Source organism: Tympanuchus pallidicinctus, unplaced genomic scaffold (assembly GCF_026119805.1).
Source record: "Tympanuchus pallidicinctus isolate F22 unplaced genomic scaffold, pur_lepc_1.0 scaffold12, whole genome shotgun sequence".
Taxonomy (NCBI): domain Eukaryota; kingdom Metazoa; phylum Chordata; class Aves; order Galliformes; family Phasianidae; genus Tympanuchus; species Tympanuchus pallidicinctus.
In genome coordinates this window covers 11,416,983-11,701,345 of record NW_026294637.1, presented here as the reverse complement: position 1 = coordinate 11,701,345, position 284,363 = coordinate 11,416,983, and the positions used below count along the sequence as shown (strand labels likewise).

Genomic DNA, 284,363 nt, shown 5'->3' with positions numbered 1-284,363 from the left:
CGTAGATGCGTCTGCTCCTTGTAGCGATGACGGTAACCTGATGAATGCTTCTCTTACTACAACTCTACTGCTGACGATGATAAGGATAATAATAATAAAGCTCTAGGCAAACATGTTGCAAACTTTGTAAACTCCTAGGACGAGTGCCTTGCTTGAACCAAAGTGTTAAACCGCTGTTGACCTCTTTATCTCTCACCTTATACTCTTTGAATACCTCAGCCTGTTAGAAAGGCCACTAATGAAAAAAGGAATAATTCTTCACCGTGGTGCTTTTTGCCGTGCAACCATGCAATGAAACTTTCTTTGATACCAAAGGAAAATGTTTTTTTCCACTTTCTTGCTGACAAACCAAAGGTTCCTTCCTCCTTCCCCCGCAAGCAGCGTGAGTCCCTCAGCCCAGACAGGCCGTGCATTGCTTTTACCAATTCCTCCAAATACCTCATAGTAATAAATCGTTAGGGTTACGTTGTATAGAGAGTCTATGTGATAAGGCAGAACTTACTAGTTTGATAATTGTTAAGGTTACTTAAAAGAAGCTTTATAATTCTTATTTATTTTGTAGGGGTTGTTTTGTTTGTACATTCCTTTTTTATTGCTGTGGTCGGGTTTGGGTTTCTTCTAATTCTCTTTTGGCAGAACTTCTCTGTTATACTCAAGGAAGATCCTATTCCTGGAAACGCTTCTAAGTGGGTAAAGATCGCTGGTTGCAATGAACGCGAGAAGGGGAAAAGCGGCTTTGATTTCTTTTGTTTGGGTTGGGATGCTTTGTGTTTGCTAGTCGACGTTCTTTTCACAGGGTAAAAAAAATATTATCTGCTGTGATAAATGGTTCCTATTTTTTCTCTATAATGTGCTGTGATTTTTAATTTAATTACATTTTGTATACACTTATTTAATCACTGCTTTAATTTATGACTATGTAGTTTAAAAAGAAATTGTATATAGTAGATTCAAAAATGGCCAAAGCTTTATGTTACAATCTTTTCATTCTCGATGCCGAGATAAACTGAAGGAGAGTGCTTCTCTTGACTGCAGGGTGTGTCTTCAGGCTTGTCTTGGCGTGCACTTCCACGCGTGTCCCAAACACTGCCAGGTTATCCCCCAGCCTCCCTCCCCTCGGCCCTGTTCATGCCAAAATGAGTGTTCCAAGGTAGTGCTTTTGTCACATAGAGAGCAGAAAGGCATTATTTAGCACGTTCTCCTTTAATTTATTTGTCTTTTTTTTTTTTTTTTTTCTAGAAAGGTTCCTTAGGGGGTCAGACCCGCGCGTCCAAAGCATTTTGGTTGGTTAATGCTTCGAGGCACCGGCGTTTGTGAGACCCGGGGCACCCGTGGGGTGGGTGGCTGCTGCCAGCTCGGTGTGTGCCCACAGGCTGCACTCCTGGGGGGAGCAGATGGGGGCAGATGGGGGTGGCAGGGATGGCAGGGATGGCTGCACCCAGCTGGCAGCGCTCAGGCCCTGGCCGCCGCCGGGCCACCTCAGTGCCACCCATGGTTGTAGGCTCCTGGAGGGGGCAGCTCGGGGCCACAGCAGCACCGCAGGGCCCCGAGTTGGCCAATGGGCAGAGGTGCCACCATCCCGCTGGGGGACCGCGTGCCACCCTGCTCAGCTCCAGAGGGGAACAGCAGTTTTGAGTTGAGGAGAGTAATGACAATGATAATTCTGCAAAGCTGACGGTGGCATCACGGCACAGAAAATAGGATGCCGCTCACTTGTATTTTATTTTGCGTAAAATAATAGGTTCTGTTTCAACTAAATGTTGTGTATGACATGATTTGTGACGGATGTAAATATTTCTTTCCATGCACAGTAGGTGAGCTCCAGGTGTACGTTGTTTTTGTTCAGGGGATGTCGGAGGGGTTGAGGGAGGGAAGGACGAGGGCAGGGTTTGAGCTTTTGGTCAGAAGTTACACTTTCTAGATACATTTTTATACTTCAAGTATTGAAATGGGGCAATAAAGATGCTCTGAAATGCAGGATCATTAAATGGTCTGTTGGTAAGCATTGGCTAAATGTCTGCTTTTAATACATAAACCGATGCCGTGCAATGACTTATGTGTCACGTGGAGGGAGGAGACAAAGTATTAGTCTGCGAATCCAGCATTAGCTATTGAACACTGGACAGAAGTATACTTAGGAAAAAAAAAGAAAGTTTCCTTTTTCTGTTTTAGTCGTTTGATTTCTCATGGTATGTTCTGCATTTATTGCATAATCGTTGTGGAATCATTTTAGTTTCGCAGTACGAACCGAACGGCAGTATTAAACGACAATAAACTGACGGCGTTGTCTCTCACTCGCTTTGCTACTTGTCTTCATCCCGTGCCCGCTGCCCAGCCCGGCCCTGGGTCAGCCCGGCCCCGCCCCTCCTAGCCCCGCCCCCCGCCCCCTTAGCCCCGCCCTCAAATTGAGCCCCGCCCCCCTTCGGGCCCCGCCCCCTTCCCGCGTGGCCCCGCCCCGCCGCCAGCCCGCCCGCGCCGCGCAGGGGGCGCCCGAGACAATCAGCGGCTGCGGCAGCGGCGGGGCGGCGCCCACCGCGCGGGCGGGGCGGGGCGGGTGGGAGCGGGCGGCCGCGGCGCCCTGCTCGGTTCGCCCATTAGGAAGCAGTCGTAGTTTATGCGTCGCATCTGCATTTCAGACCGATTATTGTACCTAATGACGGTTGGTTGCTAATATTTCCTCAATCTCTCTCTTAGTCAAGCGCTTCTTCTGTATTTTCGTGTGTAGCGACGTGTAATGCGCTAGGCATTATCGGCTTTGTTTCAGAGTATCTCCTGTACTGCGTTAAATTTCCTTACGTTCCTTTTTTTAAGCTTTGCTACTGTTCTCACTTTATGCCGTGCAATATCATCTGCTGTGTTTGCTAAGCAAAAAAAAAAAAAAAAAAAAGGAAAAAAAAAAAAGAAAAATGGAAAAAGAAAAAAAAGGAAAAAAGAGCAAGTGATGATGTCATCATGCTTTTCAGTGTTAAAATGTTTCAGCGTTTATGTAGTCACAAAAATGTAGTAAATAAAAGGTTGGATTTTCCAGCACTTTACATTTAGCCATCTCTTGCCTCCTTTGTGTGTGCGGGTATGGATGTCACCACGGTAATCGGCGGGACGGAGTCCGCCTTGGGCCCGCAGGATGAATGGTTCATTGCAGGAAGGGATATCGTGTCCCTCCCCCGTCGCTGCTGTACTGCCCCACGGCCCCACAGGGCCCATCACACACCCCATCACAAGGCACCATGCTGGGACAGCCCCACACCACCCAGCCAGCCCCTAATGAGGGATCAGCGCCTGCCACAGAAGTAACGGCCTTATGGGCAGTGAGCTGTGCTGCCGAGACGAGGATTGGCCCTTCATTACTCCCCTAAATCACAGCATCAGCTGCCTTTATCCCAGTGCACGGCCTGGGTGCCACTGGCACGGTTTTCTCTTGGGGCTCTGCAGGTTGGGCCTACTGTGAGGTTTCCTTGTGCTGCGGAGTGGAGGAGGTGTTGGGCTCCTGTCAGGGCTCCCCTGAGGCTGCTGTCGTGAGGCTGTGCTGGGAACCAGAGCAGTGCCCATCCAGGGCAGGCACAGTGGAGAGGGAGGACCCCATCCCCAAATCTGCCCCTCATCACCAGAGGCGATGCCGTAGGACCTGCCCTCACAGCATCGCCTGGGCCAAGCGATGTCCCCAAGGGTTCCTTGCTGCTGGGGACACCAGGGGGCCTGCACAGCTTTTTGCATGTCTCAAGGCAAAGTGACTCCAACACACGCATCCCCTATGTGAGTGTGCTCGGGAAGTGCATGTGGAAAATGCAGAAGCCTGAGTGTCACAGGCTTTGTCTGCTGAGCAGGGCCACACAGCAAGGAGCAGAGGCAGCGAGAAGGAAGGAGCAAAGCAGGTATGTGCTGGGCTGAGCAGCATGGTGGTGGCAGCTCAGGTGCCCCTGATGCTCTGCTGGTGGTGCTGGTAGTTAACCAGCAGGGCTGATGTTGCTCAGAGGAACAGAGCTGAGATGCTATAGGAGTGACTGTGCTCGGCACAGACACCCTGGTGACGTGGGGACGAGGACAACAAATCTCCCCAGGGACTGGAACCTCCCCAGCGATGCACAGAGATCCGATCTTGGTGCAGCATTCAATCAAGTCAGTGACACGGATCAAAGGATACTGCCTTAATCGCCCGGCTAGGCCGCAGACATCGTTAGTTACTCATTATGATGTGTTGATGCTGGCGCGCTCACTGCCGGTTGTGTACGCTCACTATCAGACATTTTTCTCATCAAATGGGATGTCAATAGCTTAACATCTTAATGAGTTACAGTCAATACCCATTGCAATAAGGCTGGTCTGTTCTCATGATTCTATCTGCCCTCAGGGTTTTCATTACAATGACTGCTTTTTCCAGGTAACTGATAGAGGAGCTATGGAAATTCCATGTAGGAAGGAGCATTTGCGATGCTTCTCACAGCGACAGGCCCAGGGCTGGAGTTTGGGATGCAAAAGCCACATCCAAATTGTCTTTTATTTTAAAAACCTCTGTTACTTAGGAGAGGACAGTAGAAGCTTCCCAGCTCCAAGTTAAATCCTGGATTAGCTTTTTTTTTTTTTTTTTTTTTTGCTGTTTATGGCAGTGAAGACCTGTGTGGCTGCTGGATCTACAGGAAACAGAAAACTCGTCATATTTTTAGAATAGCAAAGAGCTGCTGTGATTCACACACGAAAATGCCGTGTCCTAATGCCCTTCATGCTGGAGGTGTACAGGTGAGAACTGTGACCCCCAGCCCAGCAGTGAGCTGCCAGCCAGGCTCCATCCACAGCAGCAGCAATGGGTGGGTGTTCCCTGTTATCCCCATTATTAGGGTATGGGTAGCATTAAAGATAATGCACTCTGTGTTAATTTAAAAGGGTTGTTTCAATCTCAGTCTTGCTGAGTGGGGAGTCATCAGTGTGAGGATACACATTAAAAACAAATCCTAAGTCACTGAAGAATTGTACAGCCCTGCTTTTTCAGAGCATTTGATCTTCGTAGTGCTTTAGCTTGCTCCTTCCTTACATCCTGTGTAGATTTTTACATTACACCTCACTTGGCAAACACGAATTGCAGGAAGTCAGGAATTGCTGGGAACAGGAGCACTGTGTTCGGGTGTCGGAGCTGCGCCCCACGCCTCAGGGAAGAGAACAGCAGTGCTTGAAGGGCTGGAGGGACCCAGAGCCTCAGTTCTCCTTCTCCAGCACAGGGGAAGAAGCGTTTCCCTCCCCCCCTGAGTGCTGACACGTTTAGTCCAATCTGACTTGCAAAGAGCGTTGTGGGCCTTATGGAAAAGGTGCTACAGAAATCACAGAATATTTTCCTGCTCTCCCTGGCAGGGCAGCACTAGTGTTATGGATGGTCCTGCTGCCATGCATCTCCCTCTGGCTGACAGTGGGAGCAATTCATGTATATAAAGCTAAGGGGACCATTTAGAAGGCTCTTGCTCTAAATAATCTGCTAACACTTGTGATGTACTGAAAGCTGAAAAGCTGAGAAGTTGCTGTTTTCAGGGGATTTTACAGCAGAAATGTGCACACGTGTGGCTTGGGAGCTGCACAGGAAAAGAGCTGGCTCTCAAGCAGTGTATTTTCTTTACTCCTCCTTCTATTTCACAGCCCTCATTATTCATTTTTCAGTTTTACTGGTAGTTTATAAGTTAACCAGCTGTTCTTTAACACTGTTCTCTTATTTCAGGTTTTCTTGATTGGATCGGAAAGAATGCAGACCCAGCCTGGGGCAGAGGGAGCGGGGTGGCCAGAGCCAATGACACAGCCTGCACACAGTAGGGTTAGCAGGCGCCTGTTTTGGGGAAACCCAGCTTATAATTTAGAACAAGCCTCTAATTCTGATTCGGCATTTATATTTGTGGGAAATGCTCCCCAGGAGAGCATCCAGTGCAGCACAGCCACTGGCAGCCCAGCAGCCAACACTGATGCTCCAAATCTTTTTTGTGTGTTTAGAAGTGTATTCCTGCCTACTCAGCCAAAATGAGGGTGTTGCTTCAGTCTCACCAGACTGGAAATCATACAGGCACATCATATGGAAAACAAACGATTATAAATGTGCAGCCCTTCACCAGCAGTTACAGCTCGTCCTTCCTCCCTGCCTGGATTTCTGTATTCTGCCTTAACTCAGTGGTTTCCCTTATGTTTGTTTGTTTGTTTTCTTTCAATGGCAAATGATGCTTAAAATACCACAGTCAGAACTGCTCCTCTGGCATTGTTAGTGTTTGCTGTGTTCTTCATCTACAGTTTCTGAGGATGAAAATGAGTCTTAAACATCTCGAATAGCTGACAAGGTAATACTAGCAAATCACGAATGAGTGATTGATTTATGAATTTGTGTAAGTATGGCCACTGGACACCTCCCTGTCTGTGTACGTGTGTGCCCTGCCTTGCCAGGTACAACCTCACTCATGGAATAACGTTTTTTCTATGCCTGCTGCAAGCGCCACACAGAGGAGCCTCATTGCTCTGCAGAGACTGTGCCATGAAAAACAAACACTGACACCCAAACTCTTCCAGCAGGTAAACACGGCCTAAAACACTGCATAAAGCAGCTGGTGTGCTGTGGGGAAGGGAAGGGAAGGGAAAGGAAGGGAAGGGAAGGGAAGGGAAGGGAAGGGAAGGGAAGGGAAGGGAAGGGAAGGGAAGGGAAGGGAAGGGAAGGGAAGGGAAGGGAAGGGAAGGGAAGGGAAGGGAAGGGAAGGGAAGGGAAGGGAAGGGAAGGGAAGGGAAGGGAAGGGAAGGGAAGGGAAGGGAAGGGAAGGGAAGGGAAGGGAAGGGAAGGGAAGGGAAGGGAAGGGAAGGGAAGGGAAGGGAAGGAGTCCTCACTGCAGCCTGTACCATCCCTCTGGCACTTCTGTTATACAGCTTCTATGTATGCTAGGTGGGCATTCGTGTTTTGCTCCTACATGTTTTCCTCTAGTTAAACCAAGCATGAGTTTATGGTAACTGAGCTTCCAGGGGCAGCAAGCACCATGGCCCAAACAGGAAATTTGAAGTCTGATTTTGCTAGGCAATGTGTGAGTACAGAACTGATTGACACCTGGGTACCTCTGCTCTCTGAGTAATGATTCCAAAAGGCCAGTGCTTACATTCAGACATAATTTCTATACCGTGCCTTTGACAGGCAGATGAAGGCAGGTGTGCCCATGAGACTGGCTGGCTTCCATTTGCACTACCAGCTGCTGCCATACCGGTGCAGTGGAGCCACGTTGAACTGGTGCTTGGAGCTGTGGCCAGGTAAGGCTTTCAGCATCGGCTGTGCAAGGGGAGGCTGCTACCAGTCTGGGAGGTGCTGCATGCAAACAGGTACTCTGAGGGGAATGCACTGCTGGCGTGTGGGCACACACAGGAGGTGTGTGAGGCTGAGGTGGTGCATGCACTGCTGGGGTGAGTCCTTACTGCAGCAAGGCTGTGCTGGGACACCAGGGAGGCATCACCATGAGTTAGAGTGGTCCCAAGGATGCTGTCGCTTGCAAGCTTTGGATGAGTCCTCTCCCATCTTTGCCCTCAGTCCCCTTCACAAGCGATATGCCTATTAATTTAAAAGGAAAGAAAAAAGATTGCAAGTCCTGATATGATGCTTTTCTTTACCAAGTGAAATGCTGAAAGCATTAAATGTGTAAAGTGAGGGATGTTGTGAAACGGTTGAGGAATGGCTTTACGTGCAGCACGTGTTTGTTGTATTTGTTGTCAGCAGTAGCCACACTGCTGACAGCTGATGATGGTTTGCCATTGGCTCTGGATGTGGAAAAGTGGTCTCAATGACAGCAAACAAATAGATTCCTTACAATTAGATCAAGGCCGCGGACTCTTAGCATGATTGCTGTGACAAGGCCCTGTTTTTTGCAACATGATCCATGTATACAAATCCCACATGGAGCAGAGGACAAAACTGCAGTATTTATTTGACATTTCAGTTGAGAAGGAGAATAAACGTGTTCTGTACTCATCTTTTTTTTTCAGCAAAAACAATTAACTTTGGAACAAGGGCTTTGATCTCTATCTCTGACATCACCTTTACACTGATGTGATCCTATAGGCTGCCGTGGGTCATTGCTGATTCACACTGGTGTGAGCAGGGAACAAACAGGCTCTGTGCTTATGGGGCAGTGAAGGTGTTTATATTCTGTGAAAAGAAAGAAAATCGGTTACACATCTTAAGAGGTAAATAAGTTAACCAAGAAATTCAGATGGAGCCAAAAGCATTATAAGCAAGGATACTGCAAGAATGTTCTAACTGTACTGCTAGTTTAAAAATATACATAGCCTAATTAAGTAAAGATTGACTTAGCTATAAATATGTATGGTGATCTTTTTCGTTTTCAAGCTCTAATTGACATCCAAAGGTGAGCAGTGGAAAATCTCACTGGAACTTTCAGGGTTTCAGTGTGCCGTATCTTACCGCCTCTGTTGAGATCCTTGCATGAACGTCAATTTCCTTTCCCTTTCAAACAATGTTATGCAGCATGAGAATAAATGAACTCTAAGGACTACAATTACAGGCTAACTGGTGTGAAAGCAGCAGTGAATGCTCACCCGAATATAGCCACAGTGAAATCCTAGCTCTGTCTGTGTGAAGGGGAGCTGACCTTTGTACGTGGGCCAAGGATTTCACCATTCATGACATTTACCAGGCACAGAGGTATTTTTTTACATGTCAAGGTAGAATCAAGTCTTTCAATGTCCTTCTCTTCGTGCTCGTTTTATGCTCCTGATGCTATTATACCCTCAGTTTCCAGAGGATGTCAGACTCCCAGGAAGGTAACTTGTTTTGATTGGCGGTAAAGTTTACCAACATTACACTTGAGATGGTGTGGGCCTAATCATATCACAGGAGCTCTGGTGTACTCAGCACACAGCTGGGAACGGGCCCAGGCAGCTCTACCAGCCAGCAAGGTGAGCCACTGCATCGTCCCCACGAGCACTACGGCCACAGGACAGCAGCCAACAGGTGGCATTTTAGGGAGCGCTTTTCATCCAAAAAGGAAAGAAATGGGGAACCAGTGAAACCTAAATCTGGGTAACTGTCATATGTCCATACTGAAAAATTAATCCTGATGACTCCATGTGCAACTCTTTCTGTTCAGTGCCATTTCTATTTGGTCTTTACTAATAACATGTGGTGTGTCTTACCGAGTGGCCAGGCATATATCAGAAAGGCTCTGTGTAATAACTAGGCAACAAAAACTTTTAGAACCAGGCCAGTTTTGCAATAGCTGCGGCATTTCCCTAATAAACCCCAACTCACTGCCTACTTTATTAAATGACAAGCTTCTCCTGTAAGCCACGCGTGTGGTTATGTTAAATATTGCCCTGCATTTAACAGTGTGCTACTTTCCTGTCCTACTCTCCCAAGCATAATAGGAGCTGCGGCATTCATTTAACCTGGGTGGAACTGTGGGCTGCACTTGTTGTTCCAGAAGGTAATCGCTGTGCTACGTAAAGGATTTATCCTTTTCATTTGCAATGCTCACAGTAGACTGCCTGTAATTTGAATACAGTCAGTGGGGTGGCTGTAGTAATATTCTTCATGTTGTGGCTGTGCTCACTGCTGGTGTTCTCCCAGCAGTATTTGCGTGGTGAGATGTACAACACAATGATATTTTGCAGAGTGCTGGTCCTGCTTCACCTGTGCCTGCAGGGCTTCCCCATGAGCAGCCAGCACTGATGGGGCATGCAAAGGTGGAGGACATGAGATGGGAGCTGCACAGATGGGAGGAGGTGGCCAGAAGGTGCCAACCCTTCTGGCAGGGTGGGAAGCCGTGAGCTGGGAGCGGTGCTGCCTGCTGCTGCAAATGGGCAGGAGAACAAAAAGGGCTGAGGAGGCATCAGAGGGTGAACCCAATGAACTACCAGATGGAGTTACACCAGTGATTAATTTTGTGCAATTACTTGTGCAGAGCTGCACTGGAAATTATTGCAAGATGGATCAAAGCATTAGCAATAGAAAAACAGCATTGCAAAAGTCCAAACTCCTCCTTCCAGTGTTACTCACTTACTTTCCTCTGAAATTATACGAATAGGTGCTTGGATTCCTGCCAGCTCACTGAAGTGGGTAACCAAGGAGTAGCCTGTAGATATACGTGCTCAAAAGTAAACTGCACTGAGTGGTCTGAGATGACCCAGACTGGAAACAGTCCTTGTGCCTCTCCTTTCCACAGAACTTCTGCTGCTGACAACATCTTGCCATTGCTCTTGGCGAGCAAATGTCTCTGGCTTCTGCTCAGGGAATGTTGGGGCTTGCTGCTGCTACACAAACTCTGGTTTTCCTATCAAAATGTATACATCTTCTGATTAATGTTTCCGTCGAGTTTGGTCCTGGATAAACACAGGGTAATGTCAGAATTCATCAGCAAACTTGCACAATCTCCTTGAAAAAATATTGAAGAAAAATTGTTCCCAGCCTAGAATGAACATTGCAGCCAAAAAAAAAAAAAAAAAAAAAAGATATTCTATATAGAAAGTAATTTCTCTCTCTTTCAGAAATTAATGATCTATTCACAGACCTACAGTTTACTTTTCAGTGTCTTATGGCATGATTTGTCAAGTGCTGATTGAATGAAGCCAGCTGCTGCAGTCTTACCAACTGAAGGAATCTGCTGCATGCGAACAAGGAGTAGCAGCAAAGTGTTGAGTCCGGGAAATGATTTCTGGCAAAGAGTATAAGCTTTCTTTTTGAGAGGGGTGCAGTTATCACCCTGTTGTTCCCACAGTTCCATCCTAACTTAGCTTTGGCTGCATCTCCAGAAGGACAGCGCTGCTTGGGAAATAAAGGCATTTGAGAGCACGTGCGAGAGAAAAGTAATCAGATGCCATTTTAATAATTTCAATAAGTGCATCTAAGAGATCAGAACATGGTAACAGCTGTATGATTTTTACTTTAAAATGGCTGAACAGAAGGGAAATTAAGCAGTGGGGTTGTTGGTATGAGCCATATGAAAAGATAAGTCCCTGCAAGGTGGCAAACCCGTGTCTAACAGCAGAGTGCCTACTGATTTGCTCTTGTGTTTGTTTACTTCTCTTCGTAATATTTAACACCAGCCCAGTGATTTGTACTCCTAGGAAAGACAACAACAAAAATTCCTGTTCCTACTCTGCCATAGATCCCCGTTTCCCAGACCTGGGGCAGGTTTCCTGTGGAAATAAATCCATTTACTCATCCAAAACATTTATACCAGGGAGAGCTGATGTAACAAGCAGTGAAGCAAGGCCACTGGTCAACATTTTCAAAAAGTTCCTAAAATTAGGTACCTAATTCTATAGTTGGGAACCCAAACAGAGGTAGGCAGATTTTCAAAAATGCAATAGATGCTGCCAAAGTCAGCAGGAGCTGGAGATTATTTTTTCTTTGAAAATCAGGCATTTATTTAAATGCCAAAAGATAATTACAGGCTGATGTTGGACATCATGGGCTGAAGGGTTTCACTCCCTATGCCTGCGTGTAACGTAACACTGTATCAGCACTGAGTGCACAGGGCTCTCATGGGGGCGTACTCTGTGCCACATGGCTATAACCCATCTTGCCTGCCTTATGTACAACAGCCTATTTGGGAATTCAAAACAAGTTTGTTTTCCTCATTGATCTTGAGACAGGCCCCAAATGTACCCAGCAGAGGCCCAGGGGCTGCTCAGACTTACGCTCAGAAGTACTGGAGGCTGAAGCCAATGGCTGCAAGACAAAGGAAGGCAGACATAGGAAGGACAGCTTTCTCAAGCTATCCTTGTTATTATGGTTATAAATATCTCCAGAAAGAATTATGAGAAAGTCTGTTCTTCCATTCAGCTACACTTACTTATGTGTATACATTGAAACCAACCCCAAGCTGATTATAACCCCTAAAACAAAACATTTAGAACATAAAGCATTTTAATTATATGAGTTCATAATTCTCTCAGTAACAGTTGGCTCTTCTGTTCCTACAGATTAATAAATCCCTGTAAGCACATAACTCATTTCTATTTTAATGCTCTCTCCAAAGCAGTTACAACCTGTGACAAATTACAGTTGATTCTTCACAGTTTGGTTGTTTGGCATTTTTTAGCACCTCTCAAGTTTATTGCACTGCAGAATGTATCTTCAGATACTATTCAGATTTTCTAACTCTTTTGGCTGCAATTTTCTCCCAAGCATGGTGGTTTTTTACCACAGAGGCAACCATGTCAGAAGCAGTTGTGCTGCATCACTTAACAGGCAGTAATTACCTGCAGGAATTGCAGGAATCTCGATCTGCTGCATCAGACGTCACTTCTGTGACGATTAATGCTGAAAGGTCTCTTGGAGGTGTCACTAAAAATACACTTTGCTCCAGGCTGCAGCAACAGCACCAAAAGCATAAAGCGCTGAAGCTCTGAAAGAAAGTGCAGCTATACGTTTGTCTTGAAGAACCTTTTTTGGAAAACTTTCTGTAAAAAACAAGGCTCGTTCCTATTGCTATGGGAACAAGGCTTATGTGACAGCACTGTGTCACGCTGCCCCAGGTGAGGATTTTTAAAATCCTGAGCTCTTGTAAGTGTTCCCACTGAGAATGAGGCTGCGATGGAAACTTGCAGTTTTAAGCACCAGAGACTGAGTGAGAGCCTCCGTGACTGCACAGACACTGCAGCCTGCACTCTCACCTGTGCAGACACCGAAGATAATCAGATGTGAGATACAACCTGATAAGAAACCAAGTTTTGCTTGTGCTTGTGCTCCCAGAGGCAAGTGTTGTTTGGGGCTTGGCAGTTAAAGATCTCTTAGTGTTTCTAAGATAATCCTGCTTTTGTGTGATGTGTAACAGCCATACAGTTTTTTAGATGCTTTATGTTTGGTTTCTCAGGTCAGAAGCACATTTATGGTTCTGTTATTGTTCTCAAAGAACTTTCAGGTATGCGTAAGCAAATTCTCATGGCTGAACCCCCTAGTGCCATATTTTCTGTGTGTGTTCACATAGTGTACATCATTTGCTTGCTGACTGAGAGGAAAAGTATGAGTCCAAGCCATTTTTAGCCATGGTAGCCAAACGCAGTCCACATCTTTCTTTGAGCTGATCATCCGCATTTTGTTTTGAGTATTATTCATGAACTATTGTATAATTAGATTCTTCCTGTCAGTCTCATTTTTCTGTCTGTGGTGTCTTTGGTTGTTTGCCTGTTTGTTTTAGTTCTGTTAAATGTCTGTGTGGTCAAAAGGGGAAGAGTCTTTCTGTCTTTCTTTGTCTGGACCCAAAGCATGAATCTCAAACATTTCCCTTCCTCAGTGGGTCCAAAAATTATCTGAGTCAACAGGAGAAGCTGACTCTAAAATCTCCTACGCAGGCACGTACATTAGGAGCATCATATCACAGCTGCCCTGCTCTCGTCATATCCCTCAGGATTATCTCCTTCTCCTTGTGATAAGAGGTTTTCAGGCTGGCACCTACATTTCCAATTGGCCTGAATGCCAAAGAAACAGGAAACTGTATTTGGCCCATCAATTAAGAAAACACAGTAGGAAAAGTACTTGGCGGAAGTGCTTTCCGAGAAGCTGGGCCTGTTTGTGTCCAATGATTTGTTTAAAAAAAAAAAAGAGAGAGCCAAAGAGAGATTAAGACTTCAAAAATGATTAAAAATTAAAACCTATGTGACGCATAACAGCGTAAGGGCTATAGTTGTATTTAAACAGTAGGAAGATTGATTTGATTTTGATTGCAAAGCCAATATTAGAACAAGCTACAAACTACGTTGCAGTTTTTTACAGCAACAATGGGTGGCTGAAGGATGTGATCTTTCTTTCAGATGGCAATCACCAGCGGGAGGATCTGAAGGTGGCTGAATCATGCCCCAGGTAGTCATGCTAAACTTCTTACATAGGTTTGTTCACTCTACTTGTTGCTCAGTCAAATTCCTCCTTTTCTAATTCTGGATTGCCACATTTGCAATTATGCTGCATCCGGGGAGAGCTCCTGGTCTGCAATAGCCAAGCAGGCCTGCAGCAAAGACACAGGGCAGCAGTGACACAGGCAGCAGTGACACAGGGACCATCGCAAGTCACTCGTGGAGCTCGCGCTGCTCTGCGTCTGTCAGGCTGTGACTGGAAGGACAGGTGTTTGCAGGGCAGATTATCCGCCCCGTATAGTGATGCCCATTAGATAAATGAGAGAGGGAAACGGGCGCAGTTGACACAGACCAAATCGCGTAGAATTGAGTCGTTCTGTGTTTTGTACTTTTAGTAATGACGCTGCCCCATCATCTCTACGAGAAGGAGCGGTTATGCTGCTCCTCGGTGCCTCCGTCCGCAGAGGTCCCGGCACAGCTGGAGAACGGCCTTCAGAGCCGTCGGTGCCGGCACGGACGGGCCGCCCCGGGCCCGACAGAGGAGTGCCTGGCTCCCGGCAGCCCGAGCCGGCGCCTCGTTGCCACGGCAACCGGGCCGCTCGGCGGGCGGAAGTGGGCGCAGCCTATTGGTCAGCACGGGGCACGTGATGCGTGCGGCGGGGCCCGACCGGGCCCGGGCGGGATGAGGACGGTGTGGGGTGGGCCGGGGTTCGCCGCGCGGCCGCCGCGCCGCCTCTGCCCAAGGCAGGGCGAGGCGATCCTCCCCGCCGTGCCGGGCGGGCTGTGATGTTTGTGCCCCGCGGGGCAGGGGGAGGGCAGCGCCCGGCGGGGCGGAGGAGGAGGAGAAGAAGAAGGAGGAGGAGGAGGGCAGGCAGAGGCGGGGCGGGGGCCGCGGCCATGGGGCTCAGCCCGCGGGCGGCGGCGGCGGGGCCTGGCGTGGGGGGAGCGCGCAGCCTTCCGCCGCCGTTCGCTCGCTGACGGTCCGGGGGCGGCCGGATCCGCGAGGCGGCGGTGCCCGGCTCTGCGCCGTGACTCAGAGCGCTCGGCCGGCGGGAAGCGGCTGCGTTTGCGGGCTCCCTCCCGGCGGTTATAAATAGCTCGCCCTGCGCCGTGTCACGGGAGGACACCCGGCGGGAGGCGGGCCCGGCTCGGATCGGCACGGCGCGGCGAGCTCCGGGCCAGGCTGCCGGCGGGGCCCCACGCAGCCTCGGTGCGCCCGGACCGCCCGGGCGGTCGGCACGGAGCGGTGCTCCGCGGCTCTCTTGTCAAGGAACGTCACCGACGTGCGGGTTCGTCTCGGAGCTCCGAGGAAGCGGGGAAAATGAAGCCGGAACGAGGTAAACGATTTGTCGTGATGTAACGCTGTGTGTTTGTCTGTGGAAATAGCGGCGGCTCGCGGCTTTGTTTCGGTGTCGCCGCTCGGCGTCCTCGTCTCCCCCCGCCCCGCTCGGGGGACGGGAGGCAGCCCAGCCCTCCGTTCGGCTCCGCCGGGCCCGGGCTGCCTGGCCGGCCGTGCCCTGAGGAGGGGCAGCGGACGCCGTAGCGAGCCGCTGTCTGTACGGATGGTGCGGTCTGCGTGTCGGACGCAGCCGCGGCGCTGAACGGCCGCCGGGCAAGGCAAAGCGGCGGCTGGCAGCGCCCGCACGGGCACACGATGGTCGAAGGGTCCCCCCCCCAAAACGCCCTGAGAACGACCAGGACTCGGATCGGGGTGGTTGGGCTGGGTCTGACAACTGCCTGAGCTCCGTTTCCGAAGCAGATGCAGCATAACGAGCGCACTGAAATACTGTTTGCTCCGCGCTGACCTTGCCTCGATCGCTGACACCTGGTCGGACAGAAAAATAGCCTGCCGTCTGCCTGGGTGTTTATAGCAATTCGGCTCCTTGCGGTGCTGCAACAGCTGCTGGTGCCCCTAGAGTTGGAAATAGGGCATGGCTGCTATTTTGGACTGCGCCAGTGCTGCTATTGATTTCTGCCAGGTAAAGAGAGATGATTAAAAAATAAATATTTGTAAGTGCTCGCTGTGTAATTGTGAACGTTAATTAAAATAAAGCCTTGTGGAGATTTTTGGGTTTCTTAAAGTTTTGATGATTCTATTGCTGCCTGGCGGATTTTGTGTTACAATTTCTTTGGTGCTCTGAGAAACAATATAGCTCAGATATCTGTCACCTAAATGCTGATGCTAACGTGACGTACCTGTGTTAATCAGGTTTGTTAATGACATGTTTGCTAATAGAGACACCGTACAAGTGACCACTGTCAGGTGGATTAGATGGATGTATAAGCTGTAATAATTACATGCTGTGACAGGAGCACGTGCGTGGTACAGAACTGATCTTCAATGTAGTGCATACATTACTGTGATTTCAATACTGAGGGTGTTGAAATAGGCTTTTGTTTCCTAATTGCTTACCTTCATGTGACCGACTGCAGCAAAGCAGGTTGTGCTCAGGATCTTGTGGGGTTTTAATATCAAACATTGAAGTTTGAAAACTGTCTTGTGGCAGAATGGGAAAAACTTCAAAATCAGATAAAATCCCAACTTGAAAACGTTCTGCTCCAACAGTCCAGAACCTCTGGATGACCTTTGTTCTGTTGTTTGTTTATTTATTTTTAAGGCAGAAAATGTTAAAGCAATGAAAACAATTTCAGTTGCTGTACAGTGACTTTTTTAACCCATCTGTTGTAGAGTGAAGCAAAATTATAAAGGCAGCAAGTCGCTGCAGTTTGTTTGTCCCTCCCCCTGGAAGCTTCCTGGCAAGCACTGGAGAGCACCTCCAGCCCTTGCTCACAGCAACTGCCTGCAGCCGGGCTGTGCTGCTGCCGTAGGGCCATAGCAAGCACAAAGGGCTGTGGCAGCGCTGCCTCGGTGCCACACGCAGCTCGTGGAGGCACAAATCATGCAAATGTTCACACGTGCTGCGCTCTGCATAGCAGCTGCACCGCAGGATACAGGCAGTCGAGTGTGCAGTCACCTGCTTCCACTCGTGGTGAATTAATAGCAGAGGGAGGCAGAGCGTTGCTCCTGCGGTGCGTGCTTTCCTGCGGGCCTCGGAGGCCCTGCGAGGACTGCAGCCCCACACGCTCAGGGACGAGGAAAGAATCTGACCTGGGAAGACTTGACATCAGTTGGGATTTTTGTTTGTTTGCACTGGTAGCTGTATCAGAATTCACTTGGAGCTGAGATGCATGGTTCTTGTGATTAGAATTACACTTAAAACTATAGTTAGTGGGATTGTAATTTCCAGACCTGTTGGGAGGAGGTGCTGTGTGGCCTTTGCTATTGTACTGCCCATAAGAGCCTCATTATCACCAATAGAGATGGATGGTACAGGGAGGAAAGGGGGAACTTAACATTGTGGCCACACTCTTAGCAGTGGGAAAATGTTATAGAATATTTCCACTCAAGGAGATGGGAGGCATGAGCAGAAATGAAAGGAAAAGGGTCGTTTTTGTGAAATAAAGGAATCTGGTCCAAAGGTAAATTTATCTGTTGTAAGAAAGTGTGAAAACTACCGTGATAAACACGTGATATTTGAGAGCAGTGTGGAGGAAGGGGGTGAGGGGAGCTGTAAGGCAGCCCCAAGGAGCAGCGCTGTGCGGTGATGGCTCTGAGAGCACAAGGAGTGCAGGCTTCTTCCTCTGACCACGGAGGCACAGGGCATGGCAGGACATGCCGCACGGCCCCTCGGGCAGCTGGGGCAGTGGCTGCTCTGAGCACAGTCATGGAAATACCTTCATTCCAGTACTGCTGGCTGCTCAGCCTTCCCTTTTCTACACTGGCATACAGTGGGCACGTTGCTTTAGCTGAGGCTTCGCCAGTGCCAATGCAAAGAGGGATTCAACACATTTTACTGTTTTTGGAGTGATGTTGGAATTTTTTGTCTTTCTGCAGTAACAACATATCAGCTTACCGGGCTTTGATCCATGATATCATCACGGTTTGGTTTGTGCAGCACAGCTGCCGAGTCAGCTGCTTTGTGTTGCATGTTTGGATCTCTGTTTCCTTTCTCAAGTACAAAGCTGTGCTCTTACTTCTATTGAACTTCGGTCTAATGACTTCAGATCACTTTGCCTGTTTATTGAGCTTGGAGGACAGAACTAGAATTCACAGCAGAGTGCTCGCAGACTCTTCCAGTTCAGCTTTGTTCATAAACTGTATAAACATGCTGTTTCACCATCGGAGTTAATGAAAACATTGCATAATGTCAGGGTGATAGCATACTGCCAAACTCGGATGGCTTGTTTTGTACTCTCAGAGTACACTTGGTGCACAACTGGAAAAAATCTTGTGGTTTAGATGAATCTACAGCACAGCAGTATTTGACTGTGGGAATGTCACACAACATCAACAAGTCCTTGCTATGGACTACATAGCTCTGAGTGGCTGCTCCCCCACCATCCCAGCCCTGCAGGAACAATCAGTTACAGGAAGACAGGCTTGTTTATCTTTCAGTTCTTCATGGCTGGTTTTAATCACCTCGTTCGAGTCTTTTCTTATTACCTTGCTTTGTTTATTCCTCTGCTACATTGGCTCATACTTTCTGAAGCATCACTTCCCTCCTTGAGACTATCTTGATTGAGGGAAGTGGCATTCTCCATTCAAGAAAGGAGCAGTCAGTCCGAACATTGCCTTTTCTCCTTTTTTTGCAAGTCAAACTCAGATATGTGCCTCTGGCTCTGTTTGTAGCGATCTAGGCAGACTGTCTTGGCCTTGTTGGGTGAACTGTTATGGGAGGAGCTCCCTCTGATTAGACAGCAGTCTGCTTGCTACCTCTTGTTGGAAATGTGATGGAGTTCTGGGTTTATCTGTGAGGAATGCTGGAAGAGAGCATAAACTGAGGAGTTGATTGGAATGTTCTTTCTCCTCAGCCTCACAGGAGGAGGAAGGCGGGGGCACATTGTGGGGCGTGAGGGCGGTGAGCTGAACTGCGTGGTCAGGGTGGTGGAGCTGGTGGTTAGGCCAGGAGGTCAGGTCAGGTCATCAGCTTTAATGAAGCAGACTTATTTCTAGGGCCTGCGTTAACTCTGGAGTAGTATTTTAGAGCTCTGTAGGGCGCTGTGATAGAGCCGCTTCAATTTTATAATCTCTTCTCAGGGAAATGTCACCAGGCACTTAGATTTTCTAGTGGTGAAGCGATGCAGCCAGTAAACAAAGTAATGAAGTGGAAATGAGGTACTTCCTGCTCAGAGGAGCTGTCATCCCCAAAGCGTTCCAGCCACGCTCCTGGCTCAGCTGCCGCAGGTGAGTGCAGGTGGGGTGGCACTGAGCTGGCTGACAGCTTCCTGGCCCCCGAGGAAACTGTGAGGAGCCGTGCTGTGCTCCGGCACGTCTGAGCACCGTCAGCCGGGCAGGAGCAGAAGCAGGAAGGGGTGGGTATATGCCTGCCTTTCCGATGGAGGTTGCTTTCAGATGAAACAGCTTATCCTTGAAAAGAAACTAAAACTGTTCGGGATAAAACAAATAAACAGCAGCGCTGACAGGTGGTCAGGGCATTACACTCGTTCTGTTTGTGGGGCATGAAGCCATCTAGCCCTAATGTTTTTGGGGAACGGATTTGTCCTGATAGCACATAATGTGTGGGCACGGGGGGGAGGGTGAAAAACTGGGATATTGGCCTTCTTTCCTTTTTGTTTAGGGGAGAGTCTAGATTCTTTCAGTACAACTCTATCCTTGTGCCTATGATGTGGGAATATATCCTGTGCTAGTTTTAGAGGAACTGTTAGCTCTTAAGTGCTTAACTTTTTTTTTTTCCTTCAAAATATTGATTTAGGGATACTCATTTGTAGAATTAGAAAACCTTACATTTTGGTGTGAAATACCTGCTTGTGTTAAGGCTTACTTTCCTGTTCTGCAAGCTGTCCCTAGATGTCAATGGTGAAGAAGTCCTTGCTGCAGAACTAGCTCATGCTTTGGAAGAGTGCTTCAATCAGTGTTCAGTATTGGTAGTTCTTCACTGTGCATCTGTTTCTCAGGGTTTTTCTGGTTGTCTGGTTTTGTCCGTACTGGCCTCCTTCACAGGGGCTCCTGTTGATAAAGCTGACACTGAGTGGCACTAAAGTGGGAGGTTTGTGGCTGCACCAGCTCCATAGGCTTGGGCTGTGCATCTGACCCTTCTGGCTGTATTCTTCACTAAAGCAGAGGTTCTGGCCTTCCAGGTGAGCTGCTGGGGCTGAAGCACATCAGATGTGATTTCCATTGTTAAGGGTGGTGTTGAAACCATTATTGGACCTGAGGTCTACAAGCTTCTAAATGTTTTTAAAAGTAAGCTGATATTTATAATTTTTGTGAGAGTTGTGGGTTTGTAGCCAAATGAAATACTGCTTAATGAAATTAGAAATCTGTGAAAATGCAACCAAAAGGAACAAGCCAGCTATATGACATTTATTAAAGTAACTTGCTGTACTTCACTGTTTACAAAAAGTTCCTTTGTTATTTTGACAAATGCCTGCCAATAGCAACTGTGAAATGGTGGTAAAATAGGCACAGCCTTGCACTCAGCAACAAGTTTCTGATACTGGTCAGTTACTAGGAACTCTTTTAGTCAATTAGATCTTCTGGTTTATCTGCAGTTACAGCTTTAATAAATACTTTCTCAGTCTTGATATGATACTTACAAAGAATTTGCTTTAGATGTCAAGGGTGTCTCCTGTTATCTTTCAAGCTGATGGTAAATTAAGTCTTTACAGCTCACTTATATTTAATATTTAGGCAGAATATTTTATTAAGCTTAAGATGTCTTAGATATGCATGTACAACTGCATGGTTGCCTTTGAACCACTGCATGCGGAAACTTCATGTGTGAATAGGCAATAAAGCTTGTCTGTAAGCCTGGGTGCAGATGCAGTTGGACTTTGGAAGACTTCATGCTAGTTATAAAGTCCTTTTTTTTGCTTGTCACTTGCGGGCTGGGATGGATATAGCTACAAGTGCGCAGCCAGGTTTTCTTCTGAGGTATGGTAAAAAACCAACGTCCTTTTGGGATAAAGAGAACTTATCTGAAATAAGGCCTCTCTGCTTGCGCATGTGACACGTCATCTGTTTCATGTTCTGCACCCTGTGAAGTTGGGGATTTTTCCATTACGATGGTGGAACCAGCAATGGGTAAGTAGGCCCATTTTAGCGTGTGAACTTCTGAAGTGAGATGTAGCTGACTGCTTATGCTGGTGTAATGCATTACATACAGGTGCTGTGCACACAGGGTTTGCTTTTGCCCGCTGATAAGCCTTCAGGATTTCTAGGGCACATTTCATAGTTCCCGATTCTGCAACAAATGAAGCTCCCTTCTCAGGCTGCTGTGCGAGTGTCATCTTGTCTGTAGCTGTAGTGGGGAAAGAAGGGCAGAGAGGTGAAGGGCTGGAGATGGTATTAGCTTGCACTCACGGTGTGTCAGTGCTGCTGTGGGAGGTGGTGGGACGGTGTGCCAGTTTGGTGACTGCTGGGGTTGGGGAAGAAGAGGTGCAGGAAGAGCTGCCATGGCCAGCGTGCTCTTGTTGCTGAGCAGTGAGAGCCCTTCTTTCTCCCCAAGCAGGTATTGTGCTTCTTGGCTCCTTGCCATGGCACTGGCCCAGCAACCTCACTGAAACCCTGGTTCAAGCTCCTACTTCTAAGCAGGCTAACAAGTTTGGTGGAAAGCTTTAGCTATGGATTTGGAGGAGCACAGGTGGTTAAGGGTAACATTTAGGTAAACATTTGTGGCAAGTGGTCACTGACATAATGTCACGTTAACATGGACGCGTTGGGTTGAATCTCCCCTAGGACTTGTATGAAGTCTCAGGTATCAGTGCATTTTGCCTACATGTTAGCAGTGAGCATTTATAAGACAGCTTCAGGAAGCCATCCTATTTACTTGCCCATTTTTATCACAGCTTTTAGTTAGGCTTTTAATTCTTATCAAGTAGCTTGATTGGGGGCAAGGGGAAGAGAACAGATGGATCAGGAGGAGTAAAGGAAGGGGAGTTTCCTACTGGTAGAAGCTGAATAGGGACAAAAGATCAATATGAACTGAAAATGCAAAGAGATTAGCAACAGCTCTCATACTGCTCAAAAGTCAAGCTCTTTTTTCCCTTGTATTTTTTTTTTTTTTTTTTTAAGATTCTTTAAGCAAATTTCCTATGCAGACTTTCCCACTTCAAGATGCCTTTTAATGAAGCGTGGCTTTGTTTTGCTTTATTTTGAGGGGGAAATTCAGCTTCTCCCTTTTGAATCATGTTTTATTCAAATGGATGAAGGCATTCTGCTTTCTTCGAGAGGCTGTGAGAACCAGAAAGTATCTGGAGAACTGGAGTACTCACTGCCAGCTGTTAGGGCAGAAATGCCTTCAGCAGTTTAATGAAGGAAGGTGTGGAAGGCCCTTCTTAGTAACGTGCGTGATGTCAAAAAGTGAATGAATATAACCAAGTAGCCAGTTGAGGAAGCTGAAACAGGACAAATAGCGCCAGCAAAGTTTTAAACTAGAGATCAGATTTGCAAGAGTGTGGGATGTTTAAATCCATTTACACAAGTAAGTGGGGCTGTAAGGCCGAGGAATGTGAAGGGGAAAAGGTTGAAGGCATTCTGAGAAGAACTGCTGGAATACACACATGCCTTATATTGAGTGATGAAGTTCATTAAAATTGGCCATTTTCCTTCTACCTTTTATCATTTCCAATGGGTAGTTTTACTGATTGTAAAGAGTTTCTGTGAGAAAAGATGGTGGATCAATTAGAAAAGGTTAAGTGGTGATGCTTGATAGGCACAGTATGCTCTTTCATCCTGTCCTCATTCAGACAATGTATTGTGGCTTTCAGGTCTGTGAATGTTGTAGGATGATTTTTATAAGCTGGCTCTGCTCATCTTCAGCTAAGCTCCTCCTATGAAATTTTGAGCAGCTTTACAATACGTGTTGATATTTTTTTCCTTCTTAAATCAGAGTAGTGAAACTATTAGTATCTGCTATCAGCTTCTCCAGGTGGTTTATAGACTGGGTGTAGTCTTTCTTACCTGTTAAATTTAACTTTAAGCATCAGAAAAAAAGATAGACCATAAATTAAGACTGGGTGGTGTGTTACTGAGCTCTCACCATGCGTTGCACCAAGCGTGGTCATGAGCTGACCTTTGTTCTGAGGAATGGAGTCCCTGGGGGAGAAGGAAGGGAAATGGGGCTGTCTGCATGAATGCTTAATGCCATTCCCCCAACAGCAGCAGTATGCCAGTGCATTTCACTGCATTTCTGCAGTGCATTTCTCCCTCGAGGAGAGGAGCTGTAGACCAAATAGCTGGAATGATGGTGGCTGGGAATTGGTGTCAGAAGGGGCAGAAGCAGGAGGAGCTCATCCAGGGGCTGCGTGTGGCTATGGAAAGGGGGCCAGCATCAGCGCTTTTGGAATTCTGTGGCTGAATGAAAACTTAGGAGGTTCAGCTCTGCAGCACAGGGCAGTGCTGCGATGCCTTGGGGCTTCTGCAGGCTGCCTCCATTTGGGCTCTGTGGTGAGAAGATTTTGACATTCTGCAGATGAATAATTTAATACAAGAGGATTGTTTTAAACAAAAGGCACGCTGATAAGAGTGTGCTTTTGTTTTGGCTTTGTCTCTGTGACTGCCAGACTTGTGTAAACACAAAGTGCCCTGAAGTCCCTTATGCTCAAAGCCACGGGAGCCATGCATTTGTGTCCTGGGTGGGATGGGGAGGGCTGGAGCCCCAGCTGAGCTCTGATCCAGCTGTTAATGGGCATCCTCTGTGGGCCAGGTGCTCTGTCATGAGGGCTAGTACAATTATATCTATGCTGAGTGCCTTGAACTGATACGTTGCAGATGTGATGCATAGCTGAACTACGCTTGGCTGGGGTTTCCAGCTGTGTGAAATGCAGGGGCTGCCTATTCACAGAATCACAGAATTGTAGGGGTTGGAAGGGACCTCTAGAGATTGAGACCAACCCCCCTGCCAAAGCAGGTTCCCTAAACCAGGTCGCACAAGTAGGCGTCCAGGCGAGCCTTGAATATCTCCAGAGAAGGAGACTCCACGTTCTTGCCGAGATCTTTTCCATCTTAGTGACTGTTGCCCTGTTTGTGGCAGTGGCAGGGTTAACACACAGGCCCTTTATCTGGCTTATTGCTGGCTGTTTCGCACAGTATTAGAACGGCAAGGGTATTATTGGTGTGCTAAGCGCAGGCCCTTGCTGATGGTGTCATGTGCAGCTCAGGATGAAGTCCTGCATGTATCTTTGTTTATTGCAGCGTGTTTGTGTTTGGCCATGCAGTCGCTGTCCTGTTACCGTATGCATCTCGTGTGCCTCTCAAGCAGTGTGTGGAAAAGTGTAAGATCAAACCAGTACATGACCGGCACGCTTTTGGGGAATGGGGCTTATGCGACGACTTCTACACGGAGCTGGCTCTGGGCAGCGGGCCCACGTAAAGGACTGGGAGCCGGCATCGCGGCTCGGCCTGCCCCTGGTCCCGCCGCCTCGCACTGCCCCGAGGAGCAGCCCCGGAGGCGACCTCGCAGCCGGGCGCGCTCCCGGCGCCGCGTCCGCGCTTTGTGCCTTCAGCCTCCTTTCCCCCCCCCGCAGCCGAGAGGCGGAGGAGCCGCCCGCTGCCAGGGGGCCGGCGCGGCCGGAGCCAATCCGCGCCCGCCGCTGTTGCTATGCGCGCCCCTACTCTGCCCGCCGGCCGCGCGCCCCGCTGCGCGCCCCCGCGGCGGCTGGCGGCCGGTATGGACAGAGCGCCGCGCGGCCCAGGTGTGTACGGAGCGCCGGGGCTCGGCAGCGGGCGGGCTGCGGGGCCGGGGCCGTGCGAGCAGGGCGGGCGGGCGCCGTGCCGGGGGTGGCTCCGCGCGCGCCCGCTCCGGCTGCGGGACCGCCCGCGAAAAGTTAACCCCGCGCGGCTTTGTGCGGGAGCCTGCCGAGGGCTTCGGTCGGAAGGGATCGCCGTCGGTGCCGCGGCAGCAGTGCTACGCCGCCCGCAGCGCGAGGGGTGCGTTTGGAGCGGCGAAGCCGGGAGGCTGGTGCCGGGCCTGCCGGCGGGTTGCCGACTACGGCTGCCGCTTCCTTGCTGAGGGGACCGAGCCACCCCTGCCCGGAGCCCCGCGGCCCGGCTGGGTTCCTGCCCTGCTCTGCCCTGCCACGGAGGTCATGTCCTTTTTTCTCTCCTCCAGCAGGAGGAAACTTGCAGTGTTTTCTTTTCTGCTGGAAACAATGCACGAAAGCATTATCGGTCCTCTGCCACTGCTTGGTTGTCTGGGGGCGAACGAAGCTGATGCGGATGTGTCAGCGTTGGGGGCAACTACGAACGTGTATTTTCAGTTAGCAGCTTAGTATCTGCTCGAATCTGGGCTGTGGAGGAAGGTAATTAAATAGCATACTGAATCCAAGGCTAAATCGAGAGTCAGCCATCCCTTTTTATTTCGAATGCCTCTCGGAATGCTGGTGCTGCTGGGGCTCGGTGGGTGCCTGCATTCCCACCCAGGAGCAAGGGCTGTCCGGCAGCCCCTGAGCTCAGGTGTTCCTCTCCTGGCATAGGACAGGGGGCTCAGGTGGCGTGTGTGGGAATGTGGTTTTGGCTCACCCAGACATCACCCCTAAGTACTAGTGAGGAGTTTTGGAAGAGGACAAGGGGGAATTTCACTACTGTTGCATTATTTTGCATTTCAAATGCGTTGATTTAATGTGTGCTGTTTTGCACCCTTGTAGAAAATGGTCATGTTTTTGGGGGAGACATACTTACAACGTTCTGTTAAGCCTTTATGTTTTGGTGCTTTGTGGCATTTTAATTTTTTGGGTACCGGAAGACCATTGAAGCTCCATAGCATGACTTAGTTGTGTTGGTAGCTGAGCTGAGCTGTGTAACCAGTTCTAAAACCACCAAAACCTTCTCTTTTATGCACTCAGGATTCGGTTGCAGACTCTGGTGTCCATTTTAAACTAAGCAATCTCCCGCACAGCTGTAACGTTCCTGGTTATCCCCCTAAATAAAGCTTAAAAACAATTTATGGGCTTGGCCGCTCTCCCAGACATTTTTCAAATGAGAAGTGTATATTGTCTCTTTGTAACTTTTTTACTTTTGCAGGTTACTGTTTAACCACTTAAGGGCAGGCCTTGTAGGTGAAGGTTAATAGCGTTGGAAAAGTTACCTGAAGAGCTTCGTGCTACTTCATCGTCAGTTTGGTCTCTGTCCTTTCCAAGTTCCTTGTCTTTCTGATGAAGAAGCAGTGCTTGCCTTTGGCCTGCTGGCCTTGCTTCTTTCCCTCCGTCCTGTGCTCTGAGTAACCTGGACTGCAAGTACTAAAGACACTCCTGAGGCTGAAGGCAGCCCTGCTAGCTAGGGGGAGGATTTGGGGTGGTCAGGCGTGTTCTGACAGAGCTCCTTGGGATACATTACCCACCGCTGAGATGGCAGCGAGCAGACTGTAACATCAAAGAGATCTGTGAGATGGAGTAGAAAAGCGTAAAGAGAAGATGAATGCAGAAAGGAACGGCAGTTCTACAGGTCAGATTTTACATGTTGTGAAAATGGTTTCCTGTGGGTTTCTTGTTTTGTCTTTCTGTATTTCAGACAAAATAATTGGATTCACGATCTACATTCTTCACCTGAGCACATTTTCTAACAAGCCTTCTTTTTTTTTTTAATTGTGTGTGGATTTTGGTTGCTGTTTTTGTTAAGTACCCCTACAGCTAGTTCTGTTCTAGCGGGAGTGCTGCTCAAGCTTTAGGTTAGTAAGAGCAACTTCTCTCTGACTCGATGGTTCTAATAAAGTTCTGAGGGTACCAGCTCCTGCTCAACCCACATTCTACATGCCTCATGTTTTGTGTGTTGTCCATTCAAATAAAATTCTTGAATTCTTGAATGTTTCTATCTTTTTCCTCGTAAACATTCTTTTAAAGCCTTGTTATTAGCAGTGCATTTGCACTGTTTGGTTTGTTTCTCACTTTCTTGTTTTTCAGGTATTCTGGGGAAGAAAAAAAAAACAAAAAACAGCTCAGCAGCATTAGTAAGTGCCTCACATGTAGACAGAACTGTGCCTAACAATTCTTCCTCAGTGTGCCTGTATTTATCTTGGGCTTAGATGTGCCATCCGTGTTTGGATAGCTTCCTGGACTTGAACCAAATCTGTGGAGCTGGCGGGGTTGGATAGTCAGAGAGCTGCTCTGGGTGTAATTCATGGAGCCCTCCCTTGTGAAGCTGAGTATCTCTGATGGATACATTTCCTGAACATGGCAAAAGAAAAAACCTTTTTGTGCACACTGGACTGTTTGACTGCATCTTCCTCTTTGGAACCTGAAGTAAGGAAAGGTCTGTTTTCTTGTTTTGAAACAGTATCACGTGAGTTTCTGAGCCTTTGCATTATACTGAATCTGTCCTACACATGTGCAGTGTTATCTGCAGAATCCCTCATCTCAGTGGAGTCAGAAAAGGCATCTTAACCATGGCTCTCTGCTGCAGTTCTTGCTATGGTGAAACTGCATATAGCAGGCTGGTGGTGTGCATGTCATCCAAGTGAAAGACTAGATGGAAAATATTGTGTTGTTATTCAGATGTGTGATTTGGTCTTGTGATGCTCTGCAATGCTCGTTCCATATTCCCACATAAACACCTTTCTTTTTTTTTTTTCCATCACTGTAATTTTAGGGGTCTGACCTTTACTGGCTGTACCTGTAAGCAGAATGTTTCAGCGTATATATAATGCAGCACTTCCTTGTTAAGTGACAAACAAGGGCTTCTTGCCAATGGCCTGTTAGATGTTCCTAATCCTAACTGATTTTATTTTTTTCTGTTGAGTAGTTTTGGTAGCAGTAGATGAAAAACAGTCATGTTGTTCCTTTTTGGCAGTGTGTGGCTTCCCACTTGCTTGTGAGAGCAGGATGAGCAAAGAGCAGCCAGCCTGACCAGCTGTCCCAGCACTCAGTCAGTGCTTTGCTTTAGGTAATGGATCTGAATGAAGATACTGAGGTCAAGGTAAAAGATTTCAAGTACCAAATGATGAGCTTGCAAGTATGACAACCAAGTTTTTGTTTTCTTAGTATGTAGAAATAGTAGATGAATGTATCCTCTTTGGGGATACAAGGCAATATTTCCTTGCTAGTAACACATCGTTGAGTCTACACTGTTCATATTCTGGAGGAAAGTTAAAAACCTGGTTTCTTCTGAGAAGATGAGACACTGAAGATCAGGAGATGGTGTGGAAGTCAAGAGTATAAGTGGGGTGTGCTTAAATGGGAGGGATACAGCATGTCTTGCAGTTCACCCATGTACCATCTTTCCAAATTGAAGTTTTTTGAGAAGAAAGCTGCTACTTCCAGTGTCTGCATAAGCATATGCCTTTTCCTTGGTGAGAAAGGAGAATATTGACCAGCAGGCTAAGTCTGGCAGTGGTGCTCGTTCTACCTGGAAGAAAGCTGAGCTCTTAGTTGAATTTTCACATTCATTAGGAGTTCACAAAAAGGCTGAAGGTGGGGCGATGGGTTCTGCAAACTTAAATGGCAGGCAGCAGTGATAACAAGCAAGACTGTTGTTAAATAGTTAATAACAGATGGCTGAACTTCTGATGCAAATGATCAGGCAGAGCAAGAGAAGTTCTCTGCATCCTGACCCAGTGACTCCTTGCTGTTCCCATGGCAACTAATACATTTTTCCAGTTTCAGCAAAGTTTTTGGAACTGAAGAGGACTTGTTGATTTTACGGCTTTAAAATAAATTTAAAAGGCAGAGCGGAGCAGCTGGAGGAGAAAACATAAACTAGGAGAACGTGGATGTGAATTCCTAGAGATCTTGGTGTATTTTTGTTCCCGTAAGAACTTTTTGAAAAACATCTGAAGTACTGTGCATGTTAAGAAGCCTGTCAGTTAAAGCATACATTTAAATGTGAAAGTTAATAATCTGAACAGATCCACCTGAATCCTTTTCATGTAACCTAACATGAAAATGACCTGTTGCTACAGGGAGAGTGCTGAAAGGGATGAAGTGTGGAGGAAGAGGTTTTTGGTGTGGTACAGAGAAGCAAAGTAGGGCTGAAGCTCATGGGATGGATGTGGCTTTTTGTCTGTGGCCATAGAGGAGCTGGAATCTCTGCTGGCCACTGCACAAGGTAGGGCCTTCTCTGCTCCTTCTGTGGGGCAAAACTGTGGAAGACTAGAAGAGCGTTCTGGAGAAACATTGCTACAGCTTTCCTCTGTTCATGCTCTTCTTGCAAATGTACCTGTGCCTGACTGCTGGGAGCAGCATGTTGGAAGGACCCCAAGCGTTAACCTTCCTATGTGTGATAGCAAAGCTGCTGTGCAGTTGCTCTATGTGCTGTGGTTAAATTTGAAATAGAAAGTTGATGATCTCTCATCAGGTCAGGACCCCTGAAAAGGCATCTGTGAAGGCTAATCTACATGGCACTGAGACCACTGCAGAAAAGTGCTTCTGAAGCAGGTTTTAGCCTGTTCCCCTGGGAAGGCCATGGCCAGGGTCTGGGAATACTCCTGAATGTGAGTCATTTCTCACAAAGCATAAACAATCCATTGTAAGCCTGCTTTATCAGTGTTCTTGAGAACAATTTCTTCAGCTGCTGCTGTTCCTGAGATACATTTATGACTGCAGGTCTTACATTGTGCCAGAGGCTTCTTTAGAGAGTGAAGAAAGTCCTTTACATACAAGCATACTGAACCTGGTTGCTTACCTTGGTGGATCAAATCATTCTTCAGCCACACTGTTACTTCTAGAGAGAAAGGAAGCAAACTTTGGAATTCTGATCTGGTGATTAGCACTTGTTGTCTGTGATACAAATTAAGAGTCCCATTCGGGTACCAGGGCTGTGTTTTGCTGTGCATTGTACAAATGTGGAAAAAAAGACTGTCCTCATCTTGGGCCTTATGCAAGTATCCAGCAAGGAAATCAATGCTTCCAAGAGAGGTTTGTAAGGAAACAAAGGATGATACTGATGAGGCAGATAAACTGATCTCAGCATTGTTTTGCAGTTTGTACTTCCCACCTGTGGGTAAACGTGGGAGGGAGGGAAGCACAGGTACTTGATGGACTTGAAGCTAATGTCAGGCTAATTGGCACCAGAAGTTTAGAGCTTCAGTGAGTGGGAGACAACAGGAATGTTGGCAAGTCCATGGAAAATCTTGATTTTTTTTTTCTGTCTTTTAAGTGACTTGCTCATTACGTAGAAAGATGTCATCAGAAAAACACAACAAGGTGTATTGAGAATCAAAAAAGACAACAGGAAAATAGGGTTTCCTGTGAGGCACCAGCCAGGCGTACCTTCCTCTTCAGGTTGGCTGCTGGTGAGGCATAATCTTTTCTGTCCTCTGCACACTTGTTTCCAGTGGTGGGTCCCATGGGGAGGGTGGGCCCTGCTGGTGCTGCCTGGAGCAGGAGCTGTGCTGGCACTGGGGCTGCTCCCACAGGCTGTGCCCAGCCAGAGCCTGGGCTTCCAGCTTTGTCCTCTCATACTGCACAGAGCTCCTGTCTGAGGAGCTCCAGGGTTCGTGCACTGCTGTCAAATCCATGCACTGGAGATGCAGGCTGGTGTGGCAAGATCCAGGGAGAGCCCTTTCTGCACATCAGGCAAAGGGTGATGGTTGGTTGTGAAATCCACCCGTGTGAAGCACTTCATTCTTTCTCTTTTTTAAAAAGCATCCTCTCCAAACAACAAAGCTGTGTGTTGTGGTTGCTTGAAAATAATGAAACATATTTTCTTTATAGATTTGTATCAGAAAATCTCCATGTGATCTCCTGGTGAAAGAAAAGTGTCTGTTGCATACTTGGGGTTGGTGTTGCTTATGGGACTTCTTTGGTCTGACGCTCAGCTGGAGCATCTGCAGGCATTTGTGTCTGATGAAGCGATGGGTGGGCAGAGCCTTCATGTTGCTTATGTGCAGCTGACAGTGACTCTGCAGCATTTCTGAACTGAAGACAACTTGGGGCAATTTCCCCTAAAAGTAAAGAAAGTAATTTTGACATCTTCTGTTTGAAGTTTAATTGAATACTTAATGTTAGTGTATTTTCTGCTGGTTTCAAACTCAACACTTTTTCCCCATTGTGTACTGTTGATTAAATATAATTTGTAAGTCATCGAGGAGAATCTAGGTTTGCTTTTATTTCTTCATCACTCTTTGCTTCTGTGAATTGTTTTGCACAAAATACAGAAGAGCTGGTGGAGGATCTTGGGCCTCAACTGGATAAAAACATTTCTTCTCCGTACACTGCTTGCTTTGCTATTTTTAGCACGCTGTTTTCCTTTCCTTGTGATTCATTGCTCTGTGCCTTGGCTTGCAGGTCACCTGGCTTTGGATGTGCAGAGCAGGGCCGGATCTCCGCTGGCACAACAGTGCTGCGACCCGAGGTGCTGGGTGCTGCTGTGCTGGGGCGGCTCTGGAAGGGGTGGGGAAGGCTGAGCCCTGTGCCTGAGATTCTCTGGAAAGTATGTTCTAAGAATAGGCGGTGCGGGGCGTTACAAACCCACGTGCGACGGGGAGCAGGGCTGGGCTATGGGTGATGTGAGGTCAGAGCCCACGGCCGGCCGGCCCCTGCCTTGCCTCTGCCCTCGTGGAGGGACGGCTGTTTTGGACGGATGTGCTATGAGTGCAGCGCTGCTATTCTTGCTCTAGCGGTGTTAATTTTAGCTTTCAGATGAGCGTCTGGGACTGTCAGAAGGCTGTTCTGCCCTGTGGGATCTGGGTGGTGCTCCTGGGAACCAGCCCTCAGGCCACAGTGTGCTGCCTGAACAGGGGGCAGAGGGTCAGCAGGCGTGCGTGTTTGTAAGGCAGACAGTTGGTGAGATAGCAGCGCTCATGTGGGTTCTCTTCCTAAAAGGATACTTTCCAAGGAATGTATGTATGGAAAGCCTGACTGTGCTGGGAGCATCTCTTGTGCTGGTGGTAACACCAGAGCTGTAGCAGCGACCCGTTTGGGTGAGGATCAGAACTCGTGCCCCTGAAGAGCTGACATACTAATCATGCACATGGGAGGACTCAGCTTGTAATAGCATTTTAATAGAGCTGACTGCTTTAGCCAGAAAATTGGACCAGGTCATCAGTGTTGTTTTTTTTTTTTTCTCCCCAAAATAACTCATTTCTCTCATCCTCCCCATCCCACATCCTTTTCTGGCTCATTGGTTTGCTTTTTGATGCGTGCCTCAGTAAAGCTGAGAAGTTGCTGTATTTATTAAAAACACATACTGATAGGTAACTTTGAGAGAAGTTCACCATGCAAGAGGTCCCTCAGTACTCTTGGGAAACTGTTCCCATATCTTTGCTTTGTGGACCGAGTGTTGGGTGCTGGTTTCCCATAACGTGTGGCTCTCTGTTCAGAGAGATTCCCCTGGCTTTTGCAGCTGTGGCATCCCTGTTGATTCCACCCAAAGTGAGTCAGCATTGGGTGTTTGGATTTCACGTTGCATTTTCCAAATTTGCTCTGGTTTATTTCCGAGAGTCCTGGCTATGATCTGAAGCACATGTCACGTGTTGTAACGGTTCTTTTCCTTGCAGTAACCTTAGGGAACAAAAACACCAGCTTGTGTCTGTGGTGCTTTTGTCTGTGGTGCAATACCAGGTGTTTATGAAATAAAGTGGGACCTGTGCTCGCACACTGTGCAGCTGGCATTCACTGAGGACTTCTGCGTGCTCCCACTCCAGGTCTGTTCAGTTCCTTAATGACTCTTCAGAATCACTTGCTCGGTCTTTGAGAACTGAAGGCTCTTTACATTCCTCCTCAAAAAAGAAATGCTATTTTATCCGTGTTAGCGGTGAAACAAGCGCAAGAACACTTGAAATTACGTTGTCAAAGTTTCTAAGTACTGTAATTATCTAAGGTGATGAGATAAAGTCTGAAATACCTCAAAGACACTAACATGTAGTGTTTGTGGGAAACCTTGACTTAAAACAAAAGAGGCTTTTTTTGGCACGTCTGTATTGCTGTGCATGCTGTTCCCAACTACACTGGCATATATTGTAAAGATGTAAAGGGACAGAACAATGAACTGCAGAGGAACTCAGGCAGCATGGGATACAAACGTGTGGTTTAAGTAGAGGGCTGCTCTGGCAGCTCTTATAAGCACTAAAATACCTACTGTAGGGTTTTAAGCAACACTCCAAAGTTGTGTTTTTTTTTACGGCGCATCTGAGACTGATTTATTATCACAAATTGTTGCTTTACATCTTCAGACCAATTCTGTATAAAATATTGCAGAAGTCTGCAAATAGTTGGATCATTGTCAAGCTCGATTGTTAAACAAATTAAAGAGGAAACTTATGTCTGCGGTGCTGAACTGTATTGTGTTTAAGGTCTCACATAAAATTTCTGGCATCCGTTTTTATTTATATATTATAAAAATTCAGTCACAGCCAGAACTTAATGCAGAGCTGCTGCCGACCTGTTTAATGGAGGGATGCGGTGGCGTCCAACTGGAGTCAGACCTCCCAGTACTGAACTGCTGCAACTGCTGTATGGTGTTACGCCTGCACGAAGAGGTGAGTGCAGCCAAACACGTGTAATTTTTCATTGTGAATTGTTAGGCTTCCATTGAAAAGAAAGCAGCAGTTGTGGGGCTGCAGCAGTGTGGTATTCACAGCTAGCCGCAGGTCAAGCAAGTTGATGGAAGCCTTCAGTCTGTGCGTGTGGCTGCAGCCAAGTCGGTTCTCAAATGAGCAAGTTAGAGCAATGAAGCTCCTCTCTGCCTTCCTTTGTTCTTCTAAGAGGGCTCCTTCAGAATCAGTTATTGAAGGAGGCCTGAAAAGATGGTTGAATGGAGATTTAGAGGTCTCATACAGGAAAATCTGTACTCGAATATAAGGATGCTCGCTTGTTTTCTGGAGTAAACCTAAAGAATAAGGAATAAGCTTTTGCATCTTCCATAAGCTTAAGGAGGCTCTGTTTTCTGTCCTGGGGTGATGTGCTGCCTCATTCCCAGCTTTGCTGGTTCCCAGCCCACCTGGGGGCTGCAGGTGCACGCTGCTGGTGGAGCTGGATGCTCACCTGGGGCTCGGCTGTGCACCCTGCTCCTGTGAACCAGCTAGGTTCACAGAACAATTTTAGCGACTTATTTTCACTATAATCTAGCAAAATTTGTTCATTCTGATACAATAATGTAGACTGGTGTGCATATTTGTTTCATTATGTTGTAAGGTTTTGTGCAGATTTTTTCGTGCGTATCACATTTAACCAAGTGGCAATCCAGGAAATCCTAATGTAAAGGAAAACACAAATTGATGTGTTTTTAATTAAGTGCATTACTGAGGCAAAAGTCCTTTTTGCTTTCAGTGCCTGCCTGGTTATAGCGTGTTAGTACAAGCAGCATCTTTTGTAACTCCTTCTGTCGAGTGCTAGCTGTGGGATCAGCAAAAAGTGTTTGTTGCTCCAACCTGCTTATATGTGAAATGCTAAACGTCTTTTCAAATGTCAGCATTGAGGCTCTTACAGCTTCACAGTAACATTCCACCACTTGTTTACCTGGGTTAGGATACAGTGCAGCAGCTGTATTGTGGAATAGAGAGCTTTTCTTGCAGCTCAGTGAATGGAGGGTTGGAACTGAGTTTGAAACTCGCTGCCTGTTTTCAGGTATAGTCTTCCATTACATAAATACAGACCATGAAATCATAACGACTGCTCTGCTTCTCCATTTGTCATTTCCTTGTGGAGGAATTTGGCTCACATCGTTTGTTCTTAAGTGTTCTCCTTCTTTTCCCAGTTTAGTGAAAATAAAATCAGTTTCCCTGACCAAAATACTGACGTTGGATCTGGAGTTTGGTTTGGTGGAATGCCAACAAGTCAAAAGTAGCAGGCTAACCTGATGTTGCTAGGTAAAAATAGAAGGCTACAGTTGGGAAGAGCAGTGACTCAGTGAGCAGTGTGGTGATGGCAGAGTAGGATGTCAGCCAAGGCACAGGAAGCGGGATGGGAACACCCAGAGCAGTTCACAGTCTGTGTTTTGCACTCAAAGGGAGTGGTTTCTGAGACTGCTGCCGAGCGTTTCAGCTTGAAATGAATTAAACTGCTTTTGTTCTGTACTCGCTGAACGGTTTGACCCTGAACAGATTTTAGCAAAAACAGTTCATGTGAACTGTACTTTTTTTGTCCAGCCTGATTCTAAGCCTGGTGTCTTTTCAGCGACTTCACGTGCTGCACAGCTGGCTCTGGTGAGTTCCAAGGCAGAGGTGTGCCCAGCAGAGCTGCAGCAGGTGGGCAGTGCAGTGATGGGCTCGGCGTCTGGTGGTGCTCATCCATTTGCATGGCTCTATAGTAGCTTCGTTGGCTGCCATGGAGTCATGTCTCATTTTTTAAAATTACCTGTTAGAAGGTGATGTTTTGTTATTCCTTCTTTTTTTTTCTTTCTTGAGTGTAAACGGTTGTAAGATCACCAAGGCATTTGTTTGCTGTTCTTCTATACAGAACTAAGTAGATCCAGCACTTGCATAGCTTCTAGTCTACTTCATTGAGCATCAGTCCCAATTTAGTGTTCTGTGCTGCCATTTCTTGCCTGCATCTGAGGTGCTGCAGTGAGCAGGTCATGGTTCAGCTCGATGCTCTGGGAAATGTAAAGAGGCAGTAGAAATGCCACGAGGTACTGCACTTCTGTTCCAGGAGTCAGCCTACCGCAGGAGTCAGTGCTGGGGGGGAGTCTATAGAGCATTCCTCAGATAAGGTGAGTCACCAGTTCATTGCATTTTCTAGAATTTAAGTAAACTTAGCTAATGGCTTGTTTCATGAAAGGCATAGGCTGGCTTATGGTTTTGACTCTTGATAGCTTAAATTATACTTAAACCCTTAATATTGCAAGGCCTGTGAGCTCTGTGACTTCAGACGTAATTACGGGCTTGAAGCGTGTAGACACAACATCCAGAAAATGATGGATTTTGGAGGTTCAAGTGCAGCTTTCTTTGAAGTAGAGCACAACGTGGGATTAGTTAACTGAAGCATCCATAGGTCTAATTCCAGAAGAGAAGCTATTAGTCAAATGTTTACATTGTGTTTCATTTCCTTTACAGTAGTCTTTTGAATCCCTGCCTTACTCTTAAAACGCAGAGCTACCTTTAACCCAATTCTTGGAGGAATGAGATAATAAAACCCATTTGTTGGCTGTTAGCAGGCCATAGAGCCCATGCTGAAATTTGAATGTGCCTTGCAGAGCCTCTGCTAGGAGGAGATGGGAACTCCTTGTTCCGACCCTTGCAGAGCGGCCACTGCTTCCTTAGTGTACCTGATATCTGTGGCCTGGAGCCTCAGACTGAGAAGTCTCCTTACAGGCTGCCTGTAATAATAATTACAAAATAAGAAATCCACACGCTGGAGCAATATTTTTAATCTTTCCAAAAATTGACACTGGAGTGGTACCAAATGCACTGGAAAATAAATGTAATGTGGAGTGATGTCAGTGGGGGGTTGGAGAGGTGCGGGGGAAGATGTGGGGCTGAGCAAGCAGTGGGGCCAGCATCCAGCTGTGCACCTGAACTGCACCAGTGGGGCAATTCCTGCTTGGGTCTGCAGTTTCCTTGCTTCCCAGACTATGAGTCTGATTATACAGGTGGCCTTCAGAATCTATTCTGGATGCCTACAGATTTTTCAGGGATGCTCTGGGCCATCTTAGAGCGTATTTAAAGCTCTTACTAGCTGTGCTTCATGGACTTCTAAGAGTAGCCTAGATCACAGTGTGGGGAGGTCCCTGCGGCTGTAGAAGGGCAGGGTTGGCAGCAGGCATGGTGGAGCGCCTGGGTGCACGATGCCAGTGTCTGCTTTATGTCTCAGCTAGGAGAGAGATTAACTGCTCCTTTAATGCACATTTCACAAAAGCATTTTCTGTAATTACTGCAGAAAATACAGCAATAGGAAAGGGAAGGGAGTTGGTCTGCGTGGCTGTGACCTGACTGGGGAAGGAGTCGCTGGGCAGAACTGGCTCAGCTGTGTTGGGAGAGTCTGTCCCAGCTCGGTGAGATTGGGGCTCGCTTGTACCACAGGCGTGAGTTCAAGAGATTGCAGTATGTGCGCCTGTCCTGGCTTTTCCTTTGTTTTTGAGTTCTTGTCCTTTGCTACAGTGCCCCTGTGACTTGTGCATGCGTGCAAAGGCAGGGGAGGGCAAGGATCTGAAGACTCTTCCTGGTATTTCTTGTTAAATGTGCTTTCCTGTTTGTCTGAAAGATGTATGAAAGTAGTTCTTGTTTGGTGTATGGAAGAGACAAAGGAAGACAAAACACTGCCTCCAGGTCTAAGTTCTCCGGCACTGTGTGCCTGGTTCTATGTATAGCATAATAGCTTCATTCAAAATTTATATATATGTATTTTCCCTCCTACAGCAGTCTGTTGCTGTCTCCTGTGACTAGCTGGTCAGTACACTTCAGTTTCAATTAGCAGTGAAGGGCAGTCGTGCCTTATTACTTTAATTCCCGTGTACTTGTGTCAACCAATTGAAGTTTTATCCTCTTTAAGGGCAAGAAAATACATGCACTGCTGGATCACTTATTTTATATTACGCATTTGCGTGTTCTGTTGCTAGAAATGAAGCAGAATAAAATGTACTATATTCATAGTGAAGTTATAGGCTGGAGGTGATTCTATGCACAGTGTGTCGTGTCTTAAACAGGGCTGAATTATAGACAAAAGCAAACTGCTGCAGCACACATAACCAGGAATTCTTTTTCGCTAAACACTGAGTTTGCTGTTTCTATAAATGCCTTTCCACCCTTGTCCTCAATTACATCAACTTGCATCATCTGTGTCTGTTGTGTAGGAACAATTACCATGCTTCTCAGCATTTACAGGGCTTTTTTCCTCTACTGAAACTATTAGAAGTTGCCAAATAATACAGAAATCACATGGAGCTAAAAAAGTTCAATATGCCACATGGCATTTGTAGGAAAGCACATTTCTCAATAACCATTGCTATTTGTGCTTCAAAGAATTAAAATTCAGGATCGGATGTCTTGTTTGTTACATTGCTGACGTTATTTTTAACTGTTGGCCCTGTCTTTATAAGCTGTTAAGAGAGCAGTAGCTTCTCCTAGCTCAGTGCTTGGTGTTGGCCATCCTTTAAGGACTGCCATTTGCAGTTTCCTAGTGTAAATTTTCAGGTATTCCATCCCACTCTGCTCATTTCTGTTCCATAAGCAGCTGGGATCTGTCTGTGTAAGCGCATCCGGATCTTGATGGAGTGCTTTCATTTCTTTTCATTAAAACCTCAGTGCTTTTACATGCTTAACTACACAGATTTCTCTGATGTTCTCTCAGGAAGCAGTGTTTCTTCCCCCCTTTTTTACCTGCTAGGCACAAGCTGTTCTGCTTTAGTTTGTGCTGGCTGCCACTGAGTGCTTCTGGGTGTTGGCAGTTCCTACAGCCAAGCAGGAGAGCTGCTCCCGTAGTGATCCAGCCTGCTGTGACCACTTTAACACCACTGTGACCTTTGGACATACGGAGTTGAGCACGATGCTTGTATGAGCACCAAGGCACCATTTCAGTGCTTTTCAGAGATTTTCCACATCCCATTCCCTATTCTCTGTGACTTACCTGTTGTTTGGGCGTATGCCTGGAAAAAAAAAGTTGCGGGTGCCTCATTTTGTCAGTGAGTCACATCATTGTAAGTGACTTGTTCTCTCTGTTATTTACTGTTCCTTTAATCTTTTGTGCCCCCTTCTTTAGTAATTTTCTGCCTTCCATCAGAGGAGTGGCCACTTTAACTTGTGCCAGGTGACTTGAGGCTTGTTGCACGTGGGGTCCTCTGGGAAACTCATCTCACCTCGGGCTTTTGGTGGAAGGCAGGTGGTGGCTGTGCCTGGTGCAGGCAGCACCCAGCCCTGAGTTGCCACTGAGCATGGGCTTCTGCTGCCTTCTCTCCTATTTGCCCATAGACAGAAATGCATCCCTTCAGAAAGAGGAAAGAAGTCTGTAAAGATGTGGACTCATAGAATCATGAAATGGCCTGGGTTGAAAAGGAGCATAACGATCATAGTTTCAATCCCTTGGCCATGGGCAGGGCTGCCAACCACCAGACCAAGCTGCCCAGAGCCACATCCAGCCTGGGACTCGTCTGTACAGAGTGTGGATGCCTGGCAATGGAGCCGGCTTCTCCCACATACCGTGTGTAGATCCCTTCACACGGTCTGCAGGCTGTGGAGCCATGGAGCACAGGCCTGGGCTCAGCAAATACATCCATGCAAAAGCTGGTGTTACACACTTTGTAGTTTCTATATGCAAGTAATCGGGCATTTCACTGGTGTTCTCACGTAATGTGTCCCTTCTGTAGATTGTTCAGGTCTGCCTTACCATGTTTGCTAAGTGCTCAGGTACTGGGGCATAAAGGCAAAAAAACAAAGCAGCAAAACCTCTTGAACGATCTCTTTTCTACAGGAGGAAAGGCATTTGTGCATGGTGTTCAAAACCTGCACTGAAGTTAACAGTCCCTCCTGGCAGCTCTGTTGTGGGGCACGACGCAGGATGCTCACACTAGAGCGGTGTAGCTGTCGCCTGCTTTTATCCCCCAGAAGCATAAAACCAAGAATGCTGCCGTGCTGCAGAACTGGGGCCTCTGCGTTGCGCTCCGTGGGCGCTGCGTGTGCCAGCGTGGCTCGTGAGGAGCCGTGCAGCTGCTGCTTTGTTTAGGGAGACTTGTTGAGGTTTGGTTCTTTGCACAAGTTTGGACTGAGTGTGGTACGAAACAATGAATATTCTGTATGTTCTTTGTGAACCTTGTCTCTGTGTGAAAGCTGTTAATGGTAACTATAAATGGACCTCTCTTAAATAATCCCGGCTCTCAGCAGTAGGAACTTGCTATAAAAATCTTAAAGAACATTGTGTCCCACTTTCTCTAATATAATTAACTCTTACTATTTTTTCTCTATTAGATTTTTTAATGTATTATGTGATGCAGTGTGTCTTCTTTTTATCTGTTACGTGCTGTTAAGGATGTCAAGTCGTACTGCCATCAGACTCCTTCCATTAGGACCCAGGAGAGAGTTTTCCTGTAGAAAGGCTGTGATTCAGCTGTGGGTCGCAACACAAACTGTTGTTCTTTGTGGTGGTGCAGCCTTACACAGACAGTTTACTCTGTGGAGCTTTCTTTAGAGTGTTTCTAATTTTGTATGCTTGCAGCGGCAAAGTTATAGGTAGAAGAAAGATGAGTTTTGGTGTTGTGATGGCTCTCAGCATGGTGGGGAGGCAGGCAGTCTGGTACATCCATTTCCCATAGCTCATGTTTAAAGCGTACCTTGGAACAGACCGCAGGACGGCTACAGTTAATGCTTGTTATACAGCAGTTGACACTGATTTTTGTCTTTTTGAAATGGCAGATACTTTAGACGAATACTTTGAGTATGAAGCTGAGGAGTTCCTGGTCTCCTTGGCCTTGCTGATCACCGAGGGTCGGACGCCTGAACACTCGATAAAGGGCAGAACAGAGGGCTTCCATTGTCCTCCAGCGCAGTCAAGTCAGCCACCAACAACTAAGCATGAATGCAGCGACAAGCTGGCTCAGGTACGATGGTCCCATTTCATCTGAAGCGTTGCTACCACGTGAAAATCAGCTGAGAGCCCCTGGTAGATTGGTAGCTAAGCACAGGTAACAATTGCTGTCTGTCAGCTCTGCATTTAAACAAGCGTGTAATTTGGTGTCATACTAATAATAGATCAGATCTGTCCTTAAAATGAGATCGTTTAGCCTTTTATCCTTGAACATGAAGTTCTGCACAGCTACCTGAATACAGTACCTATTTGAGTCTTTCTTATGCAGATTGGCAGTGCTATACTTAGCATTCTGGTTTTCTTTTTTTTGAGAGAGAGAAGATGTAGGCTGACTTGCAGAACTTTTTTGCTTTTTCAGGTGATATTAAAAAGTTAGTGGTTCAAAAAAAAACAGGAGCACCATCAAATGCGCCTCATCTCTTTTGGATTGATGTTGGAGCATCTCTCAAATGAAAGATACAAAGTGCTGCGTGAGTTTGCAGTTTATTCATGCAAAAATTAGTCTGATCCAAGACACAGTATTTCCTAAGGTATTGCTGAGGATGGCCTGTGGAGAGAGTAGTAGAAGTTGCAAAGTATGGTAGTTAGGGAAATTGCTATGAGCTCTTTATTTCTGACTGAAGTTGCTGCAACTGCTGGCATCAATGATTTGTTTATTTGTCATTTGATAGCACTGGGATCTTATCGCTGATTTGGTGCAGTGCAGTCTACAGAACTCGACCCTTACCCTTTTTGAGGTCTTTGGAATGTGATTTTTAAAGCAGGTTTAAATGTGGCTAATGTTTTTATGGCTTATGTATGTTGACATTTATTCTCTCTTAGTGTCGTCAAGCCAGGCGAACCAGATCTGAGGTTATGCTACTGTGGAAAAACAATATTCCAATCATGGTTGAAGTGATGTTACTTCCAGACTGTTGCTACAGTGATGAAGGGCCTAACACAGAGGGGAATGATTTAAATGATCCTGCAATCAAACAAGATGCATTGTTGTTAGAAAGGTGGATTTTGGAACCAGTTCCTCGACAGTAAGTTGGATATTGGGATCAGTTGATAGTTGCTTGACTTGTTAAATTCTGTAAATGTTTACCATAGATGGGAGCCAGTCAGGCTCTGTAATCCTCAAGTTGTTGAGGAATTTTGTTGCTTTGCTTGAATCGCCTGTTTTACTTTCAGAATGAAAATCTGTAAGTAGATTTCTCTTCCTGTATTTAATACAGAATATTCTAACAATGCACATGTAATATATTGTATTTATATATATACATATTATATTTTTATGGCTGTAATTATATATTTATGGCTGTAAACAGGACATTTGACCTTTTGCCTGAGAGATGATAACGTGTTATAGGAGAGAAGGCAAACGGGGAAAGGGAGCAACAGATCCTGTGAAACTTAGTTCTGTTAACAGCTTTCCGTGTCCTGGTTCTCTTAGTTCTCTGTGTATATTCTGACCAACATCTGTGTGTTTCTTTTAATGCTTTCCAGAAGTGGAGATCGATTCATTGAAGAGAAGACACTTTTATTGGCTGTTCGCTCTTTTGTTTTCTTCTCCCAGCTGAGCGCATGGCTGAGTGTTTCACACGGTGCTGTTCCCCGTAACATTCTGTACAGGTATGTTAGAAGTGAAAAATGCTCTTGCTTTGCTGTTTGCAGGTTAAACTCATTCTTCCTACCTGTGGTCCGCTTTGCTTTCGGAGGGTGCTGCGTTGTTGGCCCAGTTCAGTAGTGTTTGTATCTGGTTCCTATACTTTACGAAGTGTGGCAGTTGCTGTGTGACAATGCTTCAGTGTTTTGTTTTTGAAATTTGCCTCATGAAATAGAGTATCAAAGGCTCCCTGTTTAGGTATGTCTATAAATGCACTTCTGCACTGTTTCAGGGTGAGCGCTGCAGACGTGGACCTGCAGTGGACGTTCTCCCAGACACCGACAGAGCACGTCTTTCCTGTTCCTAACGTTTCTCACAACGTGGCCTTGAAAGTCAGCGTCCAGTCCCTACCCAGACAATCGAACTACCCAGTTTTGACCTGTAGTATTCACACCAACCTTAGCTATTATGAAAAGCAAATGAAAGAGCGTAAGTTACATCAGCACAGTGAATCCAGTACAGCAGAGCTGTGCAGTACCTCCAGTCCGCAGCGTGTCTGTGGGAAACAAGCATGGACAGTGATACCCGAAGGCCTACTTAATGTAAGAAAGACACCTGAATTCACTTCATCTATCAGAAATTTAAAGCTTTATCCATCTACTGGTCTTGGATCTGATTTTGCAGCATCACAGTCTAAAGTTCAGTGCTACAATGCTGCAGCAGACAGTAAGACACAATCTCACGAAACAGCTGTTCGAACTTTTAAATCCCTTTCTTTGGTTGATTCCCGTGTTTCGAATGGTCATTGCTCTCATCAGCCCGCAGGAGAAACCAATCCTTTGATAGGTTCCTTACTTCAGGAGCGACAAGAAGTCATTGCAAGAATTGCTCAACACTTGATTCACTGTGATCCAGCTACTTCCCCAGTTGTTGCTGGACGTCCCTTCAACATACATGAAACCAGCACAGCTACACCAAAAGCTTATCGGAGTAATTACGAAGATGAAAACTTGCTGAGGAAAGGCAAGGAAACCTCATCTGTCCCTGCTGTCAATTTAGATAATGCAAAACAAGATGATGGTGGCGAAGGCAAAACTAGAGCAATACCAGAAATCCCACGGCTCGATCCCCGTGCTCCAGCGAACCACTGTGGCCGTCCATCTGCAGGAGAAGGCAACCCTCTCATTGACTCTCTGCTCCAGGAGCGGCGGGAGGTTATAGCAAGGATTGCCCAGCACTTGATTCATTGTGATCCGGCTACTTCTCATGTCAGTGGCCGTCCGTTCAAAGTACATGAGAATGGCCCAGTTTCATCAAGAATTTTCCGAAGTACATACGAGGATGAAAATCTGCTGAAGAAAGTCAAGCAACCATCTTCTGTTTCTTTTGCTAAATCTAGTTTTTCTTTGCTAGAAGACAGCGGTAAATCAAAGTTGAAAACACCTGATACTCCTGTCAGTCCTAGGTTTGATGGTGAGTCGAAGGCTTCTCTGAAACTTCAAGCAAGAAGAAAATTGGTGTTAGCAAAGCCTAGTGATGCTGTCCAACATGCATTTCATCAGACTTCAAATAAGACTTCTCACTCATTTACCAACACGTGCACGTCATCACTGTGTGTTAAAGAAAATAAATCCGAATTGCCGGATAAGTTGGAAATGATGCAGTCTGATTATGTGCAGAAAGACCAGATAACCAATAGAATTAAACAGTGTTCAAATTTTAGCAGCATCGATGAACAGATTTGCACAAATAAACTTAAAGAAAGAACGGTTGTTAGTGAGAGTAACAACACGGGCACTTTTAGCAGTTTGCAGATAGATAAATGCAGAATACTTGAAGGTACAAAAAAAGCAACTGTGATGCAGGCATCTGACTCTTTGCACAAGAATGAACTCAAATGTTCAGATAAAGACTCAAAAAAGCCAAGTATTTATGAGCAAAATACCCAGCTTATTAGTATTGAAAATTATTTAAATAAAGACCACGACAATTTCAAAAATAAAAACAGACAAGATAAAACGAAAGCTGCACATGATGAGAATGAAGAGCCAGTAGGCCTTGATTTCCAAAGCACTTCTCAGAAGAAACCTACAGAAGATGGCTCCATTAGATGTGAACGGCTGAAGAACCCAGAGGTGCAGGTAAGCAGAGGTAAAAAGAGCTGTTTCTTTAGCTGCTGGCAGTCAGGTAACTTGTAACTGCAGCCTGTATTTGCTAAGGGTGATAGGAGGAAGGATTTTGTCTGGCTATGTGAAGCAGTGTTGGACTGTTGTCTGCTTCCAGTGAAGTGCAGTTTGGTCTAGCAGTGCTTCCCTCCTCCCTTCTGAATTAAAAGTTTAACGTGAGGAAGAACACTGCCTCATCCTGCTCACTGTGACAGCATTAGAAATGACCTTTTCTGCAGTCAGTTAGGTGTCACGCATACACGTGCTGTTGTCTCACTGTTGTGTGTGGCCATTTACAATCAGTTGTTTGTAGTGCTTATAGATTGAATCAAAGAGAACTTGAATCTATTTCATAATACGTTAATGTGATGCAGGTGCACCAGCTGCAGGAGTTCTTTACACTCAAGCAAACAAATGATAGCTTGATAGGCTGTTGAAATGGCCCAGTAATATCTTGAGTCAATCTGTTTTGCTGACAGAAAGCACCATCTCTAAAACACACAAATATATGGCGGAAACACAATTTTCGGTCCTTGGATGGAACTTCAACCAAGGCTTTTCATCCCCGAACTGGATTGCCTCTGCTTTCAAGTCCTGTAAGTTTGTGGTGAAATTATGGCTTAATTGTGACTCAACTTTTATGTGAGAAAGGGAGTATTTTAAACATTTAGTTCCCGTGTAGTGTAGAAACTTTGACGAGATACCTAGAAGTTGTTTTTGTATTTGCTTTCAGTGTCAGAGTGAATGCCTTTACAGCAGGGATCTTCAGAGTTAACACTAAAATGAAGTTGAATAATTCTGAAAAAGAATACATTAGAGGTAGATTTTCAAGAGTAACAAAAGGTAAAATAAAACATTTTACGGCAAGCAAAAGAAAGCATTTTGAAGTTGACATGTTTAGTCACCAAAGGGTTTTTGTGTGTTATTAATCCCTGGTGGCCTATTATCCTAAAGTTTTTGTTTCTGTGAACAGTTTGTACAGCATATTCAATATGCAGAGATATAGCTGAGTAAATGATACAAGGTTGCTGTGAAAAGGCAGAAACACATATTTATATGAGGGCTGCTCTGAAAGTAATGCCTCGTGTTTTATTGTGTTGGCTAGTCTGACATGGAAATGTGTGTGAAGCGAAGGTGTGGAATTGAGTTTCTGCATGTGGAAAAAAATGGCACCCATTGACATCTATTGATGCTTGCTGAACGTTTCTGGAGACCAAACAGTGGGCATGAGAACAGGAAGGTGGCTGGTTGTGCCTTTCAGCGGTGGCAACGGTAATGTGAAAGATAAGCCACTGTCCAGGCCTGCACCAGTTTGAAGTCCATGGAGCACGTGGCTGATCTTGGCTGGACTGTTCTACTACACCCACCATATAGTCCTGATTTGGTGCCTTTTGATTTCCGTCTGTTTGGATGGTGGAAAGATGGACTGTGGGTGATGTTTTCCCAGCAGTGCCACTGTTATAGCAGCTGTGAGACAGTGGGTCATCTCTGCTGGTGCAGATTTTTCCAGTGTGACAGGCAGGCTCTTATTCATTGCTGGCAAAAACGCACAGCTAATGGTGGTGACTGTGCTAAAAAATAGCATTTTGCAGCTGAGAATTTCCTCTGTCAAGTAGTGTTATTGTGCTCTTTGTATCTGTTGGACTTTCCATGGTCATAAACAGGAGGCGTTACTTTAAGAGCAATCTACATAGTCCTGGTTGGTTGTTTGGGGCTTCTAGAGAGAAGGGCATTCCCAATTAGAACTACTGACATACTTTTATTACCTTTTATAGCACGTAGTGTGTGTTGTTCTTTGGTGCTTATGGACAATGTCATATTTTCAGGGAGCTCAGATGGAAATCGGTACAACTTGTTTATTTCTAACACTGCGCTGTTCCAAAGCCTCCTGAGTGAGCTGCACAGTGATGTGGGGGCATATTTAGTTCCTGTTGCTTGGTTCATGTATTCTTCCGGAAGCTCCTGTTCGTGTTGATCAGTTTTTCTTCAATCTTTTGAAGCAGTTCAGTCAATCAGAATCTTTAATAGTTTTAGAATAGCTTTAATAAGTTTAGAACAGCTTTCTTCTTTGTTTTCATGTTTTTGTAATGTTATGCAGATTCTTGGCAGACCTGTGCTTACTTGTCAAATTTGTGCTTACTGGAAGTACAGTTTTTAAATTAGCATTTTCTTCCCCTTTTGAGGTTCCTCAGAGGAAAGCACAGTCTGGGTGCTTTGATCTGGATTCGTCACTACTGCAGCTGAAATGTTTGTCAGCAAGAAGGTACGTTTTATTTACCTGAAACTTTGAGATTTTTTCTTTAAACAGAACATATGTAACAGCAAAGATCATTAACCAATGCACATGTGTGGGTGCCTTTTCAAAGAACTCTTATTCTGAAATGATTTTTTAAAATTTCTTTGCAATTGTGCAGGCAGTGGTTTGCAGCCCTTGCTGTGCTCATCAGTTGATGGCTTTTGTCTCAGGTCCCAAATCAGCCACTGCTGAGATGAGCTCTGTCCCATCGAAGACTGGGACAGCTGTAGGATACACTTGAGTTCTCAAACAGAAAATTGATTAATCATTGATTCTTCTTTTTCCCTGGAGTTTTTTTCTCCATTATATGAAAAACTTTTTTTTTTCTTCTTTTTATTGAAATGTTTTGTTCTTTGAGTTGGATGGTTAAATAGTTTGCTTTTATATCTGCTCAGGGTAACCTTTGAAAGGGACTAGTCATGACTTTTTACACATTAATGTGCATAACAGCATAACATGAACAGCTTTCAGTATGGTAGCATGGTGGAAACTTCAGGATAAATGGCTACATACAGGAGAAAATTGTTAGTTTATTCAGAGCTAATGAGCAATGTAGATTTGTTTTGTCTCTATCTCTTGGTGGAGGCATTCTTCAGTAACCTAGAAAGTGTTTTGTAAGAGTATTAACAGGCAGTGTTCAACTGGTATTTCTTTAGAACAGTATATTTTGCAATGCAGTAAGTAAATCATTCTTTTTAGACCAGGTTATACCCAGAAGAAATGTGTTCATCCTATATATTTATTCTTTTTTATTTAATAGCCCACAACAATGTATAAACAGAGAGAGTGATCCAGAGAGCCATGGAAAACCATTTCTAAGTTCTAGTGCTCCACCAGTAACAAGTCTTAGCCTTCTGGGAAACTTTGAGGTATTGCATATTGTCTAGAAGTCTTGTGGTATTTTTATTATTCTTCTGTTCTGCTTTTAGAGCACATTAGTGTGGATAATTCCAGCCTGATTACAGTGTAAAGGTTCATAATTAAATTGAATGAAATTTGTTTTAATTTCCATCTAATAAAGCATGAATTTCATTCCAAAGAAGTCTTCTCTCTCAGATACAAAATCAGAAATTTTATTTTAAACTACGGTTAATTTAGGAGGTGTTCTGTTGGCTTAAATGAGATTCAGACTGTTATTGTTTTTGTCATATATAAACCTAGGAAAAAAAAAATCTCATTTTTACTCTTGAAATTTACTCAATGTTTCACAAAAGCCACATGAAATCAGTGTAGTAAACAACATATTGGAAGTGTAGCCTCCAGCTTTTGGTTTCATGTAGCACATCAAATGCCAATGACTAATTGTAGCACTCTTGGATTGCACTATACCTTGTGAAACATGGAGTGAATATGTTGAGAAAAGCTGCAGGTTACAGTCTATTCTGTCAGACAAGTGTATACCAAGGGTAGTCGTGAATAGATCCCACTGCTCCCTGAGAGCTTTTGTGCAGGTCTGAGTCAGATTAAGACAGGGTTGCATGATGCTTTCTGTTAGACCACTACCATCTTGCTGAATGTTCCTCTGTTTTGTCATTTCTGCCTCGGTTGTGATTTCTGGTATGTCACCTCATGGCACACTTAGGACCCAGGTTCTTATAGAAACTTGTTTTCTTGTTTCCTCCTTTTTATTTTCTGCTGTATTTTGAGGCAGTCTCAATCTAAGCTGTATGTTTTGTTTTTCAGGAGTCCGTCTTGAACTTTCGCTTAGACCCGCTAGGCATCGTCGAGGGCTTCACAGCAGAAGTGGGAGCCAGTGGAGTCTTCTGTCCCACTCACATGACCCTGCCAGTTGAAGTGTCATTCTACAGCGTTTCAGATGATAATGCTCCCTCTCCTTACATGGTGAGTGCATGGTCCAGATTATCTCTCCTCTGTTAAAAACCAGGAAGGTGGAACGGAGTTCATAAGCTTGTAGGCAGGTGAACTTGCCCAACTCGTGCTCTAATACAGTAATCAGACATACAACCCCAATGCTTGCTGAGATGTTTTGTAATTAGCACAGAAACATATGTAAACTACCCAGAGCTATTCAGAGTTTCTCAGCTGATCAGGTACTTCTGTGGTAGTAGATACAGTATCCTCCGGGAGGATATTTTAGCCCTCATCCTTTGGCATTTCAAAGCCCTGCAGTTTTTACATAAGGACAGAGCTGGCTTCAGATGATTGGGGAATTAAATTCTCATGGGTGGAGATGGAACCCAAGAGCTAGGTGAGTTCAGGCTCTGGGGCTTTGGAGGGGTCATTTCCAGCTGCTTGTGATCAAAGTCCCTTCCTCCCGTCCTTTCTCTTTTCTTAACTAATGCGTTTTTTCCCATTGCTGTGTCCAACATCCAGCTGCTCTGGTCATGGAATATCACTGGAGTGGTTGATCTCCACCATCTCTTTTTATCCAACTTTCTTAAAATAGGCAGTGAGGCAATAGCTGGACTAATAGGATACATTTTGTTTTCCAAAAAGCTGCTGTCCTGGGGAACTAAATGCTTTCCCAGTAAGTAGCTTGGGTGGCAGGCCAAGGTACAGTTGTGGGTGGAAAGGTTAGACTCGTTGTTGGAGTTGCTTAGCCCTTCGTTTTTAGGCAATTGCTGTCTGATCTAGTGTCAAGCACATCACTCTCATAAGCTGCTTAATCTGTTGGTGTTTACACCAGCACTGCAGTACTAATTCTGTTCTGCACTTCTGCAATGACAGAACAGGTTTGAATGCCTAAAAATTGCTACCTTGTAAAAAGCAAAAGTCTGATTTGACGGTTCAAAGCATCCAGCTGACAGCTGGATTCATTTTGAATGCCTGTTAAGTAACCTGGGTGTTACCTGGGAGACAGATCTCATTTTGAGAGGTTTTACTGTGTATATGTGCATTTAAAATACAGTAAATAGCTTATTTAAACATGTAAGCAGGGCTTAATATCTGATTATCTCAATGTGTGGACTTCGAATTTGTACCATGTTTTGGTAATCTGCTTCTGAACTGATTCAGAAAATGAAGTTAAATGGCTTTGCAAGTTAAGTTTGCATAATACAGTTTAAGCTTGTATGTATCTTTCTTAACTACAGAAAAGTAGTATCAATTTTCCTGCTTTCATCTTTTTAGATTATTTCCCCTAATTTTCCAGAAGATGAAAGGATTCTGATGTTCTTCAAATGGTTAAAGTAGCATTGCTTATTTCACTAGCAGAGTTTCATTGTTTAAGGCTTTCCCACATGTTGTAAATACGCAGTTAAGGCTGGGTCTCACAGGATTAAGACAGCATTTGTATCATGCCTCCATCATCAGAAACATTGTTTCTGTTTGTTTAGCTAGTTTCTTTGCTGCGCTTTGCCTGTTGGGTTTTTTTGTTGGATGTTTTGTTTTCGATGTGTCTGTATCAGTGCAGTACACCAGTTGTGCACAGAAGCATGATGGAGTTCGTGCTGAAACGCAGAGCCTCAAGGGTGAGCTCAGCAGTGCTGGAGCACAGTGCTTTTCCTTCGTGGGTGCTGCTGGGATGCTCACGCTCTGTAGATCCCTGTTGGTACTGAAGCAGATAATATTGTTCTAGAGTTTTGCATTAGAATGGGAGATTAAGTGCATCTGCTGTCTTTGAAAAGCAAGAATTAATTCTTTGGGATGGAAGTATTATTGGTGCAATTGCAGGCCATACAGAAATGGACAGGCAGTTCTTTCATTTTTAACTGAAGGCTTTCTTTCTAGAATGTCTTTTTATTTTTCTGTAGCTCCCTGACTGCTAGTCTGAACAGGTAGAACCTTGAAAGCTGTTTCAAGAGCAGAATGTACTCCCTATTGCACAGCTTTTAATGATCTGCCAAAGCTGTTGATTTTTAACTTCATCTTAAATATTGTGTTATATTCTTTAATTTTTTTTCTAAAAATCAGCAGCAACAAAATGAGTAGAGCACTATGATTTGTATTGCACCCTGCTGACTGTTTCTTTATTTTTTCCCCAGGGTGTAATTACTTTAGAGTCCCTTGGTAAAAGGGGTTATCGGGTACCGCCTTCAGGAACGATACAAGTGGTACGTATGCAGCATAGAACAGAATCATAGAATCATTTGAGTTGGAAGGAATCCTTAAAAGTCATCTAGTCCAACTCCCCTGCACTGAACAAAAGCACCTACAGAACCTGATGAGATGCTCAGAGCCAGGTCAGCCTGACCTTGAGTGTATCCAGGGACGAGGTACCCACCACCTCTCTGGTCAACCTGTGCCAGTGCTTCATCGCCCTTACTGTAGAAACAAAAAACAAAACCAAACCTCTTCCTTATATCCTGTATAAATCTCCCCTTCTTTAGTTTGAAACCATTTCCCCTTGTCCTATAACAGCAGACCCCACTAAAGAGTCTATCCCCTTCTTTCTTATAGCCCCCCTTTAGATATTGAAAGGCCGCTATCAGGTCACCTCGGAGCCTACTCTTCTCCAGGCTGAACAGCCCCAGCTCCCTGAGCTTGTCCTCATAGGGGAGGTGTTCCTTCCCTTGGATCATTTTTGTGGCCCTCCTTTGGATGCGCTCTAACAGGTCCACATCTCTCCTGTACTGAGGACTCCACATCTGGACGCAGTTCTCCAGGTGAGGTCTCACCAGCGCAGAGCAGAGGGGCAGGATCACCTCCCTTGACCTGCTGGACACAATTCTTTTGACGCAGCCCAGGTTACAGTTGGATTTCTGGGCTGTGAGAGTACATTGCTGGCTCATGTCCAGCTTGCCATCTGCCACTAGCCTGAGGTCCTTTTTGACAGGGCTCCATCCTGGCAGTCCCCCAGCTTGTGTTGATAGCGGGGGTTGCCAAGACCCACATGCAAGACCTCGTGCTTGGATTTTTTGATCTTCCTGAGGTTCTCCTGGGCCCTCTGCTCAAGCCTATCTAAGCCTCTTTGAATGGCATCCCATCCCTTGGGTGCGTTGACTGCACCACGCAGATTGGTGTCATCCATAAACTGGCTGAGGGCACGCTCAGTGCTGGTGTCAGTGTCACTGATGAAGTTGTTAAAGAGCACTGACCCCTGAGGGACACGACTCGTCACTGATCTCCGTCTGGACATCCAGCCGTTGACCACCACTCTCTGGGTACCACCTTGTAACTGGTTCCTCATCAGTCAAACAGTTGACTCATGAAATTCCTATCTTTCCAATTTGGAGAGAACGTTGTTATGGAGGAGCGTGTCAAAGGCCTTACTGAAGTCCAGATAGATGATATCAGTGGCTCTTCCCTTGTCCACTGACACTGTTACAACATGTAACAAGCAACAAGATTGGTCAGGCAGGACCTGCCTTCGGTGAAACAATGTGGTATTGCCATATCACTTCCTTCTCTTCCATGCCTTAGCATAGCTTCCAGGAGGATCTCTCCATGATCCTACCTGGTACAGAGGAGAGGCTGACAAGTTGGTAGTTCCCTGGGTCGGTCATCTTTTCTACCTTTCTTAAAAGTGGATGCAGCATCGCAGATGCGAGTGCATTAAAAGCACTATATCAAGAAATCAATGCAGAGGAAATTAGGTTATTTACTGGAGAGGAGTATAAAGCTAGCAGTGAAAATGTGATTTTCTCTAGAAACTTGTAGAATTGTGATTATTTAAAGTATAAATCTGTCTGGGATGAAGGAGACTGAACATTTGATCCCATCCAATGCTGTGAAAAGGCTTCAGATCAGTTGCTGAAGATTCAGGATAGTTGGTAACAATTATTTCTTCAGTGAGGTAATTGACAAATGCAAATTCTGAAATCCTTTGAAAAGAGACGCCCAGTTTAAATATTCAGTCTTACCTACATTTTGCAACACTTTTAAAGTACCTACTTTCCATAGTAAAATCAGAAAGTAAATCACAGCCATTGCTTAGAGCCAACATCTGCCTCTTTCTTTTAAGAGCTCAAGCTGGGGTGACACATTGCTAATTCTAGGTGTCAAAGTGGAGCCCACTTCACCTGCTGGATGCACAGTCTCAAAAATAGTGGAGACAAAAATCTGCCTAGAAAAATAAAAACAGAGGAGCAGATTAGAAGAAGAATAGTAGTCATGTGCTACAGTTTCAGATCAGAAAAATAATTATTATATTTAAAAAACGAGAATTTCTGGAAGCTGAAGTGTTGAAGTATACAGAAAAACCACACATTTTGGCATAAATATTTCTGTCTTATACAGGAACAAAGTGCACAGAGGATGGTGACTATTTTCACAAGTGATTTTTTTTTTCCCCCTGGTTTTTCATCTCTAAAGAGTATTGCACTGAACCATCTGTCTTTTCAGACCTTATTTAACCCTAACAAAACTGTGGTGAAGATGTTTGTGGTGATCTACGACTTAAGAGAGATGCCAGCTAATCATCAGACATTCCTACGGCAAAGAACTTTCTCTGTTCCTGTGAGGCGAGAAGTCAAGCGGACTGTGAGTAAGGAAAACAGCCAACAGACTGAAGAAAGGCTGCTACGCTACCTCATCCATCTGAGGTGAGCTGCTGGGAGCTCGCAAGAAAAGGTTGAAAGGAGAAATCCGAGTACCTGCCAAAGCACCTCTCACTGCCTTTGCCAGCAGCCTGTCCGCCTGCAGGCTTATTGAAAAAAAAAAGAACGCTGTTGATTTGGTATTGCAAACAGACAATAGAGGGTGAAAAGCTAATAAACAGTTTGGCTTCTGCTTGGGAGGAACGGAGATAAAACATAAAGTTCTTTCCTGACATTTTTATAGTCTTGTCAAGCTTTTGAGTGTTTTCTCCCCAGAAGAGACTGAGTTCTGGCTGGATCACAGACCTGCTCTGAGGTTACAAGGAGTAGCGCACGTGCTGTAACACGGCAGGAGCCAGAGCAAGGGTCAGCGAGGAGAACATTGTGTGCATAGAGGCCTGACAGGAACGGGTTCTGACATGAAAAGCATTTGGAATCACTACTAAATGTGTAGTGTTTAGTGGCAGAAATCTAACAACTTCTTTTGTGACTGAGTGCCACTGAGGCACCTTTCACTTTATGAAATATTCACCACATCTTCCTTACAGGACGTACAAAGCACTGCCTGAAACCAGGTGTGGTGTGACTGCTCTTGGGGTGTTCTGAAGGCTGCAATTGGAAGTGCTTTGTCCTTCATTAGTTTGCAGAACTGTGCCTGTGTTACTGCATTGAACGCACGTACACAGACCCAGTGATTACATTGCAGCTCTTTAGAACTCGGTGGCTGCTGATGTTTTAAAGCTAGCAGACTCAACAGTCAGATCTCTTAGTTTAACTTGTAGAATTACTTGGGAAATTATCACTACTTAGTGGCATTAGCAGGCTTGAAAGCACAGTTGTATCTAACAGTGATCCCAGACCAACGTTTCCTGTTAAATGAAAGTCAACAGGCAGAAAAGATGAGTGTTGGCATTGAACTGGGCTTTCATTCTGAATTTTAGTCTGGAGTGAAATTTGTCCTGTCAGGCCACACTAACTTACTGTACCTAACTTTTAGTTTCTGCTTTCATGTAGGTGGTAGGTTTGTTTTAGACAGACCCAAAGCAAGCCTGCTTTCTTCTTTGTAGTCTCTTACAGCCCGTACGTCTGCAGTCTTCTGCTGAGACAGACATGTAGCAATTCTGCTGCTTTTAGTTCTGAAATACCTGTATGATTTAGTCCAGCTTTCTGCATTCTGATGGGGGTTTTTAATGTATAATGTAAAACACTTAATTGCAAATGTAACTATTTCTGGCTGGAAAAACAAAAGGTGTGAGTATCTTATTGTTCATATATGTTACTTTTAAATCTGTAATAGGATCAGAAAATGATTAAAAGTAGACAAGTTTCCTCAAACCCATCCTGCTGAAAACTTGTGTATAAAACTAAAACAAGCTAAATTACAAAGATTTTCTTAATACTCCTTAAAGCAGTCTTTCAAGTTCAGTTGCAGTACTTTCTGAAAACATGCTGCTGAAGTTTATGTTGAAGTTTTGTTCAGAGAAAACCAACCAACCTAGTGAAGTCCCAAATGTTAATCTGTGCTGTGGTAGGATCTGCTTGTGAGGCCTCAATTACAGCTGTCGGCACTCGCGTTATGAACGCCTTCTTTGCAAGTGGTAATTTTATAGATCTGGAACTTTAAATGGGCGGCCAGAATCTCTGCAGCGCTCTTTAGAGCGTCAGGTACAGTGCTGATGCAACTTCTACTCACAGACAGTGCTGATGCAACTTCTGCGTACACCGTTTTGTACATTTGAGATTGTTCAGCATGCCATTAGACTGCATTGTGCAGCTGCAGTCCTGGCATAATAGGCAATATGTTCAGAGAGCAAAGGATTCTTATACAGCTGTCAGGAGTTGATACAATTTTAGAAGTCTCTTGAAGATGCTTTGGAGCATCTTAAAAACAACAGAAAAGTTGTGTTGCATGCCAAGCGAAGGCTTCTGTGTTGTAATCAAATCTGTGTGAGCACAGAAGTGAGAGCCCAGCTGTGCCCTGTGCCATGATGGCGACAGTCAGCTGGTTTCTGGATTGTACTCTGACACCCCCTGGAAAAGGCAGTTGAACAGAGAACCTGCCCACAGCTCCATGCTTTTCAGGTTTCTAAGGCTTGGTCAGCTGTTGTAGCTACTGACATGCTATCTCTTAATTGGACGGAGCATAATGGCTGTTGCTCAGTGGCTGATGGGGCTCGTTTGTTTCATTGGCTGGGTGTTACTGAGGTGGGGGTACTCTTCAAACCAGTGCTTCAACGCAGCAGTTCCACAGGGTGCTGAGAAATTTCTTTTTTTAATGTTTTCCTGATGTGGCCAAAGATGTTGCTGATGGAAACTGAAGGTATCCGCTGCTCCTGACTTCATGGTTTCTTTTTGATCTTTCTGATCTCTGAGCATTTTTCCTGATCAGGAAGTGTGTTATTTTCCATTCTTTGTTCACAGCTTTATTTAAAGATTTTATAGACTGTGCTGTATTGTCTTTTCCTCCTGCAAAAAGAGAAGATCTTCCAACGTCCATTTTTAGGGCTGTTCTGCTGCATCCTGTTCCTGTGGCTGACTCTGTTCTTTGTGAATTCTGATGGCCTGTTGATAGCCTGAGGTTTTTGAGCTTATTTGTCATTTCTGCAGTCATGTTCATCACTTAGCTTCTTTTCCTCTGCCAATCTTCCTAGCTCATCTGTTATTTGTGTTTTTAAGCCTTCCTATATTTGTACATTGGTGCTGTTCCTAGGACACCATCTGTCAGAAATGTCTGCTGTGTTTTTCTTGATTCCCTTACACAAAACCACTGGAACTGCCACAGCTCCAGGGCCAGTCCTGTGCTGGCCACTGCGCTGCCACCCGCAGGGGTGTGTGGTTGTCTGCTGTGAATTCCCACGCACTTGCACATGTGAAAACCCGAGGCCACACATCCCAGTGACTGTGATAGGTACTTCTGAAAAATAGAGGCAATGGAAGCATAAATCAGAAGAATCTCCCAAACTTAATTACCATCTCCCACACATCCTCCTCCGATCTTCGTGAAATGTCACGCTCAGAAAAGCCCAGTTGCAGGGGAGCCATATTTACTGAGCAAAGGGAATCTGACAGGATTCGTACTACTTGAAAATAACAAGCTTGAGATGATTAAAAAACAGACCTTGATAATCTCCTGATGGATCCCTGTGTAAAATGAGAATAATTCAGGCATAGTTTACAATAATGCTCTGATAACCAGATCTATCTATTCCATATGAGCTAATGTAGTCCATCGTACTTGTGCTTCGGAACATCTTTCAGTAATGTTTTTAATTTAAAAATGCATTATGTGCTACATGCTGACTTTTTGCAGTGTTCAGTTGGCTCCTCATCTCTTTTACTCTCTTCCTTTGTTTGCTGTCCTTCAGAATCTCCTCTTGGGATAGAAACTTCTCTTCTTTGCCTGCTAGGTGAAGGGCTTTCGTACTGACAACACGAAGCAACTAAATGATGGATGGGAGCACTTTGGGGGCAGTAGGAGCATTCTGCTAGACCTCACTACTTTTAATGCCCTTGGCAGCGTATCTGGAAGAGCAAAAGTTTTTTCTGTCTGGCTGTATGGATGGTTATGGGCTGTTCTGCCTCTCTGCTGAGTGAAACTGTGGCAAAGAGTGCAGTGATTCTGCAGCTCCTCTGGGTCTGCTGTTGTCTTTCTCACTCCTCTCAGAATTTCAATCTGATTGTCTGCATCTATGATAGAGATGCTGCTCTTGCTTTAGTATGGTCTGTGAGTAAATGCTTATTAAAAATTGTGCAAATTCTATTCAAATTGATATGTGATTGTGCAGAGTGTGGTTCTATGTGAGCATTTCTCTGTGTTCTTTCTTTTCTCTTCCTAATTCCTACCACAATAGCTGTTCTCCGTGACTGTGGCATACTGATAGTGATGTTCAGCTGCCTTAAGAAATGTTCCTTGATCTTCTGTTCTTCTTGGGTCAGGAAAGGGAATTAAGGAGTTCTTAAGCCAGATGAAGACTATAGAATGCAATTCTCTAAAATGCAAATTATGTCTTACCTATAGCTGTTAAATTTTAGGACAAATGATACTGGCACATTTCTGGCAGGTTTGGATAGAGAAAATAGCTAGGAAACGTTCTTCTTTCTTTCATTTTAACCTGCTGCTCACTTAAGAGCTCATTTGATGTTCGCATGGGTTTTTTGGCCTTAACTTCTTAAAGTTCCACATATAATTCAACAGTATTTGAAGTTAATCTTTTTCTGATTGGTGTACGTGTATGTTATACATAATATATCTGCCCATATCTTTTCAGGTTCCAGAGTTCTAAATCTGGAAAGATCTACCTCCACCGAGACGTTAGGCTCCTGTTCTCTCGGAAGTCCATGGAAGTTGATAGCGGCGCTGCATACGAACTCAAATCTTACACTGAATCTCCAACAAACCCTCAGTTTTCCCCAAGATGTTAGCAGACAGCGGCAAACTGAAGTATTCATTTTACTGTTGATTGCTCCGTGCAAGAGAAAATTGGTAAAGCTGTATAAAATTAAATCTGAAAAGGAATGAGGATAGCGCTCGAGAGAGAAGGTTCTTGTGTGATCCCGGACCAGTTTTGTGACAGGTTTCTGGAATGAGCTTTGTGTATTCCATGTAGACTGGAAGCGTACTTCTAATCTTTTTGTACTGTTTAAAACCACTTCATTGGATGTGTTGCAATAGCAATTTCCTAAGTTAGCTTAGTGTTTACACTTTTTATTTTATTTTTCAGTTATTTAATATTTAATGTTTCATTTAATACTCAAGTGATGTTTGTCTTTAGTGTTCTAATGTAGCATAAATCCTATGTAAAATCATACTATGTATTTTTGGCATTAATATTGAATCTGAAATATATACAGATGTCTTTAATCTGTGTGATGTTTTAAGTGATATTCATTTAAGTTATTGAAAATGGGGACAACAGCTGAATTTCCATAACATTTCATACTATGCAAACATTCAGCTTTCTTTTTTCTCCTTAATGGTACCCTTCTTTCTTTTTCCTCTCATACAGATTTAATAACACTTGCAACCATGGTGTGGAATGTTTGTTTACTTACCCTTGCATTCACATCTTTGATTCAATTCATGTTTGGCTCCCTCCATTCCTTTCTTTCCAAAACAGCCACATTGACTTTGCTGTCTGTTGGTGTTTCATATAATTCCCACCTTCCACACTTGATTTCTCAGATTGTGCTGAAGGATGTACTGTGCAAACAAATTAGCATTTATATCTTAAATATATGCAAAAGCTATGGAACATGTACTTTGTTTTATTTTTAGATAAGGAGGATCTTCATGTAATCCTAAATATTTTTAATAGGTCAATTCCATGTAGGCCACTAGGTGGCTATATAAAGTTTTACTAGAGATGCTATGTTGGGCATATAAATGCTTTCCAATACATGTATTCCCAAAACAAATCACAATCAGATAAACAGTTTATGCTAAGTGTTAAACTGTGTAACTGAGAGAAATAAAGCTAGAAGCATTTGACTATATTTGAAGTATATATTTAATAATGAAAATGAAGCTTTATAACGCTTGCCAAAGATCTCGGAGTTTCTCTGCTGTCTTACCTTGGATAATGTTTTTCCTTACACCGCTATGCTTTTTTGTAGTGTCAGTAATGTGAAAGGTGACCTTCACATCTGGGAGTGTAACATCCTTATCTGATGAAGACTGGAGAACAAGTGAATGTGTGTGTTGTATGTTCAGTGCTGCTCTCAGATGGGCTGAGAAGTCAGAGCACCACAAAATCTCCAGGAAGTCTGCCAGGGACAGTAAGGGAGACCAGACTTTCCAGATGAGACTTATCAACTTTTTTGTGTATTCAAATGGCGGCTGCTATAGAAGGGCAGAACCCAAATGTTACTGAACCTGTTTCAGCTGAAGCAGTATTTTTCCCTGTTACAGTGCGTTTTCAAAGATCAGCATTTGTTTTAATGAAACTTGGAGAAATTGTACAAGGAAATTGCTTGCAGTTTCTAGTCATTTGGGTGTCCTGTAGGGCTGAAAAAGGTTTCTTGGTAGGAGAAGAATCAAGTACACCTGCAGTTGTACTGCATATGTAACTGGGACCTAATGTAGTATAATGAGAGTGCATCCTAGTTTCTCTGTATGTTCAGTCACGAGCAAACAGCACGTATCCTAGAAGTACTTGTCTGTGTCATGGTGCACACCTGCTTGGGTACCTGATGGTACAAGGGGACAGGAAAAGGACACTTCATTAAAAGTCATAATTTACCTTTAGTGGATTAACCTTGTATTTTGCACTGACGATGTGCAATGATTTTATGTCTATATCTTTAAATGACTTGTTCAATCCATCATTTTCTCTCTTTGGAGTAATATATTTATTTGTCTTGAACAGCAGAGAAGTGTGGGTTTTGGAGATACAGTCACTACAAGTCATGTCCATGTAGTGACTTTGTATTGACTTAAAGAGTCAAACTGCACTGAGTCCCTGTACAGTGCCATTCAGAATGAAAGTGGCCTCGGGTTATCCATGTGCAACTTGAAGTAATTTTCCATTCACAGTTGAGTTGCACAACTCATTAAAGACACACATGGATAAATGTTAAACGTTTGCAAAACGTGAACTCTGCTCCATGTGACTTTCTCTGCATCAGTCAAGAAAGGACTGAGACTAGACTAATATTAAGAGGCCATTTGCTTTTTCTATTTGCTCTTCAATAGGTTCAGCCTTATGAAATTACTTTTTTACAAATGTTTCCAAGTGGCTTGAGGGCCTCTAGTGATGGAAGTCACAGACATCCTGTCTAGCTGAACTTCACTTACTGAGAGAGTTTTTTCTAATGTCCAACGTGAGCTTGCTAATGAAGTCAGGTACTACTTGTCCTTTTCACAGTAAGCAGAGTTTACTTCCCATATGCTCTTCCTCAATTTTATTTTCTGTATCTGAAACAACGGCAGACTGCTCAGCCAGCCTTGCTTTGTACATTTTCTGCCTTGTCATTCTGGCTCCTCGTCTCCTCCCATTAGCTGAATCTCTTGAAATGCCTCAAGTTGGACAAGCAGGGCCTCTCTGTGCCCATTAGTGTAGAAGGATGGGTAGGTACGTCTCGTTATGAAACTTCTCTTCATACGTGCCATTACAATACTTGTTTTTTCAGTATCAGAGGGTGTCAACTTGTTTTCATCTTGCCTCATTGCACAGCTTCTGTCGTGCCCGGCTCTCACTCCTGTTTGAACTCAGGGAAACGGGCCAGCTGTCAGTCATCTGCGATCCTACACATTCCTTATGTGCTCCTATATCATGTGAAGCACTTGTGCTGTTCCGGAGGTTTTTAACTCACGGTCATCTTTGTGCTGGATGCTTTACGTTTATTCTCTTAAAGCACAATTTCAAGGAACCGCTGGGTTCTCTGCGCTGTGATTTCCTTGAGCGCTGGGGACAGCGCGGTAACGGCACACCCACAGCCCGCGAGGACGCTCCTAAGCGCCTCGCCGCCGCCCGCGCTCCTCCCACAGGACGCCCGAACGAGCGCGACCCCGAGGAGAACGCGGCAGCACTTCCGGTAACCCAGTACGGCCCGGAAGTCGGCGTGACGTAACGGAGGGCGGGGCCAACACCGGAAGTTACCCCCGAGAGACGCCGGGCGCGTGGCTGCGCGCGACGGGAGGCTGAGCGCGGAGGAAGTGTGGTCTCGCTGGCGCGCCGTCCTGTGAGCCGCCGCCATCTTGTGCGGAGGCGGAGGAGCGCTGTGCTGCGCTGCGCGGAGGAGCGGCGCCCCGCCCGCCGTGCTGCTGCCGCGGCGCCATGTCTGCTGAGAGCCCCGAGCCCGCCTCGGCCGAGGAGCAGAAGGTGGGTGGCGGCGGCACTCTGGAGAGGAACGGGCCCGCGCGGGGCGCTTCCCTGCCTCCGTCCGCGCCTTGCGAGGCGGAGCGGAGGCGCCGGGGAGCGGCTCAGAGGGCAGCGCCGGGAGCCCGGGGGGAGGGGGCCTGAGCCTGGGAGCGGATGAGCGTTCGGTCCCCGTTGCCCTCGCTCGGCGTCCGCGACTGAGCGGCATCGCCGCTCCGGGCCCCGCGCTGCGCTCCGGGCGGCACGCGGCGCTCCCGTCCGCGCCGGAGGGCCTCGGCCCGCGGGAACCCCGGCGCCGTGCCGTCCCTCCATAACCCCGCGCTCTGCCCGGCCGTGCCCCCGGCGGTGGAGCTTCACAGACAATGGCCGCCCGCGGCTCGCGCTGCCGAAGGCTTCCAGAGAACGGCGGCCGCGCTGTCGGCGCTCGCGACCATAGATGCTCTCGGCCACGCTTCGCCCTCGCGGCGGCGGCTCCCGGAGCCGTCCGTGCCATGTGGGCACCGCTGATCGCCGGCTGCCGGCCCCACAGCTGCTGCCGGCGGAGAAGTTACGAAACACGGGTGCGCCGCTGTGAGGGGCTCCGGAGGGAAAAGAGCAGCCCGTCCCGGCGGTCTGAAGTTTTTGTTTGATAATTCACCGTCTCGATACACGTTAGTCACGCAGGGGGGGAAGGTGCGGGAGTTGGAATGGAGCGGGGCCCGGTTCCCTCAGCGCGGTGTTCTCCGCACTGGCGGGAGAAGCTCCGAGCGACGGCCGGGCTGCGCGGCGCCGCTGGATAGCGCTGTAACCGGAGCGCTCCGAATTGCGGCGGCGTTCGTTGTGCTGCTGCCTTCTAGCGTGTTCTGGGGATGTCAGCGGGCCGGCGCTGATGCCGACGAAGTTTGGGTCTGAAGTCCTGAAATGCGGTGCTGGTGTGCTGCTCTGAAACGCTGCTGTCTGCCGGACAGATAGGATCCCGTGCTGACCTGCTCGTTTAGTTGTAGTCAGGGCAGCCGCTCAACACAATTGAAAGTCAATAAAACTTCATTTTCTCTGAGTTCCTATCCTGTGATGTCAGAGCTACACATTGGTACTGTGGCCTTGAAGCGTTTGCCTTCAGCGTTTGTCTGGGTAAGCAAAATGTCGGATTGGTGCATTTAATGCTCAGCTCCACAGTACTTGTCTGACCGACCAGTTGCAGTACCTATTAAAGATGAATCTCCAAAGGAACCTTGGGGCAGCAGGTTGAGACTTTCCTTGCGTTCTCGTCTGCTGCAGGAGGCTCACACATATGCTCAGTGAAGGGTGATGTCAACTGGAAACTTTCCGTAAGAGCAGTGCTTCCTGTTCTCTGTGTGAAAACTTGGGATAGTGGCAGGAGGAAGTAAGGCAACAAAGAAACCTTCAGATGGTGGTGAACACGTGCTTGTTAATTGATGCTGGTTTTGCCATACAAGTCCCTGTTTTTCAGGAAGGTGTTAGCTGTGGTACCTCTTGTTTCCAGACTGGCTTTTCCCGTAACTGTACAGTTCACTGCTGTAATGTTTTTCTCATTTTCTACTTTATATTCTTATCTGATGTCGTTCACTAAAGAGGGTGAGCTTTATTCATAACGCTGATTGACAAGGCTTCTTCTTAGTAGTGCAGTTCAGCTGTCCAGCAGAGAGAAAACCTCTTGTTTTTCACAAAGATTAAAAGCAGAAGCCATCTTTAAATGTGTTAGATAACTACTGACTGTGCTGGTAGCTCATTTTAATGAAGTGAGCAGACCTCATTAGCTGTGCAGAAATTCCTATAGAGAACTAAAATTACAATTTGTGTGGTTGTCACTAGGAAGAAGTGCGTGGTACATCTTGATTTTTCTCCATCAGTTGTCAGTCATTTGGTTGCTGCTTCTATAATAACTCAAGGGAAAACACTGCTAATGTACCATTGATCTTGTGGGTTTGGGTTAACGCCTTTCTGTAGCAATGATGCCTCTTCAAGAGAGCTCAATGCCACATAGTGCACAGAAGATAGAAGGTCAGGACAAGCAGGCAGTGATCTTCCGCTGAAAGCTACCCCAGGTCTCCTCAGTCAAAGTATAAAGGCCTTCTGAGCTGCAGCTGAACGCATCCAGCGCCTGTCTCAATTCATCTGCATTCTTGGTGTCCCCTGCGTCCACTGGTGAGGAGTTCTGGAGCTTGACTTCTGGTGGTTTGTAGAACTGTTTTAGATATTTTTGAACCTGTTTTCAGCTGGTTGTGTCTTTGTATTGCCCTTTATCCTGCTATATAGTTTTAGGGGGTCTTAGCTGTTTCGGGTCATGAAGAGAAGTTGACTGCAGTCTGTATTTATAGCTGTGTTGATACACAATGCAGTATTTGGTGTTTCGGTTGCCTGCTGTGTCATGATTTGTCAACCCTGGGAGTCTGCATAAATGCCTCCTTTGATGTGTGTGAACACATATTTATGTGAGCTCTTCATTGTTGACTCCGTTCTTAAAAATATCTCCTTTGGTTGGTATTGGCAAAACATGCCCCTTCAAATGCCGTGCGTGTTGGCTCAGCAGCAAGCACCCGATGATTCAGCATCAGATGTTGGAGTGTTTAGCTGTAAGGAGCTGAACACTCTTTGAGAAGGTCCAGAGTCAGAGGACAAGGTTGGCATGTTAGAGAAAAAACCGCCATGAGCAACAACAGCGGGTGAAGAATGTTTGTCATACACACATGAAAAGTGTGCACTTCCCTATTGTGATACGGTGCGCTGAGAGAGAGCGCGAATAGCTCTGTGTTGTGTCAGGGAAGGTGCTTATTTGTTTATCTGCATCTTGCATTGTAGTGCCTGACTGTTTTTGTCCAACTAAAAAGCATCGGTTCCAGTCCTTGTGGAAGTGTCTCAAGCTGCTGTAAGGATTTCTGTCCTTCCTTGGTATTACTGTTAATTCAGATTCCCGCTGTGTTGTGAGATGCTGTCTCTGAGAGGGTCTTGGAGTAAGGGAGCAACCAGATAGACGTCATATTTTAAGTCTGTTGTAAACATTGCTTGCAAGGTTTCTTACTGGGGGGTGCTGACTGTTAGAGAGCTGGGAGCTGTTGTTAGTCAGGGCAAGCTCATGGGTTGGCTTCCCAGCTGCTCCCCTGTCCTTGTGCAGCTGCTTGGTGATCCTGAGGGGGACATTGACCCAAATAAGAACAGACTGACAAGAAGGGAAAAGAATTGGTACGTGGTTGTTTTTCCCATGACTTTGTTCCTGTAACTCACATTGAATACGTGCAGTCATGCTGGTTGGTGCAATGCAGACCACGCAAAGTGGATGGCAGGGGGTCTGAAGGGGCTGCCTGACAGCTCAAAGTGAAGCCTTGGTCACAGATGAACGTGAGGCCCTCCTGGTTTCAGCAGCAGTTCTTTCCTGACTAAAAGTCTTTCTTGACTTCAGATGATAATTGCTGTTCAAGAAGTACAGCAGTCAGCACTGTCAATATACATTTTTCCTGAACTTGCCATGGCTTGCATGCAAAAAAAACAGTCGTGGCTGAATACTGGAAGGCAGTGTAACCATTATTTTGAGTGGAAAATATTTTTGAAATGACAGAGTACAAAGAATTGTGCTTTCACATCCGATTACTGCATGAACCAGAGCGAAGGACTGTGAAGTAGAGGTCTGTGATTAAAGGCTGATGGACCAACTACAATTTTTCCACACAATTGTTCACATCATCTCTTTGAACATCTGTATTTTGCACTGTTCTCATAAATATGCGTATTCTTTGCAGAAATGTCTTCATTTAACTATCTCTCTAATGACAGATAGTGTTGGCCTCCCATAGAAGGCCAGTGTGAGAAAGACAGTAATGTTTATTATTAATATGGTAGCAGAAATGTTTTTGAGCTACTTTAATGCTATTTCACAATGGATATCAATGTCTTAAAGTTGCAGCAGAGTCATAAAAACTAGATTGTTACGAGAGTAATATGTTGAACCTCATGATGAGGCAGGTAATTGAGAACTCCCATGGTTCTTACCCATCTTTCACACTTGTTCCTGATAGAACCTTGGTTTTGTTCAAAACTGATAACAGTTTGCTTTTAGTAACAGCGAATTGTCTATGAAAGGGAGATGTGTTGAAGAGATTCCAATACGTGTCCAGAAGTCTGTGTGTTGGTAAATTACCTGCAGATGCATTCTACATAAATAATTCATCGTAATATTTCTTTAAAAGTCTTGCTAATTTTGTTTCAGGAAATGGAGGATAAGGTGATCAGCCCAGAAAAAGCTGAAGAAGCAAAATTGAAAGCAAGATACCCTCATCTGGGCCAGAAGCCAGGAGGCTCAGACTTCTTGAGGAAGAGGCTTCAAAAAGGAGTGAGTTCTTTATTGTCCACAGGGTACAGATGAGAAATTCCAAAGTTATGGTATCTGTGATTCTCTGTGTGAGTAGAAGCACTGTGAATTTATCTGTGAAAGCTCAAGGGAAGGCGTTCACAGAACAAATGCTGAACTGACAGGATAGTCGCATACAACACCAATGGCTCAGCTGCCATTTTAAGAAAAACTTAGGTTAGAAGCTGGCTCACTATGGCAGTGCTGGGCTTCCACAAAGAAAATGCAGTGAACACTGTGAGACAGAATCTCATCCTTTTGTGCTGACCTCGTGTTACCATTCCTGCGTTTTCAAGATGTATGGCCACTGTTGGTGTTCATGTTTTAGCATGTGACAGCTTGGAGTTCACAGCAACCAGCTGGCATCCGTGGCTGGAGAACGGCGGTGTAATTCTGAACATACACACAGGCAAAAAGTTAGAATGAAAGAAGGGGGAGTGAATTTGGGTTTCAGTTTTGCTCCACGTTTGACCAGTGTCTCTTATGTTCTTAGTTATTCAACTGTGTTTCTTTTCTCATTCAATTATTCATGAAGTGATGACCTAATCCTTTTCAGGCATGTTAAAATTCTGTTCTTAGAATAATCCTGGTCTGTCGTTATTTCTGAAGGTGCTTTCATTGCTGTTGTGCTGTTATTTACTCTCATCTAGGCCTTTGAGTGCACGCAATGATTCCAAGTCTAAATCCTTCACAGACCAGCTGTTGGAGTTCAGTGCTGATGTAATTCTGTGCTATCTGGTAACATCTCTGGGGAGTGGTTACTGTTGGCAGGTGTCTGGGATGAGCTTTCTCTCACGGAGTAGTGCATGTGCACTGGGGGTGGGCAGGTGGGAGATGTGGTGATGACTTCTGTGGTCAAAGACAACCCAAACGAGGCGAGTGGGTTCAGTGTCTGTGTAGACACTCCAGAGGCAAGGTAAGTATGTGTTGTACTGATTGTTCAGGGAGACAGACCAGCATCCAATCCAGAAGGATTGGGCACGAAGGAATTATGATGACTGCTGGCACTCAGTGCAAATGTGATTTAAAAAAAAAAAAAAAAACAACAAACCAACAAGATAATCTATGCAAGATCTTCATCTTGGTGTAGCTCTGCTTCATGAAAGCTTGTTACAGGCTATAGTTTTAAATGGAAGTATTGGGAGGCCAGTGGGCGTTTTAATGGCCTCAGCATTTGGGATTCTGCTGATATGATGAAAGATGGCATGGAGGTGTGGGTTCTGATTTTTAATCTGCCTTCTTCAGTTCTCCATTTGGGACGTGTTGTTAATGCCTTTCTTCTATGTTTTATTTTCTGTTATTTTTGTTTAGCATGCTCTGTGTCTTAAATGAGGAAATCTTTACTTGGTGTAAGACCCCTAGATAAATACTTCTGGATCACTGAAGTTCAGAGTAGAGTGACAGTAGTGAGTGTGTGGTCAGATAGCTTTTGTGTTGTGAAGACACCTGGATATAAGTAGAATCAGTTTGAAAGGGAGGCCATAATACAGGCCACCCGTGAGAAGCCAGAGCAAATCAGAGGAGAACACAGGAGTACTACAAACAGAAATGGGCTGATATTTCTGAAAGATGGAAAGGTATCTTTTCCTGCAGGTATTCTTCTCAATCTATGTAGTTAACTGTAGCCCAGATTTTTCTTTAATTTGGCGAGTGGGACATGCTGCCCGTTGCTGCTTGCAGTCCAGAAATGTTCTACCTTGTGTGCATGTGCCATGATTAGCACACTTTTCCCAGAATAATACTAAGAATGGATGCTCCTGTAGAGGGGTTCTGTTTGGAACTGTCTGCTATACAGACAGGGTGAACAGTTAACACATCTGAAGATTGAGGAACTCTGTTATTACCTAGTTCCTGTTTAAAAGGTTTTTTTGTTGGTTTCTTCAGTCTTGAAGAACTAAATATGAAAGCCTGTTTCCAAATCAGGTTACATTATAACTAAATCCTAGTCTGCAGATGTACCAAGGTGCTCTAGCACAGTAAAAACAAACAACAGCAAAATTGATTATTTTGTCAAAAGGGCTGAATTTTGGGAAGACAGGCTGGTAAAATATGGGGTTCAGGTGCTCTGGTTGCATGGAAAAAAGGTTCAGTGACTTTGAGGTTCTAACAGGCTCTAAAAGGGAACATTTAAAGCCACCTTCAGGGGGCCTTGCTTTGAAAACAGACCAGCCCTGCCTCCTTATGTTTGGTAGAGACTCTTCAAGTTAGGTGTTGAAATAATTTCCATTCAGCAGCTGCTGCTGGACGTCTTGCAGCTGATGTGTGCTAATATGAAATGAAGAGTGTAGTTGCAGTGCTGCCCGGAAGTGCAGGTCGTGATGGCTTTTGTTCAGCTGACTTTGAGGAGTCCGTGTGAAGCTACAGGGGCAGTGTTCTGTCTGAGGTGATTATCCATTGTAAGCAACAGTTGCTAGAGTAAATCTCTGTCCCAAACCTGGTTTTTGGCCTCAATTGACAATCTGTGCAAATCATGGTTATAAGCACGTTAATAGGAGACCTCGTAGTAAGATGTAAACAAAATACAACCAATTTCCCCAAACACTGAGCAGTTAAAGACTTGATGGGGGCTTTGGATGAAATTCCATGTCTCATCTTAGTGCAACGTGCTAACAAAGAATAGTAAAGATAATGCTATTAACTGTTAGCCCAAGTACTGAGACGTGCTGTTTTACAAATTCAGACACTTCTGTTCTGAAGAATCCTGGAGCCTGGGATAAGAATTTCCTTCACACAATGCTTTGTAGCAGGATTGCATGGTAGATCTGGCTTAACTAAATAATTGGTTTGGGAATTTCAGGGATTATGGTTTCACTGTTTTAATGTATGCAGAAAAAAAGGTTTTCTTGTTAGCGTGCGGTTTCATGGTGCTTTGATCTTCTGGTATGATAAAGCAGAGACTGTTCTCCAGCTTTCCTTCAGATACTGTTTGGTTATTCTGTCTAGAAGAACTTGTGCACTGCAGTGTAATTTACAAACCCCCATGTTTCATTTGCAGTAGAGCAAAGCCCTCTGAGCAGTAGGATTAGAATAATGTTCACATATGTGTATGGTCAGGGCCCTGCATATGTCACTAAACTTGCACTGTAACTGATGTTTAGAGTTGTGTTCTTAAGTCTTGAATTTTTTTGAATTGATGTAGAGCCCTACCTTGCTAAATGAGATCATTTTATAACAATTAAGTTTTAATGAATCTATAGAACCACAGAATTCAGTTTATGTATCTGATAACATTTCAGGCTTTTAATCATGTGTGTATTTTGTCTTCTAGCAAAAGTACTTTGATTCTGGTGATTACAACATGGCTAAAGCGAAGATGAAGAATAAGCAACTGCCTACTGCAGCTCCTGACAAGACAGAAGTCACTGGTGACCATATTCCTACTCCACAGGATCTCCCACAGCGGAAACCATCTCTTGTTGCTAGCAAGCTGGCTGGCTGACGAGAACGGCTGAACTGCATGATAATTCTCATTCCTGTTATTTCTCCTTAATAGTTATTTCTCACCCTCACATCCCCTTTTTCTTTCTTACACTAAGTCGTGAGACTGACAGCTTTGCAGGTAGCGGTAGCATGTGCTGCTATTGTAAGGGAGTACTGTTTAGAGTAAAACGTGTAGTGTTTGGACTAGTTAAGAACAATGCACTGATTTAAAAAGAAAAAAAAAAGGACAAGTTTGGTTAGAGCAATGTATTCTACTTGAAAATGTACATATTGCCCATTTCCTAGTGTAGGACTGGTTCCAGCAAGTGACATCGCAAGTTTTACAACTTCAATGTTTCTGCTTTTGTTATTTCACCTTAATTACAGCATATTTGTATTTAATATAACCTCCAGTTGTGTTGGGTTTTTCTTCTGTGTTTGGGTTTGTTGTCTAAAATAGAGGTTTAGACCACAAGTTGCTAGATGGTAAAGCATGTATAAAAACAAACACAGGGCTCTGATTGAATTTTGTTTCTGCTCTTGAACTTGAACGGCCTTAAACCTGTTTCAGCTTTAACAATAGAGTTTTTACTTGGGCAATATTTGCCCATTCTGGTGTAACTCTTGTGAATCTAGTGCTTATTGACAACTGCCTGTTGAAGCTGGTATTCTTTTCAGCTCCGTAGCTTAGGACACACTTTTGTTGAAGATGTGAATGAAGTGTGCATGTGCATAGACTGTTGAATTCACTCTTGTGCCATTTTTGTAAATACAATAGTTTTGCACAACCTTTTGCAAATGTCTATTAATTTTACCTTTTAAAAAGCAGATAATGTGCCAATCAAAGCACAAGTGATTCTGTATCTTTCCAAGTCTTGGCCTGAAACTAAGAGCCCAGACTGTTGCTACTGAAAGTAAAAATGACAGACCTGAAATTTGTGAAACACTTCTACTTACACTTGACTCAGCCTTATGCTTTTGCAATTGTACACTTTGTTTGGCAACAATGTCCAGCATTCAAATACAAATCTGAAAATTGTACTTAAAGGCAGGTGCCCTTTCTGTTCAGCAGCTCTTTAAGCTTTTAAAGGTGAAATGCTCAGTAGGGTGACATGGAAGGTAGTTAGAGATTTTCCCTTGTGGCAAATTCCAGATCTGGTCTTGCTGAGATTTGATATGCAATTGTCTCTGGGCTATTTTAGACGTCTGGAAGTGAAAGGCTATAACTCTGTTTGTTTGTTTGTTTGTTTTCTTGAACTCCTGAAGTAGTAGTGGTAGTAAACTAACTCTTTTCTTTCTGTAATGCAGCAGCCCCTCATTGGCTTTGGGAAATGAAAAGAACTGGAACGTATTTAAATAGTGACCTATTGAGAAATTATCAATTTTTCATTTTTAGAAGATAGAAACAAACATGGTTTGTTTGTATGATACAGATGGTGAGTACTAGATTGCCAGATAGGCAGTTGATGTTAGATAGCCTGATGCAGAGTATGATTTGTTCAGTGAAATTGGGTATATGAAAGCGTAGTGATCCGTAATGTAATTGGTTCTAATAAAGGCAATCATGGCCAGGTGCTGTTTGGGAGTGTAAGAAACCCTTTAAAAATATTGGTGTACGGAATCCTATTTTCTTAAAAGAAACAGTTCTGTTAAACAATTCAATAAAAACAAAGTACCTGTGCAGGTGTTGTAAGGGAAACCACTCTTGAAGATGCATGTTTTCAGAAGGATGCACTTTGTGTTGATATATTCAGAAAGGTCTCGCAGGATAAACGACTGCTAGTCAAAAAGAGGACTCCCTGTTTTCTGCAGTGCTTTCTAATGGTAAATATAAGAGAATGATCAAGATGAGATGAATAATCTTAACTTGGACCTGCTTTGATTAGGATATGAGTAAAGTATAGCAGTATCTATATAATGTACACTCTTCAGTTTAGAGGAGTCATTCCAGAGGATTTTTGAAATTTCTAACTTGATTCTTATCAAGTCTTTGTGGCCCTTTGCTTTTGATTAGAGAAAGCCCTTTTATTCCTTATCTTCTACTAGCATTGTAAAGAACTTGTGATTTTTCACAGAACAGGTTGAAGAAATGGGCTGACTGGGTTTAAGGAAGAAGTTAGGCTGGAAGAATAACAAGCAAACTGGATATATTGAAACAGAGTGCTTTCTGTAGATGTTTGTCCTAATGTGAAAATCCTTCTTTATTGTTTTATGTACAAATGAAAATCGAAACTGAACGATAGGACTGGGCCTGAAGCACTCTTGAACAACTGAAGGTGACTTGCTTTGTATTGTCTGGTTCCATTACTCTGTAGTGGATGCTTTCTTGATGCTTGGGAAGGTTTAAAAAAACAGCCATTTAAATTCAAACATTCCTCTCACTTAGCTACAGATCAGCTTGTCCTGCTGGTTGGATAACACAAGCTCTTTCGCTGCTCACTCAGTGACTTGCAGTTCTCAAGGTTACTACAAATTCAACTAGAAATAGGTTATTTGAAGTACTGTAATACTAACAAGTTTGACGACTGGTTAATGAGCCTTTCCATCTGACTGACCTCAAGCAGCAGGCACAGCTGTTTTGGTTCTAAACACCATTTGAAACTTAGGAAGTTCAATAATCATGTAACAGTAAAGCAAATGTGACTGCAGATTGATGCTTACATTCAGCTTGCTCCAGCAAGATAACTCAGCTATCCAAATGTATGTACATAATGTATTATATGAGTTTTACCATTTGATAATGACCTTTTTCGAAGAAAACCTGCCCACGCTGTAGACTGGCAGTCCCTTTCATATTTTGCCTTTAAACATAGACAGTGTTTCGTTATTAGACTAGTACTCATCTAGGCTTATCATAGCAGATAGCACCAACATCTTATTCGAGATAGTTAAAAGTGAGTTAATTCCAACCTCACGGATACACCCCCAAATTTGTAGCACCAAAGGCTTCCCTCTCATTGTACTTTACGTAGTAGGACAGTGTTTGTATAAAAGGAGTACATTTTGTTGGACATAACTACACCCAGTCAAAATGTTAAGGTGATAAAAATGTCAACTGTTCTTTACAAACTTAAACATTGTATAGTATACAGAATAAATTGATCTACTTAGTTTTTATTGCAATGTGGAGAGTTGTCTCGTCTTTACTGTGGTTTCCTAAATGATCCTGCATACTTCCCTGTTCTCTATGGAAAGTTTCTAAACCCTAAATCTTGCTACTCTGTACCGTGAAAAATATGACTGGGTTTTGGTTTCCTAGTATGTTAGACTACAGAATTACTTTAATGTAATCACATTTATATATATTTCAGTGCTTATTTTTCTAATAAGGCAATTAAAGCTTATTGTTTGAAAACTCCGTAACAGGTGATTGTTTTGGTCCCTTATACTGATTGAAGGGGATTTCTGGGAGCTAAGCTGGCATTTGGAGGTTTGCATCACTGTAGGCTGCATTAACCTGAACCCAGCAGTTTCCAAGAAATCAAGATACTGGGCAAAATCCAACTACTTTTAAAGTCACATACAGTGACTGAGGTACTGGTCCCTGTGCAGTTTCAAGATCCACGTGGTATAAGTATGCAATTAGATGGCAACCATGTCATATTAACACCCTCTGTACCCTGCATCTCTAACAACCAGAGGTGTCCAATGTGAGTAGCAACATCCAGATGCTGCACCAAGGCAGAGCAAAGGAATACAGGCATTAGTATCCTAATTCTAGTGGGGAGGGGCATCAGTTGTCAGGCAAATACAGCTTTATGCCCAAATCTAATTAAATCAGTTGCACAAAACAGCCCTCAGGAGCTTGGTGTGCAGTCACTGTACTCCTGGACGTTCACCAGGCGGAAGGTGGAATTGCAGTAACGTGTTGTTTGATGGCTGGGGGCATTCTGTGGGCTGGAGAGAACAGACTGGGGATGGTGTAGAGCATGTGAGCAGGATGAATACGTTTTAATTAAAAGTGGAGTTAGACTGACTGTGTTGTCTGATCATTCCTCCTCTAGTAGCACCCCTTACAGATTCAAGTCTAGATATGTCTGAACATAGCAGGCACTGAAGCCTATTTTTCACACTGACGGGTGGGAAAAAAATAATGACAAAGCTTCTACCCTCTTCAGACATAGGTGCTTTAAAACTGGGACTAGTACTTTTTGTTCTGATTTTGTCTGAAAAACAGATTTCAGTTGGCCTTAGTTTATTTTATTGGAGAATAATGTTGCTTTCAATAAAAGAGGTATGTTTGGGTAATGTATCAGCATCCCTAGGCAATAGTACAGAATAGCTGTTGACATTCCATACAAGATCTGTAGAGTTGTTTCCTCAATAGAGTTGAAGAAGAAACATCCGTGTGAGTCTTCCTTGAGAGCATTTTTAAATGTGCAGTGCTTTCTTGGAATTGAACTCTGAGGCTGAAATTAGAGCCAAGCGAGAGCTGTGGGTCCTTCTGAACATCAGTTCTCAGGTGATGGTTTTAAGCCTCTGAAAGAATTTCTGTAAGCTGTTGAAGACATCTATGTGATGTTCCAGAGCAATCTGCCTAGTAGAATTAGCAAGTTAATTGGGGCAAGATTTCTGCATGGGAATTTCAGAGAGTCATATAATCATAGAATGGCCAATGCAGAATCTGCTCCCTATGTAAGGCATGATGTGACAACAGCCAAGTAGGAAGGCTAACAGGTATGAGATGGGAACATCATTAAAATCTTACCATTAGATGCATGATGCAGGAGGTGTTTCTTGAAGTAACAATGAAGCTATCAATCTATCTACATTACAATCAGGTTGTTTCTTATCAACTCTCAGTGCTCCCAATTCCTGTCCTTAATGACAAGTGTGAAATCCAGCTTTATGCAAATTGTGTCAAATCATAGCGGATTTTGTATTCACACCTATTTTCTGCTGGTGCTTATAATTATGTTTTGCTCCTGAGCTCCAGCTGAGATGCAGTAATCACAGGCCAGGCAAACTCCTGAAATTAGTGTCTCTCATAGAATAGATGCTGTCTGAAAAAGGGCATTGAGTATCAGATGTGGAGCAGCATACATAGGTGTGCTGTAGGATACCTGTAGGATAGTCTTAGTTGCTCTGGAGCCCAAGTGGATGTGTTCGTTTGTTATGTCTGGAAGCAGACTGATAGGTTTTAGTGTGGATCTCTCTTTCGCCACAGGTGCACATGAAGAGCAGCTGTGCAGACTTCTTGGCCAAAAAGCTCATCCCTCACCTGCATGTCCATTCACAGGAGCCAGTTATTGGTTTAACTGTGAAGACTGTACAGCTGCATCTAATACAAAGAACACAGGTAGGGCTCCATGTTTTCATCTTACTTGTCCTTATTTTTCCTTCGTCTGTCTCCCCGTGTCCTCTCTTTCAAGTAACAGTGAAGTACAGCCAGACCGCAGCAGTTGTTGGGAGTGCCTGCTGAGAGTCACGACTTTGTCTTTATTCCTGCAGACACTTCTTGAGGCGTGGTTTGAAGGACCCCATCTACCCCGCAGCCAGCTGTCTCTATCTGCGTAGCGGGTCTGTCTGTCCCCTGTGACAGACTGGGCAGGTTGCTGGGGAGTCCAGATCCCGGCGGAACGCAGAGCTGCTGCTGACGCGGCCGGGCTCTGCAGGGCTGTGGCGGTCACAGGTCAAAGCACTTCTGCGCCTGGGCGCGTTCCCAAAGGCGAAGGGCGCACATGGGAGCGCTGCAGTTCTGCCATCCCAAGGACCCGAGCTGCAACGCGGGCTGAGGGAAACCCATTACGGGCTGATTAAGCGGAGGTGCTGCTCGCATTCCCTTCCGACGAGGGAGCTGCATTTTCTGGAGACGTTTATTTCTCTCAGCCCCTCAGTTCGGAGCTGCGCGCGCCGCTCTGAGCCCAGAGCTCTTCAGCGTTCTGCCTACGAGCTGGGCGGTACTGTGCCCAGCTACGAGCAGCCGGCAGCGCCGGGCTGGGACAGGCCGCCCGGCCCCCTCGGCGCAGCCGGGTCCGGGGGCGGGCAGGGCAGGGCCGGGCCGGGCGCGGCTCTCCGGGCGCTCCGCACTCCGCCGCCCGCCCGCCGGTGGGAGGCAGCGCCGCCCGCCCGCCGCGCTCCCACAATGCACAGAGCGGGGCCCCGCAGCCCGCCAGGTAGCAGCAACATGGCGCGCCGCGCCGCCGCCTGAGCATCCTCCCGCCACCGCCCGTCAGCCCGCCGCAGCGCGGCCGCGCCTTGCGCCATGGCCGCCTCCGAGCTGTACACCAAGGTAGGGCGGCGGCGGGCCGGGGGCGGCGGGGAGCGGCGAGGGGCCGGGCCGGGCCTCGCCTTAAGATGGACCCGGCGGCGCGGCCGAACCCGGGCTGAGCGCTGCGGGGGGTGGCGGCGTGCGCGTGCGGGGCCGAGCGCGGCGCCGTGCTGGCCGGCGTGCCGCCCGTCGGGGTGCGGCGCCGCGGGGTCGGGGCGGGGGCCGGCGGGGCTCCGGGGCGCTTTGCCGTGCGGAGCGGCGTTCGGTGCAGCCTCGCCCGCGGGATGACGCTGCGCCTTCGGTCGGCGTTCGGCGGCAGCTCGGCGCCCCGCGGGCTGCTCGCCCTGTGTCTGCGGCGGCCCGTGTCCCCGCGGGTCTTCGCGACGCGTCGGCACCGTGGCTCGGCCTGCGAACGGGCAGCGGCTGGGCTCGTGTCCGTCCGGGGCTTTGTTTCCATCGCTCAGCCGCACCTGGTGCGGGAAGGCTGGGAAAAGCGGCCGGCGGAACAGGAGGGAGCACGAGGTTACCTGCCCCGAACGCCATGAGAATCTCCAACAGCTCTTTCGGGAAGCTGCTGAAGTCCACGTGCGGCCCTCTGAAGGCCATCGAGGTCCGTAGCCAGCTGTACTGCACCACCAACCCATCCCCAGGGCGGGAGGTGCACGCCCTGCATCACGATGAGTGTCTGTGGGCATCTCCATTCCGTGTCTTGTGGACATTTATCTCTGTTAACTTTTTGCAAAAAGGGAAGAAAAATTCAGGTCAAAAGAGCAGTGGAGCTGCAGGGTTGTTCTCAAGCACTCAGTGGTGCTCAGCTTTATGAGGAGTAACTTTGGGAAGTTACTATTGATTTCCCTCTGTGTGGAGGTTCTTACCATGACAGTTAAAATCTCTCATGAGGAGTTAATCAGAAGTATTTGTCTTTAATGTCAAACACTGACCTTGGATTCACTGCCCTGGACAGCTGGATGGCTCTGGGGCCACACTGTGCAGGGCAGGGCACAGGCTGCAGAAGCACGTCCCTCCTTTCTGCCTTCCCCAGGCAGGGCCATGGTGCTGCTCTGTCAGGTTTGGTTCCTCCATAAGCAGTGGCAACAGAGCTCATTCCGGGTTGAGTGACACAGATGGTGGATGTAAGGTCATAGTGTGCAGAGGTAAGAAGAGCAAAAAAGTAAAATATGTTCATCTTCTGAAAGCGGTGGTGCTGGATGACCGAAGACAGCAGAATTGCTCCTGTGCTTCCCTGTCGCACGAGGCTGTGCCTGTCCTCTTTAGAGCCATATGCAGGCACAGAAAGAGTGACTTTCACATCTTTTCTATGCTGGCAGGCGCAGCCGGGATTGTCATTCAGGACAGCTCCTTAAAGTACCAGAGCTTCCAATACAGCACCACACCCAGCACGTGGCGTTGGTGGCAGGTGTGCCTTGGTGGGTGCAGGAGGAAATGCATTTGCAGCACATCACTGCTGCCTGTGTGCTGAGTGTGTGTCTTGGAGCAGCGTGCCGCCACCACCCGATCTTGCCCACTATCCACCATCCAGTGTGTGTGTGCCAGGTGTCACTGGTAGTGGCTGGGAAAATACGTTAGTAGTGGGAATTGCTGTGCAAAGGGCTTGTTGGCATCTCTTGAAGTGTTGTCTCGGGGTGTCTGTCCAGACTCAGTGACCACGTAGCCAGCCTCGCTACTCTGCGTTGCTGGTAGTTAATCTGGACGTGTGAATTCAAGTTGGATGGAGAGCTGGCAAAGCTAATTGTGAGTAATGGCCTGAGCTGTGCTGTGCTGTGCATTGCCGCTCCCAGCAGTGCTATGAATACAGGTTCTGCTGGGAGGTGTTACCATCAGTGTCTGTGCTCCATGGGCTGTGTCCCTGGCATTCTTAGTGTGTGTAGTGCCCCTGGGCTGTGTTGTCCTCCCGCTGGAATGCTTTCAATGGCAGATCAGTAGTCCTTCAAAAGTAGTTTTCAAAAGTTTTGGAACTTAGGAAATCAAGTGGAATTGTAATGTGTTCATTCTAATTCCTTTTTTTCCCTGATTTGAGCTGTTCTTGCTTTATGCTGTTTTCCTGCAGCCCACTGCTTTGCTATCTCAAGGTATTTCTGTGTCAGTTTTGTGTGGCTGGGTTCAACATATTTATTTATTTACCAACTCATTTGTTCATTCACTTTGATCCCTGCTGCAATCCTCCCTTTCCAGTATCTTTCAAGTGAGCTCACCCAGTGTTGGTGACTACAGCAATGTCACTTCTGAGCCTTCCAGCAAGCAGCACCCAGTCTCCTTGTGGACCATAGGCGTGAGTGAGCTGAGCTCAGCAGCTGACCTCCACTTCTGGTGAAGAAGTGGTTCCGTCTGAGGGTTTGTAGCATTGGGTTGACATAAGGAAGTGTTGGAGGGAACTGCATGGAACAAAAACCCACTGGTGTGGTTCCCAGCATTGCGAGAGTGCCTTTCTTGCTTACTGTGCTGTCTGCAGGCAGCTGCTTGGCTCTGAGGCCACAGCATTCCTAAAGCTTGTCTCCCTCTTCAACGAGACTCATCATTTAATCTCTACAGAATTAAAGAAAGCATTTCTGCTATTGAAGTTGCTCATTGAGCGGGTTGAATTGGTTGAAGTCACAGAATCATCCCATATCACAGGATCTGATTTTGGTGGTCTGTTCCTAATGGGATTAAAGAGATAAAAGCAAGAAGTGTCAGTAAACCCAACCGTGGGCAGTAAAGCCGCTGAGGGCAGAGTGGCACAGGGCCAGTGGCTGCAGGGTGCAGAGAAACCAGAACTCTGTGTGTACACATGGAACTCCATGCAACTCATATTTTCTGACTTGAGCTTATGTTCCTGGAGTCATGACACCCGTGTGTGTCTGGGAGCACACGACCAGGCACTCCTCATTGGGATGTTTGATTTGTGTGCTGGGCACATGGAGGTTATCTCTGGTCCAGTTCTGTGCTCCCCGGAGCGCAGCAGTGTTTACTGCCGTGGCAGTCAGGCTTCACTCTGCTGCATTTGTACAGTGGGACCAGGGCCAAGGAGCAGCATGAGGACAGGCTGCTGCTGGTCAGTCATGCTGGTGATGAACTCAAGCAGTGCTATCTTGTGCTCTTCTCTGCTGGAACAGGGAAGAACTTCGTATTTTCCCTGAGAAATAGGTGGTTCTTGCTGCAGAAAATACAGTCTGGGTCAGAGCCAACCCACATTTCTTGGGAGTTTCCTTCATGTCTGCAACTTTCACTGTTTCCTCTTCGGATGGTCTCTTAAGTCATTGCCATAGACTGTAGTCTCACTCATGGTACACCACAGCTGTATATTTTTATCTCAGAGGGTGATGCTCCTTAGAATTTCAGTTTAAATCAGGTTTAAATCTGTACCAAAACTTTCAAGTAAGTGGGAATGCATCCGAAGGCACCCAAGCTGTGCTGAACTCAGGGTTCTTTGTACAGAGTTTTTTCCTCCCACTGGCTTCAATCTGAGCTGCAGGATGGAGTCTGATGGGGTTGCTAAGGGCTCGTTTACCAATGCTAGCAGGAAGGCTTCCAGGGACTTTATGGGCAGAGCCCAGTGCCAGGGCCGACCTTTGTGTTTGCCTTTGCTTGGGACTGCATCATTTCCTCCATGTTCTCAGAATGCTTTGGCTTTGCTTAACCCAGGCCTTGCTTAACTCTGATCCTCCACAAAGCTTTATCTTTACTGGTGTGAGTAATCCTATTGCTTAATTTTACGCTTTGAAGTCAAGCCTGTGCATCTGCAAGGCTTTGACCTTCTATTTCCTCTTATTGCCGAGAAATAATTTTGCCATCATTTGCCTGCCCAGAATAATTGGTGCAGGAAAACAAAGAGAAGCATATGATGAGGATGCTTGCCTGTCAAGTTCCTGGTGCTAAACACAATGCAATGTTGCACTAAGTTGTGACCTGCCTACTTAAAGCCCAGTTTTCACATCTAATGGGAAGCACATATTTTCAGGGAGAGCTTCCACATTCTAGGCTCCTCACCATCTTGGGGAGATAAGGGGGCTGCCCATCTCCTCAACATTGCCCTCTTGCTGCAGGCAGCAACCTGACACGCAGTGCTGAGTGAGGTGGGTCATCTGAGCTCCCCAGTGCTGCACATCTATTTTCCTTACTGGCATGGATTTGATTTCTTTGTCCCATTAGTGTGGGACAGTAGCATGTGCTGTCAGAGACATTCTTTGAGTAGCGGTGGCATGGAGCTACTCCAGGCTGGGGTAAAGCTTCTTAAAGTGTTAGGTGGAAAAGGAGATAAAAAGAAGATGAGCAGATATCAGTGAGAGGTCACCGCAGTGATGGTAGGTCTGAGGGAAACAGTATCAGGACTGAGCTGGAGGACAAGCAGTCAAGATCATTCAGGTATGGTTGTCCGTAAAGCTCTCAGGTTAATTCACTTCAAATAAAACCTGCCACCAGTAATTAACAGGATAATTGGCTTGCTGAGTTCACTTAGCTCTGAGGAGACAACGGAGATGGCTGAGAGCAGACTCTTCCAGGCTGCTTATGCTTTAGTGTGATGAGAGTCTTGTTTTTAAAATTAAAGATAATGGCTAAAGCAGCACTGCTTTGAAGAGCTCTCATTCTTTCTTTATAGTAAGTAGTTACACAGGAGGAACATAGGACTTGACTTGCCATGTTTCGTAAGACTGCTGTGTGGTTAGATGCAAACTGCGTGCTTCTAGCCTACTTCTAAATATAGAAGAAGAGATGCTTATTTGAGGCATTAGCATCTCCATATGGACTTTTGTAAATGGCTGAAAAATCATGAAGTCTCACTGCAGTTATTTGCAGTGCCTTTGAATTCTTTCATTTGATCATCACAAGCTGAGAGAATTTTGCAATTGCTCACTGACTGATGGGAGGACACTCTTTGTAGAGCTGGAGAGAGAAACTAAAATATTATGGGTCAGCCTAACAATGAGGGAATTCATTGCCCCAGCATGGCGTGTCACACGTTACCCTGCAGACTGCATGGGTTATTCATACATATCCTTAAAGCAGATGACCTCAGCTGTTTTGCTCAGGGAACCAGTGAGATTCTCAAGTTGCCTTATGAGTTACTGTGCAGCAGGACAAGAGAGACTGAAATATTTTCCATGGAGGTTAAGCCTATTTTGCTTGGAAAAGAAACAGCAATTGCCTTGGAAAGTGCTGAAAATCTGTGTCACAAGAGATACAAGATGGAAATAGATGGTCTAGAATATATGTATGTTAAAGTAAGTAGAATATGTTTTTTATTTTATTGGTTTTAACAGAGGTGAAGATGACAGTCTAATCATATAAGAGCTTATTAATAAGAGTTTAAAGTAAGTGGAGTTTTGGTTTGTTGTCTGGAGATACGCAGGGAAGACTATTTGCAAACGTTTCAGACAATGATTTCATTTGTTTAGGATATTCTCCTTTAGAGGAATAAGAGAAGTACTGGCAGAAGTTGTTCAGATTTGATGTCAGAGTGCATCTCTTTGTGCTAACAGTCATGAAATGGAAATACAAGGGCAGCATAAATGATGTACAAACAGTCAGCTATCAGTGCTTGCAGAGAAAAGTAATGGAACATGCCTTTTTCTAAGGCTAAGTATGGTGCAGAAATCTAAGCTGTGGCGTAGAAGGGCTTTGATTCCTCTCCTCTCACCATCACAGCCACATCTTATGGAGTTTCCCGTGCTGACTGAGGCAGGCAGTGGTGCTGACTGTTCCGGGACGTACGGCTGCGGCTGCCCAGGAGCTTCCTCCAGGCTCCTGTGCAGGCAGAAACGCCGTGGTTCCCCTCTGAGCACCTCTCAGCCCCACTGTGCCTGTTGGCCCCAGTTCTGCTTTCAGCTTCCCCAGCCCTGGTAGAGGACATCTGGCAGATGTCACCCTGCCCGCCGGCTCTGTGCTGAAGCATGTCGGGTTGCTCGCACCATTTCTAGTTCCTCGTATGAAGACTTGCTATTAATTACCCATGGAAATATGGTGAGACTAAATGTGGCTCCGTTAATGGGCTCGCTGACATCAGGTTGTGTTACGGTGTTGCAGCGAGGCATTGGTGGTGTAGACTGGGCTGTAATGGCCGAATTCTGCTCTGGGTTAGCTGAGTAAAACTGGTTTTCCGTGAGTAAAGTGGGCCAAGGCAGTGAAAGCTGTGTTTTAATATAATTGCATCTCAAGCTGGAGCTTCTGTACAGTCTAACAAAAAAAAAAAACCCAAAAAACGGTTGCATGCTAACTGAATGCAGTGGTTTGCAGTCATTCATTTTTTGTTTTTAGAATGCCCAGCAGGTATTTTACGTTTCATGTGACTTCTCTCATGTGAAACCAGAAGGACCGATCCCAACCTTATTAAAAAATGCTCAGAAAACTACAGCCTTGCCTACTGTCAGCATTTGTACCAAATGCCTTTCCTTCCCTTTTTGCTGCATGTCTCACAGGTAAGTCAGCAGTTGTCTGCGTTCTGGATGCCTTTCAGATGAAAATGTTCACCTGTCTGTGCCGCTGTGTACCAGGTGATAAGCTATGGCCGTGCTGCTCCTCTCTCAATAACTCCTTGTCTCAAACTCCAGTGCCACAGCACAGCTCAGTGCATCTGCCTGATCAATGCAAGCATTATTTCTCCTTCCTGTCTGGGCGAGTACTAGTTACACCAAATAATCTCATCGCAGAGATGCAGATGGCTCTCTGCTGAAGCACTGACACAGACAAAAGACAACGCTTCCTCTCTCAGTGCCGATGAACCTAAAATGGGCATCCAGCTGCAGTCAGCACTGGGAGCTCCAGCTTCCCGAGGCACAGCTTGGGTTGTGTGGTACACTGCATGAAATGGTGTGGTTCTCCTGCCTGCTGTAGGTGAGCCTTCCAAGAGCTTTGGGGAAAATCACTGAAGAAAGCTGCTGTAAGATAGTAGAGGAAATGAAACAAATGTTATATAAAAATCAGCATGTAAAAATTCGTAAGAGACATGATGGTCTTCCATGGTCTGGAGACAAGTGTGACATCATGCAACCTTTTCCTAATATTCCTTCTTCAATACAACGTGTTTCATTAGCTTAATATTCAGCTTTTCATTTGCCCTTAATTTTTTTGTGGCCGCTATTCTGTAACTCTTGTAACGTGTTTTTCAGGTTGGATGTTCTAGGAGGTATTTTAGGGCAGACTTGTAATTAACTTCTTTTTGAAATTGCCAGCATGTAATTCCGTGTTGGCCTTCGTTTTGATGGCAGAGGTTGAGGTGCAATGCACTGCATACCTCTCAATGTGGGACTGAACCAAAAGCTCAGTTTTACCAGTGTCAAAACTCAGCAGTTTGCTGTTGCGTAGTTGGAGATAAGTGTCCCACTTCTAATCCATGTTTTTGATGAGATTATTGTGCTTATTCAGAAAGTTGGTTATGTGTTTATTTGTGCCTCAAGCTATGACCTACACGTTTGTGCTTCACTGGGAGCAGTGTGGCCGTGCTGGGTTTCCAGTGTCTGCATGGGCACTGCAGTTAGCTTTGTGTAACTGATAACACAACCTTAATTAAACATCAGGAACATCATGTGGTCAGACTCAAAATATACCGAAGCAGGACTGCGTGTGACTTCCCTGGGCTGTGTGGTGGTGTTCAGCTGTGTGTGCTGCTGGCATCACAACTGAATAATGCACAGACCAAGGCTTCAGAAGCAGCAGCTGGCTGCAGATGGCAGCTGCTGGAGGATGGGCAGCCAGGTGTGGAAGGAGAGCTGGGGAATAAAGCAAAGGCTGGTAAACGCTGCTACTGCATGCGGCACTTCAGAGGGTTTTTTGAATGGGCAACAGTTTGATAGCTAATATGTTGTGTGATATAGTAATGACTAATTATAAACCAAATCTGTCTGTCCCTATGACATTAAAGAGAAGGTCAAGAACAATCAATATGGAATTAGAAAGTAAAGCTTTTAAAGATGAAGAAAAGAGATAGATTCACTATTTTTCTATAGATTTGGTAGTGCAAGGTTTTCTGGTTTGATATCACTCCCAGTGTGTGGATTTCCAGGGGGATCATTTTATCTGGACTTTATCTGGAAGGTTGCTATGATTTTAATATCTAAATTAAAAAAAAAAAAAATAATTTTTTTTTGGTGACCAGAATTGCCCGTAGTCACATTCTTATATTGCCTGGGTTTGGGATTTAGCTTTTTTCTGACATCACTTCAAAGTAAGGCAAAGTTTCATGTAAACTGATGTAAGTTGAATTCATGTAAGTGGATAGACATTTCCCCAATGGCTAACCAACAGTTTTAAATTGTACTGCAGTGGTTTTTCATAGGATATTCATAGTTAAGACCCATTCTGGTTGTACCTTGGACCAAAGACACGCTTGACAAAGTAGGAGTTGTTACAAGTGACCAAGTCCTAAATACAAAGCATACTTTAAATAAATATTAAAAAAAAAGACCTTTGGTAGAGGCAGTTTCCCCGAATGTAAGGAAGGGCGCAGTGTCTCGCATCCATCAGGCCCTGTCCCTGCCATAAGGAAAGCAGAGCTCAGCACTGCCCTCCGCTCCCTGTGAGGAGCTGCAGCCTGCTCAACCTGCTCTGGGCTGAGCAAAGCCAGGGACTCAGCCACTGCTCACACAGCACGCCCTGAGACCCTTCTCCATGTTCGCAGCCCTCTGGTTGCTGGAGCTGTGGCAGAAGGGCAGTGACTCCCTGCTGTGGTACGGCTGCTAGCTCGGGGCAGTTGTTTAGCGGAGAGGGAGATGCAGGCATAACGTGTTCACCTATGCATACAATTACATATTCATGCGTCAGCTTTTATTTCCACCTGGAGCAACCTTCAGAAGAGCCTGCCGTGCTGATTAGTTCTGCAGTGACACAGCCAAGCTGCCACCTTTGGTTTATATGCCCCAACTGTTAGGTTGTTCTTTCTAAAATTCGTCTCTGCAGTGACTGTGGTAGTTGAACACGAGGAAACCTCTGGCATTTATCAGTTCGTGGCTGTGCTGCTCTGTTCATTGGAGTTCACTCTTTGTTTGCACTTGTTCTTGAGGAGGAGAACTGCTGTTCTGCTGCAGTCTCTTTTTACATACAGGTCTGTCTCTGCATTTGACCTTTACCAGCGTGGAGGTAACTCAGAGGCCTGGTTTGATGACTGAAACTTTTGGTGGCGTTACTTGATGTTGTTGGTGACTCGTTTTCTACTTGTTTATCTCAGGATGAGTTTGTAAGTCACTCCCTGGGTGCATTAATAGTCACAGCGCAGCTGCCTGCGGGCCCCAGGGCTCCCATCTGCCATGCTGGTCCCAGGGGCACCGCGTTGTCCCAGGGCTCTGTGGTACATTGTTTTTCTGTCCCTTTCCTAGTTCTGCTTATGTAACCATTAGGATGATGTCAACCTATGGAGTTCAGTGAAAGCTATACGTAAGAGCATCTCAAGATATCAGTGTAATTTGTTCTATAGGAAGAAGTCTCAGGCTATTTAAACTCAAAGACGCATCTTCTTTCGGCATTCTGAAATTGGCCTTAAAATGCGTTACAGCGCTGTCAGCAGAAGGAGCTGCTGGTCAGAATGATTCCTTCAGACACTGGAGTTTACCAGTGTCGCAGTCCTTGCTTATACAGAAGGGCTGACTATGCAGAGCATTACAAACAAACTGTTTGACAAGGCACCGGTGAGACCTGACCTTCTATTTCATTTAATTTACTGATCTCATAAGGATAGAGCAGTAAAGTCCAATAAAAACTAAGAACTCTTTTCCTTATTTCCTATCATAACCATGCGAGAGTAGTGAGGTCTGGGAGGAAAGTGATGATTTCCTCGCCATAAGGAACAAAGAACTGTTAGAATGCAGGACTGCTTATTCTCCCTGCAGACCTGGGATGAGATCTGCAGAAGTTTCAAGCAAAAGTATTTAGCTGAATTCTCTTTCTCTGAGCCTTAAAAAATATGCAAAATATGTTTTAGATGCAAAAGAAAATTGATTGCATATTAATCAAGATATCTGCAGAGTTCACAGTTCTAAGAAACAGATATTAATAACAACTGAAAGTTTGGGGAACCTTGGGGAGATAAATTTCTCTTCCTGAGTTAGAGATTTATGTGGTAGCCTTTTAGTCTTCCTATTAGAAAAACAGCTTATGTGAAATTATTTGTCAGATAAAGCATTAATACAAATGGTCACAGATGTTCTCCCCACTATATATCATATTAATGTCTTTTAAAACTAATACATAATAAATATTAGGTCTTAAACTGTATGAGAGGTGTAGAAATGGCTGTTGCTGAGCAACAAGACAGAAAATACTCTCCATGCCAGAAGAATGCTGCTACTGCTAAGCAAATCAATAATTTTTGTTGTGATTCTCTTGGAAAGTTAATTATGCCATTTCCCTCAGGTCATAATAAGGATTTAGAGAAGTTGCTCAGAAATTTTGCATCCTGCTTGTCATGGCAGCGAAGTCTTTGGCTGCTTTCTGATCCTTCCTGGTTACCTGCCGTTTCTCTAAAAGGACAAAGTCTTGTCTTTCTTTTCATACTGCAGCCAGCAGCAACACTCTGTTACTAGAAATGCAGTGCTTCCTCAGGACTGTGTCTGTATGGGAGTACCTCAAAAAATCATACTGGTCTCAGCACTGGGGGAGCTGGGACCTGCTGCTGCTTCCTGTGTTACCGATCGGGATCTCTGCATGGGATCTAGGCTGGTCAAGTTAAGACTTGTGTTTAAGCCTGTTACTCACCTAGACATGCATCTGCTTGTGTTATTAGTACAAAAGGGAAAGTTTTTCTCAGTGGTTTTAGGTTCAGAATTGCCACCCGTGGTGTTGGCATTGTGAGATCATTGTAAGGCAGAATACAGGCTGAAAGCTAATTATTCCAGTCGCATCAATTGATGTTTTCAGAGCAATCCTACCCACAGCTCAGGAAATCCTATCCTAATAAGTAAGCATTTTGCATAGGTAAGCTCAGCTGTTTCACCCAGCCTTTCACAGCTTTTGGACTGCCTTGTAGCTGTGCCTTGCTAACAGGCGCTTTTCCTTTTCCAGCCTTAATGATGCAGGCTGTTCTCTCCAGGTGACCATGCTCAGAGTTAGCAGCAGGCTCATGCTGCATGAGTTTGGTCCAGTTTGGGCTGTTGCTATTCCATCAGCTTCCTCAGCTCGTGCTGCAAGTATCTCTTCAATCCAGACATTAACAAACTGCTTTGTTCCTACCCAAAAATAAGGTCATTCTTGAAGGAGAGACAGGTGATGTCTGTCTTAAGTTCTTCATGACTAGCACCTGAAAAGCTGTGGGTTTTAAGGCTGTCTGTAAATGAAAAACTCTGTCATCTTTGCTAAAGTGAAAGCCATAGGAGCTCAAGGGAGGTCATAAGGGTAGGTCTTAGGTGCTAGGGACACCTTTGTTGGGTTGAAATTTCTTGTTTCTTTTTGTTAGGTTATAGATCACCTTGTGAAGTCTCTCAGGGCATCTCAGAAGTGCTGCTGTGCTGGACAAATAGCTGCATCTCCTGCTGTAATTGTGGTTATGCAGTGGAAGTGGAAAACCGACTGCTGAAGCCAGTGCTGGGCCGCTTGCATTTCTAATTCTGTTCTGTCAGCAATGTCAGTTTGTGCTTCAAGAGGTTAATATCTCAGAAGAGAAGCTTTCTGAGTCATATGGTCTCATTTGATAGATAATTGTTATAGTCTGCTGATTTCTTCATGTGATCTAAGATGAAATCATGAGGTATTACAGAACGCTGCAATTTTCTATTATACTTTCTTATTATATGAAATTCTGATAATCCAGTGAAATTTCTGAGCCGCCAGTGAGAAATGAATACGTTGCCCTGTTGTTTCTTCAGGGCCATCCTACCAGTAACTATCAGTGACACTGAGCCCCGTGTACTGCCTCACAGCACTTGTCCTTCCAGCACAGAGCATGGTGCTTTTGTTCGTCCCTGGGACTGTGTAGCTAATGGTGTTTGACGTCACTGCTGAGGCTGGAAGAGTCTAGGCAAGAAATGTAATTTTGACTTAACTCTGTTTATATGTGTTCTTTCTGAACTCACAGCTATCTCATCAATGTGCCTTCTATTCATTCTGACAATTTCTGAAGCTAGTTTAGAGTAAGCAACAGCCGTCATGTCATTCTAAAATGTCATTCACTTACTTTCCTTGAGTCAGTCTAACTGTTATCTCCCTATCAACGTTTTCATCCTGGTTCATTGAGCACAATTTCAGTAAAGTTAATCTGATTCTTGCTGTCATTTTTACTGCAATTTCAGTGTTATTTTTGGCTAGAAATTCCTACCCCTTTTTAGAAGATTGATTTGAAATTCATTGTCTCTAGAAGTTTGTCGTGTTTTAGTCTTATTTTAATGTAGGCATAAGCTTGCTTTTGTGTATTAGTCAATAAGGATGAATATTAGGCATACCAGAGCAAGGTACCCAGGTGCAGACCCAAGACCTAGATTACCTTGGTCCTCTTTCCACCTGTGTGAGTTCTTTGCTTTCTGCTTAGGCTTTGGAGCACACAAAAGACTTTATGGCAGTGGAATTTTACCATCAACTGATTATGCAAAAGATAGAATGAAGATCTGATTTGGCAAACCATTCTGCTAAGTTCGTGAGGTGAGAAAGCTGGGAAATGATTCACTGCTTCTGATTAGTACTATCTCTCTCTTTACTCCTACTTGCTCCTTCTACCAGGTGTTTCTTTGGCAGCAATTTAAGGTTAGGCAGTGATGCTACAGCTTAGTGCTCTTAGGATGACTTTAATATCTGTGAGGTTATGTCATGTGGAAGATTCGGCTGTCTCTAGTAACCCAGTTTCTATGGTGATCTGTTTTCTGCTTTCTCCTTCCTTTCTGCAGACAGTAGGAAATGTACAGTTTCAACTGAATAAATTAGAGGTGCCTATTTCGTTCTGGCATAGATCACATAATTAGAAACTGCTGTGCAGCATTTGCTGCCTGAAGTTAACTTGGTATCTTACAAGACTGCTGCCTTTCTAAACTGGAAAACAGTGCATGACCAGCGTACTGGCCCTTCTGTCCTGACCGTCTTTATAGCTTACCTCTTTTGTCTTACCTTTTCTTTGTTCCTGGTGGAAAACCACATTGTAGATGAGAAACTACTGCTTTAGCTGAGGAAGTAAAAAGTTGTAACGGTTGGGCCAAGTGCAGTCCATACACGTTTTGTCTTCAGCTGTGACTGATTGGGTGATGTCTTTGTGTTAAACTGACAGATTTCTCCAGGCTCTGGGGAATAGTTGTTGCTATTCATGTGGTTTCTATGGACTCAGTAGTGGCTACAGCGTATGCTTAGGGTGAGGGGGAAATCCATCCCAACTCAGTAACACTGCAACAGATACCAGCACTGAAGTGACAGCAATGATGGTGTCTTGGAAAGGAGCGAACACGCTGGATTTTGCTAGAGGAAATGCATTGGACTCAGCGGCTGACACCCAGCAGTTTAATGAACTGAAATGAGATGTCAAAGCCTGGTAATCAAAAGGGCTGCAGTATTTTTGCTGGAGGTAGCAGTGCTGCCCGGGGCAGTGCAGCGTGGTACCTGCCTGGCTGCACCTGGGCGTGCGCTGCCACGCTCCTGCCCTGCAACAAGAAGGCAGTGCGAAGTTCGATGCTAATCTGGAATGGAAGCTCCTTGTTTTAAATAGTTTCCTCTGGTTCCTTTTTGCCATAGTGCACATGTACTGCGGGACTGAGTTTGTTTTCAAATGATAAAGAACTTACAAATGCTGATAACAAATTTAACTCTCAGAACCATCTTAACTCTTTTCAGCCCCTTATCTGTCAGTCTTGGTGAGGTTCTTAATGCTCTGTCAAAAGAGAACTGAGGAGCACTGCAGCAGCTGGTGTCAGAATCACAGAAGTTAGATGGGACCTTTAAAGGCCGTCTAGTCCAACTCCCCTGCAATGAGTAGGGACACCGACTGCTTCATCAGGTGCTCAGGGCTCCTCCAGCCTGACCTTGAATGGTTCCAAGGATGGGAAGCCTGTTCCAGTGCCTCACAACCCTTACTGTAAAAAAAGACTTCTTCATTTACCCTGTATAAATCTCTTCTAATTTGAAACCATTTTCCCTTGTCCTATCACAGCAGCCCCTGCCTTCTTTCTTACAGCCTCCCTGTAGATGTTGACAGGCTGCTCTCAGGTCTCCATGAAGCCTTCTCTTCTGCAGGCTGTGCAGCCCCGGCTCCCTCAGCCCTTTCTCACAGGGGAGGTGTTCCATCCCTTTGGATCACTTTTGTGGCCCTTCTCTGCACGTGGTCCAAGAGGTCCATGTCTCTCACATATCTCACATACTGAGGACTTCACAACTGATTTTTTTTTTTAATTTCTTCTGGATGTTAAACATAAGCAATGGGAAAATGTGCGGGAAATTTTTTTATTTTATTTTATTTTTCTTTTAATTTTGGACTTTTTTTTGTTTGCCTTGGTTTGTATTCAAGGATGTTTCCTAAAAAGCCATTGTTAGGCATTGTTCATTTCAGTTCACACCAAACGGAAGCCATCCAGATGAGCCACCCTTCTTCGCTGTGGCATTCCCAGGGCTTAGCATTGGAGAACACAGCCAGGCAGCTGCACGAGTTTGGTACACGTGTAGCACTTCTAAGAGCCTGGCAGAGAGCAGCAAAGCCCATATCTTTGGCTTGGGTGAAAATGATCACAACAGGAATTAGACTTTTCTTCTCTATTGTTTGGAAGGACTTCAGAATCTTCTCAGAAGAGCTGCTTTTAAGTAACTTTTTTGGTAGCCAAGTTTTTGACCTCTGAACACATAGGTAGTTTATTTTGTTGATTTTCAGCAGTGAATGTGCGTCTTAAGCATTATTTTATATAGGAAATAGCATTTTCTTACTGCAGAAAGGCAATTAAGGCAATGCATACGTAGCTTTGTGTCAGCAGAATAACTTAGTCACTTCCTCTCTGCTAGTCAACATATCTTTTGCTTAAAGGTTTGGCTTATAGACAGATGTATTAAAAAAGGATAAAAAAAAACATTTTGGTATCATGTATGTTGATGATTTAATGATATTGCTTGAAGAAGTCACAGATCTTTTGCTATTGTTTTTATGTTGCAGTATGCCAGGGTTTGGATTCCTGACCCAGAGGAGGTCTGGAAGTCAGCAGAACTTCTGAAAGATTATAAACCTGGAGATAAAGTTCTTCAGCTTCGACTTGAAGAGGGCAAGGTAGGTCTTCTTGTTAAATCCTGAGGTTGTTCTTGGGAGACTGGTGTATCTAACACATGAAGCTATATTGTAAAACTGTAGCCCTATTTTTGTGTGTAGCTCTATTTATGTGCTATTATTCTTGACCACAGAGTTTGAGCATTACTTTCTGTGTGAATTCCATTTTGTCTAGTTTTTTTGAACTAAGATAACAAAAATGTTGGTTGTATCCAGCTGCCTGTATGATTCAGTTATATATATGTATCTTTTTCTACTTACCCTGTTAAAGTATCAACCCTGGTTGATACTTCAGGGGCCACAAGGAAAATAGTGTTGCAGAAAGAAGTGGTGACTTTCAAGTTCAGCATTGCTATGAGAAAGTTAATATCAACAGGATGGGGCAAGGATTAAGAGCATTGCCAGAATGGTGCGAAGTGCAGCGTGGAGAAGGGATGACATCTCTCTGAAAAGATCACTTCTTTGCAGTGAAGGCCTGTTTGTATTTTCTTATGCCATTTGAATGGTTATTTAATGTCAGTGTATAATGGAAGTGGTCCTTCAGGTCTTCTCATAGAAAATAAAGGTCTGCAGTAATCCGAAGATTTATTTTTAATTTCTTTTCTTTCTACCAGTGGGCAGCTTACATGCCTTTTTCAGATGGAGGTCTACATAGTAATTAAGTAAAATGAACAGATTATATGTATAGAGTAGGTCCTAAGTTAAAACACTTTAATTGAATGAATTTCATTCATTGACTCACTCACATCTCTGATATGGCAAACTGAGCACAACCTTTTCAATCAGGCAAGGTCTGTTTTGCTCCACCCTCCACATTCCAGACGGTGCAGTGGTGCTGCACACTTGTGTATTGAATGTAGTAGAATGCAGATATTTGCCAGTCATTGTGCTGGGACAAGAGAATGCCAGGTAAATAAAGTGCTGTTTCCTCCAGAGACAGATGCAGTTAAAATATGTACATTAGAGATTAATTTGCATAAATCTGTGTGAATTATAAGTAACTTTTTTTTTCAGTTTGTGTTTTCATAGAATTCCTGTCCTTGCCAGTATTCCTGTGTAATGTTGTTGTATATATGGCTGGCTGTAGGCTGATGGAAAATTATTTCCTCTGTCCTGCTCAAAAGGAGAATAATATGGAAAACTAATTAGATTTGTGATAAAACACATTTCAGTTTATTTAATAAAAAGATTTGGCAGCAAAAACAAGGCATTTGTTTAAGTAATAGTTTAAAAGGATGAAATACATTTATTATTGCCTATTGCTTGTAGAAAACCCCTTTGGGAATTTTTTAATGATACTTTTGGAGAACCCAAATCACCAGACCATGCAAGTGTTATCTTGTGTTTTTATGCCTTGTGAATCTTTTGCTGGGAAGAATGGTGGGAGGGGTTGAATGAAGGGATCTAAACAGCAGTTCTTTCAACACACGCTTCTGTTTAATTTTCAGGACCTAGAATATTGCCTCGATCCGAAGACTAAGGAACTCCCCCCACTGCGAAACCCTGACATCCTTGTTGGAGAAAATGACCTCACTGCACTCAGTTATCTCCATGAACCCGCTGTTCTACACAACCTCAAAGTTCGATTTATAGACTCTAAACTCATTTATACCTATTGTGGCAAGTATTGTGTCTTTTTATCCTGTAATCTTCACAGAGACTGCAGCAGACAGGAAAAGTTTGTTATTGATATTTGTACTTTTAACTTAATGGTAGGGTAGGTTGGGCTGTTCTTGTGAAAGTCCCTTTTCTTATGTGGTCAGTAAGCGCGTCAAGTAGGCTTGAAATTATTAAGGCTCAAAGAGAACTGACTTCACTTCATGTTCATCTAGCTTCCCAGTGGGCTCTGTTTATAAAATTTTAGCCATGGACAATTTTAGCCATGGGATTCCTTGCTGACTGTTGTTCCCCTTAGGCATGTGTAGATAGGCATAGGCTGGAGGAGAGCTTCACACGCTGAGGATGTAGGAGGTTAGCCTTGCTGTTTGATGGATTTATTGCTTCCTGCCTTTGATTGCCTCCATCTGTATTGAGCTGCCATATCTGTGCTGAAGATACCCCTTTATTTTCCTTTTTGTTTTTTCTAGTCAGTGGAACTATGAGAGTGCATTTGTAACAGTGTGTGAGCTAGTGCTTGTCCATTCACAAGCATGAATAGTGTGAATTTTAAAAATACTTTTTAGCTCACAGTAGATGTTACCTAAAACTGTAATCGCCTGTAATATTTTCATACAGCCAAACTGTGGGGAAGTTATTTCATTGTAGGTACAAAATTGTAGCTGAGTTGTCTGCTTTAAGGACGCATTGATAGATAGTTTAGGCTTAATGCTTTTGGCTTGTGTGCCTGTGTTTCTTTTAAATTTTAGTTTTTAGTAACTTTAATGTAGCCATTTTATTATAAACAGCCTGTTAACTTTTTGAATATTTCTTTAGTTTGCTTATTTTTTGGACACTGTGCTGGTACATAAGGAGCAGTTTAAGTCATTAGGGTTTTGTTGTCATTTGTTGGTTGGTTTTTTTTGTTTTTGTTTTTTACATTTAGGTCTGAGTAAAAGAAAACATAATATGATGATGTGATTCCTGGAAATCAAATACTAAAAATTTCCTTCTTGTGATTGTCTGATTAAAACAAAGACACATTCTTCCCATACATGTAGTCAAATTACTATTTGCCTATTCATCAGAGCTCAGTTTATGCCAGCAGAAAACATACCCCATGATTTCTTTTTAAGTATACAGTTTAACTTTGTTTCTAATCAAGTGTTTGTAGGACAGTTCCAGTTCTTATTACCATGTGCCATTATTGAGCCCTCTCCATGTTACCATACCTTAGACTTGCTATTTATGATTTCCTTGTGCTTTGCACTCTTTGCAGACCGTAGAGTAGACTTTCGCAAAGCTGCGGATGTCATGTTGCAGGATGGCCCTTGAAAGATAGCAGCAAATCGTGGCTGCTGGTATCTGCAGTAGAAATTTCTATTTTGCATTATAAGGCCTTGTTCTGTCCTGGCCTGCAGGTGGAATGTACCGTGTGTCAGATTTCCCTGTTCTGGATATTCTTACAGTTCCACTATGGTGAGGGATGCGGGGAATGAAGGCAAGCAGCGTGTTGGGCACTTCATGGTGGCCAGAGCACAAGCATTAGTGTTGTGCTACATTTTGCTCACACTGGCAGTTCTCAACCTGTGGGGCCCAGCAGAGTGCATCTGTTCCCAATCCTGCTCTGAGCAGTGCCTGGACCATGCAGGCCTGAATCTGACTTTGCCTCCCTCTGCTTGCAGGCAGCCTTCATTCACATAAGTTTGGGAGATGATGCATAGCTATATCTCATCCTGTCACACAGTTATAGCGTGACCACAGGCACCAGATGGTTTAGGCTAGAAGAGACCTCTGGAAGTCTTCCAGGAAGCTCCCTTCTTACGAACAGATCTGACAAGACTGAGTTGCTCAGGGCTTTGACTAAAGACACCACAGCCAGTCTGGGCAGCCCCTTCTAAGGGTGTGTGTTTTAATCCCCAGACTTCTCAGCTTCCCCATCTTGGATATAGTCCACATGTCTGTCCCTAGTGCCTCCATGGCAAAGCTCCTGACAGGGGAGTGTTCAGTGAAAGGGCTTTTGTGTAACTGGAGTCTCACAACCCGACCTTGTAAATAGTTTCCAGTGTGGTGTCTGCAAGTACAGCCATGCCTGTCCTGTGAGACAGTCTGCCCGGTTTGTGTTTTGTTTGCTTCTAAACATGGATTATGTTTAGTGTTCTGTAAAGGAGTGTGTTGTCTGCTGGTTTTGTTTTCTGTTTGAGAAGACAGGTTGTTTTTATGTTTGTCCTAGTGCTGCTTTAGTTGTGGGTATGGCTGATGTTACACAGTTTCTCCTAGGGCTAGAGGGCTTTTAGCAGCTTATGGAATTCATTGATTTGGGATTGCTGAGTTTGATCAGCCCTTCTGCTTCCCAATAAGTGATGCTTCTGTGAAATGCATGCTGGGTGAATTAGAAATACGTAGACTGTGCACTGTGGCAATTTCAGCTGGTCACAGTGCAGGTGAGTGAGTTCTTATACCAACTGGGGGACCGAAGAGTACGGTATGGCAGGCATTTGTTGTCTTGGGTAGTAGACATATATACATTGCAGTGTAAGCTAAGTAAAATAAAGCTAGTGTGTTAGCCTTTAAAAACCTGATCCTTTGGCCAAGGACATTCACCTTACAAATCACTATCAATTTCTGTCCTAAGTATGTGTTATTTGCCTTCTTCAAAAGATTATTGTCTTAGAGTTCTGCTCACGGAAGGAATTGCATGTGCCTCCTTATTCTGGTTCAGACATTAGTCAGGTTAGGTTAAATACTCAGTGAAGGTGATTTGAGCTAACCTAGTTGATTTAGCCAGAAGGAGATTAGAAAACACATTAATCCACTAAGAGAGTTATGGTAAAGCTATTCCCAATCAGCAGAACTAGACTGGGAAAGGATGGATTTCCATGGCCCCAGAAATTAATTCAATTATTCTTTTCTTAGAGTAATAGGTTGAATGGATATTAAATTCTTTATAATTTCACTTTGAGGTAACCCAGACTTTTAAACAGAAGAACTCCTGATTTCTTAATTTCAAGGCCAGCCTGTCACCAGAAATCCAGAACTGATTTATTGTTTTGTTTTGCTGTTGAGAATATGAAATGAAGAGTTCATGACAGAAGCTGAAGAGTTATAAGGAAAAATAAATGGACAACATGCTATGACTGTGATCAAAACTCAGTAAATATTCCTGGCTAGTTCAGATGTATAAATACTCTCTGGTACGAAGGACAGCAAACTTTGACAAGTTAGTAAAGTGTTTGCGTTAATATCTGGTTTAACCACAGATGGTGAATACATTCAAAATGAAAGAATTGACCACATTTACTTCGGATGTATGTAGGAAGAATGGCAGAAAGTAACAAAAAGTAATGAAATTTCATGTGACTGCAGGAATGAAAGCACACACAATGTGGGAAGGGCCATGATATTTCTTATAAGAACAGCAGTACCGTTCAGTGGAGGTAAAAATAAGTTATGTATGAATTATTCAGAATTATTATCCTGGGAGGTTGACTGGTTTAAAAGTTCCCATAGAAAACACATAATTCCTGCCTTGCTTGTTTTGGTTATTTCCAGATGGTAGTAACTTGTTGATTTCGCAAGCCACTACTGCAATTAAGTGCTTTTATGTGTTGGAGATTTGTCATGGAGCTGCAGTCTTGAATTCAGGGGTTCATTTTTACCAGTGCAGCCAGAAGCAGGAGGGAATTGTCTGAAGTTTTGCACGGCTTTTTTAATGTCTCTTTGAATACATGTGCAAGCTTGAGAGGCTTTAGGAGCCCATCCATCACAGCCTCAGTGCCAACGGCTGTTGGCAGCCAGCCTGTTGGCATGGGGTGGGCTGAGTTGTCTAACACGTCTCTTTTTCTCCATGGCAAGTCATGGAGTCATAGGCTCATAGAAGCATTCGAGTTGGAAGGGAGCATTAAAGGTCACCCAGCCTACCTGCCCTATAATGAACAGTCCCAGAAGGACTCCTCAGTTGCAGCTGTGCTATGCACACTTTGGTAATGAGCAGCACTGCACAGAAGTGCTGACAAACATCGGCTGTGTGGTGTGAGTATCGGAACAAGTGCTGATGAATTAGCAGACCTGGCTAATTAGCTGAGCGAGGCACACGCATCCACTCCCACGGGAGCACTGCTGCAGAGAGCCTCATCCGACCCTCAGCTCCAGAGCTAAACCTGCAGTTCTGCTGCTGGAGAGCCAGCTTAGTGGCTTGGACTGAGCACAGGTAAAATGCAGTAGCTCCTCATCGCTGTGCCTGGCAGCTCATTATTGGTGAAATCAGGAATCGTAATGTGGCTCACGTTCCGTGCTGAAGCAGCCTGGGAATCCTGAGGCTGTGTGACTCCACATGTGCCACTGAGGTATGCTGAAAAGAAAGGATTTAGTGTTCTGTGTGCAGGCAGATCCCTATGGAGCATCAGGGTCCAGAGGTGCTTCCCAGTTGTTTATACTGCAGAATTCCTGCTGACAGCATCACCGGGGCCCTAGAACACCACCACTTCCCAGTGTTTGCCCTTACAGCCATCATTTGTAGCCTCTCTGATGTCGCAGACTGAGCTCACCTGACTTTGATCTGCAGCCTGTCCTGATCCACACACGCTGCCGTCTTTGTGCTGCAGGCACAGGGATGTTAGATCCTGTGGCAGTCCAGGCTGCAGCTGCTGGTTTGGCGGCTGCTGCCTGCTGCTCTCCTGCCCCAGCCTAACTCCATGAGGCCAAGGGATGTGGCAGGTCATGCCAGAGCAGCTCTGAGCACCTTGGGTTGCTCGCAGGCCCTGTTCCAGCCCCCAGCTCTGACTCCTGCTGCTGACTTACACCCCCAGCTGCTGACTCCCAGTGTAGCTGATGGGCACTGCAGTGTCTGCCAGCACTGAGCTCCTGTATTCCTGTATTCCCACCCCCCTTTTATTTTTTGGCTTGTCATTACAGCATTACACTTGGCACACATTTTTACAGCGACTTTTATGTTACTGAGTCATTTGGGTGAAGTCATTTGGTGGAAAAACACTGGCACTGGTTGGATAGGCGTGCCCAGACGTGTAACTGCCCTTATATCTGAGGAAATAAATGAAGATTTCTCCAGTCTCTTTGTGAAAAGTGTTCTGTCGTTGTTTAATGTTTTTGCTACGGTCGGTGCTTGATTTATAAATACATGACAGGATTTGAAAATGGGATGATACTCCCAGCAGCAGAGGCAGATTACAGATGCTTTCACTTCCCTTCTCCCAGCTCTGCATGGAAAGTTCCTGAGATAGAAATCACAGCACTAATCTGCACATAGCAGGGAGCTGGGCGCCCTGAGGAAGTGTGTGCCTGTGTGAATTTCTAGGTAAATTTAGAATTGCACTGAATGCTGTGGAAATGCTTGCAGCACACATACTGAGGGATACGTTGTCCAAGGAGCGTCGATTGCATGCTTGCTGCAGACTTTATGCAGCCACAAAAACCTTGAAATACAAATGTAAGAAGAGATTCTATTTTTAAAGTAAGCTGCAGTTAAAATTAGTTTCTTTTTGTTTTGTTTTTTTTTTCTTCTGCTTATATCACATGTTAAGGTGAGGAAGAATGGCCATGTCAAGAAAGCAGATTTTGCCTGGAATGACCAGGTCTCACGTGTCCATGGTCAGTGATTTCACCTCTGTGTGGAGTAAATAAGAAGTGTTCCCTGCCCATAGTAAATACTGCAGAAAAGAAGAGTATCAGTAGTCTTCATTCAGACCCTCCCTGGGGGCAGAGAAATCCTCTTTTCTTGTGGAAAAGAAAATTGGATCAAGGCCACTTCAGATCTCACTTTGTGGATAGGAAAGGTGTACAGATTAAGACTGAGCTTTTCTGTAAAAGAGGAGGGAATTGGAGGTGGTCTGTTTTGGGAGAGCAAAAGGATGGTGTGAATTTAGAAATGCTGTAGTGATGATTGGCATAAAAAGATTGGAAAACTAGAAGATGGAAGGAAGTAGTTTGCATACAGACATACAACGTGAAGATCCTGTGGTGCCTTCTAGAGGTGTAGTTAATTTCCTGACTCAACTGCATGCCTCTGTGTATCAGCCCCATGTGATGTATTTTTTAGCCCCTGTCAGAAGTGTCCTGCAGGCAGGAGGCTGTTCCTGCTGCCTGTTAAAGCCATCCAGGTCACACTATGGCTCTACTTTGTTTGTATTAAAAGCTGTCCTGGGTTCAGCTCCTGAAAGGTTAACACACTGTACGTAACAAAATGCTCGTGAGGCCTTTTAGCAGCTATAGTTCACCAATCCAGGTACTTTTACAGTTAAAGAAAGGGGAACATTGATAAGGCATCGTACTAATATTGTATGTATTAGGAGCTGTCCCTGATGTATGCCCTGAAGTAGGATAGAAGGAAACTCATTCTAGATTTTGTACGCAAAGCCGAGGTCAGACTAAATATCTAAACTTCTGTCAGACTAAATTTCTATTATTTAGAAATCAACAATGTAAAGTGTGCGGGTTCTTCTTCTCTAGTTAATATTTTTAGAAAAGTTAGAGCAATAGTTGATGTTAAACCCATTTTTATTTTATTTTATTTTGGGACAACTATTACTAACTCCCTTTGTTTCATTGTCTTTGTTTAGGTATCGTCTTAGTGGCCATCAACCCTTATGAACAGCTGCCTATCTATGGCGAGGATATCATCAATGCATACAGTGGCCAAAACATGGGGGATATGGATCCACATATCTTTGCAGTGGCAGAAGAGGCATACAAGCAGATGGCCAGGTTTGTAGACCACATGAGTTTTGAATTCATGGATTTTATGAAAGGAATGAGATTTAAAACTTCTGGCCGACAGACTTCTCGTTAATTTATGACTCATGAAGTATTTTCAGGATCTGTTTTTTATCCAGTGTTCCAGTGCATTTCACAAGAGGGTAAGTTGTCCAAGTTAGTGAATATTAAAATGTTACAAATGCCCTGGAGATCCTGGCTGCTGACAGGTAACAGGAATAGCTGTAGATCTCTTTAGAATTTAGGTCTAAAATTAGCGTGGTGCTTTATAGGATTATGTAGTTTTAACTTGATTAGCAAACTGTGGAGGTAGTTTTTAATCATTGGTGGATTTTTAAAGAGAAAAATGCAAGATTTTTAATTGTTTTGTATTTGGATAACTGACAACAGAAAGAAAAATCACTGGGCTTACGGATGCTATATGCTGTTACAGACTGCTAGTTCTATTAGCAGAGTCCCAACAATGTAATCTCCTTTTGACTGCTATTGACTAGAATTAAGAGGGAGGAAAAGGCTGAATGCACAGTCTGTGCCCCAAAACAATGTCTCTAAGGACACTGTAACAGCTGCGCAGGAAGTCCTCATTTCCTTAATTATTGCATGAAAACAAACTTGTCACCCAAGGAAAGTTGTTGTTGGAAACTGTTCTTCCCCTTCACCCCAGTAACCTGTCAGTTTTGAGAAGCTTTTTGAAATATTTAGTTTCTAGAATGAGCCTTTTGGGCTACCATGTGGTTTTTGGTTAGCAAAATGGGCACAGGTATCCTCATTGTTTAGCTATAAGCTATCCATACAGTTTTCCTTGTTGATAATACAGCCCATGATCAAATTAACCTGGTAAAATGTTTGAATTAACTGTAGTGGACCTGCAGAAGGGGGAGCAAGGCAGAGATGGGCTGAAAATGATGAAACGTTCAGCTTTGCAATTAGCTGCCTTTTCATTAAAGAATTCATATGAGAGCTGGAATGAATAAAATCCTCCGTTTGATATGAAGTCAGTTGTGTGAGTACAGTGATCCACTTAATACTCACATAATAGATCATTTTAAAAGAGAGAGATACATACAGTGCAACATTTCCTGATATGAGATGATTGCAAAATAGGCAATGTTTCAGGAATGCCACACTCTTGCATTGTTGTATAGCAGAGGTGCTCCCCTTACTTTCCTACTGCTAATGGAAAAAGAGACACGTAATTTAGTATGGAAATATAAAGACAAAACTGTGTGTCATGACAGTCATATTTGTACGGTGTGCCTTTTTTAACCTACATCCACATTGTTCTACTGCTGGTCAAGTCCATCTAAAAGCTTTACGAAATAAGAGTATGGTAGGCACACTTCACATCTGAGGAGCAGTCCGCACTTGCATTGATATGGCAGTGGGGGATGCAATCCAAATATCCAGAATTTTTGTTCGTGGCATTGATCAGTGAGGGGCTGGAAGACCATCTCTCTGCAGGGGCTGCTGTTCAGCATTGGAGGGGGCATACTGCTTGCCTGGTCAGAAAGTTCAGATTTCTACATTGCGTTCACTTGCTAGCTGAAGCTTGTAGAGTGAAGATTTCTATCTACCACCATCTGCACTATCTGCTATTTCCTTCTCTGATATCAGACAGAGATTCAGAGGGGCTGAGATTTGGCAATAGTTTCTTCTGTGGTTATTTCTTTTTGTGTTAATTGCCTGCTCTTCAGCTCTAGATGCTCCCTCCAGCAATTCTGTGCTGCTGAATAATAACAAATAAGATGTGGAAGTTCCTTTTGAAACAAATGAAGAGAAGTTATATAAGCATGAAAATGATCCTAAATAATCTTTCAGCATTAACAAATTAATTCCTTTGTGTTCTGTGCCTACAGCATGTTATGGACACTGTTATTTTTTTATAAAAAAGAATTTGAAGATCTACAGTTCCTCTGTTGGTCATGTAAAAGCAAAAATGAGGTTGTATCTGACCTTCACTAACAATTTAATAATTACTTTAAATATTCATGTAGTAGCTATGTTTATGGCAATTATCTGCATTCATGCATATATTGCTGAGATTTATTTTGCTGTTGCTTCTAATCTGTCTTAATTCCCTGTTTAAATGATGACTGGAATAATTACTCATGATACTCCTATCCATAACACTTCAACACATGAATATTTACTCTTCAATTCTTGTTATTTATAATGTAATGATTTAAAGTTTGTTCTTTCAAGCTGCATTCCTTCCCTTACTGTGACTGAGAGATTCTTTCTTTGCATTTGGTAATACTGCGTGATTTCTGAGATCTTTAGCCAAACAAAATGACCCTTGAAAGCTAGTCATAATAAACTAAGTGTTTGCATTGTGTCTCCAGTATGTACAGTGCAAAAATATGAATGATTAGTTAAAAGCAGCATGGCTTTTTACCCACACTTGGCTGTTAGATAACTGATTATCATTAGTTTAGCCCAGGAAAATGTATATAACTGTTTAGGACTGCTCTTATTTTGGACTTCTATTTCTTTTCCTTTTTCCAGCAGAGCCAAGTTTCTGGGCAGTTAGTCTGCAGTGTAGCAGGGTGGCCCCTTAGGGCTCACTAAATGATGAGTAGTGCTCAGTCATCTGTAAGGTTTGACCAAGTATGTCTTTTTATTGATAACTTTATATGAGACTGGGGACTTGCCTTTGTCTGCATGTCTTGTATTTCAATTTCTATTCATTATTCTTAGATTCTTTCGTAGATTGTAGGTAGCCAGTGTGTGGATGTATGTTTTGTGACTTCCATGGATAGCTTGCTCAGAGAGGTTTTGGACAACTTTTAAGGAAGACTAGCAAGTTAAAAGGAAGTAAAATATTACTGAAACATTTACTTTTTTTTCCCCTTTGACATATAAACCATAATATCTGCATGTGAGTATTTGTGTGTGTTGAACTCTTTGAACTACAATGCATACCACTTCTATAAGTCAGCATTTCTAACTTTTTAACAAAAAATATTATTTCCTCACAGCTGATAACTATGAAAACTGAGGCATAGCATTAGCTGATAAGTTTCCTAATTTATTTTTGTTTTTTTGAAAGCATTACAACTTCGGTAGGAATCAACCATCAGCACGTGTGCCCTTCTTTCAGTTTCTTTTCAGTGTTTGGTAGAAGCCTCCAGTTTTAAACCCATGGCTCATGATAAGAGGAAATGTTTATGGTTACACTCTTGTAACTGCTAAGAATTGCATGAAACTACATGAGACTTAGATTATTCATTTCCTTACACTGTTAGGGAAAGATGTTCTAAACCACTCTTACATGGGATCCCTTCTGTGTAGTAAGGGCATATTACATAATTAAGATAATGTGTATTTTTGTCAGTACCTAATTGATCTATTTTGTTTGTTCTTACTGTGGTTGATGACAGATAAAGTGAAGTTGTCTGCTTAGAGTGCAAGTTGGGGATAATGTCTGCAAACAGACATTATGTACTGGTGAGATCAGTGAGTGCTAGAATGGAAAGCAATACTGTCAGTCTGCAGCATTTTGCTTTTTCTATTTGGACAAAGCATAATGATTTATTCAATGTTAGTGTGAATCTTCTTTGTTAAATTACCTTTAATAAGCAGGTTGCCTCTCTGTTTTGTAGATTTGTGGCATGCATCTGATGGCTCTCAGCTACATGAAGTTTTTTTTATATCACTTTTAGTTAAGAAAGAAGCTTGGTGAACTGTTGAGTAGGTGTTTTGAAAGCACCTTGACTGACAGCCTCCCATTATTGCAACCATCTCAAGATGATGTCCTGTTATAAAAATGCACCTTTGATCAGCTGCTGCTTTGCTTCCTAGTATCTCATTAATGGATTCTCTATTCACTCCTTTCAGAAGTGGGTAGGGAGATGATGAACAACATATCACAGATCTGCATGTGGTTACAAAGTGAGAGTGTTCCCTAGTAGGCACCGTGCAGGCATACAGCAGCCTGCTTTGACACATGGCTGTGACGCATTACTTTTCCACATGAAATACTTACCTAGTTCTTTTAGGGCTCTGCTGTTAAAATTAGAATGAAAAGGGAAATTGTCCTTTCTGGTATAAACTGATGATTTTGGAATAAGGAATTAACCCTTGCACTTCAGATCTGGCATTTTGTGGTACTGAATACAAGGCAACAGATGCAATATTTAAGCTGACGTAATGTCAAGACCTGAGCAGTGATTATTTTTATGCAACAGAAGGGTTAATCATGGCCGTAGCTGGAAGCTAGGGTTCATGTGAGGTGTCCTGCTGGTAGCTAGGCAATGAGCTTTAGTAAACTATTATGGGAGTGACCTCTGACTAATCCCTAGATAAATCACTTCCATAGTGCTGGCTCATCTTTGTGCTCCTCTGGTGTGCAATCTGTCATGATTTTACAGCATGTGCTGACCTCAGTTTTCTTCATTTGTATGTGTTGAGAGACACTACCATCAATTCATTATCTTTTCACCTTTTGGTGTTTGTAGAGTCAAGAGCTGTGTTTCCTGTCTGTCTCTGAAGCCAGTATGTCGTTTTTGCTTGTACAGTAGAAAAGCTGAGGCAGAGACGTGCCATGCATCTGTCACTAAGGACTGGTTCCCAGCACTGAGCTCCTAGCTCTCAGTCCTGTGCTCAGGTCGTTTTGTCCAGTGGCAGAACAGGATGTCAAGAAAAAAGACCATTACATTTATTAAACAGTTGAGCTAGAGATATGTTGAGAAATGTGGCTAAAGATCATGGTTTTGCTGGACTAATGTTTAATGCCCATTAAAGTTAAGTCTTTTACTAAGAATGGATTTACTGACTAATCACTGCAAGTTGTTGTGACTCAAGGTGCAGCTGAACACATCTCTGAATTGTTCAGCATGGCTCCTGCAAGGACTGGGATGTTTCCAGTCAGAGCACGTTAGATCCAGATAATCAAACCAATGGGTACAGGGCACGCAGGTAGGACAGGCCTGGAATGTGGCTGCTGTTCCTATTGGGGAATAGCACTGATAATAAGTTGGGTTTTTTTTAACCTTTTCCTCTCATCACGTTGCCACATTCAAAGCCCTTTAGTCTCTAAACAATCCCTTGCACTATAGAGTGCACTTTGCACGTTCTGGGCGTTATACAAAATTTGGCTTGTTAACCCGCACAGCAGCCTTCTAAGGGTGGAAAATGCAATTATCTGTGTCAGACCTTTTGGGATGTGCCAACACAGCCCAGTCTGTAGGCTTCACCAATGGGAATGTGGGGATGACGTGGCTCTGCAGGAAGCAGGAGCCATGTTCAAACACAGAAGAGCACTGAGAGAAGGAAACCATTTCACAATGAGGGAAAAAGGTTTCTCGAGTTCGGCTGGCATTTGTCAGTGTTGGCTGGGTGCAGGGGGATCTTGTCCCCAAGGAGGAGGCCTTGCAGGGAGCTGGGTTCAGCAGGTTGAGCACAGGGAGCATGAGCTTTCTTTGGGCTCTTGGAAGCACTGGAAAGTGGGAATGCAAAACCAGGGTGCTTTTCCCATATAGCAAGCCAGAGAGCTTAGTGCAGAAGTCAGGGGGATAATAGAACTTATTTAGGGCTACAAAAGTTGTTGTGATGAAAATAGTTTGTTCAGAAGGTCAGTGAAGGGCAAAATGCCCAGGCAGGCTCCAGCCTGGCACCTCCAGAGCTGTGGCTCTGTTCATTGGAGAGCGCTGGAAAACTGCCGGATGAATTCTTGTTTATTGAACGGTTCTGGTGGAAAAGCAAATCCAGGGCTTGTAGAGAGGCCAGCTTCTCCAGTGACTCCTGACAGACACTGTGCACCCTGGGCTGAGTGTGAGGCCTTCATGGTGAGCAGGAACTGCTCGGCATATGCGGCTTTTGCTGCCGCACAACACCCTGTGCAAAGGTGAAGCTAAGTTTATTGCATGGACCTGTAGTAAACTTGCCAAAGCACGTGGGTTTTACAGCTGCCTTTTGTACTGGAATAAGTGCAAAAAGCAGTTTCTGTCTTTTAAAAAAGCAAGTAGTTGTAACAGTGGAAGCATCATGCAGAGCTGAACTGTCGTTGACCAGGCAGCAAACTTGGTACAAATTGTGAGGCTCCTATGATGCAGGCACAGGTGCAGACAGCATACCTGTGAAGTGCTTGGGACCTGCAGGAGAAAAGCAGGCTGGAAGGAGCCTCAAAGTGCATATAGAGGAACTCTCTTTGTCTTGGACGTTGCATACAATAGAGCTATAGAAGTACCTAAAATCTTTTTGTACTATACTTTAAAGTACTATTTGTACTATCACTCTTAACCAGAACCACACTGAAAACCCTAGAAATTTGCTATATGTTTGGGTTCAAAGAAAGGCACATAGTAAATATGGGCGTTACACGTACATGTGTACAGCTGGCCTGTTTCACGTTGCTTTAGACGTTGTGCCCCGTACTGCAGACACTGACAAAACTATTTGCATTCACAGCTATGCATACTGAGCTGTGAGATGCAATAACTTGTTCTGAGCTTTGTTTGCGTTTCTCTCCTGAAAGGCCAATGTGACCAGGGTAACCACATTTCTGTCTACAACTTCCTGTAGAGAAATGCATGGGTGTATACTGTGTCTTTCACCTGCACACACTCTTGTTAGGCCCAACAGCATGGTGGGAGCAATATCCTTATCTCTCTCTTCAAAGCCACACTTTATGCTGAAGAAAATTGGGCATTCTAGGAAACACAGGTACATTTTGATTTCAGGTTTGCCATTGCTGGTGTTTGAGGAAACACTGTAATTTAGATTATTGGAGGGAGATGTACTTGGTGAGTCTTCAGATGAGACAACTTGTGTAAGAGACAATGTGTCTTATACCACGGATTTGTCCTATTTCTCTGGTCACACCCCAATGCTTTATTCTTTTCCAGAAGTTCATTTCATCTACTTTGTGCTGTGTTTTGGGTGTTGGAAAATGCCTGGTCCTTTGAAAACTGTGCTCCCTTCAGCCTGCTGGGGCTGGAAAGTTCCTTCCTAAATTTCTTAGTAAGTTCTTGAAGTTGCTTTCTGTGAAGATAGGAAAACATTCCGTCTTGCAGAGAACTCTTACTTTACACCAGTAGCTGATGAAAGTGGATGGATTTCATAAGGAGTTTGCAATCTTCCATGCTGGTAATTATTCCAACACAAACAAGGCTGGAAGAAGCTGTTTGTAATGGGTGGAATGTTGGATGTATTTCTCTGTTCTGTTAACACTGACACTTTGAAGTTATTTGGGAACATCAATGAAGCCGTTACGTTATTTTGCACATCCATAATGGTTCTGTTCCTGGTGCATTATATGAAGTTCTTTTACTTAATCTTATCAATGAGAAAGTTAGGTGGTAAAACTTTTCTGGGCTCTTTTTTGTTTTCATATAGCTGTCTTGTGGGAAGAAATTGATCTTTAATAAATGTATTTGTTTAGTCATACTCTCATATCCAAAGATGTATGCCTACTTGATTTAGTGTCGAGGTTGCTTTGCTGGAGACAATCATGTCAGCTGCACATATGTACATGTATTCTAGCACAGTTTGAAAATCTGCTTCACTTAAACTAGTTTTATGTTGGTGCCTATCTAATCGTGTGGCTCTTGGAGTAGCTGTAGCTAATAGAAGTACTGCTAGATTTCAGACATGCCAGCCTTTCTGAGTGAATCCTATCTGACCTTTCATCAGTGTCATTACTTTTGAAGTTATTCTCCTGAGTTGTTTTTCCTGGTGCTGTAGTTCAGCTGTAGGATGATGTGTCACTCAGAAAGCAAATTCGAGTTCCTTTTCTGTCTTTGATGGACACGACTCACGTTGATGTTAGTGGTAATTACATGTGCATGCTTAGAACAGAATCTGCCTCAAATGTTCCCTGAGTCACTGGTCCTTTCCCAGGAACTTCGCATCAGGTTAATTGCTAACTTTCTTTGATCAGAGTTCACCGTTTTGAAAAATCTGAAGCGATTTCAAGCTTACCAGTCTACTCCATTACTGCAGAAGAAAAACAACAGTGAGATCAAGTGGACCAGACTGTCACTGTTGGATTAAATACAAGCTATTCATTATGTTCTTGGTGTTGTGCTGAAGCAGTAGGAGATCTGGCTGTGTACAGATTGCAAGACAAGGCCTTGAGCAGCAGTTTGTGCAGCGTTCATTTAAATAAAAAATGAAACTGTCATATGACATGGAGATGGTGCCCTTAGCCATTACCTCAGCTTGTTACTCTTAAGGAAAACAATAAACCAATATCTATTCCACACAGACACACACACACAAAAAATCCTGAGAACAGTAGATTTAATTATGTTCTTAGCTCTGTCTGCCTTCGGGCCATCTCCTCTCATACTGTGCTGAAAAGAAGCTTCTGTAAAAACAGCACCTTGTCAGTGTCCTCATTTCTAGCAGACATAGGTGATTTGGAGTGAAAGGCACAGTAAGTCCTAATGCTGCTCTCATCAGATCACTCTGTTATTTGGTCTTTCTGTTTTAACTATGAAGGTCTCAGTCTGATCTCTCTTGCCAATCTTGTCTGTGGTAGATGGCACCGAGAGCTCAGCTTTGAAGTAATGCACCACAGACAAGTGTTTGAAGTTCCTATCAAAATCTTTTAAAATCAGCTGTTGATGATGTACATTTGCCAGCTGGAGATGTTGATGGCTTGGGTAAGGATGGATTGATATGAATATTGAGGGTGATGTCAATGATTTTGTATAGCTGTTGTTGGTTTTTTTCCCAAGCTGATGTTTATATGTTGTGTTTCCTTATATGCATCTATTTGACATTATTTGCCTGAGAGTCCCAAGAGTAAAAGACAAGATCAAGTGATTCATCTTATGCATCAGTCATGGAAGGAATAAAACATAAAAACAATGTTGTACTTTGATGATGAAACTGAGTAGCTCTGAGCTTCTTTAATCCCATCTGAAATATGTACTGATGGTTTTTTAGCTGTTTTAGTTTTCATGTTTCCAAGAAGGACTTTCTTTTGGTATTGTATAGAAGAAAAAGGTAAACAGAGATTGGTAGAGGTTTTTCAGTCTATGTGTCTTGGTTACCCTGATGTTTGGACAGTGTGCTATGAAGTAATGGCTGTAATGTAGTCTGTTTGTTTGTTTGTTTGTTTGTTTGTTTGTTTGTTGTGGGAAACAGCTTTCGAAGGTACAGAGATCTTAAGGTATTAAAATTGTTTGAAAATTGGCAACCCTGCCTTTAATAACTTTAATGTTTGTTTTATTGCATTTCTTTTTCCTTTTTTTATTTGCCTCAGTTTTTCCGTTGGTCAACTGAAATTGTTAGAAGTTGCCTTGGATAATGAGAGCAATGATTAATATTGTAGCAGCACTTTGTACGCAGTAGAGGAGCCCAATGGCAGTGTTGCTCTTGTTTCCACTGACGCTGACAGCTGCGACTCGGTAGAATTTCTTTCTTTCTGAGCCCTTTTAAAAGGCTCTCCCTTATTTCTGTGATACACAATTTAAAGTTAAGGGTAGTCAATGCTAATAAATGTATTGATTTAAGGTGTATGTGCATCTCCAACAAACATTTTTTCATGTCTCGAAAGAATATTTTTTTCAAACCGCTTTTTGGTTTCTTCTGCACTGTTATTTCATTAGCATTCTACAAAAACCTCCTTTGCAAGTAAGGTATTTCAAGTCACTTTGCAGCACTCTTTATTCCAGTGCTGAATCCCCTTTTAGCTGAAGCTATCTTCAGTTTTGAATTTTGCAGTGCTTTTTCAAAGCAATAAAAAAAATCAACCTGCTGGAATGTAGGTTGTGATCTCAAGCTTGCAGGAGTGAGGTAAGTCTTTATCTATTCTGTTTGGGAGTTTGGACAGTGAGATTCCACATAAACATACTGCCTGCCAACAGAACTTTGTGGGAGAGCAAAACTTTAAAATTAAGCAGCCGACGCACAGATCTTTGTCTTTTCCCAGAGTTATGATGATGAAAAATTTGTGAGTGACATATATTGCTCATTCTGTCGCCATTACTTGTCACAGAGTGGAGCTGTGTATAGCTTGGCTACAGTATCTGAATATTGCCTTTCAAAATTAGGCATCATTTTTGTGATAGATAACACTCTTTTCATTATTAGTTTTTTATTCCACAATGTGTCACTCTTCTATTTGACAGCTGTTATTATTAGTGTTTTTTTAAGGATAGTCCTGAGTGAAGGAGACTTGTAAGATTTCTGAATGAAGTGCCCTGTTACTGGAAGCAATCTCAGCACTTTCCTTTTGTTTGTGAGATGACCAGGTCTGTCATCTTAAACCCTGAGTTTTTGTGGGTTTTTTTGGTCGTTATCTTATTTTTGAGCTCTGCTGAGAAATGGCAAAAACCAATGCCTGAACATAATGCTTCATGTTTCCACAAATGGTAAATTAGTCACTATCAATCTGTTCCAGTCTGGTGTGATTAAACACCTGCCAATAGTTCAGCATAGCATCATATCACTGTAGCAAAGTTCTGCATCACAGGATGTGATCATCATCCACCTTTGGGTGAAAAAGGACTCTTACAGTTTCTCATCTTCTGGCTTGTTCTTCCTCATTTCCTCATCAAGAGGAAGCATCAGGAAGATGAAGAAGTATTGTGCAGATACTAGGTTGTGTCATCAGACAGCAAGTGGTGTCACACATTATTGCCCTGCTTGCATGTTTTATTGGCTGGAAGCTTTAACTGTAGCTTCTTTTCTGACTGGTGACATGCTAAGTGCTCAGAATGCCAGGTCAGAGGTTGAGGAACTAGTGATTTAGCTGCAAAATTGTCATTTTTGTCTCTGAAGAACTCAAATGTTTTTTGTATTTTCTCTTTTAGTTTTTGTTGGTTTGTTTTAATATGGAATGAAAATTTCATGTAGCCTAAGCAGAGGTTATATATTAGACTGACCGTCATTTGCACCAAACTGGCATATACTATCCCATCACTTTATGCACTGTCCAATACATTTCAGTTCTATGTTAGCTGGTATTTTCCCTCCAAAATACATGGCATTTTGTTTCCTTAAGGTTTAATGATATGAAGCCCTCTCTGCAGAGCTGCTGGGGAGGCCTACCCTTCCTTCTTTCCCTGGTGCCAAAGTGTCCAGCTGCCTGTGGTAGGGCAGTCATGTTCCAGGCATTTTCCGGGGCTGTGGTAGTAGCATCTCACCTTGCTGCATGTGTTGTGGATGCTATGTGGCACTGTCCTTGCGCCTCCTCCACATGTCAGGAGTGGTGGTAGGCATTTTGCCAAAAAGCAGAAAGAATAATGTGCTAGAGGAACTCCAGTGCGTTAAATCTAAACAATGGACTAATGTACTTGTGAGGACAAGAGCAGTCTGAGCATGCATGGAGCTCTGGCTGCAAACAGGAAGAGAGAGGCCTTTGTTTCTCTTGACTGCCGTAGCTTCTGCAAACAGAGTATTCATTGCAGACTACATGGCTCCATGTGCCAGGGAGCTGCTGCTACATCTTCTCTAGGCCAGTTTATAAAACGGTGCGTGTATGTACTACCTGAACATAATAATGGTTCCTCTGTTATGAGAACACACGTGTGCCACGGAGAAGAACAAACCTTTGTGTCCTGAGATGTGGAGAGGGGCAACTCCAGGCTGATCAGCAACAGTGTTCTTACAGAGCAATTGCTTCAACTTCGTTTTTCTTTATTGTCTTTGCAAACATGGGAGGCCCTCCTGTAGTCCTCTGACACTTGCTTTCCTGCTGTTCCTGAATGCCCACACACCAGACCAAAACTGCATGCTCACACATATGTGCTGGATGATCTGACCTCTGGCTTACTTTTAACTAATTCTGTTTGATTTCTGCTAATTTTCCCACCTTCTTTAAAAAGTGTGATGGCTGTTGTGCAAAGAAAGAAGCAATGCACATTGGTTCTGTTATTTCAGTATTTGGATGGATTGGAATAACAAGGGCCTCAGGGCAGTGTTGAGGCAGATCACTCACTAGGCTGAGCAGCAGATGTCTCCTTTGGAATTAGCTGTTGGATGAAGAGAGCTGGAGCAGTGACTGACAATTTGGTACTGGTAGCTTTGGAAAGGCTGCAAGATGAGGCATAGGTGTGGATTTATGCTTGAAAATGAAGCCTTTTTTCTGTATGTGAGTAGTGATGCATCAGTTTGTCTTGGTAAACAGAAAGATGGAACAGTTACCATGACTTGCTTGGATAAAACGTTAATGTGATATTACCAGTTTCCTGCTTAGTACCCTTAACGTGAGGATCCTATTTCAGAATTGTTCCAGAAGATTTTTGTGTAAAATCACCAGATGATTTTGGAAAGTGTTTCTAGAATAATGATAATAAGCTGTGTATATCCAATCCTACCACTTGCACTGTGTATGCCTTTAGGTCTTGCAACTGGAGCAGTGGATGGAACTGATGTAGGATTCCTCAGCTATTGGAACAGATCCTTAAGGGATGTGACAATTAGAACCAGACATACTTATTTTGATGTTCCTCCCTTGGCAGCAGAGTGTCTTTTTGTTGACAGTTTTGTTAGAAGTGTGCAGAACTGAGGTTTCATTACTTTGTTTTGTGAAAGCATTCTTTACTTTGGGAACTAGGTTATAAATATCTGCAAGCATCAGAGGATCCATTTCATAGCTTCATGAGTCTTCGTGTATTTAATGATATTTAATACGTGAAACAGAGCTGATCCACAAATTAAAAGCTTCTTATGTCATTGCTGATCTCCTGTGTTAGTTAGATCCTGAAATTGTAACAGAAGTTTCTGATTTTATAGTGGTATGCTGGTTTGGTTTTTTTTCTGCATCAAAGAGCACTAGAAAAAGAAAAACTACCAGTCCTGTGAAGAAATTATTCTGCGTTTGACTCATTGCAGGGACTGTCTGTGTGAGCAGAAAATTGTTAATGGTCCTTTGCCCCATTTAAGCTTAAACGCCATGTCTTTGGCTGGACTTCTCCCATGTTCTGAGGCTCTTTTTGGATGCGCTCTTCAGCGTGAGTCATGCTGGGTCCTGATGTGCAGAGCCATGGGTGTGTGCTTCTACCTTAGCTGCGCTCAGGGAGTGAAGAAGAGGCAGAGCTTTTCTTGTTCCTTTCCCTAATGGAAATCTTCATCCCTGCTGCTAGCTGCCCCACCACCACAGACCTCACTCAGGTGCATGCAGCAGGCTTGGTGGCCTTTCTGAAGGAGCTGTCTCACCAGACAGGTGTTCTGACTTCCCCATCTCTGGCAGTGCTGCATGCCTGACCTGGGCTATCTGCAGCTTGGAATTAAGCTCGGTAGTTACCCAACTTCTCCCACCAAGACTGGCAGTTTGATGTATGCTAATGTGTGAACTGTGCTGTAGTCATTCGCACCTATCATGTGTTAAATGGAAGTTTAAAACATAAAATTAGGTTGCTTTGATCTCCTTAACACTTTCATATTCGATTTAAAGCAGCACCCAACCATTTCCTCTTACCAAAAAACCTGCTTTAACTGATGACTTCCTTTGGTTAGATGAATCACACCTTGGCTCTCCCACAGATGCCAGATATAACCAGGAGCTGCCTTTAGCCTGCTACTCTGTAGTACTTCTGAAGCATGAAGTAGGTACTGGAGTTGTGCTCTTATCTGGGTGCTTGGGGATGTTTTTGAAGATGCATAACAGCTTGAGAGTAACCATGTGATCTGTAATTGAGCTTCATAGTTTCAGCAGCACCTTGTTTTGAAGATGTCAGAGCAGAACCCAACACCACCTGGAAGACCTTGAGGCTACAGAAAGCACAAATAGATTTTTCTTGCGTGTTTCTTCACTGCATAGCATTTACTGAGGGCTTCAGTGCTTACTCAGGCATTTAGAGGCTGTGCAGACTGCTTATACGATTACAGTGCTGTGTCTGTGTTTTGCCTACACTCTTTAGTTCTGGTCCCTCCCAGCACTCTAAATCTTTGGGGTAAAATTTTGTTCCTTCTTTCATCATTTTCCAGTAGTAAGATAGTTACACTCACCCAACTGATAGAAGCATTTTGAATTAAAAATTATTACTCATTAAAAATTAAGACATGTAAGTTTTGTTAAATATCCTCTATGGTTTTTATTTTAAAAAGAGTCAAACTATAAAAATGCTAATCTCTCATAGTGATTCTTTATCTGTTTTTCAGTCATACAGTTGGAGTTTATGGATTGAGGCCTCTGTCAGACGAGAGGAAATTGCTTTAGTTAGAAAGTAGTGATTTAAAAAAAAAATTAATGAGATGACTCCACAACAAAGGGATCCTCTGCTCCAGAGCTGCTACTTGCATCAAGTCCTGCTTGAATTTTTCAAATTCAGAACAATTCTTGGAAAAGCTGGTGATTAGATTGAAAGGATGAAAGGTTTCTGTTGCTGACTCTGACTTTGATTTCTCTGTCTGTAAGATGGCATCAGTGATCCTCACAAACGAACACTGATAATTTGGTGGTGCTTTACCACACACTCTGGGTAGAAGTAGCTGCAAAAGTACGTAGTGTTAAAGTAGTAACAGGTGATTCACTGTAGTCAGGATTTGTAGAGAAGCTCTGATGGCTGTTTAAACTGTAGTGGCAACACCAGTCCTCTGAGCATCCTGGTCACCAGCAGTCCAGTTAGCCATTCAGGCAGCTTGAGCACTAACAGCCTTCCTCTGCTACGTGCTTCTACGTTCTTGCTGTATTGCTAATATTTGTGGTGGAAGGGTTGTTGCCAAGTTGGGGGCACAAAACACATGTGTCCATGAGGGAATAGCTGGTAATCAGCATGTCTTTGTGTTTCAGAGATGAGCGAAATCAGTCAATCATTGTGAGTGGAGAGTCTGGGGCAGGAAAGACAGTTTCTGCCAAGTATGCCATGAGGTACTTCGCCACGGTCAGTGGATCTGCCAGTGAAGCCAATGTTGAGGAGAAAGTCTTGGCTTCAAACCCCATAATGGAGGTAAGCAAGCTATTGCACTATCTCCTACCCTTCTGCTGCAGTAATTATTCTGAGACTAACATAAGTATTCAATACAGAGATTGATTGTTAATTTTATAGGGATAAAAAAAAGCTGGACTGAAGATGTTTTAAAATTTCATTTTTAAGCCATTTACCAGGAAGTGCTGTAGTTATTATGTTGTGTAATATTTATGAAAGGTTGAGAGAAGACATGAGGTAATGTTATATTACTGTTAATGTATTTCACATAACAAAGTAATTTTTATATTAATACTGCTATAAATCTCTTCAACTTTGTAACCACTGTAGTTTCCAGGCTGCCAGCCCAATGCAAGTGCAGGGGGCTGTTTTTGCATGTTCAGTTCCAAAATGGATGGAAATTTCTTGTCTTACCTGTAGAACACATTGAAGAAAGGTTGATTATGTGTTGAGGGGAAGAGAGTAATTGAATAAAGCAAATAGTCAATTTTAGCGAAATTTCAACAGGGAAGATAGATGAGAAAGTAAAGTTACATGAGATGCACACAGTTTTGGAGAGGAAAAATGGCAGAAAACATAATTTGGAAATAATTAGCTCAGACTATAATATTTCATTTGTATAGTAATCTCCATGTTATTGTAGTCAGGTTCCAAAGCCATTGGCTTAGGAATGATGGATGTCTTGGTAGATGTTTAGCATCTCAGTGAAGTAGTATGAATGGACAGACATGAGCAAATGGAGAGCACAAAGTGAGATATGAAATGCAAGATGCTGCCGTTGTTTTTTTCCTCAGGTATTTTTAAAAATGAACTCTTTTATTTCTTCTTTCCTCCTGGCATGAGGAGTTCATGATACTCAGACTATAGCTGCCCCATCACAATTGTGTGTGTTCTGTCACAAGGTAATTGTGCCTGGTTTGTGGTGCTGTGTGCTGTTTTGAAACTGTTTGCGGGGTATATTGATCAGCAATGGGCTCTGCTGTTGAGTAACCAATGTGCCCAGTGATGGCAAAAAGCCAGGACTGCTGAGCCTTGCCTTGAGCTGCTCCTACCCAGCAGAGGCAGCTTGGGTCCTTGGAAGCAGTGGCAGTTTTGCATGAGTGAACTAACCCCAAAGTACTACTTTCACTGCTGCAGCTGTGACAGTAAGCATCGTGTCATCCTTGGCTATGTTAAGGTGTGATGGTGCTGTTATTTTATTTTATAGGGATAACAACTTCATGAACCTGCATAGATCTGGAGTTAGAATTACTTTAAAAGTTTTTGTAATTGGTGAAAGTTACCCTTTAACTTCTAACACTTGAACTTTAAATAGGCTTTAAAGTGGGTGTTATGAAATGTAAAGTTGTACACAGAACCTAGCATAGCAAAATTAATGTTCTGAACTTTTCAGCTGATAAATCAGCAGAAACAAAAATTAAACTATGTAGGTTAGGAAGAATTCAGCTTAGAAGTGCTGAACTTTAAATTTGCGATGTTGAGCAGAAGGTAATTTTATTTTTAAATTTCTATGTCAAAATTACTGTTAGTGTCAGAATTTGCCCACTGAATATCTAATATCAAATGACCATTATACACTGACATTACTAGCAACTATTAGAGTAACTAGTTTTCTAATTAATGGCTATAAACATTCTGCCAACTGCAAGTCAAGTCTTGAAACAAATCCTTCTATAAGTACCCTCTGCTCATTATTTGGTACCCTGTGTGGCTATGCAAATTGTACAGCTTACTGTGTACTGTGGTCAGCAGTCTTTGTAACACCAAAGGCTTTCTTTACTGTTTGTATGTATACAGCTTAGGACTTTGGGACAGGCCATTTCAAAGTAGTAATTGGTTTCTGAAGATATTGTAACGTTACAGTGCTACCTACAGCAACAAAATATATCACAGAGGCAATGAGCTTAAAATATAGGAATGAAGTTTGAATGTCTTCGGTTTGAATGCGTTCAGTATTTCTTAGAACTGCAGAGATGCAATTTGTTCTTTATGGCAACATTTGTCTGATAACCACTTTGACATCTGCTTGGACAGGCGCGCTGCTGCTGCCCTAATGGGGTTTCTCAGTCTAATCCCAGCTTCCAGTGCTATAGCTGCTAGTGCTTACAGATTCACTGCTGTTCTGCCTACAGATTTGGAATACTGAGCTCAGTGTGGCTGTTGGTTCTCATTTGCTTTTCTCAAAATTTATTTCAGTGCAGAGTTCCTATAGATGGCTACATGAATCAGAGAACGACAACACAGATACAGCTCTGCCGCTTTTTATTTAAGTGTGCTTCTAAGTTACTGGTTAGCATACACATGGTGGCATATGGATACAGACGGTGTAACTAACTGAGTTTGCCCACGTTCAATTCCTTTTGCTGCAGAGATACCTTTAGCATTTTTGAAAGTGAATTGCTACGTGGTGCCTTTACTATGATTTCGTTTAGAAGAGAAACTGCTTTCCTTCGAAATTCAGTGTATTGTAATTTGCATGTCTCAAAGTTGTGGTATTTCCAGTCTGGTACCAGCAGTAGTGTGAATCCTAACACTGATGAGGTGCTGCAAGTCAGAGGTGCACTGAAATGGCTTTGCTGCCATGGCAGTGTTGAAGACTATCCCTGAATCTATAACCAAGCTGCTGTGGCAAGAATTTGATTTCAGAGTAATTACGTGGGTCTGTACATTTTAACTTCTAGATTATGTTTAGGCACACAGTAAATATTCTATACAGCACATTTGTGGAAGTAGTTTTGGAGTGTGGTTGGTTGTAAAATAGTAGAAGTGTTAGCCCAACAGGGTACAGTGGCTGTTTGCTGGCTTATGGCTTTGTGATACATAGATGCACAGAGGTTGCAAGTACTCTACATGTGTCTTTATACATGTGTATGTGAATATATACAATGTGAAGTAATGGGCATGGTTTTATTAAACCCTTAGAAGAAACCAGCATATATGTAAGCATTCTGTTAGAATCTTTAATTCCTTCTAAAAGACTTCAGGGAGCACTTAATGATACTTAGCTGGAAAGTTACTCTGTGGAAGAGAAATCATTACAAGAAGATCAGCTCCAGATCTCACGTCAATGAAATGACAATATTTGGATGTAACTTGCTGACCAGGCAGAAGTTGTTCTTTGTTAAATTCTTGATTGTTTTGAAAACTGAACAAAAAAGTGTTTTATGCATTTGTGAGCCAGGGTCAGATAGATACGATCATTTCTAAAAGCTGTTTTGCCTTTACAAAATTTCCTCTTTTCAGTCTATTGGAAATGCCAAAACAACCAGGAATGACAACAGCAGTCGCTTTGGGAAATACATTGAAATTGGTTTTGACAAGAGGTATCGAATCATTGGTGCTAATATGAGAACTTATCTCTTGGAGAAATCAAGAGTGGTATTTCAGGTAATACTGATGCAAAGTTATTATCTATATGTATATATTTTATATGACTATGCTAAAAAAGCCATTGCTTGCTGATATCAGGTGTTTCTTGTAAGGGATGGTTGTAATGTATTTTCACTGTACTACATGTGGAGAGGGAAGAGAGAAGGAAAGTCAAGTAGCTCTTTAATATATGAATTATCCACAGTAGTAGCATGCGTATTTAAAAAGATGTGCATTTTAGGAATACTTTCAGTGCACTACCAGGTATTGGTTTGTGCTAACCATAGTGTTATAAAATTGGACTTCAAAACCTAACAGGAACACCCATGCTCAAGAAGAGCTCTCGGCTGTGGTTTGTAAAGCTGCCATCTTATCTCACTTTAAATCTCTTGTTAAAACCCACTGCTATCACAATGATTAAAAATCATACTTTGGAGAATATGTAATTTCATCTCTCTTTATCTCTCATCGTATCCTCTCTATATTTGCTTACCAGTCTAGCTAGAGCTTAGTGAAAATTGACTTACTCTTGACTGGCTGCCTAAAGATACAGAGCAAATTATCACAGTTTGTACTGTGTAAGGGTGTTACATGAAGTACTGTCATTTCAAATATAAGATAAATTTGTTGCACATAATATAGCAAAAGCAGAGTGTTTTTCTAGTTTATTTTTTAATTTGAATTTACGAAGTTTGGTGCCCTTACATTCAGAATTATGATGTTATTCATGAGTCAGAACCTTCTGAGCCGTGTTTGTCTTCCATTTTAAAATTCCGGCTTTGCCTTGGCAGGAAAGATTCTCTCTTCACCAGCTTACTATAAATGCTGAAGCAAATGGTATTAGTTATTTTTGGAAAATGAAAAGCCTTTAAGTATGATCATTTTGCTCACACATAGAATCCATAGGGCGACTAAGATGATCAGGGGGCTGGAGCACCTCCCCTATGAGGACAGGCTGAGGGAGTTGGGCTTGTTCAGCCTGGAGAAGAGAAGGCTGCGGGGCGACCTCATTGCAGCCTATCAATACCTGAAGGGAACCTACACCCAGGAGGGGAGTAAACTCTTCAGAAGGGCTGACAACAGCAGGACTAGGGGAAATGGATCAAAGTTGAAGGAGGAAAGATTTAGGTTGGATGTTAGGGGGAAGTTCTTCACAAGGAGAGTGGTTAGGCCCTGGAACGGGCTGCCCAGGGAGGTTGTGGATGCCCCATCCTTGGATGTGTTCAAGGCCAGGTTGGACGGGGTCCTGGGCAACCTGATCTGAATGTGGATGTTTGGTGGCCCTGCTAGGCAGGGGGGTTGGAACTACATGATCCTTGAGGTCCCTTCCAACCCAGGTGATTCTGTGATTCTGTGATTCTGTGATCTGATCTATATTTAATAGTAATCTACAATTCTGAAAAGTGAAATCATGCATTTTTCTTAAACGTGAAAATGTCTGCATGCTTCTTGCTGTTGAAAATGGATTATATTAATAAAGAAGGAAATGACAGAGGATGAGATAGATTCCTTTTTCCTTGTGACTTCCATGCTTTTAATGTAGTGCAGGAGAATGTATTAAACCTAGGGTATTTTGTCTGATTGTTTTTTGTGAAATATAATCAACCTCTTTCTTTTAAAGGCAGAAGAGGAGAGAAATTACCACATCTTTTACCAACTCTGTGCCTCTGCAGCATTACCTGAATTTAAAACTCTACGATTAGGTATGAAATTCACAATTTTGTATTGTGCAAATGTACATGCAAGGCAGTATCTCTGAGCTTTTCTGAGCCCTAGGTATGTTGAAAATAATTAAAATGGCACACCTCATATTTTGTTGGTTTTGTTTTGTTTTGTTTTAAAGGTAAAATGAAAGTAACAGATTTGTTTCTTCAGCATACTCTAATGCACTGTGGTTGTAATCATGCAGACTTACTGCGTCCGGATTTCAGAGTATTTTTCCACTTGGAAGGGTGACATTCCCTTCTCTTTGACCTCTAAAACCTTTCTCCTATGTCTCCACAGAGCAGCTCGAGAATTTTTTCATTTTGGTACAAACACCTGAAAAGCTTACAGAGTATTTTGTATCTGCACATTGTGACTTGCGCTCTTGCCAACAGTTATTCTACCATTCCTGTTCATCCAGTGCTCACAAATCTGCTGACATTTTTCGAATAAAAAAGTTTTTCAAAGTTAGCTGTGTAGTGGGAAGGCTGCACAATGTGTCAGTGGTGATTTCTGAAATATCCTTCTGCTTTTTGAGTGTTGCTCTAATCTTCTACACCATCCTAGCACATTTGGGATTCACACCTACTGACACAGGGAAAGAGGAACTGATGTAATTATAGCTAAAGAAGCCATGGTGCCGACTCCTCTTTCAATTTTCTTGAAACATTAGTAGATCAGAAGAAAAAGAATCTTACTGCAGCTGAAAGTGTGGCTACAAAAACTGTAGAAATGTATATAATATCCAAGAACTACTCGCAGTGAAGCCCATTGCTCTTCCCAAATGATATGAAGCCATCAGTTCTCCAATTCTCAGCCAGAATGGGTCACAGATACTCATAGACTTAACTGGGCTATAAAAGAGAGATGAGAAGATAACAGGGACAAAATAGATTTTTTAAAACGTCCTCATGCAATAATAGCATAATAATACCTGCCAAATAACTCCAAAGTGCTGCTGCTGTCAATTCTGTACCTACCTCTGAGCTGGTTGGAATAATTGTTTGCAAAATTACTATTCCACAGGTGTGGAAGTGTGAACCCATGTTAGGTAAAGGGTATGCTTGAGGGCCTGTCATAGGAAATGTGTAGCTTAAAAATACTCACTTGCACTGTTAACTCTAGGAAAGAAATGTTCTCCAGATGAAGTGGATGCTAAAAACTAGGAAACAAAAAATATACTGAGATATTTCAAATCAGATTTCAATCATTTGTCAAGAGCAACTTAATTTTTACACATCTTTACAGATGTGCCATGAGTTTCTGCACCGGTGTGTGTGAAAGAGTTGGTTTTTGTCTTACAGGCAATGCAAATTACTTTCATTACACAAAGCAAGGTGGAAGCCCTGTGATTGATGGCATTGATGATGCTAAGGAAATGGTGAACACCAGACAAGCCTGCACTTTGCTAGGTAACTAGTAAATATAATCATATCCCAAATGTGATACACCAGCAAATGTTTTCCATGTTGCCTGGGTATGTTTTCTTGGTATTTGATTCTGTTTAAAAAAATTCAGGGATTGAGATATTTTTATTGTCTTTAGGTGATACTAAATTGCAGTGCAATCACATATCTAGTGCAGAAGAACAAATATAAACGTACATAAATGCTGGGTACCCAACGTACAGTGTTGGAGATCTCTGAGAAAGCATTTTGAAACAGCAAATTAAACAGTTCATTTTTCTGGATCTACTTTGCATCTGGTAATAAGATGGTTTTGATAGAATTGGAGCCAAGGAGCACGTTCAAATACCAATTTCTCTTACAAAATCCCACACATACTAGTATAGTTTTTCTCCTCTTCATAAAATTTTTCAGCCATGACTCATGATTCTTTACTTCTCTCTCCACTCTAAACATTTTATTCATCATTTTTTCAGGGATTAGTGATTCCTACCAGATGGGAATTTTTCGAATCCTCGCTGGCATCCTTCACTTGGGCAATGTGGAGTTTGCAGCTCGGGATTCAGACAGCTGCACCATTCCTGTAAGTAGTAGATGAGCTCAGGAGCATGCTTTCTCTTCTGGCAGTCCTGTCTTTTGCTTGTTTACAGGAATCTCTCCTGGAAAAAAAAGTAATAACATAAAGATGCAAACTGTGTTGTTTCTAATTTGTTTATGTTCTTTTTGGAAGTGGATCCAACTCTTCTTAGTTTACGACCTTTAGACAGTATTCTTTGTATTATAACTGTGATTGCCTTAATTTCTTTTCAGCATTGTAATTGGTCTGTCCTAGAAAGGTCTTCTAGACAGACTAGCTTTGAAATCCCGGGCAGATATCTAGATCTTTATATTCCTACATGAATACATTCCCTGCCAACAGTAAATGGTTTGCAGGACGGGCTGCTTTATGTTAAATACCAAACCAGCCAAATAATTGCAAAGCAAATGTATTGCAAAGTCCTCTGGGATGTCTAGATGGGAGCCAAGGATATACAGATGTGATTCATGCGATGCATTTAAGGTTATCGTGACTTTTTCAGTCCTTTATTAACTTTCTGGAAGTCCACATTGAGAAGTATGAAGTCTGATAAGGGCAAAACTTCTTTACTCAGTAAAGACCAAAGCTTCTTACTGGAGTTATTATTCTGGAGAAGGGAAGCAAAAAAGATCTGGCTTGTTCTATTCTTGTCACTCTTTTCCTTGGATTCACAAGTGAGCAGTTTCTCCTTCTGCCTTTCCTTGAATGCCTACTGCTGTACTACACAGCCTTCATCATTCTCTCTTCAAAGAGTAGCAGCAGTTGCAGGCTTTATTTTCACCTTGCTAGCAGTTGATTTCTCAAGCATCTGCAGTAGCAGTTTCTGGAGCTGAGACAACAGGTCCTCCGTAGGACCACAGCTAATTAGTGTGCCTGCTCTGACATCACCTGAGGAATCTAACAGATAGTTGCTGTGAAAGCACAACGATGGTCTAGCTCTTTGATGTGTCTTAAAAAGGTTTTGACTACAAAGGAAGCATCATTTGATGATCGCAGGTGGGAAGCAGATGAGGCCCAGAACATGATGAGGTAGCCTGGATTGTAATGAATATCCCCGATGCAGTAATCCCACTGAATGAATAGTACAAAGCTGAAAGTTCCTGTGCAATCCTATCCTGATGTGGTAAGCATGTAGCAGGCAGAGACAAATGTCTGCTCCCTGCCTTCAGCTACCTGAGCTCTGACAATAGCTGTGTTGTGCAGAGCTCTGCCACCATGCAGATGGGTCTGATTGCAGTGATGCAAGGGTGTGCTTTGGGGAGCTCAGTGAATGTCTCCACACCATGCTGTGTGAATTAATCACTTCAATGTCACTTTGAGTAACCCTAACATGGAACTCTTGTGCAGTTCTTGTTATTTTTGTTGTTATTGCTTTATTATTGTTTTCTGAGCCAGTTAAAGTGGTGTGGCTAAGCCCAAAGAAGATGTGCTCGGTTAACTGGATTTTAGGGGTGTGACAGCACTGCCTTGGGGACTGTATGCCCTAAGAACTGCAGTAAGCCCCAGAGAAGCAGAAGGACATAGAAAAAGGAAGATAAAGCTGATGTACTCGAAGTTATTGGGCATGTAGTAACGGTTCCCTATAATCTGTTCTTGTCAAGATGCTTCATGTCAGCATGCTCTTGAGCCATAGACTGCGAGGTGAATATGATGAGGAAGTAGTGTTAGGGGAATTCCTTGAAAGGAAAGACCTGTCTGTCCTTGATTTCTCTTCTGGTTTGCTCGTTAGTAACAAAGTATGGTGACTTAACTCACTGAGAAGTAAACCCTCTGCACTGATTTTTATGCGGAAATGTTATATACCCATTCCCATTTCACTGTGCAAACCATGCTAGTTGGTTTGACATCGTAAACCAAAGGTCTTTTTTTTTTTTTTTTTTTTTAATTTAACATTTTTAAGCCCAATCTGAGAGTTTGGCAACATCCTTTCTGTTCTCTGATCTCTTAACATTTGTCTCCAGACTTCAGCAGGAAAATACTCCTTTAAATTCTGAGACCAGAATGCTAAATCACTTTGACACTTCTTCGTATTCATTCTTAGCTTGAGCTGTGATCCCCCATTACCTGTCACTCCCTGCCATGGTGTATATGATTAGAGGAGAGCACTACACAGAAGCTGTAGTCCGTTATGTCATAAGCTGATGCCCTGTCCTCTGCATTTTACTCAAAACTAAGACAGTTAGAGGTATTCAAAATGCAAAGTCTGTCCCTGGGAGGCTAGATGATTCATTTTTGTGGGGGTTGCACGTTGCCTGTGTGGGACTTTTTACGAACACAGGTACAGGGAAATGCCTTTGGGGAAAAACTGTTTCAGTAATTTACTTCAGTGTTGTGAATGTGATATGTGGGTAGGGAACTTGTGCTCTGGAGAAAGATAAGCTAAGGGAGCTGCACTTGCTGCTTATGGTTAGATCACTGCAGGCAGGCAGTTCTTCTGATTGTGATTGCATGTATGCTACCAGTAATACTATTTCAAGACCTAATGATTTTGTTTTTATTAGCCCAAGCATGATCCCCTCACCATCTTCTGTGACCTCATGGGTGTGGAGTATGAAGAGATGGCTCACTGGCTTTGCCATAGGAAGCTTGCAACTGCCACTGAAACCTACATCAAGCCAGTTTCTAAACTCCATGCCATCAATGCCAGAGATGCACTTGCCAAACATATCTATGCTAATCTCTTTAACTGGATTGTAGATCACGTGAACAAAGCCCTTCATTCTACCGTAAAGCAACATTCTTTCATTGGAGTGTTGGACATCTATGGGTGAGTCTTTTTGCTAGAGGTGCATTACCTCTTACATGATTATCTACCACAAATTATTTTGGTCTTTGTCATGCTGCACTGTGTGGATTAAACAAACAAACAAACAAACAAACAAACAAACACCAACCAAAAAGTCAAAACACACAAAAAAAACCTAAAACAAACTCTTACCTGTTGCTTTTTCCAGGTGAAGTGAGTAGGTGTTTAGTTTTGATAAGCCATCCAAGATGTTTGTCTTGACTTTTAAGTTTGACATCTACTGTGGGATTTCAAATTTTTTATATTGGTTGTTCCATTATGTATTGTATTGGAGAAGGTCATATGCCAGTTGTCACCTCATGGTCAGAGTTGACAGAGGTAACTAACGTGCTCTCTAGGAACATCAATGTCTTCCCTGTGTTCTTCATCCCTGCCAAAAAGAGCATTTCTGATCTTGCTCTGTGACTTGCTGTTACCCCATGTGCTTTGTTACATGGTTATGGTTTTTATGCCTAGAATAATGCAATGAATTCGATCACTGGGAGGGAATTTAAAGTTGTGGAATCATTTAATCTCTCTTTTCACTGAAAAAATATTGTTGAATATCTACTTTCAGATTTGAGACATTTGAAATCAACAGCTTTGAACAGTTCTGTATCAACTATGCCAACGAAAAACTGCAGCAGCAGTTCAATATGGTAAGAAGGAAATTACTGGCATTTCCTCTTCCCTTTCCTCTCACCAAAGTCCATTCTGCTAATTGGGTCCCCAGTGGTTAGGATGAATTCCTTCAGTCTATTAACCAGCTGTCCTGGCCATGGGTTTTAGGGGCTGGGGAAAGATTGACTATCTCCTGAAAATAGATTTTATGACTAACTGCTGCTCTGGGACTATTTGAAATTCCGATCACAGTAACAATTGTAAGACAGAGGCAGTGCCTAGCAATTAAGACCCTGAGATTGCCTGTCAATGAGAACACTGTATGGATGAAGTTTGAGTTAGTTGTGTCTTTATAACCTGCAACAAGAGTCTCTACACTGACAGCAGAGAGCAGAACTTCATTGCTGGAAATCTGCCTTGCTCACTTTCTCTCCTATTGCAAATGGCATTATTTTTTGAGGGTTTACAGTCATGTCCTTAAGATGATCACTGACGTGTGGCAAGAAGTGCCTCTTCTCCCTCCTTCAGAGAGATCATGATTCTCTCTCTCCTGTCAGCCTCAGTGACATTTTTAATTATATATCTTACCTGCATAATGATGAGGCAAGTTATTTATGCCAAGCCTGTTGCTAGGCTGTGCTGCAGTGCTGGAATAGCTTTGAACTATATTTATAAGAGCACTTCAGTGGTGGTGTGTATTTGCAGAACTGGATCACCCTTAGCAATTGTTTATCCCAGCAGCAGGGACACGGATTGGGATTAAGCAGCATGTTGGAACTGAGGTTAGCTTCCCAGGTCCGGAATGGTGGTTCTGTATCTATAGTGCTGCAGATGGCTTCAGCTCCATAAGCTGCATGTCATAACTGCTAAGCGTAAGGTATTTCAGAGTTTTCTCAGCTCTACAGAAAAAAAAATCATTCTGTGAAAATAATAAAGGTTCGTTTATTGTTGGGATGGGATCACTGCTCCCATGTTCTCTTTCCCACGTGTTTCACAAAGGATGCAGTCTAGAGGTGTTTGTGTGATTCCTTTCTAAACTGCCAGACTGGCCCTGTGGACACAGACCCGTAGGACTGCAGCCTTTGCTACATGCAGTGCAGCAGGCAGATGTACTGGTTGCTGAAATCCCTGTGGGATGGTGCTGGCAGTCAGCAAATGCACTGCCTGAGATGCTGAAGCAGCACGTGGGCTGGCCCTGCACCCCATCCTCTCTCTCATCCAACAGCTTGTCTCTTGTCTCTTACTTGAGGCAGGAGGACGCAGAACGATGGAAGAGGCAGCTTCTGTGCTGCTGTTTGAGAAAGCACAGCTTCGGGAATTGGGATAATTAAAGATGATGTTGCTTTGACAGATGTCACAACTTAGATAAACATGAAACCGTGACATCTTCTCTATCCACAGCATGGCTTTATTTTATGATGCTGTGATCCTCCCCTAGTATCCAGCCTGTTGATTTAACAGCTTGGTACTTTTGTGCTGGCCAGGTTTTTGATAAGTCTTTGCTCTGCTTCCCTACACTTTGGGCAGAATGGAGCAGGTGGTGCTGTGGATTAGTGCAGCAAGCATGATGTAAGGGCCCCTAGGACAGCACGTTGGTCAACCCTTGCTGAGAGAACCATTCCACAAACTGCTAATTTTTTATAATAAAGAAATGGGTTTATGTGTAGATGGCTTAGATACGATGCACCAATAAAATGTTATCATTTACTTTCCTGTCAGGAATTAACTTGCATGTAATGCAGCTGTTAAGTGGATGAGCATGGAAGGGCTCCCACGGGCACTGTTAAGGAGCGCTGTTTTGGAAAGGATCATGTTAAGCTAATGAAATAAAAAGGATAAACTGCTTTGTCAGGGCGGCTTGTGCTGTCTTAATGGTGTGTGCTGGAAAACTGCGAGTGTTTATGGACTTCTGAGCTGAATTAAGGGGGCAATCAAGGCTGATTCCAAAACTATAGGTGTTGCTGGCTATCCCCTATATAGTGCCTGTAGTGCTGCTCTTTGGTGTTGCTTGGGATATGTTTTGAATTTATTTTTGCCTGTTACAGCAGTTGGTATGCATTAAAATTTAAATAGATGATAAAATATAATTTAAAATAAATGGAATCAGCAGTATTTTTAATTCTTAAAAAGCATGCTTGTGCTGTTAAGACCACAGTTTCCTTGTTTAATATTTTATCATGTATTTTTTCCTGAAGTTTATTTCCTATGCACATTTTTTAAGCTGTGCAGGGGCTTTTTTTTTTTTGCTTTTTTTTTATCAGTAATACATTTTTAAAACTATCCAACACCGTTTTTATTGATCTTGGTACCAGATGCATTTTCCACAAAGTTTGTTGTGCTAATACTCTTAGTCATTCTTGCAGGTTTTTGCTGGGAGTATATTTAGTGTAATACGTCATCTCCGGAAAAACTTATCAGTCATTTGAGAGAAAATGGAACTGCTGTTTTACAAGAAAACACAAAAGGTTTATGGTGTAATTTTACTTGAAATAGAGCAATATTCGTCAATTTGAAATCATAAGTGTGTGTCAAATCACAATTTAAAAGTTGCTGTTTCTGTTATTGAAGCTTTTTCAGGGTCTTGTGTTATTTTTAGAAAAAGAAGCTTATAGTAACTGTGGAACAATGTGCGAGAAGGAAAAGCAGACCTTACATGCACAGAGTATGGACGAATGCATTAATTCAGTCTGTTGTTTTTAGGCCAGACAAAAAGGTTAATTTGTCTTTCATACACTTACTTGTTAAAAGGTTTATTCAGTTTAACTTGTGCACCACGTTGACAGCCTGGATTAAATGTGCCAAGTTGAATTCAAGTGGGAGTTTGATGTATTTATTCTGCATTTTGTTTCACGGAAAACTGTTTTCTTTTTGCCCCATAGCACGTGTTTAAGCTGGAACAAGAAGAATACATGAAAGAACAAATACCATGGACCCTGATTGATTTCTATGACAATCAGCCTTGCATCAACCTCATAGAAGCCAAAATGGGAGTTCTGGATCTGTTAGATGAGGAATGCAAGGTGTGTTTTCAAGGGCTTTCATAGAGAAAGAAATCATCATCTATCCTGCTACCTGGGGCCTCACAGGGAAAAATAATCTGTATGTAGCCATTATTTTGATGCTCTGCTGTTTAAATACTTTAAGGAATATAGAAACAGAATTGGCAATCAGAGAAGGAGAAAAAATGATTTTTAGTCATGTTTTTCTTTTTCTTTTTAACCTTAATGAGTCTATGATAATTCAGTGGGAACTCAGCCTGGTGGTGGTAGATAAATTCTGGCCCACTGTCAGTCAGGTACCATTTCTCTGGGATCCTCACCGGCGTGTGTGTGTGACTCTGAAAGTGCTGAGCATCGTACGTGTCGCATAGCAGCGATAAGGGCTGTGCCCAGTCCACAGCGTCTGGAAAGCAAGGACGTGGCTACTTGCTCAGGGCAGTGCTGGAAATCCGAGGAGCCAGAGTTTGAAAGCAAACTGAAAAATACTGTGCCCACCTCCTTAGTTTCCTTTGCTACTGAAAAAGCTTGCAGGACATTTTAAATGGCTTTGTGTTCTCTTATGTAGATGCCAAAAGGCTCGGATGACACGTGGGCCCAAAAACTGTACAATACTCATTTGAATAAATGTGCCCTCTTTGAAAAACCACGTTTATCCAATAAGGCTTTTATCATCAAACACTTTGCTGACAAGGTAAGGAGTTTTCTGCTGGTTAGCTCTTTTCAGATGTGCAGGTGGGGGGGGTGGTGAGGGAGAGGCTGAGACAAGTGCTGCGCCAGGGAGCAGGGCTGTGGTGTTCCCAGCCTGGGGGAAGCTTGTGCCTAGGAACTGCTCAGATGTGTATGGGACAGATGCTGGGCTGCCCCACCGCCTGGTGAAACATGTCTGCAGTTTGGATGCAAAACTGGGGCTGTGAATTGACAGATGTTTCTGTATCTCATACCAGTTCATGAATTTATCGGCTCTGTGTGCCTGTTACAGCACCGTTCAATCTGCTGGAGGCTTCAGCTGATTGCTTTCTCCCTCAGTTCAGTCAGGGTGAGCCACTTCAGCTGGTGTGGTTTCAGCAGCAGTTTTTGGTTAACGCCGTTCAGTGAGATGAGGTGGGGTAGGGAGTGCCCAGGAAGCATTCCCACTGGCCACGAGGCAGAAAGAACAAGCTGACGGGCTGACTGGTGGACAGCAGCCTAATTTTCTGCTCGGCTTCTTGCCCGCCTGTACACCAGCTCCAAAGAAAGTTGAGCTGGCAGCTGTGCAGAGCCAGGAAGACAAACAAGAGCTCCTGACTCCTATCACATGCTGTAATCACTCACCGTCCTTTGTTCAAAATGTGCATTTGCAAGTCACAACATGAATCCCAATTACATTAGGCAAAATAGGAAATCATGAATCTATCCGTAGTGTTAGCTAGACCAATAACAAATGAATGCTAGCTTTGCTGCAAACAGGCAACAAGCTAACAACACATCCCGCTGTTATCGCTGGAGTCTCACTCTTCCCACCTTTCGCCTCTTCCGGTCAGTGAGCAGCTGCTTCTGGCAAACTCAGTGGAGTGCATGTGCTGTCCAGCCCTGACAGCACACAACCCAGCTGGGTTGAAAGAAAAAAGGTAAAATCCAGTTTAAGATACTTGTCGTGTTAAATAAAGAAGCTGGTTCAGAATTTTGTCAGCTTTGTCAAAAAGCTGTGGCTACAAGCTCTGGAATTCTTATCATCAGTCTGGATGTACTGACTAGAGGGCCTGGAGTACTTTATTTGCCTCCTTTTGATTTCTCAGAGGTTCTTCAAATTACACAGGAGAGATCCTATTCTTGTTGTTTCTGGTGTTATCTTAATGAAAGCCCTGAGAGCTCTGTGACCATACACAGGTTTGTGAGTTCTGTTTCGTTTGCTACATGAGAGAACAAGAAGGATTTAATTCATGTTTCTTATATCGTTCAATAGTCTAAAGTTTGATGTTTGAAAATTGGATGTTCCTGTGCCTGCTCTGAGAATCGTGGTCCAAGGAAGGCTAAAAGGAGCTGCAGGCAGGTACTGGCTGAGCTCTGAGCCCCAGTGCATTGTGTGTGCCAAGCAACGTGTGCTTTCCTGTGTGCTTATGTGAGGACAGACAGACATCTTGAAAAAATAAGACTGTAGCTGGCATGTGAGGGAGCTGCGTGCCTTGTCGTCATCTTTTCTGGGAGAAAACAGAGGTCTTGCTGCCCTCTCGTGGCATCATCTCCGCAGTAAGAACATAAGTGGTACCTGAAATAACGTGCAGTGGGCTTCGAGTTATGGGCAGACCTTGGAAAATCCCCCTTGTGTTCCCCCTAGGAATATATTAGATGTTGTTTTGCAGCCTGGGGGATAGTGTGATTGTGTAAGAATTAAGTGGCAGTACTGGAAGATGTCTGCTGATGGACGCCGGTTTGTCTGCTGTGAAAGAGCAGAGTCATTTTAAGGGCTCGCTATTGTGTTTTTTTAGCCTGCACTTCTGCTGAGACAAGATCAGAGCGAGACCTGAAAGCAGAGTTGCCATCCTTATGCTAACTGTCTTTGAATTCTAAGGTGTAAACTTGTGACTGGAACTTTCAGTGTTTGTTCAGCCTGGAATTAGGACTGTGGAATATTAGGTTTTTATGTGAAGCTCCGGCCGGTTTTTGACCAAGAATCTGTGGCCCTGTGATAGAGGAAGACCATGTGTTCTCACAGTGTGTTGTCACAACAGGCAGACTTACTGATTCTCAAACAAATAATCTTTCTGAGTGCAAATAGGCATTTTCCTAACAACTTGCAGGCAGATTTACTTACTGCCTGTCAGGTAATGAGATGAGATATTTCGTTCTCAGTTGTACCCAGGTTTCTCACAATTTTGCAGTCCTGATGACTTCACTATAGACATGCTTAATACAAATTTTGATTCTTTACCTTTACAGTATCCATTCAGTCATGCTGTCTTGCCACAGGCACCGCTCTGCAGAGAATATCAGGTCTACTACTGCAATAGCAGTATTCATCTCTATATGTTTTGATGTTGTACAGTTACTGGAAAGCCTGTCTTGGAGCAAGATCTGCATTTTCAGCAGATAATTTCAACATCCAGAAGAATTATATTTTAATGTGAATGTTATAGATGTAGATTCTGTGCTACTTATTACATACTTAGTTTTTGGGGTTTTTTTAAACAATTCTTTTCAGGTGGAATATCAGTGTGAAGGCTTTCTGGAAAAGAACAAGGACACAGTTTATGAAGAACAAATTAAGGTCCTAAAATCAAGTAAGGTTAGTATAAGGATTCTTTTTGTTTCTTTCTGTAATTATAATGCTTTGAGTTAAGCATTATAAAGCCTTAAGTTAAGAAATCTTTCATAAAACCAGGAAATTTTTCTCCCTTGACTGAAGATGAACATAGTTTATATCACATTTACTTGTTTATCCATTTGAATTTAGGAAGTCCTGTAGCCTTTTTTCCAGCTGAGAACTGTATGTATTTAGCCACTGATTTCAATAGATCAAAATGTTCCCTTTTTTTTTCCCCTCTAATATACTGTAGTACCATAAGAAGGCTTAGCAGTTAAGGCTTTTTTAATCTGAAAGCAGAAACTGCTTGCTTATGGCCTGACAATTGAGCAGAATAGTGTTGCAAGAGACAAGTTCTGTCCCAGAAGCAAAATGAAAGGAAGGAAATCTACAAACATGGAGGACATGAACCAGAACTTAGTGAGCCTCACCTTCTATGTCTGTGACAGATAATATCTGAATGAAAATACTTTGCATGAAGTAATATTATAGAACAAGCCTTCAGTGGCATTATCTACTTTTTTAATGTAAAAAATGCTGGTTGTGCTCTTTTGAAAGGTAAAGTCAATTAACTTAACATTGTGGTGTGATGACCCTTGGGAATTTGCTAGCTCTAGTGCCCCAGGAAGCTTGGTATCAAGGACAGAATGCTTAAAATTATGCTATTCTATCAAAACTTTCTTCTTTTGTTTGTATCCTGAGCTGATTTATGAAGTTAAATGATTAAAATGTGTAGTATAATGAAAGAACTACAGCAAACTTTCCTCTGAGAGAAGCTCTGAAACATGTCAGGTAGTTGCTTTGCTGTAGGGAGCGCTGCAGCAGCTCGGGGGCTGCCAGCTCACTATACTAAGGCAGTCCAGTCTCAGTGATAAAAAACAAGACCAATTTTTCCCAATGGTAAATTTTACCAAAATGTTTTCCAAAATTTGAATTTGAGAATGTCTCATTTTTATTTTTCAGCAGACCCTATTTATTAGTAACTTTAATATGATTATATTGCTGATTTTTATTCTTTCTTTGTTGTTGCTCTTCTCTGGGTTTGCTGTGCACATTCAACAGAAGGTAATTCTCAACTGAATGCATCATCTGTCATCCTGCCCATGCACACTCTCGCTGCTAGGGCTTTGAACATACAGCTCAAATGCTTCTCTGCTCTCTGAAGTGCATGACAAACTCTTCTCTTGGCAGGCAGTGTAGTGTTGAGTTATATATTTTGGCTTTCTCTTTAAACCCACCCACAGCACCTGCTTGAATCAGTTCAGTTTCTGTGCATGTATCATGAAAGTACATGCATGTCCTCAGCTTCTGTGCTTGCTACTAGCATGTTGTTAAGATCTTCTATTGTGGATCTGTATTGAAAGAAATCGTCAGTAAGACTATATCAGCAGAATGTCAAGTAGTTGGAAAAAATTACAGGGGAAAAATGCTTGCTTGTTTTCTACCCTGTGAATTATCTGCCCTTTGATCAATGTTTTCCCTCTCTTTGAACACTCCTAGTGTTCTGTAAAACAAAGAAAACTGATAAGATAGGAAAAAAACAACCCAAACCAAAACAGAAGTGCCCCTACAGTGTGGATCTTGTCAGCAGTGCTCTCCTGTTGACCTCTGCTGCTGTATGTTGCACCTTTCTTCTGTATGCAGTAACTGAAAATTGTGATTTTGAAATGTACTTATCCATTTTTACAGACAGGCTTTCTCAGGAGTGGGAAGAGGGAGGGAATGTGTAGCTTAGAGCTCATCCATCCAGCACTCAGACACTGGGAACCTCTTCCTCACCTTTGCCCTTGTTGCATTAAAGCATCAGTACTTTCAGACAAAGCGTATTGCTTTCAAAAAAGTTCCTGTATGGAATTAAAGGACTCAGCTATGTAATTTAGATGGCTACAAACATAGCTTCATACTGTCTGACTGCAGGCAGCTGAATGAGCTTTCCAGACATCCTAAAGTCTTTGTCCAGTCAGTGGAAGGAGACAGGCTAAATCACCCTCTGGAGATGTCATTCATCCAGAGCTAAGGCGGTAATTTAAGGGAATCTAAGGTAATAGTGCTCTTGACCTGTGAGACTTAGGTGAGATAAAGCTGAATTGCAATACTCCTCTTTAAATCCAGTGATTTAGGATATCTTTATAACATTCAGAGCCATTATGTTAAGCTAGAATTCTGTGCTAGATGCTAGCACAGAATTTTTGTTTGATGCCTTCTGCTAGCCCATCTGGCACACAACAGAGCACAAATACCATTTTGTTGCACAGCATGTTTTGTTGGATATCATGCATGCTCACCAAAAGGCAAAAGCAGTTTTTTATTTTTTAGGTTGTACTTAGCCCAAGCACCTTTAGCATTATAAAGTGAATGTTCCTGTCTCTTGTGGGAAAATGCACGGATGCTATGAAAGATTATTCACTGACAGATAGAGAAGTTCAGATTTTCTTATTTTTGTAATGCTTCTGAAGTGATACCATTTTTGGTAGAAAGACCTGATGGTGCTATTTTTAGTTACAAGTTATCTCAAGGCAGCTATTATCTATGGGTGTATTTTGTAGTCATTAGAGAAAGGGAACCGGAAGATCTGAATGATAGGTGGAAAGATTTTTCAGGTTTTATTTCCACTCCCACAGGTCTGATAGCAGCTCTTCAGTCACATGAATTTAGCTGACAGCTTTTTAGCTGATGATTCCTCTTGTTTCAATTCAGAGTGATAGAGGAGGAATAATCTTTGTTGCTTGCAGGGTTATTCAGTGTCCCATATATTGCACAACCACACAAAGAAATTTTATGCACCACTGAAATACGAAAGGACCTCGTTGCTTCCCTCTGTCATCAAAGCAGCCATATATAATTGCAGTTGGTACTTACAAAACTGCTGTCAGTATCTGACAGTTTCACGTGGAAGCTATTGCTGGCTCTTTGAAAAGAAAACTCAAATCAGAATTTTATCTTCAGAAGGAGACTCACTGATCAAATCCACACATTTTTAGTATTAAACCATGACCCATTCACTGTACTGCGATCTTGAATGCTATTTTACTTTGTTTGCTATTTATTTTTAAATATTTTAATACCTTAAATTTTAAAATTAAAGCAATCAATAGTTTTGATTGCTATTTATTCCTGTTTTCCTATGTGGCATTGAAGAAAACAGAGCCTGGTTTGTAACCACCTTAAGCACAAATGTGTGCCATCACTTGCTGCATTCTTACTCTCTGTAATTTTTTTTTTTGCTGTTATACCAGTTTAAGCTGCTGCCAGAGTTATTCCAGGATGAGGAAAAGGTCATCAGTCCCACATCAGCCACCTCTTCAGGCCGTGTGCCGTTATCTCGAACTCCTGTAAAACCAGCCAAGGCCAGGCCAGGTCAAACTAGCAAGGAGCATAAGAAAACTGTGGGACATCAGGTGAGTTTAAGGATGCAGCTGTGTTAAATAATCTTGCTCTTTACCTTCCTCTGTCCAATAGGTCTTTGGGTAGGCTAGTGATTCCTGGGGTCCCTAGTGATTTTGGGACCACTGCAGTTGTTCGTGACATACAGTTAATGCAAATGTACCATAATTACTAATATAATTTGGGCCAGAGTTTCAGGGAGCTCAATTCTTAATGTGGTGCCAAATCAGAAACTAATGTTTTTGCGAGGTAGGTTTAACATGTTGGATGCTGAGAAGCTTTGAAAATCTTGTACTGTGTCTTTTTGGTAGTTTTCACATTCATTGACTCAATTCAAAAGTATGAGTTCAATCCTCAGAAAACTCACAGAGGGCTAAACATAAAATATCCATCTGTATGTGCCAGAATTGTATTAAAAGTGTGTAAATCGGTATGGCTGAATTCTTCGTTAATTTCCAATCAACAGATTTAACAGATGTTTTCTCAGGATGGATTTGTCCTCAGCTAGCGCTTTATGTGTGGTGGATTGTCCTTTGGAATATTCACTGAAGCCAATGAGAACTTTTTGTGACAGTTTGGTACTCAGTTTTAATGTACTTGCCAGTCTGTACCACTGTGCTATTGAGCAGTTCCATTTTCCTTTGTCTGGGACTTCTAGAATATCATCCAGAGTTCTCATCAGTAGGTGTGACACTGGAATCACTGGAGCCAAAGCAAATGATAATTGTTCTTTTCTGTTGATTTTAAATTTTATTTGAAGTTGATATAAAATTAAATTGCTATTCAGTAAAGCAGTGAAGTTCACTCATGAAGATATGGATTGGACAACTCTTAGCATAGAAGAGATAGGCAGAAGCTGAAAATAAATCAGTTTATCACATGTTTTTGTAATTTATCACATGCCTGTAGGGAGTTTTACTCCCGTAAAGTCTAGCATTTAGAGCTCTGGCTGTAATGTAGTTCACCCCTAAATGATATCTGGATCTAGTATCTGTTGCCATAACAAAAACAAGTTGATGTTGTGTTTTCTACCAAAAGCACTATCACGAATAAGCAAGTGTTGCTCAATCTACTTCCTGAGATTCTTTCAAACATGGCAGTTGAGATTATTCCTTGATGTTTTCCCCTTCTTTTTCAATAAGTTTCGAAACTCTCTTCATCTGCTGATGGAAACCCTGAACGCTACAACTCCACACTATGTGCGCTGTATTAAGCCTAACGACTTCAAGTTTCCATTCACGTAAGTTGGTTTGTGTATGGTTCATGTAGGCCTGGGATTCGGGGGGAATTCCCCAAGGACTCGGGGTCGAGGTTCTGCTAAACATTGCTCAGTCAGGAGTGCAATGGTGTGCCTCACTTCTGTTGTTATGTGCATGCCAATGTGTGCTTACAGCAGGGTATGTTTTGGACTAGAGGGTTCTTTCTGAGCTTTTTTTCTTGCATGGTGATATGTGAGAAATACCTGCAATTTCAGTTTAGCTGTTTTGAATTTGACTGACAGCATATCTTACATTTGCTGGAATTTGCTCTTACTAATTACACTGTTTTCTTATTTCCAGTTATTCCTAATCTTTTTTCATATATGAATTTGCTCAGAGCTTTTCTCAAATGCCTGTTTAACAGCTGGGCACAAAAAGACCTCCATGACCACGTGTGTCAGGCAGGCTGGTGAGAAATGGGACAAGGCCTCTGTAGATGAGCTTCTTGAAGCAGCTCAGGCAATTCTGAATTCTGTGATCAGGCTGTTCTCTGTTATTGCTGAGTTTGGAAGCACTACCTGTACTTGCTGTCCAGTTGTCAGATCCCACGATCCAAAGGTACTGGGTAACACTAACCCCACACCCACAGGTTCTTTTTAATCCCACACAGATTTGACGAAAAGCGAGCAGTGCAGCAGCTGAGAGCTTGCGGTGTCCTGGAGACCATCCGAATCAGTGCAGCTGGTTTCCCCTCCAGGTGTGTTTGCTGCTTTTTAGATTGTTTTCAGCTACAGTTATTTTTTGTAAGAAAATTGTTTGTTGTTTGAACTGACGCCATCTGTGTTTTATGGAACAGGTGGACATACCAAGAGTTCTTCAGCCGTTACCGTGTTCTGATGAAGCAGAAAGATGTCCTGAGTGACCGAAAGCAGACATGTAAAAATGTCCTGGAGAAGCTGATTCTGGTACTAGATGTAGTCCTTAAAGCATTTGGAATCTGAAGGAATAAAGATAGGTCTCCTTGCTGAGCGCCATCAGCCTTTGTCATACCACAGCAGCCCCTTGCTTTAACTCTTACCTCCTTTTGCAGCCCTTCGTTTCCAGACTATGCCATTAGCACCAGAATTGCACCTGAATTGATGTGGTTTCTTGGGATTTTTTAAGAACCAATGAGCAGTGGAGGAAATCAGGCTACAAAGAGACAGTTCTAAGTATTGCCCAAGTAGAGGGTGATTAACTGAGACTTACGCAGAAGAGAAAGAAATAAAGTTTTCTAAAGATACAAAAGCAAGAAATTCACCTTGTTGAAGTACAATGCCAATGTTAAGATGTTTATGGAAATAAGAAAAATAAGTATTCTGCAGACAGGTTGGCTTTCTGAACTGTGTCATTGGCTGGACTTAACTAAAATCTTTTGCCATTCATTTCAACTTGGCATCAATAAATCAACAAAATAATTTTTTTATCGTACTTTTCTATGGTTTCTGTTGTCTCAGGATTTCCCCCTAACAAGGGCAGCAGCCATGCAGAGATAAAATATCATTCTCTTCCTGCTTTAGTTTTGAAATTTCAGATGTGTTTCAGGAGCATAGTTGTGTTTTGTTCTGGCTCAGTCCTGGTGTCAGTAAATGATGAGTACACATTTGAAGCCTGAGCTGCTTCCTTTGTACTGTATAATATGGTTGAAAGTGGGCAGTTTCCACTGCCTAAGCAAGAAATTTCAAACGTGCATTGCCTGTATCACTTTCATCCTCTGGGCTTCTTCTTCATCTCTTATAGCTTTCCATGTCATTCACAAACTTTGTGGCATTCTTCTTTAAGCAAATACCTTGTTTTATTTCTTCAGGCCCTGCTTGTGACCTTTTTATATTAATTTGTTAACAGAATCATGCAGAGAAAATACTCTCCTTCACTAGCTAATTCAAGTCTAGATTTACTTTAAATATTACACAGGTAAATTTGCCTCTTTACTAATGGTACTTTCATTTAGCCTTCATGTCTTTTTTTTTTTTTTTTAATCTGCTAACATTTAATGCTATAACTGTTCATTTTTTTTCCTCTGAAAATAGGACAAGGATAAGTACCAGTTTGGTAAGACAAAAATATTTTTCCGGGCTGGTCAAGTAGCCTATCTTGAAAAAATAAGGGCAGATAAGTTGAGAGCTGCCTGTATCCGCATCCAAAAGACAATCCGGGGCTGGCTGATGAGAAAGAAGTACATGCGTATGAGGAAGGCTGCCATCACCATTCAGAGATATGTCAGAGGGTACCAGGCACGATGGTAAGCAATACTCTGGGGAAAATCCACACTAGCCTCAATTCAGATACCTTTAAGTAGGACATTTAAATGTGATATATTTGCTCTCTCCTTTCTATGCTGGCTGAGAGGAAATGATTTTACAGGAAAATTAAGGAAATTGAATATAATGAGTGTGTCTCTCCTGCCTGTTTTTGACCTTCATAAGAGGACAGTAGCACCCTAGCCAGATGATGCTTAGAACAATATGTTGTTAGTGGGAGCAGAATAAAACTAATTCTAGGAGATATATCTGAAAGTGAGGTAAAGCAGGACTTCTGGTTAAATTGTCACTGACCAGTTTCCATATCTGCTCCTGACTGGGTCTGTGCAGCTAGAGAAGTGATTTGTCACCCAGAATGCAGCTGTGAAGGGAATTAGGTTAGCCAGAGTCATTTGTTTGGATTTACTCCTGAGTGATGGCCCTGCATGAGCCAAAGAGTAGGAGTGAAGGTGGTGTCATTAAAGACAAGATGGTTTTGAAAACTGTAAGCATCTACTTTTGAAGAGAGGCTTATGTCACAATGCTTTGCAATTGTCTTCCTGAGAAGACCAGGAATGAACAAACATTTTCTACAGGGTGAGTTTAGGAGAGGAAGTTTGGAAGCAGAAATAGGTTTAATGCTGGAGAAAAGGTGATGAGAAATGAAGCTGAATTTATTTTGCCAGCTCTGTAGCACAGTTTCTAGAACAAGTGAAAACGACTCCTGGAAAACCTTGCAAGGTTTCTGTTCATCGTTCTGTTGTACTGCTGTATGGTAAAATAGCAAGTCAGTACGTGGTACTGCTGACAGCTTTCTGAAGGAAAGTGTGCAATTCCTGAGAAAGTGAATAAATTTGCAGGATGTAAAAAACAGTATTAAAATATTGGACAACAGTTACAGGTATTATTGCAATCTTTCTTGCATAGCTATGCCAAGTTCCTGCGCAGAACACGGGCTGCCATCATTATTCAGAAGTTCCAGCGCATGTATGTGGTCCGCAAAAGATACCAGTGCATGCGAGATGCTACTATTGCTCTGCAGGCTCTCTTAAGAGGTTACCTGGTCAGAAACAAGTACCAGATGGTAAGAAATAATGTTTTACTCCTTTACTCTAATTTTATTTCCACGTACCTTCAGAATGAAGCTGCTCTCTGGTGTCCCCTTGGGAACCTGCATGCTGTTATGCATAATGCACAAACAAATGGTTGGAAAGGCAGCACCTGGAGATTAGAAAGTTCTGATACTGTAATCAGTGAATCACTCATTTCAGAGGTATTCACATTGTCATCTAATATGAATGCATAGACTTTCCATGCAGTCAGTGAAGCATCTAACAAGGATTTGCAGGCTTGAGAAGATGTTTTTTGTTTGTTATATGGAATGTAGAGGCACTTAAATACTGAAAATAGATTTGTGTGGATATGCCTTTGTGAGTCCAAACCAGCACTGCTCACATCAGTATGCATATATGATGTGGTGGTATTCCTATTCCATTCCTAATTTCAGTGAATCTGTAAAACTGTGGAGGGGGTTGAGAGAATATGTGAAGGACATGAATGTTGGCAAAGAGATACCTGAAAAAAAAAAAGAAAAAAAAAAGAGAGATTGAAACTTTGACAGATTCTTGTGTTTTGGTTTTGTGTTTTTTTTTTTTGTGTTGATGTTGGCTTCATTTTGGAGATAAATTGCTATAATTCTGCCCTAACAATAATGTTAACGTTTTCTTGACTGTCTTTGATTAAAAATAAAAATTGTTTTAAGGAAGTTATAATTTCCTTTTCAGTGGTTATAGAACTGGAAACAGAATTAAGATTCAGATGATTAGATTACAAAATGCCAGCTTGCATGGCACTTTTCTGTGAGAACAGTTTTAAGTAGCATCCTTACTAGGAAGTAAGGATCCTTGATCAGAATTTCTAAGCTCTGTTTACTTTGCTTGACTCAGCAGTTTTGTGAGGGTCTTTGCTTTTTTTGATTAGAATTCTTGACATCTTCAGTATTAGAAGCCATATTTTATGTTGTAAGAATATATGTGTTTATAACCATGGTCTGACAGATATGACTGCTGGCAGATACAACAGCAAGATGCAGGTCACAGCATAATGTGGGATAAAGGCTATCCTTAGGAAATGGTTCATCTGCAGGAGTGAAGTCAGTCATAGTCAAGTTAGTCAGTGGTGTATACTACATCTGTCCTGTAGCATGATGTTATATAGATCCGTTTTATTCCCTGGTAATAGAAGTGGGTCAGTGGGCAGGGTGATGGGTTGGCAGTTGGACTGAATGATCTTGGGAGTCTTCTCCAACCTTAATGATTCTATGAGTCTGTTGTGGATTTCTGGAGGGATCACCATATGAAGTGGTTGTATTTGCCTGTCAGGGAATTCCCCCCTTGAGCAGTGAATGTTCGCCACAGTAAAACACAAAGTTCACAACACAGGTGGAAGGTGCATCGACTGCATCTGAGTTGTGGCATGTAGATATCATCCTCATAAAGGTGCTATTTTACAAAAGCTGAGATACAGGGACGTCCAGAGACAGAAGCACAAGCTCTGCAAGCTGTGCATGCAGAGGTAAACACATCTTCTGAAGTTCATGGTGATTGCAGATGAGTGAAACTGAAAGGTCGTCCTGTGACTGCACCCTTGGCTGAGCTGTGACTGTCCATAATATATGGTGCCTGTGTCGGTAGTTAGGATTGTGAAAGGTATCTGTTGTTGTTTTTATAACAGAGGGCACAGGTTGGCAGTCACATGACTAACAGAAGGAATTTGAAATGGTTGAATCATCTGTTTCACACATCCCGGGGAAAGCTTCTGCCTGAGACTTTGCAATGTGCTTGTTCGCTTCAGAAGGAATTTAGTTATCAGGTTATATTTTAAAATCAGGTTATCAGGTTATATTTTCCAGGAGAAAATACCTGATAAATTAAGTAACTTTTCTGATACTCTCACATTGGAGCGTACTGTTTCATCACTGGATTGCATGGGTGTGAGAATTCACTGGCAGATGAGGACCATCCCTACACAATGGAGGTATTCTATGGGACTTACTGCTTTCATGCTCCAGGTGACAGTGCTGCTTGAAACTAGTTGTATCTTAGTTATTAGGGCATCTATGGGTAACCTGGAAGACTATTTCAGGAAGCACGTATGGAGGAGGCAGGAGTGCTAACTGTGTTACTTGCAGTCAGAAGGACTTTGGCTTTTGACCTTGCTGTAGTTTCTAGGGATCTATTTCCTGCTTTTGAATTGAGCACTGGTATTCCAAGTCCTCGCTTTTTTCTTTAAAAATGAATGCTAAGGCAGAAAGCTTCTATTTCTTAGAATATCGCCACTTTGCCAGTGAACCTTTCAAATTCATTGATCTGAAAATGTAAGGCTTTTAACACATTCCAGTTCATTTGCTAAGAAGTGTAAAATACAATAAAATTTGATTACAGTACTGGTTTGCTTTATCAGCTTTGTGGTAAATCATTGTAAGAATGTGAAGTTATGTGTGATCTTTAAGCTACCAAATCCAGTAAGTAACACAAGATCTTAAATAGTTTTGCTCTTTAGAATAAACTGTTTAATTTGCAGAAGTTTTATTAAGTGAACTCTGGAGTTCTCAGAGTCCTGGAAGCCTTGTGAGTTTAGACATGCTCTCCCAGCATAGCTATGGTCTACAGGAATTCAGGTGCTCCAAACCTGGGGGATCACTGAATCCGTGGGTGAAGGATCCAGAAACACATAGTAGAGTCTTCCTAGTGGAAATCTCTGGCTGATTTCTTGATTATGTTTCATTAAAGTGACTTTTTAAAAATAGCTACAACTAATTTTGCTTTTTTTTTTTTACATCTTAAATCTATAACTGAAAATTCTGCCATCAAATGCATTGGAATTACTACAGTCTAAAATGTCTGATTAAAATATATAGGGAGGAAAATATTTTTCCAGCTGACAAGTATAAGGAATGGCAAGCAAAAAGAAAAAAAAGAAAAGAACACATACTGGAACGTGTAGCTCAGTCATCTTAGGGTATGGCTGTTCTTACTGCTGTAATGTTCTTTGGGTTACAGTATGTAATAGCTGCACTGTGTGTCAAGTGCAGTGCTTTTATGCTGTGCATTGATGAATTCTGTGCTGCATATGTCAGTGCTTTCAAGAAGTTTAAAAGTAAAAGAGGCAATAAAAAAACATTTCGGTCATCTGGATTGTATTTGTAATCTTGACAAAAGGTATAATGTATTTTTGTAATTTGCTTGATCTGACATCAGCAGAAAGGAATGCTTGCTTCTTCAACATGTCTCTGGTTCTTTCTTTCCACGTTCTTAATTCTGGTTTTTTTTTATTTTTATTTTCTTTTGTCTTCCTTATTCCTGTCTTCTTTTACTCTTCTATTTTTAAAAAATTAATTCCAGATTCATTTCTTTTACATTTCACCAGCAGTTTCTCTTTTCAGACTAAGGTGTCTCTATTTACATCGTCTTTACACCTTTCATTATGGAGTCGATTTAACTGAGCAGGTGTAGCTCTAATAGCACTTGTGGTGTTTTTTCTGAACTGTAGATGCTTCGAGAGCACAAGTCTATTATTATTCAGAAACATGTAAGAGGCTGGCTGGCTCGAGTGCACTACCGCAGGACCTTGAAGGCAATTGTTTACTTGCAATGCTGTTACCGGCGCATGATGGCCAAGAGGGAGCTGAAGAAACTGAAGATAGAGGCTCGGTCTGTGGAACGCTACAAGAAGCTTCACATTGGCTTGGAGAACAAGATCATGCAGCTGCAGCGGAAAATTGATGAACAGGTAAAGCTCTGGGAAGGCGTTTGGGAGTCTTGTGTTTCCTTCTGTAGCACTGGGCATTCACTGCAAATCTCTTCTCTGCTGAATAATGCTGAGAGAAGAGAAGAGTAGACAGCAGTTGAACTGAAATCTTAAAACATCTGTTTGTGTCTCTCAGAAGCACTGAGAAAGCATCTGCTCCTTTAGCTTCAGTCTTTCTTTGGAAGCGCTCCAGTTGCTCAATTAAAGGGGAAGGTGATATGATCAAGTTTGGTGTTTGTGGGCTCTTTGTTTGATTTTAGTTCAGTACATTGATGTGTAAACTTAGAGACTGGACTGTTCTGCCACCTCTTAGAGCAATTCTCCTGCAAAAAGATACTGAAAAGGAGGGAACTGCTCTCTTGTTCCCCTATCTCAGTATATTCTGTAAGCAACCAGAAAGCTTCCTTAAACCAGAACTTCTCCAACTGCTACAATGTCTCTTTTGTGTTTTGCAAAGAACAAAGAGTACAAATCTCTGCTGGAGAAGATGAATAACCTGGAGATCACATACAGCACAGAGACAGAGAAGCTTCGGAGTGATGTGGAGAGGCTTCGTATGAGTGAGGAGGAAGCTAAGAATGCAACCAATCGTGTTCTCAGCCTCCAGGAGGAGATTGCCAAGCTGCGGAAGGAGCTGCAACAGACTCAGACTGAGAAGAAGACAATTGAGGAATGGGCAGACAAATACAAACATGAAACTGAGCAGGTAAGTATGCAGTCCCAGGTGCATGAGCAGACTTACAGGAGCCTGGTGTCCACTCACGTTTTGTCAGATTTAACTGCTTTGGTTGTATGTCTGGTAATTTAACAGTATTTTTAATTAGTGTTATAGCTGTACAACAGTAAATAGGTCTGATGCCTAAATAATTGCACCTGTGCTTGAAGAATATGGTAAATTTACATATTATGTGTAAGTACATTTACTTGGTCTATTCAGATTTTTATATTGAAAGAATTTGCCAATCTGAATACCCAAGCTCACTCAATTAGTGCAAGACAGCATATCTTACGAAGAAATCATTTTACCTACCTAGAGAGTACAGTTGTATAGATATCTGAAATCAGTTTCATGCACCGTATTCAAACAGTACCTACTTATATCTTGTCTAATTTAAATAATTAGCCTGCTGAGTTCCCGTATGTATGGACACTCTAGTTAAACAGGTTTTGACTAACCCCTTATCTGTGCTTTAAGTACAAATGTAGCAAACAAGTTGTTTAATGTTACAGTTACTTGTTGATATGGAGCAAGTTTTGAGTATTGTATAATGGAAGAGCCATTGTATCATTATGCGGTGCTGCCATGATGCATTTCAAGGCCAGTTGAATGAAAAGAAAAAATGTTAATTGATTAAACAGAGTGACTCTGATATATCCATAAACAGAGACAAATGAGTAACTGGCAAACCTGAGCATAGCTGAAGTGGCACAGCTTTTGGGTGGATGTTGGATTACTGTATTAACAAAAGCAAGGGAATATACAAGAGAGCTAGCAATCTGTTCCTGTTTTAGGAAGATATAGTTTTAAGAAATAAATTACATCTTTGTGACTTCACTGGAAAATGGCATAATGGAGTAGTATAAGGCAGTTTCAGCATCTGATCAGAAATGGAATAAATGCAAAATGAATGGGAGAATTTGAAGTGAGGTGTACATAGGAAAGTAATTTGAGAAATGAATATGTCGCAACTTAGCTCACAGATTTAATTATCTGAGAGACCATTAAAAGCCTAAATATTTGAACTCGTACAACAAGGATGTAATTGCTGTTGGAGCTGTTGATGGAAGATGAAATGCATTCTGAGCCAGATATTTTGTTATCTCTCCAGCTGGTATCAGAACTGAAAGAGCAGAACACATTACTGAAAACAGAAAAGGAGGAGCTGAACCGCCGCATCCATGACCAAGCAAAGGAGATAACAGGTTGGTGCTGTTCTCTTTGCTCAGATTTTATACTTCATGTTTGCTTGTAAAGCACACTCTACTGGCTAAATTGAGATAATCTGCTATTTTGTATTCCTCATTAGATTAATAGTTTAATTTCTTTGTTGTAAGAACTCTCATATGTCAGAAATATTTACTGTTTGAGTTTTTCACTGTGAGTTTAGGATCTTTTAGGTGAGGATTCTTGTTGCAAAGTTTTACGTTGTAAAAGAAGGCTCTGATGTTTAATTCAATGAATCTACTGCAGCATAGTTTTCCAGTGTGATGTACTAATTGTGAAAGCAAATGTTGTGGTCCCTGTGTAGGCAGACACTTGAGTGCCTGATGCTTTCCTCGTTAGAAGGTGTAAGTTTGATCCAAAATTTCTGAGCCCTATGAGCTGCTGTGGCAACTGCTGCTATCACTGTGCAAACAGCAGCCAGAAAACCATAGCTCTAGATGTGAAGGTTATGATGGAAGCAGCTGCGATGAGAAGTGCTTGACTTGCAGAACATCTCACATCTTGCTTTTGAAATAATGCATCGTTGGCCTGGTGCCTCTTCCTTCTCCCTCCTGGCATTGCTAATGAAAGCCAGAAGCAGAAAAACTGAGTGAACCATTCTGTGCTTGTCACAGTAAGTCTTTGGTCTTTAATATATCTAGCTTGATTGTCCCTACAGAAGCACAAATACCACAAACCAGCCTCACATAACAGGATGCATTCAGTATATGTTCCTAGTTCAGTCCTGTACCTACGGGATGGATGAGCTGCATGATAGGTAGAAACTGGAGTTCTCATTTTGAGTTCTCTGTGACAGAGACCATGGAGAAGAAGCTGGTGGAGGAAACGAAGCAGTTGGAGCTGGACCTGAATGATGAACGGTTACGGTATCAGAACCTGCTGAATGAGTTCAGCCGCTTGGAGGAGCGGTACGATGACCTCAAGGATGAAATGAACTTAATGGTGGTAAGTGCCTGAACGTGGGAAGTCAAAAGCTGTTCACAGGTGTGTTTAGGCAGAATCTATGGGTGTAATAGTAACTAACTGCTCTCAGCCATCCAGTTTTTACTGTACCTGAAAACAGAGTTTGTTGTTTTAGTTATTGATTAATTAGATTTGCTCAGGCAAAACATGCATTTAAAATAGTTGATTTTTTTTTTCTCTCATTTATTTTCATTTCTGTGGTAAAAGACTAAATTTCTGCTTGGTCTTTGCTAGGGATAATGCATATGCTCTCAGCCCTTACTTTGCCTTGAAGTTATTCACACTTTTTAGGCTATTTGTACCACATTGAGCTAGTATTAAATTTTTGATAGCTCTACGAATATTGTATGTGGCAGGACAAAAAAGTGTTCCTCACTCCAATACCTAGAAATCTGAAGAATTTCTGCTTGTGTTTTTCTACCCTGACTGAACCTTTCCTGTAAAATGAGCTTTCCTTTCCCACGAAATGCTGCACTGCTGCTTGATACTGCTGCTTGATTCTGCTTCCTGCAGCAATACTTGTTAGCATATCATCTGATCTGTCTACGTAGATTTCTTTGTGAACTACTTCTCATAGATTTAGGTTGCACAAGAGACCAGAATCAAGTACATTTACTTGTAAATAGTGGTAGCTGTGGAATAATAACCAAATATATTACAAGCTAACTTTTAGGTATGAAGAGACAGTCACAGGAAAAAAAACATACAGTGGTATTGATTTGTTTAATTTGCACTCCAGAGCATCCCCAAGCCTGGACACAAAAGAACGGATTCAACTCACAGTAGCAATGAATCTGAATATACTTTTAGCTCTGAGATCACAGAAGCAGAAGACTTACCACTGAGGATGGAGGTAATGTTAAAAAAAAAAAAAAAAAAAAAACACAACAGAACTTTTCATTGATCAATGATTGAGTCATTCCTATCTCTTTTTTTTGCATATGTGCTTGTGAACACTATATGTTGAGAAATCTAATGCTAAATCTGTCTAGTTTCCATCTCCTTTTTGAGAGTAGCTCATTCTGTAGTTAGCTGTAATCCTATTTGAAAAGACTTTGTGAAAGAATGCTTTGAATTCTTTCACATCACAGAAAATGCAGACTAAACACTTGGACCTCCAATTGTTTTGCATCTGGAAAAACATTTGCCTGCCAGTGTTTATAAGCACAATCAACTTTTCACCACAAAGTAGGAACTCAGAAAACCAATGAGAGTTCCTGAGAAGTCTGTACGCCAAGTATTTCAAGGATGAAAGGAGACAAGGTGGCAGGCTGCACTCTTAAGATGTTCAAGAAATGTGCTCCCTGTTTGGGGTGAGAACCTCACATCAATTCGTTTTTTCTCCATTTCATACAGACAAATAAAACTCAGAAAATATACTATCCCTTGGAATATGGAGCAACAGAAATCACAGATTATTTTTAAATATTCAATAATATGATTCTCTTTAATGAATAATAACCATCAGTAATTGTTTTGCATCTCCAAGCCTTCTCTGTATATTCCAAGACAACTGTACGTTTTGTCCCTCTCAGTCCCACGGGAGTGGGGCTACTACCAGCAACAAGCTGTCAGGTTTGTGCTCTGGCTGTGCTTGGCAGTTGGCAGATGCAAAGTTTTTTTGTGCATACTGGAGATTTTTATAACTGTGAGCAATCACAGAGCTCCCTCTGTTTGCCCTCTAGGTTAGTTATCTCCACAATTTGTTTTACAGGCTGTTTTTGAAAGCATCCACGGAAAGTGATTTTCCATCAGGGAGGCAAACACCATGACACATTCCTGCTGACATGTGTTCTCAGCAGTGTCTTTCACGATTTGCTTTCTCATTTACCCTTTCCACCTTGCAAAATTATTTCAGAAAGATGCTCCCATCTTTATAGGCAGTTCAGAAAAGGACAGTGCAACTATGTGTGATTGGATCTCACTTACAAGCCGAATAGCATCTTTTCTTTTGGCTAATAGACTTATTTAGTTGTTATTCTAGAGCCAATTTTGGTGATTTTATTTTTAACATAAATGGTAAAGAAAAAAAAGTAACAGTAGCGTGACTAAGTGCAGCACTGTTAAGATTAAATCTATATTCTCTTCAATATGTGCTGTTAATTTTAAGGGGGTAATGACACAAAACCATATCACAAAAACAGACACTATGTCATTATGAAACAATAAAGCCAGCAACCTGAAAGTCCATTTTCTTTTTCCTGAGCTGCCAGTGTAGTTTATGAGCCTTCCTCTCAACAGTGAGAGATGAAATGGAAATGGCTGTACTTGCTTATCTGCTAAGTCATTATTATTAATTTTCTAGTTCCTTTTCTAGGCTTCAAAATTTTATGGTGCACTTGATAGTAAATGCTTTAATCTTCTTGCTACATAAAGTACAAAATGGCTGATGAACAGTTTTTTATGGACCTTTGGATGGCTGGTCCTTGCCCAGAAAATGGTGAGAAAGCTAGTGGATTAGTCCCAGAACAGGCTGTTTAATTAGCATAATAAAAGCAAAAAGGCATGAAATATATCTCTTAGTACCTTTTTATGTCATCCCACTAAATTACCTTGGTTAGTCATGGACCTAAATCTATACTCATCAGAGAGAGTTCTCTGTATCTGAAGAACTCACAGGAGAGATAATTTGAAATGGGGAGAAAAAACAGAAAAAGCGTTGGTTGCCAGTTGCTTTCCAAATGATTCTAACCACAGACATTTTTTTCTCCTTCCCCTCCAAACAAGTAAGATTAAAAGGTATGCTTAATTATAGGCTACTGTCTGCTAGATTGTCCCTGGTGCTTCCTTTTGCTAGGCTGTAGGCATAGATATGTTTTATGTGAGTAGATCCTTTTTTGAAATAGCATTCTGACAGCTGATGAAACGTTTTAGATGCCAGTAGTGAACTCTCAGAATCAAGTAACATTTCTGTGTGCCATTTCTTTTCCCCAGTCTGTTTTCCCTTTTTTACTTACAGTAGTGCTTCCTTTAGCTCTGGAAGTGGAATGCCTCTTGACTTCCTTCTGTTCTTCCTAAAGCAGGAGCCAAGTGAGAAAAAGGCACCATTGGACATGTCTCTGTTCCTCAAGCTGCAGAAACGGGTTACGGAGCTGGAGCAAGAAAAGCAATCCCTGCAGGATGAACTGGACAGAAAGGAGGAACAGGCTCTTCGTGCCAAAGCTAAGGTGTCCTCCTTCTAGCTGATCAAATGCTGACTCCAGAGTATCTCTGATGAAATATCAGCTGTGCAAATGCTGACTGGGTTTTACTAAGTCCTTCTCTTTCCCTAGTACTTGCTTTATTTTACCACACATTTTATGCCTGGTACTTAGTACTGTCAGGACTCAGTACTAGCTACTGATGATTTACTTTTCCAAGGTTTCTGAGATCCTATGATGGAAGTTAAAAGGAACCAAATGCACTGGGACTTTGGTATTTTGTTTATTGAGGAATGAAATTATAACAACTAACTTAAATGTTGGGGAGAATAAGTAATTGGTAATTTTAGGCAGAATAAGAAGTACTTTAAGCAGAGCCAAAATGCTGAGATTAGACAAGCTTGCTTAGCAGATTTCATTTGTAATTCTCTCATATGGCATCCTTAAGTACTCGTAAAAATACTAAACTAGTTTTGGCATTTGTTTCAACAGTGAATATCTTAAACATTCTGGCATTCATTGGCTCTGTTTCATTATCTGTGACAGGTACATGATTTTATTTACATTAACCAATTATGTGCCTTCAACACACAATTAAGTGAGACCATGCCAATATTCAACTTAAAGTGCTCAGCAGTACCAGAATGAGCATTTTCTATAGGAAAAAATTTTCAGCTCCCTTTCCTTTTCCTGCCCCAACTAAAATAAGGAATAGAAAGGATTGCTTATTCCTTTGTTTTTTTCACACTAATCTGTATTCTTTCACAGGAGGAGGAAAGGCCTCCAATAAGAGGTGCAGAGTTGGAGTATGAATCGCTCAAGGTAAATCTAAAAAGGAGTTCTTTGCTATTTTTTAGTGAATATATTGCCACCAATTATATGTGCTGGTGTAGTATGTTACATCGGCTCTGCTGTTTCAGAATATTAGCTAGAAAAACTAGAATTAAAATTCCCCTGGAAGTATTTTATTGTAAGAATACCTTTTTTTTTTTAAGGTATAGAGTGTATGATTGGGGCTTAGTGCAGCTTGCAAGTTAATTTGAGCAAAGATAGAGTGATAAATGTAGCTCTGTATTTGAAACATTCTTTAAATTGATACATACCTTAGGCCACTAACAATTCAAATATTTCTTAGTAAACCTGAATGATGCATGATCTTCTGATCCTGTTGGCTGCTGTTTTGGGAGCTTGCTTTGTTGTTGTTGTTAAGGGAAGAATAGGAGAAAAAAGGATTGTTGCTTCTTTTTTCTTTTCCCCTCAAATCTACACATACTACAGTACACATGTGGGTTCAGTCTAACGGTAGCCCTATGTGTGAAACCTGTCGGGCATGCAGCTGGGGACAGGGGAGGGATTGTTGGGTTTGTTGCAGATGCTCAGCGTTTCTGCCATGCTGTTGGCTGATGGGATTGTCTCCATTTTTTGCAGCGTCAAGAGCTTGAATCTGAGAATAAAAAACTGAAGAACGAGTTGAACGAGCTGCAGAAGGCCCTCACAGAAACACGATCTCCAGAGGTAACTGCTCCTGGTGCTCCAGCATACAGAGTTCTCCTGGATCAGCTGACTTCAGTAAGCGAAGAACTGGAAGTACGCAAGGAAGAAGTGCTTATCCTGAGGTCTCAGTTGGTTAGCCAGAAAGGAGCTATTCAACCCAAGGTAAATTACCAGTCAAGAGGTTCACTGGGTAGTGAAGTTATATTGTGTAACTCGCATGCCTTATTTAATTTATCAAGCTGCTTGAAAAGGCAGAAAAAATTATCTACGTTTCAAAGCCTTTCTAAGTGTTAGCTATTCATCCATTACTGCTGCATAAATTGCAGCAATCCAAATTGGGAGACTGTTAATAAACCAACCTTGGGCTTATCTACCAGCATCTCATGAAGATATACAGATCATAGCAAGCTGTCAAATACAGACTGTCTGGCCAAGATCTCCCCAGACTCTTTTAATGATGCAGAAATGATTCTCATTTGGAGCAGTATTGTATTTCTTGCGAATTATGTAGTTTGACTGGGAAATTTACTGTGTTGTCAGGAATTCTTTTTAATTAACAGTCCAGCAGGAGGTGCGAGGATCAATTTCTGCTAAACCTAGGCAGGCTCATAAATGACTGCACACAGAAAAACAATAAAATCTTGTAAAGATAACCTATGAAAATATATGAAATCCATATTATTGCTTGATAGGTGACATGTTTTAGAAGAATAGATCACATTCCCTGAAGTGTATTTTCTAAAAAATAATAATAAAATAAAGCTATAATTCTGATGAGATACTTAGCAAAGTAATAGCTTTGAATATAAGTTGCTTAACCTGAAAAGGTATCAGTTAAACTAGTAACTAATCAGTTCCATTGAACTGAACTCTAGCATTTGTAACTGCAGCCGGGAATTAACAGATACATCTTCTCTTTCCTTCATTTACTGCAGAAGTGTGTTTATAGTTGTCCAAAATGAGTTGAAAGTCTGTGATGCATGGAGGTGTACATACCTTGTTTCAAATGATTTAATTATAAAGCAAACAAAACTCATTTTCCTACGATATTTTTAGCACTATAAGTGAATTTTTGAATAGAAATCCTTGAATAACTTATTCTCAGTGATGGTGGGACCAAATTGTGATTTTTTGCATTAGTTATGAGGAAAATGCGAAGGTGACCAGTGGGATGGCTAACAGACAGTTTATTTATTAGATTGGACAGCTGCAGCTCAGACAAAATTTTCTAATGTTTTGTTTCTCTTCTTTCTTGCCCACCAATTTGATTGCCAGGAGGACAAGGTACATGTTATTTTCTACAATTGTTAACCAGAACTATTTAATGGGATCAAACAAACAAACAAACAAACAGTGACAAATATTTGAGATATCATTTCCCCGCCTTTTATATATAGCCTACATGTATCAGAGAATCATAGAATGGCCTGGGTTGAAAAGGACCACAGTGACAATCTAGTTCCAACCCCCTGCTATGTGCAGGGTCACCAACCACCAGACCAGGCTGCCCAGAGCCACATCCAGCCTGGCCTTGAATGCCTGCAGGGATGGGGCATCCACAGCCTCCTTGGGCAACCTGTTCCAGTGCATCACCACCCTCTGTGTGAAAAACTTCCTCCTAATATCTAACCTAAACCTCCCCTGTCTCAGTTTAAAACCATTCTCCCGCCCATCACTGTCCGCCCTTGCAAACAGCCGTTCCCCCTCCTGTTTATAAGCTCCCTTCAAGTAAAGGAAGGCCACAGCAAGGTCCAAGCTAAACAATCCCTGTTCTCTCAACCTTTCCTCGTAGGAGAGGTGCTCCAGCCCTCTGATTATCTTAGTGCCTTCCTCTGGACTCCTTCCAAGAGCTCCAGTCCTTCCTGTGTTGGGGGCCCCAGGCCTGGACGCAGTGCTGCAGATGGGGCCTCACAGGAGCAGAGTAGAGGAGAACAGTCACCTCCCTCTCTCTCTGGCCACCCCTTTTTAATGCAGCCCAGAACACAGTTGGCCCTCAGGGCTACAAGCACACACTCCTGGATCATGTCCAACTTTTCGTCCACCAGGACCCCCAAGTCCTTCTCAACAGGGCTGCTCTCAAGGAGATCTTCACCCAGTTTGCATAAATACCTGGGATTGCCCCGACCCAAGTGCAGCATCCTGCGCTTGGCCTTATTGAACCTCATTAGGTTTTCATGGGCCCATTTCTCCAGCCTGTCCAGGTTCCTCTGGATGGCTTCCCTTCCTTCCTATGTATCGACTGCACTGCTCAGCTTGATGCATTTGAAGTTCTTGGGCTTTACTTTGCTGTCATTGAAAAACCATTCTCATTATCCTTTCTTTGTCTCCTTTATCCCTATCTTCCCCTTCTGCACAAGGAAATAAGTTGCTTCAAAACAAGCTGATTTAACAACTTTGCACTGTTGGTTTATGTTAACCTGGACATGAAAGGAAAGATCCATGAATCAGTGTGGTTGGCTCAATCAGTGTATCCTGCTTAATGTGTTTGAAGAGCAGGAGCAGCGCCATGATTTACAAATCAGATCTCTACAGCAAAATCTATGCATTTCACAAAAGAGTTCCTTGATAGGAAGGATTCCTTTATATTGTTTGTTACCTTTGACATGCAGTGAGCACAGTCAGGACTCAAGTTGTAATCTGCAGATACTAGACAGGAATTGCTGAATGTTTGATTAGAAAATTTAGTTGAAGATAGAGTATTTGGGAAAAAGAGGAACCAAACTGACTTTAAATGAGATCTGCTAAGTGTTACAGCTGTAGCAGTTAGAGTAGTCTTGGGGATGTAAGAGTAACTAGCATTTTTTCCATTAGCACAGAAATAATAAATACATTGCAAAGGCAATATTGGCAGTGTACAGTATTTTTACAGAGTAACAAAAGAATTGTAGAAAACTGACAAAGATCTCACTGTAATCTTGGGAATAATGTTTTGAGCAGCTTATGTATTTTATTATTAGATAACACCAATTGTATTAGGCATAAGAGAGCTGTTCTCCAAAATTTGCGCCCACAAAGTTGTTCCTTTGAAAAATTTTACTCAGGAAAATAGCACTTAATTTTTTTGGAAGTCAAAAAGAAAAGTCAGAATTGCAGCTCTTGAATTTGTTAGAGCACTCTGGTAATTATCCATGGCGGTGACTAGGATCAGACTGGCTTAGCTGACTGCAAACACTGATTATTTATTTCAAGTTTTACTGAAATACTTTTACTGAAAAGTTTTGCTGAAGGTGAAAGTACCATAGTAACATTCAAAACTGAAACAAAAATTGTATTTTGATGATATCTAGCTTAAAAAATTTCCAGTCCTTGTAAATTATTGCCTGCTTTGTCAGAGCATTGAAAATATGCAAAGACTTTATTTATGAGATTTGGAAATAAAATTTAAAACAGAATTAAGCTGCATTTGTAAACTTGTTGCAAAACCATGCTGCTTGAATTTCAGTATGTAGTAATATTAACCAAATGCAAATCCATCATTTCATTTTCTTTTACATGATAAAAAAAATTAATGAAACAAGGTTTACAGATGTACCCAATCAGTAGATAGATGATATTTCAGCATGTTGTATGAGGTCATTTTAGAAGATACACCAAATGGTTTTAGTAGTTACAGACTGAACTCTTGTTTCTGAAGTACCCAAACTCACTCTAGCATGCTGCTAGAGTGCTGTGAGTCACGTGACAAAAATATGGATTCAAAGAACAATTACATTGTTAAATTTACCCTGGCAATCCTCGTTCTTTTTCCAGAATACCATGACAGATTCTACAATCCTCTTGGAGGATGTACAGAAGATGAAAGACAAAGGGGAAATAGCACAGGCATATATTGGACTGAAGGAAACAAACAGGTACACGTTCTCTGTATTTCATTTACAGTCATTTGCAGTGTGCCCTGATACCCTGAGCATATCATGTTCAGTAGGTTGTATCCACCTAAGTGTAAATGCACAGAGAACACTTGTATTTGGGGTTATAATTTGATTTGATTAGTAAAACTGCAGTGTACAGTATTTGAAAGGATTAAGAAACAATGGGGACACGTCAAATCGTGATTCCTGGACTTGCACCTTCTTAGTCTTTAATCAACAATATTGCTCAAACTGGGTTCTGTTCCACGTGCTATTTTTTTATTTTTGTCCAGTAGTAATCATGGTAGTCTGTCATAATATGTATATTGTAACAGCACGAAATGAGTAACCACTTGGGCTAATGCCACAAGCTAAATTTCATTACTAGGAAGAAATACATGTAAACAGGAGAGGTATTTCTCCAAGTTGCTTTATAGAATTGTTTCTTTCTCTTTTATTGTAACTATAATTAAGTACGTAATGTCCTTAACATGTCATCTCATCACCATCATGTATCTCTCTTGTATTTTTTTAAACACTTTTCTTGGAAGGCAATCTCCCCAGGACTATCATATGCTGAATGAGGACGGAGAACTTTGGCTGGTTTATGAAGGGTTAAAACAAGCCAACAGGTTACCAGACTTCTCAGAATGGCTTTTTCTTCATTTGCATCTTCTCTTCTAGCTAACTGTGCCCCTTGCTTTGGCTACAGTATTTCTTTTTGCTTAGAAAAAAATCTTTGTTGGATTTCCTCAAAGTTAGTTGCCAAAGTTTTTGGCTTTCCACGTTATGTTATTTGAGAAGCTAAGATGGTGGCAACAACTATAAGTAATTCTCAAGAATACTTGCACAAAAGTAGACTGTAAAATTCCAGAAGATCTGCAAGGGGAGGAGTTTTTTAACTGTGTATCATTTGTGTGCCTTTACATTGGATATCAAAGTTAATGTACTGTTGGAATAATTTCAGCATATCCTGAATAGCTATGTCTTGCTCTCTTTATTCTGACTTGGGTTCAATAAATGTAACATTATTCTCCCACACATCTCTATGCAAGAATCAGTGTAGCAGACAAGAAGGGGAGCCCACAAGAGAGAAGCAGTTGTTAGTTCATCGTGGTGCTGGCCAGACCTCAATACAGGCACTGTGGCTGCTGCAAAGCCGCGTGCTGGTCAGGTCATTGAGCAGCTCACCTGGTTAGGAAATGCAGTTCTGGGCTGTGTGTGTGACTGGGCCTCTGTAACATATTCTAGACTTCCAAAACAGTCATTAGTCATGTCCTGGCACAACAGATTTGCAGTGCTGATTTTCTTAAATATACACATTTGGTAGCAGTAACTACAGAAGGAGCTGTTTTGCAGTGAATGCTACTAACTGAAGTCTTTCCTTCCCTTGTGCTTACAAATTCTAATCCTAACACGGTCTGTGAAGGTGTAACTTAGAACAAGTGTTCTGCAGAGCAGAATGCTCGTGTGAGAGTGAGCGCTCCGCGCCTCGTCCTTTTCATCCTAGCACTGTAGAGACAACAAGCTTTGTCTTAATAGCAGAGCAGTGCAGGTAAACGACTATTTGCCCTCGCATGCTTGATCTGTCTGGTTACTAATAAATGTGGCTGCCTAATGCATATTTAAACCCTGAAAGATTGTCTAATTGAACACTAGCAGTCTCCAGTAGCATCACTTCCTGTGTGTGTATATTTATGAAATAATGAGTCAGAGCTCTTGGACAGTACCTTGCAAACATGAGTTAAGCCACACAGCACTACTTTGAAGGAGGCTCTTACATCTTATTCCCATTTCACATAAGAAGAATTTGTGACGTGAATTGCCCAAGGGAAGAGAGCAAGTCAGTGGCAAGGGTGAAACAGAGCTCCTGGATGCTGGTCCTGAGTTTGGTTCTTTAACCGTTCCTGCACAAATGGCAAGCTCTACAATTCTGTGACAGGCCTCTTCAAAATATTTACTTTAGTGTAAGAATATAAAGATGATTAATTGTAGTTGAATGGTTTCTGACTGAACAAAGTTAACTCTAAAAAGATTTGCCTTTGTTAATATTGCAGAAACCTAGTTTAAGAGTATAGACTGTCTTCATTTTACACAACTGATAGGATTTGGGTAGAGGTAAGACCTCTCTTGCCCCTTTACAAACAGGAGCAGTCTGTGAAGGCGTAGCAATACATTCCTTGCCACACTGTCAGCTGTACCATGCACAGTATGTGCTCCATCACAAAGGAAATGCAAAACATTGTCACAATTAGTTTCTCTCCACTTTTTGATCACACAAACTTAATTTAATTAGAAGGCATACTGAAGGGTTTAAAGAGTACTCTGCCTTTTTCATTTTCCTTTGCGAGCCATTGCTAATTGTTCCTGAGCAGCAGCTAAACTCCCTCTGAGAATTTGGGATGTGTCTTACCAAGCGTGATCTTACAACTGCTGCTCAACTTCTTCAGGCTGCTGGAGTCTCAGCTGCAGTCACAGAAGAAGAGCCACGAGAATGAGCTGGAGTCACTGCGAGGTGAGATCCAAAGTCTGAAGGAAGAAAACAATCGCCAGCAGCAGCTCTTGGCGCAGAATCTGCAGCTGCCCCCAGAGGCCCGCATTGAAGCCAGTCTGCAGCATGAGATCACCCGGCTGACAAATGAGAATTTGGTAAGGGCAGTGATGTTGTTGGAGCAGGCATGGGGTCTTACAAGTTTGTCTGTGCCTCTAAGTACTCACTGGTTTTCAGATGGCAGCCTCCTGTAAAAAAGCTGCTTGAGCGCAGGGATTTTATATTTTTAAGATAAGCTAATGGAAGAAAGAAACTAATGACTACTGATTAAGTCACATCAATTTAAGGACTTTCTTAGTTTGTGGCATAGAAAAGCTTGTGAATGCCAGTATAAAAGTGCTGGTTTCAACCGATGAGTTTAATCATTCCTAAATAGAATCATTGATATGCGTGAAACTTAAAAAAAAATATTATTGGCAAGCAGTGGTGTTTCCTCTGAAATATTATTTTGTTGAAAAATGCTGATGTAGTTCTTTAATTTTTCAGTGTAGCTTTTCTTCTTCTTTCCCTTCCTGCCTGAAGCTACACAGGTCGTCCACTGTGTTATGAGCTCCAGGTATTCAGTGTTTTGCTCCAGAAAAAGAAACTTAGGAGTTACTTGATTGTCTGGTGTTCCCTGTTCACTGTACCCCATTTTTGTATGAAGGAGAGGTCAGGTGAAATACCTTTTCCTGTGAAGGCGTATGTTCATCATGTACAGGCTAGTTCATTTCTGGGGAAATTTTCAGCCCATGCTGAGAAATCCTTGTCTTATCACTGTTCATTAGCTTGGAGTTCCTCTGTGTAAGTTCTTTTTAGTAGAATGCTCTAGGTTACATAGGTTGCTCTGAAAATAATGCCTCCTATTTATTTCCAGGGAAACTACAACAAATATAAATAGCACAATAACACTATTCGATAGAGCAGATTTGCAGCTTCAAAACACTATTTTTCAACAGTCACCACCATTAGCTATGCATTTTTGCCAGCAGTAATGAACAACAGCCTGTATGCTATGCTTGTAAAAATCTGCACCTGTGGAGGAGACCTGCTGTGTCACAGCTTCAATGATAGTGTTGTTGCTACAGTGTACCACCCAGCACCTCACTGTGCTCACATCCACTGTTTGGTGTCCATAAAAGTTCAGCAAGTGTTGATGAGTGAAGGAATTCAGCTCCACCCCTTTGCTTCATTTGTAATTCCATGTCAGACACCATTCTGTCAGACTGCCCCTCTGCTGCCATCTGTCACACAGCAACAAAATGTAATGGAATATTGGTGGGAAGGTTCAACCTCTATTGCTGTACCACCACCATCAACCTTGGTGTCATGTCAACATAATAAAATAAGAGGCATTACTTTTGGAGAAGCCATTGTACTTCAGGGAGAAAATTCAGAGCTCTGAGTGCCATTGCTTTCTCTAAACAAGCCAAGGTGCTGTTTAGGGTGTCTTTTCTGCTTACATACGTTACAGAACTTTTCACTGTAAAGCTGGTGTCTTAGGTCCAAGCTTTAGAGCAATATCCAGTTCAGCTTAATAGCTCTTGGAAAATCGATTGAAAATATGTTATACATATATCTCAGTAGGAACTGACTCCTACTGGAAAAGGTAAGTGGCAAATGTTTCCATCTTGGACAGATCCCTCCTGCTGCTTAGTCATGTGTTCTGAGTTTTAGCCTTTTTTACGCCAAGAGAACAGCTCATCACATGCTGAAATCCGAAGACAACAGTCACGTAATTACATCCCAGAGGAGTTTTCTTTCTTTACAAATGCAGTGAATGTAATTTTACTTGTTAAATATAGACTCATTTGTTAGTATTTCACTACCAATATTTGAGTATTGCAAATCTGCTTCAAATTGAGAATAGGCTTCTTTTCCAATCCTAGCCCCAGAGAGCAAATAATTTACAGGTTTCCCAGGTGTGATGTTAGAATAGCAGTACTTACTGCAATCCCATCTTTACTTGCACAAGGAAGTGTTCTTTCCAGAGTCTTGAAAAGATTATATCCCAGGCTTTCACCGTGTTATTATTGCCCATTTTTTAAAGATCTGGCTTGTGTGCCTCATCTGCATTAGCTTCTGTCTGGGAGAGGCTGGAATCAGCACCACACCTAAGAACTGAACTGCTTCAAATTAGAGATCTTTGATCTTGCATTAATCTGATTGCATTTATATAGTGCTAAATGAAGTATTAGTGCCTGAAAGGGAGGGGGAAAAACAATCCTCTACCTATTTTTACAGTTTTATGAGGAGTTGTATGCAGATGATCCCAAGAAGTATCAATCGTACCGGATTTCCCTTTACAAACGGATGATTGTATGTAGATCACATGAATCCTGCTTCCTTGTTGTCTCGTTTGCTATTTATGGAGCACTAATTAAAAAGCAGGCTGCCTCCCTTTCTGCCTTCCAAAGGAAATCCCCTGCAGAGAGCTTCATGATGCCAATTATATCCTTCTCTGCTTTTTTTGTTAGTCTTAGTGTCCTCTGTGTCATCTGTGACTCTTTTTGACGCACAGTTTTGCTACTAATATGTCTTGCACTGTGAGCAAAGCAGTTTCTTTTTGAATTCTACTTAATTCTGCCTCTATGCCCTGAAAAGGAGGTACGTGATGCAAAAGATGCTCAATTTTCAGGTCCATTCTTTGCTTTAAAATTTCGACACGTTTAAATACAGCTCAGCAAAATTGAGGCCTGATCATACAGGTACTTCTAAGGTTAATAATGCCTGAAAACGTAAGTACTCAAATCTTGGCCTTCATTTTTTTAGAGACCTCCTTACAGTGCTGACAACTGGAACAAACAAATCTGAATGAAAACATCTACAGACATCTGTAATTAATATTTTTCAAACGTGAAATCTGACGGATAGAATTGGAAATACTAAAAATAATTTATTTGCATAATAATTAAAAATGATAAACAGAGGTAGCAGCATACCTGAACTTGAAGGAATATAATTTATGAAATTCCAGATCTCACTGAGATGTGACATCTGTTAATTTGTATAGTGGAGCCACGGTGCTTTTAGGAAAGGTGCAGTATCCATGGTGATACTTCTGATGCAAGGGGCTCGTGGTCCCCTCTGTTCTTACTAGTGCAATGAAGAAACATGCTTACAACAGCACGTTTTTTAAAAGCCTCTTTCAAATGCCTATTCTGGAATGGCTTTCAGATTTTTGGAGCTGGAGGTTTTGCTTCCACAGCAGGTTACAGGAGTATTCACAGGTTTCTGGGGAGTGTTCCTTTGAAAGAAAAATACTGCGTTATTGCAGTGTAGGTCTTTTAGGTACCAGGTGTTGTTCAAGAACAGAATACAAAGATGGTTCTTTTAAGATCCCAGTTTCAGTGTAAGGAAATGTGGGAAATGTGATGATGCTAAGTGATAGAGAGCATTATAAGATCTGTCGTATATTGAATGTTTATGATTTTGGTGAATGTGAAGGCAAGTTAAGTTCTTTTTGCAGATAGCTCTTTCAGTGTTCTTATAAAATGAGTAAGTTTGAATAATGAGTCAGTCCTGAAGGTATGAGTAAATGATGCAGAAGTACAGGACAGCTGTTAAATAATAAAGAAAAGCATGTCAGTGAGGCGTTTGGAAGAGCAGAGAGGAAGCATTAGGGAGATGTGTTTGCAGCCAATGCCTTTTGCTGTGAGAACTGACCTAGTTTTGAGTGTTTGCAGAGTATACCTGCCTCTGAGCTTTGCCTTTGTCGTGCTACACAACTTAATAGCATTTGCAGTATTTGTCTTGTGTTATAGGCAGTGTACCAGCTTGTAAACCTCAGCCAGCGGATGGCAACACTGTTCAGCTTTCCTCACCACCTTGTAGATTCTAACAACGCTGATATTCTGTCACATTATGGCATTTTCTTATATCTTATCTGTCTCTGATTTTAATTGACAGGATTTGATGGAACAACTTGAAAAACAAGACAAAACTGTTCGCAAATTAAAGAAGCAATTGAAAGTATTTGCTAAGAAGATTGGTGAACTTGAAGGTACTTTTGAGAGAAAGATTTTGTTTTACATTTTGTGATCCCATTGTCATTGTATCTAGCTGTCTTAGTGGCAAGGAGGGTGTGAGGGCTTCAGAGCATTGGCCTCTGCTGATTGATTCCAGAAGATCCACTCAGGGCTCCCTTTGTTCCTTTATAAAGCTGCAGAAGATTTGTCACCATTTGAAAGCAGTGAGTAAGAGGAGGTTGATATTTCTCTGAAGATGGAAGCCATTTAAAATAATGTTACTTGGCCTATTTGTGTACTCAAAGATAGTATCTGTTTTTGTCAAGATGAAAGTGATACTAAATAAGAACCAGATGGAAAAAGTACATCCAGTTTTTCTTTGACAGTGAATTTCTTTATCACTGGAGCCAAGAATGCTGAGGTTGTCTTTTTCAGATTGAGGTTTCATTTTCAGGAGCTGGCGAGACTTGGGTATGAGAGTACTCAGATGTGGACTAAGTTAGTTCTATTTTTATGAGCTTCAAAGTGTGTTGCCTTAGGATCTCATGACTGAAGAGACTGAGAGCTTGCTATGTCTCTGCATAAATAAAACCATTGTAATTGTTAAAAGCGATTGATAATGTTAAAAAGATAAAAGTATTTGTTTTTAAATAATTCAGATCTTAATCTTTCTAAAGCTTTTTATGGCTGTCTGCATTTTCCAGAAACAAGCTCAGTAACTTATCAGTTCTTCAAAGGAAGAATGCTCACCCCAAGATATATTTATAAAGAGTGAATCTTCTTGTTTAATGGGTGTTCTGTTGCTAAGCGTTACCCTTAACCGAAAAATCACACTTTTCTTAGTTTTATATTTTACATTTCTTCACTAGAAATGTAAAAGTTTCTTCCAGTATATGTTGGAAGACATTGTAATGTTTCTTTTCATTTCCCTTCTGAAGTTGGTCAGATGGAGAACATATCACCTGGACAAATCATTGATGAACCTATTCGTCCAGTTAACATTCCACGGAAGGAAAAAGACTTCCAGGGGATGTTAGAATATAAGAAGGAGGATGAACAAAAACTAGTCAAGAATCTTATCTTAGGTAAGTGTCTTTCTCATTTGCAGCCTTCTTTGCTCTCACATACTCTGACAAATAAAGCAAATGATGAGAACACAGAAGTTGCATAGCATGTTTTGGTGCTTAGTTTATCTAAAACTCCTAAATGTCTGTTGTAATGAAATGTCTTTTAGTCTGATTAGTACAGTGCATATTAATATGTCCACATATTTTTAGCAAGCAGATATGTTTTATTCTGCTCTGAAATTTTACCAAGAAAGTGTCTCGTGCTCTTAGTTCTGCTGTTGATTCTTCACTGGCCACATTCTACCTGGCACACAGGTAGAATTAACTGGGAATTTGCAATTACTATGTTAACACTTTCCAGAGAGTTACCAGTTAACAAAATAATGTGTTTGTTTTTCCCAAGAGCTGAAACCACGTGGGGTAGCAGTCAACCTGATTCCAGGACTACCAGCATATATTTTGTTCATGTGTGTACGCCATGCAGATTACCTTAACGATGACCAGAAAGTGCGTTCATTGTTGACTTCCACTATCAATGGCATCAAAAAAGTGCTGAAGGTCAGTCTGCTTGGTTTAGGAGAATGCTAAATTCAAATTTACCTCTGATTGCATGTTAGGTAAGTGAGGAAAGGTCTATCAGTGAACCGACTCTGGATTTCTGAGCAGTAAAGTCTCCCACAGAAGTTACAGAAAGTTGGGATAACAATCAAAAATTACAGTTGATAGCATTTTCTCCACATAATACCATAGAAGCTCTGAATGAATTAAAAAAGGATGATCTTGTTTTTATTTTGAATAGTCTTCATCCTCTGGAGCTATACTTTTAAAGCTTTAGATGCAGTAGCTTGTTGGGTAGTGAGCCTTTGTAAATCTTCTCCAGAGTACGTAATTAAAATGTTTCGTTTGCAGTGTTGGTTCACAGATTTCCATACTAGCTTCATCTGCCGATTTTACTGGTGATAAGTTACTGCCTGAAGTCTTTGCAATGAGTTGACTGGAAGAGTATAGGCCAGGGAGTGTTGTGGAGGCAATATTAAATGATGAAGATGCTTCATGCCTTGTGGAGTATGCTTACTTTTTAAATAAAGCAGATTGTTTGGTAAACGATCCTGCAGGAGCTTAGGTGTTCATAGAAATAATGGACATGTGTCAGTGAATGGAGTAAATGCTGTAGAGGTCTAGAATTACAGAAAACAGATGGTGTTTGAGTGTATTTTGTCAGAAACTGTACTTTTCAAATATGTTATTGAAATACACAGTTTTATGAAACATCAGTGGATTTTAAGTGTTCACCCAGCATTTCATTGTTTTATTCCTCTTTCTAGTCTTTGTTGAAATGTGTTTGTTTTCATCTTCAGAAAAGAGGTGATGACTTTGAAACGGTGTCTTTCTGGCTGTCCAACACCTGCCGGTTCTTGCACTGTTTGAAGCAGTACAGTGGAGAAGAGGTAAGCAGCGCTCGTGCTCCATTTCATTGCTCTATAATACCGTTGTCAGCACTACACTTTAATTCCTTAATAGCTCCAAGTCTATTCAGAGTCTCTTAAAACAACTGCACATTCTGGAATGATGGTGACGACATCAGTGGAAAGTAGTAGGAGATGAAGTCTGATCCCTTTTCACTTTATTGCAGGTCGAGGCCCCAGAGGTTAGATAGCACTGTATTCCTGAAAGTGCCAGCTCAGATTCAGTTGAAGACTCTGTTGCTATTACCATTTTTTGTAATGATTCGCTGAAATTCAACAGGCCACATTGAGTGCTTTAACTATAGTATGACAGACCACTTCAATTTGGAGGCTACAGTACATCTAATTCCTTCTTCAGACTTACTTGTGATTTTGGCAATAAATGGCTAAATTATTATGTCCGTGTTGGAGTGGGAGGGCAGAGTCTTACCAGCTAGAAAGCTGACACTTTGTTCCTATGTCACATGTTCAGAGTTTCAAGTCAAGGAAACAGACATTGCATAAGTCAGAACTGAAAATAAAATCCTAGTATTCAATCAGAATTTCCAAATTAAAGTTTTGAGAGGTTGCAGCCATTACTTTGAAGTATTTGCCAGTTGTGTTAAAAAAATCTAAATACTGGTTTTATTTTATATTCTTTTATTCGACTGAAGCAATTGTTTCTGTGATTTTATTAATGCAGGGGTTTATGAAGCATAATACACCTCGTCAGAATGAGCACTGCCTCACTAATTTTGACTTAGCTGAATACAGACAAGTCCTGAGTGACTTGGCTATTCAGATCTACCAACAACTGGTCCGTGTGTTGGAGAACATTCTGCAACCAATGATTGGTAAGGCAGGGTTGAATTCCTTAAGCTGTAGTACTGAAAGGAAAATTGTGATGGCAATAATATGTTGTATCTTATATTTATTCCTGAATGATACAATTTTATTCATAGTTCTTCTGGTGTTCTGTTTATAGATGACAAGGACTGTACTGAACAAGTGGGATTAGAGCTGGCTGGTTCGTCTGGCAGTGACAGCGAATCAATTTGCGTTCTAAATGTTTGTCATAAGTCATGTGTTCACAAGAGAAACCACTGCTAGGACAGTCTGATATTTGTGTTTTGGGAAAATTGGACTTTTATAATATGAGAAATCATAATTAAAAAATGAATATGGAGGAGAAAGTGGCTGGCCATCATTATAGGCAGCAATCAGCAACTAAATAGGTAGCAGTGGTGAAGCTCACATCAGAGAGAGTTTTTCATTTCATTGTCGGACAAGGTTCTCTCTAATTTTCATGACACTTTCTGATCACACCTTTTAGAAGAGTGGAACAGCTCTTGGTATGCTGACTGCTGCTCATATGGCCAGGTGGATGAAAAGAGTATTTTGCTGAGCTGCAGTTACACCTTCCTTTCAGACACTCTTGCTGGAATATCTGTAAAATGCTGTCAGCTTAGATTTTACAAAACGTAGTGGGACCCTGAAAGAATTGCTGGAAGTCATGGTAGTGTTTAGCAGAAAGCCCAATGTGATTTTTCTGTGTAAATAGCCAACAGGATTTTTCTGGTTTGCACAGCATGCTTGCACATAGACTATTTGCAGTCAATCAAATGTTGTCAATCTTACGCAGTTTCTGGAATGCTGGAGCATGAGACCATCCAAGGTGTCTCAGGGGTGAAACCGACAGGGCTGCGGAAGAGAACATCCAGCATTGCTGATGAAGGAACCTACACTTTGGACTCCATTATTCGACAGCTGAACTCTTTCCATTCCGTGATGTGTCAGCATGGAATGGATCCAGAGCTGATCAAACAGGTTGTCAAGCAGATGTTCTACATCATCGGAGCTGTAACACTGAATAATCTTCTCCTGCGCAAGGACATGTGTTCTTGGAGCAAAGGAATGCAGATAAGGTGGGAGAGCTTTTGTCATGCTTTTCTCCAACGTGCTGCTGAAAATGGTAGTGAGCTCTTGGCTGTAATTTGCTACTTCCTGTGGTAAAGCCACCTTAGGCTGTTCCTGCATTTGGCTGCAGTTGTCCAAGGCGTTCTATTGGCATGTGCCAGGAAACGTAGCCAAGGCGTTCCCCCCCTTGGGTAATATTGTAAGGTGTCACTGTGCATTTGTATGAACAAAATCTCATTTGCCTTTCCTCTTACGCTTACCTCATTTCCACAGTTAATAGGAACAGAAACAAATGGGGAAAGGCACTCAGTGGAAGTCATCAGCCATAGTTTCTGGCTGTTTTGAAACTCAAAATGTCCTGCCTTAATTGAAGGGAAATAGAAGATAAAATTACAGAAAACTACAAGTGTGAAGGGAAAGCATATAAGGAGAAAGAAAAACTGAAAGAGAAACGGACATGCTTTTGATTTGGCAGTAATTAAGCACTAATGTTTTTGTATTCTAAACTCATATAGGTACAATGTGAGTCAACTTGAAGAATGGCTACGTGATAAAAATTTGATGAACAGTGGGGCCAAAGAAACACTGGAGCCCCTCATACAGGCTGCACAGTTGTTGCAAGTGAAAAAGAAAACAGATGAAGATGCAGAAGCCATTTGTTCAATGTGCAATGCACTGACTACTGCCCAAGTAATCAAACTCTCATTCTCTTTTTGCTGTCCCTTTTAAGCAGTTCTCTGTTCCACTGTGTTTGCAAGGCCTGCCTGCATCGCTGTCACGGACAGGTCACACATTTCTAACATTGCTTTAAGTTGTATAACTAAACAGATTAAATTGGAGGGGTGAAAAAAAGGACTAGGTCTGATGAACAAGATAAGTTTTGACCAATTGAGAGGAAACTCAGTACATTGTGCAGTGTGTAGCACTATACTTAGTCTCAGGCTGCAAAAATCTTCAGAGAAAAGCCTTCACTGGTATCTCTGTTCCCCAGGTAACTCCGCCTAGGATTCTAGGAAATTATCTTTCTGCCATCTGAGTTGTCATCCTTTGAAGATAATGGACAGTTCAGGCAGAGCTGTTGTCTCAGGGTTTGCAAACAAGAGTATTAAGTTCCTGTACCCATTAGCCTCAGAAAGGCTGAGCCAAGTGTATCTCAGTTGGCAGCACAGCTGAAGGCTTCTCCGTAGGAAGCTTAGGTTTTGTAAAGACAAGCTGCCCTTACTTTAACTGTGCAATGTATGCTTAGAATTTTTACAGTAGTAACAGGATCCAAGCATCTTTGGTTATTACTGAACATTCTTATCAGAAAAATAAACAAATTTCTGTTTCTTTCATAGTGGTGTCAGCAGTAGCAGTGACATTGGCACAGCTGTTTTGATTTAGTAATGCACTGATTTAGTTCTGAACTGAAAGAAGGTATAATTCCATGTGCCTCAAGTGTTTTCATTCTGTTGAAAAGATTTGTTTGTTTTTTGAACAGAAAAAATGTAAGAGACCAAAGAAATGATTGATTTGTTTATGTAAGTTTTAGATGTTTAATTCATTACTATTCAAAGGCACTGTGTTGCAGTTCGGTCTTCCAGTGACTGTAGCCCTGCTTTCAGAGCAATTGCTCACTCCCCTGAAAAACACTGAGGTCATAAGACTCTCTTGAATGGAAGCTACAGAAAGCCATAGGGAGTCAAAGCTAGGGGGAGAAGTGCAGTGTGTTTCCAGGGCATGTAGGAATGCAGTGAGCTATTTATCATCTGACTTTGCCACAGTTTGGTATTTTCCCTATGCATGGAAGAATTGGGGTTTCTACCTCCAAAGAACACGTGTTCTAAGGGTGCAGGTTTAAAAATAACTTTGAATAGATAGTGACATTTTGTATGAATCAATGAAACAAACAAAAATAAATGATTTAAATTTTAAAAATAGCTCATGTATAAAGTGTGTCAGTAACTGTAGACTTACTGATAGAATGAAACTGAGGATGGTTGTTCTTCTTCACAGATTGTGAAAGTACTGAATCTGTATACTCCAGTGAATGAATTTGAAGAGAGAGTCTTGGTATCATTTATACGTACAATACAGGTATGGCTGTATCTTTTCATTAAACATCTTCTGGCTGTTTCTAAGAAACCTTTAAATGATCCTAACAGATTGTGTCCTGAAGCTTTTTAGGCTGATTAGTCATTTCTTTTTCTATGCTGAAAAAGCAGTGTTAGCCTTAAATCTTAGGCAGTCACAATGCACTGCCTCCAGACTTGGAAAGGAATGGTAGTTTTTCCCTCAGTGTGTATGAGATTTCCAGAAGGTGAGAGGTTTTTGTGGTTACCTATCGGTGTATATGCAAATGCATTTAAATACCCACTTTTCAAATGATAACATTTGCAAATGCAAATTTACTTCTGTCAGACCTGTGTCTGCAAGAGAATTTCCAAATGCTTTGAAAAGTGAGGCCTATGTACATTCCAGAGCTCTTCATTTTGTCCCTTTTAATTTTGTGTATTTATGAAAACAAAGGATTCCCAAAACTCCAAAATAAAAAAGCAAGTAGAGCAAAAGAAACAAAACAATGATCTTTCTGGTTTGTTGTAAATCTAGTTGCATTGCTAGCATGATAAGGGAAAATGAGAAGGTAGAACTGAGGCAAAACTGTAATTCTGCTCACTGAAAAGATGTGGTTATCAGCTAGCGCCTCAGTTTTCCCTTTTGCAAGGAATGAAAATATCTTCAGACTGTTTTATAAGGGAAAGATATGCAAAATTAACACCAAAATTAACCATATTTTAATCATTTAATTGTTACAAGTGTTGCAGATGACCACAGTGTATGTGTCTGTATACCCACACATCTGTGCACGCAGATGGAGTAACACCTCACCACAAGATGATGGTTATCAACAAAGGGGCTAAATGCTAACACAATCCCTTTCTTATCTTTACAGCTGCGTCTGAGAGACAGGAAGGACTCTCCTCAACTGCTCATGGATGCTAAACACATCTTTCCTGTTACTTTTCCATTTAATCCATCCTCCCTGGCATTAGAAACCATCCAGATCCCAGCCAGTTTGGGGCTGGGCTTCATATCGCGTGTCTGATCCCAAGGATGTTCTGTCAGTGTTAGATGGAGAATTGTTTGCCTGGTATCGTTACCCATTAAAATGTAGGGAGCCACTGAAAACACATTTTTGAACAAACAGTCTCTTTATGCTCAGATTTGTTGTAAAGGTAGCTGGGAAACAGCGCAGCAGCACCACAGATTGAAGGCTGGTAGAAGGATGTGCATTTGTGTTCAGTCACTGCACGTACGAGGACATTACTGCTTCATATGTTTCCAGAAATGGAAATTGGGTTTGGACAAAAATTGTGTCTTCAGCTGTTTAGAGACATTTTTAGATCTTTAGTAACATATTTAAATAGTGTAAATTAAACTCCATGTATAACCTTCTCATGGGCAGGGACCAATGGGGACAGTGCCAGTCCTCACATGGGAGACGTAAAAGTAAGGCATTTTGTAGTAGAATATGCAGTTACCTGGGAGCCTGTTACTTTTAATTTGTAAAAACTGGAATGGAGAAGCAAAAACTTGCAATATATAAAATGATTTCTTAAACCACTTATTTATGTCAGTTTGACATAAATTCTAGTGATAAGTCTTATAGCTTACTGTATGCTATAACATAGATGTTCATTTGTTAGTAATGTGGTTTACCAAGCATATTAAATTGCTGCTGCATATTGAATTCTTTTAAATGTATGACAGTATCATGCTAGGCACTAAAAATAAGATACTTCATTTTCGGTTGTCAACCTTATTTACAGTCCAATGCAGTCTGTTATTCTAACTGGATTTTTGCAGATGTTATCAAATATCACCTGTAAAGGAAAATGGTAACTAAGCACAAGTAGTACACTGGAAATTACATGTTTAGAGGTTGTTGGGGTTTTTTTGCTTTGCTTTTTTTTTTTTTTTTTTAAGTAGCTATCTGAGAATACAGAATCTTGAAGCAGATTATCAGAAATGAGTCATGATTTTTGTATTTATTTAGATTTTGTAGCACATCCAATGTTCTTCTTTGTAGACCCCGGAGATGACAGTGTGTATTTTCAGTATAACGTATTTTGTTGCCACCTCTAAAAACAACAGAAACCTTAAGAATATGTACGTATGTTTTCCTTCATATTTGTATTTGAGAGGAAAAGCTAACAGAAAGCTTCTGTGGAGGTGCAGGACTCATTCCTTGGAAGGTTGGCCAACAGAGGCACAAAGTACGTTTTGACTCTGATGCTGTCACTGACTGCCATTGGTGCTGATTTAATGGTTGGAGATCCAGAGCGCGTAATGAGAAACAGAGTTAACTGGGATCTCACACATCCAGTCGGCAGCGTTTTCTGTCTCACACTTGGATGTGTTACAGAATTCACATTTCACACTGTGCAGCACGTGGGCAGAGGCGCTCCGTGAGGTTCCAACCCTGAACTTACAACGTGCCCTTTGTGGTGTGCGGCTCAAATACACGTGGGGAAAAAAGAGGCACTCACATTACTCTGTTGCATTGTGCAATATTTTTTATCTATTATAAAAATTAGCAACTTAGCATTAAAAATATTGAGGAATAGTCCAGAGGTACACTATGAGTCTGTTTGGTACTTAGTATCTGCCAAACTCACAGAAAAAAGATTCCTTCCAGGCAGGCAGAAACGTTTCAGCCGTGTTTGACCTGGGAGGCAGACATACTGCTGATGCGGTTGCTAAATGGGGAACAAAGGCAGCCTGAACTTGGGCAGTCTCATCTAAAGATGCTCAGGTTGTCTTACTTTCAGAGGCATAAAACCCATGCTGTGTTTGATGGACCATGCCAACGTTTGCACGAACTGAATATTTCATTGCACACATATTTGGAATGATCCTTGCTGATGGTTTCGGTTGTCTTTCCACGCATGGTACACCACACACTTTTTTTTTTTAATATTACTTGATTTCTGAACTACATCAGCTGCTGAGTGGCTCCAAGTAAGATCTAATGTACTAACAGTGGGGTATGGTGGCTTTCAGACTTTAGGGTACTGTACTGGAGAGAATGTAAATGGAAGGCCTTCACATCCAAGGTAGGGAGGACAATATATCAGAACGTGCTGACCTACACAATTTTCTCCTTATTGGAAAGCATAGAGATTGGCATTACAGTATGCTCAGACTGTCTATCAGGAAACGTATCCACTACGTAAGCATTGGTGTATTAAAACGTATGCCTAACTGTATTTTTGTTGATTTCTAAAGTTTGTTTACCTGTAAAAAGCCTTACTGTATCTGTTTCCTTAAGAAAGTAGTGGTTAGTAATTTATAGATGTTATCCTTGAACTCAGTGGTTTGACTGGTATTACTTTTATATCACGTTAAAAGTAGATGCTGCTCAACATGTTTGGAAGGAAACTACTTTGGGGTTGGAAAAGATGTGTAACTGGTAAATCATCTACTATTTTACCTGGCAGTATTTTACATGCACTTTTCAGAAGTAAAATTTTAGTGTCAGTGTATAATGTAACTTTCACCTTAGGACTAATATCTCTTTAACCATTGAACAGGATGCAGAGTTATTTGAACAACTATTTTTTTTTCCTTTGAATCATGGTTATGTTCTTTTCATGTGGACATATCTTTTATATTTTAATTTATTATCTATTGCTATAGTAGATTCTATTGGATGCTGGAAAAAAACAATTCTCAAAGAGCCCTTAGAATGATATAGAGTTATTCTAGAGATTTTGCACAATTACCTCATTCTGTTTGGTGTACCTTTCTTCCAGTGATTGTTTTATTCGATGCTTAGCACACGGTCTTCTATCCAAATTGTGAAAATTGTTTCTCAGACTTCAATCTGGGATGGAACACGGAAGTGCTTAAGTCCATTAAATGTGAATAATCTGTTCTACTTATCAGGAGAACAAAGTGGGATCAATCTCAGCATTGAAAAGTGGGCTGATGAGCAGTAACATCTGTTCCTAACTCGGAAACACCAGCATTTGCAATGGGAAGGTCTCTGATTTAAACTGAACGCATTTCAAATACCATACAAGTACTAGGAGTAAACACGTTGGGTTTTTTTTAAGATGCCCAGACTTCACCTGGTAAATCAAAGCCTCGAAACACAGATTTTCACTCAATACCACTACAGTACATAGATGAAACCAAAACCTTGTCAGAATGACCTGAGCTCTGATCTGTCGTAGTGTCCGATGTTGTACTTAGTAAATGTATGCATCATAAAAGCTGTAGCCTAATAGCTATCACTGGAAAACGTCCAAATAAAAATACAGCTGTAAGATTTACTGTGGTGGTGGGGCGTTTGTTTGTTTATTCATTTGGGTCTGTTTGTTTGTTTCTGAGCAGGTGGCTGTCAGGCTTGTGGCCGAGCTGTGCCCTGGTCTAGTATTCAGTGGGGAGGTTTGTGGCCCTGCATGCGGCAGCGGGGTTGGAGATTCACGATCCTTGAGGTCCCTTCCAACCCTGGCCACTCCGTGATTCTGCTCGGTGCTCAGCTCTTGCTGGGGGTTGCAGCTGTGCCTCCTGCCGGCTGCCCGGAGCTCCCGGAGAGCCTTCAAGGAGGAGAGGCAGCAATCATCAGCCCAAACCAAGTGCTGTACTTATTCAAATCCTTCTCCTCGTAAATAATATTTGCATGCACTACCTGTATACGAACCTATTCGTTCTATTTTCTAGTCCTAGAGTAATCCTTGGTGGCGTTTTACAGCGAGCTGATTCTTGTTCTCGTTGGTTTTCCTTATTCCGGAGGGGCGGGCTGCTGTGCGGGCATTCCTCCTCAGCTCCTCAAGCTCTACTCCAGGAGACCTCGAGGCACAGCGCCCGCACATCATCACCGAGCTTACCCGTTCCCCCTGAAATCACACACCTGCGTTCCCCGTACCGTCCAACACACACGCGTTTAAGGATGCCTTAACACACAGCAACCGCTGCGGGAGCTATCGGTGAGCCCGAGCTCGGCCAGGTGAGCGGCGTGGCAGCCTCGGGGCGCGCTCCTCCCCGGGGCAGGGCGGGGATCCGGACGGCGCGGCCCGGGGCGGGCGGAGGAGCGGTCGGCCGTCCCGGCAAAGCTGCGCCCATGGCGCTGGCCGAGCTGTACACACAGGTGAGCGGGGCGCTGCGAGGGGGGCGGCCCGAGGGGGGGGGCGGCCGAGAGGAGCTGCGGGGGGCGGCTCGTGCAGCCATGTCAGGTAGCGATAAAGTTGGCCGAAGCGGAGGCGGAGCAGCTTCGGGTCCCCGTGCGGTGCCGGGGGACGCCGCTTCTCCTTCTCGCTGCTTCAGCGTGTGTTTTCTGAGCGTGGCTATGCGGGTTTGGGGGTTAATCTAGCGCCCTTCCTCCTTAGCGCGGCTGGGGCAGCGCTTCCCACTTTTCACGTCGTCGGCGGCGCGGCGTTGTGGGGTGGAGCTGTTTGCTTAACTCCGAATAACAAACAAGGGGCGAAATCGCAGCTCCGTCGACCTCCTCTCTCCTATCGCCCATCCGGGTGCCGTCCCAGCCCCGCTTTGCCTTTCGCTGTGCCGCGCGAGCCCCGCTGCGGACGGCCGTGCCGGGGGAGCGGGGCGATGCGGGGCGGTGTGGGAATGCAGCGTTTACCTGCGGGGCAGCGCCGCGCTGCCTGTTTGCCAATGGAGGCTCCTGCCTCCACCGCGGGGCGGTTCCCGATGGATCGGTGCTGCTCTGACCTGCTTGTCGTCGTCGGCTGTGACCCGCTGCGGTCCTTTCGCTGACTCGTAAACGTGCCCTGATCTGCTGAGGGTCTTTGGTTCCGGTGTTCTTGATGCGTGAAATGGCAGCAAAGAATTCTGTGTAACAGCTGTGGATAGGTACGTATGTGCCTTTAAAAGTCAGGACTGTGCAGGAATGACGCAGAGATCAGCTTGTCCATCAGTAAGCACCTCTCCTATGAAGACCAGCTGAGGGAGCCGGGTTTGTTCAGCCGTGTTCAGCGACCCCATATCGGTCTTCCAATACTTAAAGGGAGCTTGTAGGCAGGAGGGAAATGAACTTTTTACGCGGGTAGATAGTGGTGGGATAAGGGGAAATGGATTTAAACTAAAAGGGGGGAGATTTGGGTTACATGTTCCAGGGAAAGTTTTCAATGAGAGGTGGTGAGTTGGAGGCACAGGCTGTGAGTGCCCCATCCCTGGAGATGTAGATGCCAAACAGGAGTAGAATGAGTACCTGTGAGATTGACTCTGTTCTCTCACTCTCTGTTTTCTCTTTTCTCTTTCACAAAGAATAAGTAAAGCACAGCAGTATACCCCAGTGAAATGGTCAGAACAAAGAGTGATCCCACAGAGTCCTGGCGTCCATGGCACCATTTAGGCTGCTCTTGCTTGAAAACTGCCTTTTTGTAGTCTGGTGCTACAGCAATAGCTGAGCTGGCTGCTGTCTTGTTTTTCTCTTTCAGTACAACAGGGTTTGGATTCCCGATAGCGAAGAAGTCTGGCAGTCTGCAGAAATCACAAAAGACTACAAAGCAGGAGACCGTTTTCTCCATGTGCAATTAGAAGATGGAACTGTAAGGAGAGCAGCCTTAATTGCTGTGGGATTTGCTGTGTAAAAACATAGGGTGCACCAGGTCTATATGAATTGTTCCTACTTCCCTTTGTGCCAGCTGTACAGTGACAGGAATTTAATCATTCAGAAAGCTGTACTGTAAATATCTATTGCCTAAAAATATCTGCAGTCCTGCTGCCTCTGTCACATTAGCATATAAGACTGATATTGAAGTAGAAAGATGACTTTGGAAACAAGTAAAAACTCATTCTTGAAGTAAATCAGAAGAGCAAGGCAAGAATAATTCATCTCACAGAGGCAGCTGCTGACTTTCTTTCCTCTAAAGTTATTGCTTTATGGAAGAACTCTTACTTTTGGTCTCTGTGTCCTGTACTGATGTAGTATTTTGAAACAGGACATCTGTATTTCTGCACTGCTGTTCTGTAAGCCCAAATATTAAAGAAAAGTGGTGTACGTTTTTAATAATAAAAAAATAACAAAATCACCATCTTACTTTCATGACCCTCTGCACCTTATGTTCAGTGAGATGTGTGGAACTGATGGAAGAAAAGATCAGACAGTGCTCCATCAACCCTGTACCTACATGTAGAGATACCAGATCCATTTGCACATAAGCAAGCAATGAATGTTGTGCCATTTCCAGTCCTTTCTGCTTGCAGGAGCTCCATTACCCTGTTGATCCATCTGCTTTGCCACCTCTGAGAAATCCTGACATCCTTGTTGGTGAAAACGACCTGACAGCACTCAGCTACCTCCACGAACCTGCTGTTCTGCACAATCTTAAAGTCCGTTTCGTGGAGTCTCGGCTCATCTACACCTACAGTGGTAAGCAGAGTCAACTGCAAGGCTTAAAAAAGCACAGTAATATTGGCTTACCTGACCTACTGGGTGGCAGCCCAGCTCCACAGGTTGGAGCTGCGTGGTCTTTAAGGTTCCCTCCAAACCAAATCATTCTATGGTCAGTTTGCAGTATGATGTGAGTACCGTTTTCCTCAAGTGCCTTTTAATTCGTTCAGTGGAGATTTGTATGAGTGTACAGTCGTTTGTTGATCAGAATATTATACTGGGTTTAGAAAATATTGTAATCATTGCTACCACTTTTCACTGCACTAATCTGTGTTTTCCTTTTGTTTTGTGCACTTGGTTGCAGGAATAATTTTGGTTGCAATAAATCCCTACAAGCAGTTGCCAATATATGGAGATGCTATTATCCATGCGTATAGTGGGCAAAACATGGGGGACATGGATCCTCATATATTTGCTGTGGCAGAAGAGGCATACAAGCAAATGGCAAGGTTCAGTGTGCTGTTTTACTTCTATAAATAACACTTAGTCAGTTAATTGTAATTTGCGTTAACTGTATGTGTGCCATTGGCTATTGTGAATATCTCTGAATGCATAACTTAACTAAATTAGAGAAGGAATAATTCCTCCACCAGCTGAGGAACTTGGAGTTGGAACTAAATGATCTTTGAGGTGCCTTCCAATGCAGGCAATTCCATGATTCTTTGATTTCTATAACTTGGAACCATTTTCGTTGCTGACAAGGGCTAAAACTGTCATAGCTGTGTGAGTAGCAGTGACATTGGCCTGGAGATTACAGCCAAAGAGGTGTGAAACAGAGGAGCAGATGAAAGGTGGAACTCGTATGAGTTGATCGCAGTTGTGTTTTCATACCTTTGTTTCATATGTTTAACTCTTTCATATATTTGCATATATTTACATGTATTTTAGACACTTTTGCTTTAAACTCTCTGATTATTTGGTTTTAGAAATAGCAAGAATCAATCTATTATAGTCAGTGGAGAATCGGGAGCTGGAAAGACTGTGTCTGCAAGATACACTATGAGGTACTTTGCCACCGTGAGTAAGTCAAGCAGCAATGCACATGTGGAGGATAAAGTTTTGGCATCCAATCCGATAACTGAGGTAAACTTCAGAGGGCAGCTGTCAAATCTGTACTTATTGAGGAGAGGATTCCAAGAGCTGCTCAGCATCTCTGTTTGAAATTACGGGGGCTCTTTAGTAGCTGACTTAGATATCTACGTTAGAAATTGAGCCTTTGAATGTTCCTGATGGGAAGAGATGGTCGGGCCAGGAGCACTGATGTTCTGCCCAATTTGCCAGCAGCCCTCTGCAGGCACTGGGATGCAAAAGTTTGATCTGACCACATCCTGTTAAATAGATGATAGCACAAAAACATTGAACAACTTGTTTTTATTAGTTGGAGTAGAAAATGGCTCAAGTGGGCGGATGTGTTTCTAATTCTCTATCTTTACATACCATTATATTCTTTGAGACTTATTTTCAAACTTGGGCCGTAAAACCCAAATCTCACGGCCGAATGCTGAGATTGATTCTCGAGGATTTTAGCAACTTGCGGTCGGGTCACGTTTTGAGAAATTTATTTTAATGAAATGGATGGGTAAAACAGACTGTGCAAGTTGATAATTTTGTAGGCTGTTGGCAATGCAAAAACCACACGGAATGATAACAGCAGTCGGTTTGGAAAATACACTGAAATCAGTTTTGATCCAAGTTACCGAATCATTGGAGCCAACATGAGGACGTACCTGCTGGAGAAATCCAGAGTTGTCTTCCAGGTGGGCAAAATGAGGAGACTCAGTGTGAATGTAGCTACTAATCTTTTGGCTCTGCTGGTTTCATATAGAAAATATGAAAAGATAAAATAGATATGTGAAGTTTTACATAGTATGTCTAATAAGCACATGATTTCTTTTTTCATAGGAGCTAACCCTGTTTAAAGCAGGAAAGGGATTTGTTCCGTATGCTTCCTTATGCTGAGTGGAGGACATATTTCAGGAGCAATTCCCTGTGGCAGTGCCAGAAGTATTTGCAGAGTCTCTGAATTTCAGTCACAATAATGGCATGTGCCAGTTGTGTCTGGAAAGAGGCAGAGTTCGTGGAGCACAGCGATTCTGTGGTCAAAGCTGGCTGAAAATTTATAACGCCAGGGCTTATCATGTGTGACCCATTGCAGTGTCAGAGCACGATCAGGATAATCTACTCAGGAAAGCATTAATTTTATGAAGCTGCCTTTGTGACATTTTAGCAGTATTTTAGTAGTACTGTAGTTTTTAAGTACTATGAAAAATCCTTTGAATCTTCTCCCTGAATAGTGGTTCACAGCGTTTTGTGAATGGCTGCAGGGCGGTGCTGCAGCTGGACTAAGCTGCTCTTCCTGGTGTTTTCAGTTCTTATTAGTAGGTGGTTTTTCAGTCAGAAGGAATCATATTAACAGCTCAGCAAATGGTCATGGAAAAATAGTATCCTTGAATGTATCGCTTTCAGAACTCTTGCTGAAGTCAAAGTGTGATATTTGAATTTGGGGCAATTTCTTTGCTTTGTGTTGTGGTTGTGTTTAGCTTCTTGTATTGCCATCGTTTTACAGCAGTTCAGTATCAAATGTTTTTCTTCTGTAATGCTTCTTTTTGTTTTCATTTGCAGTCAGAGAATGAGAGAAATTACCATATATTTTATCAGCTCTGCGCATCTGCTATGCAACCTGAATTCAAGCATCTTAAATTGGGTAGGTCTCAGGAAAATGAGCTCCTCTTCCCCTTTGCAGTGTATTATATCAAAAACTGCATTTTCCAAAGCTAACACTTCAAGTGCTTTGTATCATAAATCTCACAGACTTACAACTAGATGCAGCTAGTAAGTCTGCTTGTATTAAACGTGGTAGCAAATCACTTGGAACTTGAATGCTGCATTATCAAGTGCCTTTGAAAATATTGTTCTAGTATTTTTTGTGGTGGCAGGTGCTGTTATGACAATGTGGGGGCTTGATTCATTTACCCAGGGAGAAGCTTTAATGCCACCTGGGACAATGAAATGTTGGCTATACGCTTCATCTTCACGTCTTCGTTCCTGTTTGCTTGTTGGATCAACTACTGAGATTGCTAGGAATTAGGAATGCTAGTTTGTGTCAATTAAACTGAGTTGTGCACACGGATTTCTCTCCAAAGAAGGGGACCTCCAGCTCACTGCATCGGATAGCACTGTCACTTTTCTAGTGTTACAAGCCTTTAACAAGTGGCTTTCCCTAGTCTTGAATTTTCCAGCATTATGAGTTTTGCTTTTACCTCTAGGAAGCGCAGAAGAATTTAACTACACGAGAATGGGTGGCAGTACAACTATTGAAGGAGTTGATGACAGAGCAAATATGATTGAGACTCAGAAGACATTTGCCTTACTGGGTAACCTCTTGAGGATACCTACTCTCTATATATACGTTCTTTTTCTGAAATGAACAAAGGTGGATTATATCTCACATGTTAATATTTTTTGTCATTATTACTAATTTTTCCCCCTTAATAGCCTGTCCTTTGCACTGTTAGCCTGCTTTAAAAGCACTAGGCAAGTACAAGTGACTGCTAGCCATTTGGTATTCATTGTTAATCATCAAAAGCACTAAGGGCTGAGGTCTGCTTGGCCACTGAGCTAACATACTGCAAAAGAAACAGAATTAGAAGCTTCCTTAGCACTAACGTGGCTTATGTGAAGACCATATGAGACTAGCTGGCACTGGTGGGCATACAGGAATTTATGTCTAATCTCTTACTGAATCAGACAGGCTGAACCAAAGCTTTTCACAGTAGTCTGCAGGGATGCTATATACCTACTGACTGCACAACAAAGCAAGTAATCCAGCATTGTGCTATTTTAATTCATTCTACTGTATTTGAATATTTAAAATAATCAGGAATTGATTTTTTTTTTTTTTTTTTTTTAGGTCTGAAAGAGGATTTTCAGATGGATGTTTTTAAGACGCTGGCAGCAATCCTGCACTTGGGCAACTTGGAAATAACAGCAGTTGGAGATGAGAGGTCATCTGTCAATGTAAGGAATTAACTCACGGAGATACTAGCGTTTTCTTTTCTACTCTGTGCCAAAAGGCCTTTAGCAATGTTTTTCTCAATTCTGGGGCTCAGAGCAGCATTAGATCTGGTATACTGAACTTGGGAGATTTATCTATCTTTGTATGTGTACAAAGTGAGTATTCGTGTGATACCTACTTCTACCTTGCTGTTGTTGATAGAGCCTTTGGGGACTACTTGCAGGGTAAAGGAAACAACATTGTCACAACAGCTTGGAATGTGTCCCAGCAGACTATGCTAACCAAAAAGGAATGACATCTAAATATAGAGTAACTTATTCTTGCAATGTCTGTGTCCAGTGCACCTCGTCCAGCCTAAGGTTCTATTTCCTATGTCATTAGCTCCATCCACTGTCACTTGGTTTAACGCTTCTCAGTGTTTTGCCAGGCTAAGTGAACAGAAAATAAAGCCTGTATCTTGATGTCAGTAGTGCCAGGATTTCCCTGTTTAGACAACGTTTGAGGCATTACATGTAATAATATTTGTTATCTTCTGTAAAGCTGGAAGACAATCATCTCAATGTATTCTGTGAGCTTCTGGAATTAAACAGTGACAAAATGGCACAGTGGTTGTGCCACCGAAAGATTATCACTACTTCAGAGACTGTAATAAAGCCAATGACAAAACCTCAGGCTCTTAATGCAAGGGATGCTTTGGCAAAGAAGATCTACTCTCATTTGTTTGACTTTATTGTGGAAAGAATTAATCAAGCTTTGCAGTTCTCTGGCAAGCAACATACTTTCATTGGTGTTCTGGATATTTATGGGTAAGAATGTTTCTGGAAACAAATTTATTAGATTAGTTAAGCTTCTGTAAAGTCAGAATCCTTCTATAATCCTTCTATAACTTGAACACAGTTCGTTTTCCATGGGGTTGTGGGCACTTCTTAATTTGTGCCGCTAATAAATCCACAGTGTTTCACCTACTAAAAGATAGCAGTAGTGAGTTCTTTTGCATCCACAGTAATAGGAATGTTCAGCAAATACAAATATTAGCATCTCACATGAATGAGGTTTAAATTTAAATTTTGATTTAATTCTTTGAGATTTAACTCTGGATTTTTATTTTTTTTAGCTCTGTCATCTTCAATAGCATTATGTTCTAGGGAAATCTTGAAATCCCTTAGCAGTCTTCATTAAGATTATGGCTATTAAATTTTCACAGAATGATTAGAGTGGTTCTGAACTCTTACCAGATTATTGCAATCTGTATTTGAATCTGAAGGCTTTGTGTTTTCAATACAATTGCATTGCTTTGTCTTTTTTTTTTTTTACATCTCAGCTTTGAAACATTTGATGTGAACAGTTTTGAACAATTTTGCATCAATTATGCCAATGAAAAACTACAGCAGCAGTTTAACCTGGTATGTTCATATGTTCGTTTATTTTTACCTTTAGTTTTTTTTGTGTTATCGTGTTATTGTTCATTGTCTTATTTTGCTTCAGTTTTGAGATTATCAGTTGCATTTACCATTTGGATATTTGTATTTGAGCAATGGCTATTTCTGCATAATGACTATCCAGTAATAAGGAAAAAAAGAGGTATTTTATATATTGTTTCCTTAATTCTGACCTTATGTTTTCATAATTTTCACATATCTAGCATGTCTTTAAACTTGAACAAGAAGAATATATGAAGGAAGATATCCCGTGGACTTTAATAGATTTCTATGACAACCAACCTGTCATTGACCTTATTGAAGCTAAAATGGGAATTTTAGAGCTTTTGGATGAAGAGTGCTTGGTAATGTGAAAATGATTGCATTTATGAACTCATATAAAAATCACAAAAGAATGTGAACGTTTGTCCTCTGTTTGGTGACTTTAGTTGTATGCTAAGAGCCCAGCAGGTTCTTAGCTAGAAGAAGACTCAGCAGCTCAGTTTCTTTACCATGTGGTCAATGGGGCACTAGAGCAGTTTAAGCAGAAATGCACTGGGATCCCATTGCTTGGAAAACTCTTTGGACTGAACTTTGTAAATGTATCTCCCTTCTCTTTTTTACAGTTGCCCCATGGAACAGATGAGAACTGGCTTCAAAAGCTATATAATAATTTTGTCAACAAAAACACGCTCTTTGAAAAGCCGAGGATGTCAAACACGTCTTTCATCATTCAACACTTTGCTGATAAGGTAAACTGTAAAGAGACCAGCTTTATTACACCCTGCTTCTAGCAGAATCTCGTGCAGAAAAGGAACTACTTTGCAGCAGAAATATTAACCACACCTTTTTGAAACTGCTGGGTAATCTTCCTTTAGTGCTTATTGCTGTTCATTTACTGGTAATGCCACCATGTTCATGTGTTGCTGGTGTTCATGATTTCATGCCTTTGCACAGGTAGAATATAAGTGTGAAGGATTTCTGGAAAAAAACAGGGATACGGTGTATGAAGTTTTGATGGAAATTTTGAAAGAGAGCAAGGTTTGTGTTCAATCAGTCATGATTAATTTTCTGTGTATGTGAAGTCAGCAGAATTAATTCAGATCTGATTTTAAGATCTGTACTAAGGATAGGATATATGCTCTTCATAGGTTGGATCGATTAATTTACATCTTAATTTGTAATGAATATTCTTCAGATGCATATATTGAACATCAAAATCACAATCATTTGCTAGTTACATTACTGTGGGTTTATATTATCTTCCCCTGGATGGTGTTTTGGAATCCCTGAAACTGAACAGTTCACTAAACTGCAGGGTTTTGTTTTCATAGTCTCTGCATGGCTTTGATAGGTGGCTTAGCATTAACAGCTGCCTTCGTTTGTTTTTCAGAAGGGATTAAGGAAATGCCAGGGCAGAGAAAACCTCACCTGCCTTATGTGGGCTTGTCTCTTCCCACCTGCTTGCAGGCCCTGCTCCTTTCACGTTCTAGATTTGCTATTAAGAAATTAACTTAATCTGACTAAAACTCATATTCGTAATTTGAATTAAATAGCGTGAGAATAAAAGCTTTCATATGTTTAACTCTTAGTTTCTGTTCAAGTTTGCTTACTTTGAAATGGCCTTTGCAGGCATGCTTCACAGTTGTCAAGTTCTATCTGTGAAGTGCATAGGCACTCCATAGCAGGTTTAGGATTGTTGCAGTGTTTCTTCGATTGCTCTTGCTTTGTGGCTCAATGTGATTCTTTTACCATGCTTCTAGTTTCATCTGTGTGCAAGCTTTTTTCAAGACAATCCAGCACCCATTTCACCTTTCAGTTCAACTATAAGCATCAAATCTGCAAGACCTGTCCTCAAGTCACCCAACAAGCAGCTCCGGATGACAGTTGGCAGTAAGGTACTGTGTGTACAATGCTGCTCTGTGATGCTCCTACTTTCAGGGTAGTGTGAGACTAAGTACTGTATTCTGCTGTTCATTGGGAAGCATCTGATTTCCAGTACAAAACTCAGTGACAATGCTGTTCTCTGAGTATGAGTTTAATTTCAAAGTAGGAGAAAATTGGGTGCTATAGGACATAAAGTTTCTCTTGTTTGAGATTGAAACCTTAAGAAAATCTCTCAGTGCCCATCCGAAACCTAGCAAAGAATTAAAGAACTTAAGATTAGACTTACTGAGCTGTAAACATCTCAGCAGCAAGACTGTTGTCTGATCTTTTCCAGTTTCGGAGTTCTTTGTCTCTACTCATGGAGACCCTTAACGCAACCACCCCTCACTACGTGCGATGCATAAAGCCGAACGATGAGAAGCAGCCTTTTGAGTAAGTGTGGTGCTTGCTGAGCTTTTGTCTTGTCTGTAAAATGGAAGTACTTCTGTGTTTCACATTAGCTACCTGGTGTTGAGCAGCTTCGTGTAGAGAATGTATTTTGCCTTTCAAGATAGGAGAGTAACAGATTTGGAGAGTAACAGCCACTGCGATTTTTTGAGTTTCCCTTTTGTCCGCAGAAATATTTATAAGTCAGAGAAGGTCTGAGCAGCACCGAACGTAACTTTGGCCTTTTCACACACGTTTATTTTACTTTAATGTTATAATACAGTCTTGCATGCTAGATAGCTGTGTTTGCATAACTCCTGTGTTCAACCTGATAACCACTAACTGTAAGTGGGAGCTGACCTTGCTGCAGCTGTTGGTTTCTGTGGGCGAACACAAACTAGCTCTCTTGTTTCAGGGGTACAACTTTTAGTTGGAATGTAACGTGCTGACAAGTGAAATACTTGCTATGTATATTCTACATATCTGAGCAGGAAGGAAGAGACCAAGTTTGTGTGTTTCTAAATTAATTTTTAGTAAGATAAGCACATTTTCATGGAATTGGACAAAATCTCTCTGTGAAAAATACCTGATGCATGTCACAGTTTCACTGTCCTTGTACTGAAACCTGATTGTTTTGTGTAATAGCAATAAGATGGAAAATAGCTTGGATAATATAAAGCTATGTCTGAATTAGACTAAAAAAGCATGGAAAGAACAGTGCCACTAACTGTGAGTCACGGAAATCTCTTTGATGATAATGGATTGATTCTGTAGCACAGTGCTTTGTGCACCTTGGTCCAGAGTTGGAAATGCTCTTTCCATGCCTTTTGTTGTCAATCTTGAACCAAGATCTATATACACCAATCTTATTTATAATTGGTGTGCTGATGGGTACCTAGAGAGGGTTACTTCCCAATAGACTGCTGAGGAAATTTATTTTTCTGTGTATGTTTCTGCCCTTTGTCCTATGAGCAGAAATAGAAATCCAGTTAGTAGAATTGTTACAGTTATTACAGTGTGCCAAGCCTAGCACGAATATAACGTATAACTCTGCTTTTTTAGGTTTGACTCAAAAAGGGTGGCTCAGCAGCTGCGAGCATGTGGTGTTTTGGAAACCATTCGAATTAGTGCACAGAGCTATCCGTCCAGGTAGGGATTGACAGCAGGTCTCCATATCTCAAAAAAATGTATTTCATTTTTTAAAGAATTGCATTTGCTTACTTTCAATTTTTCAGATGGACTTACATTGAGTTTTTCAGCCGCTACAGCATCCTTATGGCACAGCAGGAGCTCTCTTTCAATGATAAGAAACAGATCTGCAAGATTGTTCTGCAGCGGCTTATCCAGGTTGGTGCACACTGCACTGATCCATTGCACTGACACATGTGCACTGATCCATTGTGTGTCATATACCATGTTATTAATGAAAAGGCCCTTTTCCCAAGAGTAGTATCCTGCTCCTGAAGTAGGAAAGATAACGTTTCCCTTATTGCTGTCTTTCCTGGTTTAGTTTGTCAAACACAGGCTTGTAAGTCAGTAACCTTTTGTTGTGATGCTGAGTCATGATGTGTTCAGAGGCAGATGATTTAACCTCTGTGTGCTTTGTGTGCTCACTTGTCAGAGAGCCTGACTTTAAAAGTTATTTCTTCTGTGAGTTTTTGCTCTCATAGTTCACCGATTCAAGACTAAACGTGTGCTATAGGGTAGTGTTGAGCTCAAGGAACTGCATTCAGTCAAAGGATGTTGCTTTCATGGTGATAAATCCATGATCCTCCTTTTAATCTGAGGCCATTGGAGTCTGAGCTTGGACATTTAGATATTTTGTATTCTGTTTCTTTCCTGTGTATTGGATTTCTCCCCTTGCCACATAGCCTGTCTATAGTGAAAACAGAGAAGATATGCTTATTTGACAAGATGGTGTCATTTCAGAATGGGTTGGCTAAAGTGACGCTTCATAAAAGGAACAGAGTGTCTTGCCTAGAAAAATAAAAACGCAGTAAATCTGCTGTGTTATTTTTCAGGATCCTAACCAGTATCAGTTTGGGAGAACGAAAATTTTCTTCAGAGCAGGACAAGTTGCTTACTTAGAGAAACTGCGCTCAGACAAACTGAGACACGCCTGCATCGTGATCCAGAAGAGCGTTCGGGGCTGGCTGCAGCGCCGCAGGTTCCTGCGCATGAAGCAGGCGGCCGTCACCATCCAGCAGTACTGCCGTGGGCAGCGCGCCGTGCGGTACTGCGCTTCTGCCTGATGGGTTCACTTGTTGTTCGGGCGCTGCTGAAGGGGTCCGGAAAGTCAAACTTAGCAAAAGTGCCCAGCGTGAATTGGGAAGTGTGGTTTTTATGTAAAAAATAGCTTGTCCAAATTGTGGGCTTTTTTTTTTTTTTTTTCTCTTGATTATAATTATCTTGAAAATGTTCATTTGTTTGGCTGGTTTGAAGAAAGTATTATGGCGGACTCCAGATGTCTCTCAGACTCCTGAGAGGCCTTTTCCATCCAGCCAGGAAACGGTAGCAGTCATCCACAGAGCAGGCGGAGGAGAAAGATAGCTGTATCTAGGCTTTGAAACGTTCAGGAGGGCAGCGTGAGAATAATGGCTAGTGAGAAAAGGTAGGAACGGTTGTGAGTTGCTCCCCCTCCTTGGCACGGCTTCACTTTTGTTATTCTAGACTAGTTCCACTAGTTTCCGTAAGTAAGATTGATGCCTCTGTGTTTTGCTAAAAGGAAGTAGTCCTACGTGGTGTTCATTGTCAACCCAACTGTTTTCGTGTGTGTGATTTGTCTGACTGAGAGAAATAAGCATAAAACATCTCATCTGGCCTAAGTAAACATTTTTGTCTTTTGAATTAAGGCAAGCCATAACTGCACAAGCTCTGAAGCAAACATGGGCAGCTATAATTATTCAGAAATACTGCCGAGGTTACCTCGTCCGTAAGCTTTGCCAGCTCATCCAGGTGGCTGCTGTAACAATCCAGGCTTATACCAGAGGATTTCTAGCAAGGAAGAAATACCGGAAGGTACAACTATTGCAAAACTCAATTTCAGTAACTGGAAACGGCAATTACTCCACAAGAAAAATGGAGACAAAGGCAGTGATGCCTGTTACTTTTCCTTGCATGTGTTATTCTTCTACTTATTTCTGTACGTGTATTGTAATAACACTGACACGCAGTAGCTCAGTTCTAAATCTCCTAGCTGTTAAACTGTCTGATTCGTACTTGATGCAGATCACTTAGTGTGATGTGCAGTTGTTCAGGTATGCGTACAGTCTGAATACCTTGCTATGTTGGTACTTCTGAGAGCACGGAGATGCGGATAGCTTCATGGATAACTGATGTCAGTTGAGCCACAGATAGTTACAGGCAGATGTTCCTGCTTTCTTCCAAAGATGCTTGAAGAACACAAGGCTGTGATCCTTCAGAAATACGCCCGTGCGTGGCTCGCCAGGCGCAGGTTTCAGAACATCCGGCGGTTTGTGCTGAACATCCAGCTTTCGTACAGAGTTCAGCGGCTGCAGAAGAAGATAGAAGAACAGGTGAGGGTCGTCAGTCACTTCATGATTTGTACTAATTTTACAATAAATATTGTATCAGTTTTATTCTGAGCTCTCGTGTTGACTGCGGGCTTATGTGAATTACAGTATCAATAGTTTATTTGGCAAGACAGTTTATATGAAGGATATAATCCTTGGTAACCTGTATTCTTCCTATATCCAAATCTTTCTGGGATTTCCTTGTATTTTTGAGGCACGCGTTACTGAGATTTTGGGTTAGCTGTGCTAATGAGAAGAGTTAACCTTCTTTAATGTTTCATAACAAATGTCCAATCTCTGTATGAGGTTATTTGTATTAGAATGAAGTGTGTTGCATACTGCTCTAGTTCAACGTGACTTTGGGGAGTTCTGTCTTGAGTTTCTTTCATAGCTTATTTGTAAGAGCTATACCAGTTACCTTTAAGATGGTAGCTTTAATCTCACTGATGGAAACAATCTCTGATGGAAATAACCATGACGAACCTGGAATGGTGAGCAGAAATAGGTCAGGTGCTTCCTTTGTAACTGGGCAGAAGCAAAGCACTGATTATATTGCTCACGTGCTTGAAATTGGTTCTCATGGCCCCTGAAGAATTCTACACAAAAAGCACAGTTTGGCTGATAGAATTATAGTGCTGGGGTTTTTTTGTGTTTTTTTTTTTTTCCACAGTAATTTTTGAGGGGAATACGTAAAGACAGAATGCTATTAAACAGTCTCAGTGTACATTTCCTGTTTTATTTTAACCTGTCTTGCTTGTTGTAGAGCAAAGAAAATCATGGCTTGCTGGAACGATTGACTAACCTGGCTTCAACTCACATGAATGACTTGGATACAATTCAGAAACTTGAATCAGAGCTTGAAAAGTTAGCTGCTCAAAAGAGAACTTACGAGGAGAAAGGGAAAAAATATAAAGAGGACAGTGAACAGGTAAATTTTCCCTACCTTTGTGTGGTGCTTGTATTGTAGTTCTGTTTTTGATTTGCTGGATTTACCAAATGCATGACTGTGAGAGTTACCGAGTGAATTCACTTTGCAGGGAGTGATGTAGAAGGAGGGAGTCTGTATGTTCTTGTCCTAAATGTGAGAACTTGTGACCTATTTCTTTCATTCTTAACTTCTGTGTTTTGCTTGCTTTTTGTGTGTACAGAAAATATTGAAACTTGAGAGTCAGATTAAAGAGTTACGAGAACAGAAGGAGACTTTAGAAGTAAAGCTGCAAGAGAAAACAGAGGAAATGAAAGGTACAATAATTAAAAGGAATCTCAAAGAAATGAGGGCAAGTCATACAATCAGGTTGTCAGCAAATTAAAATGAGTTTTGGTCTAATAAAAAACAATGTAAGTACTTAATTTACAGTAAATTGAAAGTTGCAGCTAAGCATCTCTTCCATGAAATGAGTTGAAAATGTTTAGTGTAAGTGTTGTTAATGTCATAAATTAAATCTGTTATTTTAGTAACAAAAGCTTTGCTGTTATCTGTTTTTCCTGTCTCAGGGGCTGCACTTTGTCTTCCTTTAATTAGCTGTTTTTAAGAATCCAGCTTCATGGGAAACAAGCAGTATGTGAAGTCAGCTGTACTTCAGAGCAGTCACATTTTGGTGCTTCAGAAGCGTTTTGTTCTGTAGCATTACTTACTAAGTTTATTGGGGTATTCTTGACATTTTAGACAGTTTCACCTTACAAATTGCGATTAAAACTAAAACTTCTCATTGTGATAATGCTTTTTTAAGTAATGCTCATCACTGCGTGAAGTTCTTTTGAAATATCACAATGTTTTTTGACAGAGAAAATGGATGACCTCACGAAGCAACTTTTCGATGATGTACGAAAAGAAGAAAGTCAGAGAATGTACGGAAGCAGAATTTCATTCGTTTGAAGCAACATTTTTTTTTTTTTCTTTTCCTCTTTCTCTGCTTTTCTTTTTCCTGCTGTAATTATGATTTATGCACTCATCATTTATGAGTCTATCAGTGTTCTTGAACAGTGATGCTCGTTCTTACATACTTTATGTACCGTTGAAGATGAGTGCATGCTTGCAGGTCAGTCAGATGCAGGAAAATATATTGAAGGCTTGAGACTCTTCATGCTTTATTTGTGTCATTGAGAACTGATACATTTTCAGTATTCAGTCAGGGTCAGAAAAGCAGCTGATGACCATACTAGATTCAGCTTGAAGGAAAGGCAGCGTCTAAGTGTTTTAGAATAAAAAATATAGAGGAGAAACCATTTTTTCCCTTTGGAATGTTATTTTGGAGTGTTAACAATCATGCTGTTTAGCTACGTGTGTCTGATGGTTTGCAGTATGCCAGATATGCAGTATCAGATCAAATGTTTAACTTTTTATGAGACAGAGAACCTTAGGTACCAAATAAATGCCATCCTCAGAAATTTGAAGAGTGTAACAAATCAGTGTTAGTGAGGATTGGAAGCTGTATGGGACTTCAGTTCCATCTGATTTCAGTTTGACTTCAAACTTTTTTATTAGTTTTCCTGCATTTCTCACTGGCTCTATTACATTGGAAGCCAGTCCATTCCAGCTGGGGCCAGTAGAAAATAATAGGGATTTCTGCTCTGTCTTTATTCAGTGCTTAACATGGACATAAACATAGCAGAGAGCTGCTCAAGTGGGTGGACTCTCAAAGAGTTAGAGAATTAGCCTTTAAGTGGAATGTTCCATCTGCCTTGAATTCAGTCCAAAAATCTGAATAGAACGTAGAGAAATCCAGGGACGTCCACATCCCACTGTCATCCATTTTGTAGGTTGGTTCTGATGACCCAGCCTAGCATTTTCAAGCAGTCGCGGTTCCTTTGAGTGTCCTTTGCTGAGGCACATCCTTCAAGTTAAAAGAAAAACAAAGTCCACTCTATTTCTTCCAAATGCCTCATTGTCTCATTTAGGATACTTGAGAAAAATTTCCAAAGTCAGAAACAAGACTATGAAAAGGAAATTGAATCGCTCAAGGGAGAAATAAAGGTTCTCAGAGAAGAAAAAACACAGCTACAGCAACAAATGCAGCAAGAGATTGCCATTCAGGATGACCTGAAAATAGAAGTAGGACAACTTACAAAACAAGTGCAGGTAAAGCATGACTCACTTCATTTTGGAGTCTGTCCTGGATAAAGCAAGTAGGCGATGGAGATGTTTTATTTATAGATTATTTTCTTTCTTTTTTTTTCCTCAATTTTGAAGAAATTGTAGCTAATAAGTTGTATTTGATCCAGCACCATACTGCATCCTTTTTATGTACTTCTCAATATAAGTTACTGTTCACATAAAAATTTCAAGGACACAACTGATTGCGCCTGAATGTTTGTGTGTGTGGACCTTTTTTGTTTTTCTTCTTTTTCCCCAAAGGCATTAATTTCTTTAGTTTGTTTCTCATAAATATAGTTTATAGTCTGGCTGTGAAAATACTGTTTTTGTGTAAAGTCACATTTTTTCCTGTGAGTCATGTCCATGACGCAAATACATGATTTTTCACTGCATCAAATTATTGTTTAGCAGTGATGTCTAAAAAACCAGACACTTCTGAAGACATTTAAAGTCCTCTGGCTCATGATCTTGTTGTTATTAATAGTTTTCTTTATGATTTAACTGTTACTTAGCCCTTCTCATTCACTTTCTGTCTGATTCAGAAAATACCTGAGTTGCAAAAGGAAATTGAACTGCTGCAGACGCAAAAACTGGATGTTGAAAAACAGGCCCAATCACAGAAGAGAGAGATGAGGGGTAAGCTACATGCTAGGTAATTCAGAGAATCTACCAAGCACAGTGTAAACTGGCTGGTTTAAGTTGATGGGTTTTTAAAAAATACTGGCTAGCTTTGACCAAAAAACCAGGTATCTTTCTCATCCTATAGTGATATCATTCTGTTCAGAGCTTTGTTTGCAAGGTGCAAAGCAAAAAACAAGTGATTTTTTGTGAAGCAGTTGCTGAATACCAGATCTGTGGTATTATCCTTTTTAAGAATCGCTGATTTCAAATACTGTGTTTAAAAATCAATACTGGAGGTCTGAACTTCACATGGAACTTAATATCTCATAAAGTCTCAGAAATATGGAAAGAATACATCATCTGGCCTTCATTCAGCCTGTCTTTGGCCTCCGGTCTCATCAATAATGTGCTGAGCTGGGGTCCCTTTGATGAAGGGTACCTGGTCTGAGCACTACTGCTGTGCACTTGGTGCAATACTGAGAATGCATCTTACATGGCAAACCTGGATCATTTAGTGTGGTAAGCCAGCATTAGGTGACAAATCATCTGTGTAACTGTAGCAGTGGTCTAGATTTGAAACAGAAAGAAGTAACTTGGCAATGAAAGTGTGATATGTTTAAAAAACAACAAACATCAATGTACAAATAAACCAGCTATGTTGCTAGTGTACCTAAATAGTGCTGCTCCCGTGTTCCAAAGTACAGCCATGTCCCTTCTTGTATTCTGCTGGTAAATAAGCACTGAGTAACAGGGAAGAACCTCACAGATTCAGGAAGAGGTTGGTTTGATTTTTATAATTACAAGTGATTTGAAATGTCAGGAGAAAGTTATTGGGATCATTATTTATTTATTTAGTCATATATCTATCTATCTATCTATATAAATATATATATGTATATATATATTTATTATTTTTTTTTCCTCAGAAAAGATGTCAGAAGTTACAAAACAGCTTCTTGAAAGCTACGATTTTGAAGATGTCAGAAGCAGGTAATTTAATGAGTTCTCCTTTTAAAAAAAAAAAAAAAAGATAATTTAGAAATGCATTTTGTTCACCTGCCTGCTATTGACACTGCCTTGTGTTTTAGGCTGTCTACAGAGGATTTGGAACACTTAAATGAAGATGGAGAATTGTGGTTTGCTTATGAAGGCTTGAAAAAAGCTACAAGGTTAGTCAGTGTCTATGTTTTCGTAACTCCAGGCTGTGATCTAGAAGATAAACAGAACAATCAATGAGTAACTTGACAGTGTGATACTGAACATCTGCCTAACAAACGTTATCTTTTATGATTGTCTCAGTAGCTCAATCTAATCAATGAGATAAATATTGTATGTGTCTGGGAAATATTTCCTCAAAGACAGTATGCATGACCTCCATCTCCTCTAATTCCTCTGTGATGTAATGGAATATCTGTATGTTGAGCACAGTGCTTTTTTCATCTGTATTAAACGTGATCTAATGCACTTACATCATATTGCATCTGTAATTTTTCATTTTTCCTTTTGTTTTTAAAAGAGTGTTGGAAAGTCACTTCCAATCTCAGAAGGAAAACTATGAAAAGGAGATTGAAGGTTTGAACTTGAAAGTTGAACATCTTAGCCAAGATATTAATCACCTACAAAAACTATTTCGAGAGGAAAATGACATAAATGATGGAATTCGGCTTGAAGTTAGCAGGCTAACTTCAGAAAACCTGGTAAGATCAAGATGTAGTCAAGCAAAGATTGTTTCAGGTACTTGGCAGTGCGATCCAAAACTGTCAGTGGCACAAAGCCCTCAAAAACTCAGCGTCATGTCTTGACTTTGCAAGGCTCAATCAGATGTGGCCATCTGAGGTTGCACATCCACACCAACTTTTTCCCAAGTAATGCCTTGCTCAGCTATAAGAACTAAAGTAGGGGAAGAAGAAACAAAGTCTGTTTTGCTGCCAAAGTGGCTCTTGTTTGAGTACTGGTATGACTGTGTGTTTAGGGTGAGTAACTGGCTTTGCTCTGCTTGCTGGTTTTGGCTTGTTTTTTCCCTTCATCTATTAAATAAATTTTATCTTTCCACAAGCTTTCTCACTTGTGCTCTTCCTATTCTCTCCTTTCTCTCCTTTTTTGCATTGTGGTAGGAGGAGGGTGGTGGTGGTGGTGAGTTGGCAGCTCTGTGGTTGCTTGACTTCAGTCTGAGGCCAAGCCACGACGAGGAGCTGATTCAGGGTTTAGGTATGCTCTTCTCCCCTTGTGGTCAAAGGGTAGAAATTAGCATCTTCTGGTCTGAAGCCTCTCTTTTCTCTCAGGTTGAAGAGTTCTATGATTTGATTGTCAGTGAAAAAACATGCCTGGGGGATGTAAGAGGTGATAGGTCTGTGTAACTTAGCGGTGCTCTCCACCAGAGGGCAGCTAACCACGTAAAGTTGCTAATAAATCACAGGCAAGGCTTAAAAGTCAAGATGATTATTAGTGTTGTGTAAAACCTGACTCAAGGAAGTGCTGTTATTCCAGAAGATTGTACATACCATGTTATTTTCCTGTTAAGTATAGCTATAGAAATATTTTCAGAAAAAAATTACTGAACTTGAAAACACAAGGAAAAGCGTGATATTATTTTTACAAGATGATTTTATAATGTATAAGTGTGTGTTTTTGTTTTATTCCCCCAAAGTTAAGGAAAAACTAGGGAAATTGGAGCTAGGAAAATTAATTGTGTAATTCCCTTTTAACTGCAGAATGTAAAAATGGCAGTATTGGGTCAGTTCAAACATTTAGTTAGCTCACTATTTCAGTTTTAAGAATAGCCCAGCAGCAAATGTCTCTGGAAAAGTTACACAAGTTGTGCAAGTAGCACTCCCTCAGTGTCTGCCTGTCTTTTAACTACTTGCAGTTGAAGGTCTTCTGATCTCATAGGTATTATTGGAGATGTTTCAAACTAAACGTGCTGAGATGCACAAATGTCCTTTTTTCCTCTGGAAGGTGATCCCAGATCTTAAACAGCAAGTTTCTGAGCTTGAGAACCAAAAATTAGACCTTGAAAATCGTCTTCAAGAGCAGACTGCAAAGTTGAAAGGTAAAGTGCCATTGTAAGGTGCCACTGTGGTCCACAGTCCTACAGTTGAGAATGAATTATGATTGAGTTATGAATTCCATAGACATGAACTTATAACAACTGAAATAGTGTTACTTCTTTGCCTGTTTACGTGCTTTGTTGCCAGTAAAATGTAAGAAGCATCATGAAGAAAAAAAGTATTGTGTAGAGAATAGCTCTGCTAGTTAAGAAAAATACATGTAAATGTGTACAATTCTCTGTTCTGCTTTTGAACTTTTTTTAGGTCATTCAGTTCTGCAGTTTAGATGTCTACAAGTATGTTGAGTAGGGCTGTGCTAAGAATACGTGTAATGGAGTACGCCCTTTGGAAGCAGTCACAAAAAGAAAAGATGTACTGGAACTTAAGTTGTAATCCATGAAATGGATTCAAGGAGTGAAAAAATCAGAGTTGGAGACAGAAGGAAAACTTCCTGCTAATTTGCTTGTTTCAGAGTTCTTCCCTGTTGAGGAAAACATCAGTTGCTGAGAATTCTGTATCTCTCTAACTGTAGTGTCCTCTGAGGCAACTTTTTTTAGTTTGCAAGTAGTTTTACTGCCAGCTGCAAAAAGTGGATGGTATCAGAATTCCCTAGCACATAAAATCTTCTGTGTGGCGTAATCAGAACATTTTCTGATACGTTATATGGCATCATTCAATTTTGTTAAATAAAACTACGAGCTTAAGAAAAAGTTTTACTAAATACTAATACAGAACAGTAAGCAAATACAATCTTGTTTTTCTTTCGTTTTGCATTTTATTGCTAAAGAGATGTCTAACCGGCTGCATCATGAGCCAGAAGGGGACAGAACACTAAGACGGTAAATGGCTTCCTTCTCCTCTTCCTCCTCTCCTCCTCTTCCTCCTCTCCTCTCCCTCATACTGTAAGAAGTGCCATGGGCTGGGAGTAACAAACTCACAGTTGAAGTTCTACATCCAACGTATGATTCACCCTGTAACAGAGTACAGCTAACAGCTGTAACAGGTAAGCATGATGTGATTGTGCTTTAACAGAGGAAGAGTATAAGACAACGCTTCCTGTCTGTTTTTAGAACAAATGAGATCCAGAATGAAATGGACGTAAAAGAAAAAGGAAGGTTGAATGTCATAACCCAAGAAATGGAGGGGCTGAGCAATGGTTTGAAGCAAGATGAAATCCAGGCTGAAGTAAAAAGCAAGATGAAGCAAGAAACAACTCGGCTTACTGTGGAGAACATGGTGAGAAAATGAAATCCTCGTTAAGAAACTGTACTGAAATATAGGATAAAAAGAAAGAAATCATGATTTTAGGTATGGGCGGGATGTTTTCTCAGTTTGTTGGGGGATGAGAAAGGTACAAAGGTTTCGTGTTTCTTTGGCACAATGTAGAATATGTTGTAATGCTCTTTTTGTGACAGTATCATGTAGCACTAGAAGGGATTTCTTTATTTCCATTGCTCTGAACTCACCAATTTGGATTATTATAGGACCTTGAAGAAGAACTAGACATGAAAGATAGAATAATAAAGAAATTGGAGGATCAGATCAAAACTCTTACCAAGACTATTGAAAAAGGTAAGATGTTGTTATATCACCTTTTCTCATAACTTTGAATGTTCAGTCTGTGTTTCACTGAAAGTAGCTTTACAAAAACAAAAAAAAGTAGGCTTTGAAGGGTTTGAGACACAAAACCTCAGGAAGCCATCAACAGAAATTTTATAAAAACCTGTGGTTTTTTTCCAGCTAAATAATGGGCATACGTGGGACCTAGACCATATGATAAAGTTTCATTCAGAGGCATCAGACTCCGTCAGCAACAGTTAATACACACCCTCACACAAACTGTCTCTCAGCCAACAGGATGTTAGCTTTGCAGATGAGTATATCCTCCCATTGGCATTCAGGTGGCAGATGGTTACTGATAGGAAGTAAATTTGTACAAAGTTGTTAGGCAGCAAGTAGTTCTTTACCATAGAATACACTTCAGAAGGATGCAGAAGTGACTAAGGCAGAGGTGTGCCACTGCTGTTTGTTTCCCTTGTTTAATGTAAGTAATTCCACTGAATCCATTGAAACTATTCACATAAGTAATATGAATGTTATTTAACTCAATGTTTGGAACTGTAATTTAACAACATCCATGTGAACGGGCTCTGTACTCTTTATCATAGAGGAACTGTTTTTCTCCAATAGTTTGTTCTAACACAAATGATGACTTAGCAATTTACCTGCTGTTCATACTGCTTTATGTTTGACAGGCAATGAAGTTTCTGTGTCAGCTTTGTCCAAAGAGTACATTGGAATGATGGAGTACAAAAGAGAGGATGAAGAAAGGATTGTTCAAAATCTGATCCTCGGTATTTTAGTAACATTTGGAATTTTATTGGTCTTCAGTGATATTCAGCATAGAGCACAACACTGCAGCGAAAACTACAAGATGCCATATTTCATTTTTGTTCAAAGTTGGCTTTATCTCACTCTCTTCCCACCAGCACAACTTGGAGATGCTACGTTGCTTTTTTTCCTACTGACAATCATTTCAAATACAAAGTGATTTATCTCTGACTCTACATAATTCTGACTCTAATGTTTTCCTTACTCTTTGTTCACTGATAAAGCTGTAAGTCTCAGGAGCGCTCTTGGAACTTCAGTTTACTTTCTTCCTAGTCATCTACAAAGACTGTAAGTCACTGCGTGTCTGTCCATGTGTGGTGTCTTAATCTTATCTATCCTCTGCTTATAATTTCATTCACTGATGAGAACTGTACTTTTGAGTTCCCCTTGTAAGGGAATTTTGCTCTTCCTCCGAGTCGCTTCACAATGCCAGTCTTGCATTAGCTTGCCATTAGTGGGAACTCCAACAATTTCTCCATGCACATCAATACTCTTATTAACTACTACTTGGAAGTAACTTCTTCCTTTCCTCCTCACCTACTTCAGCCTTACTTCAACATTTGAATGTCACCTTATTTGTGAAGGCAGGTGTGTCTTCACGCAGTGCCAGGAAATTGTGGGCCTTACTACAAATAGCAGGCCAGTGTATAAATACAGGCCAGTGTATTTTTGAAGCTATGCTATCTCCCATAGCCCATGCTATAGCCCAGAATTTGCTGCGATGCTCTCCTTATTTTCTGGAGTTAATTAATGCTTAATTAATGCTTTCACATGAGCAAAGCAATACTATTATACAAGTTTTCAGTAAGGAGCAATTCATCACTGTAACAATTATCAAGTGGCTCATTGCTGAAGAAATGAACCTAAAGGTGCTTGTCTTTTTCAGAATGATGCATTAAAGCTCTGTATTTTTATATAATGAACCTGATGACTCTCCTTTATGCAGATTTAAAGCCACGTGGAGTTGTTGTCAATATGATACCTGGCCTTCCAGCTCACATCCTATTCATGTGTGTGAGGTATGCAGATTATCTGAATGATGCTGACATGCTGAAATCTTTCATAAATGTAACCATTGATGGTATAAAACAGGCTGTTAAGGTAGGAATTATATTTGGCTGTACTTTACTTTATGATTTTCATGTAAAGTTTATAAGATGCATGCATAGTACCTGGGAAATACTGATACTTGCATCTGCTAGTATTCCTATAACAAATAATTATTATTATTAGTTACGATCTTTTTGGTGTTATTAGTGGGATCCTTATGAAGCCTACAGGTAAGGTTTCTTGTGCTGAATATGCTAACATCTTTATCCAAATTCAGATATGTGAATGCTTTGTATATTTGTGATGCAATAAGACATCAACTGCACTTGGTAGGAATGCACCGCGCTTTAAGCAGTTGCATTTGTTGTGTAGAAAATGCTTGTATTTTATCCACAAATTTATACGACATTTTACCCGTAAGAAAAGCTTGTGCGTGTATATCTAACAAAAAGAAGGCATACTAAAGCAAAGTTAGAACTGTGCTTACAAATAGTTCAGTTTCATTTCTGTGTGGACATTGTTCGTGCTTTGGCAGGAAGGCCTCCAATGCACTGCGGTGCTACAGATAGAAATGTGTAACACCGGGTCAGACTGATGTCTTTAGCCTGTCCCTTACATAGACTTGAACTGCGTTTAATGAGTAAAAGAGGGGTCTTTGCTATACATTCACTCACCTGAAAAAATCCCAGAATGATTTGTATAGCTGGCATGTTTCAGGTGCTGTGTTTCTTCTGTAGATAGGTGGTGGTATTGTTAATTCTGTGATCTTTAGCTCGATCTAGTGATCTTTAGCTTCAGTTTTGAAATGAAATTAACTTCATGACAATGCCATAGTAAGATTGCTTTGTCTTTTTCAGGAAAATTCAGAAGATTTTGAGATGTTGTCTTTTTGGCTTTCCAATACATACTATTTTCTTAACTGCTTGAAGCAATACAGTGGGGAAGAGGTAGGAATGATTTCATCAAATAATTTCTTTGCTTTACCTTTGTGAGACTTCAGTAAGTAAAATGGACAGAGATAGTCAGTAGATAATTATTTGCCAACTCAACGCTGTTCCTTCAGGATGTGTATTGCTTTGCATTGGTGACATGTTTTACACATATAAGAAGTCAGTATAGAAGTAACTGATAAAGTGAAATCAGAACATGAAAGTGCTGAGGTTAGTTGAAGACATAACATGATAACAGTTAAGTAATTTGAATTCTTGTACACGAGCTTAATCTGAGCTGCATTTGCTTGTTTAAGCTGGTTTCATCTTGGAATCCAAGACTCTTAAATTGCAAACTCTTACTATATGATAATTTATTAATATGTTTTGTTAACTTATATAGGCTGAATGAAATTGAATAAGTAAGAATGCACTCCTCAGGATTAAAACAAGTAGAACTTGGAATTACAGTAACTGTGCACAATCTAAACAGCAGCACTCCCCCTCGTGGTTCCATTGATAACATGTAATGCACAGTGAGAAATGTATTTAAATGTAATAAATAACAGTCTTTTGTAATTTAACACTGACAGGAGGGAGAAGTGTGAATCCAGTACTTTCAAGTGTTAACCTGTATTTGAAATGAACACTTAAGACTTCACATAAATTAGCATCCAGTCTGTATTTTTGAAAGCAGAATTCTCCTGATGAAAAGTCAGTATAATAGATATTGAAAATAGAGTTGTAAACTATTTGATTAAAAAAAAAAAAAAAAAAAAAAAAAGTTTTCTGTTTAAGTAATCTAGGAATTGCTCCAAAGACCACTGGAATATGTGCAAGCCTCTCTTTTGGGTTTAGTAATCTTTTAGAACAGGGTAATTTTAAACATTAACTGGTAAACAAGTAAAGGAAGCTCAGAATTAGGAGCATCCATTGAAGTTAGCAGATGCTCTGACTCATTCTGAGACTGTTTGGCCAGAGATAGAGTGTATAATTTAATATATACATTAGTACATAATACCAGTTTACAAGAATAATATTTATGTGATTTCTAATATTTGTTTTTACACTGTAATATAGGAATTTATGAAATACAATACCCCTCGTCAGAATAAGAACTGCCTGAAGCATTTTGATCTCTCGGAGTACAGACAAGTTCTCAGTGATTTGGCCATTCGGATCTATCACCAATTCATTCTTGTAATGGAGAATAACATTCAGCACATGATCGGTAAGACAGCAGAAGTCCAATTGAAGATAAATGTAGCTTATGAAGAACTTGTGTAAAGCCTATGCATGGAGGCAAAGGATGGAACTGACTTCTTCCTCCTGTTGATTTACACGAGTAGCTGCCTGCATGTTTCTGCACACTTAAATGTGAATGTTATATCCTTGAAGGGCTTTCTCCTCTCTACGCTTTCCTTGTGTAGGATAATACTTTCAAAAAGACCAAAATTCTATAAAAATATAAGTTATTTTCTTAAAAATGTGTGTGATTCAGAAGCCCTTGTTGGGTATTCTATCTATATAATAGTATTTAAATTTTAAAATATCATGAAATTATGTTTTGTTCAAGAATTAAGTTAATGTAACTGGAAGGAGCTATAGGAATGACTCCTATAATCTTGCAATTATTTTCTGTTGTCTTTCAGTACCAGGTATGCTGGAATACGAAAGTCTCCAGGGAATTTCTGGCTTGAAACCTACAGGGTTCCGTAAACGTTCCTCTAGCATTGATGACACGGATACCTACACAATGACATCTATTCTGCAGCAACTCAGCTACTTTTATAGTACGATGTGCCAGAATGGCCTGGACTCTGAGCTTCTCAAGCAGGCGGTGAAGCAGCTTTTCTTTCTCATTGGAGCGATCACCCTCAATAGTCTCCTCCTCCGCAAGGACATGTGCTCTTGTAGGAAAGGAATGCAGATAAGGTAAAGCCAGGAAGCTTTCAGCAAGTGGTTGCTTCAGAATGAATGTTTAACATTTTTTTGTAACCTAGTCCTTTATCTCTGTGTCACTGGATGTTCTGTGACCATTCTGTTGGAAGCAGCCAACTGTTTTTCACTGTTTTGGAAAAAATACATCTTTGCCTTACCAGCTAAGCTTTCTGTGCTTAGCATACTACAGCAGGGAAACACTAATGGAGAAAATATCAGTAGAGAGCTCGAAGTCAGTCCAGTGTTTAGCATTCTTCCGATGCTTGTTGGCTCATGATGATGACTAGTATTCTTAGTAGAGTAAGCAGGTACAGCATCCCCTGTCTGGCAGACAGACAGAAGCAAACTTGCACTGTTTGTGCTCTGTCATGAGAAAAGAAAGCACTGAGACAGAGCCATTTGAGGGTTCAGGTCAGACGTCATCCATCTTATAATCTTGAAGAGCCTTCAAACAGTTCCAAACAGTTCTTGCAAAATACACATAGTTCATTCCTTCTCCATTAGACAGTCTGCTGGCTAAGGTGAAAGAAAATCAGTCAAATGTTGACCCATTTCAGAATATTACTAAAAGAAAGCTGCTGTAACTTCTAGAATTTAGTCTGATTAGTAATGTGTAAAGATTATTCTAATGTCCTATATAAGCTTAGCTGTAAGTTAATGTTTTTAACATATACAGTGCTGTGATATAGTTGCCAGTGCTAGCAGATATTGGTATTCTGATTCTTCTGTAACAGCTAAGCTAGTAACTTGCTTTCTGTTGGTTGACCTTTAATATATAAAGTGAATAAATTAAAAGGATTAAAGTATAGAAGAGATTAAACTTAAAAATCAGCAGACTATTAATTGTTTGATATTTATGATGTACAGGAATGGTGGTTTTTATTACTTAAACTGTATGAATGTGAACATTGAATTGGAGGAACATTGCTTCTGTAGAAGACTTCAGTGTAGTTTGTTTGACCGAAGGAACCTGACATTTCTGTTGTCTGTTCGTGGTATAACCTAGATGCAATATCAGCTATTTGGAAGAATGGCTTAAAGACAAGAATCTTCAAAGCAGCAATGCCAAAGAAACTTTAGAGCCTCTGTCTCAAGCAGCCTGGCTCCTTCAGGTCAAAAAGATCACTGATGATGATGCCAAAGAAATATGTGAACACTGCACATCGCTTTCCACTGTGCAGGTAATGAACCATTTGTTTTATTCTGGCACCAACCTTGCTAACATAACTTGCTGCAAAGAGCTATTGGCCTTTCATTTGATAAAAACAACATTTGTCAGCTTTCTCCATCACCCCTTGTTATGTTCGATTTTTTTAACTCCTTATTTCCAACTGTTAATGCTTTCGCTGCTTCTGTGGTGAATACTTGTCTGCCTTGTTCTATTTCACTTCATCTCACAATGATTATCTCTTTTTGCTTTGTTAGAGGCATTTTTGTTGTTTTCTTTTATCAGTTCCGCATCTCCTTGATCCTGCTGACAGATTTGGAAATGACTCACAGCAGTGATCATGTGTGCAAGAAATAATTAGGTTCCAGGTTGAAATTCTCACTTTATTGTAAAATTTCTTACATAAAGTTCAATTAAATACCAATGAAGGTGGCATTTTAATGCTTTCTTCACTTTTTGTAACATACTAAAACAGTGTGTTGTAATTTGAGCAGATAGTTAAGATCCTCAACTCATACACTCCGATAGATGATTTTGAGAAAAGAGTGACTCCGTCGTTTGTTCGCAAAGTCCAGGTAAGAGCTGCACCTCTTCTCTTTCATGTTCAAGTTACAGGGTATTTCAAACGCACAGTATTTGTAGCTACGTATTTATACTTGACCTGTATGTCAGGTAATGACTGCACTGTTCAGCTTTTCACTGGGAGACTGCACTCAATTCCTTAAAATTACACGAAGGCAAAATTTGCAATGAGAAAAAGCAATGTTTTTTATTTGATTGGAGTACGCTGTTATCTTACCCTTTCTGCTGTCATTTCAGGCTATGCTAAACAATCGGGAGGATGGACCGCAGCTGATGCTTGATACCAAATACCACTTTCAAGTGACGTTTCCTTTCACACCCTCTCCACATGATTTAGAAATGATACAAGTCCCCAGCAGCTTCAAACTTGGCTTTCTCACAAGGGTTTAGTAAAACCAGTGCTTTGGTATTTTCTCTGAGACTGAATAAGGACAAGTAGACTTCCATGCTTCCTTCCTCTTGCTGGAGGATCGTATGGTAGCTTGCCATGAATTAAGCCATTAAAATCTTGTTCTAAAGTCAAGACTTAAAAAATAAGAATCATTTCAGCTTGTGATTTCCTTCTCTGCTTGTTTTTTTTTTTTTACTGTTGTTCATTCTTCTTTACAGACCTATAATAATGACATCAGCTGGATGCAATTCCACACAGTTTTTTAGTCCAAACCTGAGGAAAGAATTTATCTGACAAGTTTACACTGGTTCTCTGTCAGTAACATTAAAGCACTAGTCATAGGGAAAAGGTTATGCTAGGATCAATATACTGTACAGTTTTCCTTGATTTGCTTTTGTACCAAAATATTTTTTTTTCCCCAAGATCATTGTTGTCTTGTGCTCTACTGAATTTGTTTGATAGTAGTATTCACCCTTCTATACTTTCACTGCCTTTATTCCTTTCATGACGTAAGTTGTTCATGAAAGTTGGCAAGAGGACTGTAAAGAAGGGAATAGAAAGTCCTCCTACATTTGTTTGGATTTTTTAATGTATTTTGTTGTTTTTTTTTAATACAGATAGCTACATTGAACCTGGGGGGCTGAGGTCAGTCTAAGAGCATTGCTGTAATAAACACACGCTGTCTCTGTAGGAATGCTGGCTTGGCTTGCTCAGGCTGTGTGCATTATAGTTCAGGCACAGCAGACAGCTCTTCAGCCAGGGGAGTAATTTGGGCTCTTCTTTTGTAGGCAGATTTCAGCTGTGTTCTCTGCAGTGCATCTGGATTTTTATATCAGTTATCGGAGTAGAAAAGTCAGATATGAAATTCCTGTTGTGATCCAAATTACAAGTTTATTTCTTTAAAAAACAGGAGTCCTGTTTTAGCTCCATTTCTAATGCAATGTCTTTAGGAACGTACACTGAGTATGCATTTATGTACTGATATTTCTTTCTCCCATTCGTTTTTGCTTGTTTCCCTCCCCTAGTTCAGATACTGAGTAGGAGCTATGGTCTGAAATTACTGATAAACCAATCTTAATTCCTTGCATTTTTAAATTGCAGGATCCTTAGAAACAGAAGTGGTCTCCTTTTTGTTTCGTTCAACTTGATTCCTGTAGGCAGAACCAAAGAATAACAACTTTCTTTAATACTAGATCCTGTCAGAACAACTGGAGAATCAGCATGCACCTTGCTGCAGTGATGGCTGTCATTAGAAATTCCTAAGAACATACTGCTAGTTTTCTGGTTAGGCTATTAGGGAAATATAGTACTAAAGCTTAGAAATATTGAAGGGATTCTAATTGACTTAGTTAATTTAAATATTACTGGAAGAGACATTTGATTTTTGTATTACATAATGTTTAAAAGTTGTAAATATAAAGAAGAATATTTTTGTTATGTTTTGTCCTTGATATTTACTATGAACAGTGTCATATTCATAGAGATAACTACAGAGATGCATAAAGAATATATGGAGGAACATTTTCATGTTTTGTTCAAAAGCTGTAAAAGTACAAAATTTGGAGATGTGTGGGTAGGCTGGTGTTCTTATCTGTTAAATAAAGCAGCTTCTAGATCAATTTATAGTGTTCCGAGTGATGCAGATATTTTCAGTAAACAGTTATTAACAATTTACTTGGAATTATGTTAACATTGGTGGATACTGCCTTGTGTTGTACCCTGAGTGTTTATTTACTGATCTGATTGCTGTGCTGCAGCACTGTGCATCTTCCTATGGGAATGGTTTGCTGCTCCTGGTGAATTTCTATACTGATTCAGTGAGAGCAAGTTTAGTTGCTGTAGTTTGCACATGGCCTTTTTTACACATATGGAGCTGTATGTCACCTGACAAGGAATGAGAAAAAGCACAGTGCACTCTTGCACTGACATCACAAGGTGTCTGAAGGTATGTGTGTATGTATGTATGACAAAAGTTGTTGGTGGAGGAATTGTTCTGACAATTTGAGAAGTGAGTTTGAGAGGAAATTTACTGTGCTTTTGATGTTAATGTCTTCAGCCAGTGTGTAGGTACGGAATTCTGTCTTTTGTTTTCCTTCTTGGAAGGAGTGGTGTTAGTGAAGGGCAGATACATGAAGAGGCGTTTCTGAGGTTATCCTTCCTAGAATGATACTAAAGGAGAAAGCTATTCATTCAAATGGAATATACAGAATGATGATCCTTCTGCAGTGGAAAGTGCTGAAAGTGCTTAATGGAATGTGTTTAGGTGTGTGACTGCTGTGCTTCCTGCCACCTCGAGCACAGATGATCCCTTTCTGTCCTGCATTTCCATAATATTTGGGTTAAAAAAATTAGGATGGGTTAGCAGATGTGAGTTTCAGCACTTCTAAAATTTTTCAGTAGTTTTCATAGCTTTCCCCCAAGTTTTTAAAAAATCCAAGGAAGCAGCAGTTATTAATCTTGTTGATTTTTCAAGTTATTGTCTTAAAATGAGTGAATAGTAGACATACATCCAAGGAAGGATGAGCATGGTCACCACTCGGTTTTTGACTTAGAATTTTCTTTAAGAATATGATGTAAATTCAACATCTATTAAGTAAGTTGGAAAACACAAGAGCCAGTCATCTCCCCAGTATGTTTAAACTTTTGAAAGATACCAAGAAATGGTTGCAGCATGGAATGGGCAGACGTTATCTATTTTGCTTAATAGTTTATATTCTCTGTTCTATATTCTGAAAGAAGGCAGTTGAAATAAAGCCTCTCAATTATGGTTGTCAGTACGTAACTGACCTGAAGGGACACAACTGGAGAGGCTGAGCCTTAAATACCCTTTAAGTAGCCTTAATAGGGAGGTTGTCCATCCGCGTGGCAGTTGCACACGGCTTCTTTGCTCATCTTGAGAATCTCCAGGTTCTTGCTGTTGGAAAAGGTAGGCAATTTGGGGTATTTATCAACAAGATTCATTGTAGCATATTAGTTGATGTTTTTTTACTTCTAATGCAACCTTTAAAAAGCCTGTTATCCAGATTTATGAATCTAGCACAATTGAGCTCCGTTGTTGTAGACACTTCAGTGCTATTAGAAAAACTACTACAGGGAAGGTCCCTGGAAGAGCAGCAGCTTGGGGTCTTAGGCTCACTGTTTGCAGAAGAATGCATTAAAAGCTTCAGGGCGTATTTATTGTCGTTCATCCAATGGGATACAAACCCCCTGGTTGCATATAGCTGGCTGAAAGCTCCGTGTGGATTTCAGCTTAATATGGTGCAGTTTGTGTCAGGGCAGATTTCTTCACGCACGCTTTGGGATGAAGGCGCACAACTCCTGGATGTAACAGAGAAACTTCTGATGACTTGACAGGATTTCTGAGTTCCTCATTGCCTGTTTCAAGCAGTCCACTGAAATACGTAAGGATAAGCAGCTGAATGGAGGCAACTGCACAGAATAAAATTGTATTATGTTTGTATCCAGCCAAACACAGTCTGAAATCAGCATAGTTCCATTTACTTTGCTTCCCTTTTTAATAGCTTATTCTCTTAACCATAAACTCATTATCTGTGTATTTGGCTAAATACTGATAAATATCTAAATTTTAAAAGCTTTCATTTAAGAACTGGGAAATATTACATTTTTTCCATGGAAAGTGTAAGGAGGAAATTGTCGCAGTGATATTATTGTTTGTTTTTCTGACTCAAGGAGTTTCTAACTCTCCTTTGATTGTTGTGCTCTGATCATTGTAATGCCTGGCTTGAGAACAAAAAGGGGATTCTTAATGACCCAGCATTCAGAGTGCCAAATCATCACTTTTTGCTCAAGCAGAACAATGTATGAAATGTATGGCTGCCAACTGAATCTGAGGTCATTTGTCAGCTTTAAAAATAATACATCATATTGACTATTTAATAATGCAGTGGGGAAAAAAACAAATATTGATCAGCTCAGATTTCTCACAAATCCAGCTGCTGGACATTTCTGGTCACTGTCTGATGGCATTAGTTACACAGAAACTGAGGATCTGCATGTCACGCATGTTATTAATCAGTGTGCACAGTGAACATTACAACAGCATGCAATCAGTGCTCATTATAACAGAATGCATATTTTGCTTTTTCTTTATAAAATTCCAATCTGCAGATCATGTGACTGCCTTGCACGCAGTGGCTGTTCATTAAGCTCAAAAGATTAGTCAGAGATTATCCAGCCTCTGGCTATCTCTATGCTGTCTAAGCAGAGAAGCAGCACGAAGCTTTGCACTGCACTGGAACACACTCTTTCTTTCTTCTCTCTTTCAGCTCTCTCGTAACGCAGAGATGTGTGACCAGACCTTCTTAGCGATTGTGTTTGGTCCATGTGACAAGTGCTCCAACGAGAAGCCCCTTAGGGCTGTTTACATCAAATCAGAACAGCTCAGCTACTGCTCACTATGTGTGGAAATGGTATGTTATCGATTATATCAGCCGGAATGTGAAGAGACTGCAAAAGGCAGGGGTTGGATGTATTAATGGTCTGTTGTGTTGGATTTTTCTGGACAGAAGCAAGCATTGCTAGGCCTGAAGACTGGCTGCTTCTAATTCAAATAAACACCTCTGCAGACACCTGATATTATTCCATAAGCCTGAAACAGATGTGACCCTCGGTTCAAGGATATGTTTTTTGATTCTTGATTGGAAAGTGGCCATGAGATTCTTTTCCCTAGGGCACTGCATTCTTTAGCTATGCATGTGTTATGTGCCCATCTGAGCAAGGCTCTGAGGTGTATGTGTGTGGGTCTGCTTAGCCTATGATCTTGAGTGTCACCCTTGAATGAAATTTTTAAAAGACAAAACTATTGCAACAAGCTGACTCAGCACAGACTGGGGGATTGGAGTTAGCTGATCTGTTTCAGCTCTCGTCAGACAGAACTGGAGTGCTCTATGCATGGCCCACCCCAGTCTGAAACCTTGTTGTCTGGTATGCTATCTGCAGTACTTGGGTGAGGAGTCTGAGGGAGCTGGAGGTAGCTGCAAAGAAGATATAGCAAGGAAAGGCTGCATAGCAGTGGTGGTTCTTCTGTCTGTTTGTGGACCAGCACAGAAAGTCCGGCCAGAATACCCACATGAAGTAGGGATGATGTTGGAGACTTTTTGATCTTCAGCAATTATGGTGAGGTGATAAACCACTGCTGTAGTAGGAAACACTGGAGTAACTGTTTCATCCTCCTGAACTGTTGTGTCACAGCATTTATAGACGCCTTTCCCCTCTCCTTCCCCAGAAGCGGTTACAACCATAATTGACCAGCTTCCAATACAGTGTGTTATATTCGAGCATCAGATGAAGTGATCTCTGCAGGAATGCTAGAATCATTAACTAGCTGTGATTAGAAAATACACTAAGGCAGGGAGATGAGGGCATTGATTGCAGATGTGTGCAGTTCACTGACGGATGTAGCACAGTCATTGTCACACTGTTGAGAAGGAAGTTTAGATGCAGTGACTGTAAGACAAATGATGGTTGCTTCCCTATTTATTCTCCTCTCATGCCTTTGAAGCTGCTGCTTTGCTCAGGTCTTTCTTGGCCAGCAGCCCATAAATAGTGATTTATCTAGTACATTTTGCATGACTTGGTTAGTGCACAACTGGAGCAGCAGGAAACTGGCTGTCTGCTATGTAAGTTCCTGCAACTTTCTCCTCATTATTTGCAATGTGGAAGTTAGACTGCTACTGCCAGAAACAGCTGCTAAGTGGAAGCAGACGGAGACTTCAGGAAGAATTGCCTCAGTCCCTAACAGCCTGTTAGGTGCTGCATTAGCACTGCAGTAGGATCCCAGCCTTTCTCATAGGTCTGGCTTTAGCTTGCCTCTACGTATTTATTTTATGAACAACATTAAAAAAACAAAAAAAAAAAAACCAAAAAAAAAACAAAAAAAAAACCAAAAAAAAACCCGAGAAAACAGCTCTTTGCATCAGTGCCAAAATGCATGCAGTTAGGAAAGCAGCATCCTTTTTTCAAACTGTTTTTTTGGAGCTGAGGGTATCCTTTGGTGTATATCACAATGCACGCTGTGTCCTTGCCATGCTCATGCTGGTGTTTGTGCATAGGCATGCATAATATTGTGTGCAACCAGCCGAGCCTTTTGCAGCTTCTCATTTGCGCTGCATTTCTTAACTGCAGATGCCAAGTGGACTCAGCTGCACATATGCATTTTTATCAGCCAGTCTTTTTTACTTCCCTAAAACCAATATATGCAGAGGATAACAGTTAGAAATCGCTCATTTCCAGCACTGAGATCATCCTACTTCTATTAGGTGCCATTGCGCTAAAGCATTTTCTCCCTCTGTGGTTTTGCACATTGTGGAAATCGGTGCTAATCAATAGAAATTCAGTGTGTATGCAGTTTTAGTCTTCCCAAAAAAAGTACTAGAAAATTAGCTTACAGTTTTAAAAAAGATCAGCTTTTTAAAATTATTTTTTATTATTATTATTTTTAAAATTTTTATTTTTATCATTTTTTATTTATAAATGCCTACTTTCTGAGATAGGCAACGATCTGTGATGCAGTTAGAACTTCCATTTTCCCAAGTGTGCCTATTGATGGAGCAGTGCTGCCTTCCTCACATGTATTTTCCATGCATTTGCCACGTTCAGAATGTAGGTTTATCATAGTGGCAATGACTGTTCTTGCCACACAGTTCCTGGTGACTGAACATTTCTCTTTGTAGCAGCTCCATAGAGTGATGCTGCATATAAAGCAGACTGCTTTCAGCGTGGTTACCTCAAAATTGTCCTGATCTGCTAGAAGCCAAGGGTCAGCCTGCCTTTGCTCCGTAGGGAAGAGTCAGAGACAGAAGCTGTCTTACACAAACCTGTCCTAGTTTTGGGCAGCATGGCAGCTCCCTGCTTCTGAGCACACAGCAGCCAGTTTGGAAGTGGTCATCTTTCTGGGGAAGGCTGGTGGTCAGTATAAAGTGACAGCAATAAACAATTTATATGCTAGCCATTACTGCACCACTAATGGAAAATGACACTGAGAAGTCTAGTTGCTCCTTTTCCACCTTGTCCACATGCCATACCTTCCATACAGGATGTTTTCACAGCATTTTGGCCTGTGCTGATGTGTTTTGAAACTCACCTGAAATCAGAACACGAACCTCTGTGGTGACGGTGGGAAGCTCAGCAGCTTTGCCTGCGCATCCCAGTCCGACAGTGACACTGCTGCCAAGCCAGCATGGGACCTGTATTTTATCCACTGCTGCAGATTGAGCTGCTATTTCAGATTAAATGTAGTCAATTCTAATATTGTGATAAGAAATTATATACAACTAAAAAAAATTTTAGGCAATTGCTAATGTATACATATATCACCTTCAGTATGGTTAGTTTTGTGAAAAGGGTGGAACAAAAATATTTGATTGCTTCTTAAATGGTCACGTTTTTTCTTTTGAAGTTGATATGGTAATACGTTATCCGCTAAATTAACCCAAGCCTGCTTTATTTAAAACTCCCAAATGGCCTTACTCTAACTTGTTTGATTATTTTGCATGGTTAGCTAATGATAGTATTAGCTAACTTGGGTCCACAAAATATATGCCAAGTATCACACGCTTCTACAGCTCTCTCTTCTCAGGAGAGACTTCCCTCCTCATCCCTGTTATCTCAGGAGTAGTATCAAGTCTCAGTCTGAATGTGTAGTTCCCATAGCCTGGAAATATGTTCACTGCTTGATTCTCCAGCTGCGAAATCCACTCCTGTAAAACAGTTGGAGCATGAGACCAGATCTAGGCCTGAATTCAACCTCCATGATGACAGTGGGAAGCTCAGCAGCTTTGCCTGCGCATACCACACAGCCAGTGTGGGAAAAGACTCTTTTTCTCCAAGCCTAGTACTGTGTCCAGGATGTGCCCGGAGTCCAAACAACAGCTGCAAACCCTTACTTTATTATCTCCCATTCCAATCTTGGAACTTCTCCAGGTTGAACAATAGCCATTGGATTGTCTGTGTTCTGGTGAAAGGGAGACAATGGGAGTCAAAATGAGCAAAGTTACTCCGTGTAGATCAAGGACAATTGCTGAAAAAAGAGGACGTTTTCAAGGAATTCCCAGGGAACAGAGAGTTGCAAGGCCGCTTGGCCACGTCCTTTCTTTGGAAATGTTACAGCTGTTGTGTGCCCAGAGCACATGCTCCCCATAGGCCTGTGAGCAGAGACTGCTGGGGCATGGAGCTGTGCCCTGTACTCACACTAGGAACAAGCTGGGGCTTCTTTGTCGCATTTGGATTTTTGGAAACTAGTCCCTTTTGAGAGCTGGGATGGCTCCAAATAAGGAGGGGGTAAAGAGGGGGCTGATTTAAGGATAAAAAAAAGTCACAAAACTGAGGTACTTAGAACACAGCAGGAGGAAGGGTTTACACCGCTCCATCTGCCCAATGGGCCCAGGAGCCATCCCAATAGTCACCTGCAGCCCTAGGCTGTGAGGGAGCGATGGAACTGAGCGGGCTGCGCTAATCCAGACAAACTGCATTCCGGCACTGAGGTGAACAGTGGCTTTTTTTCCTTCTTAGAATCATGGAAGCATTGAAATTGGGAAGACCAATAGGATCGCCTCCAACCCATGTCTGTGACTGCTCTAGACCATGTCCCTCCTCTGTGGGCAGCCTGTTCCAGTGCACAGACACTCTAAGAAGAAATTGTTCCTAATATCCACTCAGAACCTCCCCTGGCACAACTTCCCTCTAGTCCTATTGCTGCTACCTGGGAGCAGAGGCTGACCCCACTTCACCACAACCTCCTTTCAGGCAATTGTAGAGAACAACGAGGTTTCCCCTGTGCCTCCTCTTCTTCACACTCACCCACCCCAGTTCCCTCAGCCGCTCCCCCTAATCCTGGCTCCAGACCCTTCACAGCTTTGTTACCCTTCCCTGGATGCACTCCACGGCCTCAATGTCTTTCTTGCCCAAACTGAACACAGCACTCAAGGTGCGGCCTCACCAGTGCCAGTGCACGGAGACCTGCAGCTCCTGCTGGCTGCGCTCCCTGACACAAGCCAGGATGCCACTGGCCTTTTTGGCCATCTGGGCACACTGCTGGCCCATATTCCACCACAGTCAGTCTGCTCACACCCCCACATGCTTTTGCTCCTTGCAGCTTTCAGCCACTCTGCCCCAAGCCTGTAGTGGAGCATGGGGTTACTGTGACCAAAATGCAGGACCAGGCACTTGGTCTTGTTGAAGTGCACGCAGTTAGCCTCAGCACGGCAATCCAGGTCCCTGTGCAGGGGCTTCCTCCACGAGAATGCTGTGAGACAGTCAGAGGCTTTGCTGAAGCCACAGGGCTGGTGGTTTTGAAGGCTTTGCTGAAGAATAGAAAGATTACAACCTTCCCTCACAGCGCGTGCAAAGTCGCGGTACAAATGCGTTCTGGCACGCAGCAGAACCCCGCTGCCATGTATTTCTGAGCCAGCAAAGCCCCGGGGCCGCGGGCAGGGCTGGGTGCCCGGCTGCACCCGCAGCAGCGGACCGCCGTGTTGCGGGGCGGCAGCGTGCGGGGGGGCCCGGCCCCGGCGCGTTGCTGAGGCAGCAGGAGCCTCCGAGCATCCCTGAGAGCCAGGCAGCAAACTCCTCCTCCCTCCCTCTCATCTGTCTCTCGCCGCTTCCTTTGCAAAGATGGCAACCGAGGGGCTGCACGAGAACGAGACGTTGGCTTCGCTGAAGAACGAGGCGGAGAGCCTGAAGGGCAAGCTGGAGGAGGAGCGGGCCAAGCTGCACGACGTGGAGCGTGAGCGGGGCCGGGCGGCGGGGCGGCGGGGAGCGCGGCCTGGCCGGGCCGGGCGGCGGCGGGCGGAAGGGTGCGGGCCGCCCCGGGAGGAGAGGCGCGGCCGGGGCCGGGATGCTGCCGGGGGGCGCCGTGACGGGCGGCTCCGTGCGGGGCAGGACGCGCGGGACGGGCCGGGGGCGGCGGGGGGAGCCCCGGGAGAGCCGGGCCCGGGCGCTGCTCGCGGCGGTACGGCGCGCATCTTAGGGATGGAACGAAGATTAAAGGCGGCCCCGGGGAAGTTGGTGGGGAGGTGCTTCAGCGAGGCCGGGATTTCACCCGAGAGCTTGTTAAGGAGCGTCGGTGCCTAAAGAATTGCTGAATATCAGCTGTGGAAGAATTAAAAGGGACTTATTTTTTTATTTTTTGGTCTGCAGTAAATAGAGCGTTTTCTGGTCTAAAGTGGATGGTCATAATTTACACCCCGTCAGTAGGAATCATTAAGGAAAGGGGGACGGCCTAATTACAGAAACATTGCTTTAAATCGTCACATCCATACAGCACCACTGCTGTGTCAGTAGCAGCAGGGCCTCTCTTTGACAGACCCTTCGGCATACACTAAAATCACCTTTGCTCAGGAAAGCATGGTTGGAGTGATGCTGTAAGAGGACATGATGCTGTAGTTGTAGGATATTTTCCTCTTTTCTCATACATGAAACCTGTAACTTGCACTGGAAGGTGCTGCTTGCTTGGCCATGATGTGGTTTCCATGTCCTTACACTCATGTAGGGCAGTGCTTTCTCAATTCTGTCTCAGAGTTTTTTGTGCTTCAGTTATCCCCAAGAGCAATTTCTGCAGAAGTTATAAATTACAGAATAAAGCATCTCTTTCTCTCTCTCTCTCTTTTTTTTTTTTTTTTTTTCAATCTAAAATTGTATCTTTTGCATTTTTTCATTTGTGACCTTCCCTCTGTGGTTCCCAAAACAAACAGCTGGCTGAGCTGGTACTGCCCTTATTTGTTCAGTGGGTTTGGAACAGCAGCTCTCAGAAATGTGGACAGAAAGAGGAAATACCAAACGTGCATTTGAGCCACAGTGTTACAGTTTTAGGGACTCAATTCTATCACTTAAAATTTGGGGTATAAATAAAGCAGTTTGTCCCGTTCAAGTGAGCCATAACTTTTTAAGGCCAGAAGATATCATTAGGACTTCCAGCACAGAAAAGATCAAAGACCCAGTGATATCTGCATCAAATCCCCGCTTCCTGTTAGGCCAAACCATATGCTCTATAAAAATAGCGTGTTTTATCTGGACCTTTGTAAAACCACTCGAGCTAATTACTGGCTGCAGCCGATCTATTTGTCTGAGTGCATAATTTTCAACTCTCCTGAAACAATGTCAGAGAATGCTTCAAAATAATTATCTGAGTCTGAAACCTGTGCTAAGCGGGCACAGCGTTATTATGGCTGTGGCTGGAGATAAGCGTCCTCACAGAACGTAAAAGCCAAACCAGACAATTCCACAGAGTCTCAGTTGTGTTGACATAATGGAAACACTTTGCTATTGTCTGTGAAACGTTTGTTTTTTCAGATATGTTCTGGACACAAGTGTCTTTCCAGCTGCCATAATAACCTCCTGTCCTGTGTGTTCGTGTCTTCTGATTGGATCACTGAGCAGGTTTCAGTGGGTGAAAGTAGGGGGAAAATGTACTTTTTCCTGAGTAAGCCTATAGAATAGTTTCTCAGAAACTTGTTTCTGACCTCTTATTGGAAATAGCGGGGTCAGATGGTCAGGGATGGTGGGCAGTACTTGGCTCCAGGCTGGGGGAGGCTGGGCAAGCGGAGATTTAAGGCAGAGCATTGCTCTGGCACAGCCCACAGGGCTGGTGGTTTTGAAAGACAACTCTTAAAAATCTAAACTACTTGAAATCAGCCTCTGCCTTAGGCAGAAATTTCTCCCCTGACCCTGTGCCAGGGATTGATCTTAAATGAAGGACGCCTGCAGCTGTTCTAGAAAAGTGACAAAGGGTAAAGCAGCAACGTTGCTCTAGAGCAGTCACCTGTCCCACAGGGCGTGGAGCAAGGCTCTGAAAAGCTTAACATTTCATCTGCCAGCTCATTAAAGCATGTGAGCTTCTGCGTTTATTTCTAAAGATTTGAGTCAGGCATTGACCCCTTAGCTAGCAGCAGCTGTGTTATATTATCTTTCATCATGGGCAAACATGACATGGGATAGCACTGGATCCTATTATCATAGAATGGCCTAGGTTGGAAGGGGCATTAAAGCCCATCCAGTTACAACCCTCCTGCTGTGCTGCCACCCACCAAACCAGGCTGCCCAGAGTCCATCCAGCCTGGCCTCCAGCACCTCCAGGGATGGGGCACACACAGCTCTGGGCAGCCTGTGCCCAGGCTTCGCCGCCCTCTCAGTGAAGAATTTCTGCCTAATATCTAAATCTAAATTTCCTCTCTTTTTGTTTAAAGTCACTCCCCCTTTTCCTGTCACTGTCTTCCCCTGTAAAAAGTCAGTCTCCCTCCTTCTTGTAGGCTCCCTTCAAGTAGAGGAAGGCTGCAATAGGTCTTCCTGGAGCCTTCTCCAAGCCCAACACCCTTCTTCACGGGAGAGGTGTTCTGGCCCTCTGATCACCTTCATTTCCCTGCAGTCAGAGCTGTGTCTTGGCCTTCAGGACTCCCTTGGCCACCAGCAGAGCTGGCATAGCAAGAGGTCTCTGGTAGCTGGTACCTGTATCACACTGAGTCTCACACCCAGAACAAGCGTTTTACAGTGAAAACTTCTGAGATTTGATGCTTATCCCCTTCTTTGTATGATTTGTTCCTTCAAGATACAGCAGTGATCTTCAGTTCTGCTGAGCACCTCAGGGTATGCATTAGGCTGGGGATGCTCTTTCAAGCCACAGTCAGACTGAGGGTTTCCCTCAGTCAGTGAGAGGGAGGAAAGGGGTGAGTAATTGATTTTCCAGTTATACTTGGAAACGATAGCGTGCAAGTGCTTCAGCTGCTACAGCCCTGGAATTCAATTTGTGAGTTCATCCATATCTTTATTTGGTGGATATATTCATACACCTCCCACCTTGGTTTTATCATCTGCTAGTTCTGAGGCAGATTTTGTTGTCCTGCATATAGGCTCGTGTTTCTTGGACTAGTTCCTCTAAGTGACATTACTCATAAATGCGAAGGTTTTCTGTGGCAGAACTTCAATGCAAGGTTCCCTAATCATCTGCTGTTTGCAGTTCATCAGGTGGCAGAGCGTGTGGAGGCACTGGGCCAGTTTGTGATGAAGACCAGAAGGACCCTGAAGGGTCACGGAAATAAAGTTCTCTGTATGGACTGGTGCAAAGACAAAAGAAGAATTGTGAGCTCTTCCCAGGTATGCCACTGGATGGGTGTTTTTCAAAGACAGTGTTGGACACTATACAGATCTTCTAGCTGTACTATGTGCTGCTCTTTTCAAGTGATACCTTTGCACAATGTTTTCACTGTGCCCTTAATGCTGTACATTGCAGCATATTTGTTCAGAGAGCACAAATCTGAGCATAACTACACGCTAATACCCGAAATGTTTCTTCTGCAGTCATATGGAGTTTTTCCCTGTATTCTCTAGTGCAAAAGAAAATAGATAGAATTCATCTGAGGCGAATGCATACTTTTATTGCCTTGGTCTTTACAGACTTAATGTTTGGTAATGATTTCAATTGATGTGTTAACACAAAACAATCAGGAAAAGGGAAGGAAAGTAATATTAATGCTTCCAGAGACTTCTGTGTGCAAACATTTCTTCCACAGTCTGTATGATTGGTGTGCCCTTAAAAGCCTCAAACAATCTGCCAAAGTTACTGCATTTACTCGGGCATTTTGAGACTGTCCTACCACCTGCTCAAGCCCAGTCTCATGAGCTGTAGGAGGTAATGAGATAATTACTTTCTAGATCCCCTGGTTCATTGTGCACCCTGTATGGCAGTAAGTGAGCTCACTGCATCACACAGCTGTTCACTGACCTGTATGAAATCTGTCAGGGGTCTCACTAGAGGGATAAAAATAGGCAATCTACATTGCAAGCCACCTTCAGTTACTGTGAGATTTTTTTTACCATTCATGGTGATTCCAGCAAAGAGAATCAAAGTTTAAATAATTAATGTGATGGCTTTTTTTACCGGTTAAAATGCCACTGTGTAAATGAAAAAGCGAAACAGTAAAGTTGTAATGCATTTTGTCTCCATTTCTAAGAACTGAAATGAGTCCAGATATAGCAACAATTCCTGTTCACCAATAAACATTTCAGTTTCATGAAGTAGGGAGGATAACCAATGTGATGCACTGAAGGCAAAGTAACTGGCATGATTGTTGCTGGCATACACAAAGCTGTTAAGTTACTCTCAGTGGAGTGTTGTTACGATTGCTATTCAGCTGATTGTGGCAGTGGATAATTGAAGTGTAGCAAGAAATAAAGAGGAAAATAGAAAAAGACAGGAAAGAAAGATGAATAAACACTGTGGTGTCCGTAAATGATTCTGTGCGTGTTGCCAGCTGGGAAGATAACTTGTAATACAGGTCACCTCTTGTATTTGTAAGGCCTTGCACTGAGCCACCAATAGGTTTTACATGGGAGAAGTGTCTGTTTTTGCAGATGGTGATTGCAGGCTGGGGCAAACACATTGTGGCTGAAAGGAGGCAAGTGAGTGCTTGGTAGTAATGGCTTCTTGAGGTGGTTCCATTCCAGCTGTGTTCTGCAGACAAAAGGAGTTCTCATAAACATGCTTGAGATCCCTTTTAAAAAGAGATCAGTCTTTAATCCAACACCAGTAATCCCAAAGAAATAGAATTTTCTTTTTGTTAAAGAAATAACTAGCACTAGTGAGAAGCATCTCCTTGGTGCTTCACTGCAATCACCGTAATGTTGTTAAGATGGAGACACAAATGTCTTGAAGTAACAGATTGGGGGATAGAAATGAGCAACAGAATTTCCCCCAAATTTGGGAAGTAAGCTGACAGTTGTACCTCTCTCTGTTTGTGTGTTTTCATTTAGGATGGGAAGGTGATTGTGTGGGATTCATTCACTACTAACAAGGTAGGTGAAAGTCAGCAAAGGTCCAATTTCTGTGCATAGGGCAAACAACAGTGGGATACAGTGGAGTTCTGAAGGGCAAACAGGTGGCACAGGTGACAGCAGGATGATGGAATAGCCTGCAAGCCTCCACCAGCACCTCAGAGCAAAGAGCCTACACGCACCATCTCCCTTTAACTGTCTCTGAGGAAAGTCCCCATCAGGGCATTGTTATTTGTCATGGTCTGCAGCATGTACCAATCCAGTCCTGTCACTGATGGGATGCCCCTGGGCTGGGGGAAAAGCCAGGCTAGTTAAATGGAAGTCTTCCCTGGGTAGCTGCTATGCAAGGTGCCATGTGTGATCACCAGGGATTCTTAGCCATGGTGTTCACTGTGATATGATGATACTACTGGTTCTCCAAGCCCTGTCAGGGCTCTCCGTTCTTCAGACAGCTGTGAAAATACAGCTTGTTTCTAACTCACCGACGTATGTACCGCAGTGAAGACATTTACAGCACCAAGTGGCCTCAACAAATATACTCTGTGTTCAGTCTGGGGCTTGTGAATAAGGTGGGAATAGTCAGGTAGCTATCCTCCTGCTGCTTTGCTGGGTTAGGGAAGTAGTGATGACTAAGTTTTAAAGAGATTCTGTGTTTCAGGAACATGCCGTGACGATGCCGTGTACCTGGGTGATGGCATGTGCATATGCCCCGTCTGGATGTGCCATTGCTTGTGGGTAAGTTTCCAGTTTCCCCAGCTACTCATGCAGAGAGGCTTGATTTGCAGGAATCTCCTGGTGCCTTCACAAGATGCCGACAGAAGCTTGCGTGCCTTGATTGTGGATGGGAGGATTATGTTCAGTGCCTCTGTTTCTAGTCCCATAACGGCTCATCCATTTTGTCTCCACTGACTTCAGTGCAATAACATCTGTTGTATAAGCATGGTAAATAATCCTCTTTCAGCATTTATATCATGGGTTAGGAATTCTGCATGCATGCAAGTTCTCTGTTCCAATTTGTGTGCATTGGATATATCTTCTAAGGGAGAGTGGTTTTAACCCTATTCTTTCTTTGCTCTTTTTCTTCTACGAGGTAGAGAGAAAAGTTGGATGATAAGGATTATCAGCACATGAATAGATCTTGCCAAGATGGAGTGGGGGGAAGTGACCTTGTCCCTGATAATTGTCTTCAACTTTTCTGAGGGCTCAGGTTTGGAAAAATTGAGTTTCTGCAGGAGAGAAAAAAAAGAGAGAAGTTGGCAAGAGATCTTTTCAAAAGGGACTGGGTGGATCAGACAGACAAAGTAAGCTTGGGGCAAGAGAAGGAAACAAAGAGAGACTTTACTGTGCAGCTTGCAAATATGGAAAAAAGATTCCATAAGTGTCTGTGGAGATGAAGTGCAGAAATTGCATGACTTTTACTATAACTTGAAGAATGACAAGGAACTCTTGTAAGAGAGACAGGGGAGACACAGTTGCATCGCACCACCTAGTTCTGTGTTTCTGCTGTGGCATTGGTTAAGTGCTGTGCAGTTAATAGAAGGCACAAAGCAAGCACCTGCTGGAGTCCTGGTGATCCAGAACCAAGGCATGGCTGAGCTACCACAGCTTTAGAAAGGCATCAAGGTGGGCACAGCTGGCCAGGGAGACACAGCTTGACTGGTGTGACTGGCCAGGAGGGGCACATGAGCTGCAGGGGTAGGTGTTCTGGTGGTATTTTTCCAGATTTTCCAAAAGACCTTTTCTTCACATCCACTATTTGCTATACTGTCTCTTCCATAGGAGTTATATCAAATTTATTAATGTACTTAATTATGATGTTTTAAAGGCTAATACAGTGACAGATGACAGAAAAATGGCACTCTGACTGAATAGAAAAAATTAACCCTGAAGTGACTGTGTCACCTTATAGCTCGTACTTTTGTAAGGTTTACTTCAGTGCCATTTATAAACTTGATGAGGGTAAAAAATAGTGAGCCTCAGCTGTTGATGTGCTGTAATGCAGCCAGGCTGGTGAGGCAGCTGGGCTTCTCCGCACGTGAGGTCCAGGCCAGCACAATACAGGGAAGTTGGCGCTCATGAGGATTTGGTAGCACAGCACTGACAGGTGGTTTCCTTCGTATCACCACTTGCCTTTTGTTGTTGCAGTTTTAACCAGTTCTCTCTGTTATTTGCTATTATTACTCTCTCCAGTGGCCTGGACAACAAGTGTTCTGTGTACCCTCTGACATTTGACAAAAATGAAAATATGGCTGCAAAGAAGAAATCGGTTGCAATGCACACAAACTACTTGTCAGCCTGCAGCTTCACTAACTCTGACATGCAGGTAAATGCATCCCCTGCCCACTGCCCACTGTCCAGCAAAGCCTAACATGAGCCACACTTGTATGCAATGCAGTAACCTTCCCTGCACAAGAGGCATTCAGCAGCCAGAGCCATATCCTGCCCCATGCAGGGCTGCTGGGACACTCAGGGCAATGAACGTGCTGCAAAAGCTTTTGTAACAGCCGGTAACAGCCAGTGGCCAGGCTGTTGTGTCTGTGTCCTGCAAAAGCCTGTGTCTTCGGCAGAGAATGTTTGCTGGTACCCTCTGTGTTCTTTGCTCACTGGCTCTGTGCTGCCTTATGCTTTTAGGAGCTTGAACTAACGTCAGTAGTTGAAAAAAATCCAACAGCAGTTCAAGTAGAACTAGGCTGGGTGTTTGCTTTGCCAGCTGGTGTAGTGTGCATTGTTGCCTGCTTTGTTGTGTATGTCCAGACAACTTTGCTTTAATTCTTAGTATTTTTGAGCTCAAGGATGAGTACACAGAGATTCATCCTTGCCATGGTGTGTTCTCTTGAGGGAAAGCAGTGATGTTTTCCCTGTCTCACAGATGGAGGGCTGAGCACAAAGAGCAGTGAGTGCTCAGGGTCACTGTGGGACTCTATGTCAAAGCTAGGGACAAAACACAGATCATCTGGGACCAGACTAGTCTCCTCCTGTAGTGAATATCACACTCCTTTCTCCAGAAACACAAAGGACTATGAAAGGAGCCAGGGTAATCTCCCTGCCCACTCTGGTTTTCAAATTTGTATTGAAATTCTATTCAGTGCACTCAGGAAGAAAAGAAAAAAAAATAAAAGAAAGAAAAGAAAGCAGAAGGGAGCATTTAAATCATGTTCTGTGTCAGCAGAACTGCTGGAAAGAGAATACCTTGTTCCCCTCTTGCAGATATTTAGAGCTCTTCTGAAGGAAATACCAGCTCTGATTGCTTCTATTTCAAGACATGAGATGCCCAAAAGTATGTTGTTATTTGCCAGTCTGCCATTCTGTAATGACTCTAAGGTGCTAATTCAGGCTGATTGTCATGGAAACAAGTGGTGGAGGTACCAGGCTCGGGCTTGCTCAGCCCTGACCTCACCGTGCAGGAGCCCTGCATAATTGGAAGGGAGTCTAAATGACCTGGAATGGCTGTGATGTGATACAAAACCAGTCATCTTTTTTGTTTTCTTGTCCATACCTATGTGTGTCAAGATTTAAATCCCATGAAAGGAAAACATTTATGTATTTTTCATAATAAAAATAGAAGGAAAAATTTAAAAATTAAGGGTTTTTTTTCCTCCTTATTAAATACAGCAAACTGTGCTGATATGCTACACCACAGTGGATTAAGATATTTTATATTCAATGATTCTGAGATTTTTCTGAAGAAGTTTTCTTGTGATTGATAGGCATGTGCTTTTAAGTGACTGTTTACAGCACTGTGTGTTACTATTTAAACAAATACAAGCAAATGGCTTGGCTAAGCTTCTGTTAGAACACTGTTATATAGGGCATCCCAGAGAACCCCACATTGTTTCTCTTTTCTCCCTTTAGGTAATGGCCTAAGAATTAAAATCATGCAGTAATTCCAAGGGTGCAGTGTGCAACAGGACACTGTGCAGCTCTACTCTCCTGGCAGTGTCACTGGAGGACTTGCCCTGTCACCTGTCCTGGAGCAGCCCTGGGAAAGAGCACAACTCCCCTAGTGCAGAGCTCCATAGCAGCCAGCACCCACCGCCAGAGCTGCGAGTGCTGCTCTTCTGCCTCAGCTGCTCTCTGAACCTACACTCAGTTTTCAGAACGAATGTTAGGAAAGGATCTTAGAAACTGGTGTGTCTGTGGCATCTGGTGAGAGGTGGTTCATCATTGATGAACGCCAATCTCAGGCTGCACGGTGCTGAAAGAGGAGGTGCCATCGTTGTTCTTCATCATGTTGCCATCCCAGACTAAGAGGAGCACTGAGCTGCCAGCTGGGCAACCACAAAACAGCCCAGGCCCCACAGATCAGTCCTGCCTGAGTGAGCTTCCCCAGCACAGAGCGCCTGGGAGCCTCACTTCCTAAATTAGGTATCTGCAGCTCTGCAGTGCGATAATGTTCCTCACGTGACGATGCTGTGTGTGTATTAATAGCAAGAGTTGGTTGGGTCTCGAGTGTTGTTCGTGGAGCAGGCAGCCATAGCACCAGTGTGACAGAGCTAAGGAGCAGGATATGACTGTGGGGAAGGCAGAGTGGCCCTTCTTGCTGCTCCCACCCCAGCGCCTGGCTCATGGTGAGCCCTGGCGTGGCCCACTGTCCCCTGCCATGTGCAGCACTGCTTCTTGGTGCCAGAAGGGACACATAGTGATCATCAACTTCAACTCCGGCATTAGCTGGAGCACCGGACTGCCAACAAACCTCTACCTTATGTCTTTAGCTATTCCTATTTCCATCAGATCTTTCTTTCTTACATGTTATTACAAGAGCAAATGCTCAGATCTGGAATTTCTCACTCCTCACTCAGTACCTTCACTCTCCATCCGAGTGCAAACCATGCTCAAAATAGAGAATTCTATTAACCTAAGCTCAGAAACAGGTCAGAAAGACAATTCAGGACTTTCTTCTACTATTAACACCCCAGAATATCATTGTGACTATGCAGGAGGGTTTGGAATAGGCTGTTCTGCCGCTTTGCAGACATTTGTTTTTAGGAGGAGTTTTTGGAGCACCCGTCAAACATGATCAGTGTTTAACTTTTATGCAACTCTGCGAATGGTTTCATGATCGTATGATCATTTTCTTGTTAAGGAGTATTTTCTTTTTAATCTCTAATGGGATCCTTGAGTTTCCCCACTGAACATGATAATAATCTTTGCAGAAGATTTCATAAGGTCACAGAACTATAGAACATGCAGAGTTGTTCTGTGGTCATCCTAGTCTGTCCCATGTCTGTGCACAGACCTTTAAAATCTGTGACTGCATAACAGTTTTGGGTGCCAAGGGGAAATTCTAAACAACTGAACATCATCAGGCTTTAGCTGCAATCACAAGTGCTGATCACATGCTTGTAGCAGATGAGGGAAGCTGTGAGCTCTGTTTGGTCAAGATCTGTTCAAGCTTTTTCACACATAAATGGTTTTGGACAAGTGAGAGGTGATGGACTTGTCAAACAACTGTCTAGACAGGCTTGCTTCCCTTTCAGAATATCCATGTCTTAAGCCCAATTCATTGGTTTGCATCTGGTAATTTCAAGCAGAAAAAAAACTTGAGGAGTTAAGCGGGTAAACCACAACAGGCATACTTAACACCAACAGTTCTTTAAGCAGCTTGAATTCCAGCAGCCTAAAGTAGAGTTAAATACAGGGCAGATAAAAATACCAGTCTGGTTCTACCATCCCTTTGGAGGATTTGGAAATATCAGGAGATCTTTGATGGCATCTGTTCTTCAAACCCCACTGCACAAAACTGACCATTACTGAAACACTATGTAGTTACAGCTGTGTCAGTTCTCCTTTTCTATCCACTCTCACTTTTTACCTTAAAAGTTAAAAACACAAACTCAGCTTAGAATAGGATTGTTTTTATGGCTTTGATTTATTGTATAATATTTCTTGAAGTTAAAGCTGTCTTTGGCATACAGATAGGATGCCAGTAGATTCTTTGAAAGCTTGATTATCTCTCGATTTTTGTGCCGTGACTTTCACTGCATGTTCCATAGATCCTGACAGCAAGTGGAGATGGGACCTGTGCTCTGTGGGATGTTGAGAGCGGGCAGCTTCTGCAGAGCTTCCATGGGCATGGAGCAGATGTCCTGTGCCTGGATCTGGCTCCTTCAGAAACTGGAAATACATTTGTCTCCGGGGTAAGAAGGAGCTTCCTATCATCATATCAAGTTAAGGAAGGTGGGAGGGAAAAGGCAGCAAAACAGGAGGCTCGTGATCTTATTGAAGAAGCGTTGGAGTATGTGGTGGGAGCACCACTGCAATCCTCTCATTGCAAGCAGATGTCTCAATCTGGAGTAAATTAAACTTCTGACTGTGGGGTCAAACCCACCCTCTCAGTGTGACCACGGTTATGCTTACTTAGCAGATTCCATCCCACACCAAAGCAACTCAGCCCGAGATCAAAACAACACCTCTCCCAGGAAGGAACGGGCTCAGAGCTGGAGCTGCAGGCTCATTCTGCAGACAGAGGTGTGAGTCCACCACAGCAGACACCCTTCTGCTTTTGGCTCTGTTGTGCCCAGCTCTCTGGAGCCAGGCAGGGTGTGCCAGCGCGTGCTCGGGGCACCAGTGCAGGGCTGTAAATAATGCACATGCCGCTGTGTTGCTCAACCACTCCCCAGCAGCCAAGGAGTAGCTTGGGCGCTGGCTGGACCCTCGCACAAGTTGGTGCAGAGAGATAAGGTGTGGCCACATCTTCAGCTGTTGCTGAGCCCCCTATGCTTTCCAGTGGTACCAGAAGCATTCAAAGACCCTTCGTCAGCCACATGCTGTCCGCTGCTCCCCATGCCCTGAGGAACACGCAAACCTCACTGGGGCCACAAGACGGTTCTGGGGAAGTATCAGGGCACCTTCCCAATGGTGTCCTGCTGCTGAAGGAGCACTGCCCAGGCAGCTGAGCCATGGCTACACAGTAAGGCACAACAAGGCATAGAGGTGAATGTGGTGGGTCTTAGCTCCTTTTTGAGGGAGTGCTGGTCCTTCCCATCTCAGAAGCCAAGTGTGCAGGTAGGAGCTATTAGGAGCTGGGAGATGAGCCCTTGCTACCAGTGACTGCTTATGGTACTGGTGATGGCACAATATGTCCTGTGCTTGCTGGTGGAAGTGGCCCTTGTGCTGGAGGGTACTGTCTGTCAATCAGAGGATTCCACTTGTGCACAGAATCGCAGTCCTGTCCCTGCACGATAAATCTGGACCTCTTCAGTTACAGCTCTTTTTATCAAATTTGGCGGGCCCACCAGGAGCAAAGCCTAGCACGTTGGCTTGGTTTGCCTGCTGTTAGCACAGCTGCTCTGAAGCGTGACTGAAAGCTAATTCCATCCGAGTGCGTTTACTCCTCCCGGGCTTTCCTGCCACTGAGCTCACTTCCCAGAAAGGACAGATTCATTCTCCCTGGGAACAGCTCGGCTTATTATAGGGCAAAGAATCGCAAGCAGCTATGGTACTGCTAAGAGAATATGTCATACTTTGTCAGTATAGCAGCTTGGGCATGTCTGTGCTCACAGAGACTCACTTAACTCATGAAAAGCAAAACACCACTTTAGTGAAGGTCTGTCTTACACTGAGCTGATGCTGGCATAGCCAAAGTGGTACAACGTGAATGTACAGTGATACAGAGAGACTCCCTGTACACCGGGCCTCTGCAATACAGCAATCCTGAGCTGGAATAAGCAATGCAAATGCAACAGCATGTAGAATGGGAGCTGTTCTATATAATCTTTAAAAATCACAGCATGACTTATAGAGCTGGGTGAGCTCAGGGCTGAGCCCCAGGCTGTTGTGCCCTTGGAGCATTGCTCCTCGGGGCGAGGTGGGTAGCACTTGTGGAACCGTCTCTCCACAGGTGCTTGCTGGTTTCTCCTTCAAACCTTAGCAGTCAAAGCAGCAGCTTGTCAGTTTGGTCTTGGCCCCAAACTCCCAGGGAGGTCAGTAAGAATGGTGCACATGGGAGCAATGCAAAGGGCTAGGCTAGGGCTGTGGCAGAGCTTCTGAGGGAAATGTGCTGAATCCAAAATGTTCTCAATGCAGTGTGGTTTCGCCTACACAGAAACTGCAAGTTGATGTGAAGGAACATTTTAATAATGAATAACTTAAATAATGACATCATTGGTAAAAAGCTGGGGTTTCATTTTACAGGAGAGTTTCAAAAAATAAAGAGACACTTGAACTGTGAAGAGAGTTAATTTAACCAGCAATTACATTTGCTTAAAAATAAATAATGCGTGGCACAGTCTGCTGAGCAGCATGCTCCAGCACAGCAGGAGCAGCAGCTGCCTGGGCTGCTCTGTGCTTCCCATACAGCATGGAGGCAACAGGGACCCTTTTGGAGAGACTGAGTCACCCCCAGAGCTGAGCCTACCTTCTGCCTTTCCCCAGCTGGGTTGTGTTTATTAAAACCTCCCATCACTCTTAAAAGAAAAGTCTATGCTCTTTTTCTTGCTGCTGCTATTGTGACAGCAGTGAAACACTGCAGCTGAGAGCAGGACCAACTACATGCTCCTGCAGGTATGAGAGGGTCCATTACTGAGGACATCACTGGTGCCAAGCACCTCTTAGGAAGCACTCAGTCCTTTCAAAGTACAGCTTGGGTGGCTTAGATCTTGATGATGAGCTGAAATGCTGTCATGCTTCTTTTCTCATCCAGCCTTGCCACTGAGCACGTACATGCTACAGGTCATGGCAGGAGTTAACTGGTTTGGCAAGAGACATTTTCAGTTTCAGTGTATGAAAAGCATTTATCATAAAACTTTTAATGCTGGGTATTAATATTTATGTAGAGCATGTGAAGCAGTAAGGGAATGAGTCAGTCATACAGCTCTGCACCGCAGGGAGACTGCAGGTGCAGTGGCAGCATGAGCAGAGCAGGGCACTGAGTGCTGGTAGGTGTGAACACACCCTGCCCTGTATACACAAGGGCCCCTCTCCCTCTCTGTGCCCCACAACAGCACTGCCCCCATGCTGCTCTGCAGCACCCGCTGAGGTGCCAGCCCTCGTGGCACACTGCCCTCCTCAATGCAGATGCATCAGGTTCTGGGGCACCAGTGTGACAGGTTCTGGGGCTGCTTTGCTGGTTAATTCCCCTTGGAGCTGTGACGTTCAGAGCCCTGTGAGTGTAGCTGGTTTTGAACACATGTATTGGATACACGAGGGGTGCATGTCACTATCTGTACAACTGTAGTGAGTTTCTTTTGTCTTGATAGGGATGTGACAAGAAAGCCATGGTGTGGGACATGCGGTCTGGTCAGTGCATCCAGTCATTCGAAACCCACGATTCAGACATCAACAGCGTCAGGTCAGTGTGTTTGTGGGAGAGGACACACTTGGGATGCTGAGCCATGCGTTGCTTCTGTTTTTGAAGCCTGATCTCATCCAAATAACGTAATGTGTTCTGCCTCTTTTTTTCACTCATGCACAGATACTACCCAAGTGGAGATGCTTTTGCCTCTGGTTCAGATGATGCCACGGTACGTTGATTCAGCAGCATAATTCAGAGTTCTGTTGCCTCTCAGGTCAGATTGTTCTAAAAGCCTAACCACGGAAATCTGCCAGTGGCTACGCTGGGCCTGCAACACCAAAGTTAGGGAAGCAATAAGACTATAATATAAAAATATTAAATACTGTGTATATAAAAATGTCTAGTAATGCTTTGTAGGTCACCATTGCAAAGTTTTCTACATGAGGTACTGCCCAAATCTTAATTTCAGATTTTCTGTGTTTTGAAGTTTCATGATCAAAATTAGCTGTCTTACTAGAAGAGATTTGGCTTCATATAGTTAGCCACAATCAATGTAGAAAGAACCAGATAAATCCTGCAGCAGATCAGAGGCAGCAGCACAATGCAAGGGAACACATGTGCATGTCACAGCAAGCAGAGGGGCTGTGGGGTTGGCGTGGAGCTGTGCACATGCAGCCAGTTGGCCTCAGCAGCTCTGTGCATCCTGAGGGCAGTGAGCAGGCTGGCCCCCATGTCCATCTCCTCCCTGCCAACCTGACTCACTGTAATGAGTCACTGCATCCAGGGCATCCTAGTGATACAATAGCCCTTCTTGGATCTTATCTGTCTATGAGTAAGCTGGTCGGAGGACATGGTATGTATTGACTGGTAATGTTAGACACGTAAATGCAACTGGAGAGCAGACCTTCAGGAGGCACCCGACACCCTTCTGCTTTGTCAAACATCACACTGAGTGCAGGAGGGTGAAGAACCTTTCTGAGATACTTTGGCCTAGAAGCATGTTTTGAGTCTGCTCCAAAACTGGCTCACCTCAACAGAACCATTCCTGTTTTCTTTTCTGGATGTGTGCACTGCTTTTTAGGTTTTAGAAGCTTCTATTGTAAATTAATACCTCCAGCTGTATGGGCTGCCCAGTGCATCTCTGCACATTTGGTTGTGATACTGTGAACATTTAAGATGCTGAGAGAGTGAGAAATTGTCCATTGTTAAATTCCAATTAGAGTGCTTTCTTTTGATTCCCAGTACCACAAGCTTGGCTCCTGTTTGTACTAATTATTTTGACCTGATGGGAGAATGGGAAATGCCATCTTTGTACTTTTGACAGAAGTTTTGGCAGTTTCCACCCATGTCATTTTTAAGCCAAGGGGTTGGTGTTTTCCTGTTACAGACTGATGTGCTGATGGGTATCTCTGACCTGATTGCATACTTGGGGATTTTGAGGAACACGTAGTTCTGACTGCGTGGAGGAAACCATAAAAGTGAGCTCACACAGTAGTGCTCTCACCTGAGGTGACCCTTACTCCCTTTCAGGACAGTCTGTCAGAATTATTCATTCACGGAAACATGGCCATTTCGTACCTTGCAGCTTCGCACAGCCCTGCCAATGGCACAGCTCCTCCTCTATATGCAGGCTGCTCATCAGCTGTTCTTCACAAGTTAAGTCGTAATATTAAGAAATCCAGCTGGTCAGGGCTTGCTTAAGCTTAACATATTAAGGAAGGTTTTCAGTTCAAATGTTTGAAAAGTGCTTTGTGATTTCAGGGCTAACAGATTGCCATTGTGAATGGCAATGAAATCTGGTCTGTCTATGCATTCTTTCCATGTTAAGCAAGCCAAAGTGTGCTAGGAGATGATAAGGATTTTAGAGTGAGTGGGGATTTTCCATAAGAAATGAAAACCAAAGATCTGCATGAAAAATGTATTGTCTAACCTAAATTATTTTCACATAGGTTCTTCAAGCAGACAGACCTCATGTTCAGCCAGAGGCTGCTTGCTGTCCTGTCTCATGGTGCAGAACAGCATTGAGGCAGCCTCCATGCCAAGGGACCGGCCTTAGCACCATACCATGTGGGCAGTATTAACAGAGCTGACTGGAGGCTTAATTCTGTGTCTCTGAAGCTCCTGCTATGGCTGAAATGTTCATCTTAGAGAGTGTGCCAATAGCCAGTAAGTAGGCAGCAGGATACCCTAACACAGAAAACCAGAGAGGGGAAGCAAGAGAGTAGGCTGGGAGTGGGAGAAATTCCAGGAAGCATCCTTGGCCCAAAACAAAACTGCTCTCTTTATATCAAGGCAGGAAGGAGATGTACAGAAGAGGTTTGGACAAGCAAGCCCTGCATTCAGTTTATATAAAGCTGCCTGGTTTTGTTCAGATACTCATTAGCTTCTAGAGGAGTCCCAGTTGTAGTGGGCAGAAATAACAGAAGAAGCCAAGCAGCCATTTTCTGTGATACTTGCTAGGCTGCAGGCCTTCCCACTCACATTTTTTCAATGAAAAGTGGTGGCCATTGACTCCAATCTCCACTGTGACACATATGTTGTTTTTGTTTTAATATCAGTGCCGTTTGTACGACCTTCGTGCAGACAGAGAAGTAGCAATTTATTCCAAGGAGAGCATCATTTTTGGAGCATCCAGTGTGGATTTCTCTCTCAGTGGTGAGAACTGAACTCAGGAGGTGGTGGTATTGGTGTTGGGATGGTGGCAGAATGTCAAATTTTGTCAGTTTAATTTGACAAAGCATTTGAAAACCAATACTAAATACCAAAATCTTTCTCTGTAAATTAAAACTACTCGTTATGTCGCCCAGCTGACTTTGTAGCAGTGAAAAGTATTTTCTTGGTCATGCATAAAGCAGAAAATATTTTGCCATTAACTACGGCTGGGCTAGAATTTCACAATCATTATTAAAAATGCTTCAAAGGGAACATGAAATGTAACTTGACTATAATGCACGCTTACATAAATAGTTTATTAAAGGATAATAAATGATTAATAGAAACTCAAAGTATGTTAAAAGAGTACGAAGGCAGAGCCATTACTGTCTTTCACTGCAGATCCAGAGATGTGTGCTTGAGTCTTCTCTGCCTCCTCCCAGCCCTGCTCCAGGGGCTCCTGCAGGGCTGAGCATGGGGCGAGCTACCCTCCACCCAGCACACTGACAGATGTAGATGGATCTGTGCAGGTCACGGGCACCACAGCTGGTCCCACTGGGGACCAAGAATCACCAATTTGTCCACTGATTGTTCAACCATTTGTATTCAACTCCTCATGCGAAGTCTGAGCAAAGAAATGTTGGCCTTCATTAAATGATGAAGTGCTCTCTGGTCAGCTGTCATCTGGGCTGATACCCATCTCTAATGACTAAGCAGATTCTACATAATTGATCTCAATTTTAACTATACTTTCAACTAATTAATTTTCTAATTATTTTAGTATTTAATAGGGATAACAGTGCGGCAGTGTGTGTGGGTCAGCATGGGAAGGCTGGGCTGCTGCTTGTTTCGCCTTGCTGCAGTAACAATTTGTTGCCCACTAAAGAATTTGTTTTTTGAAATTTAATTCTGTTTGTAGGTCGTCTGCTGTTTGCAGGTTATAATGATTACACCATAAATGTCTGGGATGTGCTGAAAGGATCCCGTGTATCTATTCTGTTTGGACATGAGAACCGTGTCAGCACCCTGCGGGTCTCTCCTGATGGGACTGCGTTCTGCTCAGGGTCCTGGGACCACACTCTGCGAGTAAGCATGGGGCACCTGGCTGGTTTGTCTTAAAGGGGCGAGGGCAGGGGTTAGGACAGGAAAATTGACTCTCCAGGTTCCTTTCACTGTCTAAAGGAGGCTGTAAGAAAGAAGGGGACAGACTCTTTAGCATGACCTGCTGCGATAGGAGAAGGGAAAATGTTTTCAACCTAAAAGACAGGAGATGTAAATCGGATACAAGGAAAAACTTTTTACAGTAAGGGCAGTGAGTGATGCAGCGGCACAGGTTGCCCACAGAGGGGTGGGTGTCTCACTCCTGGAGACACCCAAGATGAGTCTGGAGTATTTGAATTAATTTAGTATTTAGTATTTAGTATTTAGTCAGTGTCATGATTGTTCAACTCTCTTTCTGCAGATCTGGGCTTAACATGAGATCCTGCATGCAGAATCCAATGAAGACTGATGACCTGGACTGCAAAAACAGCTAAAGAAGGCTCCCTGAAAATCAGATATTCATTACTCTACAAAGGGGTGACACTGAACCCACATATCAACACAGCTAGTAGAACATAATCTGCTTGAACACATAGCAAACATAAACTTGTGGTAAAAGTTAATGATTTTGATTCTGTTTTGAAAGTATTTTATTAGAACTAGATTAGTTAATTATAAATGGACTTTTCTCTGAAGTCGTCTGTATCATAGAAATGAGTATTTCAGTGCACATTATGTATTTATTTGCATGATTTAAGTTCCTTTTTAGAGCAAAAAAAAGATTCCTGATTTTATCAGGTTGTAGCATCAGGTTTTGGAAACATTCCATAGTGGTGCATTGAATTTTGGTGTTGAAAAGTGGGAAGAAAAGCAACTTTGATGCTTTGTGATGTCATTGTGGCTGACAGAACCATGATAGTAAGCAGAGGCCCCGTTGGGAAGGTACCAGTTGTTGTCATAAAAATGTATTTTTTGTACAGAAGAGAATCCTTTAAATCCCTGCTTTTTCCTACTGTCTTTTTAGATTGAAATAAGTATTTCGTCTCTGTTACCTGAAGATAAAGAATCTAAATATATACAACATGATAAATGCAAAGATGAGGAATATAAACATGATTTACATAATCATGAGGTAGTATTTAACCAGTAGTTTCTTAGAAATCTTTAATTGTATCACTTGGTGAGTGAATTTTCTTTACTTAAAGGATACTACATGCTAAGCACTGAGGGATACTAAACGCTAAGCTCTAGCACAATTACACTGATGGTCAGGTCTTTTCCAACTCAGTCACAGTTATTCTATGATCATGGTTCTTATTTGCATTTTGAGCAGTTCACACCACTGGGCAAGGTAATGTAGCCTTAAATGTGCGTTAAGGCAGCATGCTCCCATTTTGAGGTCCTTGGGTAACATCAGAGCAGCACAAGTTCATGCCAATATGGGCCAAATCTTAGAAGGCAAACTGCACAGCCCCTGCTTGAACAGCTCTCCTACTGGAGTGAGGCAATGCAGTTGTAGCTGGGTATGAGAATGGATGGCAGCGAGCTGCTGGGGCCTGCTGTGAGCCAAATCCTGGCTGTGCAAGCCACTGGACCAAGGAGCAGCTGGGCTTCAAAGAAGCTGGCCACATTGCTTGCAGTATCCGGCTCTGTGGGTGTACAGAGATGTGGTACTAACTGGTGGGACTACCCCCACATACAGCTGATGCTGTACAATTAAGATTTATTCAGATAAAGCTGAGATATAGTTGAGCATAGAACTATTTGTGTCTGTAAATGTATCTGCATTCATACATTGAGAGCAGTTGAGACTACAGCATGTCACCTTTGCTTATATGAATGGGTGCTGAGTCCAACATGAGCAGGGATGCAAGGAGAGAAGTGCTGGATAGCTGCTGGGGGCTGGCACAGCCTGGCTTGAAGGAGGCACATCCTGAACAGATCCGAGTAAGGTTTGTGTTCACACTGGAACAAGATGAAACAAGCCATCACTGCAGTTGGCCGTGCACGTAAGTTTGAAAATATCCTTGCTCTGTTTAAAAATGGTATTTTAAAAATATATAGAGATTGTAATAGAAACAAAGTTTTCTCATTCATGAAAACATTGGGTTTCAATGAACCCATGACCTGTTAAATTAGGACACTGATATGTGTATCAACCTTCAGTCCCTCATGAAATCTCAGTTGTTTCTGCTTCTAAAAGGCAACCCTGATGCTTTGGAATACTTGTGGCAAACAATCCCTGTAACAGATGCACTACAGAAATTGTAATGTCATATAGAGCTCACTGTGCAATATTGAGTCAATACACTGTACACCTTTGATCAAAAGATATTAATGTTTAGATAGTATTTATTGGTAAGATATTTGTTTCAGACATACTGCATTGTGTTGATACTTACGAATGGCCTAAATACAATAAATTGTATTTTGCATATTGAGAGCATGTTCTTGGTCATTTTTCTCTGTTAAGTACTTGCAATGGTAATGACTGCTTCTGTTTTTTGGCATTTACTTGTTGCACCATATAGCCTCTTAGATCATTTGCCCTGCAAAACTCTAGGGCAATATCCAGATGTACCAGAAAATTGCTTCTGCAATATCTTCCAGTGATACCCACAGAGCCAGAACTGCAAGAGCAGCCCTTGGAGACAGTCAAGCCTGAGCTCCTTCTGCCTCCAGAAGGTTGGGATTCAGGTTGTGTTTTCCTGCTTAGAAGGCTCATAGCTGACACGTGATGTTTTCTTTCCAGAAATGAGACAAGAATGCGCTGGAAAATGCAGAGTATGTGTTTTGCAAGAGCCCGGGACTGTCCTCACATTGCAGTATGACACAGTGAGCACAGGGCAAGGACATGCCGCTGAGGGCCTGGCTGTCACTGCTGGGGTAAATCCTGCGTGCAGACTGTGCTGAGATGCAGCAGCGAAGCTCTCTGCTTTGGCAGCAGAGCAGAGTCTTGCTGGGACTCAGCTGCCCCTACCTTCCACGTAGGTTTTGCAGTCAGCGTGCAGGTTGCTTGTGGAAGTGCTCAAAAAAAAAGCATCTCAATTTAGGCTTGTTTCATTTCCTTTCCTTGGAAGAGCTGGGGAAGTGCTGAACCAGCCTATCGCAATGACACCAGTGCCCACACACTGCCACTCACAGCAGCGATGCAGGCACCGGGTCTTGCACGGCTGCCCCTGCATGGAGAAGGCCCGGGGTCTCATATTTGAGGGCCACTGCCTCCAAGTGCGAGTGCGAGGGAGCGGCAGTCACTGTCAGGCGGCCTCCTCTTGCTGAACAAACGCCGTATAAACAGGAAGGGTGGAAGAGGAAATTGCCGGACCGATGGCAGCCTCTCCCTCTGGTCCCCTGCCCTGAGGAATGCAATAGGAAATTCCTGCTCCAGGATTAACAATCGTAGGGAAAACCCGAGTTTAAAAAGCAAAAAGCCCTGCCTTTTTTTTTTTAAAAAAAGCAAAAGCTGTGCTGCCTTCCAGCCGCAGCTCCAGCACATAAACACAGACCATATTTCCCCGGTTGAAAGCAAAACAAAAAGCACCAAATATGGGGATGCAAAATGAAGAGTTTGCCTTAGTGGTGGCTCTGAGATCGGGCCGCTCTCGATAGCGATCTGAGAAACTACAACAGGATTGAGTCCAGCTCTATTTTTAGTTTCACTAACAGGGCTCAGCGGGGATGGCTGCGTGGGAACGCACAACTCATCCGTAGCGTTGCAGAGCTGTGCGGCAGTGCAGCGGTCCCGCACGGGCACTCAGGGCCTTGAGAACTGTTACTGAACAGCAACACCTCGGGCTGCTTTTGTTCTCTGCCCTTTCATCAGCTGTAGCGAAGCGTCCCAGTCCCACGTCCCAAGCGCCGTCCGTTTGCCTGCCGCAATCCGGCTGCATCTCTTCGACGGACACAAACCGCGCCCGTTCCACGGCCCCGCAGCCTGGAGCCCCTCGGGAGGGACCAGCAGGCCGGGGACGCCGCCGGGGAAAGCGCGAAGCCGCCCCACGGCCGGCACCGCGTGCACCGCCGCGCGACAAAGGCAGCACCGCCGGGCTGAGGGAGGGCGGGGCGGGGCGGGGCGGCGGGAGAGGGCCGGGCCGGGCCGGGCCACGCGGGCGGCGGCGGGGGCGGAGGGGCCGCCCCGCCTCTTAGTCGGCGGCAGCTGCTGCGGGCCCGCAGCCGCCCCGGGCCGCCGCCATGCCGGGCTCTCTGAAGGAGGAGACGGCGCTGCTGCTGGAGGATTACTTCCAGCACCGCGCCGGCGGCGCCGCGCTGCCTCCCAGCGCCACGGCGGCCGAGCTGCGGCGGGCGGCGGCCGAGCTGGAGCGCCGAGAGCGGCCCTTCTTCCGCTCCTGCGCGCCGCTGGCGCGGGCCGAGCCGCGGGAGGCGGCGGCGCTGCTGCGGAGAGTGGCGGCGCAGCTGGAGGCCGACGGCGGCCTCAACTGGGGCCGGCTGCTGGCTCTCGTGGTGTTCGCCGGCACGCTGGCGGCGGCGCTGGCCGAGAGCGGCTGCGAGGAAGGGCCGAGCCGCTTGGCCGCCGCGCTGGCCGCGTACCTGGCCGAGGAGCAGGGCGAGTGGCTGCGGGAGCACGGCGGATGGGTGAGCGGGGCCGGGCCGCGGCCGGGGGCGGGGGCGGGCGCGGCTCGGGCGGGGCTGCCGGCGCCGAGCGGTGCCCGCGGGCCGGGGAGCGGCGCGGGAGGGGGCCGGGAGCCGGCGGTGCGCGGCGGGGTCCGGGCGGCTGGCTGCGCTGTGAGCGCCGTGCCGCGGGGCGCGCCCTCCTGCCTGCCCGCGGGGATGGCTGTGCCGGGGTGCGGGACGGCGCGTCCGAAGGGCGCCGCACTGCTCCGGTGCCGGCACGTGCCGGTCCTTAGGCTGGCCGTCGGTGCCCCGTGCCGGGCTTACAGTCGTGCTCGGAAGGCGCCGGAGCGGTGCTGCTCGGCTCGGAGAACGGCTGATGTGGGTCCGCTCCAGACCTGCGGTACGGTTGTGTAGCCCTGAATGCGCTTGGGAGCGAAGTCGCAGGCCGTCAGGTGCGCTGCTCGCGTTCCAGAACTGGTCGGGTTGCGGTCTCGTGGCAGTGTGGGCGACAGCATTAATGCACGTGGCGATGTAGAGCTGATGGCAATGGAGAGCTGCAGCTGCTGTCGCTTCTCTGCCACGAGATCCGTGTTCAAAGTGCAGTGCTGAAGGCATCAGAGCAGCTCTGCCTGTATTCCCAAAGATAATGTCACGTGTCTTGCAGAACTTTAAGTTCCCTGTCTTCCAAACTAGCAGAATTGATGTCAGTGCAGAGAAGCACAAAAGTCAGAAGGGAGTGGGGGGATGAACCCCTGTCTGTGTTGACTTTTCCAGAGGAAAGGAGAACATCTACAAAGGAAGTTGGTTTCCCAGTGCTCCATCTGGATGCAGGGGGCAATATGGTGGTGGCTACAATGCAAACTGTCATTTAGCAAAATCGCGTTGCCTGTTGGCAGAAATTAAAGTGTAAAGAACAAAGTTCCGGAAGAAATCAAGAGTATAACTTGTTTACATAGACATCTGCTGAGCGGAGTTCAAACACGACCATCTGGACTTGTATGTCTGCCACTTCTGATTATCACGAATAAAGATCTGGTAGAGCAGCTGCCAGCTCTGCTCTGTCATAGGTCAGTGCTGAGCAGCATCCACTTGGCCCTTCCAAGAGAATATGTAATCAGAGTCGTGCATCGACCAGGATGGGACCAACTCCAGGCTTTCAAGTGGAAATTTCCATATCCTGTGTTTCAAATACTTTCTGAATCGTGAATGGGGGGAACAATGCTGGCAACTGTGATCAAAACCTTGCTTAAAGGGGTGAAAATAATGTAGTGACATGCCGAATGCCTCAATAGGACGTTTGCAATTGTCTGTTGAGCAAGGCACGCAAACCCACGGAGCGACTGCTTCCAGTTCTCTCCTGTGCGAGCTCGCACAAAGTGTTTTGTGTGCTGAAGACAATAGGGCTTAGGCTTTCGTGATGGGATTTCTGTGGTTACAGGTGCTGTGCTGGGATTTGAACCCAACTGTACTCAGACGTGTTTAAAAGAAAAATGACCGATTGCTAAGCCAACCAACTCAATGTCCTTTCTCTTGCTTTTCTAGGACGGCTTCTGTCGCTTCTTCGGCAGACATGGCTCCCAACCAGCTGACCAGAACAGTACCTTAAGCAATGCTATCATGGCAGCAGCAGGGTTTGGAATAGCAGGATTAGCTTTTCTCTTGGTGGTGCGGTAGGCTGATGGATGGATCTTGCAATGGGAAAGTACTCTCAGAACTGTTTTACCAGATTGCATTCTATTTTCTATAGAACAGATCCTCTAAGAAGAAGTTTATATTTTTAAACTGGCTCGGAAAACTCGCTCACCAAACCCTTGGCTATAGACCGCTTCACTCGCTACCCAGTAACAGCACAAACGTGCACCAGACCACCATTTGTGCGTGTTCACAGTGTGTCGCCCCAAACATCCTCTGGACTTTCTTTTGAACGTTTGACCTAAACATTAACCATGGTTCGTGTACTGTAACTTCTGAGTGCTCAATGTCATGCTAGGAGAAAGCTGTGGTGGACTTGTAACTAAACCCCGTGTTCAAGGCATTTACATGGAGGCAGTCCCAGGCCTCGCCTGCTGTTCATACTGTAACGTGGCCTCACACCGACTGATAGAACACGGTCTGTGGCTCACATGCAGTGCCCAGCACTTGTTACTGAAAGGCAACTTGTTGGTTGATTTAGAGCAGTTAGTACCTGTGATGTGAGACATTATGGCTTGATGTAATGTAAGGCTGATTCCATGACACTACAAGAGTATAAGTGTTGATACAGGACAGTAATGGCTGCAGTTCCAGTTCTTACTGAAAGGAATTTTAATATTAAACCTTAATTGGTATAGTGAAATCCAGTGGAGGCTGGAATTTCTCTGGATTTCCCTTACAAAATGAGAATTTCCATATATCATAATATATTTTTGAAGTATTTATCACTGTATAATACTTGTAGCCATGACATCTTTATTTTTGTTTGAAACTTCATTTTTTAATGCTGGTTCTTCTCACTCTAATGTGTATCAGGCATTGTCTTGTTTGAGAAATGTTTCACTCTATTTCCAACATGCTGTGTATTTCTTTCCATGGTTGTACAAATTGCCTTCTGTTTTGGTAGCTTTTAATAACGTTCCTGGGTTACTTACAGCGTGTACAATTTTACTATGGTGACTTAAAATGGTGAATAAATGTTAAGTATTTTTATTTTCAAAAAAAAAAAAAACCTAACTTTTTAAAATTCACTTGGGTGGATCAGTTTGCATCCACCTCCTCAATGTGCTGACCTGACCCAGGGGAGCTGTATGGCACAGAGCAGGGTGACTGCGATCTCCATTGCAGAGGGGTGCTGAGCTCAGAGCTGTAGGGGCAGGACTGCCCCCAGAGATGAAACAGCCCAAAAGGCTGGCTTCACTGCTGCAAGTGGAAGTAAGCCTGTAGCTTCTCTAGCTGAAACTTTCCCAAGTTGGTTAACATAGCTAAGTACTGAGAGGCTCACCCGGGAGCTGCTCCTACTTGTACAGGGTAACTTGTTCTCGACTGACTTGCTGCTTTCACGTTTGCTTTTTGTTTGTTTGTTTGGTTTTTTTTCTCCTCTACTGGAATGAGTTTCTGCTTGGAGTGATAATGACTGAGCAATAGCTGACTGCATTCAGCCCTTCTCAGATTAGTAATACCTGAGCAACTGCAAGCTTTCTTTAAAGCCATTTCACACTCCTTTGACACAGCCAGTTCTCAGAGCTGCCTCTTTCTTTGGCTTTGGTGGCCTGGTGCATGCTGCAAGGTGCTGTTGCTGCTGGGCCTGCTCTGTGGCCATCCAAAGAGCGACTCTGCAGACCTTCCAGGTGGCCATGCTGCTCAGACAGACCTGGGCACACCAGCCTGGCAGCAGGATCAGCACAGCCGTGGCCTGTGGCATCACTGTTCCTTTCCCTGGTTGATGGGCCGAGCAGGGCTGTGGGCTGCAGCCGCCTGCGCTGCGGTCCAGTTACATAGAGCCCCATTGTGCTGAGCGAACACAAATGCAGGGAGAACAACAAAAAGGAACATTGAGAGACGGTAAGTCCCATGGAGGCGGGAAGAAACTCGCAGTACTCCCCCTCACGCTGCTTGCTCTGAACAAATGTCTGCTTGTTCTCTGACTTCCAGTTCTCTAAACCCTGGTTTGGCTCCTCAGCAAAAGGATTAAGACCCTGCGGCATGCTCTGTGCCTCCTCATGGTCCCACGCAGGCAGTCTAGCTTGCTCCAGCAGAGCTTGTTGCCCCTGGGTGCCTTCCTCCATCTCTGGCAACAAGGAGCTGCTCGAAACTTGCTGCAGTGGGTGTAAGCTGACTAATGCTGGGAAGCAGAGGTAGTTTCCAAAACAGAGTGCTTAGGGGGATGTGCATGGAAGAGCAAAGCAAGCAGCAGGGCAAGAAGTGCTCTGAGCAGAGGTCACATAGTGCATGTCCTGCTGTGGGTCTCATTGTCTTTCCAGTATCAAGCAGAGCAAAGATGAAAATACCTGTATCTTGATTTCCAGTGTAACCTGATCTGGCAGATCACACAAAGCAAATGCCACAGAGGATATAATGCTGTCGTTTCACAGCGTGCTTGGGAGAAAAAGAAAACAATCTGGAAGTGTCCTTGAATAAAGTCCTGTCAGCCTGTGGTGCAAAAGGTACAGCTTGAAAAGCATTTGCCATTCTTCTTTGGCACAGGAGAAACTAGGGGTAGCTCTCTTGGGAGCTAGAAGAAACTAGGGTGGTTTAGAAAGATTGGGAAGGGGTTAGGAGGGGTCATGTGTGGCTGTGCCTGTCCCAGTGCCCCAGTGAATTTGGACCTGTGCCTGTGCCTGCTGGTTCCTGACTCCTGTGTGGGCATGGTGAGCACTATGGGGCAGAGGGACTGACCCAGGGCTGCTGTGGGATGGAGCACCATGGCCTGTGCTGTAGGAGTGCCACTGACCTCAGGGTCATTCAGGCTAATTCATCCTTCTCATTGTTTTTTCAGTTTCAGTCTGACTTTGTCTCAATGAAGTACTGTGTTTCAATTGAGAACTGCTTCTCGTCCCTTTTCCTGCCTCAGAAAAGGGAAGCTGGACTCGGTTGTTCCTTTCTTCAAATACAGAAGGAAACTAGATGGTGGCTGAGCAAGGCAGTGTGTCTAATCCTGATTACAGCTCTCAGATCTCCAGCGTTTGTGTACTTTCCAGGCAGGTGCCGGAGGTGACAGGCCTGGTACTGTGTGGCAATTAGCGCACTAATTGTTATGGGTTTCAGTGAGGTCTCAGAGCTGCTCTCCTGGGAGGTCAGGAGTCCCTTTTGACCCCTGGTGTCCCATGTTGATGCTCACTCAGCCTTGCTTGCCCTCCATCTTTCCACTCATTCCTTTGGTTTGCTGGTATTTTTGGCCTGAAGCTGTGTGCTCATTGTTTGGTTGTCAGTACCAGGTCTGAGCACTTTGTGTTCTGCTATGTTGGGAACTTTGTGCCGGACTGGGAGGCTGGGGGGCAGCAATCCCAGCCCACACTGGCATTCACAACGGTCTTCCTGGAGCGGTTGGCGTTATCTGCTGGCACCACACCTGCTCAGCACCATTTCCTTGTGAAGGGGCATTCACTGTAAGTGTTGGCAAAGGCTGCAGTGCTGCTACAGGAGCCCAGCTGCCTTCTCATTAACAGAAAGAGAAATCTATTGATTGGACTTCCCGAGGCATTTAAATAGCCAGTGCTTCCCTTTTCTACTTGTGGAAAAAAATGAGATGCTGTTGTGAGTACAAGAAAACATGAATCCCCTGATGGTGTTGTGTATCAGTTTTTAAGCAACTTTGCTGTGGTAATGCAAAGAATTTGATCTCTTGTGTCCTGCTGAAGGTGCTGAGTCTGTTTCCATCTCTGCCTGCAGGAGCTGATGGGGATACAATGCGGTCCTGCAGGATGGTGCTCCCAGCCTGGAGGTAGCCCTGCTGGATGTGTCATGGGGTGGCTGAGCCTCTGGAAGGAAGTGAGATCAAGCATGTGGCATTTATTCATGTAATCTCTCAAGTTCTCATGCCCATTCAGTGTGGATTCTGAAAGCAGACCTCTGGGTTTCACTTCTGTTTCTCTGACTGCACTCTTTAGGAGCCTCCAGTCCGCTATTCCTGGCCACCAGGAGATGTGTGGTGGGGAAGTAAGCATGGCTGGGATGTAACCTCCTTCAGGTTTAGACAGTCATGGTGCATCTCCTTCATGAATGCTGCTGCTACTGGACAACTTGAACAGTTCTGCCCTCACGCTTCTCGTAAGGATTGTGAAGCCCTGAAGTGAGAACAGAGTTGCACAAACTTCCTGATTTACTTGAAGTCAAGTGTGAGAAGTCAGGAAATCAGCTCCGTGCTGAGCTCACAAGATGGTTTTGCTGCAGTGTTTCTCCACCTGGGCTCGGCCTGTTTACTTTATTCAAACGAGATGAGGAGGGCAGGATCTGACTTCCCTTCTCAAATGGGGCTCCAGTTCAAATAGGTCACTTGTTTCTATGCAGCCTGCGGTAAGTTCCTAGCATAGTGTTGTGTAACTGATACTAGAAAATGGGCAGTCTTGTGGTTTCAGAACATTCACCTATTTTATGTCCGAGCACTACACATCTGTTGGTTGAGAATTACGCCTACAGAAATGGCAGTTGTAGTTCAAGCAAGAGATTGTGCTGACTACTGGGGAGATTGAAATCCAGATCTCCTCTAGAAAGAGACACCACAACACAGCAAGTGAGAACAGCATGTCCTCAGAGAGCCACTGGTGTGCACTGCAGGAAGTTTTTGCTGTCCTCTGGATTTAATCCTTTCAATGATTCTGACCTTATGACAATGGTTCAGTTGAGGGAGTTCCTGTGTTTAACTGAACATGCTCTTTTGTTTGTTTCTGAACAGATCAGCATATAGCGAGTAGCAGCAGGAACTCCACACCCTGTTTACTGCTTTCTTGATACCATCCCTTTTTTAAATTGTGGCTTTCAGAAAGCAGCATTGGCTGGGGAGTGATGGCCCAGTTTGCTTGAGCTTCGTGGGAGTGCAGTGCTGCATTGCAGCTCTGGGAGCAGCAGGCATGGTAGCTGGAGAGCTGTGGTGCTGCAGTGTGATGCCAAAGCCTTGAGCTCATGCTAGTGCTTCTAGTCTGCAGTGCATAGTACTTGAAAGCACAGAAGTGCTGGGCTTCTTCTGAGTGCCATCCAGAAAGTCTTCAGTGCACTACCAAGCTGGTTGGTTTCTTACTAGTGGCTGTTAGTATCTTTGAAAGAATCCCAGACTACTTTAATTTCTAAATGTTAATTATGAAGCTTTTTGAGCCCATTTGATGCTCCCAAAATACAGGCGGAGCTGGCTCTGTGATGAAGGGAGCTGCTCACTCCTGTTGCCCCAGAAGCCAGCCAGGAGCTACCAGCAAGGTTCCTTCTGAGACTACTGGCTGGGCTGCTGCCACCTGGCTGCTGGGCACCCCTTGTTCCTGCTGGCTTGGAGCTGCATGCAGGCGCGGTGTTCAGCCAGGGCTGTGTGCTCCACCTGCTTTGTCCCCGACTCCCTGTCCCAAACTGCCATCTCAGCTGGCAGAGCAGCTTGCAAGGGTTATTACTGCTGTTTTTTGGGTAGCTTGTCTCCTCTTCATCCTCAGATGCTGTGCTCACAGCTGTGATGGTGCTGGGGACAAGCAGTGTGCCCTGTGTGCTCCTGGGAACATGGCTGTGAAGGGATGTTGCAGCGGAGCTGTGCTGGATGGGTGGTGGTTACAGGGATTTCTAGTGACTGCATGGCATGAGCAAGAAGGAAATCCACTGCTCTCATGTAGGTAACATGATAAAGTGGCTGTGATAGGAGCAGGGGCAGCCCAGAGCCACGTGCAGGACAGCAGGGCTGTGCATGGCCACTGCCCCTGTGGTGGAACATGGCCCTGCTGTGTCAGTGAGTGGTTTCTGTCCCAAAACTCCACAGAAACTGCTGAGCAGTCCAGCATTTGAAGAGTCTGTAACATACGAGCAGGGTCTGATATATATTTTTTCCCTCCCCTGTGCATGCCCTAGAGAACACATACATGCAGCAGCCCTGCTCACCCTCTCAGCATGAGCACCTCTCTGTGCATGGCTGCAGCTGCTGTAGGCAGGAGCTGACTGCTTACTCTGTGGTGTGGAGGTGTGAAGCAGCGCAGTGCCCTCAGTGTGCTCTTGCTGCTCTTCGTGCATGCAGCTTTCTGCCATGGCAATGTTACCCTTTACCAGCCTTCAGAAATAAAGTTGGTTTCTCATAAAGCAAACCTAGCCTGAGCTTGTATAGGAAGAAAAAGCACTCTTCTAGGGTCTGTGTATTGCTCTTGGTGAGACTCGGGGTAAGACAACACCTGCCTCACTGACAGCCATACATTGCTTCTTCTGCCCTCCCTGGGCTGCTGTAGGCAGACTGGAGCACTTGAGAGCAGAGCAGGGCAGCAGCTTGCTGCCAAAGGAGAGATGAAACTATTCCTCATCTTGCCTTCACACCCCTGCTTCTTCTCCCTGAGGATCCTTGCCATCCCCCAGAGCCCATTTGGGCTCCTTGGGCCCCACGCTGGGTGCATGCGGGCTGCTGGCCTCCCGTGCAGCATGCACCGCCCTTCCTCTGGTATGCTTCTGTTTGGGAATGTGACCTTGCTCCCTAGATTATTTACAGTCAAAATATTGCTGCAAGCTTATGGAACGCTTGCTTGTGCTCTTTTTTTTTTTTTTTTTATGAGACTGAACTCCACAAAAAGATGAATTCTTTCAAGGAGGTCGTGGGGCTTGGCTGTGCAAGGCCCCTGTCTGTGCCTGTAGTGGAGGTCCTGCTGCTCTCCTAGAACCTACCACCTGCCTGACTCAAGCACAGTGCACATGCAGCTTGGCTCCTGCCCTAGACAGCTCGTGGGACAGTGTAGTGGCTGTGTTCTGTGTGGGGACCAGCCTCCCCAGGGCTGGGTTCCCTCAACCGTAGGGCTGTGTCCCTCCATGTCAGTGGAGCAATGAGCCTTCTTGCCTGGGGTGTGCTGAAGGGTTAAGGAGTCCTGCAGCAGATGGGTGGTTGATAAGCAGATTGATTGCCTTATGCAAGGTACATAGAGTCTCACCCTCCTTCAGAAACACAGCACGTGTTCATCACAGGTAAATACCATGCTCAAAATCCCCTCTCATTGCAGCTGACCCTATGTGTGTTTATCCAAGTGGCTGGAGTTATTCCAGTCTCTCTGCTAAGTGACCTTTCCCAAATTTTTCTGTTCAAGTTGACATTTAAGAAGGGGGAAGAAGTCACAGAAACACAGTGTTTTAACAGCGATAAGGCCATACCAGTCAACAAAGCCAGGAAAACCTCACTGGAGCCTGTTGCTGGCGGCTGGGCTTTCCCCATGGGCACAGGGACAGTGCTCCTGGCAGCCACAGGCACCGTGCTGCCTTGAGTGGAGAGGAGCCTTCTATCTCCTTTGAAAGAATCTGGGTTTTGGCAGGTGGTGGAGTGCTCTGCTTGTTTTGAAAAGGCCTGGAACAATTTGGGTAAATGTTTTACTGTGTCTTCAGGGGAAGTAAAGTTTTTCCCTGTTTTTCACATTCCTGGCTTTCTGCTTCAGCACTTCTGGTACTCGCTTCCCTCATGGGAGACGTATCTGAGATGATGTCGGTGTGCTCTGAAGGGGACTCGTTCTTCATCCCATGAGCACAAGCTTTCTTCTTCAGACTTGGAGGCCATCACAAAGCCTCCCAAGCGTCCCACAGCCGCAGCGTGCTGTCCCCAGGTTTGCGCTCGGTTAGGAGGCCAGCAGCAGCTGCTCAGTGTCAGCTTCTGCCTTGCTGCCCAGGGAGCTGTGGCAGCCCCTTACTCGCTGCATGGCCCCCTGTCTTCCAAGGCAGGAGCTCCTTGCTGCACGTGAGCTCACAGCAGCCTGGCGTCAGCTGGCTGCTGGGCTGCAGCGGGACAGCCTGTGTCCTGGGACTTCCGTTCCCTGCTGTAATGTCAGTGTGGCTATTTTAGTCACAGGAATGTCAGCGGATAATTTCACTTTTGTTTTGTACTTTTGATAACCTTTCCCATCACAATGAGACAAGACGTCCAAGCTCAGCGCACTTCCGGGCATGGGAGGCAAAGCTATTCAGTCTGCTCTGCAGGGGAAAAGAAAAGCCTCTTTAAAAATAGCTGCACAATTGCCTGTGATGCTGGGACAAAGGAGAAAAAAGAAAAAACTCTATGCTGCCATGCACATGGAACATGGGGAGATGGCTGCACTGGGCACGAGCCTGATGGAATGGGAACGTGGGCAGTGCTGCTGCTCCCACTGGTACCGGGCTGCATCCCACACCCAGGGGATGCCCAGGGCTGCATCCTGCACCCATGGATGCCCACATCTGGGGCCGGGCACCACTCTGACGCCATGTGGCCATCTGCCAGTTTTCTGCCGTGTCAGGCATGGGCAGAGCGGGGCTGCCTCGACTGCTGTAGGATGAGTGCTCTACATGGTCCTCTCTTCTTCCCTGCTGCAGGCAGGCATGCACGGGCTTTTTCTCTGTCCCCATCATCCTGCCTTGGGCCGGGTTCCTTCTCTGCAGGGTTTCTGAGCTGGGTGCTTGGTCAGGCACAGGCCTCAGACGAGATAAGTCTGGTCAAACCCAAACTGCTGGAGTTCAGCTCCAGTTTTTGTTTCCTGTGGAGAGGGAGCTGGCTGAAGCAAGTTGTGTTTTCTTTCAAGCATTCAGCCCACCACTTCCCATGAACTGCTGACCCATCATGTGATGCCGGCTGCAGCAGGACTGCTTGGATGCAATGTCACAGCTTATCGGGCTGTGCGACTCCGGCAGAGCTTTGCCCACAGTTGCTGCTTTTCCCATTCTGAGCACTGGGTGAGGAGAGGAGAGGAGAGGAGAGGAGAGGAGAGGAGAGGAGAGGAGAGGAGAGGAGAGGAGAGGAGAGGAGAGGAGAGGAGAGGAGAGGAGAGGAGAGGAGAGGAGAGGAGAGGAGAGGAGAGGAGAGGAGCTGAAGGGGCAGCTGCCTTTCCTTGTACCTTCTGTGGGTTTCAGAGCTCTGAGGAAGCTCAGCCTCTCCATAAACCTGACATCCCATCTCAAGGTCTGTGCCGTGTGATTGCAATGCTCCTCTGCATCGATCCTCTGTGGCACAGGTCCTGCTCAGCACACCTTTGGTCTCTGCAACACCTGGGCTCCAAATTGCTCGATCCCTTTGCTCAAAGCTGCAAGAAGCTTTTTGCTCAATCCAAGCATGTGACTTACAGGGAGACTCCAAAACCTGCCCTTGCCATTCCAATGCTCAAGCCTGTTTACAAAACAGTGGCTGAGGGCTGCTATTTATTGTTGCATACATATTGCATTCAGGGTTGCTAAACAGTCAAAGCTAAAATGAAAGTCATCTGAGCAGTTCGCTTTAATTAGAGTAAGATCCTGATGAATCATGAAGTCTCTACCTCAGAGATGCACAAGGAATTGACTTTGGCAGCAAACACCAAGGTACAGCAGTTTGCGACGCACTAGCTGCCTTTGACATCTGCTGGAAAGACTTGTTTTTCCATCCCAAGTCACATGCTAGCTTGTGATCTGATCATGAGATACAAAGGATAATCTTCCAATATTTATTTTCCTCATCATCTGGAATTCTAAAAGGCAGAGGAAAAGACTAAAAAGCAGTGTGAAACAAAAATACCAAGCCTTCTTTTTTAGCGACTTGGTGTCACTCTGATCTCAGCAGGGCACTGGGTGCTTTGCTGGCTGCTCAGGCAGGGCAGAAGTTTCCAGATGATGGCTGGCAGCAGCAATGCACGTGGGGCTGGTGATGCCCTGTGTGGGGGGAGCAAGGCTGACTCATGGGCTCAGCAGTGGGTGCAGGTGAGGGGCCGTAGTGTTGGGAGGGGAGTGGGGTAGGATGGAGGACTGATGGGAAGTGGAGCGGTTGCTCTGCTCTTACTCTATGTAGCAAATAAGAAGGAGCTGTGCGAAGATGGAGGAGTCCGATGCAGTCATGTTAGGTTGTTCATGGCCTCACAAACTGTCTGGCTGTATATGTAGCTGCCTTTGCTTCTAAATTGAGTAGAAAACATTGCTACTGCATTCACAAGATGTGGGAGAGCCCCATCCTGGGACCATCACAGGGCACCAGGGGATGGCAGGGCTCATCCTGCCCCACAGCACCGCAGATGGGCCTGTGCCAGCCTTCAGCACTAAATGTGTTTGATTATAAATGTCAGAGTCACATTTTTTATAACGATCTCTCGATGCAATTAGCTACACAGGTGGAGTTTATAGGTTTACAGTGAGCCCAGCTGAACAATTAAATCACCCTCCAATAAAATTCCCCACATGATCTCTGGGGAATTTTGCTAGCGCGTCTCTTCTGTGAGCTGATGCGCTCCTGTGGGATGATAGCTGCAGAGCACCAGAGGTCCCCACGCACCCCTGGCTGTGCTGGCACTGCGGCTGTCGGGACAGCGGCTGAGCCCCAGCAGCGCAGGGCTGTGCTGCTGCCGGCATGGCTCGGAACTGGCTCAGCCTGTCCTCGCTGTGAGCCTCTGCTGCTGGTGGGACACGGGGCTGGGACAGCCATGCTGCAGGCGTGGGTTATTTCACAGAACTGCCGTCTGCGGAGGAAGCGGGGTGAGGCCCCACTCTGTCAGCGCCTACCACAGCCCAGCCACAGCTATTTCAGTGCACAGCTATTTCAGGGCAGCGAAGCTTTCCAGTAAAATGGTGTCGAGAGTGGCATGTGGGCAGTGGGGCGGTGTCCCTGTGTGAGTTTCCCTAAGACACTGGAGTGGGACACCGGATGCTGAGGTGCTGGTAGTGATGACAACCAGCCGTGCTGCTGCCTGCAGGGCTCACGGATTGCAGGGCTCACAGACTGCGGGGCTCATGGATTCAGGGCTCACGCTGCTCTTCCTGAAGGTGTTTCCCCAGCAGGTCTCACTGGGCAACGTTCTTTTGCAGCAGAGCAGGGTGGTGGGAGCAGGGGCTGCAGAGTGGCAGTGTGTGTGCGTGCCTCAGGAGGAGCACGTGGCTCTGAGTGTGGCTCCTGGGAGAGAAGGCAACTGGTGTTTGTAAGGAAATAAGCACATGCTGAAGCACATCCTCTCAGTGGCCGTCTCCTGCTTTCCTGAATTCCCTGGGGACAATGAGCGCTTTGTAACCTCACTAGGCCCTCAGCAGCCGGCGCAGCTCCTGTGTGAGCTCAGCAGCTGTAAATCAGCACGGTGCTATCGCTGGGGCAAGTTCGGTGCTGAGTGCTTTGATCTGCAATGCTTTTTATTTGTCACCCTCTGTGGAGATACACGCAAGGTCAGACAGAAGGCTGATGGCTGAAGGCACTCCTTGCCGCGGCCCAGGGAGGCCGGTGGTTTGTCACACCAGTGCTCAGGTTGCCAGCTGCAGGCCTGGGCATCGAGGCTGTATCCTTCTGCACAGGGCTGTGCTCTGCTGCACAGGGACTGTGTTGTATTTTGCTGCACAGGGGCTGCAGCCGTGGTTCTCACGGATGTCCTGGCACTGCACAAATAGAAATGTGTGTGCAGTACACTCGTGTTCTGGCATCTGATTTCTGTTTGCCATTTACTTTCTCTGTCCATTTTGGAAATGGATCAAAACCAAGCCAACCTGAAAGTTACTGTACAAATCCTCTTGAGCCTCTCCTGATGTGACCTCAGGCGGTGCCAAACGAATAGCCAGCACTGCGTGCCAACAGCCCTCAGCCCGCACACAGTCCTGCTGTCAGGGGCAAGTCAGCTCCATCTGATGGATCTGGGCAGTGGCTGTGCAACGTTCCTATGAGGCACTTGAGAAGGCTTACCCTGTTGGCCTGAGCCTTGTGATTGTGACAGAAGGTCACCGAGCCTCATGCTGTGCCCTGCATACCGCTGCTGCTCTGCTGGCAACTCACTGATTTGTTTTTAGTGTTGTCCTCTCCTGCAGGTGCTGTGGACCTGTCCTGGTGCCCAGCAAGCGGCACCCGGAGCTCAGGACACAGGTGGGTTCAGCAAGGCCCGGTGGGCACATCCCACGCAGGTGTCCATGCCGTGCTCCCGAATGAGCCGCTCAGCCAGGTCAGCCTGGTTTTCCTGTTTACTGTCTGCATGGAAAATAGGAGCAGAGTACAAAACCTCATCCCTGGGCTATAAAAAGACACTGCTGTGTGGGCACAGGAATTTTACCTTCCCCTCCTTGCAACCAGGCAGCGCCGCAGCGGCGCCAGGTGCACGGCCAGCGGGTGGTGATGGCCACGGGGTCAGGAGAGAGGACTGAAATAGCAGCTCCCTGCAGGAGGGACTTCTTGCAGGAGTCAGAGCCATCCAGCACTTGTCTTGGGCAGGGTGCAGAAAGGGCCCCTGGGGGCCTCAGCCAGCAGGTGATTGGGGCAGGTGGGACCCTGCCCGGACACTGATCCGACCTGCCTTTGTGTCGGTTTTACAGCATCAAGATGAGTTACTGGAATCCTAAACCAGAGAGATTGCTAAACCTTGTTTGCCTTGGATTGTTTGTCCAAAAATATACTGTGAGGTGAACTCTTTCTTCCCTTCATAACTGGCCGTAATCTTATCTGAAGCCTTCAAAGTCTTCTCAAGGGGATAATAACAACAGCAAAAAAAGTCCAAAAGTGTTTGTGAACCTTGAGAGCAGCCGTGGCTGGGTGGGCATTCACCCGTCACCAGTCAGGGCTCCAAAAGTTGTCACTGTAGCTTGGAGCCAGAAGCAGGAGGCTGTTGGTTATGGTGCGGAGCAGCCCCAGTGCTGCAGGCACAGCTCATAGGGACATTTGTCACCGCCACCAGCCCCATGGCCAGTGCCACCCTGCTGAGGCTGTGTGCACTCTGGCTGCCCCCACCCCGCAGCTGGGTTTTGGGTCCAGAGCAGCGGGTTTCTGCCTCCATGAAGACTTTGGAAGTGTGCTCTGGGCTCGTTCCTCAGCCTGTCATTGCAGTGTGGACTGCAAACAGAGGGAGCAGTAGCTGGGGACCCAATGAGGTGAGTGGTGGCCTTGTGGTGCCCAGCCCTGGATCCTGTTTGGGTCTGTGCCATACTGTGAGCAGCAGCACAGCAGAGTTGGAGAGCTCAGCCCAGCCATGCTGACACACTCATTTTGCATAGGTTGTGTGCACAGGCTGCTGCAGTTTGCCTGGAGTTTACCACACATTTTCATCATGTTTGCAAAATGCTGTTATCACAAATTGCACAAACCAGCCCCATCCTCATCCACTCAGAGCGATGACTCCAGCATGTCCGGTCAGCTGAGCGCACCGTGTGGCACACAGTCATGGCTCAGAGATGCTTGAGTCTGCTACTTTCAGATTTATTTATTTTTTCCAGAGCCCTTGCACTTGGCCCGCAGAAGCGTTCTGTCAGCGCTGCAGCCGGCAGCGGGCTGAGGCCGGGACGGTGCTGCCTGCCGAGGGCTGACACGGCCTTTCCCTATGCAAATGTGCTACAGTGAAGCCCGCAGTGCAGCGAGCATCTGCGTGCCTGGTGTCGGGCTGCGTGCCACCGCTCTGCTTTGCAGCGAGGGCATGGCTGAGGCTGTGGCAGAGCCCATCTCATGTCACAGATGGGGTTTGGGATGAGGTGCTGCACCCACAGATGAATTACAGCCCCGCAGAGCCGCGTGCTACCAGTGCTAACTGCGGGCACTGTGCTCTGGGGTCGGGTCACCGCACAGCCGGGGAAAGGCTGCTCTCGGGGTGCGGGTGGGCAGTCAGCAGATGGGGCCGACACGAGGCACTGAGTCACGGCCACGACAGCCCCCGCGTCACACGGCGCTATCAGCTGCCCAAGGGTCAAGTGACCGCAGTTCAGGACATGAAAGTGCTGTGCAAATGCCAAAAGCCGAAGGTACTGAGCAACAGTTCCCCGTCCCCTCGCTCGTAGGCCGTTCCCCTTCGCGGCCGCCTGGAGCAGCAGCGCACCCGCCCGGCCGCACGGCACCGCACCGCACCGCACCGCTGCCGCCGCCGGGAGGCGCTGCGCTGCCGCCCGCAGCTCTCGCAACCGGCCCGCTGCGTGTGGGTGCCGGGGAGGCGCAGGTTAGACAGGTGGTGGTGCTTGGTGCTGTTACTCTAGCAGAAAAATGCGTGTCACCGCTCTTACAAAAAAGGCAGCTGGGGTGGCTCCTGTCTGTTCAGCTGCCTGCTCTCCGCAGACACCAGTCTGCCTCGGAAATGCCGCTGCCCACCTTTACGAGCCCGGCTCCAGTAGCACACCCGCCAGCAGCATTCAGCAGTCGCCACTTTGCCCCAGGCTTTGTGCTGGCACAAACTCGCCTCGCTACTGCCAGCGCGATAATTTTTCCACTTGCAGTTTCGGGCATTCAATCCAGCCTGCCCTCACCAGCTGTGTGCTGCCCATCTGGCTCTAAGCACGGCGCAACAAAGGCAAAACGTGTGTGTGTGCAGCCGGACAGGTGGCCTCCGTGGGAGCACGGTGCCCACAGCGCTGCCTGTGTCAGGGTCAGGCTTCTCCCTGTGGAGCGGGGCTGCCCGCTGGGGCTCCCTGCCCCCCAACACACACAGGAGCAGTGTGCTGCTGGCATCAGCTCCGGAGCATGGAGTGGTGGTCACTTCTGAAGGTCACACACAGCCTCTCCATGGCTAATTTGCTGTCTGTGGCTGACAAAAGCAGGATGGATCAAATGTCTTCCAACAGATCTGTGTTAAAAATGAAGTACTGATGCTTGGAGAACTGACAGTCCCACCAGAAATAATGCAGGCTGCTGAGAGCCCTGGCTGCCTCATAAACAGCATCTTCCCACGTTGTCAGAACAGCTTATCTGCTATAGGAATAAATAAGCAGTTACTTGAATGAAAATGTTAATGGCAGAGATATAAATCATGTTGCTCTGCTGTAAAAATATGCTGCAGCTTAGAAGTGCATCCTTATTTCTCAAATGTATGAAAATGCGGGTGCTTGTATGAAGAAGATAGATATGCATAGCTATGTCTTTCTCTCTGTATTTATGCATAATGATATGCATGTGTTGTACTCAGACCAGCAGCCAAAACCACCTGGCAGTCGGTCCCTCTGCCCAAGACATGCTTGGTGTGAGGCACGGAGCTCCCCTCTGAGGTCTGACTGGATCCCTCCTGCTCAGGATGTAACATAGCAACCGCTGCTTGGTGCCAGGGAGGCCATATCTCAGAGTTAATTGTTGCTGCCCTTACTAATGGCCACTGCTGTGGCTTCTGGCGTGTTGCTGAACCAAGCTAGGGAAACAGAGGTTTGTGAGTAGAGCCCTTGGAGCAGCTGGCTGTGCAGGGAAGTGTGCAGCAGTGATGGGTGCAAAGCAGTGCTAGTTCTTGGTGTACAGCTGAGCTACCCTTTCCTAAAGGATGGATGTGGCTGCATTGGAGGAACTGTCTGCACCATGTTTCACCCTGCTCAGCAGCTGCTGCAACCACAGAGCGGACGGTCGGCCTTGGTGCAATGACTGATTAAGGGAGCCCCTCCACAAGCCAGTGCCTGCATCTTCCTGTTGGCTTCTGCTCTTGAAGGAGCCATGGCTGTGTCTGTGTGGGGGCTCCCATTGGGCACCAGCACACCCCGGCACTGCTGCTGCTGGCCCTGAGCTGGTGTGAGCATCGGCTGCAGCACCAGCAAGGGGTTATATAAAGCAGAAGTGGTTTATATAAGCCTATTTTATCTGCAAATCATTTATATTTAGAACACCTATTTCTGCTGGAAACCCTAAAAGCATGTTACATAAGAGCCTGATAAATCCTTTGGCTTAGTGTTTCAGCAGAGGGAGGGAGCATTCGGTGCATGGGGCGTTCAGATTCGTTTTGTAACCAGAGCCTGAATGTGCCACCTGCAGCTGGGCTCGGGATCATCTCTCCTCTCTCCACAGCACCTTGACTAGAGCAGAACATGTCCCTGTGCTGCTTGGTGTTACATCCACCGGACTGCAGCGGCTGGCCTTCCCCGAGCTCACTCTTGGGTGAGCCATGGGTGAACGGCACAGGGACAATGGCTGTCCCACTTCCGCAGGGCACCACGCGTTTTGCCCAGGTTCCTCGTGGTCCCACTCCCAGAGGGCGGGCAGGAGGGCACTGAACCCCGCGCCCTGTGAGCAGCAGCAGTGTCTCCCCTGTGGCACTGTCTCCCACGGGATGGGTGACCCCTCGCTCCCCATCACAGATCATGTGTCTTAAGCAAATTCTTGTCATACTTCGCTTGAGCCAGATGCTGTAAATTGGATTAATGTGGTGCTGGGAGAGATTTCTAGAGGGAAATATTTAAAACTAGCGCTAATGGGAAAGTAGCTTATGGACTGCCCAAGGGTCAGGGGGTTTCAGTGGCTGCTGGTGGGGCAAAACTTCCCACTGGGGAGCAGAGGAGTATTCGGGGCAGTGCCTGTTCCAATGCAATGGATACACAAGGCTGGGTTGGTGCCATTGCCATCACTCAGGAGCATCCCCACAGCTGGGGACACAGCAACCTGCAGCAAATGCATACTGGCACTAGCAGCTGCTGGCTGTTTGAAGGCAGGCAGCTGAGAGATACGTGATGTGGTTTTCATGTTGCTTGCACTGCAGCTCTGAAAGCAGCCTGGGAGCAGCACAAGAGAAATACCGCTCCCCTGAGGCCCTGCGCCTCATCCCGCTGCTTGGCTGTGCCTCCGTGGCCGCATCAGTTCAATAGATATGGAGCCAGGTTGATGGGTTGCAAGCAATATTTATGGCCTTCATCTGATAAAAAAGAGGGATGGCAGTGCTGAGAGCAGGTGAAGGAGCACACCATGTAAATGGTCACAGTCTGTCGCATTTTGGGGCCCGACAAACATGAAGAATCATGTAGGTATCCGTGTGATAATTATCTACGTAGAAGTAACAATCTTTCAGTAAGTGTCAATACCATATTTGCTAAGAAACTGTAGTATTAGCAGAAAGAATTCTGAGAGGCAGACATAATAGAAAATAAAAAACAAACCCATCTGCTTTATTAATCATGGCTTTAAAAATGTCTCTGCTAGCTATGCAGCTATTTCAAGAACTGTACTGTTTAAATCTATATCCAAACAAACACAGAAGCCACAATAAATCTGTCATTCAGTTATTCAGTTCTGTGGCTTTAAATGATGAAAAACACTAAAATTCAAGAGCAACGTTAGATGGAAACATTGTCTTTGTGCAGCTTGTAACACTGGGGATTTAGCTGCTAATCCTCTCAATATGGTAACTGTTGAGTCAAGGCCTGACCCACTGATTGAGCACCTGTGGAAAGGACTCAGTCAGCCCTGGGAGCACAGGTGAAGGCAATTCAGCCGTGTGACCAGCAGGGGTGGAGCCTGGCTGCACCTCTCTCAGACCCTATTTAATGGCTGACTGCCGTGGGGAAGCATCTCTGGTTGGATTTCCTTCTTTTGTGGATCTTTCTCGTGAGCACAGATCTTCAGAGATGGGTGAGTACCTTTCCTTTGTCTTTGTAACACCATTCCATTTGTGTTAGTCCCTTTGCTACTGCACTCCTGTACGCCTTCCCCTGTATTGACCCTTGTGGTTATAGCACTCTCCAAATGGCATCCCTAAGGAAAGGAATGGGAAAATGTCCCTTCACCACCAGTGTGGGCCTAGATGTCTGTGCTGACTTCTATTAGCCCCAGCCTGGAGGTGTGAGTGGAAACAGAGTGGTGGTCACCATGCAGGAAATGGATCCTGGCAGTATGTGTAGTATGGATACCTGTTTGCAAAGGCGCTGTGGGGATTTGTCCTTACCTTGTACCTGCCATGGGGGGATTAAGGAGGCCATGAGTCCTCCATGCTGCCCAGCACCTGGGGCACGGCCTGAGGAGCACGGAGGAATTCACACGCTGAGGAAGGCTGAATCTCACCAGGCCTCATCTCTGAGTGGGCAGCAGGCTGAGCGGGCAGGAGGTGACTTCCATGTCCTGAGCTGTGTCCAGCTGTGAGCGACTGCTGGCAGAATGCTCTAAGCCTGGACCAGAAGTTGTGAAAACGAGGAAAAAGGTTTAAGTCATATGGAAGTCGAGCAGGACAAGACAGTCTTCTGCTGACTAAGAAACAAATTGCAAAACTAGGGGGAAAAAAATAGCACACCAACAACCAACTCAGTGATGTTGATGTGTTTAGTGACACATCAACATAGAACGTTAACAGTAAGGGGAGATTAACCCCAATGCAAAAAATGGAGAAGGAGGAAGCCCTTCCCCTTGCCTCCTCCACAAGGCCATACTCTCAGTGGCAGTCCTTGCCTCCAGCTGACACCAACCGAAGCCACCCCTGTCCCTGCCTGAGTGAAGGACACGATAGATGGGGAGGTAGGCACAGCTGCCGTGCCACAGTACAGGAGGATCTTGGCTGGTGCCTCCATTGGACAAGAAGTGTAGAAGCAATCGATTCCTGAAGGCAGTGCACAAGTGCTTCCTGAGAGGCCCTCGAGCCCACAGGTGCCAGCGCCCTTCCATTGGGAACAATGGGAGGTTAGGGTTGTACAAGTGATCGCATTGCTTGGCTCTGAATTCAGGCCAGTCACAAGGTCCCTGTCCTGCACCCAGCATCCTTTCTCACTTCTCACTGTACATAACATTCTGGCTGGGTGACATAAAGGTTAAAAGTAAATTTGGCTGCAGTAGGACAGTGCACAGATTAGGAGAGGAATGTTATTATCGTTGTTCACTATAGAAGGACTGCTTTGCAGTCAGGATGCGATAGACAAACGCCAGCAAAAAGACAGTCACTGTGTGCAAGGGCTGACAGAAGTGCTTGCAGAACGGTGCTGGCTGTGCTGTTCAGAGGCTTATTTCCCCTGCACCAATAACCAGAAGGAACCTGAACAACAGTGTGGCTCCAGCTTCTCAGGAGCCCAGCTGCGATTCTCTGCACCCTGCAGCAGGAAGGAGCAGAGCAGGGGGTGAGGAGCTGCTGGCCCCACAGAGCTCACTGAGCTGTGCTGCAGGAGCACCTCTGAGTGCAGCGTGGGCCCTCTTATAGCCGTGTATGGGATTATATATAGCAAATCTTATTAAGTTAAAACTAAATACAATTGTCAGAATTGGCTGACTGTGACTGAGAACTCTTGATCAGAACGAACTGTTCAGTGCTATTAGAGCCCGTGTGATGACAGTGCGTTCAACATGCTCTGTCCTGGTTGTTATGTAAGGGTAAACATCTCCTCTAGCTGAGGTCATCACTTTAAATGATGCCTTTAATTAAAGACCACATACAGGAGAAAAGGTACTCTTAAAAGATGGCTAGCGTCCTCATTTCTTGCTTTTTTGTTAAACAAGGGTGTTCCATTTTCCTTGGCAAGCACCACAGCACTAAACAGTCATCCTTTTACCTGGCTTACAATATAAGTTTTTTCTGTGATTTGTTTTAAAAGATAATTTAGTTGCTAGGTCACAGCTCAAGGACCATGCACGGAACTGTTCTACTTTCCTTCGGGGTGGGCAGGGCTGTGAGCACAGCACAAACCCCCCCCACCCCAGGGTGCTTCTCAAAGCCCTGCTCTGACCATTCTCATACCGCAGGGCTTCTGCCTCTTATCCTGGAAGAACCCAACTCCATGCCTTGGGTTATCATTGTTTTCTAGCAGTAGATTTAACTCTGCGTGATCCTTACAGAGCATTTCCACTTTCTTTAATCTCTGCACAGGGGATTACTCCTCCTCAATAAGCACAGTGGTCTGGCTGTACCCTCCAATTGCCAGCATGTGCAACCTCTTCAAGCAGGGCTGGCACCACTGCTGCAAGTCAAAGGAGAGAACTGCACAGTCTCAGCACCTGTGTGCTGCTTTCTTGTGTAAAATGCTCCTACTCTACTGTCACAAGCTGAGGCTGTATTTTTTAAGCGTACTTTTGCACAAGATGTGCTTTCAGCCTGAATTTTAACTGCAGTTCCTAGGCGCTTCCCCTATTCCTGTTGCTGCACTCCAGCCCAGACCCTCCCTTATGGGAAAGGGCCAACATCCTTCCTGCTGCCCCAGCCCCATCTATACAAAGGGAAGGGGCTATGCCAAAGCTCAGCAGCACACACAGTGTCCTTGTTCTAACAAATCTGCAGCTGCCAGAGAAGCAGAAATGGAAACATTATGGAAAAAGTTCCTGGAGTTTGACAGAAGATGCAGTTTTATTGTATAGCTAATTAGCTACCTCAGGAATGGCTCTGATGGGAAGAGCTAGGAAAGAAGTAAATACTGTTGCCCTTAAAGCACGCTGCAACAGAGGCTTGGTCTACATGTTTCCAAATACCTTGTAGCAGTTACCTGGTCTTGCTCCTGAAATCTCTGTATTGTGGAACACTGGTAGGCTTCTCTGCTGCTGCAGGTTGCCAGTGACATGAAGGCACTGCATGCAGGTGCACTGTTCTTTCCACTTCGATAACAAGTCTAAAAACTTAATTGCTGCCCACTTGCACTCTGAAATTGAATCATATAGCAAAAGGAAAACTAGACAGAATGTGGGCCCCTTACTTAATGAAAGGGGGGGAAGGGGGGTTCTGGTAATGGGGGATGTTGAGAAGGCAGAGATACTGAATGCCTTCTTTACTTCTGTCTTCAGCGAAAAGGCTCTCCTTCAGGTTTCCCACACCCTGGAGGTTAGTGAGAGGGTCTGGGGAATGGGAGACTTCCCTTCAGTCAGGAAAGAGGAGGTGCGTGAGCCCCTAGGCAGTACCAAGGTCCACAAGTGTATGGGACCTGATGGGGTGCATCCATGTGTGCTGAGGGAGCTGGCGGAGGTCATTGCCAGACCGCTCTCCATCATTTTTGAGAGGTCTTGGATAACAGGGGAGGTCCCTGAAGACTGGAGGATAGCCAATGTCACTCCGGTCTTCAAAAAAGGCAAGAAGGAAGACCTGGGTAATTATAGGCCAGTCAGCCTCACCTCTCTCCCTGGAAAGGTGATGGAACAGCTGGTGCTGGATGCCATCTCCAGACAACTGGAAGAAAAGGAGGTTATCAGGAGTAGTCAGCATGGATTCATCGAGGGGAGGTCGTGCTCGACCAACCTGGTGGCCTTCTATGATGTTGTCACGTGCTGGGTGGATGGGGGGAGAGCAGTGGATGTAGTCTACCTTGATTTTAGAAAGGCATTTGATACTGCCTCCCACGACATCCTTATAACAAAGCTGAGGAACTGTGGGATAGACGAGAGGACAGTGAGGTGGGTTGAGAACTGGCTGACTGGCAGAGCGCAGAGGGTCATCGTTGGCAGTGCAGAGTCTGGCTGGAGACCTGTAACCAGTGGTGTCCCCCAGGGTCTGTGCTGGGTCCGGTCTTGTTCAACATCTTCATCAATGACCTTGATGAGGGGATGGTGGCCACCCTCAGCAAGTTTGCTGACGATACGAAGTTGGGAGGATTGGCTGACACGCCTGAAGGCCGTGCTGCCATTCAGGGAGACCTGGACAGACTGGAGAGCTGGGCAGTAAGAAACCAGATGAGGTTTAACAAAAGCAAGTGTAGAGTCTTACACCTAGGAAGGAATAATTGCATGCACCAATACAGGCTGGGGGATGAGCTGCTGGAGAGGAGCTCTGCAGAGAGGGACCTGGGTGTCCTGGTGGATGACAGCTTGGCCATGAGCCAGCAGTGTGCCCTTGTGGCCAAAAAGGCCAATGGCATCCTGGGGTGCATTAAAAAGAGCGTAGCCAGCAGGTTGAGGGAGGTGATCCTCCCCCTCTACTCTGCCCTGGTAAGGCCTCATCTGGAGTACTGCGTCCAGTTCTGGGCTCCCCAGTACAAAAAAGACAGGGATCTCTTGGAAAGAGTCCAGTGGAGGGCCACAAAGATGGTGAAGGGCCTGGAGCATCTCTGCTATGAAGAAAGGCTGAGTGATCTGGGTCTGTTCAGCCTCAAGGAAAGAAGACTGAGAGGGGACCTGATCCAGGTCTATAAATATCTGAGGTGTGGGGGCCATAGTGGTGAGGCCAGTCTCCTTTCAGTGGTACATGGAGACAGGACAAGGGTAAACAGACATAAGTTACAGCATAGGAATGTGCGCAAGAACTTCTGTACAGTGAGGTGACGGAGCACTGGAACAGGCTGCCCAGGGAGGTGGTGGAGTCTCCTTCTCTGGAGATGTTCAAGACCTGCCTGGATGCCGACCTGTGCGACCTGCTGTAGGGAACCTGCTTTGGCAGGGGGTTGGACTCGATGATCTCTGGAGGTCCCTTCCAACCCCTACAATTCTGTGATTCAACAGGTACACAGCTATCAGCATAAGCAGTTAGTTACACACTCAGGCTGTAATCACAGATGTACCCCTGCACAACATCCCTTACGCTCAGGCTGTACACAGTTGTAGAAGCACACAGAATCATAGAATGGCCTGCTTGAAAAGAACCACAACGATCATTCAGTTTCAACCCCCTGCTATGTGCAGGGTCACCAACCAGCAGACCAGGCTGCCCAGAGCCACATCCAGTCTGGCCTTGAATGCCTCCAGGGATGGGGCATCCACAGCCTTCTTGGGAACCTGTTCTGGGGCATCACCACCCTTTGAGTCATTTCTCCTGATATCTAACCTAAACCTCCCCTGTCTCACTTTAAAACCACTTCTCCTTGTCCTATCCCTCTACCATATCCCCCTACCATATCCCTTGTCCTGTCCCATCTCTGGAGCCTGCCGTCCACAAGACAGGCTTCTACTCTCCCTGAGCTCCTTGCAGCACAGCACCCAGCAGCACGCCTGCCCTCACAGCACAGCCAGTGGTGTTTATTTCTCTTCGTATAAAGCACCAGGAAACAACAGTCATTTTTTGCTGGCCATGTTTTTATTTGTCTTTCATTTTAAACAGGGGAGCCAATGATACATCCAGTATTTAATTAAAAAAAAAAAATCAGAAGGGAAAACAAATTTTCAGAAGACCGAGATGCTACATGCTATATTTAACCTAATTTTAATTCATGCTTGCTTTGGGGGGAAGGGAAGGGGGCAGGAATCATTCAGTAAAAACATACAGTAAAAACAAAAGGTCTCACCATATAGAACTTTAACCTACAGTAATGTTGTACCTTAATTATTTCCATGCACACAACTAACATTACAAAATTTTTTAGAAATGAACACAATTAAGACTTCTAGGAGCATTTTATAATAAAGCGATTCCTAATTTCTTTTGTAGAGATCAAGCACCTCCAATTACAAATTCCTATACACAGTGAGTGCTTTACTTGAAATGGAAACTAGAAAAAAATGTATTGGATAGCCTCAGAATAAGCCGATGTTAATATATATCCAGCTATGTAGGCAATAAAACCATAGTGCTAAACAAAAACTTTTATCTGAAACGTAACTCAAAAATTAAGTTGACTTTCTATAATTACAGAAATATACTTATTTGCTAAAATAAATAAAAGTGCTGCATATTAACACTTCACTATAAAGAATGCATACCAGAACATTTATAAATATTGAATGGGTTTCAGTAAGAATAGCTACTACAATAATGCTGGCTAAATAGAAGTGCATAATGAGAAGCACTATGGGTGGTTAATGTTTTGCCACATACTGCTGTTACCTTGAGGTAGATAACACATGCGTACCAAATTCTGCATTCGTTTCAGTTGCTGCTGGTATCATGTGTCTAAGAAATGTGTACAGTATGAAAGACTCGGAACGACGCATGGATGAAAAAAACCTTTTGGGAAAAATAGATATTCTCATGCAGTTATGTACAGTCTCACTGTGTAAATTTCAAGGCAAGTTTCTTTTTTCTGCAAAACATGGACACTGTTTTACTGAGAGAATGGTTTTGTTTTGTTTTTTTTTTACTTGGTTTAGTGCATTTTTTGTTACCTCCTGCATTTTGCATTATTTTGCTCTATTCTTTAATTTTGTGTGCAAACAACATGCCAGTTTAAAAACAAAACTAACTTATGTATAGAAAGTAATTCTGGATTGTAAAAACAATGGTAAACAGAAAGCTAATGAAATCCATACCAAAATTACACCGTCTGATTCAAGTAAAAAAATTACTTACACTAGTAATAAAAAAAGACAAACACAGCTCATGAATATAAAAGAAATGTCTGCTGAGTGTTTTAATTTAGATGTTTCAGAATGCTGCTGTACGTTTTGTGGGGAATCTGGGGAGATGATTTCATAGCAGAAGGCGTTAGCGTGGCCTGTATGGATTTCAGTGGCGAACCAACAGGGCTATGAAACTGAGGAATACCTATAGCCTCAAGCTGCTTGTTGAAGAGGAGTTCTCCATTGTTACTGAGAAAGCCCTCTCCTCTCTCCTTCTCCCCCAGCTTCCCCTCTTCTACTGGCTCAGGTTCTAGCATTTCAGCATCTTCTTTCTTACTAAAAAATTTGTCCAAATAACTGGTGTAAGTATTTTCTTTTTCAGCTTGTTCATCTTTCCTCACCTCACAACAGAACTGGTCTATGAGGAAGCACTCCTCCCCGTTACTTACAAACTGGCTGTCCCAAGAAGTTTGGTACAGAGCTCCTAGCTGTGCCAAGTTAGCCATGCCCTTCTCCTGCTTCTCTCTGCTTACCGACTTCGATATTAATCCTTTCGACTCCATCTGAGACACCGAGCTATTCAAGTCATTTAATTTATCAACGTCAGTAGGCTCGTGTTGTAAACTAAGCTGAATGGTTTCTGCTATAAACGAATCAAAGTCAAATCCTTGATTCTTCTCCCTTTCTTTTTCAACAAGTTGCTGTGATGCTTCCTCAAGCGCTATCTGGGCTTTCACCAATCCATTCTTTTCACATTTAGACTTGCCTTTCTTATCAGACTTTTCTTTGCTCTGTTCCTTCCAGTTTGACAGATCTATAATAAGCTTGGGCTCATAGTAATGGTTAACTTCACTGTCTCGCCAAACTAAATTATCTAGGTATGAAGATGACCTCATTTTGTAATTACAAGTGTGACTACATTCCAGATCACAGTATTTGTTTTCATGGTGATCTGAATACTGCCAGCAAGGCTCAGTAGAGAAGTGGGTGTCAAAAGCAGGATCCTCCAGATACTTTTCACGATCTCCATCCAAATATTTGCGAGGATCTACTTGCACTTCTTCCTCATCAGTAACATCAGAAAGAGCCCTTGGATCACGCTGAACTTCATCAGCTTCATAGTTATTATGAATAGGCCAGTCATGGTCTGAAAACTGACTTTCATGGTATCTGCAAAACAATTTCCTAAGCGTTAGCAGCTAAGAACAGTCTTCTAGCTCCCAAGACAGAGACAGTTACATTTAGCAGTTCCCTCACAGAATAACGACAATTCAACATAGATGACAGAAGTCTTTCATTAATCAAATCAGGTACCTCTTCCAGGTTGTTTGTTGTTTTGCTTTTTTTTTTTTTTAATTTAATCTGGCATAAAGCAATCCTCATATGCACATCTGAAAGATTCAAATCCAGAATTATGTACAACAGCTCACTCCATCTACAGAGCTCTCTGTAAAGTTTAACACGCTTCAAATACCGCTACTGTCATTCTCTTTATTGCTGTAGGCATCGAGCATTGGACAAGAGCAATCTACACAAAAACATGGAGGGGAGGGAAAAGAAACTAAACAGTAATGGAAAGATTAAACTTTAGATTTTAGATCCCCAAACATATCTCAGGAATATATAAGCATACCCACGTCAGTCTTATGAGTCATAAGCCCAGTGATTCTTTCTTAAGAAACGAGTAGAAAAGGAAACAATGCCCAGGAAGCAACATGACTTCAAATAGGAAACAATTCAGTCATGCTACACGCCACAGTAAGCAACAAATTTACCTTTCCCAATTATAAATATGGCTGTGACTTTCATCCATCAGCAGAATATCATCAACCTCATCTTCAATGTGAAAAGGATGACTTGAAATAGGCTCATCCGTTGGAAAGGAATAAATGCTCATGTAAGGATGGGACAAAGCTTCTTCTGCTGTCAATCGATCCATGGGACTAAATGTCAAAATTTGCTCCAGAAAGTCCAGTGCTGCAGAGTAGAAGGTATTTAAAAGGAGAAAAATGACATTTCAGACATCTAGAATTGAAGATCACAGCATAATGCTCAGCTCTGGAGGTGCGCATCTGCTTAGAAAGTGTAGCTCCCCAGCTGTGAGGTATCTATTTACTAGCACTTTACTGCCAAAAAAAAACCCCAAACCACCATTTGGCAACCATAGTAAACAGAAGAGGTCAAACCTAGGAGCTACAATAAATTAGCCTAAAACAGGAAAAAAGAAATACTACAAGACAGAACGCTTCAAATGGAATCAGTACCCACCAACTGTCATGAAACACTGCTGTTAGTAACTAAGATTCAACACAGACTGTTTTGGGGACTTAAAAACAAAACAACAACAACAAAAAAAAACCAAAAAAAAACATTCACAAGAGTTGTTTTAAACTGACTCAATCCCAACATTCCTTTATATTTAGAATGCTACTGTCTCAAAATAGAGCAGCTTTGTCAGTCTCCCAGCATTAGCAGGTCCAGCACAGATGCATAATTCTACTCCCAACATGACCAAGTAGCTATCATGTAATCAAGCTGTGGTGGTGTTCTTATTTTATTACAATAGATGACACTTCTTCAGAGAACACAGATTCTTCCAACTGAAACTTCCACGGAACACTTACAGACGTGCACTGCTATGTTGATCACCACTGTTCCATGATTTTTTTAATGGTAAGAAATATTTCTTTGGAATTACTTACCTTCAGGACTGATGCCTGGAAGCAACTGAGTTAAAGGTTTGTGTGGCTCAGTCATATCATTTCTAATGTAAACTGGAATTACATTGAGAAGCTCCTGACGGTCCTCCTCATGTACGACAGGAATTGATTCTAGAATCAACTGCATCTGTTCAAGTTCATGTGCACCTAAAGACCAAGAGAAGACACACGCTGTCACTTCTACTTCAAGCACTTCCATCTCTGTATACAGGGTTATTGCATGCCAGTGCTTCCCTCCTTTCCCAAGGAGCTCAGGGCCATCAGAGATACTGAAACGTCACAATAAATAAACAGGCTGCATCATCTCAACATCTCCATGCTATCGATTCACTTCAGCAGTCTGCACGGCAGCCTGCACTGGACACCCTGCCAAGCATTTACCAGGTTGAGCAAAGAAATGCTAAAGCCAAATCACTGAGGAGAAAGCAACTGAGCCCTACATTCCCAGCTGAGTCAGGACTGCTTCACATCAGCATGCTACAAATCCCTAACACAGTCTATCAGACTGCCCATAGTTTGCTGCAAATAGAATTCTGCTCTACTATCACTCCATATCCAATCCACGCTAAGATTAATCAGCTTTATTCATTCCACTCTAGGTGAAATTAACATTCTAAAAGATTTATTAAGAAAAAAAATAAAAACCAATGTTATTTGAAACAGCTATTGGACTCCTCTGCCATTGCATCCCCCCTCTCCCCAGGTGTTCTGGGATTTCAAAGCCCATTCTTCTTCCTGTTCCCTTTAGCCTTGCAGAAAGCGAGATGCCGAGGGGATGATTCAGACACAGGGAGGAAGTTACAGGCTGACCAAAACAAGCCCTCCAAACAACTCTGCAAAACAACTTGATTCAGAGTCTCAGGACAGGTTAAGTGAAATATTTCCAAACGTGTTCACTTTCCAAATGCACGACTTTAACAAGTCCACTGTTCTTCAAATCAGAAAACAAAGGCAGTTCTAAATTAATCCGAAGGGCACAGCTGCATCTAAATAACTTTTTAATGTGTCTATGCAATGCAACGGGGGTACAGAAGTGAGTCTGGAAATGTAAGATTTTGGTTATTAAGACCAAGTTAAAAAAAAAAAACCTAAATCACTGTAACTTTGACAAGTATTAATGCAATTCAAGGGAAAAAAACCAAAACAAACAACCAAAATGCTACTGGTGTCATCACACAGCAACTGCAATCCATCTATGCCAGTGCCAAAATCCAGACTTTCTCCCATGTTTCTCTATTTTTCAGTAGCAGTGCTTGGGGCAAAGCAATCCAATACATCTCTTCTCAGTTGAGCATTTATTACACTGGGAACATTTCTCCAGTAATTATTAGCTCAGTTAGCAACTCAGTGCAACCTAAGAAAATCCTCTCTGCATATTATCCACTGACTTCTGTAACATTATGATTTCAGGGCGACAGTATTCCTTTAATAGTACTTAATGAGAAAATGCTTCCACTTTCTTTATTTTGGTGTATAAAGGTAAGAATTACTGCAGAGGTTTTAGTCCACATGCATCTAGGAGGAATGTGACTTGAATCACGAGCTCAAATCTTTGAGGGTTTTATCTACACAGCCCCAGTAAGCTGGGCCAACAGGAGCCAACTGCAACACAACAGCTGCTGCTGAAGGCCCAAAAGCCACACGGAAACCAGCATTTCAGGGGACTGCTCTAGACGGGCTCCTCTGCTCCATGGACTAGATGCCCATCAGCAGGGGGAGCACACCAAGTCATCTCAACAGTGCAAAAAGCAGTTCAGGTTTATCTGAGTCCAGTTTGTGCACTGAGCTAAAAATCAACACTGCGGTCAGGAAGGCTACCCAGAGATTGGCCTCAGGAAAGCGCTCCTCATCCTAACTGCAGCACCCCACGAGGCTGGAGTGCTGCTTCCTATTCTACCAGAAACATCAGCAGCTTACATGTCTCTTTGGGATGCTACACTGCATTTCAAAATCCTCAAGTCCTGCTAATACCACTGAAACACAAGAACATCTGAAGATTATCAAAGCTGGCAACTTCCTCAGGTCAAAATTGTGTACAGTGAAACAGAAAAAAAGAGGAGGAAGGGGAAACGGTCTACTTTTCCACCATCTAAAATATAAAGAAGCAAGATGCAATTAGATTGACTAAATTAAGAAATACTTATGAATGCAATACTTGGACCTCTCATAACCTTTAACACCCCTGCAAACATCAATTCACAGAACACGTATTTAGAACACTTCTTACACAGCCAGTAAACAGAGCTCAACCAAATCACAGGAAGGTTAACCACGCATGTGCTCAATAAGTTAAATTCTGCTATTTATTGAAACACACAACTAAGACACACAAACACATCGATTTATAGCACAACTGTATAATCATTATCCTGACAGTCGGAGAGAACTGATACTAACCAGGAAAACAAACCCTTCCTTAGGAATACCATCAGGCAACACCATTCCTTTTAGGAACACAGACAATATTTTTCTTCTACTCACCTGCAAAGAGGGTTTTCCCAGTCAGCATTTCAGCAAAGATGCAACCTGCAGCCCACATGTCAATGGCTTTAGTGTAGTTGTTAGGAGAAAGTAAAAGCCGGGGTGATCTGTACCATTTAGTAACCAATCCTTCAGAAAGATGGCCCTAACAAATACATGAAAACAGACAAACAAAATGCTTACTTACATTTTTTTGAGAAGTGTGTTTTTAATTACTTTTTTTCCCTTATGTTTTAATGCAACACTTGAAGACTGTGGTCTTAGGAGTAGTTCTAAGTCGTGCACTACCTTTCAAAACAGAACAGCACTGTCTTTATGAATAAACAGTAACAACAGACAAGCGTGATTCTACTTATTAGTCAGACACTACAATAAAACTTCATAATTCCCAGGTGCCAAATAAATGCAGACAAAATAATTAGCTCTCTGAGGAGACATCACCTGTACCAGGAACGCAGCATCTCTGAATAAATCCCAGGAAATGGCCACACTCATACACTATGCATGTACGATCCATAGCCTTATCTAAGGCTTACTCACTTATGCCTCTACACGATGCTCTTGAAAAATCCCAAGTTCGGTATTCACGGTTAAAAATAACCTGCTTTTTCTGAACACATCTAATTATGCTTTATTTTATGCTACAGTAATTGTTAATTGCCCCTATTTGAGATAAAAGACGTCACCTAGAGACCCGTTTCATTTGATTTGCAAGTATTTCATTTCTACCGTGTTCGACCCTTAATCTGATATCCCACTGCTAAGAAGCTTTCTACAGACTGCATTTTACTCTAAGCACCTTGACAAGAACCAGCAATTTTATTTAATTCTGCAAGAAGGAAGATACTATTTTAAGGAGGCACGGTTGTCAGCGTATCACTTCAGTATTTCCACTCTTCACACACCTTGTGGGAATAATGAGGATCCATGATTCGTGCAAGACCGAAGTCCCCAATCTTCAGCACCAAGTCTTCGGTATTAATGAAAAGGTTAGCTGGTTTGAGATCTCTATGCAGAACATTTGCAGAGTGGATGTACTTGAGCCCACGTAGCAGCTGGTACATGAAAAGTCTGGCATGATCTTCCAGTAAAGGGCCTTGCTCTAGCAGATTAGCCAGATCCGTCTCCATGTATTCCTGGACAATGTAAACACAGTTCAGCTCTGTCAGGGAGCCCACATCATCTGTTAGCTGGCTTCCACTAGGACCAAGAATTTCAAATACTTTGACAATGTTATCGTGGTCAAGTCTTCTAATGATTTTGATCTCACGTAGAGCATGTTTAACACTCTGGGGATCCGTAAGGACAATTTTCTTGACAGCCACTCTCTTGTCACAGTCATTGTCGACAGCAGAAAAAACTAAGCCATTTCCACCACAGCCCAGTGGTTTTAAGTCCATATACCGAGAGCCCAGATCAAAACCATGAATGTTCATGAGACTTTCAAATTTTTCTGCCATTTTTAAATTCTTTACGTTTTCTTTTTCCTCAAACTAGTAAGCTTCTGTAAACACGCGGAGACACTTCCACTGGTATCTGAAGGAAAGGTCTTACGGAAAGGGAGAAGAAACACTTGGCTTCGACTGCAAGATGGTTTCTTGACACTCTCATTTCATTATGAGCCAGCCAGGCCTGTTGTGTCCCCTTGAATTTAGAGCCCGTCAGCTCTAGAACTCAAACCGAGCATAAGATAGAAAGATTGCAGCATTCATAGTTCAAGAAAGGTGCAGCATTTCTGCAGACATTAAAGAAAATACTCACAAGAAACTCAAACGGAATGAAATGACATACTATGCACTCAGCTCTACTGTGCTAAACTGGTTAACATTTAACAAAAATGTGAATAAATATGCACATAATAGGCTTCTATTAACATCCTCCTCCTCACAGTGCAGATACATTCAGTGTTGGACTGGTCCTGAGCAGCGTCATTCTACGGTGCTGGTAAGCACTATTTTTTTCTTCTTCCTCCTTTTTCCTCTCCTTTGTTTACAGTCTGGTTAAACAGGAAACTGGCAGCTCTTGATTTACAAAAGATGCTTTCTGTTAATGATCAGGTGGCTCCAGCTCACCACAATCACAATCAAAGCTACCATCCATCTTACTCTGTGGCAACCTGAAAAGAAGACAAAAGGAGATCAGTATTCCAGCACGTACAGAAGTCCTCTTCCTCTCCCAGCTCCTAAAGTTGTCACTGATATACAGCTTAGTGTTCACTCACAAAACGCCAGGTCACCACAGAAGCTGAACTACAAGTGACATATTCTTTTCATACTGCTTGCAGAAAGAAATCGACAATAATCACCAGAGCATCACTTCTAAACACGCGTTGTGAAAGTCTTATATATATAACCTAGTGAGAATGTAAGGCACATAAACGAAACATCTTCCAGAGTTTAAGCAGCACCATACCGGACCTGGAATTCTCCACGACAGCCGTTAGACACAAGTCAGCAACAATAACATCCTGTACCTCAGCCACCAAGTTTGGAAGTCATTCTTTCCACTCTATTTTTACTCAAAGCCAGAACTGGGCATTTAACTATTTTGCCATCAGACATAACCGAGTACTGTTCACAAAAAGGGTAAAGGATAAACTCCCAAGACTGACTGAGTTCCAGAACACATCACGCACATCCACTGCCTTAAATCCTTGTGACTTTGCACGAAGCTTACTCAGAGCCCTGTTTCACCTCTCCAGATTGATTGTTGCAAGAATCACAAGGACACCTCTCCTAGATATTATATAAATAACAGTTTACCAGCTACCTCCACATTTAGTCATGCTAGATTATAGAAAGAAATAAATCACAAGGACAGCATTTCACATAACAACCAATGCAGTCTCCGTTTCCTCTAATGTACAGGCACTTTCAGACATCATTAATTTTTCTAATAGCCCAATAAATGCAATTACTAGTTATGAAAACAAAAGTAGCAATTTTCTCAGTAGGTTTCCTTGTCTGCAGCAGCAGAAGGCTGTCAGGAAAACCGCATTATATTTCTGCAGAATATCCTCACTGTTTCTTCCAAAAGCTCAGAGACACCACATGCAGAAGAGTCAGAAGGCACACCCTGCACAGCAAGGCAAGCTTTGGCCAATTCCACTTGGATATTCTTCCCCAGGGACCAGAGTGACAGCAAGCTGCAGGATGTCCTAGCTTCAGTCTAAACATAGTTAATCACTGAACGCATGTGAGCTCTTCAGCCAGCTCTCTACGCAAACAAAGGTTTTCCAAACTGTCCTCGTATTCAGAATTAGCAGTTTTAAGGGAGAGCATTCCTACAGTTAACATTTCAGTGAAACAACCAGGAATAAGCAGAACAAGCTTCCACACTCCTGGCAGCACAGCAGCTGACAAATTATTAATGTACTCTAAACAACAGCCTCTTAATTCGCTAATCAGAATTGCATGCAGAAATAATACAAAAGGCAGACTGGTGAACAGAAACAAGAGTGCAGCAAAGCCCCAGGGACCACCACTCACTCGAGCAGCACAGGGCTGTCCTGTAACAATATAAGCAGATATCCTATATATGCAGGACACCAAGCCCCCCTTGCACCCAGGTGCGGACACCCAGGACAGCCCACAGCAAGGAGGAAGGAAAGGAAACACGTCACCCTCTGCTGGTTTTGTTGTTTAAATTGAGAGTGCCAAGTATAGCACTCCTATACCAAAAGCATTAACTTTTGCTTTGCTGCACAGCCTCTTGGTTTTTATTTTTTTAAATAAAAGCCTAAAAATATTTTCTCCATCACATGCACCAGTCTCAGGCTCACTCATGTTGAGCTGCTGCCTGCTGATAAACTGGTTCACCGTAATCATTTTCCCTTCCAATCCTCATATCCCACAAACCGTCACAGAAATCCCTTGCTGGAGCTCCCACACGTCACATCTCATGTTTACCCCAGGTCCAAGCCTCTGCTTCAACACCGTCAGCTGCGTTGTGTTTTATACCTGTAGGGCCATTTCATACAGTTTTACTCTCCCTGCTAATCAAGCCTACTGTTTCAAATCACTGATGTCTTCAACGTTCAGCAACACAAGGCTGGATTGCAGCAGTTGTGCAATGCATCTGGAACCTCCACTTCAGCTGGTTCCATTAAACACAGGAACTGATTCAAACAAGAACTGACCCACCAGCAGCAGGGAGTAGCACTGCAGGGCTCCTCACTAACCCAGCTGCTACCCAAACACCATGAAAGCAGCAGCAGCAGAAGAGGATGACACTGCTGCTTTCCTTCAGGAGAGCAGAGCGATGTCCCACTTGGTCACGCAGCTGGGGGTCCTAATGCTTTCACTCTGAAACCCCACCAAATGATGTGCTTTTCTACTGCACTATTCCACTACATAGCCACTAATGAAGACATTTTCAGAAGGATTATAATCACTTCCAGAATCAGAGCAACTTAACAAAGGAATCAAGCATCTCTGATGACATCAGCAACCTGCAGCAGCCCTCAGTCTGACCCCCATCCTGCTACCAGTTCCCCGTGTTGCTTCAAGCAAGTAGCCTGTTCCCAAAGCCCTAGCCAGCACTCCAACCAGGAGAACGTGCTGGGAATTGGACCCCCAAAAAGAGACAGTGTCTCATGGGGCAAGGATGAGGACAAGCAGAGACTGTCCAAGCAGAAACAGCCTGCTTTAAAGCAACTCAAATTAAGATTCAATAATTTGAGAATCAACTTAACTGACAACAGGTGTGCAGCAGGTTCACGCAGACCCATGCCTGAATCAAAAAACATGTTTCTGCACTACGCCCACTACTTCAGCCCACCCGCTCTCACAAGCAGCACTACAGCCGTGCTGTGCTCTGCCCTTCCTGCTGCCCCACACAGCCCCAGGGCTCTGCTTGGGGCTGGAAACACTGCTCGTGGTTCCCCATCTAGTTAATGGGGAACAGACACCTCACCAGCAGTTCTGCAACCAGATGTGGGTAGGAGGGACAGAAAATAAAAAGTTAACCCTAAACTTCCTTTCACTCAAACTAAAACACTAGTTAAAGGATAATCAAGAATAAATCATGACTTTTTAAAAACCAAAATAAGGCCAAAGTAATAACTTCTCTTCTTTCAGAGCTTTTTCAGAGCTGATTTTAACTTCAGAAAAATTAGGGTTTGTTTTTCCAGACTCTCGCACTCAAACAACACCAGCACACTTGATGCATTTTCAGTTTCGCTGTCAGCCATAACCAGCAGCCCGAGCACCTGCCTTGAAACAAACAGTAAATAAAGAAGCCAATCACCCCTTCCTCAGTCACGTAACAAATCTAAATCCAAGAGGTCTGTCACACAGGGCAGCGCATTACACAGGGGTTAATCACCCTGATTGGTGCCGAACAGGCTGTTCACTTGGCACCGACGGCTCTGCTCAGATCACCTGTCACCTTTCCAAGAGCACCTTTTAAAAATTATTATCGTTACTACTTGTTTTTGTCCCTTCCTCCCCAGCTCCATGAGCAATCCAGCCATGCTCTACCAGCAGACTGCTCCTGCCCTCGCCCCGCACACGGCAGCCCCACGCACTGTGCAAGCAGCTGCCCAACTCCGTGCTCAACCTGTGCATGGGGCTCTCCTGCTGCTTCAGGAAACAGGATGTGCACTACCACAGGGCAAGTACGAGACGTTTACTTTTTCTGAAATCCAAACAGGACGGAAAGATACGAGTTAATTTAATCATGCAGACCGCATTACGATCAAATCATTACTCACAACAGAAAGCCCAGGAATGTCTAACGGCACATTATACAACCTGCTAAGTGCTATCTTCTGACTACAAAAATACAGGGCAGCAGCGTTGTTTCGGAGCAGCCACGTTGCAGTCAGTAGGCAGTGAGTCATCGCCAGCTCAGAACCGCTGCTCACTGCCTCCCACCGCTCCCGGAGCGCCGGAGATTGCTGCTAGGTCACAAAAGTCTCCTGGATGATATGGAGGAGTCACGGAGCCCGGTGAGCTACGTTGGGATAGCAGCGCAGCCCTCCTTCTGGGTACCTGGATGGAAGCTGCCGCTACTCCTTACCGCTACCGAAGAAACGTTACGTCTGTCCGGCAACAGTCTCAGTGCAGGGCTAGGCGAGATGCAGAGCTCCCAGTCCCAGCGCTGGCTGTGTAACACACTTACCAGCCCCTACTACCAAGCCAGAACTTGCCTCAACTTTAAGCCACTGCTTTGTGGAACGCGCAGCTGGTTTATAAACACCGTGCGCTATCAGAGCGCTTTGATAGGCACGCACAGATACACGCCCGCTGACAACGGCGCTTACAGCAGCGCGCACCGGGCACATGAGGCAGACAATGACCGCCGCTTCCTCCGGGGCACAATTACCTCAGCGTCCCGCCGGCCACACACACACCGAGTTCCCCGCAGAACGAGCTCTGGGCGCCGCCCGGGGCGAAGCGCCGCCGTGGGCTCCGCGCACAGGGGCCCGGCGGTACCACAGCGCCCGGGCGGTGCTGCCAAACTTCCGCCGACTTCACGCGGCCCGGCCCGCCCGCGGCCCCGCTCGGACGTCCGGCCGCCGCCCGCCGGGCGCATCCTTCCCCGCGGCCGAGCGCACGCCGCGCACCCCCAACGAACCGAGAACTTCGCGCTCGGCCCGGCCCTACCTTCAAACGCCCTTCAGGCCGCGCCGCGCTGCCCCGGCCCGGCGGAGGGAGCCCCGCGCCCCGCCCGGGAGGCGCCGCGGCGGCCGTTCCGGGGCGCAGCGCTGCGCGGCCCGCCTCCCCGCCGCCCCCGCTCCGCCGCCGCAGTGCGCAGGGCCGCGCCGGGCGAGAGGAGCGGAGCGGGCCGGGCAGGGGGCGCCGCGGCGGGAGGGAACAAAGCGCCTTTGTGCGGAGGGCCGGGCCGCGCGGGCGGCCGCGAGCCCTGCGCCCTACCCCGCCTTCCCCCGAACCCCCGCCGCACTCACGGGCCTCCCCCGGCTCATCGGGCGCTGCGCTGCTCACGCGGCCGGGCCCCGCGGCCCCGCCACCGGCTCCCGCCCGGCGCCCGCCCGCCTCGCCGCAGTCGCCGCCGCCGCAGCCGCCGCCATGTAACCCGGCGCGGAGGGCAGGCGGGGGCGGGGACGGCGGCGGCTCCACCTCGGCCGGGCGGGGCCGGGCCCGCGGGGTCTCGGAGGGGGGCGGGCCCGGCATCTGGAGCCGCTCGCGGCTCTCGTCCCGCGGCCCGGGCGGCGGGCCGGGGTCCTTTCGGGACGGTTTGGCCAGCACGGGGCCGAGTGCTGCGGCTGCGCTGCCGTCAGAGGCTCGGGGACGTCGGCGTCGTCCTGTCGGTACCGCTAACGCTCCGAGCTCCAGTTAACAATTTCCCCTTCCTCCTCCAGTGCGATCTCTGCTCCATCCTGCCGCCGCCGTCACATCACCAGCTTCGTGCGTTTGACCCGGAGCGTGTGGCTGGGGGAGGGTTCGGTTCAGAGATATCGCAGACCCGAAGGCCGGATCCGGGCAGGGCACGCGGCTCCCTGCACAGGCGGTGCCGGCCTGCAGCGCTGGCTCCGTGTTGCCGGCGCAGGAAGCAGAGGCGGCGGGCCCGCCTGGTCTGGTGGCCGCAGGCCCGCACCGTCGTGCTCACGTTCAGTGTCTGCGTGGTGGTGGAAGAGACCGCGCAGCAGGGAGGGCAGAGCGGCTCTCCTGCCGTGAAGAGAACGGTGTCACTCACATTTTCTGCGGTCCCTGTGTCATTGTGGCCTTGAACGTTTCTCCCACAAGTACCCGCAATGCTGCTTCCCACAGCTCACTCTCGGGCAGTCATTTGCTCTCCACTCACCTTGCCTGCAATTACATCCATCCTAACGGACGTAGGCACAGACTGTAAAACTCAACTTTTTCCTCTAAATCACAACGAATACAACAAAATAAAGCAAAATAATTCAAACCTTAAATGTTTTCCCCACTAGACTTCTAAGCAGACATCTCAATTCTTGGGTTTAGAAAGATGCAGGAAAATCACAGTGCTGCATGCAGCAGGAGGAAAGCTCAGGTTCTACTGAGGGAGTTTCAGCACCGCTCTGGGGCGTTCCCCGGGTCCCACACAGCCCTGTCAGCACACGATGACTCAAAAGAAGATAGAACAATTAATGCTCATTTTTACTGTTTCAACCAATTATTTCTGGCTTGAGGTAGTGCAGAAGTTACTCACAGTGCATAGAGCTCTGTGCCTCCCCCCACTGCTACCCAAACAGCAGCATCCTATTGACCCCAGTTGTGAATCACTAACTTGATTTTTTGTTAAATGTGCCACCATATCACACCAACTAGTAACAATAAAAGTCTTTGCAATAACGGGCGCAGGAAGAATCAGCATTGCTCTAAAGAGTGAGAGAGGGAGGAGTGGGAAGGCCGGTTTCATGGCACAAAGGATTGCAGGAAGGGAACTGGCGCAGCCCCACTGGTACTGCCCGCTGCTGCTCACATGCACAAGCATGCCTGCTCCCCAGCCAGCTGCTCCCCTCTTACTGGGAGCAGAGCACAAGTGACTGGGGCATTTGCTAACTGCACAAATAGCTTACACAGAGAAGTCAGTAGCCAAACTGCTGCTGTTCATGACGATATTTGGTAATTTACAGGCACCCGACTATGTTGCCAACAGTGGACAAAAGTCAGAAACAGAGTGGCATCTAGCTGCCCAGCGGAACAGCACTGGAGGATTGCAGCACTGGCTGCTACAGAGGCCTGTATTTAAATACAGTCTATAAAAAACTGCAAGAGTGCATACTTGGAAGAGGTGATGTTAGGACAGTGCTCATAGCCAAGCCACAAAGGAAAATTTATTTGCATTAAAAGGAGAGATTTTGGACACACACACAAAAAAAGCAGGAGCAGCAGTGGCTTAAGTCTCTGAAAGCCAGAGCTATTTACTTAATTAAAGAATCCTTCCACCATACAAAGTATTCTCATTATGGGAGACCAAAAAATCAAGCTGACCCTAGGGCACCGCAGCAGGAAAAAAAAACATACTGCAGCCTTGCAACAGCAGCTGGAGACCCTATCACCGTACTGCATCCACTGCACTTCTGCCAACACCCACACTGTTGTGTCACACAGGTGGAAAAGTCACACATCCAATGGAGTTTGCTGCACAGCAGCCCAGGACATTTGCAAAGTAGTGCAGCAAACACAGAGTGAGCTACAGGCGCACTCCCAAATCTCACGTAGCCCAGATGTACCACTATTTTTCTGGGTTACTAATTAATGAATCAAGATCTTTCTCCCCACCCGGAATTATTGTCTGCCATTCTAAGAGCACAGTCTTTGCGTAAATGTAGTGAATGAGATCCTTCTATCTAGGGGAAGTGTTGCTCTGCAATTTTTAGCTATCTAATCAGCCAAATTGCTAATCCATGCCTGGATTTTTGATAGCTTATTAATTAGCTATAAATTCCTGCATTGAGTTGCTTCCCCACTCCCCTAAAAACACAATTATACTGCTTGTAGATGATATGTTATATGATTACCATTTCATTCAAAAACATTTGCAGATATTAACTGCAGAGTAAGAAGAGCATTGGTCTTAGAAAGCCATAAAGCCCAGCAATTAAAAAATAATTAGAACTGAAACAATGAATCTTTTATTAGACCCAAGTTCAAAAAGATCAAACAGTAAATTCCAGTGTACTATTTCAGTCCAAGTGTGAATCACAACTTGTGGCACAAAAGGGAATAAAGCATTTTTTTTGAGCAGCCACACCCATTACAATTGGCAATGGGAGAAAGATTATGAGAAGGATGAAAAGGTTGCCCAAGGTGACTTGGCAGCTCCAAGCTTTTGTCTCAGTTTTTCTGTGGGAAATCACTGCTTCCCGGGTCTCTACAGCTCCCTCCCATCATCTCAGCTACCTCACACCAAGCAGACTCCGCTCCCTGTGAAGACGAAGGTGTTTTGGTGACACTGGCATGGCACAGGTCCTGCAGCTCAATGGGGTTGCAAGCCCCTTGCTCTGCCAGCATGCAGCTTATGGTGCTGCCATTCAGCACAGAAGTCCAGGTACAACTGAGTTTCACTGAAAAGCTGGGCTGCACCTTTCCATATTGAATATAGGATTTTCTTTTCCTTTCTTTATTATTTTACACAAACACATGTTTCTAATGTAAACTCTCTGAGTTCATTGACACCATTGTTTTCACACCAACATTAACAGCAGGTAATCACATGCAAGTCACCATCTTACTTTTTTTTTTTTTTTTTTTAACCAAAATTTGATGTCAAAATCCCTTCTAAGTTACACTGTGCAACAGCCAAAGCTCCCACGGCACAGACAGCATGCCATTGCCTTGTGCACTCGCTGCCTAGAACTAAGTTTGCTGGAGCAAACTTTGTACCCATGTACAGCATGATCAGGAAAAAAGCTACGAGAACATTAGAGGAGTGAGAAGAAAGGAAAAAGGCAAACCCTAAGGTCTTCAGCACTGTGTGAAACAATGGAAAAATTCAAAAGAACAGACTATTGACAAAGAGACCAATTCAAACCAAAGGCAGCAATGAACAAAGGGTAAATGAAGGTGGAAAAATAAAGTCACTCACAGAAAATGTTTAACTTTGAGGTTAGAAATAAATGGTCCTGTGACATACTTTGGAAATTCTGTGATTCTGCAGGAAAAAAAAAAAAGTCATTAAAAACTTAAAACTGAACGAGTCATTCTTCCCCCTTGGTAGATGATCAGCAATCTAGGACACTACAGTACAGCTTAACTGCATGCAAACTCCCCTCTTAATAGCTTGCATTTATTTTAAGACAGGCAGTTCCATTGCCTTCCTTTTCTGTGCCTTTACCAACACTTGGTGCATGGACACAGCGGCTGCCTAAAGCAGAAGTTGATGAAGCCATGCTAATACTGGGAGAAGAGGAAGCCATAGAACCATGACCCAACTCGTAGCTGGGTCATCACTGAAAGCAGCCTCAGTGTGTGAGATTCACTTGGCAAAGCACGAGCTCCTCCAGATTTTGGGACCTTTTTTTAAATTCCTTGCTATCTAATTTTGCATAGAGGTTAGACATTACTACTTCATGCACAGAATAGTAAACACATAGAAAAATTTACCAAGGTAGGCAATGAAGGCAGGAGACCAAAGCATGTATTAGGTTTAAGCACATTTTACTGGTACCAATGTGTTCATGCCTGGATGCTCCAAGTAGCCTGAGTTTCTTCTAACTTCCCAGCGCAGAACACGGGAGGTGTGCTGTAGCGATGTGTAGATCCTGTCAGTGGATGAATCTACAGCTGAAAAATACTCTCAGAAAGAGAAATAGGACTGTTGTGGTAATGCAAGGCATAGGATGAAATGGAAACAAGAAGCACCAAATGTTGGGGTCTATTTTCAGCTCTTCGAAGCAAGGGAATTCTGTGTGTGACAGTCCTCCCCCATTCAATCCTGCTGCTTCTGAGTGCACTCTGGTGCTGCTCTGATCCCCACATCCAAAGCCTCAAGCAAAGCACTTTAGAGAACATCAGCCTGCAGAAGTGGCACCAAGGTAATTGTCAGGGGCATCCCACTACTACTATCCTGGCACAACTCTGTACTGGTCCTTGCAGCCGCAGTACAGCTAGTGTGGTAAGGAAGCATATCACTGTAAAGATGTTACTTAAATGTCAGCAATACCTTGGTCACTCCAAAGTGGAGAGATGCCCTGGAAATAGGGTGGGTAGTGTCAGCAAAACCACCTTTGTATTTGTATAGCTACCTGAAAATACATCAGCACTTCAGCAGAAGTTATAAGGGCCCGATGATGGATTTACTTAGAACAACTGTATTTCATTGCAGAGCTACTGCATTTCATTGTAGAACTATAAATGTTTTCGTGCATCTACTCCTGTTAGTTCCTATAGAACAGTAACCCTTCCTACTTGCAGCTTTTTGCAGCATTTTAATTGCTATTGCATTACAGAGATGAAGTGTCTGCTGTATGACTGTAAATACAGCTGGTATTGCAGTGCTTGTCATTGACAGAGAAAAAAATATCCAACTAACATTTGCTAACATGTTCACTAGCACCAGAATCCTCTTGAAATACATTTACAGGGGGCAAAGCTCAATGCAAATACATGTGCAGCAGCTGATACACTTCTTTCAGCCTGAGGCTATGCAACTTTTACATATCAAATAGCAACAAATGTTATCTACAGGCTCTAAGGGGAGGAGCAGTGAGCAAGCTGAGGCATTTCAAACACTTTCAGAGATTACTTTGCAATAAACTGCACATGGGCTGGCTCACAGCCAGGAGGAAATCTTTGTGAGCAATCAGGAGGAGATGTGGTGCTGCCACGAGACATTCGGGACTGGAAAAGCAATGCTAACTGGTTGTGCTGAAGGAGTCTCAGACCACTGCTGCCACTCCGATGTAGCCTCTGCAGAGCCCTGCGTGGCTGGGATGTGGGCTTAAATCCAGCCTAGGTCACCTGTGTGACTGCGGTGCCTTTCAGAGCAGTGCAGTGAGGTGAAACCAGGTGGACTTCGAATCACATGGAGTACCTTTGAAACTAATTCACAGTCCATCAGGCAGGGACCATTCCCCGTCCGCTTTGCCATGCATACCGTGGTGCCTGCACCCAGAGCTCTGGGATGCAACAGATGGCAAAAGGCCAGCAGGTGAGAAGCACGGCGGGGCCAGGGCAGGTGGGCACCAGGTGGGAGTGCTGCTGCTCAGGGTGTGTGTCAGCCGTGCCCAACACTCTAATTCAGGATTCCTGAAATAGCAGAGCAGGCCTGCTTGGAAGCACGCTGCTTCTCCCAGCGCCTCCTACAGCCGCCATCAGCCTCCTACCCCCACCAGCCTCCTGAAGCTAGAGAGAGAGAGCTCTAGTGTCATTAACAGTGCTAATTGCATTCTCTCATCTTTTTTCTTTTTTTTTTTTTTTTCTGTTTTTCTTTTTTTGCCTTCAGCAGATTTCAGAGAAGTAGAAACTTTTTATAGAACTTCTACCATCCAATTGTACAACATGTAACCAGCACTGCAAAAGTTAGCCTAAGTTGCTTTTGATGTACCTTTAGACATCAAAACTGAAAGATTTTGCTTGAACAACAGAGAGCGCTGGAACCAACTCCTCTCCCTTTTAAACCACAACTTTTTCTCAGTACACAGTCCACCATTTATTTCTAAAGGTTTTCAGTATAACTATATCAGATTATTAATTTTCCTACATTCTCCAAACCATTAAATCTCAACTTTCATTGTGATTTTCAAAGATACTTCAAGTCTTTTTCAACAGTTCTGAGATACTTGCTTGGCAGAAATGCATTTCCAAACTATTTGTTTTCTCATGAAAACTGAGTTTTGCCTGGATGCCAGGGTCAGCAGACATTTTATAAATAGGCTTGGACAGATGACAGGAAATGATGTAAGGTATCAGTCCACTCCACAGAGGGCAACTGCCTGTAGTGCCCAGAAAAGAGGGTCTTGCACCATTGACTACTACACAGGAAAACAACTGCAGAGAAGCATCACTTACTGCAGAGGGTTTCCGGTTTGTGAAACACAAGATCTCTAGCATCCATATTACAGCTCAAGCAAAAAAAAAAAAAAAAAAAAAAAAAAAAAAGTATTTGCTTGCAACTGCAGAACAGTGAAAACCAGCATAATTAAACTTTCCTTTGAAGGGGAAAAATTGAGCAGAATTGTCTAAACTCGCTTTGTCTTTTACTAATAAGGAGGAGCTTTCTGTTCCTGACATGCTCTAAATGCCAGCAGGCATTGGAGATTCTCCAGCCTGTGACTGGTGCCAAACACCAGGATCATCTTCTTACCCTGGCGTTTACCATCAGCTTCAGCAAAGTCTCTTCCAATTCAAACTGCTTTAAATGGGCTCCAATAATAGCTGCTTAGAAGTTAATCTTTATCTATCATTTGATCCTAATAACTATCTGTTCCTCTTTGCAATATTAGTGCAGATTGGTGAAGCAATTCACTGTCTCATTTTGTTTCTGTCAGCCTCCACGAAGGTAAAACTCAACAACTTACCCCCAAATAAATGCTTTAGTTGCAATAGGGGCAAAGTCCACAGTAGAATTCTCAACGGGCTGAACTTTGGCACGTTATCTGCAGCCTTCCCCCAGTGCTCCCTATCAAGGTGCAGCTCTTCCTAACACCAGCCAGCCCTGCTCCCCCCATTCCTCACCACGCTTTCACACCGCTGCTGACTGACAGTGTTCTACGTACCGCGGGCTTCAAGTGTTAGTGAGACACAGTGACCTACCCAGCAGATGTGCCTGCTGAGTCTCTCAGTGCTCAGAGCAGCAGGGCTGCAGCATGCAGAAGAGCTGTCTTTGGAGGGGCACCAAGGGTTCACACACAGCTCCTCTGCCCGGAGGCATCCCCACAACCACCCACAGTGTCATCTCATGCAGAGTCAGCCCCAGGCACGCAAGCATGAGGCCTCTGCTGGTGTTCTTCTTTAACAAAGAGTTAACATTTGATCCTTCTGGTGGCCCTGCTTTCAGAAATGGAGAGTTTCTGCTCATTGTTTGTTACTTATCTGTTCCCATGACAGACAAAACAGCCGAGAAGCGCTTCCTACCTATGACAGGAATACATAATACACAACACATTTCTTAGGCATCTGTACTGAGCAACTGACTTTACCAATGCTCTGAATTCATAAAACTCTAAAGAAGAACTTGATTTTTTTTTTTTTTGCACTGAAAGCATTGCATCTGACTGATTTTTTGTTATTTTGGAGATATTACATCCATCAGGCAGTATTAAAACGGAACCATCCCAAACCTTCTCTGTTAAATGCTGTACAAACAGAAACAGAATCCATCTGCCTATGTATAAATTCCAGGAATTAAAGCAAATCCACTCGTTGGTGGTGTTCACACATGGTGTGTGTGCATGAGAGAAAAAGAGTCTGAGAGGATACAGGAGAAGGTGGGCAAGGCTGTCAGCCTCTGTAGAGCTCAGTGAGAGTGCCAGGGCATGAGATCCAACTGTCCTTGATGATCACCAGCATAAAAAAAGCCCTAGAAATGTAAACCCGGACCTCATTCTTTTCTGCACTTGGAAAGAAAACCTATGTATGCTGTTCGCTTCTTGACCTACAAGAAAAGGGATCTACACGCCTATTCATTGACAGCCTGCTCCACAAAGACATGCTCTTCTTGTACAGAGCTAATGCAGACTACTCCACAGAAATATCTCCACAGGAGAAGTCACTGTGAAGCAGTGCAATCACATCACATACAATCATGTTTGGTACAAAGCTGTTAGAACCAAAACTTATGAGACACCATATGCACCTAAAGCTGTATTTTGTGGCAGAGGGAAAGATATTCTACCCTCATTCCTTCTGTTTAATGAAACACTGGAGAAGCACTTAAGCCTCAGCTAAAATCAATTACTGATAAGACTATTTTAATAAACAGAAATGTTGCTAAACCTTATCTCAAATTTCTTTTCGTTGTTTAATCTGGACACTCCCAAAATAAAGGCATCTGAGATCAATCGAAGAAGGAGAGTTTCAACCTTTGGATCAGCTCTAATTGCAATACTTCATTCTCGTGATTGCAATTCAACAGACCTTGATGTCATCACAGAAATTACATGGCTGCTCTTGCTGTCATCCAGGGCAATGTAACTGAGCACATACAGACACTATGTCTAGTGTTCCTGGCAGCTTGCAGTGACACGAGCCAGGTGAAAGCCCAGTCTCTGTTCCCTTGCACCCATTATCACAGAAGACAGGTGCACAAGTCCATTCATTCCTGTTCAGTTGCAGGAGAATATTTGTGACAAGGCCAGGCTACTCGATGTGAGGTTACACTTGGTACCCAAAGCGATGAAGTATTAGGCCTCAGCCACTGAGCAGAGGGAAAACTCTTCCTGGTAGTCCATCTTGAAAGAGCAGTCCAGAGGGACAGACTGCAACCTACAAACCTCTCATCTTTTCCTCATTATTAAATTCTCCAAAACAGATAGCCTCTCTAAGCTACAAATTGTCTCAGAAAAGATGCCGAGCATGGGTGCAAGTCTCACCCCTTGCCATGAGAGTCCAACCATCCTGACAGGTCTGGACAAAGAGTCTCCCTTGGGCTGCTCCAGCATCCTTCTTCAAGGGCAAAACTCCAAGGAAGACTTGACCCTCAGGTTGGCCTGTTACACACACACAGTCTTCAAAATGCAGTGCAATATTCGCTAAAATGAAATTGCTGTTTTCTGTCCCAGCCCAGCAAAGGTTTCAGAATGTCAGCAATTTATTTTTTCCTGTCAGACTACCCAGGCTGATATTTCCACGGTTGCATGGGCTGTCTAAATACTTGAAAAAAAATGATATTATTATGGTCTGTGATAATACTCCTGTTTAAATAATTAAGGCAATTCATTTACTTGTAGAAAAAAACTTCAAGGACTATACGTACAATTTGAGTTCAAAGTACTACCCTCAACCCAGTGTTATCATCCTTGGTCCAATGATACTTGTTAGTAAACAAGACGGACATAATCACGGCTAGGAGTAATAGTGAATCAGTGGCAAGGCTCGAACAGGCCATTGTCAAGTTGGAAAACTTCAACCAAGAACATGAAGTAACTGCTGAAATCAAATGAAAAAGCAGAGCAGTAATTGAAACTTTTGAACCTTTCTACACAGAGGAGCAAGAAAATTTATCTTCCTGATTGCGCTAATGTTTCAGATAGCAAGAGAACATGGGAATATGGCCTTAATGTCAGCTAGTAAAATTCTGTGACCTTTCAAGGGAGCTATATCTGCCATGACGATCACGGTAATCAGAACAAGACCTATCTGCTCTGACATACGTTGGCTGCATGAGCAGATATCTCTTTTTCTCTCCACAAGTACTGAGTGCTTTGCTTCATTCACTGTACAAGACAGATAGTGTTCACCTGATTAGCAGTAATTGGATACCAGGAAAAATAAAATCCATGTACTGCCCTGTGTCTTATTCACCATGCCCTGCCCTGGTCTGAGGACAGAATCACAGGGGAATTTCTTACTTTACAGGGCTTAAGGGTTCTGCAAATATCCATTAATTTTATTTCTACAATCTGCAAAGTTACCAGGATATCACCATTTCCACTTTCCAGAACTGAGTCACAAAGATCAAGGTCACAATAACTGTTAATAGCAGTCAATTTGAAATTCCTAAAACTTTCAAAGCAATTGGTACTTTATTCTACCATTCAGGTCTTCAAAGTTATTAGTACTTCTTTCACCAACTGCAGATCCACGAAGTTCTGAATTTTGAACATTTGCAGATAATTCTAGATATTTCACATAATTTCTGGATAATTCAGATAATTCTAGGCTTTGTCCAGGTTGGACTTCCCCCAGCACCAGAACATCCCCATCCCCATGTAGCTCTGTTTGTACATCTCCCACACCAGCCTCTCCGCCCCCTTTCAGCTGCTCCACTGATTTCTCCAGCTCTCCTCTCATTTCCCATTCAATTCTCAGTTGCTATTTGCTTTTCTCCTTTCAAATTCAAGTACGATTTTTTTTTTTTTTTAACATTTTTTACAGTTTTCTCCCCTGCCTATTCCTTAAAAAATCCCAACTCATTCATTCCTCATTTCTTCTGCATTTGAGCTGCTTCCGGCTTCTTACCTGCAGGAGCCTTTGAAAGCAGTACATGGGAGGAATGGTCCACTTACATCACATTAAGGTGCCCCAACCCAACAAAACCTGCAGCAGCCCACAGATACAGTCACAGGAGAATTCCTGTTCAGAAGTTTTCTCAGCTGGAACACACCCAGCACTGACAGACTGCTTGGGGAATTTGTCTGCTACCACATCTATCCAGCCTACAAAACATGAGGTCTCCAGTTCATATACATTAAGAGATTTTTCCACGAGGATAAAACACAGCTTTGATTCCTGATTTCAAGAATGTCCTCCTGTTCTGGAACAGGCAAAGGACTTCTAAAGGCTCTCCTTGTTCACCTGTTTTAAAAGTAGGGCAAAATCAACGCTTTCCTCCAGCCCAGTTTTTGTAAAATGACAAAGCAGTTGAGCTAAATTTTCCAGCGAAGTTCAGATTTGGAAGTGTATCTGGCACAAAACCTTTCTATCCAAAGACTTAATTAGCAGTCAGTCAGGTTGCATCTATCCAAAAAGAGGCAAGATCTCCCCAGACCGTGGCAGTGCAGGAGCTCTGTGGCCTCACCAGAGCCACACTGTGCTTTGCCATGCCTCTGCCCTAACGCTGCTCCCCATCACTTCTCCTTGTGGGCAAAGGAACAGACGCAGAGCCGCTCCTCCGTACCCAGACCCCTATCAGGCTGCACTGCACTTCTAGGCAACCTTTTCCTGACATGCCCTGGGAGCTTGAAAGCATGCTGAGAAAGTGGTGCCACGAGGGCCTTCTCACATGAGAACATATTAGAGCTGAAAAAGAGAGGATCCATGTTTGTGAGACCAAGGGGGCACTGGCGGTGCGCAGGTATGGGAGCACAGGGAGGCTGGGGGTGTGGAGGGCTCTATTTGAGGCACCCTGTGATTTCCTGTTCCATGAAAATATTCCACGATCCTATGAACTGATCTCCATCGTCAGCTTCAATAAGCTCAGTTTTTGGCTGGTTGGAGGGACTGTGCTCAGGGGATGGGAAGAGACAGCAGCAAGGCAGCGTTAGTTTGGCTTCTAGGTGGTGACAGCAGCTGTAACTTGTTATTATCTCCACATGACAAGCGCTCCGAGACACCCCCACACCAATCTTATTATGAAAAGCTAGATTTCACTAAGCTGTTTTCTAACATGTCATACTCAGGTTTTGTGGCTTCCCCTGACAGTTTCACCAAGACGGGTCACAGCAAGGAGCACAAGCCGGGGCCTGGCCTGGCCAACAGGCCCTTCCCACTGCCCCGCTCTCTGACCTTCACAGATGCTGTTCCACCTGTCTGTCATTCAGCAGCAGGTCTGCTCCTGGGGTCTTTACAGAGTGAGGGACACGAGCAGCAGATCCCAAAATGAGATCTGTCCCTCCTGCTGCCCCTGCTCACATGAGCTACCCTCTGCCACCCTGCAGGGACTCGCTCGGTGCTGCCACCATCACCCAAGGAAGGCACACAAGCTGCTGGTGACCCTTCAGCAGAATGCTCACAGTTAGGGCAAGCAGAGCCTAGAAAGTACATCCCCGAATTCACCTTCTGCTCTTTAAAACCAGTGTTTATTTGTGCTGCAGGTGATGGCAGCCCCAGTCTACCCTCACTCACTCATGTTTTCCCACGTGCCAAGATGAAGCTTCGACACTCCTCTCCTTCTGCAGGAACGGTGCTGTGCTTACATAAAGCTTCAGACAACGCCAAATTGAATGTCTGACCGAGGACAATCTTCTGTTAAATATATATTTTTTGTCTTTTCCAGAGATCTATCTTCTGTGCATTCCTGACCTCCAGAAAGTATTTCCATCTCACACATTAAGTATAGCAATCCTCTTAACAAGGGAACATTTTGTTAGAGCTTTAAATTGGGTTACGTAAATTATTTGTAGTTCTGACAGCAGGTTTCTCTTCCGTCCACAAGGACGGATGGCTGTTAGGAGATTGCTACAAGGTTCATTTGCAATCACAGCAAATAATCATCTGAGGGCACTGTTTGGAATGGGATGTTACCTAGGGATACAAGGTAAGTTTAATAAGGTATAAAAGCTTTTATAAAAGCAGCTTATTTGATAAATAATTTGTAGTACAGTAACCTTCACACAAATAAAAAAAATTACAACAACTGATGTGAATGGTAAGTTAAAGAAAAAAAATGCTTCTGACTCCCATAAACTTCAAGAGAAAGAGAATGCAGATGGGAAAAAATATCAATTTATCTATATAAACAGAGAGAGCACACACAGCTGCCTGCCAGCGAGTGCTGCCTGGCACCAAGCACATCCCAGCCCCTGAGCTTACCTTTGCTTACAATGGGAATTGAAAGCAGTCAGGAGTGGGTGCTTTGCATCCAGTTAAGTACTTGCTCAGAAAAAAAAGAGCACAGAGCAGAAAAGTTGTTCAAGAAGTACTAGCACTACTTTTAGCACTGCATTCGAAGGCTCTGTGATTGAAGAAGGATATTTTTCAGTGCTCTGTTCCTACTCTTCCTTCTCAGCACCTCTCTCGTCAGAAAATTTGGAATGGGAAAAAGTCACAGGCAGTGCAGTGTCCCTCCTTGCTTCCTGCAGCCACTGTTCAGGCTGGCTGGAGCACTGAGTTTCTAACAGTTTCTTCAGGAGTAGGGAAAGAAGAGCACGATTTATAAACCAGGTCACACTTTTTTTTTTTTTTTTTTTTTAAGGTTCCCCATTCAGTTTGTGAGCAGCTTTAAAAATAAAAACGACAAACAAATTAAGCAGTATTTTATTCAAACTGAAAGCGTTTTGTTTCACTTTAGAACATGGATCACTTAAGGGAAAAATTTAAAGTGAGGATTTTCAGATCAGAATGCAGACATTTCATTTTAAAATCTCTGTAAGAGTATCTCAGATTTTTCTCCTTAAGTTACAAGAGCAGGGAGTTAAAATTCTAGGAAGTTTGGGCAAGTTTTCACACAGTTTTAAGCATTAGCAATTGGGAAGATCCAGAAAAGCCTCTTTCTACACAGCCCTGTTGGCACTAAGCCCTCCCCAGCAGCAGTCCAGGCACCAACAAAACCAGCCACCCTTTCCACAACGTGAAGGCACTACAAGAAGTGAGACCTCAGATGAGAAAGAGCGCGCGGTTTGTTGAACACTCACACACACGCACAAACACAAGAAACATTCTAAAGGTGTTGAGCAGAGGAGGACCTTTACTCACAGGACTGAACATTTTCCGACCCCCCTGTGAATACTTCACCTTGGTGTTTCCAATCCTACTGAGATAACTCATAGTGCTGTATTTCTTTCCTATCCCCTCCCCTTCTTTGATGCTGAGTACTTATTTTCAGCAGTCTTTACAGATCGTCACCTTATTAATTAGCAGTCTGTCTTATAACAGTTCATCTACAGAGAATGCAATGCGTTAGTACTTCTTGGTACAACATTAGTTATTCCCCTGAATTATCTGGAGGCATTAGCTGACTAAAGCACAATGCCTTCATTTGCATAAAAGACCACCTATTGCTATTTTGGTTATTCTCAAGAGAGAGGCTTTTAAATGCTAGGTAGAAAGTTCGATCTTAATCCTTTATACTTTTCTCTCTAAACACACAGATCTCATAGGAGAATACACAGACATTTAACTTACCATTATTGAAGCTATCTTTTGACTTCCTCAGCATCATTAATAATTAAGCAGAAAGAACAGAGCGAAACAATTATCCTAATGACACCACACCAGAACTAACAAAATGATTTTTAAAAAGTCATACAGAACAAGTGAGAAGGTCGACCAGAAAACGCTAGTCAGGAATAGCCGTGATCTGATGAGGAGGAGGAGGTTATGTTTCTGTGATACGAGCACGGCACAGCTGTTACTCTAGTAATAATTCATCATATTAATATTTAAATGAGAGGAGGAGGAGGGCAGGAGATTGTGTGTGACTCAACGGTCCCTCCCTATCCTTAAGCAGAAAAATAGGCCACCAATACGGACAGAGCATTGGGAGCTACGGAGTGGGAAGGTTGGTTTTTATTTCCTCTTAAATAAAAGTGGGCAAACTGGTGCCCAAATAGCCTCCAAACTAAATACTGTTAACGCTTCCAGAAGAAGCCATTGCCTAAAGACCGAATTGATCAGGGAATTACTGCTGTAGGTCTGCATGTTGTTTCTAGGATTTCAGTATATTTCCAGAGAGCTTCACTTTCTGCAAAGAGTTGCCCATAGGAGCCTTGTCTGACTCAGGGAACTGCAGAACCTCTGCTGTGCTTTACCGTTTTTCTGCAGACACAGCGATAAAAACCCTCTTTTCAATCAGCACTCACCTCAGGCTTCTGCCACCGTCTCAGCCCAGCAGGGTCTCTCGCACAAACAGGCTCAGGAAACTGCTGGCACCTGGGGCAGAGCAGGAGTGCCTGCCTGCAGGAGAGGGTGCCGAGCGCTGCAGCCAGCTACACCCAGCAACAGCACGGGGCTGCAGGAAACAGCTGATGCAGGCACAACCCAGACAGATGTGGGTGGCATCTCTGGCAGGAGAGGCACCTGGCCACGCTTGGTTGCATATAGGGTTGCACAACCTCAGTAT

General features: G+C 43.6%; 8 protein-coding genes and 1 long non-coding RNA gene across 27 annotated transcripts in view; 8 read left to right on the top strand and 1 right to left on the bottom strand.

The window, feature by feature from the left end:
• Positions 1-2,294, top strand: part of ONECUT1 (one cut homeobox 1) — a 16,786-nt gene extending 14,492 nt beyond the window's left edge. Inside the window, exon 2 of the mRNA XM_052672065.1 lies at positions 1-2,294. This exon is cut by the window's left edge and continues 4,222 nt beyond it. The gene's annotated coding sequence lies outside the window, so the exon portion shown is untranslated.
• Positions 2,295-4,805: 2,511 nt separating this feature from the next.
• On the top strand, positions 4,806-8,309 carry LOC128075229 (uncharacterized). Its single transcript, XR_008203703.1, has 2 exons — positions 4,806-6,531; positions 6,932-8,309. It is a non-coding gene; the product is annotated as an uncharacterized LOC128075229 (long non-coding RNA).
• A 6,493-nt stretch (positions 8,310-14,802) lies between these two features.
• On the top strand, positions 14,803-58,185 carry ATOSA (atos homolog A). 5 transcript variants are annotated; one of them, XM_052671684.1, is made up of 12 exons: positions 14,803-15,140; positions 40,035-40,219; positions 41,029-41,231; positions 41,695-41,820; positions 42,087-43,935; positions 44,439-44,555; positions 46,143-46,222; positions 47,016-47,124; positions 47,939-48,097; positions 50,200-50,268; positions 52,499-52,698; positions 56,961-58,185. In XM_052671684.1, the coding sequence occupies exons 1-12, from the start codon at positions 15,125-15,127 to the stop codon at positions 57,112-57,114; spliced, it is 3,267 nt and encodes a 1,088-aa protein (XP_052527644.1). In that variant the 5' UTR covers positions 14,803-15,124; the 3' UTR covers positions 57,115-58,185. The 5 variants fall into 5 exon arrangements, 4 of the variants coding, with proteins under 4 accessions (XP_052527644.1, XP_052527643.1, XP_052527642.1 ...); XM_052671683.1 differs by lacking the exon at positions 14,803-15,140 and adding an exon at positions 20,708-20,908; XM_052671682.1 differs by lacking the exon at positions 14,803-15,140 and adding an exon at positions 24,441-24,519.
• Positions 58,186-60,313: 2,128 nt separating this feature from the next.
• ARPP19 (cAMP regulated phosphoprotein 19) lies at positions 60,314-71,629 on the top strand. The gene is made up of 3 exons (XM_052672365.1): positions 60,314-60,512; positions 64,711-64,833; positions 68,120-71,629. Exons 1-3 carry the CDS (start codon positions 60,468-60,470, stop codon positions 68,288-68,290), a joined length of 339 nt encoding a protein of 112 aa, XP_052528325.1. The 5' UTR covers positions 60,314-60,467; the 3' UTR covers positions 68,291-71,629.
• Positions 71,630-73,444: 1,815 nt separating this feature from the next.
• MYO5A (myosin VA) lies at positions 73,445-169,817 on the top strand. Of its 10 annotated transcripts, none has more exons than XM_052672353.1 (41): positions 73,445-73,570; positions 89,514-89,624; positions 91,070-91,241; positions 97,793-97,937; positions 112,633-112,789; positions 116,012-116,155; positions 117,759-117,840; positions 119,146-119,253; positions 119,724-119,830; positions 122,326-122,591; positions 123,187-123,268; positions 126,110-126,250; positions 126,795-126,920; positions 129,408-129,491; positions 132,746-132,907; positions 134,036-134,133; positions 134,763-134,849; positions 134,949-135,057; positions 136,162-136,373; positions 137,299-137,455; positions 140,923-141,162; positions 141,638-141,886; positions 143,010-143,103; positions 143,922-144,070; positions 144,828-144,941; positions 147,109-147,255; positions 147,997-148,050; positions 148,657-148,884; positions 152,473-152,573; positions 153,125-153,205; positions 155,024-155,222; positions 157,348-157,422; positions 159,013-159,106; positions 160,010-160,156; positions 160,542-160,696; positions 161,497-161,586; positions 162,287-162,437; positions 163,226-163,508; positions 164,016-164,190; positions 165,496-165,576; positions 166,433-169,817. In XM_052672353.1, the coding sequence occupies exons 1-41, from the start codon at positions 73,445-73,447 to the stop codon at positions 166,583-166,585; spliced, it is 5,736 nt and encodes a 1,911-aa protein (XP_052528313.1). In that variant the 3' UTR covers positions 166,586-169,817. The 10 variants fall into 10 exon arrangements, with proteins under 10 accessions (XP_052528313.1, XP_052528306.1, XP_052528305.1 ...); XM_052672346.1 differs by lacking the exon at positions 73,445-73,570 and adding an exon at positions 74,396-74,503 and having other exon boundaries at positions 147,112-147,255; XM_052672345.1 differs by lacking the exon at positions 73,445-73,570 and adding an exon at positions 74,396-74,503.
• Positions 169,818-170,508: 691 nt separating this feature from the next.
• MYO5C (myosin VC) lies at positions 170,509-201,009 on the top strand. 4 transcript variants are annotated; one of them, XM_052672356.1, is made up of 41 exons: positions 170,511-170,635; positions 171,942-172,052; positions 172,711-172,876; positions 173,202-173,346; positions 173,824-173,980; positions 174,511-174,654; positions 175,520-175,601; positions 176,164-176,271; positions 176,808-176,914; positions 177,453-177,718; positions 178,234-178,315; positions 178,555-178,695; positions 178,957-179,082; positions 179,288-179,371; positions 180,094-180,228; positions 180,552-180,649; positions 181,706-181,792; positions 181,903-181,990; positions 182,665-182,876; positions 183,496-183,661; positions 184,033-184,179; positions 184,940-185,104; positions 185,325-185,418; positions 185,961-186,024; positions 187,075-187,255; positions 187,813-187,906; positions 188,818-188,881; positions 188,980-189,060; positions 189,408-189,588; positions 190,847-190,940; positions 191,726-191,777; positions 192,009-192,174; positions 192,423-192,510; positions 193,194-193,292; positions 194,276-194,430; positions 195,237-195,326; positions 196,389-196,539; positions 196,961-197,243; positions 198,256-198,430; positions 198,912-198,992; positions 199,237-201,009. In XM_052672356.1, the coding sequence occupies exons 1-41, from the start codon at positions 170,609-170,611 to the stop codon at positions 199,387-199,389; spliced, it is 5,190 nt and encodes a 1,729-aa protein (XP_052528316.1). In that variant the 5' UTR covers positions 170,511-170,608; the 3' UTR covers positions 199,390-201,009. The 4 variants fall into 4 exon arrangements, with proteins under 4 accessions (XP_052528318.1, XP_052528316.1, XP_052528315.1 ...); XM_052672355.1 differs by having other exon boundaries at positions 181,879-181,990; XM_052672357.1 differs by lacking the exon at positions 179,288-179,371 and having other exon boundaries at positions 181,879-181,990.
• A 7,900-nt stretch (positions 201,010-208,909) lies between these two features.
• GNB5 (G protein subunit beta 5) lies at positions 208,910-229,537 on the top strand. Its single transcript, XM_052672363.1, has 11 exons — positions 208,910-209,132; positions 212,358-212,494; positions 214,151-214,192; positions 214,830-214,906; positions 216,362-216,494; positions 220,165-220,308; positions 223,369-223,460; positions 223,584-223,632; positions 225,962-226,058; positions 226,975-227,141; positions 227,518-229,537. Exons 1-11 carry the CDS (start codon positions 209,021-209,023, stop codon positions 227,527-227,529), a joined length of 1,062 nt encoding a protein of 353 aa, XP_052528323.1. The 5' UTR covers positions 208,910-209,020; the 3' UTR covers positions 227,530-229,537.
• Positions 229,538-231,242: 1,705 nt separating this feature from the next.
• Positions 231,243-234,312, top strand: BCL2L10 (BCL2 like 10). Its single transcript, XM_052672364.1, has 2 exons — positions 231,243-231,689; positions 233,211-234,312. The coding sequence occupies exons 1-2, from the start codon at positions 231,288-231,290 to the stop codon at positions 233,340-233,342; spliced, it is 534 nt and encodes a 177-aa protein (XP_052528324.1). The 5' UTR covers positions 231,243-231,287; the 3' UTR covers positions 233,343-234,312.
• A 21,534-nt stretch (positions 234,313-255,846) lies between these two features.
• On the bottom strand, positions 255,847-283,603 carry MAPK6 (mitogen-activated protein kinase 6). 3 transcript variants are annotated; one of them, XM_052672360.1, is made up of 6 exons: positions 283,427-283,603; positions 263,174-264,384; positions 262,269-262,413; positions 259,770-259,934; positions 258,843-259,044; positions 255,847-258,237 (listed from the first exon to the last, which is right to left on the bottom strand). In XM_052672360.1, the coding sequence occupies exons 2-6, from the start codon at positions 263,726-263,728 to the stop codon at positions 257,139-257,141; spliced, it is 2,166 nt and encodes a 721-aa protein (XP_052528320.1). In that variant the 5' UTR covers positions 263,729-264,384; positions 283,427-283,603; the 3' UTR covers positions 255,847-257,138. The 3 variants fall into 3 exon arrangements, with proteins under 3 accessions (XP_052528320.1, XP_052528319.1, XP_052528321.1); XM_052672359.1 differs by lacking the exon at positions 283,427-283,603 and adding an exon at positions 269,179-269,283; XM_052672361.1 differs by lacking the exon at positions 283,427-283,603 and adding an exon at positions 268,392-268,477.
• Positions 283,604-284,363: the final 760 nt, after the last annotated feature.

What these genes read in the sequence shown, in the direction of transcription:
- ARPP19 (XM_052672365.1), top strand. Translation starts at nt 60,468, where the DNA reads ATGTCTGCTGAGAGCCCCGAGCCCGCCTCGGCCGAGGAGCAGAAG. An exon ending in CCTCGGCCGAGGAGCAGAAG is followed by an intron (nt 60,513 to 64,710) that starts GTGGGTGGCGGC and finishes ATTTTGTTTCAG; the next exon opens with GAAATGGAGGATAAGGTGAT. An exon ending in GGAAGAGGCTTCAAAAAGGA is followed by an intron (nt 64,834 to 68,119) that starts GTGAGTTCTTTA and finishes TTTGTCTTCTAG; the next exon opens with CAAAAGTACTTTGATTCTGG.
- ATOSA (XM_052671681.1), top strand. Translation starts at nt 26,236, where the DNA reads ATGAATGCAGAAAGGAACGGCAGTTCTACAG. An exon ending in AAGGAACGGCAGTTCTACAG is followed by an intron (nt 26,267 to 40,034) that starts GTCAGATTTTAC and finishes TTGAAATGGCAG; the next exon opens with ATACTTTAGACGAATACTTT. An exon ending in TTGGAACCAGTTCCTCGACA is followed by an intron (nt 41,232 to 41,694) that starts GTAAGTTGGATA and finishes AATGCTTTCCAG; the next exon opens with AAGTGGAGATCGATTCATTG.
- MYO5C (XM_052672355.1), top strand. Translation starts at nt 170,609, where the DNA reads ATGGCGCTGGCCGAGCTGTACACACAG. An exon ending in GATGAGAAGCAGCCTTTTGA is followed by an intron (nt 180,650 to 181,705) that starts GTAAGTGTGGTG and finishes CTGCTTTTTTAG; the next exon opens with GTTTGACTCAAAAAGGGTGG. An exon ending in TTTGAAGATGTCAGAAGCAG is followed by an intron (nt 188,882 to 188,979) that starts GTAATTTAATGA and finishes CTTGTGTTTTAG; the next exon opens with GCTGTCTACAGAGGATTTGG.
- GNB5 (XM_052672363.1), top strand. Translation starts at nt 209,021, where the DNA reads ATGGCAACCGAGGGGCTGCACGAGAACGAGACGTTGGCTTCGCTGAAG. An exon ending in GAATTGTGAGCTCTTCCCAG is followed by an intron (nt 212,495 to 214,150) that starts GTATGCCACTGG and finishes GTTTTCATTTAG; the next exon opens with GATGGGAAGGTGATTGTGTG. An exon ending in GGATGTGCCATTGCTTGTGG is followed by an intron (nt 214,907 to 216,361) that starts GTAAGTTTCCAG and finishes TACTCTCTCCAG; the next exon opens with TGGCCTGGACAACAAGTGTT.
- MYO5A (XM_052672353.1), top strand. Translation starts at nt 73,445, where the DNA reads ATGAAGAGCAGCTGTGCAGACTTCTTGGCCAAAAAGCTCATCCCTCAC. An exon ending in AATCAAGAGTGGTATTTCAG is followed by an intron (nt 116,156 to 117,758) that starts GTAATACTGATG and finishes TTTCTTTTAAAG; the next exon opens with GCAGAAGAGGAGAGAAATTA. An exon ending in AGCGGAAAATTGATGAACAG is followed by an intron (nt 141,163 to 141,637) that starts GTAAAGCTCTGG and finishes TGTTTTGCAAAG; the next exon opens with AACAAAGAGTACAAATCTCT.
- MAPK6 (XM_052672360.1), bottom strand. Translation starts at nt 263,728, where the DNA reads ATGGCAGAAAAATTTGAAAGTCTCATGAACATTCATGGTTTTGATCTG. An exon ending in TGGGAAAACCCTCTTTGCAG is followed by an intron (nt 259,935 to 262,268) that starts GTGAGTAGAAGA and finishes CTTGGTCTTTAG; the next exon opens with GTGCACATGAACTTGAACAG. An exon ending in CATATTTATAATTGGGAAAG is followed by an intron (nt 258,238 to 258,842) that starts GTAAATTTGTTG and finishes ATTGTTTTGCAG; the next exon opens with ATACCATGAAAGTCAGTTTT.
- BCL2L10 (XM_052672364.1), top strand. Translation starts at nt 231,288, where the DNA reads ATGCCGGGCTCTCTGAAGGAGGAGACGGCGCTGCTGCTGGAGGATTAC. An exon ending in TGCGGGAGCACGGCGGATGG is followed by an intron (nt 231,690 to 233,210) that starts GTGAGCGGGGCC and finishes TTGCTTTTCTAG; the next exon opens with GACGGCTTCTGTCGCTTCTT.